This window comes from Staurois parvus, unplaced genomic scaffold (genome assembly GCF_062004578.1).
Source record: "Staurois parvus isolate SC_StPar_1 unplaced genomic scaffold, SC_StPar_1.0 ptg000129l, whole genome shotgun sequence".
Classification (NCBI taxonomy): Eukaryota; Metazoa; Chordata; class Amphibia; order Anura; family Ranidae; genus Staurois; species Staurois parvus.
Window position 1 is genome coordinate 6128923 of NW_028317925.1, and position 263837 is coordinate 6392759.

Sequence of the window (263837 nt, forward strand, 5' to 3'; positions counted from 1 at the left end):
GTGTTGAGACCACCTGGCTCTACAAAAGAAAAGGAACTGAGTGACAAATTTTCATCCAAACAGCACTTGCAACCAATCAGATACAAGCACCATTCAGGTATTCTGACAGCAGTAAATGCCAAGTTTCAGAATACAATACCCAATGCTACAGCCTCTTAGTGCACCACTGAGGGCCCGAGCCAGCCACTTCATACCTCTATACAGCCCAGGGCTCCAGTGAGTACTGGTGGGGCAGAGCACAGACAGTCATATGATCACAGTCATCTGATCGCTCAGTTCTCAGTCTTAAAGCTGGCAGGGGAAAAAGCTAATCAAATGGACAAGTACAGGATTTAGCTCAGATAAGGTCTACATGGCATTTTGCGCATAAAGTGTCATGACTTTCGGACTGATATCCTATGTTGTCTAGCCTCTCAGCTGCCTATCCTGCCCTGTGAAACAACCAGTTTTTAGATAAGCCCATGTGCAAAAGCACCACAGATTCTTAGGTTTGCTAGAGCCCACCTACACACCAATCTTGATAGATATCTCTGGTGCAAAGAAACTACACAATTTGACAAGTTACATATTTCACATATTCATAAACTGGGGGGGGGACATCACCATTAGAGGCTGCAGCTTGTGGGTGGATAAAAGATCACGTCCCATTAAGGTTCTGATCCTCCTCGTTACAAACAGTTTGGTGTGCCAAACTCAGGACAGCTAATGAAGGAGTTTTCAACAGGACACTGAGGCTGAGGGGCAGGCTATCTGTACAGACTTGGCGGAAGCAAGTATAGAAGCTATCGGTGTTTGTAATGAGGAGGATCATAACCTTAAGGGGACAGTTGTCTATTATCTATTCCAAGCTGCAGCCTCTAATGGTGATGCCCCATATGGTGGTCTGAATTCTTACATGCGGTTTGTTTGCTGTGCTCCAGCTAGCAGTGTACTTTTTAAATGTGAAATATAGATGAAAATTTGAATAAATCTGGTATTATGTATGGAAAGCACTATGATGGTCTGTATGTTTTACCTCTGAGTTTTTCTCAGTAGAATTGATGGAAATCATACGTGGTGTGAACAGATCTGGAGGAGAGCCAGCAGCAGCACAACTTTTTATTTTTATATTGATTGATTTTCTCACACAACTCATTCACAGGTTTGCACAAGGGTTTTTTTTTTAATTTATCTTCCTCTGTGCTCCTCTTGCTTCTATTGCCAAGTGGCGGGACTGCACAAGCAGAGCCCTCCCTTATTTATAACAGAATAGAGGAGAGGGCAGAGCCCAGCAAAAACTCAGGAAACAAGTAAGCAGGTTCAGTCTCAGTTCTCCACTGTAGGTGGTGTTCAGCTGGAGTGATACTGCAGCTGGAGAAGTTAAGAGAAACTTGGTTTCTATATGGTTTCCTTGGTCCTCTGAAGCAGTGTTCCAGTTGCCTATGTTGCATACAGGTGACCCTGGTGGCCATCTTGGATCAGCAAAGTTTTTTTAAGTGCCTGTCCTCAGAATTCAGTGTGCATTTTTGAATTGGACAGTGTAGAGACAGAGCAACCACCTGTCAGGGAAGGTGAGTAGCGGTAGGGAACGGTTTTGGATGAGTAGAGACACAGCACCCTGCAACGCAATCCCCCGCTTTGGGCTCAGATTGGCCAGACCACACTCCACCCTCAGAGACACTGTTGGTGCATCAGAACCTATTCTACGCTATAGTTGGGCAGAACTGTAAGTGTGTCCCAGCTTGGTGCCTTCCCACTGGATTGTTTGTACCATTGGGCCGTTTCTTCATTACAAGTCTTGTTTTTTGCAACTGGACTCTGAGTGTTTTCTGCCACCGCCGCACCAAGCTGCACCTACCCACAAACACCAGAGCTAACATTAACACTTTCCTAACCTGGGCAGACTAGCTAGCTCAGCTAACAAAGAACCCACACCTGTAGGCAACTTGCTCACAAACTCTTCCCTGTTCTAAATTTAAAAAAAAATGGGAAGCATTTCAGTTTGCCAGTCCTTAGATGTGGTGACTGCATTCTTTTTCCTTTTTTCACAGTTTTCTTTCCTTTATTTCAAGCTGGTAATCTTGCCGTTAACTCACTTCCTGTCCTAGGGTGAAAATTGTCCTGAGCAGTGTTGTCATGCAAGGACAGAGTGTGTTAGGACTACATACCACTCGCCTCTCTTCTTCATAACTAGGGGAGGTGTTTTGTAGTCAACAGAGATAGCAGTGAACAATGTTTTCTGATAACAATCCAAAGGCAGAGAGCTAACTAGATTTCTTTCTGGATCAACAACTGTTTTTTTTAGCTTGTTGAATAGTTATAATAAATGCATTTTAATGGTATATTTAACAGACCAAAAGGCAGCATTTAAAGTGTTACTAAACCCGCAACAGTAAAATCAGCCTGTATATGCAGTAAAGCATGTTTGTTATACTCACTTCGGAACTAAGGGTTTAATCCCCCACATTGTGTAAACAGGCTGTTTGATCCTGTCTGATCCTCCCCTTCTTCGACTGTCCCCAAACCATCTGCTAATAGTACAGAGCTCTAGGAGTCACTCTGCACATGCTTAGTTTAGTGTGTATGGCTAGAGAGGTTTTTTTTTCCTTGGGAGGTTGCATGTGATCAGCGCAGGGCCAATCAGCACTGTCCAGACAGAGGGTCAAGAGTTATGCAGCTTCATAGGACAGTCAGAGGAAAATTAAAACTCCTCCTACAAGCGTTAACCAGTGCTCAGCTGGACACTGATAGAAGTCACAAGACTGCTCTATACTGTTGATGAGAAAAGGTATTTAGCAGTTTATATTTACTAAAATAATTGCACTTCCATGTTCTGTGTACTGTGGGAGACCAGATATAGTGAATGCAGGGTCCTGGGTTTAGTAACACTTTAAAAGAAATGTATTGTTAGCATTTACATAAACTTTAACTCTGGTTCCCAGTATCTTTTTACTTGCCTAATTTATATCCTGCTTCTTTCCTTATATATTCTTGAACATGTTTGCACAACTACAACTGTTCTTTAGTAATCATACATAGTGTGGTCCATTTCATGTGTACATAAGTCTCTTTACATCGCTTCTCCCTTGTAAGGATCCAGACTCTTTTGTCACGTATGAAATAAACAAGAATGCTCCTTGATTAGATCTGACCTCTAATTCAAGCAATGACATCATAACAGGCATGCAGTAAGTGACACTTGTGTTAGCTATCCTGCATGATGGCAAGATGCTTGGGGAATTACACTAACCTCATTCTTGACCTACCTTACCACTTTAAAGAAAAAGAGGCATACATGAGGGTTGTTTCCCTTAAATATTTCTAATTCATCCAGCAGATGTCGGTTTAAGCTTTTCAGATGCCGCATGTGGAAAGAGAAAGTTATTGTAACATCTGTCCGGTGCCATGTTGCTTGTGAATTTTGATCGGCGCTGGTTTTAGAGTAAGCTTTGTTATTGCAACTTATAATAAAGGGCAAAGCAGTTTAAAAAGAAAACGTAATAATCCTAAGGCTACATTCACATGGACGTAAACATTTTCTTGATCTTATTACACATGGTTTTTTTTTTAGCACAAAAGTTCTTGCATAATGATCAGTAAATGTTTGCATATAATTGTCCTTTTTTTCCTCCAATACCTACATCTGGAATACATGTATATATCCTCAGACACAGTTTTTGGATTTTCTGACGGCTCTGAAAGTAGTGCATGTGTTACGTATTCAGATCTGTAAATAAAAAAAATTGTAAATGCGTTGTTATTATGGCTGTGTGAATGGGGCCTAAATATTTTTAAATACATATATTCATAAATTTACAAACACTCACTACTGTATGTTCACCACCTCACAAATGCTTTGCACAATAAAGACAGTGATAAGCATAATTTTTATTCACCTTAATGAGTAATTGAACCGTTATTATTATTAAAACCTCACTTTGGGATAATTTTCCCTACCCCCTAACCCCCTCTAGCTGATCACTGGAAAGAAAAATAAAATCTAAATGCTCTTTTCTACTTACCTCAATCGACCGTCTCCTCCTCTTCTTTTTTTTTTTTTTTTTTTTTTTTTTCAACAGATATTTATTTTGCACAAAAGTAGAAAACTATACAAAGTTCAAAAAAGTCTGGTTGGTACATAGTGCAAAAGATACATAAAAGTCCTCCGTGAGGACGTCGATGACGAAACGCGTAGGGCGGAGCTTGATTGATGTGACGTCATTACGTTTTTGGCTGCCAGCTACTGCGCATGTGCTGAGCAGCCAGGCTCGTTTATGTGATTGCTGTTATGCTGTTGATGCTGGTGTCGGCTGGGACACCTCTTGAGTAAGTGCAATGAGTACCTAATAAAGGAATTGGTTTTTATAATATTGCACCATGAAGTCTTTCTGTTTCTCTCGAGTGCTTGGCATTTCCCCCCATGGATACGTTTGAAGGTGGTCCTTTATCTATTGGAGAAGTGGATTTTCGATTAACTACAAAGTTTTTCATCCTGTTATTTCGATCGATGAGGATCGGTGTGTTGCAGAGTTTCTGTTTCTGAAGATATATTTATGGATGATCTGCCATTATATTATCAAGGTTTTTTGGTGAAAATTTTTCATATTTAGACACTTTTTTTGCACAAAAGTTTTTTGCACTTAAAAGTTTTTTTATTTTTTTTGTGGTATTGGCATATATATATTTTTCTGGACTTATGATTTGATGATTTCTTTTTATACACATTTACTAGCGCAAATTATTTATTTATTGGTACATAAACAGCAGCATATGAAATTGGGGACATATTTCTCTGATATGACAACTGAAGCAGCAGAGTAGTCCAGGACAAGGAGCAATATAACCTCATAAAACGTAGGTGCACAACAAAGAAAACAACCACTCATAATTCAACCCTCAGATAGATGAGGAGAGGAGGAGAAAGAAGTAGGGGAGACAGAGGGGATGGGGAAAGGGAGGAGTGGGGATGGAGGAGAATCAGTAAACCAATATCCTAAAGTTAAGAAAAAGGGTTCAGCAGAAAAGGAGGGGGCAAAGGGCAACCAAAAAAAAAAAGTAAACGAGGGCAAAAACCACTTGCAGAGAGGCAGAGATCCGAAGTACAGTGCACCCTTTTTTTTTTTAATAGAATGCTCACACAGAGCTAGAAATAGCATTCATAAAATAGGGAAGAGGGAGAAGGAGAGTAGGCGTTTAACATCATAAAGACAAGCTCATATCCTCCACCCAAGAACCCCAGATCTTATTGAATTTGTTTAGGGTAATTGGGACCCATATAGATCAATTTGTACAGAAGAAATATCTGGTTCATCATAGTTCTCCACTGCTGAATCATGGGTGGCTCAGGCAACTTCCACTTGGTCAATATAAGCTTTCACGCGTAGAACGCTGCATAAAAAATGAAGCACTTTTGGAAGGAGACATCCAACTGAACTCCCATACTCAACAGGAGAAAGACCTAATCTAATCGTAGACGAAGATCTAGGATAGTATTAAGATCCGCCAACACTCCCTGCCAGTAGGATTGTAGTCTAGAGCAGGACCAAATCATGTGTAGGATAGTGCCCACCTCTGAGATTCATCGGGAATAATGTTTGTTAGCTGTGGGGTAAATGAGAGACAGCCTCTGTGGGGTAAAATATGCACGGTGTAAGAATTTAAGATAAATCTGTCCTTGGCCGATATCATCAGTGGTATAAATTGTTGTATATCTTCCCGCTAATCGTCTGCAGTAAGGTCAGGGAGATCATTCTACCAGGTACGACACAGTTGGGTAACTTTAGTCATCTCCTTCCCAGCAATCCTCAGGTAAAGTGAGGAGAGTATGCAGTCTGCATTTTTACAAGTCAAGAAGTGCTCTACTGATTGAGATGCCAAAGTAACCATGGTGGGAAATCGTTCTTTAATCACTTGGCACAATTGAGTGTACCTGAAAAACATATGGTTAGGAAGTTGGAATTCCGATTTTAAGGTATTAATGGTAGGAAGGATCCATTGGGGACAACATGTTTAAGAGTCATGATACCATGTCTCGCCCACACAGTTGGATCTGGAACCAATTGGAGATGTGGGAGAGTAGGGTTACTCCATAGTGGTGTATGAGGGGAAAGTGTATCAGGTTCCCCTAAAAACCTAGTCACCTGCTGCCAGACCCGAACTGTAGTGTGCATTTGTATGGTTATGCCTGGATTAGACTTGGGACCTCGATAAACCAAGTTGCTCAGTTCTTCATAGGAGCCTAAAAAAGCTGCTTTTGAGTTTACTACAGGGATCCCCTAAAGTTGGGCAAACCTCCTCCTCTTCTGATTACTTTGTGAAAGGCTCCTTTTTCTGGTGTCCATGTCACTGACTGCATGGATTCTCTCAGGATCTACAAAAGGACGATCTCATCATAGGGGACCGATGGTCTCAGGGGGTCACTGCAGCGCTGGATCAGTGGTCACTCAACCTGGAACTGGCAGCAACCTGGAGGGGCTACTTAAAATGTTAATAAACCCACATCAGTGAAATCAGTCTGTATATGCAGTAAAGCATGCTTAAAATGCTGTTTGATCCTGACTTCTCTGATCCTCCCCTTCTTCCAGTGTCCCCCTCTTATCTCCTAATAAGACATATCTGTGTGGAGATACTCTGCACATGCTTAGCTTGGTGTGTATTGCTAGAGTTTTTTTTTCATGGACGAGTGCATGTGATCAGCACAGTGTCAATCAGCTCTGTCCAGACAGAGGTCAGGGGTCCTGCATCATCCTAGAGCAGAATGAATACTCATCTACAAGTTTTAACATGTGCTTGGCTGGACACTGATAGAAGTCACAAAACTGCTCTAACTGTTGGTCAGAAAAGGTATTTAGCAGTTTATATTTACTAAAATAATTGCAATTCCATGTTCTGTGTACTGTGGGAGACCAGATATGGTGAATGCAGGGTCCTGGGTTTAGTAACACTTTAAGTGAGTATATGCTAACACGCTTTTTCTGATGTAACACTTAGGCTAGATTCACACTTTATCCTCCCCATATTTATGTAGTTTTATGAGGATTATCAATTATCCATGCTTTTGAATGTGCTGCCATTGTCATTAATAGGCTCCATAATGCACACTGATGCAATGATATCATTGAACCCTGAAAAGCCTTCAGCAAATCTCATCAGGCAGGAGAAGAAAGTCTAGTAGAAACACTAAAAATCTGAGTGCATCTATTATGGAAATACATGAGCAAGTTAAGGGTTCTTCTGGACCACAGGAGAGAAGCAGCAACTGTTATTTTGAATGCTTGAAAGATACTATGAACATCACTAGACCCAATAATCTAGGGCACATGCACCAGGGCTATTGAATACATTTGGCATTCAGGCTGTCCTGGCAACATTTATGTGCAACCCAGTTGTGCCCTCCTACATCTGTTGCTCTTGTTACTGTACTAGAAATGTATATGCTAGTCATCCACTAGAGTATTTCCTCTGCTCAGCCAAGTAATCACCAACACCACTAGTCACTAGTCAGAGCACTAATAAGGGAGCCGAGGCCCAAAACTCATAAGTGACAACACTATTTCTTCAGATTAACTATTTAATTCCTCTACACGGGGTCTTTGATCTGAATTAACAGCTCAGGATCTCCCAGAACATCAATTTCCTTATGTACATTTTCCACATTCTCCACATTCCACTCCTTGTTTGGCCAGAAAATTAAGAGGTAGAGCTTCTACTTTCTGACCAGAGGGACTGCAACATCTACTTAGGAAACAGCCATATGATATACTTTACCAAGAATCTTTGTAAAAACAGTGATTTTTCTTTTTGTTACATACTCCTTATCACTGTACTCTATGCAATATGTTGTGGGTTACATATTCCTGACCACTGCACTCTTCATATTATGTCATATGCTTTACAGCCCTGACTGCAGATGATCTTTTGTTTTGAGGTTTGTATGTCTATAGGCTGCTGGGCGGCAAGGGGTAGGAGATGGCGGAACTTCTTCCATGTTTCTCATTAGCTTGTTGGGTGCCAAGTCTGGGTCACATGAGAAGACTAAATGTGACACAATAAAAAGTGATCAAAAAAAGTCCCAACAGTGGTGACCTAGGGTAACAATGCACACTAACCAGAAGTGCACATTAATAGTGCAGTGTAGGAAGAATGGAGTTCGTAAAGTAGTCATCAGCATGGGGAGGGTAGATGTATTCCCTTGGTCAATGAAGGTCCACACGATGGTACAGAGCTAGGCAGAAGAAATCCACTTTTTGGCTCCACCAAAAAAGCACTGCTCCTCCACTGTACACCAACGATATCTTTATGTTCAAACTTGTTTGATATGACCACATGTATACTTTAAAATCAAGAGTAATACAAGATGTTGAATGCTGCTGTTGAGAGCATCACCTGGATACATCAATGTCTGCCAATGCCACTGAGGTCACCATAAAGAACCAAGGATGGAAACTTCACCAATATTTGTGTTGTCAGACGTGCCAGTTACCAGTTGCCTAGCTCTGTACCATCGTGTGGACCTTCATTGACCAAGGGAATACATCTACCCTCCCCATGCTGATGACTACTTTATGAACTCCATCCTTCCTACACTGCACTATTAATGTGCACTTCTGGTTAGTGTGCATTGTTACCCTAGGTCACCACAGTTGGGACTTTTTTTGATCACTTTTTATTGTGTCACATTTATTTAATTTCTAGCGCTGCACTTTTATTTTATTTTCATGTGAGGATTTTTTGGTTATCCTGTGTGCCTTAGCTGCTTGTTTATTGAAAGCGCTCACTTACTTATTCTTTGTTTTATACATGAGAAGACTACCCCCACGGTGGGTGCTTCTGGGCTATGCTTGGCACCTGTAACAGGATCACCTTTACTGTTTTCATCAATGCCCTGGGACAAGGCTGAGGCCACAGTGAGGAAATACACAACCTCAAGGCGGGCCTCCACTCCCAGGAATAACTTTCCTCTAATTAACTCTCTAGTCCCCATGGCAATGTACACCTTCATTGTTGACTTGAAATTAGGAGGGTCACACTGAGCCTTGTCCACATCCACCTATCTAGCATTCTCACTACCATTCTCAGTAGCAGAACAGGTCCAAACATGCACCTAGTGTGGACTCCATATGTGCACTGGACTCTTACATTTCCCTCACTGCTAGAGGCGGTGCCATTTGTAATAGGTACACGCAGACAGGCTGCTTAACTAACTGTTGGCTTCTGTTACGATTGGTAACTACTTGACAGACTTCACACCAAGATGACTCTTAATGCTGTCTCTTCATACCCCAATGTGTCTAGTGTCCCAAAACTGTAAACCAAGTGTAAGATGTGCTGGTTACTTGCATTGCACCCCTTTAATAATTTCAGACTAGGAAGAAGAAAAAGGTGCTTTACTTAGAAAAATGTAAAACATGTCGAAGTCAAAATGCATGAGAACAGTTCTTCCCTACATCCCTAAACCCTAACTCAGGCTTGTGTGCTGCCCCGTCATACCTGCAAAGGTAGAGTCCATCAATGATAAAGTACATGGTTATCAGCAGAGTCCATCAGCTCGTGTCTTCAAGGTGAACCCCGAGGCTTCTTTATCATGGCAAGTAAGATGTAACGCTGATCACTCTTCAGCCAAGGATTGACGGCAAAAAGAGCAAGACTCTCACCAGACTCTGGACCACTGTCCCTTTTATGTGTCCAGAATCACTAGATCAGCCCCAAAAAGCCTTCCAAGAGGAAAACCTGGGAGCTAAGGGTAACCACAATGCTCCTGTCCAGGGCATCACCTAGCTAGTTAAATTGAGACCCGCTTACATGTATTTGAGACTTTCCCTTGTAGCACAAAAATTTAGGCATATTTATAAGCAAAAAAAAAACCATGGAGACATGGATGGATGGGCAAGTTTGCTTTGCATATTAAAATTAAGTAAATAGCATTTTTGGTTTGTGGTGTTCAGATGCAGTGTAGTAATGCTTTAACCTCTTCCTGCCAACTTGGCACATATATGCGCGTGGGGGCATATATGCGTCTATCTGTAAACAAGTTACTGTGCTGAGAGCACTCTCAATACTCACTTCCAGCACTAGTGACTAACATGTAACAGAAAGCTCCCAATGCATGCAGTCATGGCCAAAAATATCAGCACCTACTCATTTCTGTCAGATAATACACTGTAAATTGTTGTAATTACAAATGTTTAGTTGTAATTAAGTAGTAAATTGTTTTATTTACAAATGTCTCATGTTTATTACATTTATTTGTATTGTTATGACAAAAAAGTGGAGAAACAAAAAGCCAAATCTGACACATTCCATGCAAAACCCCAAAAATGGACTGGACAAAATTATTGGCATCCTCAATTTAATATTTAGTAGCACACCCCTTGGAAAAAATAACTGAATCAATCACTTCCTGCAACCATCAATGAGTTTCTTACACCTCTCTACTGGAATTTTGTACCACTCTTCTTTTGCCAACTGCTCCAGGTCTCTCAGATTGGAAGGGTTCCTTTTTCCAACTGCTGTTTCGAGATCTCTCCACAGGTGCTCTATGGGATTGAGATCTGGACTCATTGCTGGCCAGTTCAGTACTCTCCAGTGCTTTGTCTTAAACCATTGCTGGGTGCTTTTTGACGTGTGCTTTGGGTCATTGTTCTGCTGTAAGACCCATGACCTCTGACGGAGACCCAACTTTTTGACACTGAGCCCTACATAGCACCCCAGAATTCTTTGGTAGTCCAGATTTCATAATGCCATACACATGGTCAAGGCATTCAGTGCACTAAAGCAGCAATGCAACTCCAAAACATCAGTGAACCTCCAACATGTTTGACTGTAGGGACTGTAACCTTTTCTATAAATGCCTCATTACTCTTTCTAAAAACAGTAGAATGATGAGCTTTACCAAAAAACTGTAATTTTGTTTCGTCTGTCCACAGCACATTCTCCCAAAAGGAGTTTGGCTTCCTCAGGTAAGTTTTGGCAAACTCCAATCTGGCTTTTTCTATGTTTCTGTGTCAGCAGTGGGGTCCTCCTGGGTCTCCTACCATAGGGTCCCGTTTCATTCAGGTGGAGACATATAGTGTGAGCTGAAATAGTTGTACCCTGTGCCAGAAGGTCAGCTTGAATTTGTCTGGAAGTTGATCGAGGTTCTTTATCCACCATTCGAACAATCCTTCATTGCAATCTTTGATCAATTTTTCTCTTTTATCCATGTCCAGGGAGATTAACTACAGTGCCATGAACTGTAATCTTGACAATGTTGCACACAGTGGACACAGGCACAATAAGATCTGTTAATTGATACAGATGAATTTAATTACAAATTAAAGGACAATCACAAACTTGGAATGCAATTATTTCTTACAATATCGAGAAAGTGCCAATAATTTTGTTCAGTCCACATTTGCGGTTTTGTGTGGAATGTGTCAGATTTGGCTTTTTGTTTCTCCACTGTTTTGCGTCATACCAATATAAACAAAAGAAATAAACATGAGAAAACCTAAACATTTGTAATTGCAACAATTTTCTGGGGAAAGTGGTTCATTATCTGACAGAAATGCAGGGGTGCCAATATTTTTGCCCATGACTGTACTTGCAATTGTAAGCTTTCCGATCATGTGATCATTATGACAGCCAATCACAGCAGTCACATAAATGGAATGCCCCGCCTTAGCCTCCTGGCATTTCAATCCACTTAAAGGGTTGGGAGGCAGCAGTAAGAAAGGCTCTACAAACTTTGTAGCAGATTCCTACGTTTTGCTGCTCTGAAGAAACAGATGTTTGTTACGCAATTACCTTTTTTTGCCATTCAGAATCAGTCTGCAAAGGACAAGGGTCTGCACCTCTTTACAAGTATTTTACAAGTATTTCCCTTTGGAAGTACCTCACCAAAACTGAAATTCCTATTGCAGGAGGGACTAAAATTTTAAAACTTGTATCGTAGAACAGACTCCTGGGAATAAGAAAATTAAAAAAAAATAGAAATTAGAAAATTACTGTGGCTGCAGATCGGAAAGGAAAGGTAATTTTTTAAAATTATAACATAGCTTGTGTAGCAATTGTATATGGTTTTTTTTTTTTGCTAGATTTTTTCCATGAAAGTATTTCACCACTATTGCAGTCAAAAGTGGTAAAAGTTGCGAAACTCCATTATATATTTGTTATGTGTTGCCATTCACACAGCATATCTAAAATTAATTTTAAAAATGTTTTACCTTTTAAATATAGTAAACATAAACTTCCCAGCCCCCTCCTTAATGTCATATAGAAGGGCAAGTTTGGTAGGATTTCTAGGCAAATAAAAAGCAAGTGTAGCACCCTCCTTGTCAGGTGTTAGGATAGATAAATTTAATTTGTGCCCATTGTAGTCAATGGGGTTAATTTGTTCTGTTAGGAATATGTAGCTTGGCTCCCTATAGCCAGTGAGGCTGGTATTCTGTTGGGGTTTACAGTTAAGTGTTAGTGTAGGTAGATTTAGTTTAGCTCACTGTAACCAGTGGAGCTGGGTTTGATTAATTTGGTCTTGTCTGCGTTCCAGAAGCTCCATGATTGTTTGTTTCTCCCTGTCCACCTGGAGGAGCTCGGGGGTAATAGAGGTGGGAGCATATTATTCAGCAGCTTAATATTTATGTAGCCCCAGCCAATCTCTAGGAGAGTCAGCCTAGAGGATTCTGGGGAAAAATATAAATACTCTGGAGCAGGGAACAGCTTTGTCTTCTTCTTGCCAAGGGGAGATAATCATCTGGGGGCTTGTTTGCCCTTCCAGGCAATCCTGCCATGTCAATAATAGTGCAGTGTGTGATGCTGCACTGCTACCAATATGTGACCATGTATATATTGCTAGTATTCATATAAATTATGTATATTAATTATCACTTGTGACATAAATAAAATACCAAAACAGAAGCATAAATCATGTGTAAAACCAATAAATCAATAAAATATGGTGCATATGAATATAAATCAGTCTGTAAAGTTCACACTACAATGGTGATTATCCAGCACCCAAATTATAAACGTGCTTGTCAACTTCACACAATAAAGTGCCACCTCTGTGCTCACAGAACTCTCACCTCCAGATTGATATCATATCGCATGTATATGATAATCCATCTAAATTCCACCAAAGCTGCCAAACTCCTTCTCCAGACCACTAGGAACTCTCCACTCCTTTTTCCCTTGGATCCAATATCAGGGGATATGGTACCTTTAAGTCTCTCATGAATTCATGCTTTTGCACTGATTTTGCCCATATGGGGGAGAGCGATACCCGTTCACCTCTTATATTGTAGTATATTCAAAACATGAAGGTTTATTAAAATAATATTGCACTTACACATTAAAGCTTATTAAAATCACTTCAAATGCAGAGATCTCCGTTTTTGCTGACATTTGACGTCACTTCCGGTTCACGTCTGCCACAGCTAACACTCTACACATTACGTCACAGTCACATGACTTAATCAGTGGGAACACATTTTGATGCTAGCAGCAGCTGCAAACCTTTAAAGACACATGCATCAATTTCATCAGTATTTTCTTTAATTTTTCTTTAATTTTTTTGGATCAATTATTTATTCACTCTAGGGTAGCGCAGGAGTCACATATCTCACTTAATCCTGCCATGTGCCTGCTGAGTGGAGGCCCCAGCCATAAGGCTGGAAGGTCTGGATCTGCTGTTTGCTGTTGAAGGCTGGCTGAGAGGTCTGTCTTCTGAGGATCTAGTCTGGACTACTGAGAGAAGCTACCTGCATGATACTGGTGGGAGGCAACCATTTATCCAGAGGCGTTCTGTGGGTATAGGCTGGGTGAGATCCTAGAGACTGAGTGCTACCACCCCTCTTATGTGCTAGAAAGTCAGCCATGTGTTTGCTAAGACGTTTATCCTGAAGATCATACCTCCATTCTGCAGGAAGGAGGCTGTCGCTTGAACTGCTCATCAAGGAAGGTTAACCTCAACACTGTTTTGCAGAACCTGTCTGCTTTCTGCTACAAAGGGACAGTGTCCTAAGTTCCAAGAGTTACAACTTTCAAGAAGAAAGTTCAGTGTCCTCAAAGTTTTATTATAGCAAGTTATTGGAGCATCCTACTTTACTCAATCCCCTTCCAAGCTCAACCCTAAACTAAAACAACAAAAAAACCCTAATATCCTAGTCTGTTTCTTGAGCCAAGAGAAAAAGAACTTGCATATGTGCCTGGCTGTGGGGCGATAGTGGGAAAAGACATTGAGACCTACAAACTACTGGCCTCTACGGGGGTCCCACTACACAAGTAAAAAAAGAAAAAGAGCAGCAATTCTATTTTTATTTTTTTTTAGTTCCACTGATTTTTGCTATGTGAATGGCAACATGTAATCCATATAAAGTATGTGTTAACCCAATTTGGCTGCAAAATAGAAAATACAATTTAAATACAATTTAAAAAATCCACCCCCTTTTTAAAAAATACTCAAAATACTGTAGCTGCTGACTTTTTGCTTTTTAAAGTGGAGTTCCACTCACCTGTCAAAAAATAAAAGTCACCAGCTACAAAAACTGTAGCTGCTGACTTTTAAAAAACAGCCACTTACCTGTCCCTCGGTCCTGTGGTGTGTCCCCTGCAGCCCGTTTCACCAGCCGTCCTGTATTCCAGGAGCCCGGCATCTTCAGTGTGGGCACCCGGCTGTGACTGCTTGCGGCTTTACAGCCAGGTACCCACTGCGCATGTGCAAGTAGTGCTGCTCTTCATGAATGGTCCTGTAGTCTTCTGTGACCTGTCACGTGTCCCAAAAGTCTACAGGGAGAGGGAGGACACCTTCCATTTCTGATCGCCTAGGCGATTGGACCGGAAGTGGGAGCGGGTACTTTTCAAATTCGCTCCCCCCTGCCCCCAAAAGTGCATATTCCTTAACGGGGAGCTGGGGAGCAGTCCTTAAAGTGGAACTTCCCCTTTTGAGTGGAGCTCCGCTTTAACAAAGCAACACTTACTAGTCCTAGAGAACCTGAGCCAGTTCTTCCCTGGGCTTCAGATCCTGAGCACTGGCAAAAGTTACCAGCTCCACAACAAACCCCCCACCAATTTAATTTCAGTAGTAGGGGTAAAAGAAGATGAGTATAAAGGTTTTAAAGCCCAAACGTTTTTTAACTTAATGCAGGAATATTGAATTAAAATTCAAGGAGGTCCGGTCACTAAAATTTTCTTCTGGCCGAGGTCCAAATAGGGTATTCCCATCAGTGTGCCCCCTTACATTAGGTGTCACCATTAGAGTGCAACTTTACATCATGTATTCCCATCATATCAGGTGTGCCCATCAGAGTGCTCCTTTACATCAGTTGTCCCCATCAGAGTGCCCCTCTACGTCAGGTATCCCCATCACATTGCCACCTTACATCAGGAATTCCCATCAGAGTGCCCCCTTACACTCAAAGTACCCTTTTCTATCATATTTCCCATCAGAGTGCCCTTTACATCATATTCCCCATCAGAGTGCCCCTTTCCATTACATGTGCCCATCAGAGTGTCCCTTTCTACAGTATGTGCCCATTTGTGCCCCCTTAACTTAAAATGTGCCCATCAAAGTGCCCCTTAACTTAAAATGTGCCCATCAGAGTGCCCCTTAACTTAAAATGTGCCCATCAGAGTGCCGCACATTTTATGATAAGGGACACTCTGATGGACACATTCTACGTTGTTGCCATCAGACTGCCCCTTCACATTCAATATGCCCATCAAAGTGCCCCTGTAAGACTACACCATACCTTGAGGGCACACAGGAGCTGTGCCGGGATCTTTGCTGGACGCTTGTGTACAGGCAGGGAGCAGGAGCCAGACATTCAGTGAGCTGAAAGGGTCAGGGCGCACACTTGATGTCATGTTGCCATGATGACCGCCCTGATCAGCGGCAGATCTGTTATTGCGGGCTGGCGGTCCGGGCGGCAGTGCTGCTGGGGCCTTTCGCGGACCGCCATTTAGTGACCGCTGCCCTAATGCATTACTTGCATTAGGGTAAAAAATGTTTCAGCATCAGTATCTCCCCTCACCACCCCCCCAAGCTTACCTGAGCCCTCATTCTATCCAGCACTGTGCCTGTCTTGCAGTTCCCGCTGCTGTCAATCAAAAGCCAGTGCTAAGGGACCAGGGGGAGCAAGGCTGAGTCCCACTGTCTATAGACAGACAGCAAGACTTGGGAACGAGCCTTTACAAGTGCTCCCATAGTAAGTGGCTTTGTATGGGTGCACTCACCAGAGAGGAGGAGCTAGGAGTGTTGGCTGGGGACTTGAGAAGAAGAGGTTCTGGATGGAATTGCACAGAGCAGGTAAGTATAAACCTGTTTGTTATTTTAAAAATGCATTTACGATCACTTTAAGTGAAATTCTGCTTTAAGTTTGAATAATGATTTAGGTATATTTTTTTCATTGTATACAAACTACCACAGGAGAACAAAAATGTATTGTATATATGTGAACAAGATCATGAAATGCAATGTTGCTTACCATCGACTGCATAGAACAAATTATCCTTAACAAATGAGCAATGGCTATTTGCAAACTCCAACCTTTTCACACCAATCATACAACCCCTGGCAAAAAATTATGGAATCACCACTCTTGGAAAATGTTCATTCCATTGTTTGATTGTGTAGAAAAAAACAAAACTATCACAGACATGCCTTAAAACTATTTTCATTCAACATTCCAACCTTCTGGCTTTAAGAAACAGTTAAAAAAGAAAAAAGAAAGAAAACTGGTCAATTGCAACTGTTTTTTTGCTGATCAAGCAGAGGAAAAAATATAGAATCACTCAATTCTGAGGAAAATATTATGGAATCATGGAAAAAAACCACTACAGTACACTACTAGTACTTTGTTGCACCACCTCTGGCTTTTATAACAGCTTGAATTCTCTGAGGCATGGACTCAAATATCAACAAACCATATTCTTCATGAATCCGGCTCCAACTTTCTCTTATTGCAGTTGCCGGATCAGCTTTTTAGGTTGGACCCTTGTCATGAACCATTTTCTCAATTTCCACCACAGATTTTCAATTGGATTGAGGTCGAAACTATTTGATTTTTGAGGCATGTCTGTGATTAGATTTGTTTCTACAAAATGAAACACTTGAATGAACATTTTCCAAGAGTGGTGATTCCATACTTTTTGCCAGGGGTTGTATTATCATATTACTTGGTTACTATAATGAAATACAAGGCTTTGATATTGAAGACAGCTTGCATTTGAAGTTTTTACAGGACTACCCACATGGATATATGTAAAAAATATATGTTAAAATTACTTTTTATATGTAAAAAAAATATTAAAAAAATATTTTTCATATATTTTGTAATATATAAAAACACAACATGCAGTATATATATCAGTGTATATATATATATATATATATATATATATATACACTGCATATTGAAATGCATTTTTTACATATTACAAAATATATGAAAAGTATTTAAAAAAAATATATTTTTTTTACAATATATTCTTCAGATTTTTTTTTTACATTAAAAAGTCATTTTAACATATTTTTACACATAATTGTAAATGCATTCCAAAAATGTAGATTTGTATTTTTAATGACATACAGTATATTTGAAATGTATTTTTAAAAATATTTTTCATATGTTTTGTAATAAAAATGCATTTCAACATACAGTGTGTGTATGTATATATATATATATATATATATATATATATATATATTTATTTAAATATATTTTGAAATATATTGAATATGGCCAAAATTGTAATATTTCAAATATATTTCAATATATTTGGGAAGTGGGAAGAATATTTTAAAAATATATTTCAAATATATTTTTTTCCATATGGGTATTCAGTTGACTATTCAAGAACCTATAGAGAAATTAGAGTAAACTGTTGCATGTTTTTTATGCTAGAGAGTCTTATGACTGGTCAAGCAACCCAAGCAGATTTACCCACAAGTGTTAAAATCTATCCAGATGGGGCAAAATAAAAGCTGCAAATGGTATATTATGGGTCTTGTGTTTTGACAATGCCCACCCTGCTACAATAGTCCCAAATGTTACTTAAGGTAAATACAGTCATGTTTGCTGTGTGACAGAATGGAACTGGGAGACATTGTTTTCCATATGACCATAAAGAAAAGCCTCAGAACATGTGATTTTTTTTCCTTTTCATAATATATTGTACTAAGAGGGAGCTTAAATAACAAAAAGGTGTTTCAGCTGTGTCATATGGGTGAGTGCATTCACTCTCGTACATTTCTAGTCAACCCAGGGGCCACTCTCCAGGTTTCCAAGCAGGATTAATAGTTGAATACCTTTGTCTACTGTACTGTGTGTCTTTGCTGTTGTGCATTTGAAAATGCATTGTAGCATGGAAGTAAAATCCATCATCTGCTTGATGAATAAACACACCTCTGGCAGTTCTTTTGTGTCTCTTGCCCTATTATATTGTGTGACATAAGAATGTTGGTGGCAGGTCCTAATTTTAGACCTGTCATTTTTCAGGGTTGTCTGCAGATACTGCAAATGCATACATACCTCTCGTGTCTGCATTTCCTGGGATGACAGTTACTCTCTTGGTGTCGTGAGAATCAGAAGGTGGAGTAGCTGGAAACAGGAATGTTCTAATTCATTCATTTAACCAAAAAGTCCCATCCATTTATATAGGCATTAACTATTCATACACACATTATGGTTCTCGTTGGAATGTTACTATTTATCATTTTCCAATTAAAAATGATAGATATAGGAGTTAAATAAAGAAATCATTCACAGACATTATTATATGTACTCTACTTAATTACATTTTATCTCATTTTACTGAACATTACCGATGTAAGAGATTATGATTATGCTCTCCTATAGATGTGGTCAGATAAGTGCACCAAACATACAATACACAGATATTTCATGTATACTTTACTAACGCTTGCCATTCATTCATAGACTGGGCCTTTTCACCCTGCTAATACTGAGGTTACTCAGTATTTACCAGATCTGACCAAATCTAAATCATTCATGGCTTTTGGCTTATGTGCCAAATAGTGATATGAGTAATACATCAACCTGAGATATACAGTTGTGCTCAAAAGTTTGCATACATCTGTGGCTTTTTAAATTGCAATTAGTGTCTGTGTATGAATAGTCGATGAGTTTGTTAGCTCTCACATGCATGCACTGAGCAGGCTATATACTGAGCAATTGAGAGCAGAAAAGAACTGTCAAAAGACCTGCGTAACAAGGTAATGGAATTTATAAAGATGGCCACAAAAAAACCCAGTGAGGCGTATCAAGGTATTGTCAGGTATATTGTAACTTGGCTTTTTTGTGGTATTGGTGCAACTTGACCATACAGCTAATTTTTGTTCAAGTATCCTCATATTGTGCTCCTTGAAACAGCCACACCGTCGTTTTCCAGAGCAGCCTGTATTTCTCCTGAGGTTACTTATGGGTTTTTCTTTGTATCCCGAACAATTCTTCTGGCAGTTGTAGCTTCAGTCTTTCTTGGTGTTCCTGACCTTAAATTGGTATCAAGAGATCCCAGAACTTACTACTTCTTAAAAAGTGATTGAACAGTACTGACTGGCATATTCAAGGCTTCGGATATCTTTTTATATCCTTTTGCACCTTTATAAAGTTCCATTACCTTGTTACACAGGTCTTTTGACAGTTCTTTTCTGCTCCCCATGGCTCAACATCTAGCCTGCGCAGTGCATCTGTGTGAGAGCTAACAAAGTCATTGGCTATTTATACACAGACATTAATTGCAATTTAAAAAGCCACAGATGTGGAAAATTAAACTTTACGTGACATTTTAACCCGTGTGTCACCCTTTGTGTCTGTACCAAGGCCCAACATTACAAGGTATGTAAACTTTTGATCAGGGCTATTTGGGTGATTTCTGTGATCATTATTATGCAATACCATTGCATAGAGCAGGTAAGTATGACATGTTATAGATATACAGGGGGTTAGAAAAAAAAAAAGGAAACACTACATGATTTGCAGGTGTGAAACTGATGACATGTTTTGCGTTGAAAGTGGAAGTAACATTCTTTTGCTTCCACTGTGTGATGAGACACCTAGCTAACAGGGGGGAAGCCTTGCGTTCGTCTTCAGTGCATGCGCTGCTAGTAATAAGGAGACGTGTTAGAGCATACTGAGCTTCAAAGAGGGCAAATTCTTGGTGCCTGCTTAGCTGGTGCTTCTGTGACTGAAGCTGCCTTCAACGTTCCATGAAGACTGAGAATGAGCTCTGCAGTCACTTTTTCAGCAGTTGTTTTCTTATTTCCGGGTCTTATTTCTGCGCAATGTCCTATTTGTCTCTTTCAGTCAATTGACTATCTGACCACGCAGTATATATATAGTTAGGTCCATATATATTTGGACGCAGGTGTAATTTTGGCTCTGTATGTCACCAGAATAAATTAAAACTAAACAATCCAAATGAAATTGAATTGCAGACTTTCAGTCTGGTGGTATTCCCGAGTGTAGCTCGGGGTAAAGTTTCAGTACCACAAGCGGTAACCCCAAACTACACTCGGGCTTACCATGTGGCGCTGCTGCGGGATCTGTTCTTCTATTACCTTGTCCTGCGCTCCCGCTATGTCCCTCCTGCAGTGTCCCCTGTAATGTCCTCTGGCGGATGCCAGCAACTGTCTTCTGGGTTCCATCCCCTGCGACGTCGGGATGTATGGGGACGGAGCAGCGGGAAATTTGAAAATGACAAAAAGTGACATTCACTAAATTCATATAGTAAAACATTACTGTATCAAACCATTTCACATACATTTTGTCCCTAGTGCTTTGTCCTGTACCCTGCCTACATTTTTACTATTCGTTCTGCCTGGAAACTGAGAAATGTCCATGGCGTCCAAAAAGCGTCCCTTTAGGTCAAAATCGGTTTTAGACCAGCTAAAGAACAGCAATAGTAAATTAGAACCACTTGCAGAATTGAGTGATAATGATTCGTGGGGAAATTCGTCATCAGACACTGAAAACGATTTTGCGACTTTGCTCAGTGATGTGCGAACTTGGTGCTCTATTTCAAATTTCAGTGTTTTTGGTTTGATTATATTATTGAAATAAATTTATTATTATGATAATATTATTTTTTATGATTATTTATTAAATTATAATTTATGATTTCGTGTTTCAAATTTTATCATACCCGGGATGTTTACTAGACTCTTGATCGGACAGATTTCAGTGAGTTATTCCTATAAATTACAGGCCTACAATAAAAAAAATACATATTTCCATGAAAAAAAATGGACCGCTTTGAGCACAGAAATATGGACATAATCAGACCGCTAGGGAGGTTAAATTATAATTTATGATTTCGTGTTTCAAATTTTAACATACCCGGGATGTTTACTGGACTCTTGTTCAGACAGATTTCAGTGAGTTATTCCTAAAAATTACAGGCCTACAAGTAAAAAAATACATATTTCCATGCAAAAAAATGTCCCGCTTTGAGCACAAAAATATGGACATAATCAGACCAATAGGGAGGTTAATTCAAGGGGTTGAACGTAAATATCAAGTACAAATTTTAGGAACTGAAACCATTTTTATACACAGTCCCTCCATTTTAAGGACAATTGAATATAATCATAAATAAAATAATCATTTTTAATATTTTGCTGATAATTCTTTACTGGCAATGACTGCCTGAAGTCTAGCCTGAACCCATGGACATTACCAAAGACTGGGTTTCCTCCTTTCTGATGCTTTGCCAGGCTGTAACTGCAACTGTCTTCAGTTGTTCTTTGTTTGTGGGTCTTTTAGCCTTAATTTTGCTTTCAGCGAGTAAAATGCATGCTCAATTGGATTGAGATCAGGTGATTGACTCGGCCAGTGCAGAATATTCCACTTCTTTTCCTTCAAAAGTTCCTAGGTTGCTTTTGCAGTGTGTTTTGGATCATTGTCCATCTGTACTGTGAAGCGCCATCCAATCAACTTTGCTGAATTCATCTGGCTGTTTCTGTCTTCTGTCACATCATCAATAAACACCAATGACCCAGTGCCACTGGAAGCCATACATGCCCATGCCATCACACTGCCTCCACCATGTTTTACAGATGACGTTGTGTGCTTTGGACCATGAGCTGTTCCAAGCCTTCTCCACACTTTTGTCTTCCCGTCATTCTGGTACAAATTAATCTTAGTTTCATCCGTCCAAAGAATGCTTTTCCAGAACTGGTCTGCCTTTCTGTTTTATTTTGGCAAAGTCTAATCTGGCTTTTCTATGCTTTGGGCTTATGAATGGTTTGCACCTTGTGGTGAACCCGCTGTATTTGCTCTTGTGAAGTCTTCTCTTTATTTTAGACTTTGACAATGATACGCACACCTGCTGGAGAGTGCCCTTCACTTGTCTGGATGTTGTGAATGGGTTTTTCTTTACCATAGAGAGGATCCTGCGATCATCCACCACTGTTGTCTTCCGTGGAAGTCCATGTCTTTTTATGTTGCTGAACTCACCAGTGTGTTCTTCTTTCCTCCGAATGTACCAAACTGTTGATTTGGCCACTCCTAATGTTGCTGTTATTTCTCTGATGGGTTTGTTTTGTTTTTGAAGCCTTATAATGGCCTGTTTCACTTGCATGGATAGCTCATTTGAACTCATGATGTACAGTAAGTTTACAGCAATAGATTCCAAATGCAAATACCACACTTAGAATCAACTCCAGACCTTTTACCTGCTTAATTGATGAAGAAATAACAAAGGAGTTGCCCACACCTGGCCATGAAACAGCTTTTGATTCAATTGCCCAATTACTTTTGGTCCCTTGAAAAAGGGAGGATGGCAACTCTTAAGAGCTGTAATTCCTAAACCCTTCCTCCAATTTGGATGTACATCATACCCTCATATGAAACCTGAGAGTGTGTCTGTGTCCAAATATATATGGACCTAACTGTGTGTGTATATATATATATATATATATATATATATATATATATATACACACACACACACACACTATATATACAGTGTATATATATATATCTGTGTGTGTGTGATATTTTACAAGAAAAAGAAGTAGACTTCACAAACACTTTAATACATTGTTTCACTTAAATGTTTTTGGAATATATTTTCAACTACATGGTTATAATATTTGAAGGCAGGTACAAATGTGAATAAAGGAGACCTATACATATTTAGGGGTGATGCAGACAATACAAATTGTTGCATTTTTCTGTAAAAGGCTCCAACTGAAGATTTGTAAAGCTATTTGCAATGTATGGGCACTACATTTATGAGCAGCTGTCACTACTTCTCAGCACAGCTGTTTAGGATAGTATGGCTAAATTTATTATGCAATATACAACATAATAGGCAGTGAATCTGATCTCAATAGCAAAACTAGACTTGTTGTGAAACCTTCCTTAAGTTGCTTATCTAATAGGCTCTCTCCTATGCATATTTATTCTTTTCGTAGCTCAGAGGAGTGTAATCTGATCTGGTAATTTCACATCACTAATAAGTTCACTGTAAAGTACCAGAGCAAGACAGATGCAATCACAGATGTAAATGGACATGACTAGTAACCGGGTAATATACTTTAGTAAAGAGACACTAGAAAGAACATAAATGCTTGGTGTGGTGCCATTGACCCCTGTTTGTTTGTTTGGTTGCCTGTTACCCATTTATACGGAGTAATCAGTATTTGAGAATGGCAGTCCAAGCCAGTAAGTGTAGAGAAAATTGCTGTAATGGCCTGAGAGCTGCATGAATAAGATTTTGCGAATACCCCGGCTGTGAACGGGTGATTGAAACATTGTTAGTAAAATAGTTTGACAAGGGCAGCACTGATTGCCTTCTCCTGGCTGGAGAAGGAGAAGAAGTAGAATCCTTCCAGCTCATCTCTCAACTCCCAGCACGTGGGTACAGGATTATATGCTGGTCTCCTGCAACTACTGAAATTAAGTTTGTACATCTGAGACAAGTGACCACAGAACAAGATGTATGGAAGAAACTCTTCTTCTCTGTGACTATGTTAGGCATCTACAATCAAACAGGATGCTCTCTTACAATTATGGCGACACAGAGAGCTTGACCAAATTTAGGCATATAGCCATTGGTGTGGCAGTCTACAAGCAGTGATTAATTGTTATGTTGACACAAAATATTTGGAATTACACTTTCATGTAATGTGTCATGCTGGCAGTTATGTTGCCAGGGGGCATCTTTTCCACTTTACATAACAGACCTTTGGTATGAAAATACTTCACATATGGTCACCAAGGACAAGACCTAAAAGGGATAATTAGGCATCATACAAGGCCTCCTAAAAATGTACTTACATCAAAAAGTGCCCAAACTCAATATTCCTATGATTTACATGACAAACTCTAATTTTTCCATTTGATTTTGACTGTTCTTGAGATTGTTTGTTTTCCAACATTTTCCCTTCCCTCACTTGCCAAATTACCCTGTACTTGGTCAGCTGTGAGAACCCCAGTGGAGGTTCCTCCGATTAGCTGTTAGTAGGCAACCACATTGAAAGCAATGGGAGGCTGTCGACTCTCACAGCTAATCATACCCACTCACATATAATCATTCCAGCAGCTATCACATGTGATTGATCAGCCCTGGATGCACACTGCCTGCGTTCAGGACCGATCACTTGCATGTGATCACTGCTGGAGCAATTACATGTCAGTGGGCAAAATAAGCAGGCAGCCTTTCATTATTTTAGGATTCTTTGGTTTCTTTGTACAATTCTCCCCTTCACTACTTGCATCCAAGTACTGCAATACCTCATACAATGGAATTTCTACTCTATAATGATGTCTCTATCCTTCAAATATGGCTGTCTTCAGCTATTATGATGAAAGTGGACAAAAGCACACCCTCTTTGGGAGGAACTCTATTTCAATTTTATATTGCAGCATTCAAACCCTTAGAGGTGATGGCTGATATAATTTTTTAGGTTTTCTTTACTTTATTTTCACCTGATGATCTAGCCAGTAAGTCTACAGGAGGTGTGTTACTGGCCAGTTCACCAGGTGAAAACAGAGGGGGAAAAAGCCTATAAAAAGAAAATGAATGCAGCCACCGCATTTAATGATTGATAAGCTACAATATGTTACATTTTTAGGTTTGGGTTTAAATCCACTTTAAGATGCTTATCTAAGAACAACATTGAAAAAGTATACATTCCTTCTAAATTATTGTAAACATTTCAAATTGGGGGTTTCATTGATGCTGAAGAATTATCTGTTTTTTTTACCACGCCTCGCCTCGGGTATTCTTACAGCATGAGATAAAGAAGGATTGCAGTCTTCAATATCCCATGACAGTGGAGAGTTGACCACTGCCTTCCAACTAAAAATGACAACTTGACTATAAAAGAAATTAGGTACAGCACATTATTCCTATATGTCTTATTTAATAATAAATTGTATTACATTTAAGCCGGTCATGGACCAATTAAAATTCAGTTGGTTCTGAAGGAACCAGGTGATCTTCAATCCATCTATGGGCACATCGGTTGTATTGAAGTTAATTGACTTCAGTGCAACCTGTTGTTTATTTTCTGCTTGATCGCTGCCAGAGGCTGTAGCTGTCAGCAGTGATCATTGTGTTCTGACTGCTGGGAAATTTCCCGCTGTCAGAATACAATAGCTCAGCGGGGAGGGAATCAAGCTATTTTCTTTCCTTCAATCCTTGGTTTAAGGAAAAAAAATGCCTAATGTATGGTCTGCCTTAGGGGAATGGATTAACTGGTTTTACTGAATTTCATACACCCCTCCATTAGGTTGAAAATTGACTGGAGCTGATTTTGGGGCATGATTCTAGAAGATATAAACTATACCTTTAGCTGCCTGGGTTGTGCTAAGTGTAATACCTTGTTGATGGGTGATAAGGCTTTCCCATCATCTCTGCAGGTTTTAGTCAACATTAAAGGCTCTTACACTTGTAATATGATTAATAATATGTAATCTATGGCATCCCTTGGGACTGACATACATATACCAAATTTCCTTGCTGAAATAGTATATTGAATTAAAAATTGTGGAGCAAGCTATCCCTGTACATTTTTCATATATGAGCCATTAGGTTTCACAGTTGATTGTCACAATCCCTAATACAGAGTTTACATAGGTGTAGTGAATGGGAGATCAGTTTCTGGAAGTAAGAGGCATATTGAATCCAGAAAATGAAAAATCTCTATCCAATAGGTTTAGAAAAGAAATGAACAGTCCCCTTTCTCCTTCAAATCCTTCAAGTGGTACTAAATGCAAAATCAATGACATATATAATGCAGTTTGTCGCTATCATTAATGAAGCCGTCTTTGTTTTCCTAAGTCCCTTGTAGAGATGTAAAATTTCCAGAAATGTTGAAGCCATAGGAATAAAATGTTTTTTCACTTATTTTTTTTACAGAAAGAAATGGACATTTTTGGAAACAATTGAAAAACAATTCAGTATGGAATTTACAAACTGAAAGTCATTTTGTTACACTGGGAACATGAAATGTAGTGTGTATAAAAGTAATATGCTTGAAATAAAAGTACAGCTTATTCAGTAAATAAACAAAATTTGCTTTTTACTTTTTTTTTATAATACAAATGGAATAACAAGGACTGTATATGTTAAGAACATTTCAACTAAACATGAGAACAGGTAATCATAACCCCCTCCCCCCTTTCCTTCATAATAATTTAAAGCTTCCTGCCAATATGCATTTTCAGTATTTCTGGAATGAGAAGTCTGGAGATGAAAGCTACTTGCACTTTCATTATGTTACTCATCAATTAATTCCATAAAGTATTTTTAATGTCCTTAGAGCACCTTTGGCATGACAGGATGTTTTTGTCATCCTTGTAGCATTTGGAAAATAATATTTCTTCTCACAGTATTTGCAAATTGCAGCTTTGCTCTCAGCACAAATTGCACTGTGGAAATGTTTCTAGATGTTGGTCTCACCATTTTATTATTATTATTATTATAATACAGGATTTATATAGCGCCAACAGTTTGCTCAGCGCTTTACAATATAACGGGAGACAATACAGCAACAATACAGTTCAATACAAGAGGGATAGGAGGGCCCTGCTCCTTGGAGCTTACAATCTAGGAGGGAGGGGCTAGTGGTACAAAAGGTAGTAACTGTGGGGGATGGACTGGTTGGAAGAGTAGAAGATTCCATTATTAGTCGAGGGCAGGATAGGCTTCCCTGAAGACATAGGTTTTCAGAGATCGCCTAAAAGTGAGCAGAGTAGACGATAGTCTGATAAATTGGGGTAGAAAGTTCCAGAGGATTGGGGAAGCTCTGGAGAAGTCCTGGAGATGATCATGGGAGGAGGAGACAAGGGAGCTACAGAATAGGAGGTCTTGTGAGGAGCAGAGATTGTTGTTATTGTTAATGTTTTTAATTTTATCCGTTGGGCAATGGGAAGCCAGTGGAGGGATTGGCAGAGAGGGGTGGCAGATACAGAACGGTTAGTAAGGTGGATGAGTCTGGCAGCAGCATTCATGATAGACTGAAGAGAGGATAACCTGCGATGAGGTAGGCCAATGAGGAGGGAGTTACAATAGTCAAGGCAAGATATAACAAGGGAGTGAATAAGTTGCTTAGTGGTTTCTGAGGTTAAGAGGAAAAAAAAAACAATTTACTGACCAGACCATGGGTAAACATTATAATGTGATGGTGGAGAACATTAATAGGAATCATTTAAAGGTTAAAAAAGATAAACTCATTTGTTAGACAAATTTACTGTTTTACCTGGCCTGTGAGGACAGAAATTGTCATCTACCGTATCCCAACAATCACTCAACTGTAAGAGGTACAATATGGAGTCCACAAGCAAACTAAGCTGGAGCCTTTTCCCCTGTAGTGTCCTGTAGTGCCCTTAGTGTCAGAAATGTGTGTTTCTCTTGTTTAAGAACTGTATTGAGAAGCACAGTGTTACTTGAATTGTATTCCAAAATTTGCTTGTCTTCAGCTAATAGAACTTGTAATAATTTAAGACTGTACGTAAAGTCTCATAAATCTTTCATTAAGGTCTTCATGTTATATAGTTTGAATACCATGTCATAGATATATTACTTATCATTATAAAAAAAACATATTCCACACTGCTCCCCCCTCCCAAGTTTTCCAGACAAAAACAAAAAATGGCTTTGAATAAGAATGTTTTTTCACCAATTTTTAAATTTTTTTCCAGGCCTTCCCATCTCTAGTCCCTTCCGTAACTTATTTTTTTTTTACCTGTTATTTTTCAACTTCTGTTAATGGATCAAGTTTTACAGCAAAAGTGGACTTTAGAGAGTTGAGACAAACCATTTAACACTGATAGGAGTGCTTACAATGGTCAGCTTTTAATTATTTGATTAAAGCCTGAAAGGAAAAGAAAACTGTGTAACTGCTTAAAAAGTGTTAGATGAAATTAGACACTAATTGGTTAGTCACCTATGTAAAGCCCATCTAAATCTAATAACTAGCTCATCTTACATAGTTACATAGTTACGTAGTTAGTCTGGCTGCAAACAAAGACAAAAGTCCATCCAGTTCAATCATAAAAAAAGTTATAATCCTATACCCACAGCTGACCCAGAGGAAGGAAAAAAAAAACGCAAAGCATGATCCAATTTGCTCCTGCAGGGAAAAAAATTCCTTCCTGATCCCCCCGAGAGCCAATCGGATATTCCCTGGATCAACTTTACCTATAAATGTTAGTATCCAGTTATATTCTGTGTATCCAAGAAAGAATCCAGGCCTTTTTTAAAGCAATCCACTCAGCTGGCCAGAACCAACTCTTGAGGGAGTCTATTCCACATTTTCACAGCTTTTACTGTGAAGAAACCTTTCCGTGTTTGGAGTTTAATTTTATTTTCCTCCAGACGTAAAGAGTGCCCCCTTGTCCTCTCTGATAACCTCAGAGTGAATAGTTCTACACCGAGTTCACTATATGAACCACTGATGTATTTGTTGATCATATCCCCCTCTTAATCTCCTCTTCTCAAGAGAGAATAAATTCAGTTCCTCTAATCCTCTTTCCTCATAGCTGAGCTCCTCCATGCCTCTTATCAGTTTGGTTGCCCTTCTCTGTTCCCCAATGTTCTTTTTGTAAATTGGTGCCCAAAACTGAACTGCATATTCCAGATGAGGTATTACTAATGATTTGTACAGGGGTAATATGATATCTCTCTCTCTGGAGTCTGTACCTCTTTTAACTAGTTGCCGACCGCAGATAGCCGAATGACGGCTTCACTGCGGCCGGCCAGTTCTGGGTGGACGTCATATGACGCCCCCCCAAAACGCGCTCTCCTGCGCGCCCCAGGGGGTGCGCACTCGGCAATCTCCGTGATCGCTGTGTCCTACAGACACAGCTGATCACGAGATGTGGTAAAAGGCCGATCATACCGGCCTTTTACCACGTGATCAGCGGTGTCCAATGACACGCTGATCACAGGGAAATGCAAGTGCCGGTTCTCGGCTGCACTTTCCTCACGCTGTCAGATCGTGAGGAAAGTACTGCCGAGAACCGGCAGTTGTCAGAGCGGGGATCGGCACCGATCATCAGGGCCACTGATGATCAGTGCCCTGATGATCGGTGCCCAGCAGTGCCACCCACAAGTTCCGCCCACCTGTGCCCAGCAGTGCGCCCACTAGCTCCGCCCACCTGTGCCCAGCAGATCACCCACCTGTGCCCAGCAGTGCACCCACCTGTGCCCAGCAGTGCACCCACCTGTGCCACTCTGCAGTGTCACACACCTGTGCCCAGAAGTGCCACCTACCTGTGCCCAGCAGTGCCACCCACCTGTGCCACTCTGCAGTGTCACACACTTGTGCCCAGAAGTGCCACCTACCTGTGCCCAGCAGTGCCACCCACCTGTGCCCACCAGTGCCACCCACCTGTGCCCACCAGTGCCACCCACCTGTGCCCACCCACCAGTGCAGCCCACCAGTGCCACCCACCAGTGCAGCCCAGCAGTGCTGCCAGTCAGTGCCACCAGTCAGTGCCCAGCGGTTGTGCCAGTCAGTGCCGCCAGTCAGTGCCCAGCAGTGATGCCAGTCAGTGCCATCTATCAGTACCCATCATCAGTGTCACCTATCAGTGCCGCCTATCAGTGCTGCATATTAGTGCTGCCTATCCGTGACACCTCATTAGTGCTGCCTATCAGTGCCGCCTATCCGTGCCACCTCATTAGAACTGCCTATCAGTGCCCTTTAGTGCTCCCTATCAGTGCCCATCAGTGCCGCCTATCAGTGCCCATCAGTGCTGCCTCATCAACGCAGATCAGTGAAGGAGAAAAAATACCTGTTTGAAAAATTTTATAATAGAAACAAAGAAACTTTTTTTTTTTTTCAAATTTTTTGCACTTTTTTAATTTATAGCGCAAAAAGTAAAGCGCCCAGTGGCGATTAAATACCACCAAAAGAAATCTCTATTTGTGAGAAAAAAATGATCAAAATTTCATATGGGTACAATGTTGCATGACCGCGCAATTGTCAATCAAAGTGCGGCAGCGCTGAAAGCTGAAAATTGGCCTGGTAAGGAAGGGGGTATAAGTGCCTGGTAGGCAAGTGGTTAATACAAGAGAGGATTTTGCTCACTTTAGAAACTGCAGCTTGGCATTGCATGCCATTATTAACCATTTGATGCCCGGCCAATAGCCGTATGGCATCTGGAAAAATGCACTAGATTTCCGGGAGGCCGCCATATGGCGTACTCCCACACATGCGCAGTTCGCGCACTTGCAGAGCCGCACAGCGGCGCCATCTGTCACCGGCCGTGTACCTCGGACACGGCCGATGACAGATCTGAGTATCGGCCCTGTTTTTCTTTGTTTCTGTTATAAAAGTTTACAAATAAATAAATGTTCTTCATAAATTTAGGCCAAGATGTATTCTGCTACATGTCTTTGGTGAAAATAACCCAAATTAGAATGTATTTTTTAGTCTGTAGGAAAGTTATAGAGTTCACAAATTATGGTATAGATCTGAATATTGATCAATCCTGAAGTATTGACGGCCAATCTAATTTCTTGAGGTCCAAGAATGTCAGAATAGTACAAATATCCCCAAATGACCCCTTTTTTGCAGAGTAGACAGTCCGACGTACTTCATAAGAGGAATGGTGAGTTTTTTGAAGTTGTATTTTTTTGTCATAATTTTTCGGAAAATGACAAAATTAAAAAAATTATTCTCACTATTTTTTTTTTTTACATACTGTCACCAGTGCAGTACAGTGTCATCATATAACTGGCATGGCGGTGAACAGGGACACTGACTGGTGACAGTATGAAAAAAAAATATATATATTTTTTTTTAATTTTTTTAATTTTTTTATTATTATTATTATTTTAAGATTTTTTTTCATATTTTACTATGACCAAAGTAGTACAATGTTACCATAGTAACATTGTACTACTTTGGGGAAGTGATCAGTATTTTTTTTTTTACACAACTTGCTTATAGCAAAGAATTACTTTGCTATAAGCAAGCATCTACCTGAATGACATCAATTCATTCAGGTTGCTTTTTTTTTTTTTGTGCTTAGCTGTGATTTGGCCACAGCTAATCACATGACATGTGCATGTGACCTGCTGTGGCCATTCACAGCTAGGCACTAGTATACAATGAATGGCATGAATGAAGCCATCCATTGTATACAACGGGGGCCGGTACTCAGATCTGTCATCGGCCGTGTCCGGCCGGTGACAGATCGCGCCGCTGCGCGGCTCTGCAACCGCGTGAAATGCGCATGTGCGGGAGGATGCCAAATGGCGTACACCCCGGAAAGCTACAGCATTTTTGCGGCCGCCAAATGGGTATAGGCCGGGCGGCTAATGGTTAAATGCAGACAATGCATCCCTATGGCTCCATTCACACACTGTGTTTAGCAACGTTTTCATAACATACGGTTTTATGCGTTTAGGAAAAATAAAGTTGACAGCATCCAGGAGCGATGTACTACAGCTATCTGTACATAACTTCAGTTAATCGCAGTACAAAGAAAAAGTGAGTAAACAGTTGCTATAGAAAAAAAACACTTTACTACCGCAGCTAAATGCAGCCGCATGTAAACGCACGTACATGCAGATAAATGCAGTGAACAAACTCAAGTGATTTATGTGCCAGGAGTGTTGGAACTTCAAAATTAAAAAACATGCATTTACAAACGGAAGAACAACCACCCATGTGAAAGAGGCCTTCCACTGTCCGCTTCAGACAGTGCTGCTGCCAAAGCGTATTTCCATAAATAGAGGAGGCACCCAGCGTGTTTAGATCCGCTTATGCATATTCCTATTTCTTTCATAGTAAGTGTGCCTGACAATGCCTGCCTCTAAGTGCCTAGAGCCAGTTTTACATGGATTCGATGCAGAGGTACTTCATGCTTGGAGGATCAACCAATCAATGTCGTGGAGATTTATAGGCATTATGTTTGTATTGACAGCTGAATATTTTCTTCCTGTGGCTGGGTTCCTGGAGGACCAAAGAGAATGATTATTTGGCCCCATCAGGGCCCATGCTGTTTTGTAAACAAAGATAGTTTGTTGATGTGGTATAAGGATACCTCTCATATTACTTGTTACCCACATGGTCCATGCATCTGACTGTCGGCCATCTTTTTGGATTCTGTGAATCAGCTTTTCTGGATATCATTATGTAAGTGTGCTACTTGTTCTTTAGCAACCTTTTGAATAAAAATTACTACACTATCAAGATTTCTCTCTTTTGGGCCTTATTGCTGAGTCCCTAAGGTGATCTCCTGATACGAAAGCACACCGCCCTTGGCGAAAGACGATATAAGGCAAATTCGTGTAACTGTAAGGAGACGTACTCCCCCTGGTGGTAGGAGACGGCATGATTGATGCAAAGCTGTTCCTGAGGTCCCTTCGCTGATGATCTTTGGGCTGTGACCGGGAGTAGGTCATTATACTCCAATGCGCTTTTTCCTGCGCTATCTGGTTAGTGCGTTTTGCAGCTATTCTCCTATCACGGAAGTCACGAATTTGATTGATACACGGATGTACTTCTAATGACTCTAACATCCCTATCACTATATGCACTTTGTTTTGGTCGGATGAATCATTAATACTTACCCGTCCATTGTTTGCATTAATTTGTGCGTTTAAGTTGGTGCATGTTATACCTATAATGTATTTCTTTTAATCCGGATGTGCATACGCTAATTTCTTCTTACTACATGCTCAAGCGCTGCATTTTTGGTGTTTTTAATGGACACTGATTGCTTGAGATCTGAAAAGGTGCACCTTTGCAGAGTTGTTTTTTGCATATTCATCATCATTGAGTCTCGTTATGGGCACTGACATGACTTTTTAAATCCATATTTAGTACTGATTTCTTCTGATTTCGTATAGTTCATAAAATCCCTAGCTTTGTGTATAAATATTTTATTTTTAGAAACTGGAAAGGATAAAACAAAGTTTAGCATTATAAATGACCTCCTATCAGCTTCCTTTTTGTACAGAATAACTGAATATACTAAATGTGTGATCCAATAAATGCCTTCACAGAAAGGAAATGTTCTTTACCAATTAATGCCAATATTCTCATTGCATACTTTTCAGGATTAGGCTCAGAAGTAGCAGGTGCTGCAGCAACAGCCAGCTCGATACTGGAGGCATCACAGGTCAATATACATCTTTGCCAGCTTACCACGGATCAACAAGTACCATCCGAAAATGTTATTGTAGAATGATCACATCACAATAGACAAAGTGTAACATTTCAGAGTCATGCAGGACCCCTTCATCAGGCATGTCACATGCCTGATGAAGGGTTCCTATGTGACTCCGAAACGTTGCACTTTGTCTATTGTGATGTGATCAATCTACAATAAAACTTTTGGATGGTACTTGTTGATCCGTGGTGTGCTGGCAAAAGATGTACATTGTTCTTTACCAAGACACGTTGAAGGGTATGCTTTTAATTACATTTTCAGTAATGTTAACCACATTTTAGGTTCAGGACCCCTTGTAAAGAAATAAAAAAAACATTTGACCTCTCCTTGAATTCTAAACCATAGCTCATCAATGAAGAGTTTTTTTGAGGCCACTCTAAACACCTCTAATAAAAATACATATTCTTTGCACAAGATATCAACTCTATGTTGTATTTCATTATCTGTGAAAAATTAGGTGATTTGAATATTGACCCTGCGTAATATTCAGACAGTTCAATAAACAGCCAGGTACCTTTAGCTTCAATAACAATATTCTTGTATTAGTTTTGGACATGGTCATATGGTATCTGTCAAAGAATAACACAGACCTGATGTCACGTGATTCTTAAGGCAGAGCCATATAATTAGCACCTCTGCCCAATCAATCTCCTGAATTCAATCCACCAAAATCTTTCACATCTGAGAAAATGACAAGGCCATCACCAGACAAATGCAGGATTTTCATTATTAGAGCAACACCTGCATTTTCCACCCTTCTCATTGACTTTATAACATATTATAGAGGCAAATATTCCTGTAAGCATGCCTGAAGTTTATACTATTGCTTCACTTGACCCCTTCACACCTAAGGGTAAAACAAATCTAAATGCCTAAGCACAATTCTGCAACGTTGACATGTGTTAGTAAAACCGTACATATCACCACAACTACTTTGTACATCCAGGTGAGTTATACCTTTTTTTTTTTTTCAGGACAAATTTGGCTTTCACTTGGTGGTAAATGGTAATGGATATCTCCTGATTTTTTTTATTATCAAAGGAAAGCTAGCCCAAAATAGTAAAAAAAAAATTTATTTTTTTATTTAGCTGTGTGTTTCTTGTTACTATCATAACCTACCACCAAAAAAAACCCCAAAATAAATTCCCAGCAGAAAGACAGGTACGCAAATATGCGGCCCCATGGAAAAAATCCCAGTTCTGTGAGGCCGCATATTTGTGTTATGTCGGTTAAATCTAAAGTATCATCTGCTTATATTTTTCGTTCCCTGGTTCCTCCCTTTTCCCCCGATCCATCAACCACCTAATTGTCTCATCTTATTTCAGACCAAGTGACATCATCAGTGGATTTCTGTGGTTCTCTATGTAATGCAGGGAGTTCATGGCTGGTGGCAGGGCTGGTAGGGTGTTCCTGAAAACATCACAGCACACTGCCTCTGTACTCCTCTCAAGACCCCTCATTTAGGGAGTTTTGCAAATATCAAAATGCTTTGATTGGAGGGTATCAGGCTGGAAGAGTGCATATCCCAAGGCAGAATATATTTGCATGCAAACCGCCCTATTTACAGGTCACATGTGATGCTGAGCCTTCATCATTGAAAGAAATTAAATGCAACAAATGAATGGAACAAGACAGGGGTAGAAAGGCTGAGGGGGAGGGGATGGGCTAGATGATGCTGGATGTACTACAGCCAGAAAATGAGGCAGGTTCTATATGATTTGCTGTAGCTTCTAATGGACATTGGTGTCCTTTTATCATGCAGTGGTAAATGACCGTTGCTCAGTTCTCTGGCATTCTCAGAGGAGAGAGTTCTTCTCTGAATGCTTTTTTATGAAGCGGTGTAGATCGCTTACCCTAATGAAGAGAGAAGAGATCTAAAAACGCTTTGAATTCTAGAAAATGGCTGCTGTTACTATAATCTCGCGAGATTATAGTAAGAGATCAGTCAAACACCGTTTACTAAGCAGTGGTAAATTATGGCTGCTTCGTTTGCGGTTCCCCCGATTCTCCCCCTCTGGCTGGAGAATCTGGAGGGAGAACATATCGCCAGTGAAGGGCTGACATCGCTCCTTCATATACTGGCCATCTGTGTGCTGAGATGATCAGCGGAGAACATGTTCTCCACTGATCATCTCTGTTTCCTAAACCACTAATGATCTGAGATCTGCAACGATCCTCAGGTTCGCCGCTGATCTCTGTTTCATAAAAGGACACCATTGTGCTCAGAGTTTAAGTACATTCAATTTCAGTACAGGAGAGGAGCCTGTACAACTGTGTAAGGCCAGAGTTCAACTTTAACTCATTTGTTTCTGGAAGTTTTTTATGTATTATTAGCAGTAAGTGCCATGTGTTGTATAAAAAAAAAAGCCATGTGACATTTAACCGATCAACAATATTTCTATAAAGATGAAAGAGGAGAAGAAAAAGTTTACATTGTAAAATATAAACCAAATGTATGTTTTGGGAGTGAAAGGTGATAGCAGACGATGGTTTGTGTGTATGTGCTCTTTGTTAGGAAAAGAGTACAAAATAACCAACAGCAAATTATTTGCAGCTACAGAGTACACCCAAGAAGAAATACAGCTGCGTAGAAAGGAATTGGTCACAATATATTCAGTTGTGCGGCTATTCCTGGTTTCTGCGGAATATATCAATTTATATCTGTCACGGAGTAACTGGAGAAGGGCAGTGTTCTGTGTGTATAATAGACGACTAGTCTGCAAAGCATTAACTCCAATAATAAAGGGGTGATCCCTGCAGAAGAGCTGCCAGTTCTTGGGTTTGTCTGCACCCCCTGATATTCTTCGCAGTAACCGTTTCATTTCCGCAATTTTCAGCAGAAGGCAATTGTGTTGTTTTTTTTTTTGCTTTCCATTGTTGACTAAATGGAGCTTGTCTATTTTTCCCCCTTTGTATCCCCAACACTGACAAGTCTCATAGGGAGTGTATGTTTAATTCCCTGCTGATGCTACATCCTGTTGGTGCCAAAGTGACAGATGGCCAAGCCTGGTAGGCTCACATATTCCACAGCGGAAAAGTGGAAGCCCTGGCTCCTCTCCTGGAGAAGCCTTGTCGGCGTGTGACTGGATGAATTCCTCATCGCTGCAAGCCACGGTGACATTCATCTTCGTTAACATGAGAAAGGGTTCTGTTTAAAAGCAAAGTGATTTGGAGAATGTGAAATAATGACATTGTTGGTTCTGTATACTATTACATTATTTTCTACTAAATCACTATTAACATATGGAAGTCATTGGAGCATCGTGGCCATTTGAAAAAAAATATTCCCAAGTTTGGATTGCATTTAATGTTACGTCATAACTTTCATAGTTTGTTTTTTTTTTAGGCGTACTATTTATTTTTAGTGGGACTTATAATAATTAGAATGTACATTATAACATACTTGAAAGGTATTACAATGTATTATGTAAATCCAAATAAAACATATACTGGAGTGATCACATAGTAAACAAAACATCTTTAGTTAAAAGAATCAGCCGAAGTGATACTAAACCCAGGTCCCTGCATTCAATCTATCTGGCCTCTCACAGTACACAGGACATGGAAATATAATTATTTTAGTACATATAAACTGCTAAATTCCTTTTCTCATCAGCAGTTAGAGCAGTCTTGTGACTTCTATCAGGGTCCAGCAGAGCACATGTTAAAGCTTGTAGGAAGAGTTTTCTTTCAGCTCTAGGAAGATGCAGAACTCTTTACCTCTGTCTGTACAGTGCTGATTGGCTCTGTGCTGATCACATGCAATTGCCCAAGAAAAAAAAACCTGAGTGACTCCACATGATATGTCTTATCAGGAGATAAGAAGGGGACACTGGAAAAAGGGGAGGATCAGAGAAGTCAGGATCAAACAGTGTTTTTACAAAATGCAGAGGATTAATCCCTTGGGTTCCACAGTGAGTATAGCAAGCATGCTTTACTGCATATACAGACTGATTTTACTGTTGTGGGTTTAGTAACACTTTAAGTTTCTCTTTATATGTTTTATCTTTCAGACCTTTTTTGCCTATCTCTGGACTCATTCTATCCTATTAACATCTTTTTGTAAGTGAGATCTCACATGAAAGAAAAATATATTTGAAATATATTTTAAAAATTCTTCCCAAGTATATTGACATATATGTGAAATGCTACAATTTTGGTCATATTCAATATATTTCAAAATATGTTTCAATAAATATATATATATATATATACTGTATGTTGAAATGCGTTTTTATTACAAAATATATTAAAAATATATTTTTAAAAATACATTTAAAATATACTGCATGTCTTTAAAAATACAAATCTACATTTTTTTAATCCATTTACGTATGTATGTAAAGATAAATGTTATAATGACTTTTTTATATGTTAAAAAAATCTGAGGAATATATTTTAAAAAATATATTTTTAAAAATATATTTTTTTTTAAATATATTCTTTAGATTTTTTTGTTAACATATAAAAAAGTAATTTTACCATATATTTTTACATATATTTGTAAATGCATTCCAAAAATGTAGATATGCATTTTTAAAGACATAAATAAGTATATTTGGAATGTATTTTTAAAACTATTTTTCAGATATTTTGTAATAAAACGCATAACGCAGTTCAACATGCAGTGTATATATATATATATATATATATATATTTATTTATTTAATTTTTTAAAATAGATTTTGAAATATATTGAATATGGCCAAAATTGTGGCATTTCAAATATATGTCAATATATTTGGGAAAAATATTTTTAAAATATATTTCAAATATATTTTTCTTCCATATGGGATCACAGTATTCTAGTGAGATCTAACTAAAAGTCTATAAGAGAGAACCAGGACCCCCTTTGGCCTACTAGTGATTCCTGTAGGTCCGCACCCCAGAATTCTATCCACTTTTCCTAATGCCTGGTTTTTCCCACTGTTTTTTCATTTTGCAATTATCTAAAATACACATCCCAGATCTTTTCCCTCTGTAGTGCTGGCCAAAACTATACCCCAATATTGTGCTCTATCAGAGCATTCTTTTTCCCTAAGTACATTATTTTACACACAGAAACGTTGTGCTGCAGTTTCCACTGCTTTTTTTTTTATCTTCCAGCGATGCCAAATTATTTTCCATGTTGTAAACACTACCAGAAATATCAAGCCTATTGCAAACCTTTGTGTCATCAGCAAAAAGACATACCTTGCCAAACACACCTTCAGTTTTATCCCCAAAAAATCATCACAAAGGGGACTTTTTGTCCCCTATGTGATGAAAAAGTAAAAAAAAAAATTTTTTTAATTGTAAAAAATTAAAGTTACAACCCAACCACATACAATACCCCCCAAAAATTTTTTTTCCTGAGGCTCCCCATCCCCACATATATACACATACAAATGTAAATGCATGCATCGGGGCATCTATGCAGGACACCTACATACACATACTACATATCGCAGCACATGCCAGAGTGAGAGCAATATATCTAGCACCAGACGTCCTCTGTAACTCTAAACTGATGACCTATAAGGGCTTTTAAATTGGCACCTATAGAAAATATAGGGTACTGAAGTTTGTCCTAATTTCACAGGTTCACACAAATTTAAGATTTGACATGTTGGGTATCTATTTAACCACTTCCAGTCTGGACACTTTTACCCCCTTCCTGTCCAGGCCAATTTTCAGCTTTCAGTGCTATCACACTTTGAATGACAATTGCACGGTCATGCAATGCTGTACCCATATGAATTTTTTAGCATTTTTTTGAGACAGATAAAGCTTTATTTTGGTGGTATTTATTCACCACTGGGAGTTTTATTTTTTTTGCTATGTAAATTAAAATTCCAAAAATTTTGAAAAAGTGTTTTTCTTATAAAATTTTGCAAATAAATAGTATTTCATCATAAATCTTGGCCAAATGTATTCCGTTATATTTTTAGTAAAAAAAAAATAACCCAAATTAGTTTATAACCAAAAATTATCATTTTTAAACTTTTTTTTACATTTTTTAAATTTTTTTTATATTATTTTTTATTTATTTATTTTTTTACATACTGTCACCCTAGCAGTACAGTGTCACCATGGTGACACTGTACTACTTGTGGGGGGTGATGAAGATTTTTTTTTTTTTTACACCGATTGCTTTTACACCCATAAAGGATGTAAAAGCAATCATTTCTCCTTCTCCCTAGCTGCATTCTTGCAGCCATTGAGAACTACTGAGTGAGCTGTGATTGGTCACAGCTTGTCACATGGTACAAGGCTGTTGTGAATAGCCTTGTACCATGTGACCTCTGTGATCATTCACAGATTTCACACGTAGTAAGCAATGATGTCACAAGTGACAGCTTGCTTACTACTCTGCATGTGATCACTGATTGGCCAATCAGTGATCACATGATCGGGACCTCGTACAGAGGTCCCGTCCGGCGATTGGTGTTCCACTGTGTCTGGGGGACACAGCGGGCACCGGATTGCGGTGCTGCAAGCTCCCAGGGAGCGCACACAAGCAGGGTGCGGAGAGGCCGTTTATAAACAGGCACCTGACCCTGCACTGCCACCGTCCGGCCATTAATATACATGTTTGAGTTTCCTAGACCTTTGCAATAATATCATGTGACATAAAATTCCATGAATATTTTAATCTGAAGATTTCTTTGCCAATGAAGAAAACATCTAATGTTGGGCTATAAAGTGCTAGTAAACACCACTTGCTGGCTTGTACCAGGTAAGGCTATAATAAAGCTTATTTGTAGGTACAAGGAATATTTCTTGACAAGACATTCATTACTACTGTGGCAGGTGATGTCCCCGGCACTTGCACACTGCTCTCTGAAGGGATGACATCGCTGCTCAGCCATTCAAATGGCTGGTTCCCAGGAACACGGAAGGAAGACCCAGTGAAGATGGAAGCCCTGTCAGCGATGACAGCTCGCTGCTGGAGGACTTCATTTTAAGATAAGGCTCTTAACTTGCAGGGGGAAAATTTTTTTTCTAGCAGGCTTTACTACCACTTCAAGGGCCCATGTACACGCGATGTTTGGAAAACACTTCTGAACGATGGAAACTGACTGCTGGAAAATGTAGGTTAAAAAACACGTCTGTTTAGCTGCGTTTGCATACCGATTGCATACCCTCTCAAATGCCCAGAATACACTGTAAAATAGTAAAAAATTAACAATTTCACACATTTTGAAAGACATAGAGAGAGCAGAGGCAGGGAGAGCAGTATGTGTTGAGATTACTTGTCTTTTCTGGTTGTATTCACTATGGATCCCATCATGAGCATAATGCAGCACGTTCTACCATTTTTTCCTACACGTAAAACCTGGAACTGACTGCACTGGTGTATGGGTCCATTTGAATACTTGGAAAGCACTTTGCATGCACTTCTGATTATGAAAAAAGGCTCTGGACAGCATCTGAATATGGAACAGTTAAAAAACGCTTCTAAACGCAAATGTTTATAAACGCGGTTAGTCGCATTTACACGCATTTACAAGCGGTTGAAACGCTGATAAAATCTACTCCTGAAAGCAAGCTTGGTGCATTCAAAAAAACGACTGTAAACTCAACTGCCTGTAAATGACTGTAAATGACATAGTGTACATGGACACATTGGAAAACAGTAGGGAGAGTTCAGGGGCTGCTGAAAAAAAACGCAGAAAAGCTCCTGAGCGTGAGTTTATCAGCTGCAGTGTACATGAGCCCTAAGTGTAAAGCAAAAGGACTATCCCCTGGGCCATGTTTCTTGTTCAAAGTGCAGGATATGTTTTTTTTTAAAGAATATCATGGTCATGTTATATGCAAAGTTCTCAGCAATAGTAATCTACAATATTTCAAACATAAATGTATAAAATATATTCTCTCACAAACAGTGCTACACAAATCCATTAACTGGCATAGAAAAAAAGATAGCTTTTCATTTGTAGAATTTCCTTTCCAAAGATGAAATGAACTATGTACACTCTAGCTGTGACTCCCAAATATTAGACCTGCAGTTTCATTATTATACTACAAAATGAATCACACCACCAGTTTGTACGACTGTCTCCGATATCTAGGCACAACTCGGCCTCTTGCTACTCTGTGCTAAGTTGTTGCAAATGTAACTAGATAGTGCCAAAGCCGATAACTTCTGGGCCACTGCTGATAAATCAGAAACAGAAGTATTAAAGGAAAACATGAAAGTGTTCTTTGCACATTTTTCGAACTCCAAGTAACAGAATCGACTTTATTATCTTTGCAGTTCAAAAGGAACTCATTTGATTTCTATAACCACAAGATTGCCTATGTTTTCTTCAAAAGCCATTTACTCAGGAAGTTTTGCTTAACTCTGCCTTGTATACAAGATCTGTATATTTTGTATGTGTTACATTGATTTATGTTTTGTTGATTTACTACATCCACACTCCTGTGGGATTGCTCAGTCAAAGCACAAAAACTCACTTTAGCAATTGCCTTGATACAGAAATTTTCATAATAATGTTTAAAAGGGAAATGTAATACATTGGACCCAGTTCTGAGGTATACATTACTGATAGACCACTGAGATGACCGGGTAGTCTTTCTAAACATTCTCTTGTCAGTCTACTTAAAATAGTAAAACACTGAAGAGTTTTTGCAACTGTAATGAGATCAAGATAACCTTTGACATTTAAATGGTACAGGTCAAACACAGACTGACCTTCGACCTTGAAACCGGCTGAAATTTCACATCAGGGAAGATCATTTTGATTGTTTCCAATGCAAGGACAATTTCTCAGATTTTGCACAATTAATTTTTGCAATAAAACAAGATAAAATGACATGTATATATGAAACACTGATGGTGGAAAAACCTATATTTCATAGTCAACTAAACAGAAGTTGTATTTTAATTTGTTTTGTTAGCTGCAGAGAACAAACTACAATACAGCATATTTCTGCAAATTTTAACTCTTTTCAAATTTGTTTTCCAATTTCATAGTTACAAAATTCAGTGAAAAAAAAAAAAAACAATGTTCACTGTAGCCAGCTCTGAATATCTATTTTTGCTTTAGTATCAGTCGCATTTTTAAAAACAGAAGCTATTATTATTTATTTCAGGTACTTATATAGCGCCGTCAATTTACGCAACGCTTTTTTTTTATTGTACATTCACATCAGTCCCTAACCCTCAAGGGGCGTACAATCTAAAGTCCCTAACTCACATTCATACATATACATACTAGGGACAATTTAGACAGGAGCCAATTAACCTACCAGCATGTCTTTGGAGTGTGGGAGGAAACCGGAGTACCCGGAAGAAACCCACGCAGTCACAGGGAGAACATGCAAACTCCAGGCAGGTGGTGCCGGGGTTAGGATATTTATAAGTCATTACCATCACTATATCAGAAATAACTTATTTCTAATATAACCACAGTGGGCCAAGCCCTGCAAATTATTTTATGATCCCTGTGGCCAACTATGCATCAAGCGCAACCAGGTTAAACATTCATACAGTCTAGTATTATATAACTATTTAAATGTTGGGCTTTACTGGTACTATGAACTAGTGCGTGTATGCATGGATTGCCCTTATGGAATATAGTAACCATTTGCATGCTACTCTCTACCCATTTATTTTGCTCTCTACCTATAAAATCATTAAATGAGGAATAAACCTTTTATTTTTATGAATTGTGATGAAAGAGATGACTTGTAAATATCTTTCATTGTAAGATGGCTGCACTGATTTCTGTTGCCCACCTCACCGTTACCTAACTTTAGAATCTTCTTTTGAGATTTTCCTCTGCTCTTCCTTGCAGAACACTTTTACTTATTATCATTATTATTAATCAAAGATATTCACAATGTCTTGTATGCACTGTATTATTTACCTCTATCTACATTTTTTTTAATATTTATTAGTTTCACCTAATGCAGGGGTGGGCAACTGTGGTCCTCCAGCTGTTGTAGAATTAAAAGTCCTATGAGGCATTGCAAAACTGACAGTTACAAGCATGACTCCCAAAGGCAGAGGCATGATGGGACTTGTAGTTCACCAACAGCTGGAGGGCCACAGTTGCCCACCCCTGACCTAATGCATCCTAAATATGCACAAAGCCCATCTTTGGGTAAAATAAACCCTCACATCCCTTCCCACCATTACCAATTGTTTAAAAACCTTAAAATTTTAAGACTTAAGTTTTTCAATGGAGTTTCTTCTGCATAGAGACCAGTGATCCAGCTATATTCTGCTTGTCCCATTATGTCATCCCCTTGTGCGGTTTTCAGGACCTGAGAGGACCCCACCACTGCACATGGGGACCTTAAATAGGACCATCCCTCTCTGAAGTGGGGAAGACAGAAGACTTCACACCCAACATATCCTGTAACCAGTAAGTAAAAGGGGCTCTTGTTTTATTTTTATTTTTAAACTAAGTTAGGGGTTGGTAAATAGTATGAGCAGAGGACTTGGAGATTTTTAAAAATGCCAGACCATCTCTAAAATTTGTAGAAATGTATTATCCAGAGATTGTAAGCAAAATTTGTAATCTGATCAAGGATGCCCAAGGAAAGTGAAATACTTAGAGGAATGCTATATGAGATGCTGTCACAGGCAGGACCCTGTGTTCAAAAGCAGAACAAAGGCAGACGCAGGAACCATGCTATCCAATCATCAAAGTTAAAACTGTAATCCCAAATAAAATATTACTATGTTGTAAAAATGTGGTTATCATCAAACTTTTCATATACTCTGATTCTACTACTACAAAACCATGTCATATAAGACTTTTTATTACCACAAGTAAATGCAATGCTGAAGGATGATTGTTTCTACTGGAAACTAAGTGCATCATGTGGGGCAAGAATAAAGGATTGGAGAATGCATAGGTGTGCAAGTTTATGGTTTGTGTGGCCAGCAGTGGTACTAGCCAAATTTTTAGATTCACAAATTCAGTTTGGCCTTCTGTAAAAGTATACTAGGATAATCTAGAATAATTTCCTAATAATTACAGGAATTATAGTGATAACATCTTCAGTATTTCAATATCAACCCCATAGTTTTAGTATGTAATATACATGCTTTGATTGAAAAATTAAGGCATGTGAGTTTGAGTAATGTAATGAATGAATGAAGGATCATTATTGAAAATCAATGATTGTGACATGTGTAGACAGTATAACATCAGTTACATCACAGTGCAAAGTACTCCCGGTTTTATGTGAAGTGGTGGTGAGGGACCAACTAGAGGCCAAAACATGGTCCCTACTCTTTTAAGGGGATGCCAGTGATTATATACTTTATATTATCTTTTAAAATAGGAAACCAGGGCAGCTAATGTTTTATTTATGTGTTGTGTAATTAACCTGCAGATGATTTGAGACTATTTTTGACATATAATGAAATACCTATGCAGTAAGATAGACATTACCACATCCCCAAGTAATCCGGAAACATTCATAGGCCATGTAGAGGATGGTGATGAGTGGGCTGAGCATTTTTCTTGAAGCCCTGCCCCAGAGCAATGTCAGGAATATCATGTCAGCTGTCAGCTACCCCCGAAGGAGCCGCTTGTATGATATCCCGGTTTCTCCTTACTTCGCCCCGCACCCAGGCACAGTGTATTGCTTCAGCTAAATACACACACACTTCCACTCATTGTCTTCAATGACCAGTCTATGGGGATGTTTTGTTTTTTTTTGAGTTTTTAATGTAGAATTGGGGGATTGCGATAAGAAATTGTAATAGGATATTCCAAATCAGAACTATTCACATCGAGCTGATTCTCTTAGTCAGGAAGTCTTGACTAACAGTAGATAGTAGAGCTCCTCGTAACATGTAGCAGCAAGTAGTTGTATGAGCAAGCAAAGTCCGTTGTTGCAGTAGTAGTTACAGGGCTGAGCTTACCAGATATAAGCCAGTTATGACAGACTGTGACAGCATAAGGGTAACATAGCTGAGCAAAGTCCCTTTGCAGTAGCAACATGTGGACAAGCACTTCAGAACACTAGCTAGTATTCCCTTTTTCCAGGTACACCCTGACTATCAAACACCAGGGGAGGTATCAAGCACACAGAGTCCCCAAATTCCTCAGTGTCAGTACTCACAAGGCCCAAAGACAGAATGGTTGCCACCTTCCAATCGTCCAAGCGAAACCCTCCAGTGATACCAGACAGAGCTTTGGCAGACCTCTCCCCTGAGTCAGCTTACTGAAAAACCAGGGTCACTCTCTCTAACTTCAGGCCCTCAGGTTGACACACCTGAGGCCACATGGCAGCAAGTGCCAAGCAAGGCAGCCTGCCTCCAGCCTGGATGGTGCAGTTCACTCCCGGGAAAGACACTGAATCCATATACTCTCCAAATATAAATACCTTTCAGTGGGGCAAACCTCCCCTGCAATTGGCCAGGGTTGTATCCATATTTATGCTGTGTATTTGCCTAGTCCCTACCCATGTTCTGGAAGGCTCTCATAGCTTCCTGAAAGTGGGCAGAACTCAGACAAACTCCAGTGGCACCAAAGCAGCATGACCAGACCTAACTAATCAATCACAGCACTCTGTTACGCAGAATACCACACTGAATTTACCTGACAGCCTCTCTGGTAAGCAGAGAAACACAGCTATGCTTAACCTAACTATACACATCCTAGCACCTAACTAGGAGGGTGCTACACACATGCACATAAATGTGTAAACTAGGATCGGAACATGCGCACAACAGTGTACATATGTGAGATCACAGATACTGGTGCCTATTTAACCATTTGACGCCCGGCCTATGGCCGCATGGCATCCAGAAAAATGTACTAGTTTGCGCGCTTGCAGAGCCGCGCAGCGGTGCGATCTGTCACCGGCCGTGTACCTCGGACACGGCCGATGACAGATCTGAGTACCAGCTCCCGTTGCCGGTACCATGTGACCTGCTGTGACCAATCACAGCAGGTTACATGACAGTTGTATACAATGGATGGCTTCATTCATGCCATCCATTGTATACTAGTGCCTAGCTGTGAATGGTCACAGCGATCACATGCACATATCATGTGATTAGCTGTGGCCAAATCACAGCTAAGCACAAAAAAAAAAAAACCCTGAATGAATCGATGTCATTCAGGTAAATGCTTGCTTATAACAAAGTAATTCTTTGCTATAAGCAAATTGTGTAAAAAAAAAAAAATACTGATCACTTCCCCAAAGTAATACAATGTTACTATGGTAACATTGTACTACTTTGGACATAGTGAAATATGAAAAAGAAATCTTAAAAAAAATACAACTTCAAAAAACTCGCCATGCCTCTTATGAAGTACGTCGGACTGTCTACTTTGCAAAAAGGGGTCATTTGGGGGATATCTGTACTATTCTGACATTCTTGGACCTCAAGAAATTAGATTGGCTGTCAATACTTCAGGATTGATCAATATTCAGATCTATACCATAGTTTGTGAACTCTATAACCTTCCTACAAACTAAAAAATACATCCTAATTTGGGTTATTTTCACCAAAGACATGTAGCAGAATACATCTTGGCCTAAATTTATGAAGAACAATTATTTACTTGCAAACTTTATAACAGAAACAAAGAAAAACGTGGGGTTTTTTTTCAAAATTTTCAGTCTTTTTTTGTTAATTAAGCAAAAAATAAAAACCCCGACGGTGATTAAATACCACCAAAAGAAAGCTCTAGTTGTGTGAAGAAAATGATAAAATTTTAGTTTGGGTACAATGTTGTATGACCGCGCAATTGTCATTCAAAGTGTGAGAGTGCTGAAACCTGAAAAATGGCCTGGGCAGGAAGCGGGTAAAAGTGCCCGGTATTGAATTGGTTAAACCCGGGCCCTGCATTAGATCATTGCTGAAAGGTCTTTCAGCTTGAGTTCCTGTTATTCATACTTGTGACTTGGCTCTGCACTTGGTGAATTCTGGGTGTCCTCACCACTGTGCTTCTACTCACCTGATACCAGCGCTCCCATGTTCAAGTCTTCGGTTCTAGTTTCCTTGCACCTGCATCCTTCCAGTGCTCTGGCAGCCCCTGTCCCAACTTCCAGGGGTGCTTAGCCAGGAATCCTGTGAGAAGCCACCCTCATCATCTTGCACTCCTCATACAGGTACATGACAAGCAATGGCTGTATTACTACTCAGAACCCAGACAGCTTGGCAGGAGCCAATTTATGAACAGAAATTAAAGCCAGTAAAAAAGTCAACACAGGGATGATGTTTTTTTTTTAAAAGTGCAAACCCAGCTGCATTTCATGGTCATGTCAAGTAAAAGCATTAACGCCCATCACAAACTACCCTTTGATATAGCCACAGAACATAACTTGCCATTTGGTTTATTCAGGAATATGTAGTGACCATATGCAGTAATTTATAGAAACCATTAAGAATTCTTCTGATTTCTGGTCTAAACTGAGATTGTACTGTTTGTACATTAAGCCAATACTTTGGGCTACTAGGTGTTCAACACCACCATTTATAGTTAAGAGAGTGGATAAAGTTCATCCTTACTTATAAACTTCCTGGTACTGGTTTTATGTTTGTGCATTATTATTTAATTAGTAATTAACCCAGAAAAAAGAGTCTGCTGATGCATTGTGTGTATTTCCTGTAAAAGGCAACTGCATTAGAGAGATGCACTAGCTATTCATCTATTCTGCTTTCATCACTTGTTGTTTGCTACTTCCTTTTATTCACTGGTAAAAGACATAATTGCCTGATTAATGGTCTACAGACTGATCTGACACACTCTGTGTGGAAGGCACCATCTTACTGTTTGGCAACCTTATGTCATCTCAACAGAGGCGGCTCTTTAATTAGGCAAATGAGGCGGTCGCCTTGGGTCTCGCACCCACAAAGGCCTTGCAGCCGCCTAATTTGCCTATACCGAGGTTCACATATATCCGGTGTGAATCTCCCATCCATTTTCACAGTGAATTTCCAAAGCAGCTGTTCAGCGATTCAGCTGCGATTTCCAGATACAGTTAGGATGCAAATTTTTGGAGCCAGCGACCTTCCACAACTTTAAAAATAGCCAGCCACCACATCCTTAACACCCAATAACCCCTGCTGACAGCTGAATGTAAGTAAAAGAATGGCCAGCAATTAAAAATTAATGTATGGATGTTGAGAGGAACCCCACGTCAAAATTTTTTTTAAAACGGCATGGGGTCCCCCCAAAATCCACACCAGACCCTTATCTGAGTATGCAGCTTGGCAGGCCAGGAAAGGGGGGGGGGGGCAAGCAAACACCTCCCCTCCTGAACCATACCAGGCTACATGCCCCCCATGGGGGGGTGCCTTAGGGCAGGGAGGGCTCTGTCCCCCTAACCTAAAGCAGGGCCTCTTTCCCACAACCCTGACTGGTGGCTGTGGGGGTCTGCGAGCAGGGGGCTTATTGGAATCTGGAAGCCCCCTTTTACAAGGGAGCCCCCAGATCCCGACCCCCAATGTGCAAATAGGTTCCTTTTTTATGGTTTCAATTGATAACATTTTAAACATGATCAAAAAAATTGCAATACAGTAGGTGGGGTTGTTTAAAGGGCCAATCTGCACAAAACTGACTTATGCTGGAGGGTAAAATACACCCATTGCAACATTTGTAAAGTAGGTCTACAACCAAATCATAAAATATCTAGGTTTTAACATGTTAATGCAATTTCAAACATCTTGCACTTTGAAAATCTGAAGGTGTTCCTTGTATTTTGGACACCATTATGCAGCTGGGCTGCAAAAACGTCTCACACATGTGGTATCACTATACTCAAGAGGAGTAGCGGAATGTGTTCTGAGGTGCAATTGTAGGTATGCCCATGTTGTGTTTAAGAAATTACTTATTAATTTACAGCTGTGTGTATAAAAATACATTTTAATTTTCTTTCATTTTCCAAAAACTTGTGCTAAAAAATATGATCTTCGAAAGGCTCACCATGCCTCTAATTAAATAATACATTGGAGGGTCTACTTTGCAACATGGAGTAATTTTGTGGGTGTGTAAGGAGGTAGCTGGGTTTTCAGACCACATTGCCCTCAAACGGCACCTGAGTGACACTAAATAACAGTCCACAATGGACAGTAACTTCAGGTGGCACTAACACTTTCAGGCCAGAAACCCTAATATAGTCATAGTAGCTTGCCATTACAGATGGACATCATCTTCCTCTTCATTCTTCCAAACATGGTTTGTTCCTACCTGTCCCGACAAATAACTCAGAAGAATCTTGAAATTGTATTATTGAGCAACTACTCATCTTCACCAGTATAATGAATGTTGCACTTACAGTAACAGGAAAGCCACCACACTTCAAGCCTTACACATCGTGAACCCAGGCTCGGTCCCCAGGCAGGCCCTGTACTGTAGCAGGCTCCAATATGGAGGCCCAACCAAAAAGTGAGGAACATGAAGTGCAATGCTGTTCCCTCACCACCAGGACCCTAGTCACCTGCCACTATCATGGCTCCCTCTGCCGAATGTCTCTTTCTCATGATTTCCTTTTCCCAAATAAACACATGAGCAACCAGTTGATCATATGGCACCTCTTACTGCCCATCACACCTTTCTCCAAACCCGGAGGGTCAAGTACCTTCTCCTCCCCACAGGGGTGGACTGACAACTCATGGGTCCCCCGGGCAATAGGGGATCATGGGGCCCCTGTGTCCTTGCCAAACTCAAAAAATCCTATGAAAAAGGTACCAGGGGCATCTCATGGAGCCCCCTACTGACCCCGGGCCCTCGGGCAGTGCCCGAGTTTCCAAATGGTCAGTCCGCCCCTGCCTCCCCAGTTCTTAGTTTTTCTTGATACACCATACATACACATTGTTAGGCACATGGGTTTCCTCTTCCCCCATTAATTGACACAGACAACTTCTTTTAACAATTTTTCTGTTGATTCATTAACAAATGACAGTTGAGGTAGGCCAAATCAGTGCATCATATATCCTTACACACATGGTTGTTAGATATTGCAATTGGCTATGCATGATTCCCTGGTACATTGATTCAAATGTCATGGTGTGACCCATACCTTAAACCTAAAGAAGTCATTGCATCGAGTCTGCTAAATAAGTAAAAAGACCCTAAAGAATGGTTTCCATTAAAGGGTGCACTGAAAAGGAAGCAATTACACGCTGTTAGGGTTCACATATTAAAGCTTACACTCTAGATTCTCTGGACTCAGTAAGGTTACCCTATGTATATACCAGGGGCGGACTGACAACTCATGGGGCCCCCGGGCAATAGGGGATCAGGGGCCCCTGTGTCCTTGCCCAAACTCAAAAAAGCCTATGAAAAAGGTACCAGGGAGCCCCCTCAGGCAGTGCCCGAATTTCCAAATGGTCTGTCCACCCCTGGTACATACCGTAAGAAACTGGAAGTAACACACATACAGGGGAAACCATGTGTAGCTGTCGTTTGGGGTTGTCAAGAAATCCGATGCATTATTTGTGCCCCTTGAAAGTCTGAAGATGCTCCTTGGATTTTCGTCCACTTTATGCATTTAGGCTGTGATAAAGTCTCCCACATGTGGTATTCCTATACTCAGGAGGAGCAGAAGAATGTGTTTTTGGGTGTAATTGTAAGCATGCATTTGCTGTGTGTGAGAAATAACTTGTTCAAATGACAATTTTAATGACTTTATGAAATTAAATCAAATTTATTTTTACTTTCTTCATTTTCTAAATAATCGTGGCAAAAAGTTACAACTTCAACAAAACTCATCATGCCTCTTACTAAACAACTTGGATCGTCTACTTTCCAAAAAGGGGAAATTTTGGGAGTATTATTACTGTTCCAGCATTTTAAGGCCCTGCTGGCCAGAGGAGGATGGTGCAGCATGACATCAGTATCTCAAGAAGAGGGAGAGAAGGAAAAAAGGGCAATCTCCATCTCCATATTGCTGTAGCCCAACAGCTGGCTACACCACCAGCTTTATCTGTCTCTAAACACAGATATAAAATGCATTTGGGTTCAGTTTTGCACAAGTAATTGTTAGTCAAAGTATCACAGTGCTGAAAACTGAAAAAAATGGTTTGTACAGGAAAGGGGTATAACCTCTTGCCACGCACGTAACATATATGTACAACAGCAAAGAGGGTGGGTATTAATGCCCACACATCACACATATGCACCCATGAGTGACAGCTTTTCCTACTGAGAGCACGCTTCCAACACAGTGACCAATTTCCAGGACAGATCTCGGTCTCCACTAAGGATCAGGAGCCGGCAGGACTGGCTCCCAGGTCATATGATCAGCTTGTGGTCATGTGATAAGCCCGCTGTTCATGCCTCCTGGGTGTAAAGACCTTGTCAAAGGCATGCTGAGGCTGGGTGGGAAGAGGTTAACATGTCTGTCCTCAGTTCGTTAATAAAGCAGCAGTGTGGCCGTGGTAAGGTTGTACTATTGCTTTATAAATTGCCCCCTAAGTTGGTGCTGATTTCCTGGACAAGACAGCAGCACAGACAGTGTTGTGGCAGTATAGGATAATGTTACCTGTGGTTATTTTTGAAGGGTTACTCCACCCAAAACTTTATTCAGCCACTTAAGCGCTGGCAGATTTGACCCCCTTCATGACCAGGCCATTTCATGCAATTCAGCTTTGCGTTACTTTAACTGGCAATTGTGAAGTCATGCAACGCTGTACCCAAATAAAATTTATATAATTTTTTTCACACAAATAGAGCTTTTTTTTGTGGAATTTGATCACCGCTGAGTTTTTATTTTTTATTCTATAAAAGAAAATTTTGAAAAAAAAATATTTTATCCATAAAAATATAAAAAAAAATCTTTCTTCATAAATTTAGGCCAAAAAATGTACTCTGTTGCATGTCTTTGGTAAAAAAAAAATATTTCAATAAGTGTATATACAAACTATGGGATATATACTGGAATTTTTATTTATTTATTTTTATACTAGTAATGGTGGTGATCAGAGACGTATAATGCGAGTGCGACCACTAACTAATGCTTTGTGGGAACTGACTGACACTGACATCTCCAGTAACACTAATACAGTGATCAGTGTTAACATTATACACTGTCACTGTACAGATGAAACCAGCTGGGAAGGGGTTAATATTGCAGGGAGAAAAAAACAGACACATCACTGCTGTCTGTACAGAGGTCTGTGTTGTTTGTCAACACAGAGCTTTTTCTGTCATTCGCTCAGCCCAGTAGCAGGTGCCAGCCATAAATCATTTGTCAGGACCTGCTGATTGGCTTGTGCTGTAGCAAATGACAGCACAGATGGGGCGACAGGTGTGCATGTCCCCTACCTGGAAAATGCAAGATCACATACATGTACTTGATCTCGCACAGAAGAAACTTGGCCCGCAATATATCTCTATGGGCCAGTCGGCAACTGGTTAAAAGATTGAGCAGTTATACTACCTAATTGTCTCTTATATGTTGTGGTGAAAGGTCTGAAATTGAGATCCCAGATCTTAACATCCAATGCAGGCATGAATAGAAGGTTCAGCTCTCCTAGATCTGCGATTCATTTTATTGGATGGTGCAAGCAGCAGAATTAGTGGGAACAGAGCAAGAAACTTTTGTAAGGTAATAACACTACGGGAGAGGGAGACATAAGAAGTCAGAGGGTGACTAAGTCCAATAGACTCCACTTGTGACTAAAATATCACTTTTGGGTGGACTGACCCTTTAACTGTACAGGAGGCACAAAAGATATGGTGGTGGTACACAATTTAAAGGAGTACGGGAAACACTGAATTATAAAAATGCCAGTCACCACAGATGTAAAGTGGAACTACACTGCATCTGAGCACCACAAACCAAAAACCAATTTAATTTATTTTTAATATTCAAAGCAAACTCCCCCATTCAAGTCTCCATGATTTATTTTGCTGAGAAATCACTTTGAAAACACTGAAACCTGAAAAAAAAAAGACTACCAGCCTCCAACCTACCCTCATAGCCGGTCCAACACATGCCTGAAAAAAGTACAGGCTTCCAACTTCAGAGCAAGTTCAACGCATGCCTGAAAAAAGTATTGACCTCCAACTTACCCTCATATCCAGTCAAACACACACCTGAAAAAAAGACTACCGGCCTCCAATCTCCCCTCATAGCTGGACCAACACGTCTGAAATAATTACCAGCCTCCAACCTCCCCTCATAGCAAGTTCAACGCACGCCTGTACGCCTGAAAAAAGTACCAGCCTCCAACCTACCCTCTTAGCCAGTTCAACAAACGCCTGTAGAAAAGACTACCAGCCTCCAACCTACCTTCACAGCCGATCCAACACACGCCTCCAAAAAAAGACACTGTGGCACTCCTGTTGGTGAAGAGAGCTGACGTTATTGCTTTCTTGGAAACAGGTGCTGCTGACAAACCTTCAACAGAGCGATGACATAGAGGACTCTCTATGAAAAAAATAACATGCCTCCAACCTCCCCTCATAGCCAGTCCAACATACACTTGAAAAAAAGTACCGGCCTCCAACCTACCCTCATGGCTGGTCCAACGTACACTTGCAAAAAAAGACTACAGACCTCCAACCTCCCCTCATAGCCAGCCCAACGCCCACCTGCAAAAAAGACTACTGCCATCCAACGTCCCGCATAGCTCATTCAACACATGCCTACAAAAAAAACACTAGCAGCCTCCAACCTCCCCTCATAGCCGATCCAACGCATGCCTGAAAAAAAAAGGACTACTGGCCTCCAACCCCCCTTTATAGCCGGTCCTACACACACCTGCAGAAAAGAATACCGGCCTCCAACCTCCTCTGACAGCCGTTCCAATGCACACATGGAGAAAGGACTACCGTCCTCCAACCTCACCTCATAGCCAGTCCAACACACGCCTGCAAAAAATGGACTACTGGCCTCCAACCTTCCCTTTATATCCGGTCCTACGCACACCTGTAGAGAAGACTACCATCCTCCAGCCTCCCCTTATAGTTGGTCCAACACATGCCTGCAGAAGAGACTATCAGCCTCCAACCTCCCCTTACAGCCAGTCCAACACACGCCTGCAGAAAAGACTACCAGCCTCCAATCTTCCCTTATGGCTGATCCAATGCACACCTGGAAAAATGACATTGTGGCACTCCTGTTGGTGAGGAGAGCTGGTGTTATTGCTCTCTTGGAGAAAGGTGCTGATGAGAATCCTTCAATAGAGTGATGACATAGAGGACTCTCCGGAGATGATGACTTAACACAGAGATCCTCTCTGTCATGTTCACTAGCAAATCATCCTCTGATCCCTCTCCTTCACTGCCTAGTTTAAAATTTCTTCCATCTTTTTGGCTATCCTCACTCTCAATAAAGATGCACCCTGGCCATTTAAGTGAAGTCCATCCCTGCTATAGAGCTAGTAACTGACCAAAAAGTCAGCCCAGTTCTCCATGAACTCAAACCCCTCCTGCCTGCACCAATTTTTCAGCAACTTTTTAAGCTCCCTATACTTCTGTCTCACTGGTGTGGCCCAAGATACAGGCAGTTTTTCCAGAAATACTGCTTTGGAGGTCCTTTTCTTTAATATACACTATATTGCCAAAAGTATTGGGACGCCTGCCTTTACACGCACATGAACTTTAATGACATTCCAGTCTTAGTCCGTAGGGTGCAATATTGAGTTGGCCCACCCTTTGCAGCTATAACAGCTTCAACTCTTCTGGGATGACTGTCCACCAGGTTTAGGAGTGTATCTATGGGAGTGTTTGACCATTCTTCCAGAAGCACATTTGTGAGGTCAGACACTGGTGTCAGACAAGAAGGCCTGGCTCGCAGTCTCTGCTCTAATTCATCCCAAAGGTGTTCTATAGGGTTGAGGTCAGGACTCTGTGCAGGCCAGTCAATTTCCTCTACCCCAAACTCGCTCATCCATGTCTTTATGGATCTTGCACCTACACTGGTGTGCAGTCATGTTGGAACAGGAAGGGGCCATCCCCAAACTCTTCCCACAAAGTTGGGAGCATGAAATTGTCCAAAATGTCTTGGTATGCTGACGCCTTAAGAGTTCCCTTCACTGGAACTAGGGGGCCAAGCCCAACCCCTGAAAAGCAACCCCACACCACCACAGTGAGGAGGCGACAGCAGAACGAGGAGCCGAGCAGGAGATCCATCCACATCATTGGGAGACCATAAAGTGCCATATGACTTTTCTTGTTGTATAACAAGGGGGTCAATGCAATCTGGTGAGTGAGGAGTGTTCACAGTGACATGTAGTGGATCAGTAACTAGTGGGATCAGTGGATACAACACTCTTCACTTATTATGGACACTTTCCACATATAGTTGGAATTTGTGGAACACATAATATTTTGGACTTTGCACTTATACAGTATATGATTAAGAGGTGCTTTGAGCACGTGTTATGCTGTATTTTGTACACATTGATGACAAGAGAGCAAGCGCTATTGGTTGCACATATTTGTTAAGATCTTTATAGATAAGAAATAGCAGCTGCATTTATGTTATTGTAGATATTATTTTGGTGGTTATTGTATGTGCTCCAAACTCTGTCTGAAGTAGGGCAGGGAACAGAATGGATTGACAAAGGAGTGAGGCAGTCAGCTGCATCTCTCTGTGTAAGTACCTGCCACCATAATGTGTTACTTTCACTATTATATAAATGATTAGAGGCCTGCCAAAAAGAATCTGCTGCTGCTTTTTGGGTGACAAACTTTCCACGATTTTTAAACATGCTTTTTGGCTCGATTGGCATGCGATTCTGTCAGGTGACAATGGTGGCAAAGTCTTGGGATGCCATTATATGCACAGAAACAAAAAGGTGTCCCTGGAAATTTTTTATTAAATGTTGTTAATTATACATACAGTATGTGTTACGTGGGCAGCAAACACTTAAACATGTATGAGGGGTTGTCTTTTATTTCCATGTTATATATTTCTGGCAGCTGGTTGGCGCCGCCATCTTGTTGGTTGGCACTGAGGTAATCATCCTAGCCTGTAATAATGGCAATGCAAAGCTTGTTAAAAAAAAGTCTGGCATTTGGAGAGAGAGGTGAGGGGGAAGGGGATGGGACTTGGCTCCCTGTATAAAGCTCCAAGAATTACTATTTACTTCTCTTGATTTAAAAATCTTTGTATTGTTATTACCCAAAATAATTGACTGTTTTTTATTTTTCTGATTTTTCAAAAAAATTTTTAGTCGTCTCAAGCCTCACCTCCTGACATCAGTCTGAGTTCTTTCTGAACCATGTGTGCAGTCTAAACCCAAAACAAACCTACAATAATTAACAACAGTGCATGTAATACCACACTATCAGAGCTGCAGACAGGGGAGGCTGCTAATGTCACGTTTAATCAATCACCTTCCTCTGTACTTTCTCTCTCTTGCTGGCAGCTGGTGTAAGCATTTCCAGTCTTCCTGATTTTAACTTTCAGCTGGTTTGCAGGGGATGATGGGGTCTCAATCTAAAAGGTGTACAGCAGATTACACATAGGACTCAGCAGGGGCAGAGGCAGCTCTTTAATTAGACTAATTAGGCAATGTAGTTATGTACTGTATACAGTATATTTAACATCAAGATTGGACGTTAATGGGACTTTATTCTATGCACTGTAAAAGCACTGGGTGGACTTTTTTATTTCACCTTTAGGTTCATTTTTTTTAATTAGTCACAATTATTTGATATTTATAATCTGTTCAGTGATTTGGATACACATATAGTTTTTATTATGCAGAATAGCGCCACTGTTCTTTTTTTATTAACCCACTGACAGCCAATGAATCATCGGTTGTTAAGGATGCAGCTTCCTGGCCTGCTCCTTGACAACCAGCTATTGGTAAAGATGCCGATGGCTACCGGCTCCAGAAAAAAATTCATATCTGAACCGTATCTGGAAATCTCAGCTGAATCGCTAAACAGCTGCTTTGGAAATTTGCAGTGAACACGGACAGAAAATTTGCACTGGATATGTGTGAGCCTAGCCTAACACTGCTGGGCTCAGGCAGCCTTAAGATCCCTGTCCCACTTTAGTGGCGGCTGAACAGATAATTTGCAGCATGGCCAGTTGTCTCCTTCTGCTGAAAGGAGGTGGAAGGGGGACTGTGATGGGTCCTCTCTGATCACCCCCCTGATGTCCTCCTTTAACTAGACGGGAGTTCCTGGATTTCTGGATGGGGGTCCCCTTTGACCATCATGCAGTCCTACAGGCCAGGCATCCCCTTAAACTAAAAGAATCCGTTATGCTCCTTTCATACCAGCCTCTGCTACCATTACTACACACATTCCGCCTCTTTTGTCACCTCCTTTCCATGCACAGACATGCTGGTGGGGAGAAGACCAGACACAGGACACACAATAAGCTTGCTATGTATGATTCATGTTACCTTCCACACCCAGATCCTATAGGGATACACAATGGGATTGCTGCGGGTTTATACAATCAGGGCCAGGACAAGGAGGTAAAGTGGGGGTTGCGTATTGGGAGCTTTACCACAATCATTGGCGCTATTTTAGCACATGCTCTAACCATAACATATGTTTTAGCTTGGCACTGCATACACTGTTAATAGCCCTGCCCAATCCTTCACCCAGGAAGGGGGGAAGCACAGTATGACATCTTTTCCCTGGGCACCAGCTGACCTTGTCCCGGCAGTGGCTGCATTCGTTTTCTTTTTTAAGCTTTCTTTCCTTTATTTTTACCAGGTGATGTGGCTAGTGATTCTGTTGTTTTTCAACTGCATAAGCTGTCCTGCAGCTGTAGAAGTTAAAGGATTGAGACAAACCATTTAACACTAACAGGGGTGATTACAATGGTCAGTTTTAAATTATTTGTGTAAAACCTTCATTCCCTAATTCCAAAAGGAAAAAATACTTTAACGCTTATAAATTGTGAGCTGAAATTAGGCTTCCATTTGTTAGTTTATCTAAATGTGCTAGTACTTGGGGCAGCACAGTGGCTAAATGATTAGCACTTCCACCTGGCAGTACTAGGGTCGTTGGTTCAAATCCCAGCCACGGCACCACCTGCCTGGAGTTTGCATGTTCTCCCTGTGCCTGCGTGGGTTTCCTCCGGGTACTCCAGTTTCCTCCCACACTCCAAAGACACACTGGTAGGTTAATTGGATCCTGTCTAAATTGGCCCTAGTATGTGTATGTATGAATGTGAGTTAGGGACCTTAGATTGTACACCCCTTGAGGGTTGGGGACTGATGTGAATGTACAATATATATATGTGTAAAGCACTGCGTAAATTGACGGAACTATATAAGTACCTGAAATAAATAAATAAATACTGTACATCTAACACTCCCCTCCCCCCAGACTGACAATGCTGCTGTCCAAAGTTGTGTCTGTTGCTTCTTCAACCAGAGTATAGGTACTTTAATTCAGTAGGTGTGTTACTGGCCAGATCACCAGGTGAAAACAGAGGGGAAAAAGCCTAAGAAAATCTAATTCAGCCACCACATCTATGGATTGGTAAACTGCAATATACAGTATTACATTTTTGGTTTTGGGTTTAATACCACAATAAATAAGAACCTGGCAGCAAAAGGCCTAATGCAATTAGGTGTTTGGTGTCTTGGTTGGATTTGTACATTTCTCTGGTGGTGTCTTGGTTGGATTTGTACATTTCTCTGGTGGTGTCTTGGTTGGATTTTTACATTTCTCTGGTGGTGTCTTGGTTGGATTTCTACATTTCTCTGGTGGTGTCTTGGTTGGATTTCTACATTTCTCTGGTGGTGTCTTGGTTGGATTTCTACATTTCTCTGGTGGTGTCTTGGTTGGATTTCTACATTTCTCTGGTGGTGTCTTGGTTGGATTTCTACATTTCTCTGGTTTCAATCTCACTTGCAACCTTGATTTGAAGTCTTTACGTACATGACTTCTCCTGGTGTCGTTTTTAACTATATTAAACCAAATGCACAGGATAGTTCATGTATACCCACAGTTTATACAGATATTGTTATTAAACTTACCTAAATTTTGAAGAAAAAGACAGGGAAATGCTATAATTCATAGGTTTCTTTTTTGCTGTCCATGACAATGTGGTTTGAGAAGGACAGAGTCCAATATTCACCACTAGTGGTTCCTGATGAGCCCTAGATGTATTTGATATTGTTTGTGGTAGCATCCAAACAGAGACTTAGTACCCATTTACCTGTACACCTGTCTCCTTTTACAATTCTCAAAACAATAAAACCAAAGTGCAGGCCAGTGGATAGAAATTTTAACCACTTCCAGACCAAGCCTCTTCTGGCACCTTTTCTTTACATGTAACAATCAGTATTTTTGCTAGAAAATTACTTAGAACCCCCAAATGTTATATATATTTTTTTAAAGCAGAGGCCATAGAAAATAAATTGGTGGGTTTTGTCATTTCATGTGTCACACTGTATTTGCACAGTGGTTTTTCAAATGCAATTTTTGGGAAAAAACACACCTTTTTGAATTTTAATGCAAAAAAACCCCAAAACACATAACCCAATTATTTGTAAAATATAAAAGATGATATTATGCTGAGTAATAAATAACAAACATGTCATTCTTTAAAAATGTGTTTTCCTGTGCAATGGCGAAAAACAACGTACATTTTACTGTCCATAGGTGACGCTCTAAAAGCCTTTACCACTTTAGATTTACAGAGGAGGTCTGGTGCTAGAATTACTACTCATGATCTGACATCGCAGCAATACCGTACATGTGTGGGACGATCACAGTTTGTGTGTGTACCGAACCGATTCATGTGTTTGTCTTTGTACGGGGATGGGGGCACTTTAATGTTTTCATTTTTCTTTTTTTTACACTGTTCTTTAATTTGTGTTTTTAATCTCTTTTATTGTTGTCCCAAGGAGTGTAAACATCCCTTGTGACAGCAATAGGCATGTGATAGGTACTCCTTATGAAGGGATCTGGGGTCAATGTCCTTAAAAGCATTTTTTCACACCAAGATAGTGTGATTGAATGCTGTTATTTTTTTTTTAAATGGCGGTGTGTATTTCCGAGTAAGCCAAAAGTGATGTCAGTTCATCACTTCTGGTTTACTATTTAACGGAGCCAAACAAAGCTGATTTGGTCTTTGTTTGGCTACGTGACTAGCCGACGGCAGTACCAGCTGGTCAATCAAGACTCCTGGTGGGACAGAAGCTCCCGTTAAAGCCACAGAAGTCAAAAGGTGTGGAGGGGTCCACTCCAACTGCTTGTAATAGCTCTGCATTCAGCACAGCTCGTGCTGCCCACTGATTGGAGAACTCTAGTTCTGACTCAGTGGGGGTAGTGTTGGACCTCTGCAGAGAGACAGCTGCTTCCACACAAAGGTATTACTCTATAGCAGCGGTTCTCAACCTGGGGGTCGCGACCCCTTTGGGGGTCGAACGACCATTTCACAGGGGTCGCCTAAGACCATCGGAAAACACATATTTCCGATGGTCTTAGGAACCGAGACACCGCTCCTGTCTCAGGCGATCTGTGGGCGGGATGATATGCTGCCCCTGTAACCTGGCTACACCCCCGGGATCACTCAACAGCTCCGCCTCCTCGCCGCTGATTGGCCACCGGAACTGGAGCTCAGGAGAGGCACACAGGCGGCCAATCACCGGTGAGGAGGTGGATCTTGGAGAGGAGGAGCCGAGCGGCAGCGCGCGGAGATCGAAGAAGATCGAGGGAGCTGCAGGAACGAGTGAATAGGAGAGCGGCCAGAGAAGGAAGACAGCTGACAGGTAAGTGCAAATTTTGCTGCTGCAGCCAGGTATGCAGGCTGTAGATGGGAGAGGGAGAGAGCGAGCCCAGGCTGGAGTAGGAGTCAGCAAGGTAAGTATCATTGGTGTCAGTGGAAGGGATAGTGCCCCATCATTTGTGTCATTAATACCAACGATGGGGCACTATTCCTCCTCCCACTGACACCAACGATGGGGCACTATTCCTCCCACTGACACCAACGATGGGGCACTATTCCTCCCCCCACTGACACCAACGATGGGGCACTATTCCTCCCCCCACTGACACCAACGATGGGGCACTATTCCTCCCCCCACTGACACCAACGATGGGGCACTATTCCTCCCCCCACTGACACCAACGATGGGGCACTATTCCTCCCCCCACTGACACCAACGATGGGGCACTATTCCTCCCCCCACTGACACCAACGATGGGGCACTATTCCTCCCCCCACTGACACCAACGATGGGGCACTATTCCTCCCCCCACTGACACCAACGATGGGGCACTATTCCTCCCCCCACTGACACCAACGATGGGGCACTATTCCTCCCCCCACTGACACCAACGATGGGGCACTATTCCTCCCCCCACTGACACCAACGATGGGGCACTATTCCTCCCCCCACTGACACCAACGATGGGGCACTATTCCTCCCCCCACTGACACCAACGATGGGGCACTATTCCTCCCCCCACTGACACCAACGATGGGGCACTATTCCTCCCCCCACTGACACCAACGATGGGGCACTATTCCTCCCCCCACTGACACCAACGATGGGGCACTATTCCTCCCCCCACTGACACCAACGATGGGGCACTATTCCTCCCCCCACTGACACCAACGATGGGGCACTATTCCTCCCCCCACTGACACCAACGATGGGGCACTATTCCTCCCCCCACTGACACCAACGATGGGGCACTATTCCTCCCCCCACTGACACCAACGATGGGGCACTATTCCTCCCCCCACTGACACCAACGATGGGGCACTATTCCTCCCCCCACTGACACCAACGATGGGGCACTATTCCTCCCCCCACTGACACCAACGATGGGGCACTATTCCTCCCCCCACTGACACCAACGATGGGGCACTATTCCTCCCCCCACTGACACCAACGATGGGGCACTATTCCTCCCACTGATACCAACGATGGGGCACTATTCCTCCCACTGATACCAACGATGGGGCACTATTCCTCCCACTGATACCAACGATGGGGCAATATTCCTCCCACTGATACCAATGATGGGGCACTATTCCTCCCACTGATACCAATGATGGGGCACTATTCCTCCCACTGATACCAATGATGGGGCACTATTCCTGCCACTGACACCAACGATGGGACACTATTCCTCTCACTGACACCAACGATGGGACACTATTCCTCTCACTGACACCAACGATGGGGCACTATTCATCCCACTGATACCAACGATGGGACACTATTCATCCCACTGACATCAGTGATGGGGCGCTAGTCCTCCCACTGCAAAATTACAGTTATGAAGTAGCAACTAAAATTTTATGGTTGGGGGTCACCACAACATGAGGAACTGTATTAAGGGGTCGCGGCATTAGGAAGGTTGAGAACCACTGCTCTATAGCATGTTGGCAGGACACAGGCTTTTGTTCTCTGTTGTGTCTATTTTTTAAAGAAAGTTATTTGTAGGACACCCTTTGCTTTGACGCACCTAGAATGTGTGTGTCTCATTTAAAATAAAACTTCAGTTGGGCTTTAAACACAGTGCATTTGCCTAAGGGTCTTCAACCTATGGCCCTCCAGCTGTTGAAGTACTACAAATCCCATCATGTCTCTGCCTCTGGGAGTCTTGCCTGTGGCTATCGGAGTCTTGTAAGGCCTCATGGAACTTACAGTTCCTCAACACCTGGAGGGCCATAGTTTGGAGACCCCTGGCCTAGATGCTTACAAAATTTCCATTTCTGACTGGCACTTTCCTGACTCATACCTTTCTTCTAGCTCCTCTTCTTCAGACGTTGCTGGATCTCTGAAGTAAGATGAGAAAGATTACCTGTACACCTGCTTTCTATTACAATGCTAGTAACCATACAACAAAACAACAGCATGCCAACTTTTTTCTTTAGAGCAGGGTTTCTCAACCAAGGTTCTATGCAACTCTAGGGTTCCTCCAGAGGTTCCTTGAGCAATGAGCAATTTCTGCCTCTCATATAAGTTCCTATTGACACCATTCATCTTTTTTAGCTATCTGTAAGGGGGTTATACTTCCCAATGACCACACATATAAGGAGTATTCTATCTACTGACCATCACACTAATACTGTATGTATCATGAGTTGTAGATATAGTCATTTTAACAGGTGTTTCCTGAGTCGGGAAAGTTATTTCAAGGGTTCCTCTGTGTTGAAAAGGGTGAGAAAGGCTGGTTTAGATAGAGTATGGAATATTTAAAACCCCTGTCATTTTTTTTTTGTTTTTTTGTTGTTATCTGTGACACTTTGGGAAATTTGTCTTACACTTTCTTTCAACAGACAGAAGAAGTGAGAACACATTTCTCAAAAGGAAAAATTATCCTCTCTAAGGTAGGTGTCACCACAAGCATGCCCATTAAAAGATTTTCCCTCTGATATAGTCGCAAAATAAAAAATTTAGAATTTTCTCCTATTTAAAGTGTTACTAGACCCAGGACCCTGCTTCCACTATATCTGGTCTCCCACAGTACACACAACATGGAAATGCAATTATTTTAGTAAATATAAGCTAGTAAATACCTTATCTTATCAGCAGTTAGAGCAGTCTTGTGACTTCTATCAGTGTTCAGCAGAACACTAGTTAAAGCTTGTAGGGGGAGTTTTCATTTTCCCCGGATTGTCCTATGAGGCTGCAGGACCCCTGACCCTCTGTCTGGACAGCGCTGATTGGCCCTCAAAGCAAAAAAACCCACCCTATTTGCAGAGTGACTCCTAGAGCTCTGTACTCTCAGCAGATGGATTAGGGACTGTGGAAGAAAGGGAGGATCAGAGAAGACAGGATCAAACAGCCTTTTTATATAAGGCAGAGGATTAGCCCCTTAGATTCCACAGTGAGTATAACAAGCATGCTTTACTGCATATACAGACTGATTTTACTGTTGTGGGTTTAGTAACACTTTAATAATGGCCAGGACAAAGAGAGACAGTAAAGCTCCCTAGCAGAGTAAAATTTATTATTTAAGTTGAAAAAAGACAGAAGTCTAATAAGTTCAACTAATAGCAAAAATGAATAAACACATAAAAAATAATCAATGAAAAACCTCCGTATAAAGAACCTTTTATCCATCGTTGATCCAGAGAAAGACAAAAATAAAAAATTAACAAAGTTTCCAACTCTTTCCCACTCTATCCAAAACAAAAAATGGCTTTTGGTACATGTGAATGATGTCTGCTGCTCCAGTTTTCCTTAGTTTTATGGGGGGGGGTTTACCTCGTGGTCCCCTAAAATGCCTGCTAGCTTGGACCAGCACAAGAAATGCAAAGACATGCCCTATACTTTTATAAATTTCATTTGAATTTAATTTTGCTGCAAGCCCTTTTTGGGGGTTTCGAATGCATGTTTGTGGATAATATTGATTTGATATTCAAAAGCATTATTGCAGTGTATATAGCTGGTTCCTTTGAGTAACACCTTAATTCCTATGTATTTTCTAATTAAGTCCTATCTGCTTTTTGCGTGAAGTGTCTTCAAACTGCAAATGCACGCAGATGCAGAGAATCTGTTTAATAGATCGCCTTCTTGACCTCTGTAATAAAAGACATGCTCCATTTTGCTATTACTTGCAAAATAGTGCCCCCTGCTGTTGTCCTGTAAATTACCAGCTGATTGTTTAAAAAATGTGATGGATTTGCACATAAATCTGTTTGGTCCAGTATTAATGGTAGAAAATGGAAATTTACCCATAACAATTTGATACAAAATAGTATTCTTTGGTAAGGAACATACATTCCACATTAATAATTATACTACCAAAATGAGTGTGTGCTGGAAATATGTCTCCAGCATTTCTCCTGTTTCTTCTTGTTGGTGGCTGCCATTTTGCTGAAGTACAGAGTCCTGATCAGCAGTAAATCTTTAGGCCAGGGGTCCTTAAACTACGGCCCGCGAGCCGCATGCGACCCGCAGAGGACATTTATCCGGCCCGCCGGGTGTTTTGAAATATTTGGCATCCCCCTGCGTACTTTCACGGCGGCATCGCCTGCATACTTTCACTTTCATTCCACGAGCACCGCTCTGACTGGCTCTGCCTCTCCCTCCCTCACCTGCCACTCGGCTCCACCCCCAGTGATAGTACTGTGTGCTGGGGATGTAGATCCGGCCAGCGTGGCGAGTAAATGATAGAGGGGTGGAGTCTGTGATCTCTGGAGGGGCAGTTCTCCCGCGCTGGGCAGTGACAGACAGCCGAGGAGAAGGACACTGATCAGACTGCATTGAATTGATGGACACTGGTGAGGCTGCATTAATGGACACTGATCATACTGCATTGAATCAATGCAGTCCGATCAGTGTCCATTATTGCAGCCTCACCAATGCCCATCAATGCAGTCTGATCAGTGTCCATTAATGCAGCACACCAGTGTCCATCAATGCCATTGATGGACACTGGTGAGGCTGCATTAATGGACACTGATCAGACTGCATTGATGGGCATTGGTGGGGCTGCATTAATGGACACTGATCATACTGCATTGATGGACACTGGTGAGGCTGCATTAATGGACACTGATCATACTGCATTGATGGACACTGGTGAGGCTGCATTAATGGACACTGATCATACTGCATTGATGGACACTGGTGAGGCTGCATTAATGGACACTGATCATACTGCATTGATAGGCATTGGTGAGGCTGCATTAATGGACACTGATCAGACTGCATTGATGGGCACTGGTGAGGCTGCACTGATGGGCACTGATTATTATTATTATTATTACATCGAGTTTATATAGCGCCAAAGGGTTTGCTCAGCACTGTACAATAGAGGGGGGGACAATACATGACACAGTACAACAATAACAAACAACGTACGAGGGGTAAGAGGGCCCTCAGACTGCATTGATGGGCACTGGTGAGGCTGCATTGATGGGCACTGATCAGACTGCATTGATGGGCACTGGTGAGGCTGCATTGATGGGCACTGGTGAGGCTGCATTGATGGGCACTGATCAGACTGCATTGATGGGCACTGATCAGACTGCATTGATGGGCACTGGTGAGGCTGCATTGATGGGCACTGGTGAGGCTGTATTGATGGGCACTGGTGAGGCTGCATTGATGCGCAGTGCAGTCTGTATGTCTCTGTGTAGGCAAAGTTATTGCTGGTATATTGTTTTTGTAGCGCTGTATATATATATATATATATATATATATATATATATTGGTATTTTACTAATAGCTATTTTTTTTTTTTAAATATAGTCCGGCCCTCTAACGGTCTGAGGGACAGTGAACTGGCCCCCTGTTTAAAAAGTTTGAGGACCCCTGCTTTAGGCTGTCAGAAGATCGGCCTCTACAAATTCGGCACAGGACTTCAAAATAGAGAGCAACTGAGCAGGTGCAGAGCAGGGTGAAAAAGTATATTACTGGATTTTAAACAGTATAGACGCTTATTTTTAATGATTTACATAGCTATACCTGCAAAAGGGCAAGCCTGAAGTCATCTAGCAGGACTTAATTTCCTGACTAAGGTACCACTTTTAAATACAAACTATTGTGCACTAGATTACACTGAGAAACAGAGATTACAATTTTGCTTCAATTATGTTGGAAAGTGTATTTAAGCTTTGCGAAGAAACTCATCTGTAAGTCACACACTGGCTTCTTGTACCTTCATTAATGAATCCCATTACTTATAATCCAGTCTTCTGGTTTGCAAGCTTCTGCTGACCAGCAATGATAAATGAACGCCCAGAAAACAACTAAACATACAGATCTCTGGCAGTGCTGATGTGATTATATTAATATACACTGCTCAAAAAAATGAAAGGAACACTTTTTAATGAGAGTATAGCATCAAGTCAATTAAACTCCTGGGATATTGATTTGGTCAGTTAAGTAGCAGAGGGAGTTGTTAATCAGTTTCAGCTGCTTTGGTGTTAATGAATTAACAACAGGTGCACTAGATGGGCAACATTGAGATAATCCCCAAAACAGGAATGGTTTTACAGGTGGATGCCACTGATATTTGTTTCCCTATTCATCTTTTCCGACTGTTTTTCACTAGTTTTGCATTTGGCTAGGGCCAATATCACTACTGGTAGCATGATGCGATACCTGAACCCTACAGAGGTTGCACAGACAGTCCAACTCCTCCAGAATGGCACATCAGCACGTGCCATTTCCAGAAGGTTTGCTGTGTCTCCAAGCACAGTCTCAAGAGCATGGAGGAGATTCCAGGAGACCGGCAGTTACTCTAGGACAGCTGGACAGGGCCGTAGAAGGTCCTTAACCCATCAGCAGGATCGGTATCTGCTCCTTTGTGCAAGGAGGAACAGGATGAGCACTGCCAGAGCCCTACAAAATGACCTCCAGCAGGTCACTGGTGTGAATGTCTCTGACCAAACAATCAGAAACAGACTTCATGATGGTGGCCTGAGGGCCTGATGTCCTCTAGCGGGCCCTGTGCTCACTGCCTGGCATCATAGAGCTTGATTGGCATTTGCCATTGAACACCAGAATTGGCAGGTCCACCACTGGCGCCCTGTGCTTTTCACGGATGAGTGCAGGTTCACCCTGAGCACATGTAACAGACGTGAAAGGGTCTGGAGAAGCTGTGGAGAATGTTATGCTGCGTATAACATCGTTCAGCATGACCGTTTTGGTGGTGGGTCAGTGATGGTCTAGGGAGGCATATCCATGGAGGGACGCACAGACCTCTACAGGCTAGACAATGGCACGTGGGAGCCATACAAATTACTGAGTATTATTTTGAGTTGCTGCAATTAAGTTTCAACAAAATGGACTAGCCTGCTAAATCATTTTTTCACTTTGATTTTCGGGGTGTCTTTGAATTCAGTCCTCTGTAGGTTGATAATTCTAATTTCCACCAAATGATGGGGCATCCTTACATTCCTAACACATTACCCAGTCCATATCAGTATAGATATCCAGTATGATATTTTTCCCCATTGAGATCTGATGTGTTTTCAAAGTGTTGCTGTAATTTTTCTTGAGCAAAAAGCTATTTCAAATTGCTTTGAAAATGCTTGCCATAGATAATGTGCTGTAAATTAATGTTTACAAGCTAACAAAGCTTGTATGAACTAAGCTTTTTGTTGTTTGGTTGAACTGAGCTTTTGGTTGCCATTGAGGCATTATCATTTAGTGCTACATGGTTAAGGCGGTCATAAACCCAAAGCCAAACATTGTATATATTGAAGCTTGCCAATTATTAGATGTGGTAGCTGCGTTTAGTTTTTTTTTTAAAACTATTTCTTCAAAATTTTTACCTGATGATCCAACCAGTAAGTAAGTTGTTTTTCAGCTTCCTTTAACAGAACAATTTGCCCAGCAGTGTTGAGACAAACCATTTACCACTGAAAGGGATATGTGGTGCTTACAACGATCAGCTTTTATTCATTTATGTAAAACCTTTATCCTAAAAGGAAAAATAAACTGTTGCTGTAATTGCATTTAATTTGTTAGTCAAGTCCATTTAAATCTGCTAGTCTAACACTCCCCTCCCCCAAGACTGACAGTGCTGCTGTCCAGAGGTGTCTCCATTGTCCCTCTATCCAGAACAGAGACACCTAAAGACTGGAAGTGTTTTGCCCCTTTTTCCTTTTTTTATTTTCTTGTTTTTCTTGTTTCCATTTTGTAAGTCCTTATTATTCTGTCACATCACTTGAAAAGGTTTTATACATTTTGAAAATCTCAAGAAAACATATTATGGAAAAATAAGGATTGGGAGTGTGTTACTCACCAGATCACAAGTGAAAATAAAGGGGAAAAAATCTTAAAAAAGAACATGAATGCAGCCACTGCAATAAGGGTTTAATACCGCTTTAAACTATGCACAGGTATATAACTTCCTCACAAACATACTGAATTAATTACTAAATGATGTGTTTTAGCTGGCATATCCATCAAATGACTGACTGTGTTACCCAAAACATTACAATATAATAAGAGGTGCTTAACTTAATGATATGAAGTATATAATGTAGTATACTTGAGGGTTAGGGACTGATGTGAATGTTCAATATATATATGTGTAAAGTGCTGCGTAAATTGACAGTGCTATATAAGTACCTGAAATAAATAAATAAATATTGATTTTGTCTGCACCTTGCAGATCCGCTGCTTACATGTTTTGTATTGAATTTCCCTTTTAATGGCAGTTTTATCATTAAAAAAAGGTTGTGTGTGTTATTACCATGAAAAAAAGGAGTAAAGGCAAACCTCTTTAAACTGATGTGAATGTACAATATATATATATGTAAAGCGCTGCATAAATCAAGAACCTGAAATAAATAAATTAAACTCTCGAAATGAGTTTATAGGACAGCTTTAGATACCTGGAAGGTGCACGCCATCTGCTGGTGACAATAAAAATTGGACAGCTATTCACAAAATAGAGGAGTCATTTAATAAACAGAAAGAAACAACATACACTGCTCAAAAAAACTAAAGGAACACTTTGAAAACACATCAAATCTCAATGGGGAAAATATCATGCTGGATATCTACACTGATATGGACTGGGTAATGACACACCGAAAATCAAAGTGAAAAAATGCTGCAGCAGGCTAGTCCATTTTGCTGAAATTTCATTGCAGCAACTCAAAATGGTACTCAGTAGTTTGTATGGCCCCCGCATGCTTGCATGCATGCCTAACCACGTCGAGGCATGCTCCTAATGAGATGACAAATGGTGTCCTGGGGTATTTCCTCCCAGATCTGGACCAGGGCATCACTGAGCTCCTGGACAGTCTGAGGTGCAACTTGATGGCAACGGATGACCTGAAACATGATATCCCAGAAGTGTTCTATTGGATTTAGGTCAGGCAAGCATGGGGACCATTCAATGGTATCAATTCCTTCATCCTCCAGGAACTGCCTGAATACTCTCGCCACATGAGGCCGGGCATTGTCGTGCACCAGGAGGAACCCAGGACCCACTACACCGGCATAAGGTCTGACAATGGGTCCAAGGATTTCATCCCAATACCTAATGGCAGTCAGGGTGCCATTGTCTAGCCTGTAAAGGTCTGTGCATCCCTCCATGGATATGCCTCCCCAGACCATCACCGGCCCACCACCAAAACGGTCATGGTGAACGATGTTACAGGCAGCATAACGTTCTCCACGACTTCTCCAGACCCTTTCACGTGTGTCACATGTGCTCAGGGTGAACCTGCTCTCATCTGTGAAAAGCACAGGGCGCCAGTGGCGGACCTGCCAATTCTGGTGTTCAATGGCAAATGCAATGGAATCTCCTCCATGCTCTTGAGACTTTGCTGGGAGACACAGCAAAACCTTCTGGCAATGGCACGTATTGATGTGCCATCCTGGAGGAATTGGACTGCCTGTGCAACCTCTGTAGGGTCCAGGTATCGCCTCATGCTACCAGTAGTGGCACTGACCCGAGCCAAATGCAAAGCTCTCATTAAAAAGTGTTCCATTTATTTTTTTGAGCAGTGTATATAATGCAAATGCCTGTACCCCAAAAATACAGGTACACCATAAGCCAGCATGTTCCAATCAAATATAATTTACTGCAGTATAGCAGAATAATTCTAAAGTACTATAAAAAATATATATATAACTATTGCCCTCAGCGTGCCCTGTATATTAACTTCATGTAGTTTTGTTAGGAAGAGCACAGTCTACTGCAGGTGAGTTATTTACATTGCAATGATTTTAGGAAACATTTATAGATTCATAACTTTTTGTGTTCTGAAGAAATTACAGTTTGTCTTACCATGCCTTTTCTCACATTCATTGCTAAATGGGAGGGTAAGCCTTTATTATAAGTACTAGTGCAATCTCAGTGTTTGGTATAGAAAATCTACAGTGTCAGCATCCCTCTACATATGGTTGATGCTTAGAAAGTATCTCACAAATAAAGAGAAAAGCTCCACCAAGATGTAAAGTTATGTGTACATACAATGTTAACTTAATAAAAAATAAAATCAGCACCATCTAACTCACTAAGTTAAATGAGAGTTCAATTTGCTAGGAGAACAGGCTCTTTTCCTTTAGTCAATCAACCCTAGTTTACAGAATTTCCCGGGGTTACCATACAACTCATATATATGTTATGTTATATTATGTTATGTTATATAACTAGTGTTTTCTTTTCAGTCAGCCAAAGAAAATTGCAAGGAAGTTAGATTTGCCAGCATGGCAATTCCTTTTTCAGTGAAAAAAGGTTAATTATTGAGCCCTTTAAGCAGACCCTGCTCAAAAATGCCCCCCCTTATTACTTTACCCTAGCTTTTATTCATGGTGAGGGTGGCATCGACATCCTTTCTGGCAAGATCTCAGGCATTGCTGAGAACCTAAAATATTCTGTATTGTGCTGGAGTGTCTTTTTTGAGATTTGGTGCACTTATGTGTATTTTTTATTATTATGATTATTATTATTATTATTATTATTATTATTATTAATAATAATAATAATATTACAGAGGATTTATATAGCGCCAACAGTTTGCACAGCCCTTTACAACATGAGGTCAGACAGTACAGTTACAATACAAATTAATATAGGAGGAATCAGAGGGCTCGTTAGAGCTTACAATCCAGGAGGGAGGGTCAAGTGATACAAATGGTACTACTAGCTGCCAGGGATGAGCTGATGGAGAAAATCAAAGTACAGTTGTTAGGTGTGGGCAGAATAGGCTTCTCTGAAGAGGAAAGTTCTCAGGAATCATCTAAAACCAAACAGAGTAGGAGATAGTTGGACAGATTGGGATAGGAAGTTCCATAGGATGGGAGAGGCTCGGGAAAAGTCCTGGAAGCGAGCATAGGAGGAGGTGACAAGCAATCTAGAGATAAAAAGGTCTTGGAAGGAACAAAGAGAATTATTAGGTTGGTATTTTGAGACTATTTACTAATCTTTTTGTCCTACAAGTTCTTTTCACCCCACTCTCCCAGATGGTCATCAGTTCAAAACTTCTAGGGCTCAGCTCCTTTCACCTATACACGTTACACCCCAGATTTCCAGTAGGCCTACTGAGGTAGCCTGAATCTGGGGTGTAACGTGTATAGGTGGAAGGAGCTGAGCCCTAGAAGTTGTGAACTGATGACCATCTGGGAGAGTGGGGTGGTGAGCGATATAATGAAATTATACCTTATATACTGGCTTGTTTCTTGCATTTGGTAAGTGTTTTTAATCTGGGCACTAATAAATTGTTTTATAAATAGAGAGCACTATGGTTCCACTTTTCTGTTTTCCCTAATACATATTATACGAGAGTGTAAGCTGGAGGAGTGTATACTGTGGCGGTACCAGGAGAGGAGCTGGAGGAAGACCACAGAGGGGTACACAAGTCTGTCCACATGTTGAGTGCATAATGACCTATTGATGAGGTCATAAAGTGAGTTTGCTATTCAGAATTTTTTGAAGAAGTATCTTTGATTGCTCTGGAAGTAATCATTATTGGTTTCAGTATCAGCTGGATATATCACACTGATTATGCTGGCCGATCTTTTGAGCGGTCAGACCTTTTGGTAAGAGGCCAACTTATTTGGGTGGAAGGTGACCATCTTCTTTCTGGATTGGAACTCTTTTTCCTTTGCACCAGTTTCTATTTATATATGGGAATCCTACATGGACTTTGTTGTCATCTGTGTATAAATCATTGTCAATCCTTTTGGATTTTCAAGTTATATGTCCAATTTGCGCTGCAATTGTTTTATGAATGTTAGTGTTGGCCTATTTAATGCGCAAGCTGCTATATCTTTTTGAGGTTTAATTTCCGACCGCAGGTTTATATTAGACAACTGACTTTATTTCAACTCTCCTTATCTACATTATTGTTCTGCATTAGTGTCCTAGAGAGCTAAGAAGGCAGTGGGTTAGCATAACAGCCCAGCAACTAGCATTTATAGAAGAAGGGTTACAATGGCTGTCTCGATATAGCAGGTTTATTTTATCATCTTCCACAAAGCAGATTTGGGGTTTTTTTCAACGGCAGGGGTGTCTGGTGAACGGTGCAGGCACCATAAACATGAGATCTCTTCACCTGTCTCCCCAAAATTGCTTGGATCATTACAGCAGTCATGTCATTTCTGTGAGTACCATTACAATAGTTATGTATCTACTAGTGTAAAAAACATACATGCTTATCTTCAAGCTCCAGCTGAGTAGGTTTCCACTGTATTCTGTCAGTGTATCAGCAAAGAACATTAGAGGCCCATAAGTACTCACAATAATCACTATCAAGATAACAGACTCTCTGCAGCCATGTTACAAATTATCTTAAGCTGACCGTACTCTATTTTTTTTCTTTGTTCAGCATGGAAAAAAAACAGATTCAAATCACAAAATTATGTGGATGGAGGAATTTCCCCCCTTGATGTATTCTGAAAATGGTACTCTCAGCTGTCAGAATACACTGATCAGCAGCTGCAACCGCTGACTGATAAAAGTTTTTCAACATGTCCCTACATCCAGATCGACTTCTCTTAAACGGGGATGGCCACACATTGATCAAAATTTGTCTGGTCTCTGCAGAACCTGCCAAACTTCAATGAGTATATGGCCAGCTTTAGAAATATTAGGTCAAAGATTCTGCATTGAAATCAGTCCCTTTACATATAATCAGAGTATAGAGACAAATGACAATCAATAGGCCTTGCATTGGGGCCTTTTGATATCATTTGCTGTTACACAGAACAAAGATAAACCCACATTTAATCAACAAGAAAAAGAGGAACAAAGCATTCCTCCGGGATTTGGGAATTTAAAGGTGCAGAGTCATAACACAACATTCTTTATTCCAAATTAAAACAAAGCGATTTGGAGGTTTTGATAAAGTACAATATCACACATCATAGTTCCCAATATTTTGCATATACGGTGTGATGAATCCCAACATGTTTCGCCCATTCGGGTTTCCTCAGGGGATAAAATCTACCACACTATAAAGGGACTGAAAGAAAAATAATCAATACCTCACAGCACATATATTATATTTTAACTTCCTGCACAACAAATATAGATCTTAGACACATAATTCAATCAAATATAACAATATTTTTTATTTACAATAATGACCCAAAACTACAAAATAATAATCAAAGTGAAGTGGTTAAATGGTGTCTTACCCATACATGGATCCAAAATTATTGGCTTGAAAGCACATAAACTAGTTGAGAGCCAGCCAGTCAAAAATTCCCCCACAACACCCAAACCGCGGCCAGTATCTAGTGTGCTACAGGAGGGGCACACAAGTGGAAAATATACACTCACAGAAGCGGCCAGCATAACCCATCCAACCCATCCATTTAATCAAATTGTGAGTAACACACAAAACACCTAAATAAATTGTGAAATGTATGACATGCATCTGTAGCCAGGTGCTGGACTACAGAAACATGGAGAAAAATATATTTACCTCTTTACAATCAGTTTGATTTCACTTTCTACTAAGATACTGATGTTAGGCTGCCCCATTTTCTTCTGGTCAGCAGGGGAAAGCTAAAGCTAAGCAAACCCTCAGACTTCAATGCATGATACTTGGAATCCTGGGAAGTGTAGTCCAAAATGGTAACCATGCAATACATTAACTGACTTTCTGAACTACAGATTCCAGTGTGCCCTGGGCAGCAGGAGGAGTTAGCAAAGGATTTTTTCATTAAACTGCACGGGAAAGTGGGCAGTCTTGTCCTAGAGGAAAGCAAGGAGAGCACATCTGCTGCAGGCTGACAGAATGGTGAGAGGCCAGATTGGCTGGGACCAAGCCTGAGACCTAGGGAGAGACACACAGGGTTGCTCAGCATAAACCACAGTGATCAAGCTTGTATCACTTCAGCAGGGAGATCAGAGTGTACTTTCACCCTCTTCTTCCCATTGCTGATCATCGAAGGCATCGGAGACAGGGCCCCTTCCACAGTGAGAAATTGCAGCTATACCACAGGGACTCTTGAGAAGGCTCATCACCCACCATTTACACTGTTAGGAGGAACTGAGTCCATGGAGATATGGCAATACTGCACCTGTGCCATGCCTATTTAGCATCTACAAAACATCCATACTGCCTACAGTGAAGGAAATAAGTATTTGATCCCCTGCTGATGTTGAATGTTTGCCCACTCACAAAGAAATGATCGGTCTAAAAATCGAATGGTAGGTGTATTGTAACACTGAGAGACAGAATAGCAACAAATAAATTCAAAAGAAATGCATTTTTAACAAATGATGCACTGATTTGCATGTTCATGACGGAAACAAGTATTTGATCCCCTTCACAAAACATGACTTTGTACTTGGTGGCAAATCCTTTGTTGGCAATCACAGAGGTCAGACGTTTCCTGTAGTTGGCCACCAGGTTTGCACACATCTCAGGAGGGATTTTGGCTCACTCCTCTTGGCAGATCCTCTCCAAGTCATTAAGGTTTGGTGGCTGACGTTTGGCAACTCGAACTTTCAGCTCCCTCCACAGATTTTCAATCGGATTAAGGTCTGGAGACTGGCTAGGCCACTCCAGGACCTTAATGTGCTTCTTGTTGAGCCACTCCTTTGTTGCCTTGGCCGTGTGTTTCGGGTCATTGTCATTCTGGAAGAAGGTTCTCACCCAAGATTTGATAGTACATTGCCTCGTCCATCGTCCCTTTGATGCGGTGCAGTTGTCCTGTCCCCTTAGCAGAAAAACACCCCCAAAGCAGAATGTTTCCACCACCATGTTTGAGAGTTGGGATGTGTTCTTGGGGTCATAGGCAGCATTCTTCCTCCTCCAAACACTGCAAGTTGAGTTGATGCCAATGAGCTCGATTTTGGTCTCATCTGACCACAACACTTTCAACCAGTCATCCTCTGCATCATTCAGATGTTCAGTGGCAAACTTCAGACGGGCCTGGACATGTGCTTTCTTGAGCAGAGGGACCTTGGGGGCACTGCAGGATTTCAATCCTTGTCGACGTAGTGTGTTACCAATTGTTTTCTTGGTGACTGTGGTCCCAACTGCCTGGAGATCATTGACAAGATCCTCACGTGTAGTTCTGGGATGATTCCTCACTGTTCTCATGATCATTGACACTCCACGGGGGTGAGATCTTGCATGGTGCACCAAACCTAGGGAGACTGACATTTGTGTTGTGTTTCTTCCATTTGCAAATGATTGCACCAACTGTTGTCACCGTCTCACCAAGCTGCTTGGCGATAGTTTGGTAGCCCATTCTAGCCCTGTGTAGGTCTACAATCTTGTCCCTGACATCCTTGGACAGCTCTTTGGTCTTTACCAGGGTGGAGAGTTTGGAATCTGATTGATTGCTTGCAGGTGTCTTTTATACAGGTAACAAAATGAGATTAGCAGCACTCCCTTTAAGAGACTGCTTCTAATCTCAGCTTGTTACCTGTATGAAAGACACCTGATAGCCAGAAATCCTGCTGAATGATAGGGGATCAAATACTTATTTCCCCATGAACATGCAAATCAGTGCATCATTTGTTAGACATGCATGGTGTATTGTAACAGTGTTACAATACACCTACCATTAAATTTTTAGACTGATCATTTCTTTGTGAGTGGGCAAACATTCAAAAACAGCATTGGATCAAATACTTATTTTCTTCACTGTATATACTTCACCTATACCAACTCTATGGGGCAGCACAGTGGCTAAATGGTTAGCACTTCTGACTGGCAGTACTAGGGTCATTGGTTCAAATCCCAGCCACGGCACCACCTGCCTGGAGTTTGCATGTTCTTCCTGTGCCTGCGTGGGTTTCCTCCGGGTACTCCGGATTCCTCCCACACTCCAAAGACATGCTGGTAGGTTAATTGGATCCTGTCTAAATTGGCCCTAATATGTGTATGTATGAATGTGTGTTAGGGACCTTAGATTGTACACCCCTTGAGGGTTAGGGACTGATGTGAATGTACAATATATATGTGTAAAGCACTGCGTAAATTGACGGCGCTATATAAGTACCTGAAATAATTAAAATAACTTAAAAAAAATACTGCATTATACTGAACTTTTAACGCATCTGAACCACATCCATCCTTGCATGTGTGCCAAGACTATACTATACCTATACTGCATGCAGGTTAACTGGGACTGTAGTTAAGTGCACTAATGCTCCTAAAGGGCCCCAAAAATAGCTGGCAGAAGAACTACTTTAAGAGCTGCCCCTTCATTAAATCCGCCCACAAAATCCTCTCCATTTCCCTATACCCATCCTTGTGTTTTTTTTAAATATTGGCAATGCTTACCAGACAGATATGCCTAGCATATCCACCATAAGTGACCTCTGGCAGTATAGCTCCAGTGGTTTTTAGTTTGATTCTCATTGCTGTTTACTGCTAAACTTCCAGTCGAGTTGTTACTGTTCGTGCTGATCTAAACGGCAAATGTTATTCTATGCCTTGTCCTAATCATTAATCACTATATGCTAAAGTGTGTTATTACCATTGTTATTTGTTTTACTTTGTCTTGTTATCAACTTTATTGGGCGACAATATATTAGGTTTGCCTTTACTAATTGATTTTGTGTCTGTTTCTTTAATTGAACACTATTACTAGGTACGTAGTATTACTGTCAGTGATTTCCCTTGATATTGTATGTCTGAGCACTCAACCTGTTGTGTCAGAGGAGTTGAGGTCATTGAGAAGGTCAAGGCCCAGAACAGAGGACCCATCTTAACCAGTAGCTCCTTCAGGGGTAGCAATACACATATTAATGCTAAATTACACAGCAGTCACAAAGCAGAAATTCAGCGAGCTAGCTATAGAAAGTGCCACCACTAGGCATTTAGAATCTTCACAAAATAAATTATGTGAATATTCAGTTATCCAATTATGTTAAAAGCAAATTCTTAATTTGCACGATTGGGTATTTAAAGTGAATAGGAATGATATAATAATTGAAGTGAATATTCACACAATTTATTGATTGTAAGTCTACGATTATTTTAATAAATCAGCCTCTCTGTGTAGAGACTAATGCTGGAAAACAACATAATGAGGCTGGTTTACTAAAGGAGTTGAGAATCTTTACTCAATAAATGGTAGCTAGGTTCACTTCTAGTATCCAATTGTGTAGATGAAATAAACAGAAATAGGCCTCAGTACATAACTGGATAATTAAAGTGAATCTACACTCATTTTTAATGTGAAAAACAGTGTTTCCATTTTTGCTTGTAGTTCTTTCATATGTGGTTGCCAGTTACCAGCCTATACATTAGTTTGGGAAAGTCAGGAGATGGAGATGAGTCAACTAATTAATCAAGTTGGACCAGATAACAGCCAGCAAAGATTCCCAAAAATACAATGATTGTCTACTGATCTATCTGTATTAAATCCACTTTTTTAACATTCTTGACAGTTTTTATAAATATGTAAGTAAAAAGCAAAGATACAACAACCCAAAATTTGAATTGGGTTTTACTGAATCCCTTGCCTATTCACCATGACAATATGGTGGTCTGTACAGCACAGCTAGTAGACTTTTTCCTATTCATGCATATGTTAAAAAAATATTTTAACAGAATTAACTGTTGACGTGCAAGAATTATTATGTGCTTCTACCTTTCTGACATGACAACACATTATAGTTTTGGTAATGAATTTCAAAGGATACATTGTCAGCCCTGCTTACTTAATTTTTGATGGATTCAAAGAACATAAGCTTCTCCTTTTCTCCTCCCCTCTTTGTCTCTTTCACCCCTCCTTGTGCTCAAGCAGAAAGTACAATTATTGGCTCACAAGGTTTCTGGCAAAATCAACTGGTAATTTTTGCACTTATCAAACAGAACACTTTCAATGGTATATTTAACAAACCAAAAAGGATCTAATAAGAGGATCTCATTGCTAGGGTTTACATTCACTTAAAGTTGGGAATAGCCAAAGCCAAAAAAAAAACAAAAAAAATGTTCTCTCTCCATCCTGTGGGGGAGATCCTTCTTCAATTCTCTTCCAATGGAGACAGAGACAGAATCAAAAAACTAATGGTAGTTCTAGCTTTCACGCTACTAATATAAAGTTGTTTTATTGCCATTGTGTCTGTTGGAAAAATTTCTTCTCATTTTCCTGTCCTGGTGACAACATTGTGAGGGAAAATCTTCTAAACTAGGCCATAGGTTGTAAAAACATTTTCAAACTGTTCCCTTGCTCTATCAAAAAAAAAAGTTTTATATAAAGGTACACTTTAATTATACCAATTGAGGAATTGGATTCATATGTGCACAGGATGTGAAATTACATGGATGTTAGGATGTTAGCAGATGGGCAAATCTTTATCCAGGGTGTCAGTGGGGCCTCATAATCAGAGAAGGACTAGGGGGAAAACTGAATAATTGGCTCTTTTATACTAGGGCCAGATTTCCGTGGGCTAAAGAAAGTAGGCTATGTAAAGTGTGCCATTGTGTCTCATTGATTGGTGGGTATGATGAAAGGTAGGTCTTCCTAAGAGACATAGCTTCGTTGTGATAAAACCTTTCACATCTTCCAGCATCAGCTTCCTTTGTGTGTCCTGACATTTAGTCACATGACATCTCAGAGCCACCAAAGAAGATTATGGGGGAAGACTTCCATCTTCCAGGCATTGTAATCAATGTGATCATCCTAATGGGAAACTTGTAGCTATATATTGCCCAGCTCTTCTCACTAACTTAATTCCCACGCTGAGCATTATCTGAATGGTGAAGTATCCCCACCCGAACCACCAGATCAGCATATCCTCTTTGTACTAGCATATGCCTCCTTATACCCTAGCCCAGCCATACCTTGTTCACAGTTAATCCCAAGAAGCTCTTGTATAATCCACCCTTTGGGTTTCAGCTGGTATCAATTAGATTAGGCAGTGTTTGTTATATCTATGGGTGCTACACAACGCTCCTAGCTAACACGTTATGAAGAAAAAGTGATTGCCTGTGCTGGATTTCTATGGCAGATTTTGGTTGTTTCCCTATTCTAAGAGCAGCGCTCAAAATGTTTGCACACACCCCACACACCACATGAACACTAGGGTAAAATGAGTGTACGTGTTTACTGATCATATAAAAAGAATAGATTTTTTTTCCCATGCATGTTGCATGTAAGGTTTTCCCATGTAACATGGTGGACATATTCACTGGGTGACTGTTACTCGTAAGACCAGCTTTAGAACTGAGCCTTAATGTAGATGGAGACTCATAAGGCCAGTTTTAGAACTGAGCCATAGTATAGAAGTGAATGCACTGGCTCATAAGGCCAGCTTTAGAACTGAGCCATAGTATGCAAGTGGATGCACCAGCTTATAAGGCCAGCTATGGAACTGAGACATGGAGGAGATTTACTAAAACTGGAGCACTCAAAATCTGATGCAGCTGTACATGGTAGGCAATAAGATTTTACCTTAAGCTTGTTTAATTAAACTTTGACAATAAAACATGAAAGCTGATTGGTTTCTATGTAGAGCTGCACCAGATTTTGCACCGTCTAGTTTTAGTAAATCTCCCCATAGTGTAGAAGTAGATGCACCAACTCATAGGGCCAGTTTTAGAACTGAGCCATAGTGTAGAAGTGGATGCACCGACTCATAAGGTCAGCTTTAGAACTGAGCCATAGTATGTAAGTGGATGCACCGACTCATAAGGTCAGCTTTAGAACTGAGCCATAGTATGTAAGTGCATGCACCGACTCATAAGGCCAGCTTTAGAACTGAGCCATAGTATGGAAGTGGATGCACCGACTCATAAGGTCAGCTTTAGAACTGAGCCATAGTATGGAAGTGGATTCACCGACTCATAAGGTCAGCTTTAGAACTGAGCCATAGTATGGAAGTGGATGCACCGACTCACAAGGTCAGCTTTAGAACTGAGCCATAGTATAGAAGTGGATGCACCGACTTATAAGGTCAGCTTTAGAACTGAGCCATAGTATGGAAGTGCATGCACTGACTCATAAGGCCAGCTTTAGAACTGAGCCATAGTATGGAAGTGGACGCACCGATTCATAAGGTCAGCTTTAGAACTGAGCCATAGTATGGAAGTGCATGCACTGACTCATAAGGCCAGCTTTAGAACTGAGCCATAGTATGGAAGTGGATGCACCGACTCACAATGTCAGCTTTAGAACTGAGCCATAGTATGGAAGTGGATGCACCGACTCACAAGGTCAGCTTTAGAACTGAGCCATAGTATGGAAGTGGATGCACCGACTCATAAGGTCAGCTTTAGAACTGAGCCATAGTATGGAAGTGCATGCACCGACTCATAAGGCCAGCTTTAGAACTGAGCCATAGTATGGAAGTGGATGCACCGACTCACAAGGTCAGCTTTAGAACTGAGCCATAGTATGGAAGTGGATGCACCGACTCATAAGGTCAGCTTTAGAACTGAGCCATAGTATGGAAGTGGATGCACCAACTCATTAGGCCAGCTATAGAACTAAGACATGGGGTAATTTACTAAAACTGGAGCACTCAGAATCTGGTGTAGCTGTGCATGGTAGACAATCAACTTCTAACTTAAGCGTGTTCAATTAGCTTTGACAATAAAACCTGGAAGTTGATTGTTGTCTATGCAGAGCTGCACCTGATTTTGCACACTCCAGTTTTAGTAGATCCCCCCATAGTGTAGAAGTAGATGCACCGACTCATAAGGCCAGTTTTGGAACTGAGCCATAGTGTAGCAGCGGATGCCCTGACTGATAAAGTTTGCCACAAGAAAAGGGAGAACATTGGTATTGTAGTTTGTACAGTTTACAGAACAGCATTTAAGAATGCCAATACTGTTTAATTTCTTTCAGCACAGTATTACTGTAAATGCAGAAGAAAGCCAGCTAATTATTTTATTGTTGGCTGACATCATATCTGTCAGTCAGCATTTGTTAATGACAAGTGTTAAGGGTGTGACCTTGTACATAGCAAGCTTATGCTTTCGTCACTAAGAAACCTGCTCAGAGGAGGCTGTATTAATTTGTGTCCTCCTTGATCGGATACAAACCATTTATGAAACTTCAGGGGGAATTGCTAAGCCCCAAGGGCTCTTGAAAAGATCCTGGGATTATCTGATGATGACAAGTCCTTTAGTAAGTGTCCCTGTCACAAAAAGTTCAAACCATGTTCAAGCAAAGGTGAAAAGCAGCTACACTATTTGAACTGTGATTTGTTGCCTGATAAAAACAAGGCAGACACCTGCTTACAGTCAAGTGGCTAAAGAAAAGTTGATGGGCGAGTTCAGAAAGGGTAGGGCCCAACATCCATGTGTGATAAGAAACTGAGTGACTTCCTCTTGCTGTCAAATTTGATGCATTGAATGGATGTCTTTGAATTCTTCATTCGTATTAAACCTCTCACGTCTATTGGTAAAGCAGGACATCCACTGTTCTCAATAGATTAAGTATTTAAGGCTGCAAATGGCTGTACAGGAACTATTGTAGGTAGGAGCAGTAGGCTGAATATAATTGGAGTGGACATATTGGGGTTGAATTACTAAAACTCCACACTATACACTCCTCCAGCTGACGCTCTCATATAATATGTATTATGGAAAACAGAAAAGTGGAACCATAGTGCTCTCTATTTATAAAACGATTTCCACACTGCAGCTTTAGTAATAAAACCACATACTGTGGCAGGCCGGTCTTCAGTGGTGTGACATGTCCATGACAACCTGCTCCAATCGACAGCATTCACACTTCCTGAGCAGAGCCCTTGATTGGAGTAGTGTGGAGAGGGGCATTCTGGAGGGTCCAGCTCTCCAGTGTGCTACTAGCAGAGGGTGTTTAAAGCAGTAATAAATCCTGAAAAAAAAAATTTCAGGCCCCCTACAAGGTAATGGCATAATGTATTAGTATGCATCGCATACTGAAAGACTGACATGTAAAACAAAGCCCTCTAGCGATGTGCTGTCTACGCTGACAGGGCTTCAATCTTCACCCGGTATTCCTTCTGGGTTCGAGGGCTCTGGCCGTTTGAAAGGCTAAGCCACAATAACATCATTCCCACGCAATTGCATGGGAGCCATGATCGTGGCACAGCGCTCTGATGGGATGGCATACTCAGTATGCCTTCCCTTTAAAGTGCAGTATGTATGCGCCGCTGATGTCGCCAGCTGCAAAACAAATGAATATCTCCTAAATGGTGCACGTTTAGGAGATATTCATTTTATCTGCAGGCAAGATTTAATGGCAGCATTGATCTAATATATAAGCCATATATTCACTGCGCAAATGTGATGTGAATATATATAAAACCTAACACCTGAAAAAGTGCACAATAAATCACTCACCTAAATAAATAAATGAGTACATAAAATGTGAAGCTGCCCTAATGCAAAAAAAATAAAAGAATTATAAAACACAATAGCAAAGTGAAAATATGACACAAAATATAACACTTCAATAAATATACACAAATATTTAAATCATTTGACATAAGTCCACCAACTGAAAAGTGAAAATTGTGATGAAGTACAAGGTCCTTATTGATCCACCAAGATCATCATGTGAACAACATAACGATAATTGGTTGAATAAAATGCACTCAAATATCACCACGTGCTACAGAGGAAAACCTCCCCCAATTCAGTGCCACTCACCATATATCATGGCCCAGCCAACACTGATAGGCAATAGCACTTGTGGTGAGTGTCAGAGTAGTACAGATCATCAATCAACAAGCCCTTCATCAATTAGAGACTGATATGATGGCGGGAAATCCTTTAAACTATTACACCCCGTAATTAGGGAAAGATGTTAAAGGAAACTCATAGCATGAATCCATTAAAAACCATTTATTGGATAGAAAGCACTCACATGAAATAAATGAAAGCATGCCAAAATATCCACAATAATCTTAAAGGGTATCTGTATATCACATGGTAATGGGCGTCTCACCCGATCCTGCTCGCTGCTCGTGAGCGATACGTCCTTTCCGGCGGGGGACGTAAGGTGAATGCCTCATTACAGGATACGTTGTGTGGCTCAATCCTGACACGTGTCTCGTCACCAGACTTTATCAAAACAAAATTTTCATTTTTCAGTTGGTGGACTTATGCCAAATGATTTAAATATTTGTGTATATTTATTGAAGCATTGATCTAATGCTGCATCTGTTCCCTGCTGCCTCTACACCAAGACCTCAGCGATCAAAGACCATTGATCACTCAGTTTTTTGGTCTTCAGGGAACAGAGCAGTGGCTGTCATTCACCATTTCTCTGCTTTGCTCTTCAGGGAACAGAGCAGTGACTGTCATTAATCGTCTCTCTGCTTTGCTCTTCAGGGAACAGAGCCGTGGCTGTCATTCACCATCTCTGCTTTGCTCTTCAGGGAACAGAGCAGTGACTGTCATACACTGACTCTCTGCTTTGCTCTTCAGGGAACAGAGCCGAGGCTGTCATACACTGACTCTCTGCTTTGCTCTTCAGGGAACAGAGCCGTGGCTGTCATTCACCATCTCTGCTTTGCTCTTCAGGGAACAGAGCAGTGACTGTCATACACTGACTCTCTGCTTTGCTCTTCAGGGAACAGAGCCGAGGCTGCCATACACTGACTCTCTGCTTTGCTCTTCAGGGAACAGAGCCGAGGCTGTCATACACCGACTCTCTGCTTTGCTCTTCAGGGAACAGAGCAGTGATTGTCATTCACCGTCTCTGCTTTGCTCTTCAGGGAACAGAGCAGTGATTGTCATACACCAACTCTGCTTTGCTCTTCAGGGAACAGAGCAGTGATTGTCATTCATTGTCTCTGCTTTGCTCTTCTGGGAACAGAGCAGTGAGTGTCATTCACCATCTCTGCTTTGCTCTTCAGGAAACAGAGCAGTGATTGTCATACACCGACTCTGCTTTGCTCTTCAGGGAACAGAGCAGTGATTGTCATTCATCGTCTCTGCTTTGCTCTTCAAGGAACAGAGCAGTTATTGTCCTACACCAACTCTCTGCTTTGCTCTTTAGGGAACAGAGCAGTGATTGTCATACACCGACTCTCTGCTTTGCTCTTCAGGGAACAGAGCAGAGACTGTCATTCACCGACTCTCTGCTTTGCTCTCTCAGCACTCAATAGGTGCAGGGCTGGGAAAGGGTTGGGGGCGGCTGGCTCATGCTCTCAGCGGCATTTTGAGAGGCTGAGCCAGCTGCCGGTCAGGCATATGAGTGGATCCAGACATTATTGTTGGGATCCCTGAAGAGCCTGGACCGGCTCTGCAACATCAGCTGACAGAAGGCATCTGAATCTGGGTCACAGGAATGTAGACTCCTGTGACCCATAGAAGAAATTTGGCCAAAAGAGCTTTGGCCATTCTTCTCCTTTAAGTGCATGTTAGTTCCATGTCAACGGCGTGAAAATTGAGGCAAGAGACAGTCAAGGTATGTAAACTTTTGAGCACAGCTGTATATAGAAATAAAGAAAGCCTGGTAATTCCACTATACTTATGATTTGCATATTCTGATTATCTATGCAATAGTTTATGGCTTGTGTGCACACACATACATGTATAAATTGTACACTGACCACTAAAAGGCAGATTTCTCCTCTATAGCAACAAGAGAGTCTGCTAAGTAAGGTAGCCAATGTTACTGATGAATGGCTGCAACTTGAAATCAACACATGCAGCTGTCAGTTATGGCTGCAATCTTTCTTGGTCTACCTGACCTTAGCTTGGTATCAAGAGATCCCTGAACTTTCCACTTCATAATAGGTGATTTAGCAGTACTGATTGGCATATTCTGGGCTTTGGACATCTTTATATGTCCTTTTCCATCTTTATAAAGTTCCATTACCTTGTTACGCAGGACTTTTCTGATCCCCATGGCTCAGTATCTAGCCTAGTCAGTGCTTCCACGTAAGAGCTAACAAACTAATTGACAATTTCTACACTGACACTAATTGCAATTTAAAAAACCACAAATGTGGGACATTAACCTCTAGTTGGCATTTTAACCCGTGTGTGTCATCTTGTGTGTCTGTTCCAAGGCCAAACATTCCAGGGTATGTAAATTTTTGATCATGACCATTTGGGTGATTTCTGTTATCATTATGATTTAAAAAGGAGCCAAACAACTATTTGATAATAAATGGCTTCATATGATCATCATCCTTCAATAAAAGGTATACAAACAATCAATGGTGATGCAGCGCTGATATAATTAGCGATAAAGTGTATATTAACCGTGAGAGAAAAGTGAATTCGGTGTTATACAGCCCGCACAAACACGGCACACAGTAATTTCTTCTATAACATATAATTGCTATTTAGCAGATATAAATGCAGTCCACAGTATATATAGATGAATAAATGTGTTCTTAGAAGACACACATGCTTCTGTGCTGGTGCAAAGTGGTAGGTGACAATCCTTAAATGGCTAGCATGCCTGCTCACCTTCCCCCTGCGACCCACAGGGGCCAAAAAGCCTGTCGGGTCACACCTTGACCCTATGCGTTATCTCCAGGTGAAAGACACTCTCCACTCTCCAGTACTCTCTCCTTCACCATCTGCTATTCCCCCTGAATAGGTACCGCTGCACGTGTATTCACAATGCTCATGAGATGGTGATAGTCATGGAACAAAAACACAAAGATCCTCCATAGTGTAACACTGTATATCACGTTTATTTTAAAAAAAACGCCAAGTCACAACTCACATTTCAGCAGATGGAAAAACGCTTGTGACACCTCTCATGGGTGTACTGAGGCACTCTGGTGTAGCAAGATGGCGCCAACCCGGAAGTGCGTCACCGCGTCACTACGTCACATCTACGCGTTACGCCACGCCCCTCGTAGCTTCGTCAGGATATTGTCATGGTCATTTCCCCTGGTACTTATAGTGGGATCTTGTTGTCCATTTGTTAGTGATTATGTCAATCATCACGGCCATTTTGTCGAAGTCGCGATATTAAGGGACATTATACCGCGGCCATTTTATTATAGTTTCCCATTTCTATACTGGGATTGCTTAGTTTACTGCCGTAACCCACCGTGGCTACTAAATGGAATAACCCTTGAGATGTTAAGTAACGTGTTCTCACCGGTAAACGGTCTTTATTTAAACATATATGTCCAAAAAGATATCTTTATTAATAATGAATATTTTTCAATCTACTATTTACCTTGGTATGTGATGCTGCTATCCCTTGGTAATAAACCAAATATAGCTATCATAGCTATTTGGTCTGAAAATTTGTAATATCATTAAAAAATATATATAAAATAACAATTTTTATTAATATATCATGAAAAATGAAGTCTTTTTCTCAAAAAAACAATCAATAAAATCTTCAATAAAAGAGCATTTTTTTCAATGATCAGTCAAATTTTCAATATCAATGCCAAAATTTCACAATTTCTGCCAGGGTATGTAAACTTTTGAACACAACTGTATGTAGGGTAATAAGTTCATATATTACTGTTGAGTTCTATGGAAAGACACACGTTATTATATCTGAATTGTATTTACTAACTACCCAAGCAGTTACCTCTTCACATAGTCAAGCAGACCTCTTTGGGTGGCATGGAAGACGTTTGAACTTTTATGCTATTTTTGGAATGAAGCTCTACCTGCATAGCTCTTCATTCTCATTACCATGACCCAGGCTATCATTACTCAAAGCTACCCTGCTTTACTTTCATGAGCACCATTACAAAATGTCAATAAATAAATAATGCTTTTCATGGGAGCTACTTCCAAATTGGGAATGGGGGTCCTTATAGCAGGATTGCTCTTTCCCAGGGACCCTCTCCAATCAGTCCACTGACAGATTGGTATCCTATACAGGAACAAGAAGGCCATTTTTCCCCACAATGACAATGACACATTGACAGACATGCTTCCATCAGACTGTCCAGTGTTTGTGTGTTCCTCCACTCCATACCTTTATGCAAATTGCTTCTATTTGAAGTTAGAGCCCAGGTGCTGCAGTTAAAAGCTACAGGAGACGATGAGCTGGGAATTGGCCCGTCCTAGTGCTGAAAACCTCCTTGTGTTAGTAGTCAATGGCTGGCTGGAGCAAGCCTGCATTACAGGAGGTGATGACAGTTCCAGGCAAGGAGCTGCCACACAGGTGACTAGGTTTCAGCAGAGGTACAAAAAGAAGAGCTTTAATGTGTGGTATGCAGAGGAAAAGCACCTTCCCTTTATTAGCCTCTGACCTTTGACACCAAGCTATGGCTTAACTATTTGCTATCAACAATAGTCTGCATTGTGGCATCTTAAGGGTTACACCTATTAGCATAAAAGTTCAAGGTAATGGGATTAGATTCTCCTTTTCCTATGTACGTGTTAAGTACTATGAGAAAGAAGACACAGAAACACATTTTTATACGGAGTAGGCTGACCAATCAGCAATCCCACTGCCATCAACAATCCATGGCACGCGCCAAAAATATTCCATCTACATTCATAGTGTAGACAATTCTTTGCTCCCATTTTGCAGGTGTATTGTAGCTGGTCACTCCTCAATTAGTCCTGTTGGCCTGAGGCCATAAATCAAGACAATAATAGGATCCCTGTAAAATAAACACACACTGTCCCTCCTTGCCCTATTCAGATGTAGTGAGCTGGGAAGGGCTCTTTCTGTCTGAGTGGTTTGGTGATCTCCTGCTTCATTGCTCCCTCAAGAGGAAGCCCAGTGAGTCCAGTATCTATACAGGTGACCAGGTCACAGAGGGGACCAGTGACTCCTAGCAAAGTGCACTTTATATAGAGGTCAACCTAAGGACACTATGATTGCAGGTTGGCTAAACCCTTGGCCTGCACTGTTTTCTGATTCCATATTATTTATAGTTTCGGGGGGATGTTTGGATGAGCCCCTTAAATCATACACGTTAATGCAAAAAAAAAACCCCAAAACTTTATCTTAGCAAAATTGTTAAACCTCTTGATGCCTACTAAAGGCTAATGGGCATTTTAAGATGCAAGATGATACTTTGGCTGGAATTTAGTAAAACTGGAGCAGCTGTGCGTGGCAACCAATCAGCTTCAGTCTTCAGCTTGTTCAGTTATGCTTTGAAGATGAAATACAGAAGCTGATTGGTTGCCATGCACAACTGCTCCAAATTCTGGTTGCTCCAGTTTTGATAAAGTCCCCTCTAATTATTTTTTGTCCCCTATTTTCTTATGCAAATACCAATCTTCAGAAAGAAAGATCTATCACTTGCTGGAGCTGTAGGGCATGGAAAGCGGTGCCCTTTCCTTTACTCATTGGGCCACTCGCTTTCCAACTTTAATAAGACTACTTTAAAGTCAATTCCTGCTCCAAGATTTGTATAATGCTAGCATATTATAAACTACTTTGTTCTTACAAAACAGCATACCAAGTTAGTAGGTAATTACATTCCATTAATTAAAGCTGATTTTAGCAGTAGCACATATGAAATAATTGGTAATGATATAATACAAAATAGCAAGAGCACAATGATTCAGGACTTCTCACTCTATACTGAGATTTGTGTGCTGCTTGATGCTATAAAAATTGAATTGCTATACATTGAGCTATGTAAATTGTCTGATATTTCATACTAAAATAAATAGCTGTAAACAATATAATATAACCTTAGGGGTGTATACCCATACATAATCTGCACTTAGTGTACACATATTTTGAGCAATAGTCTATGGGGACTAAATCAGCATCCTGCTTCATTTAATATATTAAAAAGAAAAAAAAAACAAGACAAATCCACATTGAAGTTATCAATCAGTCAGCAATTAGAAGCCTCCATTCACTTTGAATGAGGACTACATGATGTAGCATATGTACTGTATTCATCTGATCCTAGGAGTCAACCTCACCCTCCTCAATCCAAACCTGTTTTTGGTCCAGCTAAAAAAAATTTGAAGCAGATAGGAAATTCCTTTATTTTTGGCCACATCAGTTATGATAGTACACTGCATTCACATAGATAACACATTACTATGTATTATTAATCCCTTTATACCTGTTAGTGTCGGTTTGTTTGTTCATGTGACAGAATCTCTTTAGAATATTCATCAGAAAAAAAGTGAGTTAAGTTAAAAAAAATACTTGATTTCCCAAATAAATCCAAATTTAAACAAACTGTCCCTCATTGTCCAACAGCTTATAAGACAAAAATCAAATAATTCATAAGCAATGGGCAGCACAGTGGCTAAATGGTTAGCACTTCTGCCTGGCAGTACTGGGGTTGTTGGTTCAAATACCAGCCACAGCACCAATTGCCTGGAGCTTGCATGCTCTCCCTGTGCCTGCGTGGGTTTGCTCCAGTTTCCTCCCACCCTCCAAAGACGTGCTGGTAGCTTAATTGGCTCCTGTCTAAATTGTCCCAAGTATTAGATTGTACACCCCTTGAGGGTTAGGGACCAATGTGAATGTACAATATATATGTAAAGCGCTGCGTAAATTGACAGCGCTATACAAGTACCTGAAATAAATACATAATAAGCATCTTCTACCTTCCTCATTTTGCAGCTGGTTTCCTTGTTATTGAAAATTTCCATCTTGGGTTTATTTTTCTTTTCTTGTGAATGAATCCCTGCAAACATATCCAATTTAGCAACCTGAGCACTGGAGTAGCACGATAAACTCCTATAAGATTCATACCATTGTAGGCAACAGAATAAAGAAAAAATAGTCATAGCTACATCTTTGGATGAAGAGGAGACGTTTGTGGAAGATCTGGATGAAAGAAGGCTTTTATAGATTTTTTTTTTTTGTAACAGTCATGTGAAAAAGTAAGTACATCCCATGGAAATAGTTGATTTTTTTTTGTTTTCAAACAATGCGAACAGACAAACATTAAATCTTCATTCAAACAGTGCCTAACAATGAAGGTGATATATGGTACTTTAACAATTGGCACATAAAATTGACATGGTGTATTTCCATAATTTAACCACTTTCCATCTGGCCCATGTACATAAACGGCTGGGCGGGAGCAGTGCAGGAGCGGGTGGCCGTTTATAAACGTGCCTGTGTGCGCTCCCTGGGAACACCAATCGCTGTACGGGACCTCTGTGTGAGGTCCCGATTATGTGATCACTGATTGGCCAATCAGTGATAACATGAATAGTAGTAAGCAAGATGTCACTTCCTGACATCATTGCTTACTACTAGTGAAATCTGTGAATGATCACAGAGGTCACATGGTACAAGGCTATTCACAACAGCCTTGTGCCATGTGACAAGCTGTGACCAATGACAGCTCTCACAGTATTTCTCAATGGCTGCAAGAATGCAGCCAGAGAGGAGGAGAAATGATTGCTTTTACAGCCTTTATGGTGTAAAAGCAATCAGTGTAAAAGAAAAAAAAATCTTCATCACCCCCCACTGCTAGAGTGTCAGTATGTTAAAAAAAAACATAAATAATAATATAAAATAATAAAATAAAAATGTAAAAAAAAATTTTAAAATTATAATTTTTGGTTATAAACTAATTTGTTGGGGTTTTTTTAGTTAAAAGGTAGCTGAATACATTTTGGTCAAGATTTATGGAGAAAGATTATTTATTTGCAAAAATGTATAAGAAAAACACTTTTTTTTCAAAATGCTTGGACTTTTTAATTTATATAGTAAAAAAAAAATAAAAATCCCAGTGGTGAACAAATACCACCAAAATAGGGTTTTAGCTGTCTCAAAAAAATGCTAAAAAATTCATATGGGTACAGTGTTGCATGACCGCTCAATTGTTATTTACAGTGTGATAGCACTGAAAGCTGAAAATTGGCCTGGACAGGAAGGGGGTGAAAGTGTCCAGACTTAAATTGGTTAAATGATCAAAAATATAGATTTGTCATGTGGAAAAGTAAGTACACCCCTACATTTACCATCACATTAGATCTATAAAATTAAAGAGGAGCTCCAGTCACATTTGTGTTTCTTAAAAGTCAGCAGCTACAAAAACTGTAGCTTTTAATAAACAGATACTTGCCTGTCCTGGGATCCAGCGATGTGCTCCAGAGCCGTTCTTTTCATTGGTCTTCTCTCCACGGCGCCGGCATCTCAGCTGTTGGCACCCGGCTGTGACAGTATGTGGCTTCACAACCGAGTGCCCACTGCGCATGTGAGAGACATGCTGCGCTTTGTGAATGGCCCGCAGTCTTCTGGGACCTGTCATGTGTCCTAGAGGACTGCAGGGAGAGAGGAGGGGAGGAGAACTTACGCTTGGATTGCCTAGGTGTTCCGAGTGGAAGTGGGTAACTTTCAAAACCAGGTACCTGCTCCCCCTCCCCAAAAAAGTGCCATTTCTGAAGGAGGAGGGGGGAAGGAAGCCTTAAAGCAGAACGTTCTCTTTTAGGTGAAGCTCTGCTTTAAAATCAGGTGTTCCAGATTAAGTGAATAAGTGGTTTAAAAGATGATTTAAAAATTATTTGAAAGCAATCATTAGATTGCAAGGAAGATAATCAAAAGTAGTGTACATTTCAAACATTTGTTAAATGGTTCAGGACTGGCCAGCCCAGCAAATTCAGATGAAGAACTGATTATTTTATAATAAATCTTCTCTATTTTACAATAACCCAAAAATGTAATTACACAATCAGTTGGGTACTCTGTGAACAACCTGTATCAAAGTGCATGCTTCTACAATCAGAAAGAGATTGTTCAATTGAACCTGCTTGGGAGGTGTGTCAGGAAAAAGCCTTTGCTGTACAAACAGAAAATTAGAGCAAGTAACTACAGTTTGTCATTAAACAAGAAGAAAAGATCAGGCCTTTTTGAACAAAGTGATGTAGACTGATAAAAAAAAAGAAAAGACAGAGTTCACAGTAACAGTAGACATGTTTAGCACAAATTTAAGACAGCATTTCAGGAAAAGAACATCATATCAACTGTGAAGAATGATGGTGGAAATGTCATGAATTATAGTTGATTTGCTGCTTCAAGGTCTGGGCAGTTTGCAGTCACCAACTGAGCTATGAATTATATATCAAATTAAATTGTGCTTGATGAGATTGTAAGGACATCTGTTCAAAAGTTGAGTTTTAAGCCAGAAATGGATCTTTTAGCAGAATAATGATCCAAAGCACACTAGCAAATTCACCAGAGAATGGCTCTAAAGAAGAAAGGGAGGGTTATGACCTGGCCTAGTAAAAATTTTGATTTGAATCACTTTGAGGTATTATGGGAAATTTGAAACTGGCAGTGCACGCAAAGAGATCTACAAACATCTTGCAACTAAAGGAATTTTTCAGTGAGGAGTGATTTGTCAAAAATATTACCAAATCTTTGTTTGAAACTGGTAGGAAAACCATCCACAACAAATTATTTCTGCCAATGGGGTCAATACCTGCTCTTGAGGTCAAGAGTATACTTACTTTTTCCAGAGTACACCATTACATATATCGATAGTTTTATTAAATGAATAATTATACAGCCAATTTATTTATTTATTTAAATATCACCTTTATGTGTAGGCATTGGCTAAATGTTTAAATATCTAATGTTTTCATGCTCAGATATGTTGGAAATGTCAACAATTTTAATGGAGTGTACTTACTCTTTTTACATGATTCTACTTTTCTTTAAATGTCATGTAAATATTTTGCTATATTCCACTTGCTCCAGTAATTTTTCATATGTGATTTCCTGGCAAGCTTTTTTTCATGAACACTTGCACAATGAAATTATTATTTCTTGTCTTCAAACCCCAGATTGCTTAATGACATTATATTCTTTGATCCATGGAAGTATTGTACGTTGCGTTATTGGAGGCCTAGAGCCTTCGCTCCTTTCACACAAACTCAAAAGTTGGATCACCTCTTTGTATTGTCCCCCTACTTTGTATGATCTGTTGTTATGACTTTTGCATAAGCATTATATGAATAACCTGTTTTTCATGCATGTCTTGCAATACTGTGATTATGTACACTTTGCAATAAAAATATTGAACAAGAAATTATTATTCCAGCTAACAATTTATTATTATTGTATAATAATGTGAACATTGCATATATTTTCAAGTATGTTTTAATATTTCTGCTCAAAGTGTTATATGTGTTTGGTGTTCAAAACTTTTAAGAAGGGTAGTCAAATCTATAGATTATTCAAAATGTATTTAAGTAACAATAAAAAGTGGAGCTATTATAACCTTTCATGTCCTATGTTGTAACTTTTCTCTTCAGCATGCTAGTTCTATATTGTATATATCAGCACAGAACTGATTCCATTTATATGCAATATTCACCTACCATTCTTAATGTACTGTTGTGCCGCACCTCCAACCTATGAATCAATTTTTATAGATGGATGATCGCAGTCTACAGTCACACATGCAGTCATCATCCTCAGCATAACAGTAGGCTGAGCAACAGGTCAGCAGGTATCTGCCTGGTTCGTGGGTCACCAAACATACTTAACCTCCTGCTATGTTCTCAATGTGTCTAAAGTAGACTGAGTGTCCTAATCCTAGGATTTCAGATCATCTCACCCTGATCTGTAGAGTAGGCCCAGGAAAACAAAGAAAAATCATACTTTGACAATTTTACTGATGACCTGTTTTTTCTGTCATTAACCATAGCTGATCAATTTATGAGCAGACAGAAAGGGATGTAGACAGAAATAAAAAAAACGGTATTTTTGCTTGCACGTGATTGGATGATGGAGGTCAGCACAGCTTCACCTCATTCTTTAAGTTAAGTGAATGGGGGGGGGGATATGATCAACATGTATAAATACATCAGTGGTTCATATAGAGTTATTCACCCTGAGGTCATCACAGAGGACAAGGGGGCATGCATTACATCTGGAGGAAAATAAATTTAATCTCTAAAACACGGAAAGGTTTCTTCATAGTGAGAGCTGTGAAAATGTGGAATAGACTCCCTCAAGAGTTGGTTCTGGCCAGCTCAGTGGATTGCTTTAAAAAAGGCCTGGATTCTTTCTTAGATACACAGAATATAACTGGATACTAACATTTATAGGTAAAGTTGATCCAGGGAATATCTGATCGCCTCTCAGGGGATCAGGAAGGAATTTTTTTCCCTTCAGGAGCAAATTGGATCATGCTTTGCTGGTTTTTTTGCCTTCCTCTGGATCAACTGTGGGTGTAGGATTATAATTTTTTTTTTATGGTTGAACTGGATGGACTTTTGTCTTTTTTCAGCCAGACTAACTATGAAACTATGAATGCTCCCTTGCAAAGTGTACAGCCATTTTGCCTGTAGTGACCCTACCCCAAAGAGTTCATAATATCTTATAGAAATGAGTATATCACTTCTGAAACATAAATGTATGTGGGTCACACTCTAGTCTGGGCTTTTGTATTCAGATTTTACTGTTCAAATGTTGAAAGGTATGACATCTAACAAATCTGTAGTTTATAACTTCTTAAACTCACTTGTGTTTTAGATGTAAAAGCCAATTTAAACAATTGGATCAAAGGTTTTTTAAGCATAGATATAAATTTTAGGTTATTTCATTCACAGAAAGTAATTGCAATCCTAGATACAAGCGTGGGTGACCCTTTATTACAATTATATGCACAATGGGCTAATGACCCATAGATTAAGTGCAGGGAAGGAAGTCAAGGGAAAAAAAACTTCTTTACTTTGTGTCATTCCCCCTATACAGACGCAACAAGTGTAGCAATGTAGTCCTGGTTTTTCAATGGTGGAACAATACTGGTCTCGGTTTTGATGGATTGTTGATATACAAGATGAGTGCTTGATTAGACCAATAATAGAGAGGACTTTACATGGCACTTGCTGAATGGGCTCCTGACTTTTGCTATTTGCTTAGAGATAAAGGTAGAATACCATAGTTATCAGTAAACAGGTTCAGCTCCACCTTCCAAAGGTTGAAGCACAGGCTGGTGGCCTTTGTAGGTAAAATGTACATCCATGCTGTTGGACGGTGATAGTGATCTTTGAGGTGAGAGCCAAAGGCCAGGGGACAATGGACAGAGCCAGGCTGGGAAGCTATTCATCAGCAGGGGACAAAGCAGCTGTCACATGGGACAGGAGCATCCTGCAGGCATGTCAGCTGTAGAGTGGCCAAGGTGACAGGACAGGCAAGATGACCAAGCCAAGGAGTGTGCAAGGATGACAGAGAAAGACTGGCATGTTACAATTTTGTACACACAGATATGTATCGTCTGCAAACACTTGCTTCCACAGATATATACAAACATATTGAATGCAAACACCTATACTTCCTCTGATACACTTAAAGCTATTGTACATAAACATGTGCACACTGCCGATATTTACTGACATCCTACAACCAAGATAAATGCATATTATCTGTTGATAGTCCAGTCTTAACATTTAAAGCATCTGTTAATATTGCAATCCGCACATAATGCAAACCAGATCAAGACATTTGCTTGGAGAGTTCATCAGTTGGATGGCTTAGATCTGGAATAGGCAACCTTAAAGAGGTGGAGATCTACCTAAACAACATGGGACAGGTCAAAGATCACCGGGCATAGTGTTGCATCACACCTGATTTAAACCTCTAATTGCCAATACTACCATGTCACAATGACGTGCATTGCACGGCAATCATGGGTTTAACCACTTGCCTACCGGGCATTTATACTCCCTTCCTGTCCAGACCAATTTTCAGCTTTCAGCGCTGTCGCACTTTGAATGACAATTGCGCAGTCATGCAACACTGTACCCACATGACATTTTTATAAATATTTTCACACAAATAGTGCTTTCTTTGGGTGGTATTTAATCACTGCTGGGTGTTTTATTTTTTGTGCTGTAAACAAAAAAAGTTTATAATCCAAACGCACACGTTCCTGCGTTAAAAATGGCTGTGTGTATAAGTGGGTGCTGCAGTGACCGTCGGCTGGAACAGAACAAAATCAGCAAGGAAAAAATGTCACCAGCACACCGAGGATCACCAATATGGGTCCAAAGGTTTTAATAAACTATCACATAGTTACAGCAAGGCAACGTTTCGGAGTCTCGCAGGACCCCTTCATCAGGCATGTGATGATGAAAGGGTCCTGCGAGACTCTGAAACGTTGCCTTGCTGTAACTATGTGATAGTTTATTAAAACCTTGGATCCATATTGGTGATCCTCGGTGTGCTGGTGACATTTTTTCCTTGTAAACAAAAAAAGAGCACAAAATTTGAAAAAAAAAGTTTTTCTTTGTATCTATTATAAAATTTTGCAAACAGGTAATTTTTCTCCTTCACTGATGTGCGTTGATGAAGATGCACTGATAGGCAGCACTGATGGGCACTGATAGGCAGCACTGATGAGCACTGATAGGCGGCACTGATGAGGCTGCACTGATATGCAACAATGATGTGCACTGATAGGCGGCACTGATGGGCACTGATAGGCAGCACTGATGGGCACTGATGAGCTGGCACTGATGAGGCTGCACTGATGAGGCTGCACTGATATGCAACAATGATGGGCACTGATAGGCGGCACTGATGGGCAGCACTGATGGGCACTGATGGGTGGTACTGACTGATGGCACTGACTGGCAGCACTGCTGAGCACTGACTTGCAGCACTGATGGGTGGCACTGCTGGGCAGCACTGATGAGGGGCACTGATGGGGGGCACTGCTGGGCACAGATGGGTGGAAATACTAGGCACTGATTGGCACAGGTGGGTGGCACTGCTGGACACAGGTAGGTGGCACTGCTGGGCACTTGTGAGCAGCACTGCTGGGCACAGGTAGGGGCATGGTGGGTGGCACTGCTGGGCACTGATCATCAGTGCCCTGATGATCAGTGCCGATCCGTCCTCTGACAGTTGCAAGTTATCTGCAGTACTTTCCTCACAGCAGTACTCTCCTTACTTTCCTTTCCTCATGCTGTGACAACTGCATTTACTGGTGATCTGCTGTGTCATTGGACATGGCTGATCACATGGTAAAAGGCTGCTGTGATTGGCCTTTTACCACATCATGTGATCAGCTGTGTCCATAGGACACAGCGATCACGGAGAACACCTGGTGCGCACCCCCGGGGGCACATGGGAGAGCGTGTTCTGGGAGGTTATCATATAATGCCCTCCCAGGACTGGACAACTGTGCTGTAGCCGTCATTTGACTATTTGACATGTCGCCTCCTCACCACCTGCCAAACGCAGGGATAACTTTGCAGAAGAGCAGCAGTACCTGTGAATGAGCCCTTAGTTGTAATCAGCAGCAGCACCCTAAGGGCTTGTTCACATGTACAGTTAGGGTGGTAAAACCCTGCAGTTGAATCACAGTTTTTACCACCCCCAATCCCTACCACACACACCGCAGCAGGAATTACACCCCCTGTTGCTTTTGGTGGGTGCTACCACCTGTCAACTGAGACATATTAAAGTAAATGGGCCACTTAGCAAGTGCCCTGCAACTGTGGGGTCCAAGGGCTTAAAGCAGGTGGTGAGAAAGCAACAGACCGTTGCCTGTTTAACCCCTTGTTTTCTGTACTGCACAAGGTTGCAGGGCAATTACAGAGCGTCCTTATTCACTCAAGTAGGTCATAATTGGCCGGTGCTACACCCACCAAACATGATAGGGCGTAGGAGCAGCACTACACAGGAGACATCAACTTATGTGGCTCTTGCTCCCTACAACAGCTCCAACTTTACAAGTAGTCCCTCTGCATTGCACTCTGTTTGATGCTCTGGGATGGCAGGTCAGCAAGCCCAGACCGAGATCTACCAGTCACCTGGCCAAGATCTACTGGTAGATCCATGATCTACTGGTTGCTGATCCCCGGCTTAGATGATATCCTAATGACACATGCACATACACTGAGACAGTGAACGGTAGTTACATGGAAATGGGCTATCAGCCCTAAGTTTCTAGCTTGGCTTATAAATGTTTCCTGACTGAGATGCCTTAAACTTACCAGTACCTATATTGAGGACCAATATCAGGCAGATTAGTACAGGGGTTAGACAAAAAAATGGTAACTACATGATTTGTAGGTGTGCAAGTGATGACATGTTTCTTGTTGAAAGTGGAAGTGACATTCTTTGACTTCCGCTCTGCGATGAGACACCTAGCTAACAGGTGGGAAGCCTCACTGCATGCGTTGCTAGTAATACGGAGTCATATCAGAGCTTACTGAGCTTCAAAGAGGGCAAATTCTTGGTGCCCGCTTAGCCTCTTTGACTGAACTTGCCAATTTATTTGCTGTGTCACAAGGTACAGTATCAAAGGTTATGACAGCAAATACAGTTTCCAGCAAAAACATCCTCTGATAAGCACAAGGCATCGTCAACTGACCAAAAGAGACAAAAAGACATTGCGCAGGACTGTGTCACCGAGAATAGGAAAACAACTGCTGCAAAAGTAAAATTAAAATGAATTATATTGGGCACCTCCTATTGCAAATACCATAAATTTATCAAAACACACCAGCCATAAATGAAAAATACCAAATGGAAAAGTGAATGCCAAAAATTTATTAATAATAATGATAATGAAAAATGTGTTAAATAAATGTTATGTAGCTTCCCCTTTTATAGTGCTAATTGCACTTACAAGATGAAAAACCAATAAATAATAAGGTACGGCGCTTACATTCAACTTCAATACAGTGATACTAAAAAAAAGCCATTCTTCAACATAAACAAAATTCATGAAATTATTAAAAAGTCCCACACCAAACAATGTGCAAACAGATTCTTGCAGTGTTCAATAATTTGCTCCTCTTCAATTTTCTGATAGTGCTCCACCAGCATGCACCACTCATCACATGTTCATGACCCCTTAACTTAAAGGAAGGCCAAATGCGCTTGTTTTCCCAGAATTGTTCAGCTCATTAATAGCGATTATCTTCTATAGAATCTTCAGATGTCATCCCCATATCCCTCAGTAGCAGATTGCCATAAATCAGGAGAAATAAGTTCTCATAGTGTAGTATTTGTTAGATAAAAATGACAATGAAATAAAAAGAAAGGGGTACACTCACATGATTCAGTGCCCAATATACACCAGTACAGTCAGCGTGTAATGTCGTTGCTGCCGCTCTGCTCTCTGGATCCGACGCGTTTTCCAGTGCCCGGAAACGGAAGTGACGTCAGTGGACACACCGAATGTGGCAAAAGCGATGACCACCTCTATGTGTTTTGTTGTCTCAATGCAGAGCTCAATCTCAGTTGATGTATTTAAAATTTGCTAAAAAATTTAAAACTGGCATAACTCCTATAAATAGGTAGCAAAAGGAGCGTACAAATCTGTTTATTTGCCAGGAAAACATTTTCTGTTCCAAAGAGGCTCTCAAACTTGGATGCACCCTGAATGCCATCCTCAATAAGAGGTTCAGGTCAAAACTTTGTTGGAACCTCAGTGGTCCTTAGATAGAATCCACATCATCTCATAATGCAATGTGGGTTCTATCTAAGGACCACTGAGGTTCCAACATTGCTTTGACTAATTCTGGGGTCCTCTGACAAATAAAACCGTGTAGGCACATTTCTGCAGCACACTGATTTTGCAAACCCAGTGGCAGGTAATTTTTAGAATAGGGTATTTCAGGTTCAAAAACAAGTCCCACATCCTCTCAGCACTGACTTGACCCTTGAGCACTAAATCCACACCCAGGCCCTAAAACTTAATCTAGTACCTTAATTAACACCTAATAATTAACCTTTCCCTAAGATATAACCCCTAACTTAACCCTGGATCATAACTCTTAAAATGAAACCAGACTCTAAAACTACATTTCCACCTTAATCTTTGACCTTTCCCAAAAAGCTCTTTACCCTAATGTGAAGGCTATCATGTAATCCTCTAAAACTTAACTGTAGACTTAATCTTAACCATTACCTTGACCATACAGTATTACCCTGATCCTAATCATAACTTTACCTCTAATCTACCCTTAGCCCCTTAAATTGCCCTAACCACTTAACCTTCTCCTGAAATGTAATCCCCATCTTAATCCAAAAACATATCCCTTAAAACATGGCCTGACCCAAACACGTAACCCTTATCCTCACCTTAACCCTTGACCTATCCCTAAAGTCAGCCTTTAGCACTTGACCCTAATATTTAGTCTAACGTATAATCCTCTAAAACCTAAATCTAATCTTAACCTTTACCATGACCAGGGGCAAACTGACCACTTGGAAACTCGAGGGCCCGGGGTCAATAGGGGGCCCCATGAGATGCCACTGGTACCTTTTTCACCTTTTTTGAGTTTGGTCAAGGACACAGGGGCCCCATGATCCCCTATTGCCCGGGAGCCCCATGAGTTGTCAGTCCACCCCTGACTGTTACCACCATGCCTTGACCCTAAGCATGAGCAAATCCTTAACCCGAACCCCTTCTAATTCATATTAACCATCTCCTTGCTTAATTTTGTGGGGTGAATGCACCCTCTCCCTGCATTAACACAAACAAGTGCTTAAATACAGATGCTGAAAATCACAATGTCTGAATTTTGTGCATATTTTTAGGATTTCCATTTTTTTCACATGTTTATTATCTTCAAGCCAGTTTTCTAAGTAGGATAGAAAACCCATTTGTGCTGATTGTATCAGCCTTTATAGCTATCGCATGAGTTTGGTGTAAATAAGCATTTCACTTTTAAAGCTTAACCCCAAGATAAACATTTTTTTTTTGCTTTGAATTGTTCAGGTTTTTACTGCAGTACAAGAAATGGAAATGGTGAGCACAAGGAAAGAAAGATACAGAAAGCAAAAAAAAAAAACCCTTATAACACACGTGTAGGTGTTTTTGCCATAAAAACGCATGTCTTTAAACCCATAACACAAAAAAGTTGCTTTTGACTTTTCTTGCAAACACATCGCAATACTCAGGATAGGATGACAGTACTGGCTTTTTATTATAAGCACAGAGGAAAAAAAAAAAGAAAACAAGAAAAGTCAAGTAAGTATTGTGCAGTCTAACAGTCTGATAGCAGCAGACTTTAACCACTTGCCTTCTAGAGAATTTACCCCCCTTCCTGACCAGGCCTTTTTTTGCGATCCGGCACTGCATTACTTTAACTGACAATTGCGCAGTCATGCAACGCTGTACATAATTGAAGTTTATGCCCTTTTTTCCCCACAAATAGAGCTTTCTTTTGGTGGTATTTGATTACCTGTGTGGTTTTAATTTTTTTGCGCTATAAACAAAAAAGAACCGACAATTTTGAAAAAGAAAATATTGGGGTTACAACCATGAAGCCCATTAGCTGTGCCCTATGCACTTGTGAACTCAGCACACACACAGACCACATTCCTGCAAGGGGAGGGGGACTGGAGGGAGAGAGAATAATATTTTCAGAGTCTGATACAGAATATGGTTGTCAATTGTCCGTATCTCTACGCACAATTATCAGATATCACCTCAGCGTTTTTTATTTTTTGCGCTATATAAACAAAAAAGACTGACAATTTTGAAAAAAAAAAAACAATATTGTTGACTTTTTGCTATAAAACATATCCAGTAAAAAAATTAAAAAAATAAAATTTCTTCATAAATTTAGGCCAAAATGTATCCTGCTCCATGTCTTTGCTAAAAAAAAGTCCCAGCACATGTAAATTAATTGATTTACATGAAAGTTATAGCATCTACAAATGGCGGTATATATACTGGAATTTTTATTTGTGTTTTTTTTATACTAGTAATGGTGGCGATCAGCGACTTATAGCGGGACTAAGGGACTGTGGCGGGCATTCTGACACTGGGTGGGAACTGACTAACTGCCAATTACTGAAATCCCAATTACACTAACACAGTGATCAGTGCTAATAAAAAGCACTGACACTGTACACTGGGCAGGAAAGGATTAACATCTGGCTCGAATAAAAGGTTAATTGTGTGCTGTTTTACATAATGTGCTGTGTGTGTTTTACTAGGGACACATGCTGCTGTGTATTTCCCTGCTGTGCAGAGAAATACACAGCAGCATGTCCTTGCTGGCAGGAGGGAGACCTGTGTTGTTTACACACAAGTCTCTCCCCTGTCAGTTGTACATGGTGACATGCCAAGCCTCCATGCCTAGCCGGCAATAGCGGCGCGGGTACAGCGCGCGCGTCCCCTACCCAGAAATGCAAATCACGTATATATACGTGATTTTGTGCAGCCCTACCACCATATGCTGTGCAGAGAAATACACAGCAGCATGTCCTTGCTGGCAGGAGAGAGACCTGTGTTGTTTACACACAGGTCTCTCCCCTGTCAGTTGTACATGGTGGCATGCCTAGCCTCCATGCCTAGCCGGCAATGGCGGCGCGGGCACGGCAGCGCGCGTCGTCTACCCAGAAATGCAAATCACATATATATACATGATTTTGCGCAGCCCTACCACCATGTAGCAGTAATTCTACTATAGGGCAGCGGGCAAGTGGTTAAAAAATTGAATCAAGCATTACTGGGGGGAGAAAGGCAGTTGTACATTTTCTGCTCACACATATTACTGTAGCTATAGAGGAGTAGTTGATACACTAGGACAGGAGATGTATTAAAACTACAGGACACCTCCCCCTTCCCTCCTCCCCTCCTTCTCCTCTTTGCTGGAAACAATATAGTGTAACTAATAAGAGTCATCACAGGCAGACTGCACAGGAAGATATCAACTAATGAAAATTCTGGCAGGATCAACTGGTCATTTGAGATATAACAATTTTTTTTTCAATGGTATATTTAACAGACCACAAGGGACCACATAGGATACATTTATTGTTAGGTTTTACATACACTTTAAACACAATATACAGTTAGGGTGAAGCTGATGAAGGAGGCAGAGAAAACTTCACATGTTGCTGCTAATCAAGATCATTTTTTATTATTCTCTTGACTTAAGCTGGCCATACATTATACAATGTGGTTATTTAATCTATGTAAAATCTCCATTAAAGTAGTTATAAAGGCAAATGGTTTTTTGGTAAAAAAAATTTTCAGTAGCTGCTCCTCCCAGACCTTCCCTTATCTGAGCCCGATCTCGATCCAGCACTGTGCCTGTGTGCAGCAGCTCTTCTCCCCTCTCTCTCTTCTCACAGGAGAAGCAGCCACAGGAGCTATTGACTCTTACCGCTGTCATTCAAATCCTGTGAGGAGGGAGCAGCGGGATGGGCATGAGATGTACTGTGCTTGTTTATTGACCCACACAACCCATATCAGGAGCTAGTCCACATGAGTGTCCTCATAGCATGACCGGCTTGCTACAGGGGCACTCGAAGAAGAGGAGCGGGGGGCACTGCCAAGAGACCCCAGAAGAGGAGGTTTGTGGCTGCTCTGTACAATGGTTTTTAACAGCGCAGCCTTGAACCTCCTCTGGGGTCCCCCGCCAGTGTTCTTGGCTCCTCCCCTTTTCAGATGTGTATACCATATTTATTATTTTAAGGAAATAAAGTGAAGCTTTACAACAGCTTCAAATCTACCAAACCTGTAAATTTGATGAGAGACTTCAATTAGTATCAATTCCAGCAGGCCTTTGTACTGCACAGTAGATGTAGATTGTATCATTTATGGTCATCCATATGGTAGCAATACACACCTTGATTTTATTATCTGATTTGATGTGCAATTTGAACAAAACGATTGAATCTGCAAACAATCAGACAGGCATAACTTCCTTCTTGATTGATTTAGTCTCAATTTAGATCAGATTTCATGAAACTGATCAACCAGGGCAGAAATGTATTGATCATGTATGGATCAGCAGCAATGAGATACTTTGTTCATAAATTCAATCATATTTAGGTTATTAGATTGCTTGGTAAAAACAGAGATGGGATTGATGACTTACAATTGTATCTATTGGCTATTGATTAAAATCCATGTGTCATATTAATCAAATGGGTTATTGAATAATCAAATTGATTATTCCTATTGGCAGAGATTGACTAGAAATTAAATGGATCATTTATTGAAGTGTGTATGGCCATCATTAGACAAAGAGCAGAACACATTTTAGGAGATATTCTTCCACAAATCAAAGAAACTCAGATCACCTTTGACATCACTTGGCCCTCCCTCCTAGAGTGTAAACTCTAATGAGCAGGGACCTCTGATACCTCTTGTATTGAATTGTATTATAACCAGGGGCATTCCTAGGCAGGTGCGTGCTGCACCGGGTGACACCTATTGCACGGGGTGACACCGGACCCGCTCCACGAAAAGGTAAGTTTAAAGCAAGCCGACGATCCCCGCAGGATGGATTGGATCTGCAGATTGAGCGGAATGGATCGGAGTCCGATCCATTATCCTCCCAAATCCACAGATCTGATCCAACCTGTGGGGATCGTCGGCTTGCAACCTATATGGGGTTAACTGATCTTTCCACGAGCTCCACAAAAAGGTAAGTTTTAAAGCAAGCCGACAATCCCCGCAAGATGGATTGGATCTGCGGATTGGGGAGGATAATGGATCGGACTCCGATCCATTATGCTCAATTTGCAGATCCGATCCATCTTGGGGTGATTGTCGGAGGGGGTGTCACCAAGTGTTATCGCACTGGGTGACACCAACCATAGGGACGCCCCTGATTGTAACTGTACTGTCTGCCCTCATGTTGTAAAACCATATAAATCCTGTATTATAATAATAATAAAAAAAGTAAAAGTAATAAATCTTTTCTCACAACATATCAAAACCTACAGCTTCTCTATACACCTGTAATACAATGTACATTTACAGATCTAGAGCCCGAAATGAATACTGTGCACAAACTGCTACAACGCTTGCTTTCTGCTTCCCTCTAGTGGCATATTGCTGAAACAGCATTTTTTGTACTTGAGCAGGATTGTTTGTCATTTCATAACTACAAAATCTGTCTGTACCAGGGGCAGACTGACAACTCATGGGGCCCCCGGGCAATAGGGGATCATGGGGCCCCTGTGTCCTTGCCCACACTCAAAAAAGCCTATGAAAAAGGTACCAGTGTCATCTCATGGGGCCCCCTACTGACCCCGGGCCCTCGGGCAGTGCCCGAGTTTCCAAATGGTCAGTCCGCCCCTGGTCTGTACATTTCATATTCCTTATTTTCACGTAACATTCCAAATTTGGCACCTTTATTAAAATTAATATTTTGCAACCCACGTATAAAAAGTGACAATTGTCCTTAAACTGTCATATTGAGTTCAGCTTTAAAGGGCCAATTAAAAAAAATGTGTAGAATTAAATTAAATATTATTTACAGAACTATTTAAAAATGTTTTAGAAATCAAAATATTTTAGATAAAATTACGCCTAAATTATAAGTACAGAATGTACAATTTGTGAATGATTACTGAATGCAATTTACAGACTTCAGAAGCTTCCTGAAAAATTGGGCTCTCGTTGTAACATTTAACCCGGGTTCACATACATGCGGTATATTGTATGTGAGTCGCACAGGAATCGCACCTCATTCCTGTGCAAATCACATGCGAATTGTGTGCGGTGCGATTGGAGCCATACATTTTGTATGGCTCTATTCGCACCACACCCACACCAAAAATTTGCTGGACCCTTTTTTGGTCCGCACTAGAATTGGGTTGCATGGGTATTCATGCAATCCGATTCTGCACATCGCACCATGTTTTTGCGGACCGCTTTCAGGGTGTTGTTGACAGACACACCCACAGCGGTTCATATGAACGGGGTGCGATTCTGATGCGGTGTGGAATTCGCAGTGAAAATGCTGCGAATTCCGCACCGCATCAGTGTGAACCAGGGCTTACAGTACCTGAATTTTTTTGGGGGTCATTTTTAAAAAATTTTTTGCTTGATTGATGCTTCATTTTGTTGTTATGAAGTCCATAAACATTTATTAAATGCTCCCTCTAGTGGCCATCTATATATCAAAGCCTGGGAATAGTGTTTTCTGCTGACCCTTCATTTTCAGCCTATGTGCAAGGCCTTGTTTATTTATTTCACGTACTTATATAGTGCTATCAATTTACACAGCGCTTTACATATATATATATATATATATACTGTACATTCACATCAGTCCCTAACACTCAAGGGGTGTACAATCTAATATACCTAACTTACATTCATATATATACATACTTGGTCCAGTTTACACAGGATCCCATTAACCTACCAGCATGTCTCTGGAGTGTAGGTGGAAACTGGAGTACCCACAGGAAACCCATGCAGGCACAGGGAGAACAGGCAAACTCCAGGGAGGTGCTGCCATGGTTGGGATTCAAACCAACAACCCAAGTACTACCAGGTGGGAGTGCTAACCATTTAGCCACTGTGTGTTAGGCAGCTTTGTCCAACACAACCCCAATGCATAGACAAGGCAATTTGCCTTATGTCCTGTTGTTTAAGTTCACACATATGCACTGCATTGGTGTGTGTTGAGAAAAGTAGAGCAGGATGTAGTGCATTTCAGTATGTTAAAGAGAGTATAGAGGGCAATGCGTACTGACATAGCACAGGCCAATGGGCGCACATTATATATTGGTGTGACTGGTCCTTTCCCTTCTTTACAGCAGCAGTCCAGTGTTTGACCACTTGAGTCTCTGAGCCTTTATCTCCCTAAATTGGTTTGAGGCCCAGAAAATGTCTTTCCATTCTGAGATGTTATGGTTTCACACCTTGAATCTGTGTGCTTGTAGCCTACCCCAACATACTGAATGGATTTTTCTGGGACTGATAGGGCTTTAACTTGGTAGTAGGTTTGGTACATATATTTGAGTATTAAGACATTTTGAAAAATATCTGCCATCCCTAAAGAGAACTATCACACCTCTGTAGTTTCAGGTGCCAGCCAATGTCAAGGCTTCCCACATGAAACTAGCAAATATATCCAAACAGTAAGTGAGACTAAATCCCTGCAAATGAAGGTAATCCCTTAAAGACCCCCAGGATGTACAGTGAGCTATCCAGAGACAGATATTAATGATCCTTGTGCCTTACCTTAGGGTGCGTCCCTGGGTCATATGGCGCTATAATGCTTATGTTGTTTACTGATATTCTGCTAATTCTACTGTTGAGGTGTTCAGATTGTTTTTCTCTTTTTCGATTGTCTTCATGCTTGAAACTAGTGCTCTGGTCCCATATGTCTGTACTCACTGTTCTCCCTTTTTTTTATATTTGTCTTCTTATAAAAAGTAATAAAAACAAATTTGCCTTTAACCTCCATAGCGGTCTGATTATTTCAGTATTTCTGTACTCAAAGCGGTACATTGTTTTCAATGCAAATTTGTAGTTTTTTTTATTGTAGGCCTGTAATTCTTAGGAATAACTCACTGAAATCTGTCCGAACAAGAGTCTAGTAAACATCCCGGGTATGATAAAATTTGAAACATGAAATCATAAATTATAATATAATAAATAATCATAAAAAATAATAATATAATAATAATAAATTTAATTCAATAATATAATTAAACCAAAAACACTGAAATTTGAAATATAGCGCCAAGTTCGCACATCACTAAGCTCAGTCGCAGAATCGTTTTCAGTGTCTGATGATGAATTTCCCCACGAATCATTATCACTCAATTCTGCAAGTGGTTCTGATTTACTATCGCTGTTCTCTAGCTGGTCTAAAACCGCTTTTGACCTAAAGGGACGCTTTTTGGATGCCATTGACATTTCTCAGTTTCCAGGCAGAAAGAACAATAAAAATGCAGGCAGTGCACGGGACAAAGCACTGGGGACAAAATTTATGTGAAATGCTTTGATACAGTAATGTAATACCTAAATAAATAGAGTGCAGCGCTAAAATAAATATAAATAAATAAATGGATAAAAGTTCGTTTAAAAGTTTGTGCAATCAGTGAAACTCATAAATAGCACTAGTAAAAAACTTCCACAGCTGTAGATGTCTCATAAAGGCTTGTGACAGAAAAAATTGCAGAAATGCGCACTCACCGACTGTGCATAGGAAATGCGCATATAAATATCCATCAACCAGAGTGTAAAACAGCAGGTAGATGATGAGGCATCCCTCAGGAAAAGATGTCATCAAGCTTGGGTGAAGTGGTGGTCTGCTGGACTCAGAGGACTCCTTTACGGATGTGGGTGAACAGCCTGGATACAGGGCTCCTTCTTCTGGATATTGGATATAGTGGAAGTTGTGCTGTGGATCTAATGGCCCCTCGGTGTGGGGCCAAAAAAAAGGGAAGTGCCAATAGTGTAGTATTTCTGGGACTTTATTGAGTATATATAGTAAAAAATTGGTAGTGATATTATAGGGCAGGAGTACACATAACAGTGCCAAATAATCAAATAGAGCAAAGTATTGCACAAACCCTAAAGTAAGATGGCCGCCGGACCTCCTCGTGGTCCCGGCGGCGATGACGTCACACGCTGTCAGCTCCTCCTAAGGCCTTTCGTGCTAAGGCACATCGTCAGAGGGGAGACTTTACCTTCTTTTATTAGTAATGTAATACTATAATTCCTGCCAATCCCTCCACTGGCTTCCGATTGCCTAACGGATAAAATTCAAAATGCTAACATTGACGTACAAAGCTGTTCATAATACTGCCCCAAACTACATCGCCAATCTGGTATCCAAATACCACCCAAAACGTACTCTCCGCTCCTCACAAGACCTCCTACTCTCTAGTTCCCTGGTCTCCTCCTCCCATGCCCATCTCCAGGACTTCTCCAGGGCTTCCCCCATCCTCTGGAACTCCCTACCCCAATCCATCAGACTATCACCTACTCTCCTCACCTTTAGGCACACTCTGAAAACCTATCTCTTCAGGGAAGCCTACCCCGCCCTCAGCTAATTACTGAACTCCTCCACTCTTCCCACCACTCCATCCCCCACAGCTATTTCCTCCTGTACCACTATCCCCTCCCTCCTAGATTGTAAGCTCCAAGGGGCAGGGCCCTCGAACCCCTCGTGTATTGAATTGTATTGTTACTGTACTGTCTCGTGTACTGTCTCCCATTATAATGTACAGCGCTGAGAAAACTGTTGGCGCTATATAAATCCTGTATAATAATAATAAGATTTTAGTGTATTTAGTGAATGTCACATTTTAAAATTCTTGAATTTCCCACCGTTTCTATCCCCCGTACGTCCCGATGCTCGCAGGGAACAGAACCCTGAAGACGGATGCCGGCATTGGCCGGAGGACATTGTCGGGGACACTGCAGGAGGGACATCGCGGGAGCGCAGGACAAGGTAAGTGCAAGAGGGAATCCCTGAGCAACGCTGCAGGGTAAACCCGAGTGCAGCTCGGGGTTACCGCTCCTGGTACTGAAAGTTAACCCCGAGCTACACTCGGGAATACCGCCAGGGGGGGTTAAAGAAGGCTCTTACTCTCTGTCAGTGCTGACTTGTCTTCAGATAATTCCCTGTGTCCTGCCTTATCCTGTTTGTATCCATTACCGAGCCAGCTTGCCATTGACCTGCTCTTGGATTCTGTTTATGCTTCTGCTCATCGGTTTCTAATCCTGGCTTCCTCCTGACCACATCCCTGTCTGATGTTTCGGTATATCAACACCTGCTCATTGCTGACCCTGGCTATTACTCTTACTATGCTTCCGGCTCCAGTTCGGCTCTCCAGTCCTGCTGAGTGCTTGTCCTGGCTATCTGTTATATCAACTCATGGTGTGTTCCAGCCTCGCGCTTGTTAGAAGTTCCAACAAGCCATGCACCCAGATCTTGCAGTTCCAGTGGAGTGCTTCCTTAACCTCAGCTGGTCATTTCGGCATCTCCTTTGTTCCTGAACAGATGCCCTGCTTGATATACCAAGGTTACACCTCCAGCCGCAAGTTCTGCAATCAACATGTGCAGGCACTCGTGTTTCTCCTGTCCCTCGGCATCCTCTGTTCCACCTTCAGTGGCACCTGGGCTGGAGATACAAGAGAGGCTGGCCTCGTCAATTCAGACTTTTATCAGGTACCTGACAGTATTTTAAGCAAGCCGCTACAGTTCTTGCAAGGGATGCTGTTAGGCGAAAGTCTACATGGGGACTCTGAGATACGAAATCTGCTAAAACAGGTAATTGTGACATACAAAAGCAATGGCCAGTTAAATGAAATAAATCAGTACTTTTCCTGACCTCACTCCCAACACATCATATGATAGAGAAGGAAATTAACCTGGATCTAAAACCAGCATGATGGGACATGTAACTACACAAACCCAGTATTCTCTTCCTCTCTCTTTTCTCTTTTTTGAGATTGTCTTGTTTTTATGCTGGGGAATAAAATGACGAGGTGGGGGTCATGGGTACTCCTATTATAGGAGATCCATGATGTATTTCACTGTGCAGTACTTAATAAGATATGTGAACACAAAAGCAGTCTTATGCCATAAGGCAAAGCCCTATAAAGATCAGAGACAATTCAAACAAAACATTTAAAGCAACACTTTAAATTTAATCAGACCCAACTATGCAAAATATGCTGTTCAAGTCATTTGTGAACATTGAACATCCATGAGGTACACTTATTAAATATATTGTCATTTATACACATTGAAATTTGAAGTCAGTCATTGAAGTCTCATTACGACTAATATAGCTGATGGCATGCCGAAGGTAAAATAAAACCTTGGATTGATAGGTAAGGGGTACATCTGATGTACCTTTGTGCTACATGTCATATAGTTAGCCATTCTATAGATCCTGGACCCAGCATTTCCACCCTCCTGCCCTATCCCACATGGAAGAAAAATATATTTTAAATATCATTTAAAAATATTCTTCCCAAATATATTGACATATATTTTAAATGCTACAATTTTGGCCATATTCAATATATTTCAAAATACATTTCAATAAATATATATACTGCATGTTGAAATGCGCTTTTATTACAAAATATATGCAAAATATTTTTAAAAATACATTTCAAATATACTGTATGTCTTTAAAAATACAAATCTGCATTTTTGGAATGCATTTACACATATATGTAAAAAATATATGTTAAAATGACTTTTTTATATGTAAAAAAAACCCTGAAGAATATATGTAAAAAATATATATTTTTAAAAATATATTGTTTTTAAATATATTCTTCAGATTTTGTCATATATTTGTAAATGCATTCCAAAAAATGTAGATTTGTATTTTTAAAGACATACAGTATATTTGAAATTTATTTAGAAAAATATTTTTCATATAATTTGTAATAAAAACGCATTTCAACATGAATATATATATATATATATATATATATATCAGGGGCGGACTGACCATTTGGAAACTCGGGCACTGCCCGAGGGCTTGGGGTCAGTAGGGGGCCCCATGAGATGCCCCTGGTACCTTTTTCATAGACTTTTTTGAGTTTGGGCAAGGACACAGGGGCCCCATGATCCCCTATTGCCTGGGTGCCCCATGAGTTTCCAGTCTGCCCCTGATATACATATATATATTTATTTATTGAAATAAATTATAAAATATATTGAATACGGCCACAATTGTAGCATTTCAAATATATGTCAATATATTTGGGAAGAATATTTTTAAAATATATTTTTCTTCCATATGGGATTGTACACTGCTCTTATCTCCTCATCTGTGTGTCTGAAGGATTTTATGGAGAAAATGCAATGGGGTTGATTTACTAAAGGCAAATAGGCTGTTCACTTTTCAGGGGAATTTTCCTCAGAGCTTAGTGAATGAGGTGAAGCTCTGCTGACTCCCATCATTCAATCATGTGCAAGCACAAATGCTGTCTGTTCATTTTCTTTGCTTGGGTATTCTTTGCAAAGCAAAACTAAGCTCTGGGGAAAATTCCCTTACAAAGTGCAGCTTCCTTTACAAAGTAAGCAGCTTTATTGATTTTAGTAAATCAACCCCCATGTGAATGTGTATCATTTAGAGAGAACAATATCTGCAATCAATGAAACTAGTACATTTTGGTTAGAATGCTTGTCTTCTGTTAATTGTGTTCACTTTTTCTATTAGACAGAATTCATGTAAAGACAATATCTGAAACCATACTAAATAATCACAGTATTTACAGAAATATTAGCCTATGTCCAATTGTGACAAAGGACAAGAATGACTGAAAGTAAGCTGGACTCTGATCTTTAGAAATAGATACAGTGAGATCTTGGCAACGCAGTAGCTCTTAGAAGCATTTACAAGCATTTTTTTTCTTTTCGGAATTGAACATAGCTGCACTGTTTTCAAAGTAGACATTCAAACAGGTGTGTAAACATGAGCTTGCGTTCAGATACGTGTCACAAAATCCAATAAACATACTGTATGTATACATGTTTCCCAGATGCAGGTATTGGGGGGAAAAAAAAGATAATTTTACACAAATATTAAGTGATCATTATGCAAGAATTTTATGCAAGAAAAAAAATGTGTAACATTTTTAAGCCCATGGGAACGTAGTCTTATTTCTGTTTACTCCAAAGATATGGTTGTTCTGTTCAACATAATAAATGTATTGGGCTGGTATTATATCAAAACACCACATACCAATTTATCCTGTAAGACTGGACACGTGGCTGAACCATGGGACCTAATAGGTATCCTAAGAAGAAATGAAAAGCAAGTATTTATCATACATACATAAAAAGTCTTGTGGTTCAGCCATGTGTTTGTCTGACCTCATTTTTATTCTATTCAAACAGATGCTAGGCAATGGGGTTAGTTTACTAAAACTAGAGAGTGCAAAACCTGCAGCTCTGCATAGAAACCAATCAGCTTCCATTTTTTTATTGTCAACACTTAAATGAACAAGCTGAAGTTAGAAGCTGATTGGCTATCATGCACAGCTGCACCAGGGTTTGCACGCTCCAGTTTTAGTAAATCAACCCCACAGTGTTCATTTCAATGCTGAATTTTAGGCAATTAATTTCTAGCATTCCCCTAGGTACATTTAGGTGCAAAATCATATCAGTATCGTTTTCAAGTACAAACACCTATGCAAACATACATTACATAACCAATGTGCATTTACATATGGTAAATTGTAAGATATGTTTATTCTTTGTATACTATTACTATAGATATATACTCAATGGCCATAAAACTAGGAACCCTGCCATTTTAGCTGATATGGGCCCACATTCACCATTTACTTACTTAATATGGTATATATTTACTTGGTATGAGTCTCTCGCAGTTTACTGTACCACAGAGCTCACAGAAGGGGAAGAAGTACAAGGAGCCAGTCAGGTGAGCTTCGGTGCACAAAGTATGTTGATAGGAGGAGAAAGCAGAGTTCAGAGATAGAGGTGAGCTCATTAGTGCTCTACTTCTCTTTTTACTGTCCAGTCCAGAATGTGGGTATGGAGGGGAAAAGTTCAAGTGATACCAGCAGAGAAAGATCAGGTCCCCCACTGCCAGGTAGTGCCATGCTGTATAGGAAGTCTCAGGAGTGGATGGAAAGAAATACCAATCTTGTAAGATAAAATGTAATCTGCATTACATCAGTGTATTTAGCTATTTGAGGCAACACCAAGATTGTCAATTTTTGTACAATAGGATGAAAAACATTAGCAGTGGATTATTATTAACTGGAAAAACATTGGTGCAACAAATCTTGCTGTTATAGGACTGGCACAATAGAGAACTTGGTTGTGCCATAACACCTTTGGGATGAACATGAAAACAGCATCCCTAGCCGTGGGCAATTATATGGCCAGGTCTATTGTAAAGCCAGCCATAGATGGTTCGAATTTCAAACCATGTATGGGCAAGCTAAATGTACCCAAGTTCATTGATTCAAAAAAGGTGGAAAAACTCCTATGCCAATGACATAAATTGCATAAATATGTCTGTGAATGTAGACTGCTGCTGATATCTACATGTCTTCCCACATAATATGTGCAGAAAAATATCAATAAAACAAATGATGTAGCGCTGCTTAGTCAAATATGTGAAACAAAATAAAATGCATCTGTGCAAAAATAAATAGAGACAAAAATATTAGGTATGGCTTCAATACATCCATCCATATATCATATAAGTGTCCAACACCAATAAAATTCAAAGTGCTTGTGTTTCTTAAAATCCACTTGCATTGTTATGCCACCAAAGTGCTCCCAGAACTCTCACCTCCAATTCTCTTTCAGATAGCACGTATGAATATATTTCCGTTGTTCTCCTCCACTCCTTATGAATACTCCATACACTTCTTCTCCTCTTAGACCATTGCCTGCTTATATCAGAAGCATCCATTCCAATAGATCAATTGGATGTAATCTGGTGCTCTATTTATTACCAGTCCTTGGTTTTCCCTTCTGACTTGGATGAACTACGGGAATTGGCTGACTTTCTGCAGGAGTATAAAAGAGAACACCACAGCTATGTTACTGTATTGTTCTGCAGTGCATACTTGTACAAGCGACTTTTGCTATTCCAGGATCCAGCTTCTTGAATCTGCTGGGTGGAGCTCTGTTTGGGCCCTTGCATGGCCTGTTTCTGTGCTGTACACTAACTTCATTAGGTGCGACATTCTGCTACCTGCTCTCTCCTGCTTTTGGCAAGCAGATTGTGGTCATGTACTTTCCAGAGAAGGTGTCGATGCTGCAGAGAAAGGTGTGAACGGGTCTGTGTGGCTCATCAAAGGTAGTAGAGGTGCTTCTGATATAACCAGGCAATGATCTAAGAGAAGAGGTGTATGGAGTATTCATAAGGAGTGGAGGAGAACAACGAAAATATATTCATATGTGTTATCTGAAAGAGATTTGAAGATGAGAGTTCTGGGAGCACTTTGGTGGCATAAGATTGCACAAGTGAATTTTAAGAATTTTATTGGTGTTGGACACTTATATGATATATAGACTGATGTACTGAAGCCATACCTAGTATTTTGTCTATATTTATTTTTGCACAGATGTGTTATATTTAGTTTCGAAAATTTGACTAAGCAGCGCTACATCATTTGTTTTATTTATATATTTTTGCACAAGTGGATTGATTGATCAACTTAGGGAAAACCAGCCTGTCAGATTTTACATGAAATTATTGCTAGCAATAAACCTAATAAATAAAGTGCAGCGCTAAACACCATATTTTAAATAGTGACAGTCCAACATGATCAAATGAATGTCCACATCAAGAAATGTACATGATAATTGGTGTACTTCATGCAATAAAAGAAGAAGAAAAAGACCCACTTTTCCAACAGGACTGAACAAAGAGGGACACTTTAGGTTACTTCTGGTGACTACAGGTCTCTCAATTTAATCAAAACATCGAAAAGCTGAAATCCCAATGCATAACAGAATCTGACTGATGGCCACTCAGCGTGGTAAGGTCATGTCAGGCTCCACCCAACACGTTGAGCCCCTGATGACATCAATCCTATGACAAAACATGTTGGGTGGACCCTGATGTGACTTCACCACGCTGAGCGGAATTTGTTATGCATCGGGATTGCTGCAGCTCTGCAATGTTTTGATATTTACCCATTGCTTTTATCTATTCTATATAGTGCTACTGATGGAGAGTGAAGGTACAGTGGAGCCATAGGAGTGGAGTACTGCCATACAGTGTGAATTTGTTGTGGGATTGATCCCCTTACACGCTTTTGGCTTTTCATTAAATTGAGAGCCCAACAGTTCCGGTAAGGGTTCATTCACCTGTGGACACCAGAAGTAACTAAGAATGTCACTCTCTCTTCAGTCCTGTTGGAAAAGTGGGTCTCTTTCTTCTTCTTCTATTGTGTGAAGCGCACCCATTATTATGGACATTTCTTGATGTGGACAGTCATTTGATCATGGTGGACTGTCACTATTTCGAATATAGCATTTAGTGCTGCACTTTCTTTATTACGTTTATTGTGGTTTAGTATTTTATACCTGTACTAGCTGCTTTTGTTTATTTTTTATATTTTATCAAAGCGCAGAATCACATTGGGTTTAATTATTGCTAGTAACTATTATAGCCACTAGCAGTAATCACTGTGTTCTCCTGGCGGGATGGCTCAATACTGACTGGCCCGTGGTTGCAGGAAAGAAAATCGCATCATCTATGACCAGCTTTAGTGTCAAACACACAAAGGTGTTTGTGTGCTGGCCATACATCATCAGATTTTCAAACAAAAAGTTTGTATGAAAAATCTTGTCGGGAAGTTCGATAACACCAACAGAAACTTGAGCAATGTTGTTAAAAGGCTACCAAATTTCATTTGGTTTTAATAATTGATTTTATGTGATTACTGGAGAAAAATTTTCCATCTTGCCCCTTCTAATTTTCTTGTCACTATGGTTGAAAAAGAACATCTATTTAAAAAATAGAAAATCAAAAATATTTAAAAAATAAACATTTTTGTACAAGATTCTACTAGTGTATGGTCACTACATGACCCTTGTTGAGTTACCATGAAGTGTGGCATCTGTTATCAGAGCCAAAGTTAGAGCAACTAACAGGGATTCCCATTTTTCTGACCAATGCTTATATGTTAACTGTTGTCCAGAAGCTGCATGTCTTATACTTATGGTGTCCGCCAACTGAAAAGGTGAACTGTACATCACCGCAGCACCTTATCTTCATTGAGCTTTGGCTTGGATTATGATGTCTAGAGTTGGCTGCAGTGGCATCAGGTGGCTACTCTTCGTAACTCTAGTCTTCTAAGTTCTGCTTTTGTGACCTTCTGATTTCATGTTTCGGTTCAGCCAGGAGACATCATCAGTTGGCGAACAGTAGACTCAAAACAGTAGACTCAAAAGTTAGACACTCTTTCCTTATGTGCTTAAGCTGTGTGGTTCTGTGTATTTTATTTGAAATATAACCGATGACAAAACATTCGTTTTTAGTTTTGGGTAGGGAGTAGAGGGATTAGAGCACCTGTTAGTTTGTATTGTTGTCTGTGCCCCTGTTAGACAGATTCCCCCTCTCTTTTTGTCCTGGTGACCTTTATCACCAAAAGTTAAAGCAAAAGAAAATGTCAAATTTTGAATGGTCACATAAAGGGGAAAACTTTCAATTTGGACATTAGATCTGGTGACCTTGGTGACTACCAAATATTTTCCCCTTCCTTAAGGGGTTTCTTTTAATTTCCTCTTGTGGCTATGGGACAGAAAGTGAATGGAAATCTCCCCAATGGGACACAGCAAAAGTAACCTGACAGGAGTTTTTAACTTCCCCTTACTCTATCCAAAATGAAAAAAAAGTTTTGACTTCAGTTCTACTTTCTTTTTCTTTTATTTTTTATAATTCCTTTATTTTAGCAAAAGTTAGGCAAGTCACAGTTGTAGACTCAATAGACTCAATACAGGCAATCATACAGAAAAGAGAATGTTTTGTCATGTAAAAAGGCATTAACTTCCAGGGCAATACTGGAATAACCAAATTTCAATAAACAGTAGAGTACTGGAACATATCCAGAAAACATTCAGTAAGAAAGACAATGTAGACCATAGAAAGGTGCCCAATATCAGAAACACATGCAATGGCCTATTCATGGATATAGTATTAGTTTACCAATTCAGTTCTACTTTCTTTTAACAAAACATAAAAAATGTTTTCGATTAATAATATAATATGTAAGTGCAGCTTTCAATGTGCACAGTTCAAACCAGCTAGTAAGAGGACATATTTCTGATGCTATTTCACTGTCTTTTTTATGTCCTATCAAAGCTGCAGAGTGGTATGTTGTCATAGGCATAGGTCTCAGAGTTCTGTTGCAGTTCCTTGGCTGTACGTCGTGCTTCCCTGGCAATCCTCTGGAAGCGGCGCAAGGAAAAAATAACAAAAATCAGAAGGATGCCTTGAACTACAATGAAAATACAGAGACAGAGCTGGGAAACCAGGGCAAGGTTACAGTACCAGTATTGACAGGTGGTCACAAGTTCATCCTCCGTTAGGTACATGATGACTCGTCCCCTTAGTGACTCTGGAGATTCACAGATGACTTCTCGGTATAGTGATTTCTTCTGCTGTGCTTGCAACCAGCTACGCAAGTATAGGATGCTACAATCACAGTGCCAGGGATTATGTTTTAAATGCACCTCTCTTAAATTGGGAAGACGGTCCAGGAGACCACTGGGGATGGAGCTTAGGTTGTTCTGGTCAAGACGAATCACCTCTGTAGAAGAGGGAAATGAGGCTGGAATGGACTGGGTGTCAAGGTTATTATAGCTGCAGTCCACAATGCCTGAGCTGCAGCGGCACGAGGAAGGACATCCAGAGACCACATGAGACATAGAGGCCAACAGTAGAAACAAGCAGGACCCAAGCTTCATGATTATGTCTGAAAATATAAATATTTCAGTTAATAAAAAACAAGAGTACATTGGTTGTTAGAAATTGTCTCCAATCAATTGTTCATTGACCAGAAAGCTATTCCTAAAGTAGATTTCCAGTCTAACACTATGTGTAAAAATGTTCCGTCTCCATTCTTGCTACCTTTCCTGCTTTACCTGTTTAACCACTTGACCTCCAGAGGATTTACCCCCCTTAATGACCAGGCCTCTTTTTGCTACTCGGTGCTGCACTAATTCAGCTGATAATTGCGCGGTCATGCAATGCTGCACCCAAACAAAATTTACGTCCTTTTTTTCACACAAATAGAGCTTTCTTTCGGTGGTATTTGATCACCTGTACGCTTTTTATTTTTCACGCTATAAACAAAAAAAGGACAAAAATTTTGAAGAAAAACAATATTTTTTACTTTCAGCTATAAAAAATATATAGCAAACTCAAAGTTGGTTATAAATTTAGGCCAAAATGTATTCTGCTACATGTTTTTGGTAAAAAAAATCCCAATAAGTGTATATTGATTGCTTTGTGTGACAGTTACAGCGTCTACAAACTATGGTATAAATACTGCAATTTACGCCATTTTTTTGCTATACAGCGCTGCGCTAGTTTAACGGACAATTGCGCGGTCTTGCAATACGGTACATAAATGAAATTTACATCCTTTTTTTCCCAAAAAATTTAGCTTTCTTTCGGTGGTATTTGATCGCCTGTGCGGTTTTTATTTTTTGCGCTATAAAAAAAAGGCGGACAATTTTGAGGAAAAAAACAATATTTTGGACTTTTTGCTATAAAACATGTCCAGTAAAAAAAATTTTAAAAATCAAATTTAGTCATAAATTTCTGCCAAAATGCATTCTGCGACATGTCTTTGCTAAAAAAAAAACCTAATACGTGTAAATTAATTGGTTTACGTGAAAGTTATAGCGTTTACAAATGGCAGGAAAGATACTCGGATTCTTAGGTTTTTTTATACTAATAATGGCGGCGATCAGCAACTTATAATCAGTGACTTATGGCGGCGATCAGCGACTTATGGCAGGACTGCGGCGGACATTCTGACATTGGGGGGTACTGACTTGGGGTCACTGACATCCCCAGTGACACCAATACAGTGATCAGTGCAGAAAAAAAACACTGACACTGTACTAATGGCACTGGGGAGGAAGGGGTTAAGTTTATTTTTCAGGAAAAGGGTTAACTGTGTGAGGGGAGTGTTTTACTAGGGGGTGGGGGTGTGTACTGCAGGGAACACCGCTGATCGGGAGAGAGAAACTCTTCTGTTCCGATCAGCTTGTCCTGGAGCTGTCAGGGAACTGACAGAAAGCACAGCTACTGCAGCTGTGCTCTCTGTCAGCGGTTGCTGCCGATCGCCGGGACATAGCCAGTAACGACCGGCTGTGACCCGACGACTGACATCCGCGGCTCTGATCGGTGGGACAGGTAGGGCGGCGGCGCGCCTCGCACGCGCCCCCTACCTGTTTACAAAACGCACATTTTAAAACGTGCTTCCCTATTCTTGTTCTGCTCCCATCCGATCAAGTGATTTGTTGCTTCGACCCCCAATCCCCCATGTCAGTGAGCAGTGGCTGCAGAGTAGAGGAGGGAGTGCCAAAAAATGGCTGGGCCATGGGAGCCTATAAGTGAGGCCACAGCTCCTGGAATTTCCATCCACTCCCTCCTCTACCCTACAGCCTCTGCTTGCTGACACAGGAGATCACATGACCCAACCGGAGTAGACTAAAAAGTATACAAATCTTTTATACACAGGTCCTTGCTACCTACAGGTATACTCAGTTCCTTGCTGCCTACAGGTATACTCAGGCCCTTGCTGCCTACAGGTATACTCAGGTCCTTGCTGAACCAGCTGAAGTTTGATTAATGTATGGCCATCTTAAATATGCCTTAAATGCCACCCCTCCTTCTATCTACACTGCCTAACCTGCGTATAAAAGATGTGTATAAACAGTGTGACCAATGTCGTTGAACAGAAGTTGATCTATGAATCATCTCCTGTTCAACCTCCCTTTTGGTATATTTTTGCACAATCAGCAGCACAGGCAATAGGCTGCAGACCTGATCTGTGTATTCTGATGCCAGGGATGTCTCTCCACTGACAGAATACAATGACATAGTATGGAGGATTTTCGTATCCACCTCAAATGTGTGGATGGGGGAATCAGGTCAGTTTCTTTCATTCAACCTGCTGATTGAACTAAAAAAATTGACCCATGTATGGCCAACTTAAGTGTTAGGCTAGAATTCTACTTTAAAGTAGACATCTCAGTAACTTTTTTGAGCCCTGCTATACCCACAGTCAAACCAGAGGAATTAATAAAAAAAACCCCTAAAAAGCATGGTCCAATTTGCTGCAGTGGGGGGAAACATTTTCTTCCTGATCCCTCAGAAGGCAATGGGCTATTCTCTTTATCAACAATCCTTGGGGTTATTACCTATAAATGTTCATATCCAGTTATATTTGTGCCTTTCAGGATGCATCAATCTCTTTTTCAAGATGATGTATTGAGCTGGCCAAAACTAGTTCTTGAGGGAGTCTATTCCACATTTTCACATCTCTTACTGTGAAGATGTCTTTCCATATGTGAAGGTTAAATCTATTTTCTTTCAGATGTAGAGTGCCTCCTTGTCTTTTATGAAGACCTTAGGGTGAATAACTCTACACCGAGTTCATTATATGACCCACTGATGTATTTATACATGGTGGTCATATCCCCCTTAATCACCTCTTCTCAAAAGAGAATAAATTCAGCTATGCTAATCCTTCCTCACAGTTCCGTACTTCTGATGTTATCAGTCTTCTGCAGGCAGGAGAAACTATTCCTTAGGCTTCATTCATACATGCAGTTAGGAGACAGTAAAACCAGGCAACCAAGCCACTGTTTTACCACCCCCTAACCACCCACCATAACATGCTGTGGCCACAATTCTGTGCTTCATGGACATGGCAAAAATGAAACAGCATGTCACATTCAGTGACCATTACCACTACCAGACACAACTAATGTAAGTATATGTGGTCATACCACATCCTTCCCGAAACTGCCCAATGCACAGTTGCAGTACAGTAGTGCAACATTTAGAGAGTTAAATCAGGCAGTGAGAAGGCTGCATAATGCCTCCTCACTGCCTATCAAGTCTCCTCTGAAGCACAATCCAATGCAGATGTTTTTTCACAGAGCCCTGCATGTGTGAACGAGCCCAAAGTCTTCTCTTCCCTACTGATCAGACTGCAACACTGCAACTTTGTAGCAAGTAACATGGTGGGAGATTGTGGCAGGGTCCTGTAAACTGTACAGGCACCACAATTTACATTGTGTCATCTCTGAGCCAATATCTCAGTCCAGGCCCGGACTGGCCATAGGGCATACCGGACATTTGCCCAGTGAGCTGGCGCCGCCTGGATAGGAGGCGCAGCTGGTTGGCACTTGGGGGGGTGATCCATCTATTACTCTAATGCCGCCGCTGAATGATCGCTTCCTCCACTCCCTACTGCAGGCATTCAGTGGTGGCATTGGAGAAATAGACGGATCGGCCTCCCTATGTGCCACCCAGGTGGCCCTGGCCATGCTGCAAGGAGCCTGTGCGGGCTCCTCTATCTATGCAACCATGGAACCCATAGGGAGCAACAGGCTGCCTTTGGTTTCTCCCCGGGGTACAGTGCAGCTTATGTGTCCGGCATGTAACCTCCTGTGACTGGAAGATCTGATGGCATCTCTCTCAGCTTGGTAGCTTCTCCACTGACTGACCGAGCTGGTGGATGGGGCGGGGTGTGATCATATTCACTCACATGTATGGGTGGCTGCTCTTGCTTGAAATGGTCTGGGACTGGGAGGAGGAGCATAGATGTCGACTTGGGAGTCTTAACCTTCATCCATATGGTGAGTAACTCCAAGCCCCTCCATCTGCAATGCATCAGCCTTCTACTGTGGTTAGTACACTTCATGCTGTTCACTGCTCCCCGCCCCCTGTAAACTGCTCACTGCTCCCTTCCCACTGTATACTGCCCATTGCCCCCTCATATACTGCTCACTGTTCCCCCCGTATAGTGCTCACTACTCCCCCCCACTGTATACTGCCCACTGCTCCCCTTCCCTGTATACTGCTCCCCCATACACTGTGTACTGCTCTCTGATCCCCCCATTGTTAATGCTTCACTGGTGGAGTTTCAGGGGGCCCATGCAGCCTTCCTGTCACTAAAGGCAGCGCCTGGGAGGCGATACAGAACACCCAAAAATAGCACCCATTGGCAGAACTACTGGGACGCAAAGGTCACACTTGAGACTGGGCCCTGGCATTCCACCACAGTGGGAGGTCCCTGCTGCACAACATGTAAAAGGTTCTGGGATCAGTGAGAAGGACCCTGGGGGGAAGGGGGCCCTGGGACCAGAGGTCAAGGGAGACCTTCAAGGTTTTTTGCACCAGGGCCTTCAAGGTTCTAGTTACACTTCTGCTCCTATCCATCTTCTTTCTGCTGCCCTTTGGCCCCTGTCCACTTTCCTGGTCCCCCTGTGCTCTCTCTCAGCTCCCTCCCCTTCCCCCACAGTACTGCCGGGTTCCTCCCTCCTTTCTTCTGCTGGCTGCTGCGGGGGATGTGGGCTGCTCAGTCTAAAATGCCTGGGCCTATGTTTTGTCCCAGTTCAGGTCTGTCTCAGTCCAAGAAGTAGATGTTGATACTGAAGAGGACATGAACAGAGATTACTCTGTCTGCCTGGAGAAAAGCACATGACGACATTGGGAGTTGGTGCCAGGGGCGCCAAATTATCAATGCAGATAGATCTATTTCAGGTCTATCTGTGCCCCCGATGGCAGTTTCTATTTTAGAGTAAAAGACATTTCCACATATCCCTGCCAGAGTGGACCTGGCATATTGGATGTGAGCTGCCTGCTGGTGACCTGCCAGGTGGCACACGTCTCTCTCTGCCCGTGTTGTGAAGGCACTTCATAGACAGAACAGGGTTAACAATCTTGCTTAATTGTCTCATTCTTCTCAGCTGAGCTGGATTGGGGGGGGGGGGGGTAGTGGGAGCCAGAGCAAGCAGCTTCAGCTCTCCTGCTCGATATGCCAAGTCTGGCACAGACATAGCATATACATCAGACCAGATTAGAGTTTTGTGTCCCCTTTCCTAATTAGGAGAAGGATCTCCTCTGTGTTCTCAGTTTAGAAGGTTGGTTCAGGCTTTATGCCTGTGCCACTCTTTGTTAATTCCCATCCCCCACAGTCTGTGATCTCTGTGAAGGATAATAAAATACAAAAGAGGAAGCTCTGCTTGTTTGCTTCCTCCCCCCCCTCCACTGCCATACTTGGCACCTTTTGGGGGGAGCGCATACCTGTTTTTGACAGGTACCCGCTCCCACTTCCGGCTCAGTTCATCGCGGCAAAGTGAGCCTGAAGTTTGGCCCCCCTCCTTCCTCCCGGTAGTCCCCTGGGAACCTTCACAGGTCCCAGAAGACTTCCGGACAAATTAGGATGCACAGCGTGACTTGTGCATGAGCAGCGGGCACTCGGCTGTGAAGCCACAAGCTGTCACAGCCTGGTGCCCACAGTTGTGATGCCGGTGCCAGGGAGAGAAGGGACTGCGCAGGTGAGAACATCGCTGGACCCTGGGACAGGAAAGTGTGTGTTTATTAAAAGTCAGCAGCTACAGTTTTTGTAGCTGCTGACTTTTAATAAACACAAAACTGACTTGAACTCCGCTTTAAAGTCCAGTTAAAGCAGAGCTCCACCCAAAAGGAGAAGTTCCACTTTAAAGACTGGTCTCTGGTCCCCATTAAGGATTCGCACCTTTGGAGAGTGGGGGGAGGGAGTACCTGAAATTGACAGGTACCCCCTCCCACTTCCTCTGCGATCACCTAGGTCAGTGGTGGGCAACCTTTTTTTTCAACTGAGCCAAATCTCGCCAAAACCACGATTGAAATTTATTTTGAGAGCCACATTTTTAAAACTGAAAATACATCCCCCATATAGTAATTCATCCCCCATAGTAATTCATCCCCCATATAGTAATTCATCCCCCATAGTAATTCATCCCCCATATAGTAATTCATCCCCCATAGTAATTCATCCCCCATATAGTAATTCATCCCCCATATAGTAATTCATCCCCCATAGTAATTCATCCCCCATATAGTAATTCATCCCCCATATAGTAATTCATCCCCCATAGTAATTCATCCCCCATATAGTAATTCATCCCCCATAGTAATTAATCCCCCATATAGTAATTCATCCCCCATAGTAATTCATCCCCCATATAGTAATTCACCCACCATATAGTAATTCATCCCCCATATAGTAATTCATCCCCCATAGTAATTCATCCCCCATAGTAATTCATCCCCCATATAGTAATTCATCCCCCATAGTAATTCATCCCCCATATAGTAATTCATCCCCCCTATAGTAATTCATCCCCCATAGTAATTCATCCCCCATATAGTAATTCATCCCCCATATTGTGTCAATTCACTTACCTTTGCTCCGCACGTTCCTCTCGCCGTGTTCCCGCGCCGTTCCGGTCTTCAGGACGGACTGTGAGAGGAGAGGAGTTCGTCACGCTGCCCCGCCTACATCCTGACAGCCAATGTTTGCCACACTCCGCGAGATTAAAAGGTCCGCCGGGCCGTAGCTGCAGAGTCCTGACTTTTGGGCAGCCGCCCAAGAGGAGGGAGGGGAGCGGGCGCCCAGCACACAGAAGAGCCGCATTAAAATGTGTAAAGAGCCGCATGTGGCTCGCGAGCTGCGGCTTGCCGACCACTGACCTAGGTAATCGGAAGTGGAAGTTGTCCTGCCCACCTCCCTCCTCGTAGTCTTCTTGGAGACATGACAGGTCCAAGAAGACTACAGGACCATTCAGAAAGCGCAGCGCTACTTGCACATGCGCAGTGGGCACCCAGCTGTGAAGCTAAAAGCTGTCACAGCTGGTTGCAAACACTGAAGATGCCAGTGCCGGAAACACAGGATGGCTGGTGAAATGGGCTGCGGGGAGGACACTGCAGGATCGAGGGACAGGTGAGTGGCTGTTTCATAAAAGTCAGCAGCTATAGTTTTTGTCTTTTTTTATTCTTTACAATTTCCCTGGAACTCCGCTTTAACATCTTGCAAAAAAACTGCACCCATTGTTCCAAGGTGCACCAAAGTGATAGGCAATGAATGTCTTACCGGTTATCTCCAGTGCAAGAATACCCCATGGCCATTTATCGATCCAGTCCCCCGCCACTAGCCTGCAGCTAATGAACACTGCTATCCATGTGAGAACAGCGATCTTACTGCAGAAGTCCAACTCCCCCCTACTGAGTCAGACCAATAGATCTGCAATCAGCAGGGGGCATGGACAGAGTAGCCAGTTCAGAAAGTTCAAATCTTACATAAAAACTATTTAAAGTGAACCTGTGGTAGCCTCACACAAAACCATATAGCTTTATAGCAGGTACCCCCCAGTGCTGCATTGTACCTTTAGTGCTCCTGGTACAAAGGCCAACATGCACCCTCCCCTGCACAGGAGTACTAAAGGGGCTGTATTGTCACTGCAGTTGGGGGGTTACCAGGGGCGGACTAACAACTCATGGGGCCCCCGGGCAGTAGGGGATCATGGGGCCCCTGTGTCCTCGCCCACACGCAAACCACACCCAAAAAAGCCTATGAAAGGTACCAGGGGATCTCATGGGGCCCCCTACTGACCTTGGGCCCTCGGGCATTGCCCGAGATCCCGAATGGTCAGTCCGCCCCTGGGGGTTACTATGCTATGTAAGACCCTTCAACAGGGTTAATTTAATGCAAAGATAATGTGATTCATATAAAAAAAAATGGAGAAATATCTCATGCTTATGTCAAATAATCTAATTTGCAGACAACCCAAAGGTCAACAAAAAATGCAATTTATTTTGTTCTACACACAAGGTTGATTATTTTCTTTTCTTTTTTTCCCACATATTAGTTACAAGTTACAACCAGAACAGGAATAGAGGGAAAATCTTCCTACGGGGACACTTGCTTTCATGAAGACTGTCTAAGGCTCCATTTACACCTATGCAGTTTGCTTTTAGTCCATTTTGCAGTGCTTTTTGCAGTTCATTTAGCATCTTTCTACAACGTTTTTGCCATGTTTCTGACGTATTTTGCGTTTTGGTTTTTTTTTTCGTTTTTTTTAAGTGGAATTTTTTTTTCTTTGCAGGGCAGAACAAAAATGCAAAATGCAAAATCACGGCGAAAACGCACTACCGTGCATTTCAGCAGATTCTCCATTAAACTCTATTGCTTTTTGCTTTCAGGGCCAGTTCACATTACAAAAAATGCACTCCGGATATGTTTTTGCTTACAGTTCACACCACACACAGTTCCGGTGCAGTTTTGATGCAGTTTGCTATGGTCCAGTATGGTTCTGTGCAGCAAAAATGCAGCATGTTCTACTTTTTTTTCTGCACCGGAAACTGACTGAAACTGACTGCAGTAGTGTGAACCAGGGCCATTGGAAAACATTGTGCATGCACTTTTTATGCAGAAAAAAAGTGCACTGAACTGCTTCTATTCTGAACTAGCCCTTAAAAAAGTCCCTGACCCTTTCCAAATACGCAGCAGCTCAAAAAAGCATAGATGTGAACATGTTCCATAGGAAACCATGTTAAATGGACTGTAGTGCATTTCTGCAAAAAGCACTAAAAAACTCATTGGTGTGAACAGAGCCTAAGGGTACATTCATACTGGTGATTTAGGCTGGTGGTAATTGTAGCGGCAGGAATCCTCTGATTCCTGCTGCGGCTCTGAACGGCTAGGTGTGGCTGCTGGTCCAGTTCAGTGATCACAGCAGGTATTCGCTGGCTGTGTGGACAGCTGCGAATACCTGGGGCCGCTGGCGACCTTTCATTATAGTGAATGGGGCTGGCAGCTGCACCTAGCCGCTCAGAGCAGCGTCAGGAATCAGGAGATTTCTTCTGCTACAATTCGTACCAACCTAATTCACTGATGTCAATGTAGCCTAAAATGGGATTTTCCCTCACATTGGAAAGAAATCCTCTCAATTCCTGTTAAGTCTGCAGATGAGGAAGTGAAGGGGCATCTCCCTAATGAGACACATATGGCAAAAAATGATAATGGTTTTAACCTTCCCCTACACTAACCAGAATGAAAAAAATATAATTTTGGCTTTAGATACAGTCAGGTCCATAAATATTGGGACATCGACACAATTCTAACATTTTTGGCTCTATACACCACCACAATGGATTTGAAATGAAATGAACAAGATGTGCTTTAACTGCAGACTGTCAGCTTTAATTTGAGGGTATTTACATCCAAATTTACATCCAAATAAGGTGAACGGTGTAGGAATTACAACAGTTTGCATATGTGCCTCCCACTTGTTAAGGGACCAAAAGTAATAGGACAGAATAATAATCATAAATCAAACTTTCACTTTTTAATACTTGGTTGCAAATCCTTTGCGGTCAATTACAGCCTGAAGTCTGGAACGCATAGACATCACCAGACGCTGGGTTTCATCCCTGGTGATGCTCTGCCAGGCCTCTACTGCAACTGTCTTCAGTTCCTGCTTGTTCTTGGGGCATTTTCCCTTCAGTTTTGTCTTCAGCAAGTGAAATGCATGCTCAATCGGATTCAGGTCAGGTGATTGACTTGGCCATTGCATAACATTCCACTTCTTTCCCTTAAAAAACTCTTTGGTTGCTTTTGCAGTATGCTTTGGGTCATTGTCCATGTGCACTGTGAAGCAGCGTCCAATGAGTTCTGAAGCATTTGCCTGAATATGAGCAGATAATATTGCCCAAAACACTTCAGAATTCATCCTGCTGCTTTTGTCAGCAGTCACATCATCAATAAATACAAGAGAACCAGTTCCATTGGCAGCCATACATGCCCACGCCATGACACTACCACCACCATGCTTCACTGATGAGGTGGTATGCTTAGGATCATGAGCAGTTCCTTTCCTTCTCCATACTCTTCTCTTCCCATCACTCTGGTACAAGTTGATCTTGGTCTCATCTGTCCATAGGATGTTGTTCCAGAACTGTGAAGGCTTTTTTAGATGTTGTTTGGCAAACTCTAATCTGGCCTTCCTGTTTTTGAGGCTCACCAATGGTTTCCATCTTGTGGTGAACCCTCTGTATTCACTCTGGTGAAGTCTTCTCTTGATTGTTGACTTTGACACACATACACCTACCTCCTGGAGAGTGTTCTTGATCTGGCCAACTTTTGTGAAGGGTGTTTTCTTCACCAGGGAAAGAATTCTTCGGTCATCCACCACAGTTGTTTTCTGTGGTCTTCCGGGTCTTTTGGTGTTGCTGAGCTCACCGGTGCGTTCCTTCTTTTTAAGAATGTACCAAACAGTTGTTTTGGCCACGCCTAATGTTTTTGCTATCTCTCTGATGGGTTTGTTTATTTTTTTCAGCCTAATGATGGCTTGCTTCACTGATAGTGACAGCTCTTTGGATCTCATCTTGAGAGTTGACAGCAACAGATTCCAAATGCAAATAGCACACTTGAAATGAACTCTGGACCTTTTATCTGCTCATTGTAATTGGGATAATGAGGGAATAACAGACACCTGGCCATGGAACAGCTGAGAAGCCAATTGTCCCATTACTTTTGGTCCCTTAACAAGTGGGAGGCACATATGCAAACTGTTGTAATTCCTACACCGTTCACCTGATTTGGATGTAAATACCCTCAAATTAAAGCTGACAGTCTGCAGTTACAGCACATCTTGTTCGTTTCATTTCAAATCCATTGTGGTGGTGTATAGAGCCAAAAATGTTAGAATTGTGTCAATGTCCCAATATTTATGGACCAGACTGTATATTCAAATCATTTATATGTGTTGCAATATTAGCATGGTTATCCCAATAAATGGAGGTGACCACTGCAAAATGACCAATCAGAGCCCATCTTGTACTGGTCTCATTTCAACACAGACAACAGCATTTGTTGCTATGGGCTATTGTACTTTTCATGTAATACCTTATTTCTGCCATCGCCAGTGCTTATTACTGAAATAGGTCGCTGGTAATATTGTCATTGATACAGTACACAAAATAGGAAGATGCTAAAAACTAAGCTACTGTAGTCTCAATTCACAAAGCTAACACACAAGGATAAGGATCCATATGACACTTATTTTCAGTAAAATGTGATTTGAAGATTACAGTCACATGTCTGAAAATAAAGATCCCTGTGCTGATACTTTTCATGTGACAACACTGAAGAAATGATACTTTGCTACAATGTAAAGTAGTGAGTGTACAGCTTGTAAAATAGTGTAAATTTGCTGTCCCCTCAAAATAACTCAACACACAGCCATTAATGTCTAAACCGCTGGCAACAAAAGTGAGTACACCCCTAAGTGAAAATGTCCAAATTGGGCCCAATTAGCCATTTTCCCACCCCAGTGTCATGTGACTCATTAGCGATACAAGGTTTCAGGTGTGAATGGGGAGCAGGTGTGTTAAATTTGGTGTTATCGCTCTCACAGGTGTGTTATCGCTCTCACTCTCTCATACTGGTCACTGGAAGTTCAACATGGCACCTCATGGCAAAGAACTCTCTGAGGATCTGAAAAAAAGAATTGTTGCTCTACATAGAGATGGCCTAGGGTATAAGAATATTGCAAAGACCCTGAAACTGAGCTGCAGCACGGTGGCCAAGACCACACAGCAGTTTAACAGGACAGGCTCCACTCAGAACAGGCCTTGCCATGATCGACCACAGAAGTTGAGTGCACATGCTCAGCTTCATATCCAGAGGTTGTCTTTGGGAAATAGACGTATGAGTGCTGCCAGCATTGCTGCAGAGGTTGAAGGGGTGGGGGGTCAGCCTGTCAGTGCTCAGACCATACGCCGCACACTGCATCAAATTGGTCTGCATGGCTGTTGTCCCAGAAGGATGTCTCTTCTAAAGATGATACACAAGAAAGCCTGTAAACAATTTGCTGAAGACAAGCAGACTAAGGACATGGATTACTGGAACCATGTCCTGTGGTCTGATGAGACCAAGATAAACTGATTTGGTTCAGATGGTGTCAAGCGTGTGTGGCGGCAACCAGGTGAGGAGTACAAAGACAAGTGTGTCTTGCCTACAGTCAAGCATGGTGGTGGGAGTGTCATGGTCTGAGGCTGCATGAGTGCTGCCGGCACTGGGGAGCTACAGTTCATTGAGGGAACCATGAATGCCAACATGTACTGTGACATACTGAAGCAGAGCATGATCCCCTCCCTTTGGAGACTGGGCCGCAGGTCAGTATTCCAACATGATAACGAGCCCAAACACACCTCCAAGACGACCACTGCCTTGTTAAAGAAGCTGAGGGTAAAGGTGACTGGCCAAGCATGTCTCCAGACCTAAACCCTATTGAGTATCTGTAGGGCATCCTCAAACGGAAGGTGAATGCCATGCCCAAGAGGGTTAAGGCAGTAAATAATGGTGGCCACACAAAATATTGACACTTTGTGCCCAATTTGGATATTTTCACTTAGGGGTGTACTCATTTTGCTGCCAGCGGTTTAGACATTAATAGCTGTGTGTTGAGTTATTTTGAAGGGACAGCACATTTACACTGTTATACAAGCTGTACACTCACTACTTTACATTGTAGCAAAATGTCATTTCTTCAGTGTTGACACATGAAAAGATATAAAATATTTACATAAATGTGAGGGGTGTACTCACTTCTGTGAGATACTGTATGTACTAAACCTATTTAATTTTAAGACATGTGACAGGCATGTTTTTTTTTTCCATTCCACCATATTCTGCAGTTTTGTTATTGGTATAATCCCCTGAGAGATAGTTAGGATATATTGAAGACATTACCACATCTTGTTCACAATTTTCACAAAATGTTCTACAATAATATAATTAGCAAACAATATTTCTTTATTAAACCGATACAAATAATAACTAATTGACAATAGCAATGAGACTTACCCCTACGCAGGCAGATCTCCCAGTCCCACGGACCCAGTCACAGAGCTGGTGATGACGCTGGTAAGCCAATGCTAAATGATAACAGCAGAGTGTCACAGAATGATAAGAACATAGAAATGTCAAAGAGAAGACAGAGCAGGAAACCAAGCTTAACTCTTTGTTGCAAAAGACACACCCATACTGCACGTCACAGCATATCCAACAAAACTGATGTACCACACATAGGATGTTGGTCACAAGGACTCATGACTAAATAAGTCTATAAATATATCCTCTAGGCTTCCTTGTGCCCAGAGAAGGGCCGGATCTAGCCTATCTGATCTTGGGGTGCAGTAAAAAAAAGTCAGGGGGCATAATGTCAACAGTGTGACAGGGATTCATGAAACCAGTATTCCCTGTTCATGCAGCACACTTCTGTACCACGGAGTACTAACCCAGAAGTAACATCTGACAGGTAGTGCAGAGGTGGTGCAGGAGCGAACTGGGAATGCTAGTATGAATTAGGCTGTCATTAGTTTAGGCTGATTAAACAGAACCTGTACTCCCCTATATTAGATGTCCCTAACAGAGTCCCTCCTTATATCAGGAGTTCTCCTCAGAGTTCCTCCTCACATCAAGGCTTCTATAAAAGTACCCTCACCATAGTACCCCTTACATAAAATGTCCACATCAGAGTGCCCTCTTACATTAATTGCCTCATCAGACTGCCCCTTTTACATCAGTGGCCTCATCAGAATGCCTCCTTACATCAATTTCTCCTCTCAGAGTGCCCCCTTTACATAAACTGTCCCCATCAGAGTTCCCCCTTACATCAATTACCCCCTTCAGAGTGCCCCCCTTACATCAATTACCCCTTTCAGAGTGCCCCCTTTATATCAACTGCCCCCATCAGAGTTCCCCCTTACATCAACTGTTCCCATCAGAGTGCCCCTTTTATATCAACTGTCCCCATCAGAGTTTCCCCTTACATCAACTGTCCCCATCAGAATGTCCTCTTACATCAATTGCCCCCCCCCCTCAGAGTGCCCCCTTTATATCAACTGTCCCCATAAGAGTTCCCCCTTAGATAAACTGTCCCCATCAGAGTGCCCCCTTACATCAATTGCCCCCCTCAGAGTGCCCCCTTTACGTCAACTGTCCCCATAAGAGTTCCCCCTTACATCAAATGTCCCCATCAGAGTTCTCCCTTACATCAAATGTCCCCATCAGAGTGCTCCCTTACATCACCTGTCCCCATCAGGTCTCATGGATTTGTGGATGCACTCTCAGAGGTCTGGGGGGCACAACTAAAATCTGGGGGGCACCCCCCTATATCCAGGCCTGGCCCAGAGTCCAGTATAGTATTTCATTACATGTCCTGTACGATCGTAAAGCTCACCAGTCCTCCATCTGTGTTAATATCTATACACACACATATACACAGTATACAGTATATTAGTTATTTTCTGTATAGTTATATATTTTTTGACAAAGGGTTTTATCACTATATCCATATACGTAAAGATTTTTCAAAAGTATCAGTTGGTGGACCACCAAAGACCCATTTGAGTTGACTAACATTTAGTAGCTATTTTCATATTTGCTTCCAAAGACTTCAAATCTCTAATTTTTTTTACCAGGTTCAGAAACTAATCCATACACTCTCTATTCAGCCCATGTTAAAAACTTGGGTTTAGTTTGGTCAGTTTCTGATGTTGTGAACACTCACTGTATGGGTAGAGAGGGCCATATGTTAGATCAGGGGTCTACAAACTTTCTAAACAAATGGACAGTTTACTGTCTCTCAGGATTTAAGCGGCTGGACTGTGTCCAGTGGGAGTAGATAATGCCACAGGCATGGGAGTCAGTAGGAGTAAAAACATTAAACAGCAACCCTGTAGTTAGGAGAAGGAGGAATAGAGCCCCATTATTGGTATTAATGGGAGGAACAGTGTCCCCATCGTTGGTGTCAGTGGGGAGAATAGGGCCCCATTGTTGGTGTCAGAGGGAGGGAGAAATAGTGCCCAATCATTGATGTCAGTGGACGGAATAGTGCCCCAACATTGGTGTAAATGGGAGGAATAGTGCCCCATTGTTGGTGTCAGTGGAAGGAATAGTGCCCCATACTTGGTGTTAAATGGGAGGAATAGCGCCCCGTTGTTTATGTCAGTGGGAGAAATACTGCCCCACCTTTGGTGTCAATGGAAGCTACAGTGCCCCATTATTGGTGTTAGAAGAAGAATTTATGCTTCATCGTTGGTGTCATTGGGAGGAATAATACCCCATTGTTGGTGTAAGAGGGAGGAAGAGTGTCTCATATCAGTGGAAGCAATGGTGTCCCAGTGGCCAGATAAGGGCAAGCAAAGGGTCACATCCAGCCCACGGGCCTCATTTTGCAGACCACTGTGTTAGATCAACCCTATGGAAGGCACATTAGCATTTTCTGGTGACCCAAACCCAAATCTGAGTTTGTAAGACTTTTGAACTTAATAATCACTGTTTTGTTCAATGAATTTTATTAGATGGTTGACCCACTTTAGTAACTTCCCCATTGGCAGAAAACAATAGCTCAATGGGAGGGATTCCCCCATCAACACTGTGTTAAAGGGGGAATCGAGCAATTTTCTTTCCTGCAATTTGTGGCGGTGGGTAAGATAATTGCATCATCTATGGCTGGCTTAAGAATGTGTTTTCTCTCTATAAGGCTTCATAATTATTTACCCAGATAGTGTAAATTGTACAGACAGCTCCCAAAAGATGACAGCAAAACAGAAAGATTATACAATAGTAAATGGCTTTTATTGTAAATTTTCTGCTAGTGCCTGTTGAAAGTATTAGTTCACAGAAGAAGCAAAGCAGAACCATGACCGCAGCCTAGAACTGTATGTGTGAATAGGGTATTTAATACTTCCTAATGCTTTCTAATACTTGCTAAACAGGGACTGGTATGATCAGCTTTGATGTGCTGCTAAAAGCATACAGTATCTTTGATCATGTTACATCATCGTGAAAGATCCAAAAGGTTCAATGCCTTTCAAGTGACTTGTTTCGATTATATACAGCTAGTTAAGTCAGAACTCCTAATTTGCAACCTAATTCCAAATTAGGGATTCAGAAACAAATGAACCCAGGGGACCACCATGACTTTAAGGTAACATGTTAGGGAGGTCTAAATAGCAGATTTTTTGTATTTCTCTTATCCAGTTTGTTTTATTACCACACTATTGATATCATTTTATTCTTTTCTCAGTTCATCTGAACTTGATATTATCCTCCTTACATGGAATAGCTCTCCAGAATTATTTATCAACTGCTTGTGGTTGTTGGAGGAAAAGCAGATGTTTCTGGTCTCTGCTGATAGCCTTAGTTCTTTGGCCTGTCATTTACACAGTGACCACATCCGAAAGCAAAAAACATCTGAAACCTCATTCTACTGAAAGATCCAACATTTCTAAAGAAATATAACCTGCTTAATTGGTACAGTTAGGGCCATATATATTTGGACACAGGCACAAATGTAGTTTTTTTCAGGTATTGACCAAAACATATTCAAGCTATAGTTATATAATGGATATGGGCTGAAAGTGCACGCTCTCAGGTTTAATTTGAGGGTATGCACATCCAAATTGGAGGAAGGGTTTAGGAATTACAGCTCTTAAGAGTAACCATCCCCCCAATTTAAATGGACCAAAAGTAATTGGACAATTGAATCAAAAGCTGTTTCATGGCCAGGTGTGGGCTACTCTTTCTTTATTTCTTCATCATTTAAGCAGGTAAAAGGTCTGGAGTTGATTCTAAGTGTGGTATTTGCATTTGGAATCTATTGCTGTGAAACTACAACATGAGTTCAAAGGAGCTGTCCATGCAAGTAAAACAGGCCATTGTAAGGCTTCAAAAACTAAACAAATCCATCAGAGAGATAGCAGCAACATTAGGAGTGGCCAAATCAACAGTTTGGTACATTCTGAGGAAAGAAGAATGCACTGTTGAGCTCAGCAACATAAAAAGGCATGGACATCCACAGAAGACAACAGTGGTTGATGATCGCAGGATCCTCTCTATGGTAAACAAAAACCCATTCACAACATCCAGACAAGTGAAGGACACTCTCCAGGAGGTGGACGTATTATTGTCGAAGTCTACCATCAAGAAAAGACTTCACAAGAACAAATACAGAGGGTTCACCACAAGGTGCAAACCATTCATAAGCCTGAAGAATAGAACAGCCAGATTAGACTTTGCCAAAAAACATCTAAAAAGCCAGACCAGTTCTGGAAAAGCATTCTTTGGATGGATGAAACTAAGATGAATCTGTACCAGAATGACGGGAAGAATAAGAATGGAGAAAACTTGGAACAGCTCATGATCACACAACATCATCTGTAAAACATGGTGGAGGCAGTGTGATGGCATGGGCATGCATGGATTCCACTTGCACTGGGTCATTGGTGTTTATTGATGATGTGACAAAAGACAGAAGCAGACGGATGAATTCTGCAGTGTTTAGGGATACACTTTCAGCCCAGATTCAGCCAAATGCAGCAAAGTTGATTGGACAGTGCTTTACAATACAGATGGACAATGATCAAAAACACACTGCAAAAGCAACCAGGGAGCTTTTGAAGAAAAAGAAGTGGAATATTCTGCAATGGCTGAGTCAATCACCTGATCTCAACCCAACAGGGGCGGACTGACCATATGGAAACTCGGACACTGCCCGAGGGCCCGGGGTCAGTAGGGGGCCCCATGAGATGCCACTGGTACCTTTTTCATAGGCTTTTTTGAGTTTGGGCAAGGACACAGGGGCCCCATGATCCCCTATTGCCCGGGGGCCCCATGAGTTGTCAGTCCGCACCTGCAACCCAATTGAGCATGCATTTCACTTGCTGAAGGCAAAACTAACAGCAGAAAGACCCACAAACAAAGAACAACTGAAGGCAGCTGCAGTTAGAGCCTGGCAAAGTATCAGAAAGGAGGAAACCCAGTCTTTTGTAATGTCCATGGATTCCAGACTTCAGGCAGTCATTGCCAATAAAGGATTCTCAACAAAATATTAAAAATGAACATTTTATTTATGATTATATTCAATTGTCCAACTAATTTTGGTCCCTTGAAAAAGAGGGATGGCTACTCTTAAGAGCTGTAATTCCTAAACCCCTCCTCCAATTTGGATGTACATACCCTCAAATTAAACCTGAGTGTGTGCACGTTCAGCCCATATCCATTATATAACTATAGCTTGAATATATTTTGGTAAATACCTGAAAAAAACTAAAATTGTGCCTGTATCAAAATATATATGAACCTAACTGTATGCATTCTTATCCTCTGTACAATATCATGTAATTTATTTGGTACCACTGCTGTTTTACAGTATTCATAATTATGGCACAAATCTACTGTAGCCACAGCATGCTAGTGCCTTTAGGCTTTGATGGAGTTTGGTATCATCTGGTATCATCTTTTTTAATGAACTCTATGTAAGAATGTTTATTAATCATCTCGTCCAGTGTTAAGGACTTTTCCAAAACCCTGGTTCACACCTGTGCGACTTCTGATTTGCAAATCACACCTGAAGTCACATCTAATGTGTATCTATGGTCTTAATCAGAGCGATCTGAAGTAGCGCAATTTCAAAAATAGTTCCTGCATTACTTTTTTTCCGATTTCATTGCAACTTGCATTCACTTCTGATAAATGAAGTTGCAAGCCACAGTGAAATCGGAAGTACAAATCGCAATGATCTGTGGCTTTGAAATTGTGCTATTTCACTTGATTTCGAAGTTGCATTCAGTGTGAACCAGGGCTAACGTTTACTATTCAGTTTAGGACCTGTCATTTTCGGTTTAGGACCAGCTTATGTAGAAGTATTATCGTTTTCTTTGTTCATCATACTGCTGTCATAGGTGGATTTAAAGTGTTACTAAACCCACAACAGTAAAATCAGACTGTATATGCAGTAAAGCATGCTTGTTATACTCACTGTGGAACCTAAGGGGTTAATCCTCTGCATTGTGTAAAAAGGCTGTTTGATCCTTTCTTCTCTGCCCCTCCTCTTGTTGAAATGATCACCTGATACAGACTGAACCCAGGGTCACATGCGCATGCTTAGTTTGGTGTGTATTGCTAGAGAGGTTTTTTTTTCTTTTGGGGGGGTGCATGTGATCAGCATAGGGTCAATCAGCACTGTCCAGACAGATGGCAGGGGTTTTGCATCTTCCTAGAACAGAAAGAAAACTCCTCCTACAAGCTTTAACCAGTGCTCTGCTGAAGTCACCAGACCGCTCTAACTGCTGATGAGAAAAGGTATTTAGCAGTTTATATTTACTAAAATAATTGCACTTCCATGTTCTGTGTACTGTGGGAGACCAGGTATAGTGAATGCAGGGTCCTGGGTTTAGTATCACTTTAAAGTGGAACTTCACTCTCTCAATCAAGATTGACTATGTTTAATATTTATACTGCGTCTGCAAGCATTATTAAATACACTCTTCAGCCACTTTATTAGGTACACCTTGCTAGTTCCGGATTGGAACCTTTATTTCCTTCAGAACTGCCTTAATTCTTCATGGCATAGACAATCCTCAGAGATATCCTCAGAGATATTGGCCATTTTGACATGATAGCATCATACAGTTGCTGCAGACTTGTCGGCTGCACATCCATGAACCGTTGATGAATCCATGCTTTCATGTTGTTTACGCCAATTTCAGCTGAAATCGAGACTCATCAGACCAGGCAACGTTTTTCCAATCTTCTATCATCCAATTTTTGTGAGCCTTTGCGAATTGTAGCCTCTGTTTCCTGTTCTTAGCTGACAAGAGTGGCACTCGGTGTGGTCTGCTGTAGCCCATCTGCTACAAGGTTCGAATTGTGTGTTCAGAGATGGTATTCTGCATACCTTGGTTGTAACGAGTGGTTGAGTTACTGTTGCCTTTCTATTATTACGATCCAGTCTGCCCATTCTCCTCTGACCTCTGACATCAACAAAGCATTTTCTTCCACACAACTGCCGCTCACTGGATATTTTCTCTTTTTTATACCATTCTCTTTAAACCCCAGAAATGTTTGTATGTGAAAATCCCAGTAGATCAGCAGTTTTAGAAATACTCAGACCAGATCGTCTGGCACCAACATCCATGACACGTTCAAAGTCACTTAAATCCCCTTTCTTCCCTATGCTAATGCATACTGAACTTCAACAGGTTGTCTTTCCCATCTAGATGCCTAAATGCATTGAGTTGCTGCCATGTGACTGGTTGATTAGCAATTTGGGTTACCAAGTAATTGAACAGGTGTACCTAATAAAGTGGCAGGTGAGTGTAGATAGGAAAGGATATCATATTCAGTGACATCCCGAGGCAGGTGAGGGGGGTGCGTGCCACACCGGGAGACACCTACCCCACGGGGTCACACCGGACCCGCTCCACAAAAAGGTAAGTTGTAAAGAATGGATGGGATCTGTGGACTGAGCATAATGGATCGGAGTCCGATCCATTATGCTCCCCAATCCGCAGATCTGCTCTATCCTGCTGGGATCGTCGGCTTGCTTTACAACTTACCTTTTCGTGGAGTGGGTCTGGAGTCACCCCATATAGGTTGCACGCCGACAATCCCCGCAGAATGGATCGGATCTGCGGATTGGGGAGTATATGGGTTGGACTACGATCCAGTATGCTTAATCCGCAGATCTGATCCATTCTGCGGGGATCGTCGGAGGGGGTGTCATCAAGTGTTATTGCACTGGGTGACACCGACCCTAGGGACGCTCCTGATCATATTTACTTGTTTTAAACTTTTTTTTTACATTTCTTCAGTTGCTTCCTTCTTTCAAGGCCTAGGCAATTGATATCATACATCCCAGGAGTCTTCAGGAAGGGTGGATGGGTTTTCTCATGTAAGCACACACTCCTGCCTGCATGCCAGAGCTAAGGGTGGATGGATTCCAGAAAGTAAAGTACATGAATCATCTGCCCTTACTCAAAAGAGTTGTGACATAGATGGATGGATGAGTTTGAGCTGAATATTAAAAATGAATTAAATGGGTATTTTGAATTCTTTTCTCCCTCATACTCAGTTTAGGATATGTCTGCTCCTGTTTCATGCTAGAAAACTTATTTTGTTAAACTGGAAAGGTGATACTCCACCTTCTATACATCATTTATATCGAATGGTCCATCTAGTGCTGCCTCAATATAAGCTGATCTATAAGGGACGTGCCTACCCTAAAAAATTCACAAAAATCTGGCAGCCTTGGCTGAATGTGGCGGACTCTTTCTGGGGGGATACTCTCTTATCACAACCACTGTTGCAGGGTTCTATGGTTTGAGGGGTGGAATTTAAGTGTTACTGATCTCTTCTGGTGCATATGGGGAATGGATGGAGCAGGTGTGGCTGTTTGTGTCTGGTGTGTGTTTTGACTGTGTGTTTGACTGTTTTTGATTGTTGATCTGTTATGCTGTTGTTTTTGTAACTTTTACTGTTTTCTGTAAAGGACTCATGGCCTGGCAATAATTTGTTAACTGTTTCTGATCTCTTTCTGTATACCCTTGCTTTTCGGTTTTAGTTTTGGGTTCCTATCATCATTTATCATGTGTCTCTTTTTTCTGTTATTGTTTGTGTTTTATAAATGCAAAATACAGTTGCAAGAAAAAGTATGTGAACCCCTTGGGATTACGTGGAGTTTTGCATGAATTGGGCATAAAATGTGCTCTGAACGTCATCTACGTCACAACAATAGAAGAACACAGTCTGCTGAACATAATACTACACAAACATTAGATGTTGCCATGGTTTAATTGCACAGAACATGTAAACATTCACAGTGCAGGGAGGAAAAAGTATGTGAACCTTTGGACTTAATAACTGGTTGACCCTCCTTTGGCAGCAATAACCTCAACCAAACGTTTCCTGTAGTTGCAGATCAGACCTGCACAACGATCTGGAGTCATTTTGGACCACTCCTCTTCACAAAACTGTTTCAGTGTAGCAATATTCTTGGGATGTCTGGTGTGAATTGCTCTCTTAAGGTCATGCCACAGCATTTCAATCAGGTTGAGGTCAGGACTCTGACTGGGCCACTCCAGAAGGCGTATTCTGTGCTGTTGCAGCCATTATTTTGTTGAATTACTTGTATGCTTTGGGTCATTGTTCTGTTGCATCACCCATCCTCTGCAGAGCTTCAGTTGGCGGACAGATGGTCGTACATTTTCCTGCAAAATGTCTTGATAAACTCTGGAATTCATTTTCCCATCAATGACAACAATCCGTCCAGGCCCTGAGGTAGCAAAGCAGCCCCAAACCATGATGCTCCCTCCGCCATGTTTTACTGTGGGGATGAGGTTTTGATGTTGGTGTGCTGTGCCTTTTTTTCCTCCACACATAGTGTTGTGTGTTCTTCTCAAACAACTCAATCTTGGTTTCATCTGTCCACAGTATATTTTGCCAGTAGTGCTGTGGAACATCCAGGTGCTCTTTTGCAAACTTCAAACGTGCTGCAATATTCTTTTTGGACAGCAATGGCTTCCTCCGTGGTGTCCTCCCATGTACTCCATTCTTGTTTAATGTTTTCCTTATTGTAGATGTGTCAACAAAAATGTTAGCATGTGCCAGAGATTTCTGTAGATCTTTAGCTGACACTCTGGGATTCTTCTTTACCTCATGCAGCATTCTGCGCTGTGCTCTTGCAGTCATTTTTACAGGACGACCACGCCTAGGAAGAGTAGCAACAGTGCTAAACTTTCTCCATTTGTAGACCGTCTGTCTTACCGTGGACACATGAACATCAAGGCTTTTGAAGATACTTTTGTAACCCTTTCCAGCTTCATGCAAGTCAACAATTCTTGATCGTAGGTCTTCTGAGAGCTCTTTTCTGCGAGGCATGGTTCACATCAGACAGTGCTTCTTGAAACCAGTAAACCCAAAACAGGTGTGTGTTTTTTCAGGGCAGGACAGCTGTCAACAACACATCCAATATCATCACACTGATTGGAGTCAAGGTTGGCTCACTCCTGGCTCCAATTAGCTCTGGGAGAAGTCATTAAGCTAGGGCCTCACATACTTTTTCCTCCCTGCACTGTGAATGTTTACATGTTATGTGCAATTAAACCATGGCAACATCTAATGTTTGTGTAGTATTATGTTCAGCAGACTGTGTTCTTCTATTGTTGTGACTTAGATGACGTTCAGAGCACATTTTATGCCCAATTCATGCAAAACTCCACGTAATCCCAAGGGGTCCACATACTTTTTCTTGCAACTGTAAATAAACACCTTTAAAAAAAAAAAAAAATTAAATAGCATTTCTGGTTTGTGGTGCTCAGATGCAGCGTAGCTCTGCTTTAATTTCCTTCAGAAATATGAGAATAGAAATGACTCAGGTATCACTTCACCAGAACCTCAAAGGCCCCCTAATCCACATTCAAGTGCTTTTGACATTTTTCTTCTGAACCTTTCTTGTCTTCCTCCCTCCCTTTTCTGCTCTCACCCCACTGGCTCTCCTGCAGGGATGTTTCATGAACTACAATGTGTTCCATGTATTTCTCGACCTGACTATACATTCGTATATTTCAAACGCCATAACCCCCTTTGACATTGTCGGATACTAGGCCACAGGCATATAGTCTTTCATTTGTTCCCTACGCTGATTTATTGACACAATATGGTTGATGTTCTTGTTCTTTTGACATGTCATTTACGTTGTCACCTACTACAGTTATGTTTTGTCTGTGCACAACCGCTTTTGACTGTTACCTTTTATTGTTATATCTTTGTACATAAGATAGCGGTTGAGTATGTATTTTCTAATATCAAAACTAGTCAATAAAAATGTATTGAAAGTGAAATGACTCAAGTAAGGAAATCAGTACAGAAGCAAGAAAATTCATCTTTGAAGATTACATACTGTTGTTGTGATGTGATAACCAGTGCACTCGGTACTTTGCTGGGCCCAATGTTTCCTTGGCTTTCTGAGCTGTCCTATATAAGCCAGGGTACAGATTACAAACTGTAAGAACTCACTTTCTAAAAAAAACACATTTATTTGTGAGCATTTACCATCACCATTGCATATAGAGCTAATGAAAAGCTCCTTCCAGAGTGAACATTCTTCATTGATATATAATCCTATTGCAAATCAGCATTGTGCTGTTTCTTATTCCATTGCTAAGGGTCCAATTCCACAGTTGCAGATTTAAAGGGAATAAGGGACATTTATCAAGAAATTCAGAAACACAATAAAAGACAATTAGAAACAAATCGGGCTGTCTGGAATCCAGGGCAGCAAATTGGGACATATTTATACAGGTCTGCAGCAGATTTGGCACTGAACATTTAGAGAGAGAGAGAGTAGGGATTCAAACATATGTTCATTAAAAAATTATGAGAGAAGTTACCAGATTAGCAGAGACGTTTTTGAGAACTTTAAATTGATTTAAAGTGCAACTTTAGTCAGAAAATTAAGTCCTGCTAGATGACTTCAGAATGGCCACTTTTGCAGGTATAGCTATGTAAAATGTTAAACATAAGTGTCTATACCTCCTAGATTGTAAGCTCCAAAGAGCAGGGCCCTCATATCCCTCTTGCATTGAACTGTATTGTTGCTGTGTTGTCTCCCTTTATATTGTAAAGTGCTGGCGCTATATAAATCCTGTATAATAATAATAATATACTGTTTAAGATCCAGTAATACACTGTCTGGCCCTGCTCTGCACATGCTCAGTTGCTCTCTATGTTTTTGGCACTGTGCTGAAAATCAGGGTCACTAGAGGCCGAACTTCTGACAGCCTAGATTTATTGCTGCTTAGGACTCTGGGCTGCAGCAAAATGGCAGCCACCAGCAAGAAGAACCATGAGCAATGCTGGAGGCAATTTACAGCACACCCTAATTTTGGTAGCATATTTATTAAGGTGGAATATATGTTCTTTGCCAAACAACATTATTTTTTATCAAGCTGTTATGGGTAATGAGACAATTTAGAAGTGGCCAGGGACAGGTTTTAATAAAATAGATTGTTTGTCCTAGCTGTAAAATTCTTGTCTTGAAGTACATTACAGAACACCTATTACTGTTTGCTGAAAACCTGAGCCTAGGTTTACATATATGCAGTGCAGGAAAACGCAGAAAATCGTGTGGACTTCCAGCACAACATCCATTTGCTGCAGGTGTCAATGTTAGGTTAACGGCACCCGAAAAACAGGTTGCAAAATACAGTGTGATTGCCAGAATTGTAAGGGTGTTTATCAGATTCCAGTGCTACAAAAAAGGTGCTGCTTGCACCTTTCTCATGTGGATGCGGTGTGATTTAAGCCATACAAAGCGAATGGGCTCAAATTCCACTGCAAAGAATTGCATGTGATTTAAAGAGGAACCTTGTGCGATTCCTATCCCGCACAGCAAATGTCTGAACCCAGGCTCAGGCTTGCTGATAGTGGTTATATAAAGCTGTTCTTACAGCTTTGTTTGCATAACCATCGGTTCCAAAACACCTCTGCCTGTGTCCTGCTATGTACTCCAAGAAAATGGAAACTTGTGTCTAGTGCTTACCTTAATTTTCTTTCCTGGCACCATTCCATGGCAGCACACATATGGTAGTATGCTGCCATGCTGGCCCCAGGAAAACAGAAAATTATATCAAATACTTACCATAATTTTCCTTTATTTGGGCCAATTCATGGCTGCATACTTCCACATGTATGCTGCCATGTTATCCCAAGTTACCAGACAGGAAAAGAAGGAATCTCTCCAGTGGAGCCTCCAATGGCAGTAAAATCAGATATAATTTTTTCCTCCCTCACATCCCGAAAATGAAAAAAAGATAACAAGATTTTCTGTAATTTCCTGTTGGGTCCCATGGACAGGAAGTGAAAGGAAATCACCCCAACAGGACACAGAGAAAAACAATAAACTGACAGGGGCTTTAACAGTTTGTTGCCAGTAAATTAAGCAGATCCATGGCACAGTGAGTTTTGAGAACTCTCTTATCTGTATTTAGCAGCCACAAATATAGAGCATTGTGGTCATGAACAGGTGGTAATCCCAGCACTATGTTATTGCTAATACATTTCTACTTGTCAGGATACAGATTTTACGTACTCAAACACTCACACTGTCTTAGGCTCCTTTCATGGTTACAGCAGTGTGTATCACCCCCTTGAAAGGTTTGCAGGTTTTCAGGAGGCCATGCTGATGCAATTTTGTTTTTTCTGAATGGCAATTTGTCATCGCGGAAAGTATTTGGCTCATTGTTGCAGGGCAATCCCATTTACTTACAAGGGAAAGTTTGAGAGTGCCCCAAAATTGTTGCAGTGTGTACCCATCCAAGTGGCAACATGCTGCTTGGAAGTGGATGGTTTGGGGGGGGGGGGCTAAAAACGTGGATCAATCTCCTGTATTCAGCCCCCCAAACTTGGCTGCAATTGTGAAAGAAGCTTTAGAAAAATACTAAAAGGCCAGGGTAGAAAAAGTGACATTATAATGCAGAGTAGTATTTTTCAAGGTTTATTAGGATTCTCAGGTTGTAAACATTAATTACAGCAACAATAAGTATAACAAAATAGTCACTGGGTAGATATGCACTTGAGGAAGTGAGTTACTGTTAGACAGTGGGGCAGAGTGGTCCACCTTATATATATAAGGTGTCAGAGGCACCGGATTAACAGGCAGTGGGTTTGCTTAACCCCTTAATTCCCTACAGGCCTGGAAGGAGAAGACAGACGTGATATTTTAATGAGAGCGCACAGAACTACCCCTACCAGTCATTCTAGCTTTGATCACATTAGTTTAGTCAGAACAATAAAAAAATATCTAATTGATGGGAAAGACTGTACCTTGAACATTGCTCTGTGTTTCATAAATATAGATCACAGATTATTGATATGCTGTGCAGAGTGTAGCGGTGTATTTGAATGGGTTTCATGTGGATCAACATGGGCTAGAAACCAGCACTTTCATCACAATCAAAAAAGAGCCCTTCAAACACAGTATAAAGCAGAAATAATTATATGTAATAACATATTGGTGCATGGCAGAGCAATGTGTATAGTGCACAAAGCAGTGTATAGGTGTGCTCTGTAACTGCGAAGTATAGATTATTTCTAAGTGCATAATAGTGTCTGGAAGGGTAATGCAATCAGAGTGTCTCTAGTTGTTTTAGGGTTTTAATTCAACCATCCATTTATAGATGGGGACACATACTGCCTTAATTAGGAGTGCAAAGGAATGGTCTCTTAATTTAGCAGACTACAGCAGACTCAAATCTAATGGCTACTGCATTGTAAATATCCAGATTTTTTTCCTACCTCACTGAAGAAGCCTAGTCACATACTGTGACCCAAAAGCTGCTTGAGAGGTACGTGTGCCAAGCTTCCCTTGTTTATGATTCCTACAAGACACCTCCTAATTTATCTCTTATTTTACTGTAGTTCAAATGTGCAGTGAATCAGCAAAGTAAAATGGAATTGCAGAACAAATGTGAACTGTGCATGTACTTGTACATGATCTGTTTGTATTTCAAGTAAATTTGTATCACCTTTAAATGGTTCGCCCACCAGAGACATGGAGATGGGCTTTTGAGATGCATTTCAGTTTAAGACATGAGCAAAGCCAGTACAAAGCACACAGTATGGACAAATAAAGTGCTGTGCTAAACAAATACATTGAATAAAAGAAACTACAACAAATTCATATGTGAAAATAGGAATAACAAAATTTGACCATGTTGGACCGAGCGACATGCTGACGTCATCACGTAAACCGGAAGTGACTGTAAAACACTGTGTATGCCAGCTAGGAGGTTTTCTCTTATTGCACAATTGCTTTTATCTTTTGTGTTATTTTAAGCACCAATAAACTTTTTAAAAAGTGTTTTATGCTGTATGGTCTGTCTCATTTCCTTTTCAGTGTTGGCTGGAAGGTGAGATGAGGTGAGGAGAACATTTTGGAAGTTTCTGAACAACGCCAGCAGACGTGATGGGGTCTGGATGACTAATATATGAGCCAATATTGACCGCTCTTTAGAGGATCCATTGTTGTAGGTAAGCTTACATCTATACATTAAAGGTGGTGGTTTCTCCAGGAAGTGGTAGTGGCGGAGCTTTGCTCACTTACCTGTATAAAGGGACTTTGACTGGATATACTATAAGTGGATTGTTCTTCATTTGTATAATTTACATATTGACACATTGGGGTTGATTTACTAAAGGCAAATAGGCTGTGCACTCCAGGTGCACTTGGAAGCGCTCTCCAAGTACACTGAAAGTGCAGTTGCTCTAGATCTGAGAGAAACATGCAAGGACAATAACAAAAATAGCATTTTTGCTTGCACCTGATTGAATGAAAGAAATCAGCAGAGCCTCATTTCAGAGCTTGCAGTGCACAGCCTATTTTCCTTAAGTAACCAACTCCAGTTTTTTTTTGTAGTTTTTTTTTCAATGTATTTGTTTAGCATAACACTTGTAAATATTTTATACTATGACCAATATCTCATAGTGTGTTTTCAGCTTTGAAAACAATTTTTTCTTCCTCCTTTTTCTCTTTTATGTTGTAGTACAAATAATAACTATAATACTTATCTAAGGCCTCATTCATACAGCAATGACATACAGGCATTTAGATGAATTTTTTGGACATTACTAAACCCATATAAATGCATGAAATTATTTGAAATGGTATAATTCACACTGCGTTTTCCTGTCTTTAAAAATAGCTGCATTCAGAGAATATTGTGTGCATCCAAGGGCAGATTAGATACTCTAAATGAGTCTAAATGCATGTAAAATACAAGTACATTGAAGGCCTGTTCACATCACAATTCTACATTTGGATGAGTTTCTGCATGCACATTTTTGACGCATTCTGCTATATTCCAGATGTGTTCCATACAGAAAAAAAGCAACGTGTTGACTGCACTGGAAGGCACGGCACTGTATGAACTAGAGCCATTGGAATCAATATTAAACACTGTCCATGCATTTTTGATGCAGATTAAAAATGCACTGCACTGCATCTGATGTGAAATAGGGCCACTGGAATCTATGTTGAATCACCCCCAAAAGCTGGCTTCCCAGATAATGTCCCATGTATTTCAATGAACCAAATGCAAGTGGCTAAAGTGAATATAGCCTGACTTTTTCTTTGCCTGGTTGAATGTTGCCTTTCATTTTGTGATTGATCTTTTTTTTCTCCAAAAAAATATATTGATAGGATGGAACCTTATTTTACATGGATCTTTCAGGTAAACTTATCCCAGTTGATCTTTCTGTCACGATTTGCAGGTTTTAAAAAATTTAAAAACTCAAATCAAAGCATTTTAGAGGGAATGGGTTAAATGTCCCTACCCCTATTCCATCTGGCACCTATCATCAGGAAAGAAAATGAGGGGATACAGTATCTCCCTAACAGGAGCAAGCCTTAAACATAAGGCAAGTATACTACCTACACTCAATTTGGAAGTGGAAGGAAATCTTCAAAAAAAGAGCACGATAAAACGTGACAGCATTTCTACATTATCCACATTCATTTATATAGCTTTCTGTATCTCCATTGGAGAGATTTGTTCCCACTCCCTCTTCCATTTGACATCAATGATATAGACAAGAGGGGAAATCTTTCAAATAGGGAAATGGAAAGCAGTAAACGCTAGACAGGGACTTAAATGCTTTCCCATTTTATCCAAAACAAAAAAAAAATTACTTGGAATCAGGCTTTTATAAAAGCAGATGTATAAATTCAGTGAGCATCATTAGACTGTCCCTACAAATTTCCATATGAGCCATTCCGAAAAAATGTTATTAAACATTCTTTTTGTAGTACTCCAACTAGAACCATGTTTTCAGTTGTGTGTTTATACTCTTACAAACAATGACACTTACACTAATAATGCTAATTAGCTATGATATGTTTGGTCCCTTAATTGCCAGTCAGCGTCATCAACCCCATAGTTTGCTGAGTGTTCACTAAAGCGCATTATTTGAAAGAAGGCATTGCTGTACGTGTTCATCTGCTTTGCTGCATAAGTTACATAAGGCAAACACTGGGAAAGGTACTGGGTGGTAATATATAAGACCAGTACCAACTTTGTATTGAGTATCTACACTTGGCTGACACAATGGACTTCACAACAAAATTTAAGACTGGTTTGGTTATTGTTGACCTTTCGCTTCCAGTGCATATCAAGGTATGGCATAAAGTTAGGAAACCAATGTCTTCTCTGTGCATCCCATTGCACTGCTCTCAGAGGTACTACCTCCTCTCTGGTGCTTCTAATGATTAGCAGGTTACTCGTGGAGTAACAGTTATTGTGAGTAAACATCAATACAGCAAAAAAACAAAACAAGTCCTGAGTCCAAGATACTGCAACACTGTACAAACAAAAATTAACAAGAGCTTCTCTTAGATCAGGGATATGGTGTTGATAAAAAAAAAATTATTATTGAGCTGCCCCTCCCTTCCCAAAAGCCACCCTGTTTTTTTTATGTTAAGGTCGAAGCCATGCAGAAGACAGGAATGGTCATTTAAACCTTTACATTATATCCTCCAGTATGTCCAAGTGGATGCTTTCCCACAATGGGCTGCCATGCCTTTTTCCAACACGTCAGGATGTACTGAAGATTTTCTTGCTGCATAGTAAGCATGCCCGGACTGTAAACAGGATTATTTTTGGGAAGTGCTTGGCTTTTTTGTTGGGAAATTCTGAGAAATCAGGAAAGTCAACCAAGGGAGGAGTCATACCGGACGGGTGTTTAAGAACAATAAATAAGATACTGCAATGAGTCCATGGGTACCACATCCATCTCCAAACTGGTCCTTGAAGTGATGGGTTTTGGGTCAGGAAATGTGAGAGTTAAGTGCCATTGGGATGAGTGCTCACTGTTCCTGTATCTGCTGCTGCATTTTCTGCAACATTTCTTGCATTCTCCGCAGCTGGAAGAGAATAAGATGGGGTTGAAATAATACACTTAAAATATATTAACACGTGTGAGCTTCCTAACTATCTGAGGAACGTACAGTCAGGTCCATAAATATTGGGACAGCGACACAATTCTAACATTTTTGGCTCTATACACTACCACAATGGATTTGAAATGAAACAAACAAGATGTGCTTTAACTGCAGACTGTCAGCTTTAATGTGAGGGTATTTACATCCAAATCAGGTGAACGGTGTAGGAATTACAACAGTTTGCATATGTGCCTCCCACTTGTTAAGGGACCAAAAGTAATGGGACAATTGGCTTCTCAGCTGTTCCATGGCCAGGTGTGTGTTATTCCCTCATTATCCCAATTACAATGAGCAGATAAAAGGTCCAGAGTTCATTTCAAGTATGCTATTTGCATTTGGAATCTGTTGCTGTCAACTCTCAAGATGAAATCCAAAGAGCTGTCACTATCAGTGAAGCAAGCCATCATTAGGCTGAAAAAACAAAACAAACCCATCAGAGAGATAGCAAAAACATTAGGCGTGGCCAAAACAACTGTTTGGACCATTCTTAAGAAGAAGGAACACACCGGTGAGATCAGCAACACCAAAAGACCCGGAAGACCACGGAAAACAACTGTGGTGGATGACCGAAGAATTCTTTCCCTGGTGAAGAAAACACCCTTCACAACAGTTCGCCAGATCAAGAACACTCTCCAGGAGGTAGGTGTATGTGTGTCAAAGTCAACAATCAAGAGAAGACTTCACCAGAGTGAATACAGAGGGTTCACCACAAGTAAATCATTGGTGAGCCTCAAAAACAGGAAGGCCAGATTAGAGTTTGCCAAACAACATCTAAAAAAGCCTTCACAGTTCTGGAACAACATCCTATGGGCAGGTGAGACCAAGATCAACTTGTACCAGAGTGATGGGAAGAGAAGAGTATGGAGAAGGAAAGGAACTGCTCATGATCCTAAGCATACCACCTCATCAGTGAAGCATGGTGGTGGTAGTGTCATGGCGTGGGCATGTATGGCTGCCAATGGAACTGGTTCTCTTGTATTTACTGATGATGTGACTGCTGACAAAAGCAGCAGGATGAATTCTGAAGTGTTTCGGGCAATATTATCTGCTCATATTGAGCCAAATGCTTCAGAACTCATTGGACGCCGCTTCACAGTGCAGATGGACAATGACCCAAAGCATACTGCAAAAGCAACCAAAGAGTTTTTTAAGGGAAAGAAGTGCAATGTTATGCAATGGCCAAGTCAATCACCTGACCTGAATCTGATTGAGCATGCATTTCACTTGCTGAAGACAAAACTAAAGGGAAAATGCCCCAAGAACAAGCAGGAACTGAATACAGTTGCAGTAGAGGCCTGGCAGAGCATCACCAGGGATGAAACCCAGCATCTGGTGATGTCTATGCATTCCAGACTTCAGGCTGTAATTGACTGCAAAGGATTTGCAACCAAGTATTAAAAAGTGAAAGTTTGATTTATGATTATTTTTTTGTCCCAATACTTTTGGTCCCTTAACAAGTGGGAGGCACATATTCAAACTGTTGTAATTCCTACACCGTTCACCTGATTTGGATGTAAATACCCTCAAATTAAAGCTGACAGTCTGCAGTTAAAGCACATCTTGTTTGTTTCATTTCAAATACATTGTGGTGGTGTATAGAGCAAAACATTTTAGAATTGTGTCAATGTCCAAATATTTATGGACATGACTGTACATATATCCAACCTGTGCTACATATGCCTACTATGACATGTACAAGGCTGTATTTACTATTCGTTCCTATGGCCTAGGGTCTTTAGCTGCAAGGTAATGGACATGTTTTCTTTCCCACCTCCATCACTTTGCTTTCCCTTGCTTTTCTGTCCCCCAATGAAGTAAATATTCTAACCGCTATGAAATATTTGGCTATTTGAATTTCTTGCATCTTTCCGATACTAAAGCTATACAGAAATCATCGAATTGCACCTAGGTATATCAATCCAAAATGTGTCCGTCTGTCAAAATTTTGTCTAATGACAATTATCTTGGACAGTAATTCAAGAAAATGTCCAGTGTTTCTGGACCAATTATAAAAAGTGAGTGTTATTCTGCAGATAACAATTATTTAAAGTGCTGGACAATATTGGCTCAGAAAATTAATAAATAAGCCCTCTTCTAATCTTGGGTTAAGTAGTCCAATGTTATTAATTCTCTGACTTTAAAATGGTTGTAAAAGCTAAATGTGTTTTACCTTTATGCATTTGCTGAATTTAAAAAATTTAAAAAAAAAATCTTTTAGGTGCAGCTCTCAACGCAGCCCCCCTAAATAGCTACAAGATCTAAGCCCGATCCCGATCCAGTGCTGTGCACATTTGCAGCAGCTCTTCTCCACCCTCTCTCCCTCCTCACTGGACGTAAGAGAGCAGTAGGAGACTCTGGCTCCCAATGCGGTCAATCAAATCCAAGGGAGGGGGTGGGGCAGAGTCACACTGTGTGTGTCAACAGATGCACACAGCATGGCTCGGGATCAAGCCCGCACAAGTATCTCCCATAGCAGGTTGCTGGGGGGTGCTGTAAAGGCAGAAGAAGCCAGGAGCACCAGCAGGGCACCCCAAATAAGGAGGCTCAGGCAGCTCTGTACAAAACCATTACACACAGCAGGTAAGTATAACATGGTTGTTATTTAAAAAATCCTTTACAATCACTTTAAGGAATGAATTCCTGGAACATAATTACCACTTCAATATCATGAACTATAACTTCAGATAGGTTATTTAAATGTAATATGCACATTTTGCTCACTTTATTTGCAGGTCATTCAACTTTTCCTGCCTATGCTGCCTGAAGACCTGCCTCTTAGATACAATATGGATGGCTGAGATTTTAGGAACATATTAGGAATTATTTTTGCTCCTCCTATTACTTTGTTTAGCAGAAAGTACTGCTATTTTAAATTGGGCTAATCTTTTCTGGCATATTATACCACTTTGAAAACTTACTTCTGAGGATAAGGGGCCTAGTTAAAACTGCCATTGAATACTGCATTGCCATTGGACACTCCAGAATGCGACAAAAGGCTCATCACAAAAGCCGCCAAAGTCACGTGACAGGTTTCCTCACTTAAAAGCAGTAATTTACTCGCATATGTGTGTTTACTCGTCTATAAGCATGTTTATGGAACTATAAATGAGTATATTACAACAGGGGCAATGAAGAAGAATTTTACTTGCCTATATGATTAAGGAACCTATATGTGTGTTTATGCAAGGTCTTTACAGAACATTTTACTCAGGATCTTTCTGTCAACAAGTCTACAACTGATTCTACCTTCCAGAGCTGAAGGCTGCCAATGCATGACTCAAAATTTTTCTAGTTCTGGGATAGGGATGTCACTTTTTGCAGTGCTGCACAGAAGTGCTCTTCCCCAGCACCATGTATAATGGGATGATAATGGCAGCCTCTGAAATTCGATGAAAGCCTTTGATATTATAGGCAACAGCAGACCTCACAATAAAATAAAAAAATACCACCAAGATTGGTATTATTCAGAGGAGGAAACAAAACATGCTGACCTCTTCATCCTTCATTTTTATAAGTTTCTCTGTTTCAGCATCAGGTGTTGGCAGAGGAAGGATAGGAATTGGACTCTCTATCCTGTTATCCTGAGTAAGTTTACTGTAAGAAAAACAAAACACAAGAGTATAAGTTAATTTAGAATGGTTTGCAATGGAGGAGCAGGATAAAATGTATTTTTCTGCGTGACTTGTTGCAGGCAGTGCTTTAGATCATGTTGTGGTGTAAATGTTCATTAAATAAAAACTATAGTTTTCATATAATTATACTTTTAAGTTACCCTCCCCCCCCCCCAAGTCTTATGCTCACCAGTCTATGCCCCTGTCAGATCCACACTATGCAGTCCATGGGGAGCTGCATAGCTGCCACTGCAAACCCTCCAAGCTGATCTGTGCATGCCCCAACAAACACCATTTGTTCCTATGGAGAGATGCATATTAGATGGCCTAACCACATGATTTTTCTGTGCATGCACTGAAGTGACAGACCAGATCAGGAGAGTGAAGCAGCAACTATGATACCCCCTGTGGTCCACAGATATGTGTGAAAAAAGCTGGCCATAGATGAATCAGTTTTCTTCTATCAGGCAGTGGGCTGGTAGAAGAAACTAAAATGGATTCCTACATCCAGACACGCAAGGTGGATAGAGGAATCCTCCTCTGTCAGAATACACTGATCAATGCTGCAACCAACTGGCTGCAGAGCTGATCAAACAAAATTTTTCCAACAAACCTGTTCTTGAGAAGGTGATCATTAGATTTCGTTTTTTGAGAATAAAGTGAAGTTAAATTCACTTCAATTGTCAAATCATGGGGAAGCGAAATCCTGTCCTTTTAGTTCACCTGCACATGATTATGCAGCCCAAAGTGGATATAGCTTCATTTTATTTATTAAATGAATATTAACTTTGCTAAGTGAATATTTTCCTCTCCAGTGATCAACATTTTTGACTCCACCAAGAAACATTCTAAGAACATAGAGGAAAAATTCCCAGAACACCATGTGATACACTGGCACTGCTATACAACATCAGTCATGCTGGATTTTACATTCACATCTATAATACAAAAGCAACGGTAAAGGGATATTCAAAGGTGTCATATGAAGGATAGCATCTACACAATGAGTAAAAGTATTTACACTTTAGCTTTGATTAATAGTTATTGGTAGATAATATATTAGATTCATAAGGTACGGTTAGTAGGAACCATTTTTCCCCACACTTAGAAGCATTATAATGTAAAATATCAGTAATCTAAAACATGACGTGATTTAACCCCTAACCTTTCTGCAGTGCTCTGCGTTTCTTCATGCCTTGAAAAGACAAAATGTAATACTGAAATTAAGAACTACTGAATTATTTGTACTATAGGTCAACAATATTAGACGTTTGCAAAATATAAACGACCATAATAAAAGCTGGCTTCATGCATTTTTTTTACATTATAACTATTGTTACCTCCTTGAGATTTGAAATTTTTGTCTTCTTTAGTTTGGTCAAGGAAGATTGTAACTTAAAAGGAAACTACTTCTGGAAGATCATGCATCCATTCCATTTCACTAGGTTCAAATTAAGCAGAGTGGAATCAGACTGGTCCTGGTCTACATGAATCTGGGAACATCTAAGGTGACATAGATGCTATATGATTGGCTGACTACAGGACTCTGTCCATAAGTCCCAGCAATCCGCCTGAGATCCAAGAATTTAATGAAAACTGCTTTTCAATTATGAAGGTTCCAATATATTTCTGAAAATATATTAAGGGGCTTGTTCACCAAACATTCACTAGTAGTAAATCAGTCACATGAATTTCAAAACAAAATACTCAAAGAAGTGCTGGGAACTTTTAGACTTGAACATGTAGTCAGTAGAAGGAAGATGTCAAAACAAGCTCAATAGCTCTGGCAAGACTCCCACAAAACAATGTTTCCCTCCATGGGCACCCAGCACTAGTTCAAACCATAGAAATACAGAAAGAAGCACCAGACCAACACCAGAAAAGAGCCCAAAAGAATTTTTATTGCAAAAAAAAATCATATAAACACACCACCCACTTCATTACTGCTCAACTCCAGATAAAATTTGGATGAAGTCAGAGAAAACAGTGATTTCACAGATCTATACGAAAACCAGGACTGAACACTCTCCTCTTGGAGTGAAAACTTGACAGCAGTTGCTCCATTGTTGCTCAGTGACGGCTGTCAAGTGTTTGTTATCATCCTCCTACCACATACAGTTGTGCTCAAAAGTTTGCATAACCTTGGAGAATTGGTACAGTATGTACCATTTTTTAAAGAAAACAGAGTGAGCAAGCAAAGCAAATTTCTTTTATTTCTTATGGGATTCATATTCAACTGTAGGTCATAACAGAATAGCACAATCATAAAAACAAAACATGGCCACATGTAAACAAATAAAATGACCTCTGATCAAGTCTGCATACCCTTAGTTCTTATCACTGCGTATTTCCCCCTTTAGCATCAATGACAGCGTGCAGTCTTTTGTAATAGTTGTCTATGAGGCTCCAAATTCTTGCAGGTGGTATAGCTGCCCATTCGTCTTGGCAAAATGCCTTGAGGTCATGCAATGTCTGTGGTCGTCTTGCATGATCTGCATGTTTCAGATCTCCCCAGAGTGGCTTGATGATATTAAGGTCAGGAGACTGTAATGGCCACTCCAGAACCTTCACCTTTTTCTGCGTGAACCACTGGATGGTCAACTTCGCCTTGAGCTTAGGGTCATTGTAGTGCTGAGCGTCCCATGCGCAGCTTTCATGCAGAAGAATGCAAATGGTCTATCAGTATTTTCTGATAACATGCTGCATTCATTCTGTCATCAACTTTCAAAGGATTTCCCGTGCCTTTTGAGCTCACCCACCCCCCAAAAAGCATCAGTGAGCCACCACCATGCTTCACAGTGGGCATAGTATTCTTGTCATTATAGACCTTGCTGACCTCTCTCCAAACATAGTGCTTATGGTTGTGACCATAATGCTTAGTTTTGGTCTTGTCACTCCAGATTATAGTGTTCCAGAACCTGTGACGCATGTCAAGGTGTTGTCAGGCATATTGTAAGTGGGATTTTTAGTGGCATTGGAGCAGTAAAGGGTTTATTCTGGCAACTTGGCCATACAGCTCATTTTCATTCAAGTATTGTCGTATTGTGCCCCTTGAAACAACCACACCGTCTTTTTCCGAAGCAGCCTGTATTCCTCCTGAGGTTACCTGTGGGTTTTTCTTCGTATCCGGAACAATTCTTCTGGCAGTTGTAGCTGCAATCTTTCTTGGTCTACCTGACCTTGGCTTGGTATCAGGATATCCCCGAATTTTCCACTTCTTAATAAATGATTGAACAGTACTGACTGGCCTATTCAATGCTTTGGATGTCTTTTAACGGTTTTTTTCTGCTCTCCATGGCTCAGTATCTAGCCTGCTCAGTGCATCCACATGAGAGCTAACAAACTAACTGACTATTTATACACAGACACTAACTGCAATTTAAAAAGCCACAGATGTGGGAAATTTAATTGGCATTTTAACCTGTGTGCGTCACCTTATGTGTCTGTACCAAGGCCAAACATTCCAGGGTATATAAACTTTTGATCATGGCCATTTGGGTGATTTCTGTTATCATTATGATTTTAAAAGGAGTAAAACAACTATGTGATAATAATCAGTTTCATATGTTCACTATCCTTAACCGCATGCCGCCCAGCCACTGTACATATACGGCGGCAGGGCGGCACTCGCAGGCAAAACCACGTTTTAAAACGTGTGTTTTGTAAACAAATAGGGGGCGCGCGCGAGGCGCGCCGCCGCCCTATTTTTCCCGCGGATCACCGCCGCAGAAGTCAGTCGCCGGGTCACAGCCGCTCCTTAGCGGCTATGTCCCGGCGATCAGCGGTAAACAGTGACAGACAGCACAGCTGCAGTAGCTGTGCTGCCTGTCACTTCCCTGTCAGCTTGAGGATGAGCTGATCGAGAAAGAACAGTTTCTCTTTCTCGATCAGCCTTGTCCCGCCCAGCACACACCCCCGGCCCCTAGTAAAACACTCCCCTCACTCCTATAACCCTTCCCTTCAAAATAAAGTTAACCCCTTCCTCCCCATTGCCATTAGTACAGTGTCAGTTTTTTTTTTTGCACTGATCACTGTATTAGTGTTTTTGGGGATGTCAGTGACCCCAAGTCAGTACCCCCCAATGTCAGAATGTCCGCCGCAGTCCCGCCATAAGTCGCTGGTCGCTGCCATTATTAGTATTAAAAAAAACCAAAAAATCCGAGTATCTTTCCCACCATTTGTAAACGCTATAACTTTCACGTAAACCAATTAATTTACACATATTGGTTTTTTTTTTAGCAAAGACATGTTGCAGAATGCATTTTGGCAGAAATTTATGACTAAATTTGATTTTTGCATTTTTTTTTTACTGGACATATTTTATAGCAAAAAGTCCAAAATATTGTTTTTTTTTTCCCTCAAAATTGTCAGCCTTTTTTTTTATAGTGCAAAAAATAAAAACCGCACAGGCGATCAAATACCACCGAAAGAAAGCTCAATTTGTGGGGAAAAAAAGGATGTAAATTTCATTTATGTACCATATTGCATGACCGCACAATTGTCCGTTAAACTAGCGCAGCGCTGTATAGCAGAAAAATGGCGTAAATTGCAGTATTTATACCATAGTTTGTAGACGCTATAACTTCCACACAAAGCAATCAATATACACTTATTGGGATTTTCTTTACCAAAAACATGTAGCAGAATACATTTTGGCCTAAATTTATAACCAACTTTGAGTTTACTATATATTTTTTATAGCTGAAAATAAAAAATATTGTTTTTCTTCAAAATTTTTGGCCTTTTTTTGTTTATAGCGTGAAAAATAAAAAGCGCACAGGTGATCAAATTACACCAAAAGAAAGCTCTATTTGTGTGAAAAAAAGGACGTAAATTTCGTTTGGGTGCAGCGTTGCATGACCGCGCAATTATCAGTTGAATTAGTGCAGCGCCGAGTAGCAAAAAGAGGCCTGGTCATTAAGGGGGGTAAATCCTCAGGAGCTCAAGTGGTTAAATAAAAAATTATTTTTTCAGATTCAGCCATATTTTCAATATCAATGTCAAGACTTCATGATTTCTACCAGACTGTGCAAATGTTTGAGCACAACTAAAGAACATATGACAACATCCCTCTCTAACCACACAGCACATGTGACAACAACCCCCCTTCAACCACACAGCACATGTGACAACACCTCTCTCCAACCACACAGCACGTCACACCAACCCCCCTATAGCAACAAAGCACATTTCACAACAACCCTCTCTAACCACACAGCATGTGCGACAACAACCCCCCTCCAACCACACAACATCCCCCCAATAGCAACAAGGCACATGTGACAACATCACTCTTTAACCACACAGCACATGTGACAACATCCCTCTCTAACCACACAGCACATGTGACAACAATCTCCCTCCAACCACACAACACGTTACAACAACCCTTCTATAGCAACAAAGAACATGTGACAACATTCCTCTCTCACCACACAGCACATGTGACAATAAAACCCACTCTAACCACACAGCACATGTGAAAACAACCCCCCCTCCAAGCACACAGCACATGTGACAACAACCCCCACCAACCATACAGCACATGTGGCAAAAACCCGTTACAACCACACAGCACAAGTGACAACAAACCCCCTCCAAGCACACAGCACATGTGACAACAACACCCCTCCAAGCATACAGCACATGTGGCAACAACCCCCCTCCAACCACACGGCACATGTGACAACAACCCCCCTCCAAGCATACAGCACATGTGGCAACAACCCCCCTCCAACCACACAGCACATGTGACAACACCCCTCTCTAACCACACAGCACATGTCAACCACACAGGACATGTAACAATAACCCCCACTCCCAATCCACCACAAAGAACATGTAATAAAATCTACCGCCTTCACCCTGTTCCCACCACACAGCACATCTGACAATAACCCTCCCTCCTTCCCAACTCACCACAAAGAACACGTAATAAATCCACCAACCTCACTCTGCTCCCAACACACAGCACATGTAACAACCCCCTCTGACCCCACCACACAGGACATGTAATGCCTCCAAACACCCCCGCCCCTTCACCAACAGCACATGTAACAACCTGCTCCTCCCCAGTACCACTACACAGAACATGTAACAAACCCCCAACTCCCAGCATGCAACACATGTGACAACACCCACCATTTCCACCACACAGCACATGTAACAATCCACCACCCCCGACTCCCTTCATACAGCACATGTAATAAATATATGACATACCTAGTCATCTGCTGTATGCACTGTGCTCTGTAGTTTTCATAATGCACATCACATGTAACATCTTTAAGATCGTGCATGTGTGTCCGAATCAGCATGTTTCGCAACTTCACAAAGTCACAGTGTGCCTGGTTTTCCACTGCAGACAGAAGGGAACATGTGTGAATAGAAGCAAAAAGGATCACAACCCACTTATATTGACATAATCAAGCAAGTATTGCAGTGTGTTTGACGCTAAATGGAACAACAGAGTCTACCAAAATCCAGAAGAAATTGCAGGTATAAAGCATGACTGTGGAATGCAGTCATCCATACTAGTGTTCCTACTAGAATTTAAGCTACATCAAAAGGACACTAAGAGCTCACGGACATAAGGAATAAATAAAATACTCAAACCTATGGCGTCTTGCTGCCAGAAGCTAGCAAAAACTTCTAACGGAAAAAATCTAATGTCACGTAAACTACTAATACGGTGCCCAGAAGTGTATACTTCATCCACTAGAATACATTTAGGCGCTCACACATTTACAAGCGTATTTCCACACGGGATGTTACAGAGCTAAATGTCTCTATGTACATGAACACATTAGCTTTTAATAGAGCCACATTCAGATCTGTGTGCACGAGCCCTCCAGATGTTTTATAAAGACATGTATTTATTCTACTCAAATTAACCAAAGATAGTTACAAAACAATTCCAGCCAACCATTTTGATTTGTTTTTAGTTGTGTCCCCATAGAGGAAGTTTCTCTTTCTGTCTGTGATAGGACAAGGTCCTTCAAAACCCAAGGCAAAAAGGGCAAAGCCAAAGTGCACCACCTATCCATGAGATGTGAACTAGGTTCAGCAGGATATATTTCAGGTTCTGTCGGTTTTCCACCCCCCCTCCCCTCCTGTTCAAATGTCCAAGGCAGCTGCCTCTTCTGCCTACCCCTTAGCCACTTGAATCTGCAAGTGTCAGCATATCATAAAGGTTTAAAGGATGCAGAACAGAAATGTTTGAAGCATACTGAACTGAGAAATCCAAATATATGTTTGGCAGAGGAAATCCTTCTAATGAAAGACACTGGGGAAGAGTTACTAAGTGTGGATTCACACATGTGAGAAGCTTCGCTTTCACAGCTAATTGACACAGTAATTGTTCAGCAGTTCAAGTCAGGTTTACATCAGGATCAGTTGAGAAAACCGGCCTGAAATCGTGTTCCCATAGAAGTCAATGAGCCTGTAATCCGCACCAGAACCGGAGCGCACTGCTCAGAAATCAGACATGACTCTTTTTTAGTCCACACTGAATCCACACTGCCAGTGCACCGGACCTATGTGAACAGGCACCATAGAAAGCAATGTTATTTCACATGTCATGCGAATTGGACGTGGTGCAAACCACATCCAATCCATATATATGTGAACCAGCTCTAAAACTGGAGAACTTAGAATCTGGTATGGGTTATGACTAAGGCTTGTTAAGCTGAAACGCATCAACCCTTGTACCTGTGATGTTTTTACTGTGGTCGATTTAATAAAACGAAGATTTTAGAACAGTGCGGATCGATTTAATTTAATTTAGAATCTAGCCAGTTTCTTGGTTCAATCTGTTCAATTAAGCTTTAATAATGAAACCTGGAATCTGACTGGTTTCTCTGCAGAGCTGCACCAGGTTTTGCACTCTCAAGTTTTAGTAAATCAACCTCACTGTATATGGTCAATCTAATTGCAGGCCACCTCTGCAAATGGTACTATATAGGCAGAAAAAGGCTACCCCTTGTGACCAGGTGTGCAAAACATACAAATAAATCATATGTGCCACATTTTCCCACCAGGTAAGGGAAACTATTGTATATTTGGGCCAGTTATATTTTGGTTTTCTTAAGAGGTTATAGTTTTTTTAACTGATGTATTATATTTTTTGCCTTTACTGAAAGTATTTTAACAAAACGTGTTCAGAATACATGAACCATTTATCTAGTAGGATGGACCTTACCAACCAATCAATGCTGTCATTGCTGAAACAAGCTGCCACTCCCTGGCTGAGCATCCTTGGGAAAAGGTGTGTTGGTTGGAATGGATGGAATGGATGATTAAGATAGTTACACTAGTTGTAGGAACCCATGACACATACATTAAAAGCCATCTTAAGTTTTGAATAGAGTAGTGAGGGGTTAGAACCACTGTCAGGTTTTTATTGCTGTCTGTGCCCCTGAATCACTCGCTCTAAATGTCCTGATCACCAAAGTCATCAGAACTGAAAGTGAGGGACTGAATATCCTTATGGCCCAGCATGAATAGAGCAGGCAGAGCAGGCAGGGAGGGGAAGAGATGGGTATAGTCTCTACTCATCTCTCCTCTTAACTCATTCAACTGTCTGTGTGCATAAACACAAGTTCAAGTTATTGAGCACTGTAAACAGGTAATGCACTGAAAATTAACCAGGGAACAAGAATCCTAGTGCTCCATCTGTTGCCTGAAAATGTAAATACAACATGTTCAAACACAATATGTTATATTTACAAATATTAATAAAGGAAAACAATATTTTGTATTTTTCAGACTTGCACATAATACAGACAAAACACTAATATCTTGTACTGATAAGTTTAATAAATAAACAAATACTACAAAATGCACAACTGTCCTGCTTCTTGGATGTTCCAGTTGACTTACTTGAATAATTTGACTTAGGTAAACATCGCAACTGAAAACTTACCTTCCACAATGCCCCATGGATAGAGACGACCTCGTACCCTCTGACCTTTGGCCTCTACCACTGTATTGCTTCCAATTACAGCAAATGGAGCACTTTCCTTAGGTAAAAAACACAGGAAGTTTAACATTTAGGACTACAGACACAAGAAAAACACTTCAACTTTTATTGCGGCCAGTACAGTACAGTATATTAGAAGAAGACTTTGCAGAAAAAATGTGAGGTTCAGTTCTGAAGGTTATAAGAGCAAAATGTTTCCTATAAGGAAAAAAGTTAAAATATACACTTACACATCTTTTGCCTACGGTGCCTAGACAAGAGTGATATCATGATCCTTCTGGAAAGATCCCAGAAATTATGACAATCCCATACCTCATACGAAGACGCTCTTACACTCTGCAAGAGTGTGTTCTCATGAGATTTGGGCACTCATTATTCCCCAGGAATCTTGCCAGAAGCACAATGACGTCACACCCTGCAATGCTGAAGATGAGGTTAAAACAAGTAATTACTAAGAAAACTTTTTTGTTACAGATACATTTTTGCCATTTTAAACCTCAGCAATTTTTAAAGGGAGAGAGGCAGTAGTCTAATAAGTGGACCTTGAATGACCGCTTTCACTCGCCATATTTTAAAACCGTAAGTGTTAGCATCCTCCTTGGGCTCAGCAGTGCAGCATGCAAAGAAGATTGCACACTCAGTCCTTGTGTCTTGTCTTACCTTCAGTTCCTTGTCCTGCTGTTTAAATTCATCATCTTCATCTGAGTCACATTCTGGGAATTGATATACTTTTATTCCAAACTTTTCAATTTCCTCTCGGACCTGTCAAAGTACAGAAAGACTTACCATGAAATGCAGAAAATGTTTCTGACAAAGGAAGCTCGTAGAAAAATCTCATCAGATCAGTCACTCGTCACGTGCATACATTTGATCTCTTTACCAGCAAAACAATATTGCTGCCTTGACTCTTAAAGTGTCTGCTCACAAATTATGGTATACCATTTGACCTCTGGAAGATTTTACCCCCTTCATGGCCAGGGCATTTTGTTTTTGCTATTCAGCACTGCACTACTTTAAAGTGGTTGTAAACCTAAAAACCACAAATCAATCTAATCCTACAGCTGAATAGATTTTACCTTTACTAAGCATTCGAGCTTAGTTTGGTATCTTGAAGCAATCCCCTTCTCCAGAAATCCCCCCTGCTCTTCTGAACAGAATAAATCCGACACAAGCAGAAAAATAGTGTCGCCACTCCCCTTCTCCTGTGAGTGACAGGCTGTGCTGAAGACGAGACCAGCATGAGCCCCCATGTAATACACTGTAAAGCGGTGGGGGAGTGGGTGTCCTCTCCCTGCTGGTCTCTGCCGTCACAAGATTGAGAACTCAGCACCAGTGATTTAAGACATAGATCGGCATCACTTCAGTAATGCTGTAGTTATCTACGTAAATCTGCTGACAGTTGATTATTGTCCTGCTCTATTCACAGCACCTAGCTTGTGAATTGCTGTTTACAGAGTTTACATGATAATGTTTCTTGGTCCACATTGCCACTTTAAGCTGCAAAATTGCTAGGATTTTTAACATTAACCCCTTCCTTCCAGCTTTCTCCTGATTAGCAGAGATCCTGTGCTGTAAGCAGAGCTGACATAGTCACTGGCACCTGTGTATTCTCCTGAATGCACTCAGGAGACATGCTCGCAGGCACAAATGTCAGCTAGTTGTGCACGTTCTTGAGCCGAGGCTGGAGGTTGTGTATAACTGAGGGATTGTGTGACATCACATCTCCACCTACTTTTCTCTGGTCGCAAGCCACGCTCACAGACCAGGGGTTTTTGGATGGCTGAGACAAGCTAAGGGAGAATTTTTTGAGGTACACTCACAGCTGTATGTATGTTTACATTAAAATGTATTAATTTATTGCAAAAAGTAGAATTTTTTATATTTGGGTTTACAACCACATTAAGTGGCAATTGCGTGGTCATGCAACACTGTACTCAAATGCATTTTTTTAAAAATTGTTTAACACAAATAGTGCTTTCTTTTGGTGGTATCTGATCACCACTGGGTGTATATTTTTGCAATATAAACAAAAAAAGACCGAACACCCCCCCCACCCGATATTTTCTACTTTCTGTTATAAAACATATCCAATAAAATCAAATTTCTTCATAATTTTAGGCCAAAATGTATTCTGCTTGATGTCTATGGTAAAAACCAAACTGTGTTTTTGGGGATACTATATCACTGGGGACTCTAGTATAGTTCTGACCGTGATCAGAATACTGATATAATGGCGGTGATTAGTGACTTATAGTGTGCCAGTGATAGCGTTGCGGGCAATCTGGCACTAACTGACACTGGCTGAGAGGGACACTAACTGACACTCATGTTGCTAGTGACACTAATACAGTGATCAGTGATAATACTGTACACTGTACTAATGATACTGGCTGGGAAGGGGTTAACTGTGTGTCTAACAAACGTAATGTGTGTAATGTATGCTGCTTTTACTCACAAATCTGGCTGATTTTTCTCCCTGCCTTTCTGGGAGAAGAAACAGCCAAATCACTGTTCTGTTTACTCAGGGAGTCCTGTGTGTTGGTCTGGATGCATAACTATTAAATTGTCTAGATGCAGTCTACATGCATAGCTATTAAATTGTTGGACTTACCCGGTCTTTCAGCTTGCGAATTTCACTTGGTACCAAGCAGTCAGCCTTGGCAATCAAAGGAACAATGTTAACCTTCTCATGTAGAGCTTTCATAAATGCCACATCCACTGGCCGCAGCCTGAAACACACAGAAACAGGCAAAGAAAAAACAGTTAACACCCAGCTCTAGTACTTTATTTCTGTTTACAGTATTTATTGAGATCTTAAAGTGTTACTAAACCCAGGACCCTGCATTCACTCTATCCGGTTTCCCACAGTACACACTACAAGGAAAAGCAATTATTTTAGTAAATATAAATTGCTAAATCCCTTTTCTCATCAGCAGTATATAGCAGTCTTGTGACTTCTATCAGTGTCCAGCCGAGCACTGGTTAAAGCTTGTAGGAGGAGTTTTCTTTCTGCTCTAGGAGGATGCAGGACCCCTGACCTCTGTCAGGACAGTGCTTATTGGCCCTGTGCTGATCACATGCACTCTCCCAAGAAAAAAAAAACCTCTAGCAATACACACCAAACTGAGCATGTGCAGAGTGTCTCCACAGATAAATCTTATCAGAAGATAAAAGGGGGACACTGGAAAAAGGGGAGGATCAGGGAAATCAGGATCAAACAGATTTTTTACACAATGCAGAGGATTATCCCCTTAGGTTCCACAGTGAGTATGACAAGCATGCTATACTGCATATACAGACCGATTTTACAGTTGTGGGTTTAGTCAAACTTTAAATCCAATGCCTAATCTCAGTTTTCTTCTTTGTATTCAATGTGCCGACACACTCCCTGCATGGCTCTTCACTGGGAAGATCAGTGTACTGGTCTTTCTCTGCCTCTTACTGACACGACCCCCCTCCCCAGGTCTCCACACCCAGCTCTTTAAGCCTCTTATGCAGCTGTAAACAGCCCCTACAGGTCATCAGTTTAGAGTTAACTCATGAATAAGAATTATTCATGCCTAGAATTGCAAACGTGACAATATGTAACTTGTAGTGCAATTAATGTTTTCATGTATAGGCATCCCTGACAGTGCATTTTAAAGTGGGCAAAATAATTATTTGATCCCTACAGATTTTATAAGTTTGTTCACTTACAAGGAAATGCAGGGTCCATCATTTTTATTATAGATGTATTTTAAATGAGAGAGACAGAATATCAACCAAAAATCCAGAATAAACACATGATACAAATGTTATAAATTGAGTTGCAGTTCAGTGAGTAAAATAAGTATTTGATCCCCCACCAACCAACAATAATTCTGGCTCCCACAGACTAGCTATGTTCTCATGTGGTACACAGATTAGTCCTGTCAATTTACGAAGGTGCTCAGAATGACAGCTCATTAAGTGTATAAAACACACCTGTCCACAGAATCTCTTTCTTGGGCACCACCATAGGCAAGACGAAAGAGCTGTCATAAGACATCAGGGACAAGATTGTGGACCTGCACAAGATTGGAATGGGCTACAAGACCATCAGAAAGAAGCTTGGTGAGCAGGAGACAACTATTGGAGTGATTATTCACAAATGGAAGAAATACAAAATAACTATTATTCGCCCTCGGTTTGCAGCTCTATGCACCTCATGGTTTAAGGATGATTATGAGAAAAGTAAGGGAACAGCCCAGAACTACAGGGAGGAGCTTGAGAATGATCTTAAGGCAGTTGGGACCACAGTCACCAAACCATTGGTAACAATACGCCACCATGGATTGAAATCCTGCAGTACCCGCAAGGTCCCCCTCCTCAAGAAGGCACATGTACAGGCCCATCTGAAGTTTGCCAATGAACATCTAAATGATTCAGAGAAGGATTGGGAGAAAGTGCTGTGGTCAGATGAAACTAAAATTGACCTCTTTGGCATTAACTCGACTTGCCATTCTTGGAGGAAGAAAAATGCTGACTATGACCCTAAGAACAGCATCTCTACAGTCAAGCACGAAGGTGGAAACATTATGCTTTGGGGCAATTTCTCTGCTAAAGGTAAAGGCCGACTTTGCCGCATTGAGAGGCCAATGGACGGGGCCATGTATTGTAAAATCTTGGATGAGAACCTTCTTCCCTTAGCCAGAACACTGAAGATGGGTCGTGGACGGGTCTTCCAGCATGAAAATGACCCAAAACATACTGCCAAGGCAACAAAAGAGTGGCTTAAGAAGAAGCACATTGAGGTCATGGAGTGGCCTAGCCAGTCTCCAGACCTTAATCCTACAAAAAATTTATGGAGAGTGCTGAAACATCAAGCTGCCAAGCAACAGCCAAGAAACCTTAGGGTTTAGAGAAGATCTGTAAAAAAGAGTGGACCAAAATCCCTCCTGAGATGTGTGCAAACCTGGTAACCAGCTGTCAACAAGGGTTTCTCCACCAAGTACCAAGTCATGTTTTGCTTGGGGATCAAATACTTATTTTACTCACTGAACTGCAATTCAATTTATAACATTTGTATCATGTGTTTTTTTGGCATTTTTGGTTGATATTCTGTCTCTATCATTTAAAATACACATATGATAAAAAGAAAATTATAGACTCTTCATTTCTTTGTAAGTGGGAAAACTTACAAAATCTGCAGGAGATCAAATAATTATTTTCCCCACTGTATGTTAGCACGTAGGTATATATGGGGTGGGGGCTCAACATTTTTTTGGGGGTGACTTTTAACCACATCCAGTCCGGACACTTTTACCCCCTTCCTGTCCAGGCCAATTTTCAGCTTTCAGCACTATCACACTTTGAATGACAATTGCGCGGTCATGCAACACTGTACCCATATGAATTTTTTAGAATTTTTTTGAGACAGATAAAGCTTTATTTTGGGGGTATTTATTCACCACTGGGATTTTTATTTTTTTTGCTATATAAATGAAAAAGTCAAAACATTTTGAAAAAAAGTGTTTTTCTTATAAAATTTATTTTGCAAATAAATAATATTTCATCATAAATCTTAGCCAAAATTTATTTAGTTATCTTTTTAGTAAAAAAAAATAACCCAAATTAGTTTATAATCAAAAATTATAATTTAAAAAAAATTTTTTTTGCATTTTTATTTTATTTTTTTATATTATTTATGGGTTTTTTTTTCTACATATTGTCACCCTAGCAGTACAGTGTCACCATGGTGACACTGTACTACTTGTGGGGGGTGATGAAGATTTTTTTTTTTTTTTACACTGATTGCTTTTACACCCAGAAAGGCTGTAAAAGCAATCATTTCTCCTTCTCTCTGGCTGCATTCTTGCAGCCATTGAGAACTAATGAGTGAGCTGTGATTGGTCACAGCTTGTCACATGGTACAGTGGGCTCCAGATTGCGGTGCTGCGCGCTCCAAGGGAGCGCGCACAGTCCATAATGGCGGGTGCCGTTTATGAACGGCAACCCGCCCCTGGAGTGCCACCATCCTGCCGTTTATATACAGCGGTCGGACGGCAAGTGGTTAAGCAGGTTCTATCTAATGAGACATCAGAGGTCTAAAAGACCCCTTTTGTTTCACCTGCTCTCCAATGAAGATAATGGAGTGCAGATTGCACTCCATTAGTTTCTTCCCCAACCAATATGTGACACCAGAACCTGGAAGTGTCATTTTACATGTTGCTTCTGGGTCATAACAAGAAGGGTAGGATCAGCGAAAAGACATTCGCCTGCCATGCTGATCCCGAGTTTGCAGATGGGCGCATGGAGCATTGTGCAGATGGGCGCACTGAAAACATTGTGGGGGGCATGAATGGGAGAGGCGACCATCAGTTACCAGGATGTATGTGTAAAATTTCGCTTCCACCGATGCACTACATATATCAGTGGCAGTAAAAGTGTTAAGGATATATTCTCCAATTGATGAGTTACATAGTTAGGTTTGAATAAACTGTTTAATTTCATGTTTTCATGAGAACATATTGGGGTTTATTTACTAAAGCTGGAGAGTGCAAAATCAGGCTCAGTTTTTCATAGAAACCAATCAGCTTCTAACCTCAGCTTGTTCAATTAAACTTTTTCAATAAAACCTGGAAGCTGATTGGTTTCTATGCAGAAATTAGCCTAATTTTTTACTCTCCAACTTTAGTAAATAAACCTCTTTCTGTCACTGATTTAGACAATTAACTAGCCTAGCTGTATTGTTTATAAGATTGGAAAAACGACACAAGTCCATCCAGTTCAAATTATGTGTATGTTTGTGATTTTTATTCTCTAACAATTCCCATAGCCTTGTATATTCTGCATTCTGTAGAAGACTTTGCAGCTACTACCACTACCCGGGAGGGAAGCTCCACACCATTTCTGCTGCAACATTGCAGAACCTCAATCTAAGGTTAGACCTCCTTTCTTCTAACCTCAGATTGTGGCTGCATGTCCTCTTTAGGGACCTTAGAGAAAGCAGTTTACTATAGTTACCATTGATACATTTGTACATTGTAATAATATCCCCCAATCCTCATAGCTGAGCCTGTATAATATATACTGTTTTTACAAGAGGAACATACTGGTACACAGCAAAGCTTATATACAGAAGAAACTGTAGAAGAAAGTGCTCCTTCTTTACCCGTGTCCGAAAGGTGAGATGAAGTACAAGCAGCAGTGCACTCTGTTATCCTGGATGTTTTTCCGATTCAGTCCACTCTCATCCCGGAAATACTGTTCAAACTGTTGGTCTATGTAGTCAGTAATGGGCTTCCAGCTGCGGAGATAGAAGAGTCATTACACAAGATCACCATAAGCAGCCAGTTATAGACACTGGTCTGAAGACTGCACTCACCATTCGGTGTTATTCACTGCATCCCCAAAGCCTGGAGTATCTACAATAGTCAGCTTTAGCTTCACGCCCTTCTCCTCAATGTCCACTGTGTGCTTTACAATCTCCACTGTTTGACTAATTCTTTCTAGGGGGAAGCAATCAGGATATCAGAGAGTTTTAGTCACTGTTAGGGGAGTTGAATGTTCCACTATGGCACATTGATGAACATTTATACATATCCCAATTGTTTCCCTGAATTATGAGTTTTTATATAAATCAGCTCTCAAATTGTGATTTTAGATTCAGTTCATAAAATGCCCAAAAAACAAATTCATTATTTTACCTATTAAACCCAAGGTGCAGTCTGAACAAGGCCCTGCTGATTGCTACATGACTGTCCAGTGGAATTTAAATTTTCTAATTTTTCATATAAAAATAAGGCATTATACACCCTAGACCAGCCTCTCTCAACCAGGGTGTCCAGGCACTCTGGGGTGCCTTGAGGTTTCTTCAGGGGTACGTTGGCAAAATGTCTAAAAATTGCCCAAAACTTGTATACAAGCCAGCGGGTGGAACAAGCCTGCCTTTTAGTTACACAAAGCCACAGGTTTTCATTGTGCACCATTATGACCTTCTAGCCACAGGCAACCAATGACATGATCAGTTGATATGGAGGATATCAGCCGCCTGCACAGGATCCTAGTTTGACCCTCCCCTGCCTGTCTCCGTAAGTGCTGTGGTCACATTAGCTCAGCGATGGAGAAAAATTGAGGGAGAAGAGAAACACTGGAATAATAGTCAGTACCAGTGTGCAAAAGTGTATTTGCTCTAGGAGAATAAATCACCTTTAATGTTGGGTGTCCTACATGTGTAGATGTTGCTGTGTTATATAAAACTATTAGAATAGGATTTCACATTTTAGAATGGGGTGCGTCAAGACTGTCCATAATTTTAAAGGGTGCCTTGGGACTATCCATAATTTTAAAGGGTGTCTTGACTGAAAAAAGGTTGAGAAACACTGTCCTAGACTATTTCATTCCTACTGGCTTTTAAATAGCCCATATGATACTCCACTTTGGCAAGCCCATCCTAGGTAGGTCACCATGGAAAAGCACCAAAATAGCAGGAACAACTTGAACGTTCAGCTCACCTTTGAATGTGACTACGGTTACAGAGCAAACATCTCTTCATCCATCAAGACCACTTGCCCCTACTGAATAAGCCACAGAGCTAGGATGCTATACTTAACCTCTTCATCACTTTTACCATCAGATTTGTTGACTGTTATATTTCAAAACATCCCAAAAAAAATTATTTGGAAAAAAACGAACAGGGCATCACATTCTAATTGTCTAATACAACTACAGTAGTGTCCACTTTATTAGGCACCCTTATCTAGAACCCATAAAGGGATCCTAAAAAGTCAGTAAGAATACTGTTATGGCATTCTGATCATCCTGGTTTGTGTTAATGAGCCTAATGTGTGCCAAGAAAACATTGTCCACACTTTTACACTCCTGCCATTCTGAAACTCCGGTAAAAGACAGGACCAATCCACGGATCATAAATCATGGATATACTAAAACTGGTGCACACAGAATCTGGTGCAGCAATGCATAGTAGCTAATCAGCTTCTAACTTCAACTTGTTCAATTAAGATTTGACAATAAAATGTGGAAGCTGATTGGTTACTATGCAGAGCTGTACCAGATTCTGTGTGCACCGATTTTAGTAACTCTCCCCCTTGGTGTCATGCACATTCTACATCAAACCTGAATATGGTACAGTTTTTGTGATACCATGCCCACTGTAAAAGTTCTGTCCATCACTTAACTGAAAGGAATAGAACCTACCATGGTCTTCTAAAGCTATCATACAGTCTCTTCAGTGGGGCTTGGTTTTGTGATTAACTGTTTTGCTATTTACATTAATAAACAGGTATACCTAGTATAGTGCCCACTCTCTATACGACGTCATGTTACATAGCTAGTAGTAGTAGTTTGAAACAACACACAGAGCACACTGATCAGTATGATTTTCAGTCTGTCTGAATGTCCTAGAGGGCTCTAGCTTTTTATATATATGTGTATTCTGAAGCTAACAAACATTAATTAGATGGGCACGTTGACACAAGTGGGGAACAAGGCAACAAAAATATTTTTAACAAAAATGGGTGACAGGGGCACTTTCCATCCCTGTAGGCTGATGGCTGTACAGAAATACTGTGGGCAGCACTTAGTAATAAACATGTCTTGCAGCACTCGGGTTCCTGGTACAAATCCTGGTGAGAACACTATCCACGTGGAGTTTGCATGTTCTCCGTGTGTGGCTTTCCTCCCACTCTCCAAAGACATGCTGGTGAGTTGATTGGCTCCTGTTCAAATTGGCCCTAGTGAGTGTCTAGGTATGCATGTGAATCAGGAACCTTAGACTGTAAGCTCCTTAAAAGCAGGGACTGATATGAATGTGCAGTATGTAAAACACTGGTTAAATTGTATGTAAATATCTATGATAAATAAATACCATGTGAGGCTGCACATAAGACAGCATTAGGGCTAACTCCATATTCCCCTGTGTATCTGTACATGGCGCTGAAATTCAGAATAGAAAAATGTGTCATATATTACTATAATTTGCATATTTTATTACCAAACCCTGTATCCAATTTGTGCCTTAGTTATAGAAAACTGGAAAGAATGCTGCTTGTGCTAAAACATTCAAGTTTTACCTTTCTGGTACCAAGTTCACCTTTCTGAACATGCTGTTACAACCGTATTTAGGATTTAGCATGTAACATGTTCAGCAACCTCCCTCCCCACACCTCTGATCCCTCCTTCCCTGTAACAGCGGGCAGGGGATTCTCTCCCTGCACCAGCTGACAGATTTCTTAAACAGCTTGCCTGCACAGCTGCATCATTCATTCACATGAATCTGTGAATGAATGAACTACAAGTACCATCTACCAACGCGGTAGATGGTTTGTAGTTCTCCATGAACTGTAAGGGCAGTGATGTGTGCTCACATAGTTCATTGACACTTCCTGCAGCTTTCAAACAGAAAGTCTGTACAGAGGTATGGGCAGAAAGCTGTAGCTGTGTCTGAAGGAACTTGGCTTAGTACCTATGATCCACTGATTGTGTGTGCAATGCTCTACAGGATTATGAGAAAATAAATAAAGAATAAATGCACATTTTTTTTTACCTGCAAAAAATGTGAATTTAATGTTTGTGTAAAAGGCGAGCTTATCCATTAAAGTGGTATTAAACCCAAAAGCAAACATTTATTACATTGCAGCTTACCAATTCTTACATGTGGTGGCTGCATTTGTTTTCTTTTTAAGGCTTTCTTTCCTTTATTGCAACCTGGTGATCAAAGTCTGTTATTTTTCAACAGAACAAGCTGTCCTCAATATGTAGCAGTTGCAGGGTTGAGACAAACCATTTCTCAATGACCTGCTTTTATTTATTTTTGTAAAACCTTTATCCCAAAAGGAACAAAACTGCTATAACTGTTTAAAGAGAGTGAACTGAGGAATGGCTTCAATTTGTTGGTGTATCTAAATCTGCTAGTCTATGAAACCTAATGCAGCACATCTAATGATTGGTAAGCTACAGTATATTATATTTTGGTTTGGGTTTTAATATCATCTTGGTAAGAAACTTGTAAGGACTGAGCTTTAAATCAATTTAAATCAGCTTTGTGGTGCTCTGAGATATCATAGCAAAGTAATAGATTTCATATACAGTTCTGAACAATAAAACATTGTATGAAGGTAATAATTACACAGTAACTCAGAGAAACAACGAGGAAGGAGGCGGTTTTACCTTCTGCATTCAGCAGCTTCCTGTCCTTGTAGAGATCAGTCAGGAACAGGCTGTTGACCAGGGTAGACTTTCCTAGGCCGGACTCTCCTTTGAGGACAAGAAAAACAAAGTGATCAGGTCCTTGCATAGCCCAAGATTTAGCAAACTACCTCTCTCTTTAAAGCGGAATGTCAGTCTCTCAATCAACATGGACTATTTTCAATCCTTATGCTGCTAGCATTAGTAAATAGACAGGAAAGTATATCATATTCACTTGTTTTAAACTTTGTTTTTATATTTCTTCAGTTACTTCCTGGTTTCCATGCCTAGGCAAATGATGTCATACATCTCAGGAGTCTTCAGGAGGGGAGGGTTCTCAGCTCAGCCAATACCTGTGCTAAGGGCAGATGGATTTCAGGAAGTAAATGCTACATGAATCATCTGCTCTTACTCAAGATGGCAATGGCCAGAAATTCTAGGGGGGGTGTTTTTCAAATGATTTCTCTGCAAAATAAAGCATGGAGTTTGGAGGGAGGGAGTATGCTTTAAATATTAACAATGAATTAAATAGCATTTTTGGTTTGTGGTGCTCAGATGCAGAGCAATTCCACTTTAATGGCATTCAAGTGTGAGCATCATGAATACACAGCCATACTATATTATTATTATACAGTATTTATAAAGCGCCAATGGTTCGCTCAGCGCTGTACATTACAAATATATATACTGACAAATGTCGCAAAGGTCACCTGCAGACTTGTGCATGAATTTTCAGTAGCCGATAGAATCCAAAATGTGAATGAATCACCAACATGGCCCATTTATCAAGATACCAGTATGGTGTGCTTTAATTAGTTGGACTACAATGGGATGGCGAAACATCTATTCTGACGCTTGTGGTGGCCAAATTTAAAAAAAAAAAGTTTTATGGCATGTGAAGTGTTAGATATGTTACAGGTTTTGCTCACCTGCAACCATTAGTGTGAAGTCAAATCCCTTTTTTACCGATTTCCGGTGGACTTGATTAGGTAATGTTGCAAACCCAACATATTGCTTTTCTTGGTCCTGTGGGAGGAAACATTTGTCAGCTGGAATATGTAAATATACATACATATCAAAATGAACACATTTGATTTGTCCAAGGTGTGTTTGAAGCTGAACTCCAGGCATACAGCTAAATACACACAGATTGTGTATGTGTGCTGTTTTACCTAGCAAAGGATTTGTAATTCTGTTCAGCAAGTATTGCGATCCAGGCCCTCAATAAACAGTGCAGACAGGTGTTAGGCCTCCCTATACAGTATATCACACTGCAGTTAAAGTGGTTCCAAAGGCTTAAGGTTTTTTACCTTTATGCATTCTATGCATGAAGGTAAAAAACCTTCAGTGTGCAAAGCCCCCCCCCCCCCAGCCCCTTCTAATACTTACCTTAGCCCAATCTCGATCCAGCAATGTGAACGAGAGCAGTGGCTCTCCTAGGTCTCTCCTTCTTCGTTGGCTCAGACACAGCAGTGGCAGTCATTGGCTTCCGCTGCTGTCAATCATAGCCAGTGAGAAGGGCTGGGTGGGGCCGAGCCACTCTGTGTGTGTCTTATGAACATACAGGGCTGGTTTAGGAGCAAGTACGCAAGCAGCTTGCTATGGGGGCACTCAGCAGGGGGGAGGAGCCAGGAGTGCCAGCAGGGGACCCAAGAAGAGAAGGATCAGGGTTGCTCTGTGTAATGGTTTGCAGGTAAGTATAACATGTTTGTTTTTCTTCATTTGTACCTTTGCAATCCCTTTAAAGCTCCACTCTGGGCCCCCTCAAACTGCAAGGTTTAAATGCTCGTTAACTCTAGGGGATAAAGAAAAAGGTATAATGCAAACCTTATTCCTTGCTCCGACCCCAGCTTTCTCTATCTGTGCAAATGGTCCCCTGAAGCCTCTTCTCTAATGCAATACAGCATGTGGTCTCATGTTTACCTCCTCACATGCAATGAAGGACTACCAGCCCTACATTGAATGTGATGATACCAAGGGACAACCCATATCAGGGAGAAGCAAGGAATAAAGTAAGTCATATGGCCTGTTCCACTACCCCCTACACTTAATGAGCATTTAACCCTTGCAATGTGGGGAGGCCCCAGTGCACAAGTTCTTTTCATCCTGGAGTAGGGCTTTAAAGTGTTACTAAACCCAGGACCCTGCATTCCCTATATATGTATAGAACAGTACACAGAACACTGAAATGCAATTATTTTAGTAAATATAAACTGCTAAATACCTTTTCTCATCAGAAGTTAGAGCAGTCTTGTGACTTATATCAGTATCCAGCAGAGCACTGGTTAAGGCTTGTAGGAGGCGTTTTCATTCTCCCCTGATTGTCCTATGAGGCTGAAGGACCCCTGACCCTCTATTTGGAGAACGCTGATTGGCCCTGTGCTGAACAAATACATTCTCCCTAGAAAAAAACTCTCTAGCAATACACACCAAACTGAGCATGTGCAGCTTCCCCCAAAGCTCTGTTCTAACAGCAGATGGATTGGGGACAGTAGAAGAAGGGGAGGATCAGAGAAGAGGGGATCTAACATCCTTTTTACACAATGCAGAGGATTAACCCCTCAGGTTCCACAGTGAGTATAACAAGCATGCTTTATTGCATATACAGACTGATTTTACTGTTGTGAGTTTAGTAACACTTTAAACAATATAGTGTGGCTTAGGACTCGCCCACGTTTGTGACAGAACAGCGAAGGGACAGCAGTAGACAATAATAAACTGACTGCACTGTACAATACTGCCCTCTCACAGGCTAAATATCACTGTGCAGTGGAATTACAGGAGGCTACTATCAAGACAGGTCCAAGTACTTATGCTAGTTCTATATAATGACTTGTAATGGTTACAGAACTGGATTGCATGGTATGTTTATATCTCCTTGGAGATCAGCTTTGAGTATAGTCTCATCTTGGTATTGGGACACATAGTACATGCATGCACTGTGTTGAAAGTACACCTGGCTCAACCCACACCTTGTACAGCTGAAAGACTTTATGATTTCCACCAAGAGCTAAACATAACATACAGTCAGAACTATACATGTAGAAGGCCCTCTCTCATTAATGGCCAGTTCACACCACAAAAGCACACTCCGGATGCATTCCAGATGCATTTTTGCTTACAGTTCACACCACACTCTGTTCCAGTGCTTTTTAAGAGCATTTTATTGTTTGCCAGTACAGTTCTGTGCAGAAAAAATGCCACATGTTCTACTTTTTTTTCTTTACCGGAAACGGGAACTGGTGTGAACTAGGGCCATTGAAATACATTGAAAACACTGCATGCATTTTTGATGCAGAAAGAAAAAACGCACTGGACTGCATCTGTTGTGAACCAGCCCTACTAGACAGACGTTTACCTTGGAACTAGAGTGATGGCTATAGCACAAAATAGAGTGAATATGTGCAGTAGTTCACTCTGAGAATACACCTATACCTAATACTAACCTATCAGTCCACCTTATACAAGATATTTAAGGATAAAGCCATCTTTCCTTTCTTTCCCCATTTTCTGCAAGCTGCATAACTACTGCAGACACTGCTTAGTAAATCAGACTGCAGAGTTCTCAATATAATGTCTATGGGTGGGTAGACAATAAGGGGAAATGTTCTAGAAGTCGCATATCTCTGCAAAACCCCGTACAAAGGTTTATGACAGACTCAGCCCAAGCTCCAACCAGGCCATGCCCCCCGTGTTTCACTCCACCCACGGAGCATAGTCATGGGCGGGTTTCCCATGACTAAGCTCCGTGGGCAAAGAAAAATGCGCTGGGGGCATGGCCTGGTTGGAGCACAGGCTGAGACTTTCATACACCTTCTTATGGGGTTTTGCAGAGATGTGCGACTTCTAGGACTTTTCCCTTTTCCTTTGGGTATAGGATTAGAACTTTTTTTTTTTTTTTTTTTTTTTTTTTAATGGTTGAACTGGATAGACTTTTGTCTTTTTTCAGCCAGACTAACTATGTAACTATGTCTAGAGCTGGGACGAGTTCTGTCCTTGTCTGCACTCCAAGCGGTTGCTACATTTGGTTGAAGATTTGGTGTAGCCTTGAGCGGCACTTGTCAATTTTGTTTGGGTCATAGACATTAAGAGCCAACTTACACCGGGTGCGACTTGCCATGCCATTTGCCATGCCATGCAAGTTTCAAATCGCATGGCAAGTCTTACCCTGTTGTCCACACTTAAAGTGGTCATATCGATGCGATTCCGACTTGGTCAGAGCCGCACTGATTTCTAAAGTAGTGTATGCACTACTTCAGGTGCGACTTGCATAGACATCTGTGTCTTGAAAGCTGCAGATGTCTTGCAAGTCGCACCGCAAGTCGAATGACATCCAACTTTGAAATCGAGCAACTTCACTGGAAGTCGCACAATTTTAAAGTCAGATTGGTGTGACTGGGGACTAAAGGGGGTATTTACTAAAACTGCAGGTGCAAAATCTGGTGCAGCTCTGTAAAGAATCCAATCAGCTTCCAGATTTTATTGTCAAAGCTTAATTGAACAAGCTGAAGTTAGAAGCTGATTGGCTACCATGCACAGATGCACCAAAATCTGAGTGCACCAGTTTCAGTAAATCTCCCCCCAAATGTAAAAGCTCTTAACCCACACTACGATCACTTTTGTATATATCCCCTCCCTCCTAGACTGTAAGCTTGAGAGAGTAGGGCCCTCTAACCCCTCGTGTGCTGTTTGCTGTTGCTGTACTGTTTCATGTATTGTCCCCCCCTCTATTGTACAGCGCTGAGCAAACCCTTTGGCGCTATATAAACTTGATGTAATAATAATAATAATATCTCCCAAAGCACTGCTGGCCTGTGAAATACATACATCCTGTGCTGTCAGTCGTTCCATGTTTCATCATCAGTGGGGGTAAGGTTGTGATTACGGCCTAGGGTGCCCACAGGAAATCCAGGTCACTTCTGTCTGGCAGCATAGTTTGGCCAGCATTAGCTTTGGTGGAACAACTTGGATAAAACACATGGATATCAGTAGTCTGTGGTCTATGAATTATTTTAGGATGGTAGAGGAAGCACTGGTCACACTGTCTTGACTCCAGAGAGCGAGAGGATGTAGAACAATGAGATCTGTTCATTTATAATGGTCTTGTGTGTATCGAGGATGCATTTTCTCATGTACAGTCATGACAATGTTTGCAGTTGTATGCTGTCATTAATACAGCCCTGTTAGAGTTCACAGCTGCCAACAAACAGAAATTTGCACAAAAATTGGGCATGTGCAATCTACAAATGCATCTTATGTACACAAAGTGTAATCATTCACTAGTCACAGAAAGTTAGGCCTAAAATTTGGGTTCTTATATAACAAGACTATGAACTCTTATTTTTTTTCCCTCTTCCCGACATATATGTTGCGTCTCATCTTTCACCTAGTCCTTCAGATATAGATTATTTCAGTCTTCCCTTCATTTCAGATTTTTCCTGTTGCTTTCCATCTGCAGTCACCCCCACCACTCTTCCTTACTGGGAATTGCTTAAACAATCCTTCTTTCACATGGTTAACTATTAATGAACTTCAGCACACAAGCGTGTGAACACATTTTCTGCATTCTGACAGTACACCGTGCTGGGCCTCTGGACTTGGCGGTGGTGGAGTTAATGTTCTTTCACGGTAACATTATTACAAGTAAGAACAGACAGATGTCTGCACAAATCTGCATGCAAACATCCAGTCACCCCTTCCCTGCAAGCTGCATTCCCCATTGGAATAGTTACCTTTAGTTTCATAGGGTAGGTCCTCTGTGTCAGAGTTCGGGGAGACAACAATCTCTCGGCCAGAAGTTCCTGAATTATGATGGCATCCATACCCACAAAGCAACAGCCGCTAGCACAATGTTACCTCGCCAAGCACACACACCCATCCATCCCCTCCCACTACTGACCACATCCATATGTGTGTGTATGTGTATGTGTGTGTGTGTTGAACGGAGAGAATGTGTGACTGCCCTCCCCAGCCACTACTCTGGAATTTCCTGTAGCTTCCCATTGGAAAGAAGATTAAATTTAAGTGTAAGGGAGGAGGATAATGGGAGAGTCAAGGGAGGAAGGTCCGCTAACCCCACATAATCAGACAACAAATCACACCAGTAAATGATTTAAAGTAACTGCGGGCACACAACACTCTGCACAAGGCTTTTTTTTAACTGTCTGCGTCTGAAAATGATATTTGAAAGTGAACAGACAGACATTTTTATCAAGACAAGTGAATCATTTTGACACATCTGTACATCTATACAATACAGCCATGTTCAGGGAATAGCCACATTCAAAAAAATGATAAAAAACACAATTTACAAAAAACAAAACCTTTTGGAAATTTTCTGCTAGATCCCCACTGCAGATATATAACAACTGAATGAAAAAAAAGAAGTTACCTATAGCAATATACACTGCTAAAAAAAAAAAACACTTATTAATCAGAGTATAGTATCAAGTCAAACTCCTGGGATATTGATCTGGTCAGTTAAGTAACAGAGGGGGTTGTTAATCAGTTTCAGATGCTTTGGTGTTAATTAAATTAACAGGTACATTAGATGGGCAACAATGAGACGACCCCCTAAACAGGAATGTCAGTGGAGGCCACTGACATTTTTTTCCCTACTCATCTTTTCTGACTGTTTTTCACTAGTTTTGCATTTGGCTAATGTCAGTGTCACTACTGGTAGCATGAGGCAATACCTGGACCCTACAGAGGTTGCACAGGCAGTCCAACTCCTCCAGGATGGCACATCAATATGTGTCATTGTCAGAAGGTTTGCTGTGTCTCCCAGCACAGTCTCAAGAGCATGGAGGAGATTCCAGGAGACAGGCAGTTACTCTAGGGGAGCTGGACAGGGGCATAGAAGGTTCTTAACCCATCAGCAGGACCCGTATCTGCTCCTTTGTGCAAGGAGGAACAGGATGAGCACTGCCAGAGCTCTACAAAATGACCTCCAGCAGGCCACTGGTGTGAATGTCTCTGACCAATCAGAAACAGACTTCATGAGGGTGGCCTGAGGGCCTGACGTCCTCTAGTGGGCCCTGTGCTCACTGCCCGGCACCATAGAGCTCGATTGGCATTTGCCATTGAACACCAGAATTGGCAGGTCCCCCACTGTCGCTCTGTGCTTTTCACAGATGAGTGAAGGTTCACCCTGAGCACGTGACAGATGTAAAAGGGAGAACATCGTTCACCATGACCGTTTTGGTGGTGGGGTCAGTGATGGTCTGGGGAGGCGTATCCATGGAGGGACACCCAGACCTCTACAGGCTAGACAATGGCACCCTGACTGCCATTAGGTATCTGGATTAAATTCTTGGACCCACTGTCAGACCCTATGCTGATGCAGTGGGTCGTTGGTTCCTCCTGGTGCACGACAATGCCCGGCCTCATGTGGCAAGAGTATGCAGGCAGTTCCTGGAGGATGAAGGTATTGATACCATTGAATAATCTCCATGCTCACCTGAATTAAATCCAATAGAACACCTCTGGGATATCATGTTTCGGTCCATCCGACGCCACCAGGTTGTACCTCAGACGGTCTAGGAGCTCAGTGATGCCCTGCTCCAGATCTGGGAGGAAATACCCCATGACACCATCTGTCGTCTCATTAGGAGCATGCCCTAACATTGTCAGTCATGCATACAAGCACGTGGGTGCCATGCAAACTACTGAGTACCATTTTGAGTTGCTAGAATTAAATTTCAGCAAAATGGACTAGCCTGCTGCATCACTTTTTCACTTTTTAAAATTTTTGCCCACTGAGATCTGATGTGTTTTCAAAGTGTTCCTTTATTTTTTTTGAGCAGTGTATTTCAAATATCATGATAGATGTGTAATAGTGCTGGACCAATCAGAGTAGAGATTGATTCTAAACCCCCATTTACGCCTAAGTGATGTAAAGCATGTGTCCTGCAGTGCCTCAACTCTAGACACTCAGATTTCCATGTTAAGCTGGCCATATGCTATTTTTTTATTTCAGCTAGCAGGTTGAATGAATAAAAAAACAGGTTCCACCATCCACACAAACAAGGTAAATGAAGAAATCCCCCCCCTTGCTGGACCAGGACCCGATACATACACTGATCAACGGCTGCAGCCATTAATAAAAAAAGGTTTACAAACATGTCCCTTTGACAGAAATTGACCAAACAATCCACTTCTGTTAAGCAGGAACAGCCACACTGACCGAAAATTGTCTGGCCCCTGCCGAACCGGCCAAACTTCAATCAGTGTAAGGCCAGCTTTATTTTATTATGCTTGTTAATTGAGAAGTATGGGATTATTCTTTTTTTAAAAATCATACTTACCTAGGTGGATGCAGCATCAGTCCGATGCTGCATCTGTCCCCCACTGACTCTAAGGCTTAGAACTGAGTGATCAAACACTGCTGATCGCTCAGTTCTCCCTGCCCCTCTGAGCAGAGAGCCATGACTGTCGGTCACCGCAGTCTGCTCTACCTTCCCCAGCACTCATTGGAGTGCTGGGCTGTGGAAGGGGCAGGAGCGGCTGGCTCAGGCTCTCAGCAGCTTGCTGAGAGGTTGAGCTAGCTGCCGGTCTAGGCTCCTGGGTGGATCCCAACCATATGGTTGCGACCCTTCTCCAGCCTGGACCAGCTCTGTGACATCAGCCGACAGAGGGCCAATGATGTTGGCTGAAAACGGGTCAATGGAGTGCAGAACGAACTGCACTCCTGTGATCCACAGGAGAAATACAGCCAAATGAGATTTGGATGTACTTCTCCTTTAACATCTGAGTTATGTGCTGAGAAAAAGTAAAGGAGCTTCTTTGGGGCATGACTGCATGTTTTTGACCCAAAAGGCTTCAATTGGTGCGCCTGACCCATGTGCCCATGGGTCTTTTATGGATTCTGTGCCTAACAACTTCTAGCTTTCTGTCGGCTAAAACAAAAAACTCTCTAGCCCAAAAAAAACCCTCTCCAAAATCACATTAAAACATTAACACAAATGTGTGCAACCAGGCTTTTGAATAAAGAATAAAGCCACCCCTTCACACAGGCAATTTGAAGCGTGTTCCAGAAGGGCTTCAATGCTCAACACCAGATTTTCCAGTGTCCATTCACAGTAAGATATGCTGTCGCTCAATGCTCAGAAGCATGATCTCACATGATCAGGGGCAGGATCTCACATTTTTGGCCCCAACAGCCTTCAATGGGAGTGAATGAAATAAGCGCATAATGTGAAATTGAACAGAGCAGCCCCGAACTCCCTCTTCTAGGGTCCTCCTGCCAGCGATCTCCACTATGGCCCTTCTCCATGTGCTACCATAGGAAGCCGCATCCTATGGGGGCACACATGCATCCCCAGACACACACAGTGTGGGAGGACTCAAGAGAGGACTGGACTCAAAATCACATGACCAAAGATGTGGGAGAATCGGGGGAGGAAATGGCTCTCCATTGGTTTATAATTAGGATTGTGTGATGGCAGTAAAAGGGGTGGAGAACCAACTGTCCAATCAGATACTTCCGCTTATCAACTATTCAATTGCCCAGTCCTTCCAATAATAAATATAGCAGCCTGAACATTGTGTCCCTGCCCCTTCTCTTCTTAGAGATCAAAGCGCATGTGCCCAGAGAATAAACACCGTTACCATAACAACCGAGAACAACTTCCTCCCAATCCTGACATCCTCCTCGACCCGATTAAGGAACCGATAGGTACACCGACTGACCTGCCACCCTCCCCCCACCAACCAACAGAGGTGCAAGTAGATGGTCTTGCCTAGGGCGTATAATAGTCTAGCACCAGCCCTGGGATGGTAAAACCCCATAATTAAGACATGTTTTTACCAGCCCTGCATCAACCGCACCCCCTTTACCTGCAGTGGCCAGCCACATGATGCAGCCACAGCAGGAGTTATACGCCCTGTCATGGTAGGGGGGTATAGCACCTGCCAAGCACGACCCAATCAAATGATTGAGGCCACAGTACAAGTGCCCTGCAACCTTGTACAGTATAGCAAACATGGGTTAAATCAGGCAGCGTTGTGTTGCTTTCTCGCCACCTGCTTTAACCCTTTGGACCCCACAGAAGCATGCAGTTGTGGGGCCCCATTTACTTGGATGGGTCACGGTTGGCAGGCAGTAGCACCCATCAAAAGCAACAGGGCGTTTAATTTCTGCTGCGGCATGTGTACACCTTTGTCAGAAAGAAAGATCCATAAGCCGCACATCACAGGCAGACCTATGTGCATGAAGTGGGATAAATGGCAGCCTCAGCTTGGACTGCAAGTCAGGCTTCACCCTCAATGTATTTAATTCCATCCCTGGGAGCTTAATCATGATTAAAGAGGAGTTCCGCCCCCCCACCCTCCAAAAAAAAAAAAGTAGAAGTCAGCAGCTATAAATACTGCAGCTGCTGACTTTTAAAATGAGGGCGCTTACCTGTCCAGGCATCCAGCAGTATCCTCACCTGAGCTGATTCTTCAATCGGCTATCGGGTGCCGGCGCCACCATCTTGACTAAGGGAAACCAGCAGTGTTGCCGGTTTCCTACTGTACATGTGTGAAGCACTCTGCGCTTTGTGAGTGGCCCGCGGTCTTCTGGGACCTGTGAAGCCCCAGAAGGCTGCAAGGGAAGGAGGGGGGAGCCTGAAGTGGGAGCAGGTAACTGTTAAAACCAGGTACCCCTTCCCCTCTCCCCCCAAAAGGTGTAAAATGTGGCAGTGGAGGGGGGAGGAGGCAGATAAGTGGAGCTTCCCCTTTTGGGTGGAAATCTGCTTTAAGCTGCAAGGGCTGGAGTGAAACACATTGGGGGTGTGGCCTGACTGGAGTCCGGGCTGAGGTTGCCATTCTCACCTAATGCACATGGGTCTGCGTTTGATGGGTGGCTTATTGATCTTTCCTTCTGACATTGCTGCAGCTTGGAGCTAAGACAAGCTCCCCATCCCTGCAAGAACTCACAGCGGTCTAGTTTGAACTTCACCTCCCTACCTGAGTGGCACCTAATTTTGTCTTTTTGGGTCACAATGTGTACACCTCTGGCTACTGCCTCAGCATCTAAAAGGAGTAGGACTTGGGGGTGGTAAAACCACAACTCAACCATAGGGTTTTTTCCATCCCCCAACTTTATGTGTGAATGAGCCCTAAGGGTGCTGCTGCCAAATGCAACTAAGGGCTCATTCACAAGTGCAGCAGGCACTGATTCTCCTCTGAAAAGCGATCCGAGTGTGTATGACAGGTGGTGAGGAGGCAATATGTTGCCTCCTCACCACCTGATTAAATCATGTGTGTAGTTTAAAACCCATGATTGCCGTGCTATGCCCGAGACTGCGACACAGTAGTACGGCAATTAGAGGTTTAAATCATGTGTGAGGTGACACTGTGCCTGGTGATCTTTGGCTTCCCCCATGTTGTTCAGGTAGATCTCTTTAAGGTTGCCTACCCCTGATCTAGAGCACTCAGAATCTAGCGCAGCTGGGCATAGTAGCCAATCAGCTTCTAACTTCAGTTTGTTCAATTAAGCTTTGACAATAATACCTGGAAGCTGATTTTGTTTCTATGCAGAGCTGCACCAGATTTTGTACCCCCCTTATGAGTCAGTAATTTACATGAGCACCAGGGGGCAGCAGCAGTCTGTGAATTGAACAGACACAGCACAACTATGCACTTGAGTCATCATCCACCTTTATAATGAATCATACTTTGTAACACTTTAGCATATGTATAAAAATAGCATGGCGAAGAAAAGGTGACACTGGGTTTGTGTTGGTCTCTCATATGTCTGTAATAGAAACAAAAGGCTAAATAAAACTACAACAGAGCAGCAATGCAAACGACAGACATTTCACTTAAATAAAGGATATAAAGATTTGTCAAGTGCCATAAGGGACCTACATATAAACATAGCGTGATAATATTTTTAAAGAATAAATGAGACCATCACAGATTATTTTTTGTGCCAGTAGATACTGTAAATAAGCATATGCTTCCCATAATCACATCATATGCTGTCGCTGCATCCACAAGGATTATACGCTACAACCTTTGGGTGGCTCTACCATTCATGATTATAGCCCTGAATCACACCATTGCACTAGCAGCTAAAACAGGGCTGCTCCTCAGAGAGTCCATGCCTGTATATGATCTCAGAAGCTGTGAAGATGCTAATGCATCCTTAGCAACCGATCTATATAATGGGATTTTGCAAACTAGAAAAAAAGCTTGTTTATTGCTGAAACTGTTTAAACCTAAAATGCATTATAGTGACACTAAACATCATCTTTAGTCTCCAAAAATAATCCATACGCATCCACTACTGGAGCATATTTTTCACAAAATCCTGTATTTGTGTATTTTTCTGCCTCTTTGTAATGTCTTCTGTGAGCTCACAAACCTCTCCTTTTCCTCCTCACTTTGGTTTCTTTGGAGTGATCAGTGCAAGTTAGTTGTGGTCATGTGTATTGCTCTATGCATGCTATCAATTCCATAGACCGTAGACCAGGGGTCTGCAACCTTTAAGACATAAAGAGCCACTTGGACCCGTTTCCGAGAGGGAAAAAAAGACTGGGAGCCGCAAAACCATTGCAACATTTAAAACAAATCCGACACTGCATATATTGCAAAAAGCGCTCTGGTCATGAAGGGGGTTTAAGGACCCAGTAAGCAAAGGGTTAATCAGGGCCACAGTGTATCGTCATAATCACAATCATAGCCTTAGGTCAGTGGTGGGCAACCTTTTTTTTCAACTGAGCCAAATCTCGCCAAAACCACGATTGAAATTTATTTTGAGAGCCACATTTTTAAAACTGAAAATACATCCCCCATATAGTAATTCATCCCCCATAGTAATTCATCCCCCATAGTAATTCATCCCCCATATAGTAATTCATCCCCCATAGTAATTCTTCCATCATATAGTAATTCATCCCCCATAGTAATTAATCCCCCATATAGTAATTCATCCCCCATATAGTAATTCATCCCCCATAGTATTTAATCCCCCATAGTATTTAATCCCCCATATAGTAATTCATCCCCCATAGTAATTCATCCCCCATATAGTAATTCATCTTCCCTATTGTAATTCATCCCCCCTATAGTAATTCATTCCCCATATTGTGTCAATTCACTTACCTTTGCTCCGCGCGTTCTTCTTGCCGTGTTCCCGCGCCGTTCCGGTCTTCAGGGCGGACTGTGAGAGGAGAGGAGTTCGTCACGCAGCCCCGCCTACATCCTGACAGCCAATGTTTGCCACGCTCCGCGGGCCGGATTAGAAGGTCCGCCGGGCCGTAGTTTGCCCATTGCTGGGCTAGCTGCAGAGTCCTGACTTTTGGGGCGGCCGCCCGAGAGGAGGGAGGGGAGCGGGCGCCCGGCACACAGAAGAGCTGCATTAAAATGTGTAAAGAGCCGCGGCTTGCCGACCACTGAGCTACGGCAACCCTATTGCCTGTCACCTGGTGGGCAGTGTGCTCCGGAGCCGCAGCAAAGGTGAAAAAGAGCCGCATGCGGCTCTGGAGCCGCGGGTTGCCGACACCCGCCCTAGACCATTGTGGGAGTGAGCAAAGGAGGGTGGCTACTTTCCTGAATACAGTGGCTAAATGGTTAGCACTTCCACCTGGCAACACTAGGGTCATTGGTTCATAATCCCAACTATGGCACTACCTGCCTGGAGTTTGCATGTTCTCCCTGTGCCTGTGTAGGTTTCCTCTGGGTACTCCAGTTTCCTCCCACACTCCAAACACATGCTGATGGGTTAATTGGATACTGTCTAAATTGGCCCTAGTAAGTATATGAATGTGAGTTAGGGACATTAGATTGTATGCTCCTTGAGGGTTAGGGACTGATGTGAATGTACAATATATACAGTTGTGTTCAAAATAATAGCAGTCAGACATCACTAACCTGATCAATCACTGGTTTTGGTAGAAATGATATTTCTACATGGCAAATAATTTACTAGCAGGTGTAGTAGAGTAATAGAAATCCAACAGACCCAACAGTCATGACATGCATGCTGCTGATTCTGTGTTATTGAATCACTAATTGAAAGGGGCATGTTCAAAATAATAGCAGTGTGGAGTTCTATTAGTGAGGCCATTCATTCTTTGAAAAACAGGTGGCAATTATTGCCCTTATTTAAGGAAGGAAGGCAGCAAATGTTGTACATGCTGGTTACAGTGCATTTCTCTCTGAAATTCTGAGGAAAATGGGTCATTCCAGACATTGTTCAGAAGAACAGCGTACCTTGATTAAAAAGTTGATTGGAGAGGGGAAAACATATAAAGAAGTGCAGAAAATGATAGGCTGCTCAGCTAAAATGATCGCAAATGCTTTAAAATGGCAACCAAAACCTGAAAGACATGGAAGAAAGCGAAAAACTGCCATTCGAATGGATAGAAGAATAGCCAAAATGGCAAGGACTCAGCCAACAATCAGCTCCAGGAAGATCAAAGAAGGTCTAAAGTTACCTGTGAGTACTGTTACAATTAGAAGACGCCTATGTGAAGCCAAGCTATCTGCAAGAAGCCCTCGCAAAGTCCCACTTTTGAAAAAAAGACGTGCTGAAGAGGTTACAATTTGCCAAAGAGCACATTGACTGGCCTAAAGAGAAATGGTGCAACATTTTGTGGACTGATGAAAGTAAGATTGTTCTTTTTGGGTCTAGTGGCCGGAGACAGTTTGTCAGACGACCCCCAAACACTGAATTCAAGCCACAGTACACTGTGAAGACAGTGAAGCATGGTTGCGCAAGCATCATGATATGGGGATGTTTCTCATACTACGGTGTTGGGCCTATTTATCGCATACCAGGGATCATGGATCAGTTTGAATACATCAGAATACTTGAAGAGGTCATGCTGCCTTATGCTGAAGAGGAAATGCCCTTGAAATGGGTGTTCCAACAAGACAACGACCCCAAACACACCAGTAAATGTGCAACATCTTGGTTCCAAACCAACAAGATTGATGTTATGGAGTGGCCAGCCCAATCCCCGGATCTTAATCCAATAGAAAACTTGTGGGGTGACATCAAAAATGCAGTTTCTGAGGCAAAACCAAGAAATAGAGAAGAACTGTGGAATGTAGTCCAATCATCCTGGGCTGGAATACCTGTTCACAGGTGCCAGAAGTTGGTTGACTCCATATAACACAGATGTACAGCAGTTCTCAGAAACAGTGCTTATACAACTAAATATTCATTAAGTGATTCAAAGGAAAGCAAAATCTTCAAACATTTTTCAGTTTATATAGTGAATGTTCGAGTTTGTAAAGAAGAATACAAACACTGCTATTTTTTTGAACAGTCTAATATTCACTTTTCTTCAATTTTTTTAGAGGAACAACACAAATTTGATATATTTTTCTTCATGTTTTGATTTGGAATAGAATGTGTAGTGTTCCCAATGCATTTGTGTGTATGGAAATAAAAGCTATTAGAAGGATTTTGAGCTTTATTCACTTTTTTCAACACACTATTATTTTGAACACAACTGTATATGTAAATTGATGGCACTGTATAAGTACTTTAAATAAATAAATACAGTGGGATCATGGAGAATGAACATAGCCACATTCTAACAGAAAGTTGGATCACAGCAGCAAAAATTTGGAGGAGAATGAGAACAAAAAGGGTACTTTGCTTGAGTTAAGAATATACAATTGAATAGCTTTTTTTCTTCAAACCAGAGTTTAGTGTCACTTGAAGCTTTATTTAGGTCTGTTTAAAGCTTTTAGTCATTGCCTCAAATAATTACAGGGTACTCCTGGGCCTATCCCATACAACAAAGTTTATATCCTGATGGTGGTTAACAAGTGTCTCTATGCTAGAAGAGAAAACACTAACTTTGCTGGGTTGGTCTGATCCCAAAGCACATACAAAGCAATTACCCAGCTGAATACTGGCAATGAAACTGTTTCAGCATCATATCACAAACATGCCAGGATAAGTTCACAAAACTAGCACACTGGGATAAACATCATTATTTAAAAAAAAAAGACAGTTCATTTTAGATGAGGTTCAGTTGCTTTTGAAAATGAAAGTCACATGGCTGAAAATAAAGTTGCTTACCCTCATGTTAAAGCTTAACTTCTAACAGACACTTTTTCTGTATTACCTTTTTACCATTTCTTTCTATAAATATTAACTAGAATTAGTCTAGGACAGTTGTGTCCTACACGTGACTCACTGTGTGTGGCCCACCGCTTCTTGGGATGCCACCTGTTGGGCACCTCTGAACTTTGCCAACAGTGTGTCGGGTGCTGAAATACTCTCTATGTCTCAGCACAGTACACTGGAATAAAAACAGCACTGTTAGATACAGTGACTGTGGTCACTGACAGTTTATTATTGTGGTCACTGGCACCAATGCTGGGGATAATTATTACAGTCACTGACAACAATGCTGGGAAGGGTTATTATTGTAGTCACTGACACCAAAGCCAGGGACTAGTAATGCAGTTATTGACATCAATCCTGCAATTATCCTTTTTATTTATTACAGGTACTTACATAGCCCCATCAACTTACACAGCACTTTTTATATATATATATTGTACATTCTCATCAGTCCCTAACCCTCAAGGGGTGTACAATCTAAAGTCCCTAACTTACATTCATACATACTAGGGCCAATTTTGACAGGATCCAAGTAACCTACCAGCATGTAGTTGGAGCGTGGGAGGAAACCAGAGTACCTGGAGGAAAGCCATATAGGCAGGTGGTGCCATGGTGGGGATTTGAACCAATAACCCTAGTACTGCTAGACAGAAGTGCTAACCATTTAGCCACTGTGTTGCCCATTGTAGTGATTGACACTAATGCTGTGAGTTTGTATTGTGGTCACTGACACCAATGCTTGGGATTACTGGGTTCACTGACTCCAATCATGGGGGTTATTAATATTGCCACTAACACCAATACTAAGGGTATGGTGTGTCAAATAATGGTGGTTATTATTGCTGCCACTAACACCAATACTGGGGGTTGTTATTGATATCACTGATACCAATGCTGGTGGTAATTATTGTGATCACTGACACCAATGCTGCTGCTAATTATTGTGATCATTGACACCACTGCTGGTGGTATTTACTGTGATCACTGACGCCAATGCTGGTGGTAATTATTGTGATCACTGACACCAATGCTGGTGGTAATTATTGTTGCCACTGACAAACGTGCTGGTTGTAATGATGGTGATCATGGACATAAATGCTGGTGGTAATTATTGTGATCACTGACACCAATGCTGGTGTTAATTATTGTAATCACTGACACCGATGCTGGTGGTAATTATTATAATCACTGACACCAATGCTGGTGGTATTTATTGTAATCACTGACACCAATGCTGGTGGTATTTATTGTAGCCACTGACAATATTGCTGGTTGTAATGATGGTGATCACGGACTTCAATGCTGGTGGTAATTATTGTGATCACTGACGCCAATGCTGGTGGTAATTATTGTGATCGCTGATGCCAATGCTGGTGGTATTTATTGTGGTCACTAACACCAATGCTGATGGTTATTATTGTGGTCACTGATGCCAATGCTGGGGGGTTTTATTGTGGCCATTGATATCAATGATGACTAGAATTTTCTCTTCAGTGTGCAATGTACTACAATGCAAAAAATGCAGCAGGACTGAAATTTTTGGCCATTGAGATGTGCTACAGCAAGTTTTTTTTTAATGGGCTGCCTCTCTTGACATAATTTACCTTGACACAAAAAATGCGCTGGTATTGTGCGGCCCACTGGAAGTTCTGGGGCTGCACCGGAGGTTCTCTATTATTTTGAAAACTACTGATATTGGGTATGCATCAATAAACCAAACTATAATGCCTTATATATGTTAAAAAAAAACAATGTTCATCATTGCTGGAAATTAGAAGACAAAACAATATTTGCTGTAGTATTTTACTTTTGTAAAACATGTTGCCATGTTCCCCTTATTGTCAGGGTTCACCTGTTGAATTACCCTTCTAACAGCATTATTACAAGATGACATGGAATCATCTTCTAAAAAACCTGACTGTGCCCTACACTAGCCATAGTGCTGTCACACAACATAATGGACAGTCAATATAATGTAGTGTTAGTTAATAATGTTATTATAGGTAATAGCGCTATTGGACAACACCTGGAAAACTTTATTAAAACATGCTAGGTTTTACTTTATATTCACAATGAACAATTGCTGCTGTATAAATCAGTTGTAAGGCCATATCTAGAATATGGGTTTCAGTGTGGGAACCATTTTGCTTGAGGTGATTGTAGCCGTATTAGTGCATTTGCGACAGGAACAATTGAGTACTGTCCGTGGTACATTTTTTATTTGCACTAACATACAATTTTGAGGACACGCTTTCGGGGAATGTCCCCTTCTTCAGGTCTAAGCAGTGTGGGAACCACAATGTAAATAAGGACATAGGACTTCAAGGAATAGTTCACGTCTACAAAAAACTGCCCTTAAGTAATGGGTGTCTGTAGATAATAACTGTTCAGCTTTAACCATAGTCGAATAATGCCCTTGCTATAGGTGTAGGCCATTTACGTACCTCATGAAGCCTTACTGAAAAACTCTCAGATGCCATCCCCAGCCCTGCCTTGTTGCCAGGACATTGCTGAGAGAGGCCCAACTATCACTGTTCAACTCTACCATCACAGGAGTTAGCTTTTTCTCTGATTCCAACACCCTTGCATGTGTTTCTCTTCCCTTATGCAGTAGCTCGGAGCTCAGCATTTGAGAGCTATCTCCTGTGATGGTAGATGTGTACAGTAACAGCTGGGGGTGTGTTAGCAACATCCTAGCAACTAGACAGGATGGAGAGGTGCAATCGCTGGGTGATTTTCAGTGAAGTACGTAAATGTCCTACACCTATAGCAAGAACTTTGGACAAAGCTGCACAGTCTGATTTTATCTACAGAATCCTCTTATCTGCATAGCCAGTTGCCAGGTGCTAGGAGCCAGGTAGAGTCTTTAAAGCTGAATTCCAGGTATAGATATTATTGCACAGTTATCATGGTCCAGCTCAGTGGTTCTTCCACAGCAGTCCCTTAGGTATGGCATATGCATACTTACATTAGTCCAAACTGGACCAATGTAACGATGCAATAAAAATCAATACCAGGAATTCAGCTATAATAACTATGATTCATTGGTGGTGAGTACTGCATGCTAGTATTTGCCATATTATTCAAGCCTGTAAAAGAGTGATTATAATCTAAAACCTTCCATAGTATTCTGCTTTTAAAAGGACAGGCTTTATGCAGTATACCCAAAAACAGACCTCAGATGCACTGTGGGTTCCTTCGATGCTGCCCGGCTTTCCTATACACCGGTGGGCATGTAGAGGGAGACCACTCTGATTCTGAGGAGAAGAGGGAAACCTATACCCAACTGTTTACAAAGGGATAAAATTTTATTATAAAGATCAGGGTTTTGAAAAGTATTTAATGATCAAAGGAGAAACCTGTGAACCATGGAACAAACGAATACATGTTTTTCGGTATCCTCCTATATACCATAAATTCAATGTTTGCCTAGTTATGACATATTGCGGATAAAGTCTTAAACCTCGGTTATGCATCTTTTGCATCTAGACCCAATTTGATTGATTTATACATGTCAACATTCTTTGGTCCAATGTGCCATAAGATACACTCACCGGCCACTTTAATAGCTACACCTTGCTAGTACTGGGTTGGACCCCCTTTTGCCTTTAGAACTGCCTTAATTCTTCGTGGCATAGACAAGGTGTTTGAAACATACCTCAGAGAGTTTGCTCCATATTGACATGAGTTACTGTTGCCTTTCTACCATCTCGAACCAGTCTGCCCATTCTCCTCTGACTTCTGACATCAACAAGGTATTTTCATCCAAACGACTGCTGCTCACTGGATAGTTTCTATTTTTTGGACCATTCTCTGTAAACCCTAGAGATGGTTGTGCATGAAAATCCCAGTAGATCAGCAGTTTTTGAAATACTCAGACCAGCCTGTCTGGCACCAACATTGCCTTTCTTTCCCATTCTGATGCTCGGTTTGAACTTCAGCGAGTCGTCTTCACCACATCTACATGCCTAAATGCATTGAGTTGCTGCCATGTGACTGGCTGATTAGCAATTTGTGTTACCAAGCAATTGAACAGGCGTGCCTAATAACATGGCCGGAGAGTATATAAGAGTGAGAAAGCTCTTATACTGTATTAAAGCAACTATATAGAAGGTATTTGGAATGTTAGCATCCTAGAAAGAAGAACAATTAGAAACAACAGCTGAAAATAGAAGGTGCGGCACAAAAATTAGTGACAGACAACTGTTCTTGCCTGTAAAAGGGTTGAATGACGAGAGTACAGAGTTTAAAAATAGAAAGGTGCTTTTCTACAAGGGTTGTGGAAGTGAATAGTGCAGGTCATGCTAGAGGAAGAAGAGACAAAGGTGCTATACTGCAAAGCCAGATATATTACACATGAACAGTCCAGAATACTAGAGGAGAGGACACAAGCAGGACAGGGTGCTAAGTACCACAAGGAAAGGTCCTTCTAAGCCTTTACACCAACCCACAAGCAGGGAGCAGGAGGAGACGGATCTTCTTACCATGGTTAGGGACTGAGGGCGGCTCTCATGGGAGCCCAATGTCAAACCACCTCTGAAGCCATCAAACCCTGCTGTCTGGAAGAGATGAAATGAAACATCTTTTCAGGGACAGTAAAAAGTAAAAATGAGCCTTGGAACCTACCTTAAAACCCAGAAAATTAAAAAGGATTTGTTTGATGTGGAATATCATAAGACATGACTGGACTACAATACATTCATGTTCTTTAACCTTTGAAATAAATAACAAAATCCTAAAAAATTCCAGGAGATTATTGAGGCCAAAGCTGGATTATAGGCAAAGAGTTTTCCACAGGCTTAAGTAATAAACCCCCGAGATATACTGCACTTACAATGATATGCCATGTGTATAAGAGACCGAGCAGTAGGTGCCTGTCATGTATGTGCGATGAGGAGCACCATCTGCTATGCATACATCAAGACGCATGGAACATCCATGAGTTTCTCATGTTTTCAATCGGCGAAAATTGTGAGACAGTAAATTACGGCCTATAACATCCCAGTGCTGCAATATTATTCAACACTACAATATATACAAACCTGTTTTTGTGTACCTAAGAATAGTCACTTTCTTAATAATTCTGAAACACTTTGCTTTTATGATATATCAACTTTATATTTGTAGCAAAAGATGTTGTTACTCAGGGAGGGGTCATTACCTCCCTAACCTCAGGCATCTGGGCACACCTTGCAACGCTGGGGACAACTGTCAGAGTAGGAGGGACAAGGCAAGGCATCAGTAATAAAACACACTAAATAAACATGACAGCTCACGGGTTTTTATGAGAAATGCCAAGTGAAATAGGGGATACAGCCCACCTATAATGCCACAATATCACATGGAAGGCCTGAAAACAATTACTACAGTTCCATACACTCCAATTCTCAAAAATTCAATAACCATTAATATAAACAGCAGTGCATGTTCTGATTAACAGATAACCGAGTCTACATTGTGACAAAAGAACCGACCAGCAAGCCAACATAGGCAGATGCCTAAATGACTGATGAGTCCAGGCACCAGCCGAGCCCAGCTGAGGACATACTTGTTATGCATCTCTCCCCTTCTATGCAGTACTGCAAAGGGGAGCTCTTCTTCTAACGCTAGCCCTAATAATCATATGTCTTTATGACCTGAGCTGTCACTTCCTGAGCCTTGGTTGGCAAAAGAAGAGAAGGACTCATTGTGCAGCTCTGTATGCTAGATGAGATTAGAGTTTGCCTACCGCACAGTACTCTTTTACAGGACAGTGTATGTCTTGTACATGGTACATGGCACTGTCACAGGGCAGTCTCCCATATCACATTGTCACAAGGCACTCTCTCACGTGGCACTGTCACAGGGCAGTCTCCCATATCCCATTGTCACAAGGCACTCTCTCACATGGCACTGTCACAGGGCAGTCTCCCATATCACATTGTCACAAGGCACTCTCTCACATGGCACTGTCACAGGGCAGTCTCCCATATCCCATTGTCACAAGGCACTCTCTCACATGGCACTGTCACAGGGCAGTGTTTTACATGTCACTCTCAAAGGGCAGTCTCCCATATAGCTCTGTCAAGGGCCAGTCATTAAACAAATCAATGTCACAGGACAATCTCTTACATGATACTGTCACAAGGAAGTTTCTTATATAGTGATGTCACAGGGTAGTCCCTCACATGGCACTGTCACAGGGCAGGGCTGTGGATAAGGGGGTACCACCAGTCCTCCTGTACGGGGCCCAGGCAACTGGGTGAATTACATGTGGGCAGGAAGGGTGATTGGCACAGCTGGGGGGCAATTACTGGAACAGATCCTCTGTATGGCTCTCAACAGCAGCTGAAAGCCGGCTTCTTTCAGCTGCTGCAGAAAGCCATACAAGGGATCAGTTCCAATAATTGCCCCACCTGCTGCACCCATCACCCTCCCTGTGCACCATACGTTTCCCCCCTGCTGCCCAGGCCCCCATGTGTGCCCACCCCTGCCGGTTTCTCTCCGTTTCTTTCCACTGGTGACTGCAAGCACACAATACGATCGTTCAGAATGGAGAGTGGGGGAAGGGACCAGTAAATGTCATGTTTACTAGTTCCTTCCTTTCCTGAATGAACCCACTGAGTGATCGGTACTAATCACTCACTGTGTTTATTCATAACTGAAGCTGTATGGGGCCCCGTGGTTTCTAACAGCAGCCCTGGTCACAGGGAAGTCCTTCATATAGGGCTGTCACAGGGCAGCCCCTCACATAGGGCTGTCACAGAGCAGTGTCCCACATATGGCTGTTACAGGGCAGTCTCTCACATGATGCTGTCACAGGGCTGTCACTCAAAATAGTCTTTCAGTCTTTGAGCTGACAAGAGAAAATTTGGTGATTTTCATACTAAGCAGTGTGGATGGAGGAATCTCCACTGCCAGCTATTTGTATTCAGACAGGGCTGCATGAATACCTGAACAGTGACTAAGTCTCCGGTTACACTGGATGCGACTTGCAAATTACATGCCAAATTGCACCCTATTGTCCACAATTAGAGCGGTCATATCAGTGCGGTTCTGACTTGGTTGGAGCCGCACCGATTTCAAAAGTAGTACATGCACTATTGTTGGTGCGATTTGCATAGACATCTGTGTCATGTGTCTTGCAAATCGCACCTGAAATCGGCATGTCCACCGACTTCGTAAGACTTCACTGTAAGTCGCGTAATTTCAAAGTCAGGTTTGATGTGACCAGGGGGTAAATCTGATGCAGTCACTGCTCAGCCAGTAAATTTCCACCTATTCAGTTGATTTTCAATCGACTGCTCGCAGGGCTACTTATGGCTTGATTTGCAGCCTATTCAGCAGAAATCAGCAAAACTTCAAGTCATGGACGGCCAGTCCAACAGCTGCTTAATGAAACCATTCATGGTAAGGAACAAACACAGATGCCTGAATGTGGCTAGATTATGCCTGCCATCCAATGTCTATGGCCAGCTTTAGACTATAACATTAGTCAGACAAGTGTATATAATAGGTTTCCATTACACGATTAATATGCACTCTAGTTTACGGAATAGCACTAAAGTGGTACAGTTTTACCATTCCTTGCTCATTTACAATGTTATTAGAAATGTATGTTTTCATTATAAAATATTTAGAAAAATAGCATTGATTTATTTATTTTTTTGTTGCTGTATCCACATAGTAAAGCATACAGTACAAGTTAGATGTGTTTATAAAACGTGACAAATGCCAAACACTGTAACACTGTATTATGGGGTTGGGGAAAGGAGTGACAGGCACTGCATGTGACAAGAGAGCAGCTGCACTCATTGACACACAGCAATTAAATACAAAGCGGCTTCACAGTCCAACCCAGGTGCTCCAGTGTCCAAACTGCTAATATACTGACTGCTATGCCAAAGAAGGAAGCCATTCATGCAAACACCTCTGGGGCGACACATTAGAGGGGAATATGAGACTCTGCTGCAATGTAGAATAACACTCCGAACCTTGCGATCAGTCTGCAGAGGAAGCATAACATCACACCCAGGGATGCAAATGTCAGATGATTCTTCATTTCCATCACACGTATCTACTAAACAGATACACAAATTGTAAACGTGTGTGTATGTGTATATATATATAAATAAAATACTGTATATAAACACAGTAAATATATATATATAAAATACTGTATATATAATAATATACTGTGTGTATATATATATATATATATATATATATATGTACAGTATGCACATATGTTCCAGCAGCATGTATTTAGTTTCTGAGAAGTCCTCTGTAACAGTGCACTGATCATGACCCCATGTGCCACCTCTACCCTGAGCCCATGCAGATCAGGGACACAGATTAACATACCTGGCTTCTGCTGCCAGGAATATGGCAGCTCTGAATTGGGAGAAATGCTCAGAGCTGAATGCTTCCAGGTTAATTTGGCCTAGTGCAGACTGGTGAACAGGATCTCTTAGGCTACCCATACATGGATTCAATTTTTTTTTATTTCCTTTAGCCTGAGGGCTTTATAGCCTGGAGGGATGATGATCTGCTGTGGCTATTGTATTCTGACAGCCAGCCCTGTCGGCTGTCAAAAGCCCCCAACAGCAGAGGCATCCAATCAGATGCAACTGCTTTTCAGCTGACAGTTTTCCTTCCAGCGCCTTAGATTTTTCAATCAAGGGATTTCAGCCAACAAGGACAGACAGTGAGCAAATTTCGGCTGATCCATCAGGAACTGGCTGAAGTTCATAAAGTGTATGACCGGCTAAACTGTTTAGGATCCTGAACCACTTTGCAGCAATATGAGAAGACAAACACATCTGGACACCACAAAGGAAAGCATGAGAGAAAATCAGGCTTTGCAAAAGCAGAAAGGCTGCCAAAAACAAACACTAATTATACACTACAATTTACCTTTATGCTTCCTAGATCTGTTGCACATTAGAGTATGATGCAACTAATAAAGCATCTTCAGTCAGCTCAAAAATACATAGAACTTTGCATATTATTGTCATATTATATGGGCTAAGCATCCTATGAGGCTGAACTGCAAATGATTACTGGAATGTTGACCAAAAAATTCTCACCCATTCAAAAAACTAAGGCAGATGGTGGTTCTTTGAGCCAAATGCTGCTGTGTTTAAACCAATAAATAGCCTAATGCCCTAAGCTGTCAAACTTGCAAGCACTGAATGGGGGGCATCTAGGGTCAATATATGCTTCAAAGCTGTTAGAAAAGAAGTGTGGGAGCTGTCACTGCTGATCTCTCCTGTACATTCTAGTATATTTGGCTGTTACACTGACCGATCAGATTCAGTACTTTCTGAATCACATCCCCTGCACAGTCGTGCAGGTCTTGCCTTCTCCTTGACTGCATGCTCTTGGCCACATTTTTGGGATGGTTACTTAGAAAATACTGAGCCACATTGAAAACATGTTACCCAGGCACTTAGCATATAAAAAGGAGAAGTCATTAACTGCAACCTTTATATTTCTCTCAATACAGATTTATTTTTCTTGAGTTAAAGTGTTAATAAACCCACAATAGTAAAATCAGTCTGTATATGCAGTAAAGCATGCTTGTTATACTCACTGTGGAACATAAGGGGTTAATCCTCTGCATTGTGTAAAAAGGATGATTGATCCTGTCTTCTCTGATCCTCCCCTTTTTCCACAGTCCCAAAACATCTGCTAATAGTACAGAGTCCCAGAAGGCACTCAGCATATGCTCAGTTTGGTGTGTATTGCTGGAGACTTTTTTTTGGGGGGGAGGGTGCATGTGATCGACACAGGAACAATCAGCACTGTCCAGACAGAGGGTCATACAGCCTCATAGGACAGTCAGAGGAGAATGAAAACTCCTCCTATAATCTTTAACCAGTGCTTAGCCAGACACTGATAGAAGTCACAAGACTGCTATATACTACTGATGAGAAAAGGTATTTAACAGTTTATATTTACTAAAATAATTGCATTTCCATGTTCTGTGTACTGTGGGAGACCAGATATAGTTAATGCAGGGTCCTGGGTTTAGTAACACGTTAAAGTGTTACCAAACCCAGGACCCTGCATTCACTATATCTGGTTTACCTATATCTGGGGAGGAATGGTGTTCAATCGGAGCCCATAATTTACACTGTGGCGAGGTGAACCACGTTACAACCCTGGACAAGTGTAAGGCTTTGTAATATAGCACCAGATCAGGAAGGCCAATGCCATGCCTTTTTTTGGGGAGGGTGAGAAGAGCAAGTCTCCTCCAGGCTACTTTGTGTTCCCATTTAAACCTGATTAGCATGGTATGCAGAGAAACAAAGAACAATTGGGGTATTTTGATAAGTAATGCTTGGATTAGGTATAAAATCTGTGTCAGCGACGTCATTTTGTAGGAATTACATTGACTGAACTAGGTGAAAGTTAATCCCTGCCCTTTTTGAAAACCAGAGAGGATTGGCCTCATATAATGACGAAGGATACGGAGTAATGTTGGCGCCAAGATATCTCATGGGAGACGAAGACCAGTGGCCTATATGGGTCAAAGTGAAAAATTTCCAGTCTACCCAATCAAAGTCCTCCTCTGCATTAGTAGACAGAAGCATAAGAGGTTGGACCCTTGATGGGGCAGAATGTATCAGGTCAATGACCTTCTTCGTGTTATCCGTAACCTCTCTCTGTGGGACAAAGCCCACCTGGTTCATGTGAATAAGCCAGAGAATGTGGAGTAGCAGCCTGGTTGTAATGATTCTGTAAAACAATTTTAGGTGTGCGTTTAAAAGGGCAATGGGTCTATAGTTACCGGAGTATGGTCCTTATCTGGTTTTGGAATGACCGTGATAGAATTATAGGCATGTAGGAAGTAGGGAGAAAGTGTTTCTCAAAAAGTTTTATAATAATTAAGGGTCAACCCATCAGGTTCTGGGGCTTTACATGTTTAGTCAATGAAAGAGCGAGTTCTAATTCCTCCACTGTGATTGGGCCCTCACAGACCTGTGATGGAAGGGAGGGCATGCCTGATGACGCCAAAAAGGAGGCGATCAGGCCAATTTTCTAGGACAAGAGCTGTGGTACATGACTGCTGAGATTGTATAAACTGTGATAAAATCTATGAAAGGTCTTGGCAATAGAGGACAAATCAGTGACCTTGACTCCAGTGTGGGTGGTGATCTGTGTCACTAAAAGTTATGAGTGTGACCCTCGCAAGGACCATGCAAGAGTTCTGGCCTTATTCTCAAATTCATAAAGAGGGATCATCTGCATCTTTGGAGCTTATCCTGAACTTTCACCTGTAGTAATTAGTTGAATTCTCTCTTCTGTAATCTATATTGCCAAGAGTATTGGGACACCCCTCCAAATCAAAGGATTCAGGTGTTCCAATCACCTCCATGGCCACAGGTGTATAAAATCAAGCACCTAGGCATGCAGACTGCTTCTACAAACATTTGTGAAAAAATGGGTCGCTCTCAGGAGCTCAGTGAATTCAAATGTGGTACCGTGATAGGTTATTCCACGTTCAACTGTTAGTGGTATTATAACACAGTGGAAAGCAACTGGGAACAACAGCAACTCAGCCACGAAAAGATAGGCCATATAATATGACAGAGCAGGGTCAGCGCATGCTGAAGCGCACAGCATGCAGAAGCTGCCGACTATCTGCAGTCAATAGCTAAACACCTTCAAACTTCATGTGGCCTTCAGATTAGCACAACAACAGTGCATAGAGAGGTTCATGGAATGGGTTTCCATGGCCGAGCAGCTACATCCAAGCCTTACATCAATGCAAAACGCCGGATGCAGTGGTGTAAAGCATGCTGCCACTGGACCCTAGAGCAGTGGAGACGTGTTCTCTGGAGTGATGAATCATGCCTCTCTGTCTGTCATTCCGATGGACATGTCAGGGTTTGGCGCTTGGCAGAACGGTACTTGGATCAGCGAGTTTGGGGTGGAGGAACTTGACTGGCCTGTACAGAGTCCTGACCTCAGAGAATTAGAGCAGAGACTGTGAGCCAGGCCTTCTCGTCTGTCATCAGTGCCTGGCCTCACAAATGCGCTTCTGTAAGAATGGTCAAACATTCCCATAGACACACTCCTAAACCTTGTGGACAGCCTTCCCAGAAGAGTTGAAGCTGTTCTAGCTGCAAAGGGTGAGCCAACTCAATATTGAACCCTACAGACTAAGACTGGGATGCCGTTAAAGTTCATGTGCGTGTAAAGGCAGGCGTCCCAATACTTTTGCCAATATAGTGTAAAATATATATATATATATATTTATATATAATGTGTGCATGGATGGATATATACAGTATTTATGTAATGGGCTGATCTTTAATAAAAAGATTGCAGATCTCTCCAGTGGTTTGCTAATTACTGGCTGAGAGAAGCAATATGATTTGCAAATGAACCTGTTTCTGCAATGTGACATTTTGTGTTATTGTGAGAAGACGCTGCTTTGCTCTCTCTCATTTTCCCAGCACTCCATGCAAATGTTCCCAACTAATGTTTTCTTTTCCGTGCAAGCAAGCATCTCACTGCATACTGTTGCCATGGAGACTCCACTGACAAAAAATACATGGTTTCCCAAAGCCAGGGCAACAGAGAGGCCGAACCTGTCGAATCTAGAGCTTACCTCCCCTTCAGGGCAGTATTACTTGTGTGATAAACGCAGTTATTTCTCATTTCCTCTGCAGACAGAAAAACAATAACTTCCCAAAATGAATAAGAAAGCATTCAAGTGGTTGGCTTCATAGCCGAATGTGATGAAATCATGTGGTCACACTAATTTGTGGCTGAGATCTGATATTTTAGGAAGCAATTCAGCATTGATGGGTACTGATCACGCCTTCCATGGAACGTAACAAATAAACACTGGATTGGCTGTATCATCTATAATAGCAGACCCAGAGTCCAGTCCATTCCTATTCTTGTCCAATGCCCATTCCATGAAAATTCTGCCATGTAAACAATGACACAGAATAACAGGAATTCACATATTCTCAGCCCATGGCTTAAAGAGGATAAAAGTCTTCCTATGAGATTATATGTGCGTTTAAAGAATATGTAAACCCAGCATTTCAAATTCCTGATAAGTGACTGCTGTACTATGTATATGTGTATGTGAAGAAGTATTCTGTTCTCTTTGTATTTCTTCCTTTGTGTGAAATCCCTGGTGTTCCTGCCATCCCTTCTGCTTTCCTATCACAAACTGACCACACTAGTCACAAGAACTCAGTCTGCTTTCCTCCAATGGTCAAACCTGTGCTAACACCTCCCCCCTCCCCCTCCGATCCAGTGTACAGCTGTTTCTCATCCCCCAGCTCTATACAGCTGAGAATAGAGGGAATGTCCTCGTGTATAAGAAAGGGGAAAAGAGCTATTTATATTATTTTTTATATGTATACACGAATGTTTAACCTTTCATCTCTATTTTAAACAGTTGTTTTACACATACTTTAAATTTTTGGGCATATTGTTTACATCAGGGGCGGACTAACAACTCATGGGGCCCCCGGGCAATAGGGAATCATGGGGCCTCTGTGTCCTCGCCCACACCCAAAAAAGCCTATGAAAAAGACAATGCAAGGTACCAGGAGCATTTCATGGGGCCCCCTACTGACCCCGGGCCCTCGGGCAGTGCCGAGTGCTCGAATGGTCAGTCTGCCCCTGATTTACATGTAAGAGCTCCCTTCTGTAGTTATCCAAAAGCCCTAAGACTGCTGCTGGGACCATCTTGTATGTGATATCTGAAGCCACGGCACTGCAACAATGACTGGGTAAAATATGCTTGTCAAGTCAATTTTAGTTTTTAATTGCTTAGGCGCTTGGAGGAGGAGGGGAGAAAGTGGTAAAAGCGGGTGGTTGGGTTGAGGTTTTATCACCCCTCAGCTGCCCATCCAAATAAGGATCATACAGCTGCTCAGGGCTGTGTGCCTGCCACAACTGCAGCAATGCATGAATGGCATGTCGTATGCAGCAGATGCACTGCTGCTGAACCAGATCAGTTCAAGTGAAAAGAGCGGGCCGTAATCACCATGCAACTGCATGCACATGGTTTTGGCGCAGTTGGTCGGCATTTTCAGGGTTAAAACAGGCCTATCACCTCCTCAACACCTGTCAAATGCCTTTGAGAAGCATTCAACCGCAGACCACTTTCTGAATATACAGTGTATGTGTATATATATGTATATAAATATATAAACACACACACATACAGTATATATATATATATATATATATATATATATATTATTTTTTTTTTTTTTTTTTTTTAGCGAGGAAAGAAACTTTTCAGAATGAATAGTGTCCCGGAAGTCTGGGTTGAGTTACTGCATACTTGAAGGGTGACATACCAAGAGAGAAGGGCCCATTACTACCATGTAGACACAGGAACACACAATTCCAGGACAAGGGGCAGGAAATCCTACTTTCTGCTACTTACAAAATCACATTAAATACAAATTCCAGTACAATTACAACAAAAGCTTTCCTGTACAAACCTTGTGATTAAAAACGAAAACTTCACTTGCAATTAGATACAGAGGCAATAAGAGATTTGGAAAGAATATAACAATGGCAAAGTAATTAGAGGAAAAGAGGTACATTCACGCATTCTACTATGAAATTAAACCAGTGACATCAGATTAACCATGATAGCTAATGGAAGCTAGAGTACATAGGGTGCACAGGGTACAGCTGACCCACAGCCAGGGGCGGACTGACCATTTGGAAACTCGGGCACTGCCCGAGGGCCCAGCGTCAGTAGGGGGCCCCATAAAATGCCCCTGGTACCTTTTCATAGGCTTTTTTGAGTTTGGGAAAGGACACAGGGGCCCCATGATCCCCTATTGCCCGGGGGTCCCATGAGTTGTCAGTCCGCCCCTGCCCACAGCCCTTCACAAGGTGAGCCCCAAAAACTGATTGTCTCCCCACCACAGCCTTCTCACAACACTTGTTGACTGTCTCAAGCTTGAGTACATTGGAGGTTGATTTTCTGAAGGCAAATAGACTGTGCACTTTGCAAATGCAGTTTCACTCCTCATGGGCATTTGCTCCAGAGCTTAGTAAATGAGATGAAGGTTCACTTTGCAAAGAATACCCAATCACATGCAAGGAAAATAAAAAGAGCAGCATTTTTGCTTGCACATGTTTGGATGATGGAAGTCAACAGAGATTCTCCTTATTTACTAAGCTCTGGAGCAGATTCCCTTGCAAAATGCACAGTCTATTTGCCTTTAGTAAATCAACTCCACTGAGTCACTTAAAGTGGAGTTCCAGCCGTTTTTGTGTTTATTAACCGTATCCCCACTGCCCTATAGCAGAAATACTGCTACAAGGCGGCACAGGTGCGCAAAATCACATATATATACGTGAGTTTGCATTTTCGAGGTAGGGGGTGCGTGCGAGCCGTGAGCATGCCCTACCCGTGCCGCCATTTGTGGCCACAGCTGTCAATCGCTGGGTCCCAACCCATGATTGCTCGCTGGCACCCAGTGATTATCAACGATCTCCGACGGGGAGGAGAACTGTTTTGTTTACTAACAGTTCTCCTCCCTCTCAGCTCAGGCACACTACTTTGGATGGCTGTGCACATTTGCAGCCGCGGCTGTCAATCACCGGGTCCCAGCCGGTAATTACTCTCCGGCCCTCAGTGATTTCTGGCGATCACCGACAGCGAGGAGGACTGTTGTTTACTCCATCAGATCGGGCATCCAGAGCAGTGTGATTACAGTAAAACACACACACACCACCCCCTAGTAAAACACTCCCTGCACACAGTTAACCCTTTGACCGCCCCTCATGTTAACTCCTTCCTGCCCAGTGCCATCGTTACAGTGTCAGTGCTTTTTTTAGCACTGATCACTGTATTAATATCACTGGGGATGTCAGTAACACCAAGTCAGTTCCCCCCAGTGTCAGAATGCCCGCCGCAGTCCCGCTCTAAGTCGTTGATCGCCACCATTACTAGTAAAAATAAAAAATAGAAAAAAAATTCCAGTATCTATACCGCCATTTGTAAACGCTATAACTTTCATGTAAACCAAATAATTTACACATATTGGGATTTTTTTTTACCAAAGATGTAGCAGAATACATTTTGGTGTAAATTTATGATGTAATTTGATTTAAATTTTTTTACTGGACATGTTTACTAGCAAAAAGTCAAAAATATAGTTTTTTTCTCAAAATTGACGGTCTTTTTTTTTTATAAACGCAAAAAATAAGAAATGCACAGACGATCAAATACCACCAAAAGAAAGCGCAATTCATGGGTAAAGAAGGGCATAAATTTAATTTGGGTGCAGCGTTGCATGACCGCGCAATTGTCCATTAAAGTAATGCAGCGTCGTAATGCAAAAAATGGCCTGGTTAGGAAGGGGGGTAAATCCTCAGCAGAGCAAGTGGTTGAAAGTCAGCAGATACAATAACAGTAGCTGCTGACTTTTAATAAACACACATTCACCTGTGCTGGAGTCCAGTGATGTTGTCACCTGCAGCGTCCCTTCTCCTCTTCTCTCCTCCACGGCGTTTGCATCTCTACTGTGGGCACCAGGCTGTGACAGCTTGCGGCATCACAGCCTGGTGCCCACTGTGCATGCGCAAGTCATGCTGCACTTCCCAATTGGTCCGGCAGTCTTCTGGGACCTGTGAATGTTCCCAGGAGACTTCGGGAGGGAGGGGGGGGCCGAACTTCCAGCTCAGTTCGCAGCGGCGAACTGAGCCGGAAGTGGGAGCGGGTACCAATCAAAAACAGGTATCCGCTCCACCCCAAAAGGTGCCAAATATGGCAGTGGAGGGAGAAAGGAGGCAAATAAGCAGAGCTTCCACTTCTGAGTGAAACTCCACTTTAAAGCAAATGTAAAAATCCATCTTTCTATATGGTTGGCATGATATGTAACTGAATACAGTATTCTTTAGCAAATAATTTGAACCTGTTGTAAAGTTTCTTACCTGGAGATCCTGCCAATAACAACACCTTTTGTTGCAAGCTGGCAATGCAAAGCCACTGGCTCTCAAATAGCAGCAGCATTGTCAGCTTTCTGTGGAAGCTCCTTCAGTTGGCCACTGGGCTAACTATCAGGTCTATCAGATAGGCAGCGCAATGGCCAACTGATGGATATACACTTTTAATAGGAAAACTGTGAAACATGATCCAAAGTATACTAAAAAATTAAAGGGATAGTTCACCTTCACCAAAAACCTGCCTATGCAGGTAAGGGGCATCTGTAGATAAAAACAAACTGTGTGCCTCTGACTGAAGTTGAATAATGTCCTTGCTATAGGTGTAGGCCATTTACATACCTCACAAAGCCTGACTGGAATACTCCCTGGACCTGGCTAAGTGAGGCCTAGTCCTTACTACTCACCCCCACCATCACAGGAGTGAGCTTTTTCTCTGATTTGAAACCCTCACATGCTCACTCTCTCTTCCCTGATGTAGCTCAGCATCTGAGAGCTCACTCCTGTGATGGAGGAGGTGAACAGTAACATGTAGGCCTCAATTAGCTATGTCCTGGGAGTATTCCAGCCAGGCTTCATGAGGTACGTAAATGGCATACACCTATAGCAAGGGTATTATTCAACTTCAGTCAGAGCTGCAGAGTTTGTTTTTATCTACAGATACCCTTTATCTGCAGGGTTTGGATAAAGATGAACTATCCCTTTAAATGTAAGGTTTACACACACTTTAACCCAGAATAAGCATGCAGCAAATTAGGTAAAATGTACATATCTGTTCTGGGTATAACAGCCAGGCAACTAGCATACTCAAAAGAAGAGGACAGCAAAGGCATATTTCCCAAGCACAAGTTTCTATTTAACAAGCCAACAATTCTGCCTTTTTACTGTTACTTATCTGCTGTTTGAGCCTTTCGGATTTTGAGGATTTACAATAAAGAAAGGATTAGCCCATTTTATAGCATTATTAGCAATTTGTTTCAGCCCCAAGCCATTTCTTGCAATTGTTTACATTTTAAAATCAGTATTTTTTGCTAGAAAATGTCTTAGAACCCCCCAAAGATTATACACTGCTCAAAAAAATTAACCACTTTCCCTCCTGAGGATTTATTCCCTTTCCTGACCAGGCCATTTTGTGCATTACGCGCTGCATTACTTTAACAATTGCGCGGTCATGCATCAATGCACCCAAATTAAATTTACGTCCTTTTTTTCCCACAAATTGAGATTTCTTTTGGTGGTATTTGATCGCATGTGCATTTTTAATTTTTTGCGCTATTAAAAAAAAAAGACCGACAATTTTGAAAAAAAATATATATTTTTGACTTTTTGTTATTAAACACGTCCAGTAAAATTTTTAAATCAAATTTTGTCATAAATTTAGGCCAAAATGTATTCTGCTACATGTCTTTGCTAAAAAAAAATCCCAAAACGTGTATATTAAATGTTTTACGTGAAAGTTATAGCGTTTACAAATGGCAGTATAGATACTGCTCGCGAGCACCCCCTACCCGGAAATGCAAAATCACGTATATATACGTGATTTTGCGCAACCGTGCCGCCCTGTAGCAGTATTTCTGCCATAGGGCAGACAGGAAGCGGTTAAAGCAACACTTTGAAAACACATCAGATCTCAATGGAGAAAAATATCATACTGGATATCTATACTGATATGGATTCTTTCACGTCTGTCACATGTGCTCAGGGTGAACCTGCTCTCATCTGTGAAAAAGCACAGGGTGCCAGTGGTGGACCTGCCAATTCTGGTGTTCAATGACAAATGCCAATCGAGCTCTATGGTGCTGGGCAGTGAGCACAGGACCCACTAAAGGACGTCAGGCCCTCAGGCCACCCTCATGAAGTCTGTTTCGGATTGTTTGGTCAGAGACATTCACACCAGTGGCCTGCCGGTGGTCATTTTGTAGGGCTCTGGCAGTGTCATCCTGTTCCTTCTTGCACAAAGGAGCAGATACCGGTCCTGCTGATGGGTTAAGGACCTTCTATGGCCCTGTCCAGCTCTCTCAGAGTAACTGTCTCCTGGAATCTCCTCCATGCTCTTAAGACTGTGCTTGGAGACACAGCAAACCTTTTGACAATGGCATGAATTGATGTGCCATCCTGGAGGAGTTGGACTGCCTATGCAACCTCTGTAGGGTCCAGGTATTGCCTCATGCTACTAATAGTGACACTGGCCCTAGCCAAATGCAAAACTAGTGAAAAATAGTCAGAAAAGATGAGTAGGGAAAAAAAATGTCAGTGGCCTCCACCTCTAAAACCAATTCTGTTTTGGGGGTCGTCTCACTGTTGCCCATCTAGTGCGCCTGTTGTTATTTTCATTAACACCAAAGCACTGAAACTGATTAACAACCCCCTCTGCTACTTAACTGACCAAATCAATATCCCAGGAGTTTAATTGACTTGATTCTATACTCTGATTAAAAAGTGTTCCTTGACTTTTTTTGAGCAGTGTACATTTTTTTTTAAAAATAGAGGCGCTAGAGAATAAATTGGTGGTTTCTGCATTTTTGTCACATGGTATTTGTGCAGTGGTTTTTCAAACGCAATTTTTGGGAAAAAATATAGTTTTTTTAATTTTATTGCAAAAAACACAATAATAGTTAGTCGCTCCGATTGTTTGTAGAAGAGAGCTGACCTCTGGCTCTAAAAAACAGTACCGGGATGATGCCTGCAGCTGCAGGCATCATTCTAACCACCAAAAGTCCAGCAACTTGGAAGTGGTTACCTGGACTTTCAACTGCCTGATACATGAGGGCACCCCAGGTTATAGTTTACACAGGGACACTTTATATTTTAGTTCTCTTAAGCTGGCCATAGATGGTTTGAATCTCGGCCAGATCAGCAGGGACCGGCTGAAATTAGATCCATGTATGGGCATAGATCGCTTTAGGTACAAGAAGCATGTCGAATTTCTAACATGCGATTATTGCCGGCGGCTACAGCCGCCGGCAATAATCATTATGTTCTCCCGGCAGGGATGGTTTCCCACGCCTCACCCCACCTCCCGCCGCGAGAGCACAATAGCTACCTGAGAAGTATTCCCCCGGCCCATCCACACTGTCCGTGTGGATGGGGGAATCAAGCTATTTTCTTTCCTGCAACTTGTGGTTGCAGAAAAAAAGAACGCTCCATCTTTGACCTGCCTTCTATGAGGAACAATCAATCTACACTCACTGGCCACTTTATTAGGTACCCCATGCTAGTGCCAAGAAAATATCCCCCACACCACTACACCACCATCAGCAGCCTGAACCATTGATATAAGGCAGGATGGATCCATGCTTTCATTTTGTTTACGCCAAATTCTGACCCTACCATCTGAATGTCACAGCAACCAGTCTGCCAATTCTCATCTTACTTCTGACATCAACAAGGCATTTTTGATCACACAACTACCGCTCCCTGGATATTTTCTCTTTTTTGGACCATTCTCTGTAAACCGTAGAGATGGTTGTACGTAAATATACTCAGACCTGCCCATCTGGCACCAAAAACCATGCCACATTCAAAGTCACTTAAATACTCTTTCTTACCCATTTTGATGCTCAGTTTGAACTTCAGTAAGTCATCTTCACCATGTCTACAAGCCTAAATGCATTGAGTTGCCGCTGTGTGATTGACTAATTAGCAATTTGTTTTGCTAAGCAATTGAATAGGTATACCTAATAAAGTGGGCGGTGAGTGTATATGTAACAACAGCATCTAGTATATGCAGTGCACAAAAAAAGGTGCATGAGCTTTATGAAGTGTTCATTGGTTTAAAGTGCTAGTTCTTTTAAAGTGACCCTGATAGTACATTCCTCCAATAGAAAAGCTATTATACAAGGGGTGACAATTTAATTCCTGGAATACCCACGACCTAGCACTATAGTGGTGAGTCACACAGCCATTCGCACTTGAGCGTGTTCTGACATGTTCTGACTTGCACACGCTTGGGTCGCAGACCAGACTCAGTCTTTACGGAGTAGTAGAAGCAATAACGTGCGTGCATTGCACTGCTGGAGGAAAATGAGTGATAGGAACCTGGAGCAGCGGATTAACATCAAATATGAACCCTTATATGCTCAGATTGAAGATTGAATGCGCGAATGATGGTGAAAGAATTTAACAAGAACAGGGAAACAATGTGGCAGAACAGAGGACATGGGAATGAGAGATTTCCGCAAAGATGGTGCCTTCAATTTTGACAGAAGATCAGAAAGAACCTTGTCTTCAAATTTCATCGGATCTTGTTTGATAACATTACCAGTCCAATCTGGGAATTAAATTGTCACACCTTGTACTCACCTCTCCAGTGGTCTATGTCTCCTACCTCCTTCCATTATAGCGCTGCAGCCTTCATCAGACATTTCAGCATCTGACAGTCCTAGCAGGGTCAGATGCTGGTGTCCCTATCACATGTTGTGGCTCCATCCTCTGAAACTGACATCACTGCTGTGTCCTATAGTGACATGGGGGGTGGAGGAAAGAACCACAGTGCACAAGCTGGGGAACACAGGCATTTCCAAATGTCTTGAAAGCTGAAGAGACTGATGAAGGCTGCAGTGCCACAACACGGGAGATAGAAGCAGTTCAGAGTAGTCAAAGGAATTAAGTGGAGTGTCACCAGGATCAGTTTTGGTCCCTAATGATCCCTTGGCACATAGCCAATCAGTCAAACACAGGTCGATAATAGAAGCAATACAACAAATTAGGATTTTCAGTTATGAGGCTATGCTGGCACTGAGCAGGGATTGATAATGAGAACTTCCAATAACCATGCGCACTGTTTAATGCATGTAGAAAATGTCCAAGAGAACATGGAATAAGATTCTGGCCATGTGTGTACCACATGCTAGGTCATTTAGGGTGACGAGTCCTGGTTTCACCAGCATAAGGTGTCCATATTTGCAGAAAACATTACCATATTCAGAATTATAAATACCAACAGAAAGAGTTATAACTATTAAATAGAATCTCGCTAGATTATACATTGATAAATTTTAATTCTGCAAATTAAATTTAAACGAAATTAAATGAAAGGGATCCCTATTCTACATTTGATTGGCTGCGTTGAAAATGCTGGCCATCATACAGTACTTATCCTCTGGTTAACTGAGTATTCGGATTTAAATTGCTATATACATTTTTTGTCTGTATTAGGTCACTGACAGAAGTCCAGAAGGTAGCCTTTTCTGAAGGAGATCCCGTGTGCGGAATAAGTCATCTATTATGATAGCATGTCTTCTATTTCTCTTATTACAGATATCCCTTAGGGTCCTTTTACACCATATTGCACATTAAAATACACTTAAAATGCAATTGCAGTAAAGTTCATTTGCATGCATGTTGCATTGCATTTATGTGCATTACTCTGGTTTGCTGTTTTCTCTGTGCTTGCTTTTACCCAGTGCAGAAAAATGCAGGTCACTGGACATGGTGTGAACATAAAATGAATGGATGCAAAATGATGTATCTAGGTTAAAGAAATACTTACACTGCAAATGCTAGCATGCATCTGAGTGCTGTGGGATAGAGGTTTGGATACGATTGTCACCAGAAAGCTAAATAACAGGACTGCCATTGCAAAGGCTCAAAAAATCAGTTGTATTAAACAGGGAATAAAATAAAAAGAAGCAATGTAATGCATAATCACTTGTCTGATCACATTTGCCAAATGCTGTGCAATTTTGTGTCTCTGTACAACAAAAACATACCTCAGCTTGTGAGGCTTCAGAGATTAGCACATTTATTAGGTCACTTTATTAATTAAAACCCAACTCAAGGAAACGCAAAAATTCTCCCTTGCACTGAGGATGTGCTCGCACTGCAAAGAACAACATTGCATTTAGTCTAGGGGCTGCGGGAAGCACTATACCTTCCCTGATCTTCTGCTCCCCTGGCAGGAGGCACTCTCCCGTGTCCCTCAGCTTCCTTACATTCAATGCAGGGCTACGGACCCTGCACTGGTCTTGATAACATCAGGACTTTAAACCACTGGAGCATGGGGGAGAAGATGCTGCTGGGACCGGATTAACAGCATGGAGTAGAGGATCGGGGAAGTAAATCTATTTTCCATGCCACTAGACCTAATTGAGCAGTTAACTCTTAAAGTGTGGGTGCAGTATTTATATTATACTACAAAATTAGATAAACTGGGCATGCTTACACTACAGAAAAGGCACCCTAAATAACTTCTAATTAATATGTTTATGTGTGTTAGAGATCAGTAAAAAGTTAGGTACAAACTAGAATTTTTTTTCGTTCAACCCACTGGGCTGAATGAAAAAAAAAAAACCCCAAAAAACTGAGAGATTGCCGTACTATCACAAGCAATCTTAATGCGGCAATCTCCCTCGCTGCGCTACTGTTGGGGGACTGCCTTGCCAGAATACACTGATCAGCACTCATTGGCCATTGGCTGCCAGCACTGATCAGATGCCAGTCAGATGCTGGTTTTCCAGCATATCCGTTTGACAGAAGCTGGTCATAAGACCAGCTTCTGTAGAACAGGCATCTATATATACACACTGGCCGAAAGTCAGCCGATTCCTGCTGAACTGACCAGTTTCCGAAAATTTGTAATTTGCAGTACATTAGGTTTTAAAGCTGGGAGCTTGGTGTTGGTGAACTGCCAGCTCAGAGGTTGTGGTGCTGACAGTGAGTCCTAACCCTAAGACCTCTCTTTCACTAACCTTCCATGTTACCCTAATACACCTACCCTCCCTTCTGTCAGCTCAATCCTCTGTTTAAATTCCTTGAAGCTCCAGCACCAGGATTCCTGCACTGAAGATCAACTGTTCCTACACATAACAACAGCAGTGACTTGTTTCTCCTGATTTAAGTGAATTGTTTCCCTTCTGTAAATTTAAATTTATGTCTGTCTCGGCTGGCTTTTTCTCCTTTTTCTGGATCAACACAATTAGAATAGGCTCACCTTGATGGACTTTGGTCTCTCAACAACCCTAAAAAAGAGGAGTGTATTGAGCTGAATTGTTGATTTACACATGGATATTTGGCAGTGCATCTGTGTCGGTGTGTATTGTTGGTGAACTGACCAGTGGGAACACACTAATCTTTGTGATCAGTCCACCACATTCCATTTGTTTGGATACAGCAGTGCTTGTCAACCTTAGGGTCCCCCCTTACATGCACTGCAACTTCATATATGAATACTGGGTTATTGTGGTGCACAGGTCTTCAAAATTTTCAAACAATGGGCCAGTTTAATGTCCTTCAGACTTCAAAGGGGGCAGACTGTGGCCAGGTGGGGTAGAAAATGTCCCAGGCTGTAAGAAACGTCAGTGGGATGAAAACTGCTCCATCATAGGTGGTAATGGGAGGAATAGTGCCCTTTTGTTGGCATCAGTGGAAGGAGTACTGCCCCACTGCTGGTGTAAGTGGAAGGAATGGTGCCCCATCGATGGTGTCAATGGGAGGAATAGTGCCCCACTATTGTTGTCAGCAAAAGAAATGGTGTCTCATTTCTGGTGTAAGTGGGAGAAATAGTACCCCAAGGGCCAGATAAAAGCAAGCAGAGGGTCCCTCGGGCTACAGTTTGAAGACCACTGCTGTAGTGGGTCTAGGCCAGTAAAAATAATGTGATTAGTTTCACATAAATTAGGTGTGTAAAATAAAACCGACAATCTGAGTTTCTTGTTACATTGTTTTACTGAAGCTGATGACATGTCAAAGCCTGGGGGAGTCTTACTTGGCTTAACATGCAGGCTATGTGGATCTACAACTCTTGCTGGTACTCTGGCCAGCCATAGATGGTCATCTCCCTAACATGTTTCAATTAAACATCACATTCCAATTGAGTGTCCACAGCACTAGAGTATTTTTCTTTTGGCTTGGCCAACTTTTGGCCATTAATATTTAATTAGCTGCAGAGATTTGCCAGAATGCTGAACAATCACCATGATGATGGAGCACTTTTATTATTAGTCATCACATACCACTTAAGTGTTAAACATCTACACAGCCTGATTTGGCTTGTGAGGTTTGAATCAGATAAGACAGCCTTCCGAAATAGCTATACACTAGACAACAGAGCATTACAGATACACCTGCCCAATGCACATATCGTATAAGAAGAGGGAAATCATCCCTGGTATGCTTTGAATAGGGCTTTGGAGGATGATCCTTGGGTCTGGTTTACATTTTCCCCTGGAATGTTGTATTCCTGGAATGCAATGAAGAAAACATAGATGATGTCTTCTGTTGCTGATTATCTTATTTTGGGAGCGAGTTCTAATAGTTAATGAAGGAACTGGACAATATACAGGGTACTGTGTTTCACCAATACCTGGGGGCTCCCCTTTTGGGGGACAGTTTTGTTGTTTCTTTGTTTTCGCCTTAACATAAAACCATGAGTTGTTGCAAGGAAGTTTTGGCTGAATTCTATGCAAATATTGGAATGTTATCGTACTGTACCTGACCACAATAACATGCAATACCACCTAAAGCTAGGCTCACATTTGTGCGATGCAGGACCACACGCAAAATCACACGCATTCCTGCAACATGCAAAAGTGCATATCCTTTGTCCAAGCTTAAAAATACCCCCTACAAAATGTGTTCCTCAGTATTAAAGTGGTAGTAAACACGGCTTGGTGACTTGTACCTACAGGTAAGTTTATAATAAAGTTTATCTGTAGTACAAGAAATATCTCCTAAATGTGCACCGTTTAGAACAGGGGTGCTCAACCTGTGTCTGCCGGCCACAAGTGGTCCTCAGAGCCGTCTGATGTTGCCCTCAACCTCAAACCAGGGAAGAGCATGCCTGGTGTCAGCAACCTGTTGATCGCGATCTGGGCTTGCCGACCCGCCATCCCAGAACATCAGTGTGCATCGAGCCAGCGCTGTCAGCAGAGGAAGCATGTGGCCGCAAAGAGAGAGCAGGAGCTGCATAAGCCGATGCTTCCTCTGTAGCACTGGCTCCTGTCCCAGGTGGAGTGATACCAAGTGCACTTCACCTGTGACTAGGGTTGCCACCTCATCCCTTTAAACCAGTGTTTCTCAACTCCAGTCCTCATGGACCCCCAACAGGTCATGTTTTCAGGATTTCCCTCAGATGAAACAGCTGTGGTAATTACTAAGGCAGTGAAACTGATCAAATCACCTGTGCAAAATAATGGAAATCCTGAAAACATGACCTGTTGGGGGTCCATGAGGACTGGAGTTGAGAAACACTGCTTTAAACCCAAACACATAATAATTACACAGGTTTTTGGGCTGATTAAGGTGATAATTAAACTTACTTAGAGCCTTATGTTCATTCAGTTAGCCTCAGAACCTGTGTAATTAATATGTGTTTGAGTTTAAAGGGATGAGGTGGCAACCCTACTTGTGACATTTCTGACAGCCTGGGGAGTGATGCCAGCAGAAGTTGGAAGTGGAAAAAGATCCGTGTATTAAACAATACATACACTGCACTTTTGCAATGGTCATATTAGCACCTATAAAAGGGTTAACAACTATTAGGCTGCTTTCACACTGATCCGCAGGTACAGCGCACTGCACCTGCGGCTTTCCTGGTGCTTAACTGCACAGAGCCATAGACTTCTACAGTATTATTTCGTATGGGTTTGCTGCGCTTTCTGAAATCACACCAAAACTTCTGAATGCAGGAATTTTGGTGTGCTTTCAGAAAGTGCACCACACCCACAATATATAATATAAGTCTTTCGCAAAGCACAGATAACCCGCAGGAAAGCAGTGCACCCGCGGTGCAGGTGGAAAACAGCTCACACATGTGAAAGCAGCCTTACAGGGAGCTCGGGACAGTATGGGCTTGTTTACATTTGCGGTTTAAGATGCAATATGGTTCCACTTTTCTATTTTCCATAATACATATTATATGAGCGCATCAGCTGGAGGAGTGTATACTGTGGCGGTGCCGGGAGGAAGACCACAGAGGGTGTACACAAGTGTGTCCATATGTTGAATACATAAGGACCTATTGAGGTCATAAAGTGTGGTGAGCAGGTTTTTCACCTAATGGTGGCGGCATGGTTGGCACTGAAGAAGAGAGATTTATTTTATACTCATTGCACAGTGGTGTTATAAGAAACTTTTTCATGGGACTTTAATTATTGTTTTTGATTGATTTTTATAGAAGATATTAGTTTGTTGCACTACACTATATTGCTTTTAATTTTGGTACAGGTGTTGTGAAGTCACGGTGTTTTAGCAGCAACTATTTAGAGCACTACTGTATTATTTTAGGGTGTGTTGTGCTGATTGAATAGGATTTAGATTTGGTTCAGGAGATATTCACTATTTCTGCAGCTGGTGATGTCACTGGCGTATGCGTACTGCGCTCTGCGCTCTGAAGGGACAGCATACTGAGTATGCCATCCTTTCAGGCCATGATCGTGCCTTCCACACGCATGTGCGGGAGTGAGTCCATCACGTCTCAGCCATTCAAACAGCCAGAGCCCATGAATCCCGAATGAAGACCAGATGAAGATGGAAGCGGTGACAGCGTGCAGCTGGATTTTACACCTGGTTCACACCCATGCAGTTTGCGTTTTGTTCGTTTCTGAAGTGCTTTTTGCAGTGCATTTTGCGTCTGTGCATGTGTATTTTTAAGGTGCTTTCCACACTTTTTTATGCTGTGTTTTATTTTGGCCAGTTTGCTGTTCGATAGATTAAAAACTTAAACACATCAAAAACACACTACATGCATTTTCTGCAGCGTCCCAAAAATGCACCATTTTGCGGTTGAAAAATTCCCTGACCCATTCCAAAAAATGCAGCAGCTGAAAAACGCATATATGTGAAGGGGCCTAAGTGGAAGTCTTCCATAATGTGATGTATATCACATTATACACTTAACTAGCAGGGGGAAGGTGTTTTCTTTTTTTTGTTTTTTTTTCTACAGACTGTACTACCACTTTAAAGCTAGACCTTCTCAGCTTCACTATGAAGTAACAGCTAGCATACAGAATGGATATACAGCGGTCAGAGAGCAAGCAGCAGCTGGGATGTATAAATCAGTTGTCAACTGGCACATAGAGGATACAGAGGTTGATGCCATACAGGAGCTGTATAGTATGAAGAGCCTGCGTAATTACTCTCCCAGGACCCACAGTCATTGAGTACAACCACCTATTTAGATGCATTAGAAGATGCAGCTGTGCATTGTTGTGGGTTACATACAAACATAGAAGAGTGTTAGCAGAAAAAAGGCAAAGTGGTCCATCGGGTCTGATATATATGTGTGTGTTATTGATCTTAGCTTCATATTGAAAATACGGCCCTTGTGAACCTTATCCATATGCATAAAGCACCCACATGTGTACAGACATATGCTCAGAATGCAGATAGTGTGCGTAGGAACATACGACCTTGCACGGGCAAGTGCTTTACACAACCCCTGGCGCACAACCACATACAACTTCATCTTATAATGCATCTCAATGGCTGGCAATATGTAGCAGGTGCCAGGAGGGTACGTGCGCAGGCTCTGCACACAATAGGGTCCATGAAAGGCCATGTGCATGAGCTCTAAATATTGTCTAAATAAGTCATCACAGTGAGACACCAATATGTCTTGTCAAGTGACAAACTGAAGTGTTTTCCGGTATGCTGTTTTTTAGTGGGGTGCACTTTTCCCATGAATGCAAATTATGCCCAAAAAAACATCAGTCACCGTAAAACACCTGACAAGAAATGCAAATGGCTGGTATGTGTGTTTTTTTTTATTTATTTATTACAGGTAATTCTATAGCACCGGCCATTTACACAGCACTTTACATATATGTTGTACATTCACATCAGTCCCTGTCCTCAGAGAGCTTACAATCTAAGGTCCCCAACTTACATTCATACATACACATACTAGAGCCAATTTAGACAGGAGCCAATCAACCTACCAGCATGTCTGTGGAGGATGGGAGGAAACCGGAGGAAACCCACACAGTGTCGGAGGAAACCCACACAGTGTCAGAGGAAACTCACACAGAGGGAGAACAAGCATACTCCAGGCAGGTGGTTGGGATTCAAACTGATGACCTTAGTGCTGCCAGGCACACATTTGTTGTAGAAGTGTGTACACATGTTCACGCTTATACTGCATACAGTATGTGGATATTTATCTGTCTTGTTGCCTTTATATATATATTATCTATATTCAAAAAAACAATATTTGTAGCACTTTTCCAGTTGCACTTCTCAGTGCAAATACTTCAGATTACACAATCAAGAATTCTTTTATCTGTAATATATACACACATGGAGTGACTGGAGCCAGACATGTAATTTCCTCCCCTGTGTTCTCTACCTCCCATAGTGTCGGCACCCCTACGATTCACCTTCTGCCATACTCATAAATAAGACTGCACATTTCCCTTGAATACACTCCTCTCTTTCCAGACAGGAACATGTAAACAAAGCAAAAAGCTGTAAAGATTCTCTTAAAGTGACTCTATCTGGAGATTTGTATGGAAGCTGCCACTGCTGACTTCTCCTTCGAGAATGGTAGCTCCCTGGTTGTCATTCTCATACGATCACACTTCTGCGATTTTACATGCGGTGGCAGATGCCTGACAATGCACAGCAAGAGGATTACCATTATCTTCTATGGGACCTCATCTGTGCGTCTTGGTAAAAAGTACAGTTGGCTTTTTTGGTGTGACAAAGCATGGTTCTGGCCCCACTGACTTTGATTGGATCCAAAGAACAAAGGTATACCGCTCAGCCAAACAATCCAGATCAATCCACAACAGGTGCAGGCTTTGGCTCGCCACCACACACAATGCAATAGGAAGAAGGGTCAGCCGCACACCAGAAGATAGATGAATATAGTGTGTATTTATTGATCCATAGGACACACAAAACACCAGGACATAAATACAGGACCTGATAATGCGTTTCACACTATTGTTTTGGTCTTTGGTCTTGCTTTGGTTATGATAAAGCGCGAGATCGTGTGAAACGCGTTAACAGGTCCTGTATTCATGTCCTGGTGTTGTGTGTCCTATGGATCAATAAATACACACTATATTCATCTATCCTCTGCTGTGCGGCTGACCCTTCTTCCTATGAATTTGATTAGAACCCATGAAAAATGTATGAAAAATAAATTTTTAAAAATGCACAAAAAATGAACCAAATTGCAGACACTTAAAGTGGTCATAAACCCTTACATATGCCCAGTGAACGACAGCCTCCGGTGATACACAGAGATGAAACAAATCCTCCTACATAGGTTTTACCTGTTTATCTGTGTTCTTCTCTTCTTCACATCCATTCAAAGTGCAGAATTTATAAAGCTTGTCTGTAGGTTTTGAAAAAAAAGGGGGTGGAGAGCTGAAGTTACACACTGTAGAGCTCAGTGAGAATTCTGAGAGCTGATTGGAGGGAAGAGACAAAGCTATTTGACACAGCTCAGAGGAACAGAGATGAGACTGTCACTCTGCTGGAGGTCCCTCCCTGTCACCATTTTTCTCTTGGTGGTAGGAAAACTTGTCAGAAGTGACTCATGCTGATAGCAAATGAAGGAGGCAACAGACAGAAATGACACTTAGTGCTCTTAATTGAGACGCATACACACTATAGAAAGATATGCTTTGTTCAGATTTCATGTCTGAGGTTTACAACCACTTTAAGCCTAGGTTCACACCTATGCAGATGGCATTTGAGCCGCTTCTGCACTGTGGTTTGCGTTGAGTTTTTGCACTTGCATTTTTTATGCATTTTTGCCGCATTTTGCTTTTTTTTTGTTTTCTTGTTGCTAGGCAGATTTAAAACACAAAGCACATCAAAAATGTGGCAAAAACCCATCAAAAATGCAATACATGCTTTTCTGCAGAGTTTACATTGAAGTCTATAGAAACAAAAATGCAACTTTTTGCATTAAAAAAAGTCCCTGACCCTTTCCAAAAAAACGCAAAAGTATACAGCGGAGGGGAGGGGTGGGCAGATTGGGAGAATGTGAGAAAGCAGCATTGCTCCTCTTGCCAGGAGGATAGGGACAGCTGTAACGTGCCTAGGTAATGCACCTACATGTGAAAGTGGGGACTCAACTGTACAGAGAGAAAGTGAAAGAAAAACTATAATGGATCTGCTAAAAAAAAAAAAAAAAAAAGAGGATGAATTACTTCACAGTGCCTGCAGCTACAAAGGTCATTGAGTGATTGTTTTAAAGTTTATTTGTTATTCCTAACTGCTTGTTAGGAATGTGTGAATTTTAGAATGTCCATAGGTTTGCTATACCTTAAGTCTGACCTTGAAGTAACACTTTAACACAAGCCAGTACTGCAGGAACTACTATAAATAACTGCAACTGATACATTTATACGTAGTACAATAAGTACTATGCCTTAGCACATCCATGTGTCTGTAATGTACTCTATGGCTCTGTTTAGATCTGCAAAATGCAGAATTTTTCATTGTACTAAATTAAAACTGAAGTTTAGGTATGTTCATTTTTATATAGTTACATTGAGCCAAAAGTACCAACCAAAGTAAATATGTATGTGCCATACCTGTGGAATCCCTAAAGTTAGAAATCACAATAACAGGCAACCCTGCTACAATTATCTCCACTAACATCAGGGTCCAGCACCAACCAGCTGCCTTGTTGCCAAATGAACACACTTGGGCTCCATTCAAAGAAAACACTTTGCATTTGCTCAATGAATGCAAAGTGTTCTCTGATATGACAAGCTGGTGTTTGTGATGTCACTGCCCCCACCTTTTCTAATCAGAGAAAATGGAGAAAATGCAATATGTTCCCAGAAGGGCACCCATGCCCTAAATACCCTGTGTTTACAATGGAGCTGGCCAGCTGTTCATCACAGGACCCAGAAGCTAGTGGAGATCACTGAAGTAGCAGTGCCTACTACAACGATTTCCAGCTTCCACAGGGATCTTACAGGTATGACACAAATTGGCAAAATTAAACAAATGTAACTATGTAAAAATTGCCATATCTAAACTTGAAAACCTCAGACATGAAAAATGAACTAAGCACATCTATCTATTGTATGCATAAACCTGAATCTAAAGCACCAAATCTGGTGGTTGTAAATACTCAAGATTTTTTGCCTTCATGCATTCTATGTGTGCCTTCCTTGTACAGCTCACCCCTTATACTTACCTGAGCCTGATTCCAATCTAGAGATGTACAAGAGAGCAGCGATCCTCCCAGGTCTCACCCACCTCATTGGCCATTGGCTCCTGCTGTTGTCAATTACAGCTAGTGAGGAGGGAGCAGGGGAGGGGGCTGGGCTGAGCCACGCTCTGTGTGTCTCACGGACACATAGAGGGAGCTCGAGAGCGAGCATGTACAAGTTTCCCCAGAGCAAGCAGCTTGCTCTGGGGGCACTCAGCAGGGGGAAGACCCAGGAGCACCGACAAGGGGACACAAAAAGAGGAGCATTGGGGCTGCTCTGTGCAAAATCATTGCACAGAGCAGGTAAGTATAACATGTTTGTTATTAAAAAAAAAAAAAAAAGAGCTGAACCTTTATAGGCTGACACCTCAGCCTCCCAGGAGATGGCCCGCCTCCCCTCCAGCACACAGCATATGACTCATATCCTCAGCTCTATGATCCTCTGAGCATGTGAAGAGGTGGGGGGTGTCTCCCCTCCTCCAATCAGTTTTCAGTTTACACTCGGCTCTGTGCTCTAGTTCTGCTTTCTGCTTCTGAGAAAAATCCTTTCATCTGTGTGTTTTGGAAGACTGTAGGGGATAGATGGTTGTAGATAAACAGGTAAACGTATATAGTAGGATTTGTTTCATCTCTGTGTATCAACTGAGACCAGTCACTTCACTGTGTATATGTAAGGGTTTACAACCACTTTATAGATTTCTTTGTAACATTAAGGTGTCCACAGACATGATAATTGACATCTGCTTTGGTCACAGCTAGATCTAGTAGTGAATATACATCTATAGCCTACCCTCAACCTGGGTGGTGCCAATCAAACTCTAATGAATGAGCCATTGGCAAGCAATACATTTCCTAGTTGATTGCTATTGCTTCCCCGAGATAAATCTGAAACCAAGCATGTCTGTACAAGGTGTGATAAAAACCATTCTGTTGAAGGGAAAACACAACCTCTGACATATCAGCTTGGCTGCATGTGGCTCTTTCAGTTTCTGCAGCCACTTTAAAGTTACTCACTTTACACATAAAAAAGAATAAATAGCAAGTGCCTTGGAAATGAAGGGATTCTGCAAACCCTTTGTGGAATCTTCACTCTCTACAAGAGCTACAGCATCCAGCCCAATTGACTTAAATGGGACAGTATGCCAAAGATCTCCACGCCTAGATATATGGCACTAATGAAGTCATTAGGTACCTAGTGCAAAGGTGCAGGCTGCACTGAAGAGATTTGCATCCAACAGTCTGGAAACCCGGAGGACACCATTGAACTGGAACAAAGATAAGTAAGTAGCTAGGGAAGCAGAAGGTTAGTGTAGTTCTGCTTGAAGAAAATGGAATTGTCTTACTTAAACTGAAACTAAAGTGATACTAAAGAGTTAATTTTTTTCCCCCCAAAATAACAATGTTATACCTACCTGCTCTGTTCAAGGGTTTTGCACAGAGCAGCCCCAATCCTCCTCTTCTTGGGTCCCTTGCCAGTACTCCTGGCTGCCCCCCTGCTGAGTGACCCATAGCAAGCTGCTTGCTATGGAGGTACTTGTCAGTGCTCACTTCTGTGCCCCGCTCTGTGTGTCCATAAGACACACAAAACGGGGCTCAGCACTGCCCCCACTCCTTCCTACCTGGCTGTAATTGACAGCAACAGGACCCAATGGCTCCCACTGCTGTCTCTGAGCCAATGAGAAGGCAGAGAGCTGGCACAGCAGCCGTTCTTCTGTACATCGCTGGATTGGAACCAGGCTCGGGTAAGTATCAGGTGTGGACTACAGGAGAAAGCTGCACACTGAAGGTTTTTTACCTTTCTGCTTAGAGTGCATGAAAGTAAAAAAAACCTTCAGGCTTTACAACCACTTTACAACTTTACAACCAAAAAAAACTGATAGAAAAGAGGAATTTTGTCAGAAGAAACATGCAAAGTCCCTTCTTACAAAAACTGCTTCTTTTTGCTATTAGCAGTTTTTCATTTAGTGTACACTATCAGCAATTAATACGTAAGCCAGAATTTACCCCAGATGCCAGGTATGCAGCAGGGTGCCAAAGGCAATGTAACTTGTATGCAGGACTTCTATTATCAGTGGCTGCCCAAAGGCCAACATAGAAGATGCCAGACCATAAAGAAGACAGCCAGAAGATGTCAGCAACTTAAGTGTGCATACTTGCATATTACGACAATAGCCCACCCACAATGAAATACTTACTCTATAGCCCATCTCCGTGGAAAACAAAAATCTACTTTTGCAGTGGGGCTGCCGCAAAACTGAAAGGGATAAATTCTCACTTAGGTCTAGAAGACCAGATAAAGCAGTTTTACATACCCAATACTTTGCTCCCCTGGTAGCTAGCGTTCTTCTCCCATACGCTTTGGAAGTGAACTGTCCCTAGGTGTTCTCACCTCTAATGCAAGGCTATGGGCATTGCATTGTACTTGTTGATGTCAGTGGACTTGGGACCCCCAGAGCATAGGAGAAAAGAAGCTGCAGAGATCAGTCTAGCAGTATGGAGGGAGCCTGCAGAAGTGAATGAATGGGTAAGTAAAAGTGCTTTTTCTGATAGCATTAAGCTACAATGTGAGGTACATCTGTCCTTTTAAGGGTTTAAACTGAAGGGGTTGTTGAGAGGTTGCAGTTATTGCTAAAATGTCAATTACCAAAGTATTATAATCTGCTTTTGAATAAACAAATTGTGGCCATTGATGAATTATTGCACTTTATTTATCCCACTGTTTCATGCAAGTCTGACATCCATGGTCTTCAGACACCTCTCCGTTGCTTACTAATTTCATGACCTGCACATGTCCCCATAGCTCACTGGATCCATAAAGTGGTTTTGCCAATGGCTAAGCACACATGAAAGCAAGGAATTAAAAATAATGCCATTAATGTAAACCTCCCCGATCAACATAATTGAGTAAAATTTTCCAATTAATCAAAAAGATCCTTAGAACCAAAATATTTGAAAAAGTCATTACTCAGCTGTCAATGTAACTTCAGATTTACTCTACAACAAAGCTCCAACGGGCTTAGGCCAATTTTACAAGTCCCTGCTGGCATCCTGGGCAGCCCCAAGCAACAGACTGTCAGAATGGTAATAATAAATGCACATGATTATATGTGAACATCTGCACTGTAACTCCACAGCAAGGCAAAAAAATTATCAGACCTGCCAACATTTCAAAAGAATTTACAGGAATGCTGTACCGCAAGGAGATTGTGTGGGGAAATAAAGATATGGGACCTTGACATGAACTTGACATTACCCCTGGACATTATTTTATTGGAATTTACAAAACACCTACCATGCTCAATATTATCACTAGTCATAATACAAGGATTACACCTTGTACATATTTAAAGGGATCATGCAATTGCCAAAAAACGTGGATCACTGCATGCTCTTCTTCATCAGCAACTGTGCTAGCACTAAAAAACACAGCATAACGTGTTATGGGAATTACAAATGTTATAATGCCAAAAAATGATAGCAGCTGAGAACATGTTCACCGAGAATCCCTTTAATTTGGGCAAGTGTTTTTAAAGAAATTAGGAAAGTAAATTGCAAGAAGATTATAGTTAGGTAAATGAATAAAAATGAAAATGCTTTACTAGCTTTTAAAGGCTACAGGGGAAAACCTGGGCTCTCCTGTTAAAGCTGAAAATGAATCTATCCAAAACTGAGCTCACAATATTTCCTCCCCGATGTGCCCCTTCCACTCACTTCTTTATCAAAATCAACGGCTCAACCAACAACCCATCCACTCATGCCAGGGTGCTAGGTGTAATCCTGGACTCTGAACTATGTTTTCGGCCCCACATCTAATCTCTGTCCAAAGCTTGGCGCCTCAACCTCCACAACCTCTCCAAGACATGCCTCTTCCTAACCAATGACATCACAAAGCTTCTAACGGACTCCCTGGTCATCTCCCGCCTTGACTATTGCAACTCCCTCCTCAGTGGCTTGCCTTTGCATAGGCTATCCCTGCTCCAGTCCATCATGAATGCTGCTGGCAGACTCATCCACCTTACCAACCGCTCAGTGTCTGCCACCCCTCTTTGCCAATCCCTCCACTAGCTCCCGCTCAGCCAACAAATAAAATTCAAGACACTTACAACAACTTATAAACCCATCCACAACTCAGCCCCTAGTTACATCACTAACCTAGTTTCAAAATACCAACCAAATCGTTCTTTTTGTTCCTCCCAAGACCTCCTGCTCTCTAGCTCCTATGTCACCTCCTCCCATACTCGCCTCCAGGATTTCTCCAGAGCCGCTCCCATCCTCTGGAACTTTCTTCCCCAATGTGTCAGCCTATCTCCATCTCTGTCCACTTTCAGACGATCCCTGAAAACTCATCTCTTCAGAGAGGCCTATCCTGCCCCCACCTAACAAATGTACATGTATTTTGTCCATCAGCCCATCCCCCACAATCTCTACCTTTTGTATCTCTCGACCCTCCCTCTTAGATTGTAAGCTCTAACAAGCAGGGCCCTCTGAATCCTCCAGTATTAATTTGTACTGTCTGCCTTTATATTGTAAAGTGCTGCGTAAACTGTTGGCGCTATATAAATCCTGAATAATAATAATAATAATAATAATAATAATAAAGCTGAAGTTTAGATATGGCAATTTTTACTTTATACAGAGTTGCATTGGTCCAACTTTGACAAATTTTAGTAAGTATGTGCCATACCTGTGGGAATCCTGGCACATAGAAAAATTATGGCAGAAAAAAAACTGAGTGGTCCATTGAGTCTGCCCGCTTTTTTTTATTTTGTTTTGTATTGCTCATTAACTTTTTTGAGTATAAATCTATGTTTGTCTGAAGCATGTTTGAAGCCATTTACTGTTGCCTGGCTCACTACCTCTGCTGGAAGTTTATTCCAACCATCAACTACCCTTTCAGTAAAATAAAACTTTCTAAGATTAGTTTTGAACTTTCATCCAGTTATTTTGAGGTTGTGTCCCCATGTTCTTGATTTTGGTTTCATGTTGAAATACTGCCCTCCTGAACCTTATTCACCCCCTGGATGTATATAAAGGTTTCAATCATGTCTCCCCTTTCCCTTGAATCTTGAAATTATTTTAGTAGGCATTGCTAGAACAGTGATCTCCACTAGCTTCTGGGTCCCCTACCGAGTGGATGGCCTGATTCTTACTGAAAACGACGCTTGCTCAACACCAGCGCCATTCAGAGAACACAGTGACCGCATCTCCACCTCGTTCAATCAGGGAGTACTTTGCATTTATAGAGAAAATGCAAAACAACCTGTGAATGGCGCCCATGCCAAGCAAGAAAGCTCCTGTGCTCACAATGCAGCAAGCCAGCTGTTCAGCATGCGACCCAGAAGAAAGTGGAGATCATTGCAATAGTGATTCCTGCAACCCTGATTTCCAGCTTCCAGGGGGATCCTACAGGTATGGCACATACATTCTTACATTTGTCCAAGTTGTGTAAAAATTCAGTTCTTACATTCCTACAGCTTAAGAATGACAATGTTCCCAATGATGACCCAGTAATAAGACTACTGTCCCCAAACTCTGTGTCACCAGTAGCTCCTGGACATCACCTAAAAACTCTCAGACTTAGGCCAGCCATAGACAGATTAACATTCGTCAATCTATGGGCAGACTGGTTATATTGAAGTCAATCTATAGATCGACATCAGTACAACCAACCTGTCGGGTTTTTTCCGTGCGATTACTGTTGCTTGCAGTTATCATTGTATTTTGCCGGCAGGGAAACCACCCACTGTCAAATTACAATAGCGAAGTGGGAGGGGTTTCCCCATCAATGCTGACTGTGTTGATGGGGGAATCAAGCGATTTTCTTTTCTTCAACCCATGGTTAAAGGAAAGAAATTGCATAATCTATGGCTTAGTTTAGTACTTCAACAACTCAACAACCTCCACATACTGTAGTCAGATAATCCTTCGCCCACACACTGTACTAAAGCGATCCTTCACAATTCACCTTCAGCAAGTCATTCACAGATTTTCTGCAAGTTTTCTTAGGTCCTACACTCTCTTTCTTAGCATTTAGCCACCACAAAAACTTTATATCAGAGATCTGTAAAAAGTTCTGTGTGCTTCCACAACAGTTTGTATGTTCATAAACAAACTCATATATTCGAAGAAACAGTGGATGGGACCTCCTGAACATTATTTAAAGTGGAACTCAACCCATCAATTTATCCCCTTGGTGCCAGCACCGCCCGGCTCCTTGAGAGGTTTTGCGCACACTCTCGGCACATGTTTGTTTACATTAGTTACACAAATATGCAGCTTCAAAGCGTCAAGGCCCAGCCAACAAGAGGCCACATATTTGCGTACCATCAGCGCCAAGGAGTTATATGTTTCTCAAAACTGTAACACTGAAGACATGGCATGAATGACAACTGTCACTGTTGCTTGTGCTCTCAAATGAACTGTCATTTAATCAAATGAGTGATGCCATAACTGTTTCACATGTGCAGCACCATGGCAAGTACAGACCAAAAAGAAGCTAAGATGGCAGCTTCATTGGCTGTAAAAGATAGAAAGGTTTACTTCCAATTTAAGTACAATTTGTTACTTTATGAAGTACTGGGTCCCACAATTGCACAACATGATTAGTTTATTTTACTTTATCTTCCTATAGTTATAGTCTATTGAACGCAGTACAGACTCAGAGATGGATTCCCAAACACCAAATAACAGAAAAGGAACGGTCTTAACTCTCATTTTCTGCATACATTACACAAGATCTCTAAGGGTCTGCTATGGGAGACCACTCCTTTATACTCATTTTCAGCCACTATGTTACCAGCTAACATGATCTAACCACTGGGTATGAACATGACGCCATTCCATATTCCCTACAGATATCAGTTCCCTTCATATGCTTGATATAGTCTATGGAGACAACTGAATAAAGGCTTGGTGACATAATCCTGGCATTATAGCTGTGCATGGAGCTCTTGCACCAAATTCATAAAAGATTTGTGATATCTCAATTACATGTGAAACAGATTCATGGTCTCATAAGCAACACTTTCCCAATATGTAGCTATGGCTGTAACAATACCGCCATATCTGAGATAAGGAGGTGAATAAGACTCTGATATTTTACATGTGGACACACTTCTAAAGAGAGTCTGCACCACTTTTTGTGATTTTCATGGGAGCGTATCTCTTGTGTGTATTCTCCAGGTGGAATGCGTGGAGTGGTGTGATAACAGCATTACATTATTATTTGTTTACATTAGCACTCTGAATGCCGTATGTCCATCCGCTCGAAGAATGGGATGTGGTGCAGGACCCTGCATTCACTATATCTGGTCTCTCACAGTGCACAGAACATGGAAATGCAAAAATTTTAGTAAATATAAACTGCTAAATACCTTTTCTCATCAGCAGTATATAGCAGTCTTGTGACTTCTATCAGTGTCCAGCAGAGCATTGGTTAAAGCTTGTAGGAGGCATATCCATTCTCCTCTGACTGTCCTATGAGGCTGCATAACCCCTGACTCTCTGGTGACGATTGGCCCTGTGCTGATCACATGCACTCTCCCAAAGAAAAAACACTATTATCATCATGAACAAAATATCTCAGTGCTGATCGACGCAAAATGATCAATATATTTCTGCCCTGGCTGAACAACTCCGTTTGATTGAATTTGATCTAAATGGACTCTAAATCAATCAGAAGGAAAGTTATGGTTACTGTTTGCAGATTCAAGTGTTTTGAATAAATTTCACATTGAATGGTTAAAAAAAATGAAGTACTGTATGTGTGGCCAACATTACACATACTTTAAGCAGTTTCAAGACTGCTAAGAATGTTTATTACTGATTAGATTATATAACAATGTTTTTTTACTAAGTCAAGCCATAGATGATGCGATTTTCTTCCCTGTAACCGTGGCGGAATCCCTCCTACAGAGCTACTGTTTTCTGCCAGCAGGGATCTTTCCCTGCCAGTAAAACACAATGATCACTGCTGGTGATTATAGCCGCCGACACTGATCACATGCAAAGAATCTGTTAGGCTGGTTGTACTGAAGTCAATAGATGGATCGACTTCAGGGCAACCAGCCAGCCCATAGACGGATCTTATCTTGGTCATTCCCTGCTGACCCAGCCAAAATTCAATCCATCTATGACCTGCTTTACATGCTGCACCTTGTGTATCATTGTAAAAACTCTGTGTACATAGAGGTGATGTATCTACAATGGTGGATGTACCTATCCATAATGGCAAGTCCTAAATCAGTAGAAGCTGTTTACACAGGCACTGAGAATTGGCTGTCCGCAAACTAAATTACTCAGTAGGAACCTTGCCCAGAGAAAATATCCCATGTCTTCCATCCAGACATCAATATATTTTTTATGTAACATGAAACTGCAGCACATATGCTAAAATTAGATTTTAAAAATAGCAAGTATGTCATCTGTATTGACCTCTCCAAAACAATATTTGGCCAAATCTTTCCTTCAACTGAGTACAAAAATGTATGTTACCAGCAGGCACTGAAATATACTAGCAGTAGTAGTATTGTAATACATAAAACATCATTCAGATGCTGCACTTCTCTTCCGATTTAAACCAAAAGCAACCAACATATAAGTATCCATAAATTGGTATCTTCACAGATGCTTGAATTACAACCAATTTCTTGAAACACCTGGTGCGATAAAACACTGCAAACCAATATGTGTAAACCTCCACCGGATGTGCTCTCACCTGGTGTATATGACCAAACTGCTAAGTGAGGTCATATATAGCATGTATCCCTTGTATGGACTGTTATATGATGTCCGGTAAGCATGGGTCTCCTCCACTCTCCTAACTGTCCTCCTCCATCAGATGTATACCAAAAAAAGATGACCAAAACATAGTACTTTATCCTTATAAAACATTTATTGATAAAACAATGTTCCACTCACATGTACGGTATGTTGTATAATATCACGTCTATTAAAGTAACTCCAAAGGTATTGGCACTAATATGGATCCTTCAACCGCTATCCTGCAGCCAGCTGTACCGCACTTGCCTTTCCTACGAGTGTTGTGATGTCAAAGCCCCTCCCCTACGCGTTACGCCACCAGGTGGCAACCATGTGTGTGTTATGACACTGTCATACAAGTAGAAATAGTGATGGTATGCCTACGTCTCACTGATTTATAGCAGGATACAGGACTACCTTCGGAAATGACAATAAAAATATCTAAACCCAAAAATGTAATATATAGGTTACTAGTCCTTGATGTGATGGCTACATTAGTTGTATTTTTTCAGGTCTCTGCATTATTTTAATCTGGTAATCCTGCAGATTACACACTTCCTGTCTCTGGGTGGCTACAACACTCCTCCACTGTATCTATGGAGGGTGCAATGGTTGTCAATCTAGGTTGCTCTGCTGATATGGACAACAAACATGTTGGTATCACTTCATCACCATTACATGGGGAGAAGAGCAATTGGTAGTTTAGAGAAGATATCTAGGAAGGAAGATGTTCTTTGGTGCAGCTCACAGGACGTGGCAAGGACATATCTGCTGGAAATGTCTTACCTTTCAAAAAAAACAAAAGCAGCCACCACATGTAAGGACTTTAAGCTGAAATATATTACATTTTGTGTTTCTTGGGCTTAGTTAGCCTTTAAACTAGGGGCCTACAAATGCCCATGCATATTATTTGGGGTGTTTTTTTTAGCATTTAATCTATATATCTATATATGTGTATCTGCACACCAACTGAACAGCAGAGAGGTATGTAAAACAATAATCCTTTTATCATGAGCTATTCTTAACATTAATCCATTAGTTAAATATATACAACAGCTATACAAAAGCATCTATACGCTTTGTACAGCGTAAGCATCTGAAAAGCCAGTTAATGTACAATCACACATGGAAGAAACAAACACAAGAATAAAAGAGATCATGAACCCTCCATGGGGACTGAGAGTGGAGGAAATTGAGCTTAGTACTCTAAAGCCGTAAGACATAAGTGCTATCCCTTATACTTTTGTTCCAATATGTTGCCACTAAGGAGAACAATTATCATTGTCATTATTGCTATTGACATTATTACTTGTTACTATTATTAGCCGGTAAGACCTTGTTCACATGGCTGCTGAGGTCTTTATAGTGTGAACAGGTTGTTTTTTCTGCATACCCAGCCAATAGGTGCTGCATACGGGCAACCCATTCAAGTCTATTAGGATGAACAACTGCAAGGACACAGGCGCATCCTAACGTGACAGGAGTGCGAGTGCGGGTGAGCGGCCCTGAATGCATACTGTCTGCATAATGCTATTCAAAAATGACCTGATCTATCAGTTCCCTAACCTAATTAAAACTGCCCATCCCCTGGAAGAAAAGTAGTATACCCACCTTTCTGTCAACCCGCGCCTCCTACCCCCACCTTTTCCAGCATGGCATCCTCCACAAGTGTCTTCAGCATTCCTCCTCCGACCCCTATGGCACTACAGGACTCAATAGTGAGGTAGGTGGTAGGAGATTAAAGACCGGTACAAATGTACCAAAAGTCAGCTGGTTCAGCAGGAAACCAGCATTCGATCACCGCTCTCAGCCAATGGCTACAAGGGCTGATCAGTGTATTCTGGCAGGGGGGAGTCCCCGCTGTCAGAAGACAATAGCACAGCGAGAGAGATCACTGCATCACACATAATTTTGTTGATGCAGGGATCTGTGAGTTTTTCCATTCAACCCTCTGAGACCCTGACAGGGTCTCTTCAAACATGGTTTCTGCCCCAACATGTACTGTATGTGAAGGGGAGGTGTAGATAACATCCTTAAGAAGACCCTGTCATGAACAATAACTGCGTTACAATCTGATTGTACAATCTCCTTTAGATTACAAACAACTATGTAGTACAAGGCCCTGCCTGGTTGGATTTACATTGATTGAATAGACTAGGTAGGTCCTCATATTACATACGGTAAGTTTGGGAGATCTAAAATTGATTATACAAAGATTGTATGGTCAGTCTGTGTGTATGGTGACCCTTGGAACTATTTACACCAGTCATAGTTGAACATGTTTTTAAATATATATGTATACAAATGTATTGCGCTGCTGAATAACTACAAACCAATCAAAGACTGCAAACCAATTGCTTCCCAGTTTATCTTGTGTGTCTCAAAATGTACAAAGAAATATAATAATATTTAACATCACCAAATAATGATCTCAAATCCATGCACATATAACCATAAATGCCAAAAAACAAACTCCAAGTATTTGTGTCCACTTTTTGTGCCAATCCATGCATGCATATGCAGGATAGTGATACCAGCATGCCCAGTGCTGCAAGCAACACTTTTCTACACTCTGTGGAACCAACTGCGTCCCAATGCATCTTCTATACACAATTTTGGTCAAATTAGGGTAACCCATGGCAGCGCGTAAGTGTTTTGGGTTTGATGTATTTAAACAATTTTACGAATGCATATGCACAAAAAATGAATGTAATGCAATGAACCTGGTTTATGCCACTGTGGTGTTTTTACGTGCGTTTACAAAAGGATAGAATGCACTTTTTGCATGTAAATGTACCGGAATGCACGTGAACATACTGCAAAGACATGTAAATGACACTCGGTAAATAAATAAATAATGCCTAAAAAACAAACCACACATGTCCTGCAAATGCATTATAAATGTGCACGTAGAACTTCACACTGAACTCAGGGATAGCCGTCTAAGTGAGCCCTTAAAGTGATTCTAAAGGCATTTTTTTTAAAAGACAAAAATATCAAACATGTCTAAACCTACCTGCGGTGTGCAATGACTTTTCACAAAGCAGCTTGGATCCTCCTCTTCTCGGGTCCCCCGTAGGTGCTCCTGGCCCCTCTCTCCCGTTGGGTGCCCCCAGAGCAAGCAGCTTGCTATGGGGGCACCCACTGCTCCATGTGTCCATTCACACATGGTGCCGTGGCTCAGCCCCGGCCCCTCTCTCTTCTCATTGGCTCACTGGCTGTGATTGACAGCAGTGGGAGCCAATAGCTCTGCCCAATTCTGTCTCAGCCAATGAGAAGAGGGAGTCCTGGGATAGCTGAGACTAGGCTGCACATCGCTGGATCGAGAGGGGGCTTAGGTGAGTATTAGGGGGGCTGGAGGGCTGCTGCACAGAGGTTTTTTTACCTTCATGCACAGAATGCATGAAGGTAAAAAACCTTGAGCCTTTAGTACCACTTTAAGACGTACATGTACATATCTGCCAAAACGTCTGTTACTCTGATTTTAGACTGTAAGCACCATAAGTAGGGTCTACTATTCCTTTTGTATTGAACTGTATTGTAATTGTACTCTCCCACTTTATATTGTAAAGTGCCGTGTAAACTATTGGTGCTACAGAAATACTGTACAATAATTTCATAGCCCAAGACTGAGCTGTTCTAAAAGGCAAAACTCCGTTTATGAGTAGTGTAACGACTTGTCGCCACCATCCAAAAGCCACTAGTCCAGCAATATGATGGGCTGAACCAATGGCCAAGAAGAATGTGCAGGAGACAGAAAGACGTGTGCTAACTAGTAGCCAGCACTACCTGTATCTGCTGGTGCTTTGCCGGTTACAATGACCCGGCATTCGTCTCTAACAGCAAGGTTTGTGATGTGCTGAAGGTATGTGCAGTAGGTGTCTTCTCCTATACCTGCCTTGCAGTATTTTTTTTTTTTTTTTTGACAGATTCCCCTTGAGCTGCCCTGCACCACTAGTCCCTGGCACATATAAGAATGTCCAAATTTGTCTTTATGTGTTGGTAATTTAAAGTGTATGTAAAGACGAACTTCTTTTTTTGTTTTGGATGGAGTGGAAAAGGTTATAGTAGAACTAAAGGCAAAACCTCTTTATCATTTTGGGTAAGAGAGGGATATAGCACAAGACAGCTTTTTTTCCATCAGTGTCCCATTAGATAGATTTCTCTTCATTTCCTCACCCATAGCCAAAACAGGAAGTGAGAGCAAATGCCTCCAATGTAAGGGAAACCCAGAGTGTCGCCGGAACCAAAGTCCCCATCGGAAGACTTCCCCTCTATTACTGTTCTGGGGACAACCAAAAATGTTGTTGTCTTTAACTTTCGCTCTCAGAGATAACCATGAAGCATACATATAGAGAGGGTAAATGTCCCTAACGGCGACAAAGATAGCAATAAATACCCAACAGGTGTTCCAAACCCCTCTCCATCCACAACTAAAAAAAAAGTATTGCCCTTAGTTATACTTTATAACCAGTCAGGATTTATTGTTGTCTTTGCCCTGTTGGTTAGATGTCCCCTTACTTCCTGCCCTGGAGGCAAATCAAGAAGCAATAGAATATTTCTATACAATTAGGAGAATTCCTTTCTTAAACCGTTGTCATCGAACGAGATGTCCCTATTGGATTATATTGTGGCCCCACTGGATGCTGTTCTGATGACCACTCAAAAATATTGTATTTTCAGTCATTTCTGTCAGTGTGACAATGGTGAATCTACCCAACGGGGACACAGACAGCTGTAAAAACATGACAGGGGATCCAACTCTCCCTGCTTTAAAAAAAAAAAGCTATACAGTATATGTGATTCTGTGTAAAGCACAGGGCCATCTCAGTTAGTGTTACTAAACCCAGGACCCTGCATTCATTATATCTGGTCTCCCACAGTAAACATAACATGAAAATGCAATTATTTTAGTAAATGTAAACTGCTAAATACTTTTTCTCAACAGCAGTATATAGCAGTTTTGCGACTTCTATTAGTGTCCAGCTGAGCACTGTTTAAAGCTTGCAGGAGGAGTTTTCATTCTCCTCTGTCTATGAGGCTGCCTAACCCCTGACCCTCTGTATGGACAGTGCTGATCAAATGTACCTTCCCAAAGAAAAAAAAACTCTAGCTATGCATACACTAAACCGAGCATATGCAGAGCTCTGTGCTATTAGCAGATGGATTGGGGACATTAGAAGAAGGGGAGGATCAGAAAAGGCAGGATCAAATAGCCTTTTTACACAATGTAAGGATTAACTTCTTAGGTTCCACAGTGACTATAGCAAGCATGCTTTACTGCATAGGAAGAAGGGTCAGCCACACATAGGAGGATTGATGAATATAGTGTATATTTATTGATCCATAGGACACACAACACCAGGACATGAATACAGGACCTGTTAACGCGTCTCACAAGATCTCATGCTTAATCATTGCTTATAATAAAGCACGCGATCGTGTGAAACGCGTTAACAAGTCCTGTATTCATGTCCTGGTGTTTTGTGTGTCCTATGTATCAATAAATACACACTATATCCATCTATCCTCTGGTGTGCGGCTGACCATTCTTCATGTTGCATCGTGTGTGGTGGCGAGCCAGAGCCTGCACCTGTTGTGGATTGATCTGGATTGTTTGCCTGAGCGGTATACCTCTGTTCTTTGGATTCAGCCCATGCTTTACTGCAGTGGTACTCAACCTTCCTAATGCCGCTACCCTTTAATACAGTTCCTCATGTTGTGGTGACCCCCAACCATAAAATTATTTATCCAGTAATTATAATTCATGAAGTGTTGTTTTACCTCCAATACTGCTGCTTTCAACACAGTAGCTGCTTTTAACAGAGTAGCTGCTTTCAACACAGCAGCTGCTTTCTACACAGTAGCTGCTCTTTACACATTGGAAATATGTGTTTTCTGATGGTCTTAGGGGACCCCTGTGAAAGGGTCGTTCGACCCCCAAAGGGGTCGCGACCCACAGGTTGAGAACCACTGCTTTACTGTATATACAGACTATTCTAGTGTTATGGGTTTGGTAACACTTTAAGCTGGTGATGGAGGGCACTGATATATTTAAAGGGACATTGTCCTTCTTTCTTGAGGAATGGGAGAATGGTGTTTACAAATTCCTGCTGAGCTATAGGGACTGAGGCAATGGGGACATATCCAGGTATAGTGTGGCACTGATTTGTAGACATCTCTGCTCATTGTGAGCCTCATCAGATGGGAATAAAGAGCCCAGTAGTCTGATCAGTAATTGTAGTGCCCCCACAATGATCTTATGTCCTGATGATATAAAGCAACCTTTCGTAACCTCTTGCCCCAGAGGAACCCCGTGAAATAATTTTAAACTCTCCAGGAGCCCCTAATAGCATGATTTCATTGGGAGGCAGTGGGATGAATGTCCCCCTTATAGTGGCAGTCAGAATGGCACCCTTACCGACAACTAAAAAGATCTGCCAGGTGGTGGTTGACCCAGAATTCTGCAGGAGGTCAATCAGCTACAGATCAAGGTCTGGGAGAACCCTAGTTGAGAATGGCTGATATAAACCTTCATCTGCACTACACATCTCAGCACAGCTCCAACACCAACATGCTTATTCCGGAAAGGCAGTACCAAGATCAAAGCACAGTAACCTGTAACCACCAATTACATTACTTCCAATGATGTTTACTCGGAGCATTCTCTATGATTGGTTGCCCTGAGTTTCCACACTTGGCTGTGTGCTCTAGTGAAAACATTATGGGTGTTACCCAGCTGCTGTCATGATACAACGTGGGAAGCTGAAGAGAAATGCAACCCTGCCAGTCAGACAACAATCACTGGCCGGATAATCAGGAACAGCCGTACTGCCCAAAACGTGAAGACGAGTCCAATGATAACACATCTGACAGGCACAAACAATATTATTCTGTGCCTATTATGTTCATTAAAAACACTGACTCCATTTCCAGAGGCTTGCTTTTTATTTTGCCATTATGTTTGCATTTGTGACAGGTATCCGAGCCTTCCATTCCTGGCTCCTGTTTATTCCAATGATTTTCCAGCTTGGATTTGTTTAGGTTCATATCCCAAATCAAGAAACGGAATGACATCACCTAGGTTGTCACAGCACTGGACTCATCGCTGAGATATGCTTTGCGTTGCCAGTGTGCAACTGCTAAATGTAATCTGCAATAATGCACCTCTTCTAACAGAGCAAACCAAACCAGCAGCTACACTGTCACCAACATCCTTACACATCGTTCAATGTAAAAAGTATTCATTATACAAAGCACTTAAGCCCTGGTTCGTACCGGTGCAGCTTCACGTGCGACATGCAATTTACAAATCGCACCTGAAGTTGCATCTAATGTATTTCTATGGCACTGTCTTAATCAGTGTGACTTGAAGTAGCATGATTGCAAAAATAATTCCTGCACTACTTTTTTCAATTTCATTGCGACTAGCATTGACTTCTGTTAAATGAAGTCCCAAACCGCATTGAAATCGGAGGTACAAATCGCACTGATATGAAGTAGCGTGATTTCAAATACGCATTCAGTGTTACCCAGGGCTAAAGCGTATGTAAACCCTAACAATAAACTTCTGTTATTTGCTCCTTTTAGTTCTGTTAAATACACAATTCAAAGAATTTTTTTATATCTGTAGGATAAAAGATAAGTACTGTTGATTCTGCCAGAAATCCAAAGAGCTTGGAAGTTCCTGTGTACTCTGTAATTTTATCAGCCCTGCCCAGCTCACTTCTGTGAACTGCAGAACACCTCCCCCTGTGGTACAGAACAGAGAAAAGAGGGTTGTATTCTGTTGTCCTAACCCATTTCATGTCCTAGGATGACAACAGTGCTATTAAAGTGACACTAAAGCTCCGGGGGTTTTTTGGGGGTTTTTTTAACAAAAACCAACAAACATGTCTATACTTACCTGCTCTGTGAAGTTGTTTTGCACAAAGCAACCCCGATCCTCTCCTTTTCAGGTCCCTGCCGGCGCTCCTGGCTCCTCCCCCTCAAGCAGAGCCCCCAGGGAAAGCCGCTTGCCCCTGGGGCACCGCTGCATGCTTGTCCTCGAGCCACTGCTCTATGCATCCATAAGATACACTCACCTCCACCCCTCTCCTGCTCTCTCCTCATTGGGTCACTGGCTGTAATTGACAGCAGCAGGAACCAATGGGCAAAGTTGCTGTCTCAGCCAATGAGCAGGGAGAGTCCCCAGACAGCAGAGGCTGTCAAGAACGTCACGGGATCGGAGGCGGCTCAGGTAAGGATTGGTGGGAGGCTGGGGGGGCCGCTGCACACAGAAGGTTTTTTACCTTCATGCATAGAATACATGCACGTAAAAAAACCTTGAGCCTATAAAACTACTTTAATATTATTTTATTTGGAGCCTTAATGGTACCTATCCAGCGTATCTTGCACGTATACTAGGGCCAATTCAGACAGGAGACAATTACCTAGCAGCAAGTCTTTGGAGTGTAGCAAGCACAGGGAGAACATGCAAACTAAATGCTAGCAATGTCCTGGTTCAGGTTCAAATCATGGACCCTTGCACTGCAAGGCAGATGTGCCAACCAATAAGCCACTGTGCTATTCTACAGATACAGCGCAGTAGGTAAATTTTGTCCTAGGACAAGAGGTGTGTTACTGGCAGAATCAATAAGTGAATTTCAGAAAAAAATGCAGTCGTGGCATCTAAAGCTGGCCATATACTATGCAATCAGATTGTACAATCTCTTTTAGATCTACTGTTAACTACAAGGGCCTGCTGGATTTAAAACTAATTGAATTGGTTGTTTAGGCTGGTCATACATGGCTCGAAATTTGGCTTCCCGTGAACTGGCTTGTTGGAAAATTTTGCTTTGATCAGCGCTGCAGCCAATCGGCTGAAGCGTAAACAGTGTATTCTGACAGCAAGGGAGTCCTGCTGTCAGAATACAATGACAGTGGGGAGGATTCCCCCAACCACCTCAAATATGTGGATGGGGGAATCCATTCAGTTGTTTTTTTTTGTTCAGCTGGCTTGCTGAACGAGAAAAACTAAACCATGTGTGGCCAGCTTTAGGTCTTCTTCCCTCATACTATAGTTTTGGTAACTCTAAAGAAGACTGTACAGAGATCATACATTCTACAAATTCTATAGTGTATGGTTAGCTAAATGCTGATGTTAGATGGGCGACTCCAATTTTGACAAATCACCAATGAGAGGATTACTATGAGGCTGCCTGTTTGTCCTTATATAATCTCTCCCTCTGTAGCTGAGACTGAGTTGTCACTACTATCTCTAGGCAGCGAGACTCAGCAGCCTTCAGGCCAGCGACAGAGCTACATCTCGCTGCATCTGGCTACAGAGGGAGCGATTCTATAGGGACAGACAGGCAGCTTCTTTAGTGATCCTGCCACTGGCGATTTGTCTGTAGTAGTGGAATCGTCAGTCTGACATAAGCCTAGGAAATGGAAAGCTGCAATACATAACATTTTTTGCTCTTGGGTTAGATACAGTATAAGATGACATATGTCTACCTTCCTTGTGTTACATTTTACAGGAACATAGTAAAACATGTAGCATTTATACAACAGGCCTCCAAGCTATGCTATACATGTGTGCGGAGCTCAGGCCGCAGACCTTTATCCCCAAACATCAGTAATAAGGGTCCCATCATCCCCCGTCCACAGCCCATCCATTATATAAGCACTGAGTGATATGGCTGAAGGGCCCGCATTCCTGCAATGACAACTAGTCTGCCTTTTATTTGTCTTCATTTGTTCTATTACATGATGGACTCTATTCAAACCAACACAATCATTCTGGTCACAGGAAAATAAATATTTTGGATGTTGTCATTAGGCAGATCTAAACACATTGTGAACATTGTTATGTTTTATTCACAGATCTGTGTATTGTTTGTATTATTTAAGTACACCTACATTCTGTGTCTGGATACAGTCATGGGGATATCATACTGGAGCTCTGCACCAGGGTATTATTAGGGAAGGCTCTGTTAGGTGTTCACTTCATATTTCTAAGCTGTTCCCCCTGAAGGACTGACTCAGGATCCAGATGATATCTTCCCCAACATATGCAGGCCACTATTAGGAACGCGCCATAGAACGCCAAAATGAGGTCACAACTCCCATGTGATGGAAATGTTGATATTCCCAATTCTGCACATCTTATATTACATATCTTACTATATTGTATATTCTGCACATCATATATTATATATCTTATTATATTATATAGTTATATATTCTGCATATCATATGATATAACTATCATAGATTCTGCACATCATATCTTATATATTCTGCACATCATATCTTATATATCTTATATACTCTGCACATCATACTTTATATATTCTGCCCATCGCATGTTTTATATCTTATATAATCTACGCATCATATCTTATATTATATATCTTATTATATTATATATTTATATATTCTGCACATCATATGTTATATCATAGATTCTGCACATCATATCTTATATACTCTGCACATCATATCTTATATACTCTGCACATCATATCTTATATACTCTGCACATCATATCTTATATATTCTGCACATCATACTTTATATATTCTGCCCATCGCATGTTTTATATCTTATATAATCTACGCATCATATCTTATATTATATATCTTATTATATTATATATTTATATATTCTGCACATCATATGTTATATCATAGATTATGCACATCATAACTTATATACTCTGCACATCATATCTTATATATCTTATATATTCTGCACATCATATCTTATATACTCTGCACATCATAGCTTATATATTCTGCACATCTTATGTTTTATATCTTATATAATCTACGCATCGTAACTTATATTACATTTCTTACTGCATTATATAACTAATATCTATATCGTATATCATATATTTTGCACATCATATCTTATATTATATATTGTATATTATATATTCTGCACATCATAGCCTATGTTATTATCATTATAAATAATATTATCATATCATTTTTTTTTCTACACATCATATCTTACATCCTATATCATGAATCATATTATATATTCTGCACATCATATCTTATATTTCTTATTATTTTTTATATATATCGTATATTCTGCACATCATATCTTTTTATTATATTATTTATTCTGCACATAACATTTTATGTTATTATTATAAATATTATTATCCTATAATTTTTTTGACACATCCTATCCTATATCATGAATCATATTATATATTCTGCACATCATATTTTATATTTTCTATTAATTTTTATATATCTTATATTTTCTGCACATCATATTTTCTATCACATTATTATATATTATATCATATATGCTGCACGTCATATCTTATATTTCTTATTATTTTAATTGTATATTATATCATATATTCTGCACATCATATCTTATATTGTATTATTATATATTGTATAATATATTCTGCACATCATATCTTATATCCTATTATTATATATTATATCATATCAGATAGTCTGCACATCATATCTTATATTTATTCATTACTTTTCTATATATCTTATATCATATTTTTTGCACATCATATCTTATATCCTATTATTATATATTTTATCATATCATATAGTCTGCACATCATATCTTATATTTATTTATTACTTTTGTATATATATTATATTTTCTGCACATCATATCTTATATCCTATTATTATATATTATATCATATATTCTGCACATCATATCTTATATTTCTTATTATTTTTATGTATCTTATATCATATATTCTGCACATCATATCTTATATCGTATTTATATATATTATATCATAATATATATTCTTCACATCATATCTTCTATCCTGTTATTATATATTATATCATGTAGTCTGCACATCGTATCCTATATTTCTTATGACTGTTTTTATATATCTTATATCTAATATCCTTTTATAATATATTATATCAGCTCATATATTCTGCCCATCTTAGCTTCTCTGTCCAATTATTATTATATATCTTCCATCATATATCATGCACATTATCTATGATATTATTTTCTGTCCTCTATTCTTCCCTTGCCTAGCAGTAATAGAAGATGATATGACCTATGTTGTAGGGAAGGGGTGCTCGGTGGCTTTCAGGGCAGTCCATACACCTAGATCCTATCCAGCCATCACCCATGATGCCAGCCCCCATTCCCCCTGCTCAGTACAGGACACAGCCATTCTCTCCCCATAGCCGGCTAGGCGCACAGTGCAGTAGGCTGGGTACCTGCCGCTCTCATTAATGGACTATGCTGCCAATGTGTCTCCACTGAGGATATCTCATGCACCATGCAGACCCGATGGGGCTCCTTACCTCCTTCTCATCTGTGGGGGTCCCAGGAGGCCGCAGGGAATCCAGGAGGAGGGGAGAGAGGAAAGAGACAGGTCAGGTCTGGAATGATGTAATGTTCCCTGTCCCCTGCCCCAGGCCCGGCCTGCTCACCTGTCTTCAGCAGCTTGCTCTTGTACCTGATGCTGGTGCTCATGGTGTACAGCAGAGGTAGGTAGGTGGGCGGATGGATGATGCGGGGAGCAGTGCGCTGGGTGATGCGGCTGCCCGTCCTTTGTGCTGCTCCTCTACAATACACTCCCAGCGATGGGGAGAGCAGGCTGCGGCTGCATTACTGGATCCACGGACACCTGCTATTGGCTAAGGCTGTCCCAGCCCACCGCGTGCAGCCAATGGCGCACAAGAAGTATCCAGGCTGGTCCCGCCCCCGGCTGTCTGTTGTACGGTGCGGTGTCAATGTACACACTCCCAGCACTGACACGGTGACACACAAACATTGTGTACAGGCCAGGGGACACACGTGTGATCAAACTGACACCATCCACTGCACGACGGGCTCCTCCTATGACATGACAGCTCAGTGCCTTTTAATCAGATTCCATCCCATGTTCTAGTTCCCAATGATCACATCGTGGACAATGGGGGGAGTCCAGATCATGGCCACCTAGGAAGGCAATCCACTCATCTCCAACACAGGAAACCCCATCATAAGAATGGCTGAAATTTGGGGCTGGTAGGCAGCACCGTTCCCTTGCAGGCAGTTGATCATGCTGTATTGGCAGACATAAGACCATACACATTACAATCTGGCCATACAATCTTTATCCAATCAACTTTGACTTTACCCAATCAATGTAATATGAGGACTTACCTAACCAGGGACGGACTGACCATTTGGAAACTCAGGCACTGCCCGAGGGTCCGGGGTCAGTAGGGGGCCCCATGAGATGCCCCTGGTACCTTTTTCATAGGCTTTTTTGAGTTTGGGCAAGGACACGGGCCCCATGATCCCCTATTGGCCGGGGGCCCCATGAGTTGTCAGTCCGCCCCTGTACCTAACCTATCCAATCAATCTGTATCCAATCAGGCAGGCCCTTGTATTACATAGCTGTCGCCACAGTTGGATTGTCAATCAATGTTTTGTCCAGGGAAGCAAATGATCATTTGATGTGCCATACACTTAATGATCATATCAGTCTTTCTATTTTCCCCTGATCTAATTTTTCATGTAGACCAATCAGAAAAATGTAATGAAATTGGTTGGTTTTGCTCCAAATCAATAATTGACACATTTTCTTTATTTTCAGTAATTCAAAGTTTCAGTCATATTGTCCAGTTCTGTAAAGAATCATTAGATCAGATCAATATGTGGGCAGCACAGTGGCTAAATGGTTAGAACTTCCTCCTGGCAATACTAACGTCACTGGTTCAAATCCCAGCACCACCTGCCTGGAGTTTGCATGTTCTCCCTGTGACTGCGTATGTTTCCTCTGGGTACTCCAGTTTCCTCCCACACTCCAAAAGACATGCTGGTAGGCTAATTGGCTCCTGTCTAAATTGTCCCTAGTATGTGTATGTATGAATGTGAGTTAGGGACTTTAGATTGTACACACCTGGAGGGTTAGGGACTGATGTGAATGTACAATATATGTATGTAAAGCGGTGCATAAAAATTGATGGCACTATATAAGTACCATAAATAAATAAATATGTGTATGGTCACTGTGAGCCCAGGTTCACATATGTGCAGGGCTGGTTTGCAGTGTGATTTTACGTCCCGTCTGGTACAATTTCATTCAGAGGTTCCAGTGCAATTACAATGTGAATTGTTTAAGTGTAGGAAATTGGAGCCGTACTGACAATCGCACAAGACTCTTTCAAATCACTCTGTGGCTGGCCCGCACATACACTACACTTGAGACGCCTGCCTATACACACACATGAACTGTAGTGGCATCCCAGTCTTGGTCCGTAGGGTTCAATATGGAGTTGACCCACCCTTTGTAGCTATACCAGCATCATCTCTTCTGGGAAGGCTGTCCACAAGGTTTAGGAGTGTGTCTATGGGAATGTTTGACCATTCTTCTAGAAGCACATTTGTGAGGTCGGGTACTGATGTCAGATGAGAATGCCTGACTCGCAGTCTCCACTCTAATTCATCCCAAAGGTGTTCTGTCTGGTTGAGGTCAGGACTCTGTGCAGGACAATCAAGTTCCTCCACCCCAAACTCATATGTCTTTATGGATCTTGCTTTGTGCACTGGTGCGAAGTCATGTTGGAACTGGAAAGGGCCATCCCCAAACTGTTCCCACAAAGTTGGGAGCATGAAATTGTCCAAAATGTCTTGGTATGCTGATGCCTAAAGAGTTCCCTTCACTGGAACTAAGGGGCCAAGCCCAAACCCTGAAAAACGACCCCAAACCATATCCCCCCTCCACCAAACTTTACACTTGGCACAATGCAGTCAGGCAAGTACCGTTCTCCTGGCAATCACCAAACCCAGACACGTCCATTGGATTGCCAGGCAGAGAGAAGCGTAATTCGTCACTCCAGAGAACACGTCTCCACTGCTCTAGAGTCCAGTGGCGGCGTGCTTTACACCACTGCATCTGATGCTTTGTATTGCACTTGGTGATGTAAAGCTTGGATGCAGCTGCTCAGTCATGGAAACCCATTCCGTGAAGCTCTCTACGCATTGTTGTGCTAATCTGAAGGTGACATGAAGCTTGGAGGTCTTTAGCTATTGACTCCGCAGACAGTTGGTGACTTCTGTGCACTGTACGCTTCAGCACGCACTGACCCCTCTCCATCATTTACGTGGCCTACCACTTCGTGGCAGAGGTGCTATTGTTCCCAATTGCTTCCACTTTATTATAATACCCCTAACAATCGACTATTTTGTAGCAAGGAAATGTCACGCTTGAATTCACTGAGCTCCTGAGAGTGACCCGTTCTTTCACATATGTTTGTAGAAGCAGTCTGCATGCCTAGGTGCTTGATTTATACACCTGTGGCCATGAAAGTGATTGGAACACCTGAATCCAATGAATTAGAGGGGTGTCCCAATACTTTTGGTAATATAGTGTATGTGAACGGGCCCTGCAGAAAAGCCTTTTGATTCACGTTATGAAAATCTTTGTGGTTCAAAACGCATCAGTAATTTGCATATACAGTATGTGAACCAGGGCTAAAGGAGATTGTACATTTACATTGAAACGTGTGGTGAGATTTCAGTTTGTGTAGCAGCACCCTGTCAGTCCATACAGTTAACATTTGAAATCAGACTGAGGGCTCATTCCCACCAGTCCCAATGGGCCGCCATACCCAATACAGTCCCAATGCATAGACAGTACACTCTGACACACTACTCCACATCCCAGCACACTGCACTGTATAGAGATCAAGGAAAAGGTATTTTGTGACATATCAATAAACATATAGCTGAACTCCATCCTTCCCTTCAGTCTTGCACAGCGGTACAGGACGCTCTCCTGTACTGACAATGCTTACTCTGATTTCACTGCACACTGTGAACTTCTCGTAGTATGCATTAGAAGCTGCAGCAAGTCAGTAGAACGCACCTCATTACCATGGCTGGGGGACATTCATCATCATCTAGTCCAGGAGTGTTAAACTCACTTTCTATGCGGGCCGCATCAGTATTATACTTGCCCTCAAAGTGACCGTTGTATCTGTAAGACTTGATGTCCAGAGCACCCCACCCCACCCCCCTTACATTAGATGTTAAGAGCCCCCCACCATCATAAGTCAAGAGTCCTCCACCCTCCTTGTCATCACAATTCACCCCTCTTTCCTCGTGCTGCTGCCTGGAAGAAGCTGGTAGAGCTGGGAATCTGAAAGTGCAGGGTCTGGAGGAGGACCAGTGGTGGGCTGAAGTCAGTTGCCAGAGTCTGCTGAATGCTGAGACCAGAGGAGGCAGAGATGAGGGGTTGCTGTGGCTGCACAGAGAGGCACAGGATCTGTAAAAGGAGTTCTGTCTTTCTCTCTGCTGCTGACTGCTGAGACAGGGATGGGGGGGATGCAGAGATGAGCCTGTCTGCGGCTGCACAGAGAAGCGCAGGATCTGGCGGACGAGTTTTTCCTTTTTGCTGCTGACTGCTGAGACAAGGTGGGGGCAGAGATGAGAGGGGTGCCACAGCTACAGAAGAGGTGCAAGGGCCACAGGAAACAGCATGGCGGGCTTTTTTTTTCCCAAGTGTTTTTAGTAGAAGAATTGCATGTTTTTTTCAGGTGTTTTTCAACTAAAAGGTCTGGAGTGCTGCTGAAAAAGGTCTGAGAGCTGCTGAAAATGCACAATAAAAAGCTTGAAAAAAATGCCTGAAAAAAGCTCATGTCGCGCTTTTCAGGCGTTTCCGTTAAAGTCTATGGGGACAAAAATGCACAGTTCGGCCTGAAAGTAGCTCATGTACTTTTTTGAGCGACAGGCATTTTGCTACAAGCGGCAGGATGCTCAGATGTGAACAAGCTGTAGTGAATACAATAGGTTTTTGCTTGTTTTTGAGCTTTGAGCTACAAGCTTTAATGTGCACAAGTATGAACGGGGCCTGAGGGTTCTTAGGAGGAGTGCTGAGGCTGAGTGCTGTGATGATTTCAGAAAGTTATGTACAGCATCCTGCCAGCCCCTCCCACCACCTGTGATCTGGTTGTATTGCATGTAGAAGCACAGAGACCTAGTGATGATATCATTAGTCTGGAATAATGAATGTAATGAAAACTGAAAACGTGTATTTAGAAATATTATTAGCATGATGATTAGAGGGAGGAAGGATCCAGAGAAAGCATAATACAGCTTATTTAACTTTGTTATTCAAATACTAAAAACAGTTCACAAAATATCTTGACATTTACTAGTATTTTCATTAAAGTTGTAAATTAACTAATTAACGTGCCCAAACTCCCCTGGACGCAGGTAAAAAAAAAAACATCCTGTGTGTATGAGGCCTTTTTTTTTTTTTTACAAATATACTGTATACTGTTGCTGAATATTGCATCATGTTATCCATTTATTTGTGAAGACTTGAGAAGATACTGAAAGGTCCATTTTATTAATATCAATGAATGTTACTAACATTAAAATAAGTGGCCATTAGGAAAAAGTTAGAATGTAGCTCCCCCCCCCCTTTTTATAGATAGATCCACTTATTGTACAATTAGAGTAAGTAACTGAATGTGTTCATACTACAGCCAAAAACAATATTTGGACATGTGCACTGTAAAAATGAATTGATTCCAATGATGTGTGTGTGATGTGTGCTGGCTGCAGCATGCTTTAATACTCTTACTTTCCTTCATCCTATACAGTATAATAAGTGCAAAACATCTACAGTTGCAATAGCAGATATTGATACATATTTGAGACCAGTGGTGTCACTACTGGGTCTCTGTGCTTTTCTATGCAATGCAGATAGATCATGGCTGGTGGGAGATGCCTGTGCTGCTCCTTCATACAGAAATCATCTTGCATTTTTTTCTCAGAATACAGGCCATTCTGTGAATGGGAGGAGGTGCCAATGAACGTCACAATCTCCCCTACTCCAATGAGTTTGCCTGATAAATGAATGTAAATTTACTGTATATACTTGTGTTATATATATCATCTGTATTCAGACATGATGGCTATAATCCCAGTGTGGTGCAGGTTATTGATTCTGTAATCTGTGATCTATAGAGCTACATTGTAAAAATCACTATTATGGTTATCTATATTGTTACTACCGTTATTTGTAAACAAAGCACACCAGGAGCAATGCCTAAAGCAGAGATCCACCTAGAAGGGGGAGTTCTTAGACTCTGTTTGATCTGCAACTGCCATGACGCTGTACATCAGTTATGACACCAGCCATTTGATGGTGTGACAGTTTGGTTGAGAGCACAAGGAAATGTGACAGCATTCCTGGCACATGCCAGGGAGAGCAGTTGTGAGGCGGTAAAATCACAGCTCAACTGTGTATTTGTACCCCCCCCCCCCCAAACCTGCAAACATCTGTGACAGGTACATACAATTGCATGTAATGCCCCTCTAGATAGCCAGGGGGAGCTAGAGTGTAATTTTTAGTTAGGAGGGCTGAGTAGCCTTCCTGAGTAGTAGCAGTCATATTTACTTGGGTGAAATTGAGGTCAGGGCTGAGAGGCTCTGCAGGTCAGTTCCCGTATACCTCCCCCTGCTCTAGAAATCTTGGAGAAGATTCTAGAAGCAGTGGGCGGGCGTGAGGAGGGGCTGGCCTGCACACTTAGGGGATCTTGGCCAATCCCCAAGCAGAAGGCTTGGCATAGGGCCAGGACAGCCCTTAAATGTGGGAGAGCCTGCGCAGCAGCAGAAGAATTTGGGTGGAAAAAGTGAGAGGATGGAGATCAGGAGCCTGGGAGGGGGCACATTGGGAAAGATCTCACCTACAGTTAGAGGAACTGGAAAGGAGGAAAGCTCAGGACCTCATCAGCCAAAGGGCGAGGACCATCTGTGCAGCAGGTAAGGAGCTGCTCAGCGGAAGGCTTGAGAGCAGCCACCAACCCATCAGCTCACAGACAGAGGACTGAGTGTGTAGACCTGCACCCCTGGGCCAGTATAGGGGAAGGAGCACTCTAGTGGGAAACTGGATTAGCTTGCCACCCGGGACTGTCTTGCAATTTAAAGTGACAGGGACTGGATCCCCTGCCCAGGGATTCCTTCAGACAGCTGGATAGAGGAGTATCTGGGGTCTGGAGTGGTACACAATGAGACGCTGGCTAGCTCTCCAAGAAGAGAATTTTTGCTGTTAACCGCCTCCCGCCCACCATATAAGGAAATGACGGGCGGACAGCGGCTCTCTGGTAATATGACGTCCTCCCACTCTAACTGCACATGCACGCCCCCGGGAGCGCGCAGCACAGCAATCGGTGGTTTACTGGGTTCGGTGATCCCAGGGACACAGCAAAGAGCCAATGACACAGGCTCCATCATGTGATCAGCTGTGTCCAATCACAGCTGATCGCATGTAAATAGGAAATGCCGGTAATCGGCATCCCCCAGAGGGGACATCTATATTGATGATCAGGGCACTGATGATCAGTGTAGCCCCATCAGTGCCGCCTGTCAATGCCCATCAATGCCACCTGTCAGTGCCCATCAATGCCACATATCAGTGCCCATCAGAGCTGCCTTTCAGTGCTAGTTAGTGCCGCCTATCAATGCCAGTTAGTGCCGCCTATCAGTGCCCATCAGTGCCACCTAACAGTTCCAATCAGTGTCGCCTATCAGTGCCATACATGAGTGCTGCCTTTCAGTGCCCATCAATGATGACTGTCAATACCCACCAGTGATGCCTGTCAATGCCCATCAGTGCCACCTACCAGTGTCTCCTGATCAGTGCCCATCAGTGCAGCCTATCAGTGCCCATCACTGCAGTCTCATTAGCGCACATCAGTGAAGGAGAACAATTACTTATTTATAACATTTTATAACAGAAACTAAGAAAAACTTTTTTTTTCAAAATTTTCAGTCTTTTTTAGTTTATTTAGCAAAAAAATAAAAAACTCAGTGCTGATTAATACTGTACAGTTTGGGTACAGTGTTGCATGACCACGCAATTGTCATTCAAAATGCGACAGCACTGAAAGCTGAAAATTGGCTTGGGCAGGAAAGGAGTAAAAGTGCCCGGTAGGTAAGTGGTTAAAGAGACTTGTACGTAGTTCCAGGAAGATTGTCCTCAGTTGCAATTCCCTTATTCATCCCATGCACCCTTTACCCCATCCGAGTTATTCATTCCCTAATAAAAACAATTAAAAAAGATCAAGAACTGGTTACTATCTACTGGATGCAAGTCTGTGTGAAAAATGCGTGTTGCCTGGTTGTGCAGGACTATAGGGGGATCCAAAACTCAACAACTCCTAAAGGGGGTAGTGCTACATCTACATCATAAATAAAAACCTGTCGAGATTTTATTTCTGTCTGTGTGCTCGTTAGGGACCTTCACCCTGTCTATTTCTCCTGTTTAGCGTTATCACTGAGAGTGAAAGTGAAAGAAAGTCCCAAATTTTGGGTTGATACCAGAATAGGAATAGAGAGAAAAACTTCCAATGGGGACACTAGTTATGGTGACCCCAGTGACATCCAGGGATTCACTTGCTTTTAGGACAGGAAGTGAATGGAATCTCCCCAGTGGGACACAGATGGCAAAAGAAAAAGCGGTAGGGGCTATCCTCCCTTACTCTATTCATAATGAAAAAAAAAAAGGTTTGCCTCCTGTTCTACTAACAATCTAGAGAGCTTCACTGAAAAGTAATTCTGGGGATGCAGAGAGTTGAGGAGTCCACTGCCCATGAAGTTCTAATCTGATGCCTAGATCACATAAACTTCAAAAGCCGGTTGTGTATTTTTGGTATATTCTGTCTAAAAAATAGCAGCATGTTTGGTCTCTTGAGTTTTTCCTTTCTCTTCTCTGCTGTTGTATCCTCTACAAGACATTACTAATTCTCTAGTAGACCTGTTACAAACCAGGCCAATTGAGAATATGAGGATAAAATTTATAAGCAATGGTTCCCATAAAGAATATGTAAACCTTCATCTTGTAAAACAACCCATTGCACTTAAAATAGAAATGAAAAGCAAAACATTTGTGTATAGATATAAAAAAAAAATTATAAATACCTTTTTTTTTATAAGCGATCACATTCCCTCTGTTCTCAGCTGCCTAAGGAATTCAGAGTGCTGGGAGAGGAGAAACAGCAGTACACTAGTCAGTGAATGGTTGTGCAGGGGGAAGGAGGAACGTGTCAGGACAAGTATGATCACTGGAGGAGAGTTTCCAGCAAAATTCAGCTGCCTATATCTTTGGATTGTTTGATCATATTTGCATGTGGTTTTCATCTAAAGATAACTTCTCCTTATTTATATTTTCATCATTTGCTCAGCCTGAATTGTCCTAGTTCTGACAAGGATATTTTGTGCCACTCATATTTTTCTGAACCTTGGGGGTCTTAAATAGGTGTAGGAGTTTAGGGAGCAAATATACTGTAGCTGCAGACAGGGCAGTGCCACCCAGGAGGTCAATTGAGACATGGAAGGAACCATAGTAGAGGCAGCACTTATGTCAAAGTGTCCAAGCATGAAACTTCATTGCTTGTTCAGCCCTGTGTATATTGAGCCCATGCACCATAAAAACCAATGACGTTGTGTGGCCCAGCTGCTTACATCCTAGCAACCAGGCTGCCAGTATCATAGCAACCAGCAATGGTGGGAGGCAGAAGGCAGCAAAAATAGCAGATGGCAAATTTGTTTAATGTTAATGTTTTCTTTTTAAAATGATCAATAAATTACCAAACAGAACCAGAGCACTAATAAATCTTCTTGATTGTGATAGAAACAAGTTGCAAAAAAGAAATCCGTAATTAAGTGGGGAATATTTTTTTTACAACTACTTCAGAATTTTTTATAATTGCTAGCAGACAGGTAAAGAAGTACAAAGACTCCTCGGCCCCAACAAATTCATGCTAGCAATCTGGGTTTTTTGGGGTTTTTTTAGTAGGAGGGGAAAACTTCAGTTTTGCTTTAAGGCTAGGTTCACATGTATGCAGATTGTGTTTGATGCATTTTCCAGGTGCTTTTTGCATTTTGTTCACACTCATTTTTTATGCGTTTTTGTAATGCATTTTGTGCTTTGTGTGCCTTTAGCTAGTTGTTAAAGACACGGCGGCCGCCCGCTCCTTAACAACCATGTTGTTTACTGGTTGTTAAAGATGCCGGCAAACAACCCGCTCCTTAACAACCAGCTTATAATCACAAAAAACAGCATGCAAATGGAAAAATGCATAACAAAAACACATCAAAAATGCAATACTTCCATTGAAGTCTACTACATGCAAAACACAATCTGCTGCGGTAAAAAGTCCTTGATTCTTTCAAAAATTCACAACAGCTCAAAACGCACAGATGTGAACTAGATCGATAGAAAATCATGGTAAATGAACTGTAGTTCATTTCTGAAAACTAGAAAATGCACTGAAATCCACATAAGTGTGAAACTAGGGTAAAGGGGAACTAAAGTCAAAAGTACTTACCTCTGTTCCAACGCCTGTGAGGTCACTTGCTAACACCGACATCTTCACTCCAGCTTCTTCCAGTCTTTGGCCATCTTGATTGGTTGGCTCAGGATATCACTCTTGCACAAGCGCAGGCATTCAGTCCTTACAGCATACAGGCACTGTACCATAATGTAAAGTTCATTGTACATTCTACAGAGGATTGTGAGCAGGCAGGTAAGTGCAATTTATTGCAGAAGAGACTGTGCATGCCATTTTCTGGAATAAAGAACCTGCTTATTCACCATTTTTTATTTTTTGCCTTCAGTTCCACTTTAGTGCATGAACTGAAATAATGTTTGTATAACACTTTATTGATGTACATCTCAGGTAATAGTGGTTACACTCAGCTCATGCACAGGGGCGTATCCACCGCGAGGCAAACAAGGTGTTTGCCTAGGGCGGCAATTTCTAGGGGGGCGGCACCGCACCCCCCCCCCCAATGAATGGACCCTTTTGAGCAGCGGCGGACAGCAGGAAGATCGATGTGGGGGAGGGCAGTTGCAGAGCGACGAGCGTGCACCTCTCCCTCCAGCAGCTGACAAGCCAGGACCAGGGGAGTGCCTGGAGCAGGGAGAGAAGCGATGAAAGAGCCCAGAAGAGGTGAGCTGTGTTGTCTTCTGTGGGCTCTCCCTCCTGTCATCCATCCAGCAGATTACACTGACAGTGATCACTGACAGATCGTATGGGACTGCACCCCCCCTTCCTGCTGCACTGAGATCAGCAGCCCTTGGAGAGGGGAGGGGGGAGTGGTGTGTGTGTGTGTGTGGTCACATAGGATCTGAGAGAGAGGGGGAGAGAAAAAAAGGGAAGAGATAGAGGGAGAGGGAGGGAAGAGAGAGAGAGAGGGGCGGGGGAACAGAGAGAGAGGGGGGAGAGGGGGGGATAAAGAGAGAGGGAAGAAAGAGAGAGAGAGGGAGAAAGGGAAGAGGGGGGAGAGAGGGGGGAAGAGAGTGAGGGAGGAAGAGAGAGAGAAAGAAAAAGAGGAAGAGAGAGGGAGAAGGAGAGAGAGGGGGGGGAGAAGGAGAGAGAGAGGGGGGAGAAAGTGGGGGGGAAGAGGGAGAGGTAGAGAGAGGGGGGAGAAAGAGGGAGAGGTAGAGAGAGGGGGGAGAAAGAGGGAGAGGTAGATAGAGGGGGGAGAAAGAGGGAGAAAGGGAAGAGAGGGGGAGAGAGAGAGAACAGAAAGAAAGGGAGAGAGAATCATACATACATACACACACTTATTTAACTCTTTCGCTCTCTCATTGGGGAGGGGGTGGGGAGGGGAGGACAAAATGTTTAGGTTGCCTTGGGCAGCACAAAATCTAAATACACTACTGTTCATGCAAGAGTCTGAAAATATTTTGTAGCAAAGATGGGCCATGTGTGGGTTAACTTTCCAGCAGGAACAGCAATGGAAAAGCATGTTATGGTAATGTAGGAAAATGTGTCGGCTCATTTTTCCCATTCTCCATTACATAAAAAGCACAGATCTTTTATTATGCAAGTGCGACAATAAAGTGTTGGCTAAATCACAGGTGTATGTTGTAGTGGGACCAAGCAGTTGGGTGATGGCAAAGATCTTGGCATCACACCAGTACCAAATGAAGCTGTGGGGGAAACAAAAGGGAGGTACGAAGGTGCAGCTGGGGTGGACTGCAATTACGTGAACCGCTTGTTTTGCCCATAGGCCATAGATGTATAGTTACAATGTGATTATACAATCTCCTTACAATTCACCTAGGTAAGCCTTCACATTGTAAAGAAATGGTATACTTGTCACAACTGCAGCGCACTACGATGATTAAAGCGCAGTAGATCCAATTCCATATTGCCAGGGCTTGGGGAGATTTACAATACAAAGAACTGTAAGACACATCACTGATTATTTTGAGCTACTGTGATTTTATTTGCATGGTTTTCTCATAAATCACAATTGGTCTGTAACCACTTCAGCTCCGGAAAATTTACCCCCCTTCATAACCAGGATATTTTTTGCTATTCGGCACTGTGCTTTCTCGACTGGTAATTGTGCGGTCATGCAACGCTGTGCCCAAACAAAATTTATGTCCTTTTTTTACATAAATAGAGCTTTCTTGTGTTTGGTATTTGATCACCACTATTAATTTTTTGTGATATAAATAAAAAAAGAATGAAAAATTAAAATAAAACAATATTTTTATTTTCTGTTTAAAAAAATATCCAATAAACTCAAATTTTGTCATAAGTATAGGCCAAATTATATTCTGCTACATGTCTTCGGTGAGAGAAATCCCAATAAGTGTGTAATAATTGGTTTGTGTGAAAGTTAGCGTCTACAAACTATGGTGTATATATATTGGAATTTATGCAGCTTTTACTTTCTGACTGCCTATCACATTTCTTGAGGTGCTAAAATGCCAGGGCAGTACAAAAACCCCTAAATGACCCCTTTTTGGAAAACAAACACATCAAGGAATTTGCTGAGAGGCATGCTGAGCCCATGTAAGATTTCATTTTTTGCCACAGGTTTTTGTAAAATGACAAAATAAATTTTTTTACACAAAGTTGTCACTTAAATGATATGTTGCTCACACATGCCATGGGTATATGTGCAATTACACCCCAAAATACATTCTGCTACATCTTTTAAGTAAGGGGATGCCACATATGAGAGACTTTTTGAGAGCCTAGCCGTGTACAAGGCCCAAAAAACAATAACCACCATCAGTCATTCAAAGGGCGTAATTTCCTTTCCCTTTTCAGAAAGTAGACACCCCAAGCTATTTGCTGAGAAGCATGTTGAGTCCATGTAAGATTCTATTTTTTGACACAACTTTCTGTAAATTGATAGAAAAAAAGTTATTACAAAGTTGTCACTTAAATGATATATTGCTCACACATGCCAGGGATATACGTTGCATTACACCCCAAAATACATTACGCTACTTTTCCTGAGTATGGAGATACCACATGTGAGAGACTTTTTGGAAGCCTATCTGCCTATCTGACCAAGATCAGGCTTTCAAAGAGCGTAGTTTCCTCATTTCACTTCCTCAGTACCTGCCTCAGTTTCAGAGGACCTGAAATGCCAGGATAACACAACTCCCCCCCTTCCCTCCCAAATGACCCCTTTTCAGAAAGTAGACACACCAGTCTATTTGCTGAGAGGCATGTTGAGCCCATGGAAGAATTTATTTTTTGCCACAAGTTTTTAAAAAATGAAAAAAAAATTTTTATTTTACACAAAGTTGTAAATTAAATGATACAGTATATACCATACCCAACTGATGCCCGTGAGGCTGCAGAAAAAGGGATTAGGGAATCTTTCAATAGAGCTGAAAGCTGAAAATTGGCCTGGGCAGGAAGGGGGTAAAAGTGCCTGGTATTGAAGTGGTTAGATATTGATATTTGGACCAAAAACTGTAATTTTATGTATTTTTTTTGAGTACCATTAAAATATTTTGGCTCTGTCAGTAAATTTAATGAGTTTTATCATAAAAAAAAAGAAAAGAATATTTAATGGTGCTGCCAGTATTCCAGTATTGGCATTCTGTCACTAAATTTCTCTTTTTGAAGTTGGCAACACTGCCTCTCCCCCCTGCATGGTGAGTGTGACTTGCATCATCATTTACCTCTCTTCACCAAACACAACTAATATACTAATATCTAGCCAATTCAATACCATGCACTTTTACCCCCTTCCTACCAGGCCGATTTTCAGCTTTCAGTTGAAAGATTACCCAGTCCCTTTCTCTGCAGCCTCACGGGCATCAGTTGGTATGGTATATACTCCCAATTCTTAGCACCCCTCCAACCCCAAAAAAATTTTTTTATTGTATGAATTCCCTGGGGGGGGGCTTGTTGTTGTCTTCTAGTCCTTAGATATAGTGGCTGCATTAGTTTTCTTTTTTCAGGATAGGAATATTTTCAGCAAGTACAGAAAAATCCTCTTTATCTGCCAGAAACCTACACAGGCAGTGGGAGAACATGCAGACGCCAGGCAGGTAGTGTCATGGTTGGAATTTGAACCAATGACCCTAGTGCTGCCAGATGAAATCACTCGTACTAACCTCATTCTTACACTTCCCACTTCCCACACTTATTTGTTCTGCTTTTAAAACATCATCTTCAGGGACAACATGCTCACTTGCTGCCTAATATATACCACCCACTTTCAGAAGCCATTTTAAGGAGATAATCAATGTCATTAATTTTACTTGTCATGGGTTATAATGTTATGGCTGATCGGTGTATATAGTCGCTGTAGCAACCTCCTAGGCAGCTAAGATAGATAGGGGCTGATTAGCAGCCCAGGTGCGATAGTCAGAGGGGTCAAATTGTGGTCAGAGCCTGTGCGCTTCTACAGGCCAGTTCTCTGAGACTTCCCCCTCTTCTGTAACATTACAGAAAGATCTAGAAGCAGTGGGCAGAAGTAGGGAGTGGTGATAGAAACACAGGCTCTTCAGTAACACAGGTTGCCTCCCAGACCAGAGGCCCCAGGAGAAAGAGATCTCTGAACGGCCTTGCCAAACATTTATCTTCTCCACAGCCACCTTCCGGGTGCCCCCTCACAGGGATTGGCTGAGGTTGGATAAATATTCATAACCCAATGGCTGACTCTCCTACTGTATTTCTGGAAGCTTCTTCCAGAGGCAGACAGGAGCAATCAACAACCAGGCTTAGCCATAGACCTGAACAGACCTGAAAAATAAACTGCTGCTGAACTGGGTACATCAGAGCCAAAAACTAAATTTATCCAGCCTAAAGGAGGGTGCTACATCCACAAAGAAACATATTAGTATAGAGTCCATTTGGTACACAATCTTCACACATTATAACCACTTCAGCTCCAGAAGGTTTTACCCTCTATAGACAAGGTAAATGTTTTGCTATTCAGCACTGCGCTACTTTAACTGGTAACTGTGCGGTCATGCAACACTGTAGAAAATGTAAATCTCTTTTTTTACACAAATAGAGCTTTCTTTTGGTGGTATTTGATCATCACTTTCTGCTATAAAACATATCCAATAGAAAATAATACAATTTCTTCATAAATTTTGGCCAAAATGTATTCTGCTACATGTTTTTGATTAAAAATAAAAACAGTAAGTGTATATTGATTGGTTTGTGTGAAAGGCATAGTGCCTATATACATACACTATATTGCCAAAAGTATTGGGACACCCCTCCAAATCATTAGTTTTATGTGTTCCATTTATCTCCATGGCTACAGGTGTATAAAATCAAGCTCCTAGGAAACCCACTCCATGAAGCTCTCTACGCACTGTCGCTGTGCTAATCTGAAGGCCACATAAAGTATGGAGATCTTCAGCTATTGACTCTGCAGACAGTTGGCGACTTCTGCACACTGTGCGCTTCAGCATGTACTGACCCCGCTCTGTGATTTTATGTGACCTACCACTTTGTGGCTGAGTTGTTGTTGTTCCCATTTGCTTCCACTTTGCTATAGAGAGAAAGTACAAAGAAGGGCAACCAAACTGATAAGAGGCATGGAGGAGCTCAGCTATCAGGAAAGATTAGAGGAACTGAATTTATTCTCTCTTGAGAAGAGGAGATTAAGGGGGGATATGATCAACATGTATAAATACATCAATGGTTCATATAGTGAACTCGGTGTAGAGCTATTCACCCTGAGGTCATCACAGAGGACAAGGGGGCACTCTTTATGTCTGGAGGAAAAGACATGTAATCTCCAAATACGGAAAGGTTTCTTCACAGTAAGAGCTGTGAAAATGTGGAATAGACTCCCTCAAGAGTTGGTTCTGGCCAGCTCAGTGGACTGCTTTAAAAAAGGCCTGGATTCTTTCGTAGATACACAGAATATAACTGGATACTAACATTTATAGGTAAAGTTGATCCAGGGAATATCCAATATTGGGATCCAGGGAATATGCCTCTCGGGTGATCAGGAAGGAGTTTGTATTCCCTGCAGGAGCAAATTGGATCATGCTTTGCTGGGTTTTTTGCCTTCTTCATGATCAACTCTGGATGTAGGATTATAAGTTTTTTTTTAATGGTTGAACTGGATGTCTTTTTTCAGCCAGACTAACTATGTAACTATAATACCAATTGCAGTTCATCGTGAAATATACAGTGAGGAACAGAAGTATTTGAACACCCTGCGAATTTGCAAGTTCTCCCACTTAGAAATAATGGAGGGGTCTAAAATTCACATTGTAGGTGCATTCCCACTCTGAGAGACAGAATTTAAAAACAAATTCAGGAAATCACATTACATGATTTTTAAAGAATTTATTTGTCTTGCACTGCTGAACATAAGTATTTGAACACCTAAGAAACAGCTAGAATTCTGGCTCTCAAAGACCTGTTACTGTGCCTTTAAAAAGTCCACCTCTACTCCACTCATTAACCTAACTTAGTAGCACCTGTCTGAGCTCTTTAAAGACACCTGTCCACCCCACAGTCAGTCAGACGCCAACTACTACCATGGGCAAGACCAAAGTGCTGTCAAAAGACACAAGAGACAAAATTGTGGACCTCCACAAGGCTGGAAAGGGCTACGGGGCAATTGCCAAGCAGCTTGGTGAAAATAGATCAACTGTTGGAGCAATTGTTAGAAAATGGAAGAGGCTAAAGATGACTGTCAGTCTCCCTCGGACTGCGGCTCCATGCAAGATCTCACCTCGTGGGCTATCACTGATGATAAGAAAGGTGAGGAATCAGCCCAGAACTACAAGGGAGGAGCTGGTCAATGACATGAAGAGAGCTGGGACCACAGTTTCAAAGGTCACTGTCGGTAGAACAGTACGCCGTCATGGTTTCAAATCATGCATTGCACGGAAGGTTCCCCTGCTCAAGTCATCACATGTCCAGGCCCGTCTGAAGTTTGCCAATGACCATCTGGATGATCCAGAGGAGGCATGGGAGAAAGTCATGTGGTCAGATGAGACCAAAGTAGAACTTTTTGGTCTAAACTTCACTCGTCATGTTTGGAGGAAAAAGAAGGATGAGTTGCATCCGAAGAACACCATCCCTACTGCGAAGCATGGGGGTGGTAACATCATGCTTTGGGGGTGCTTTTCTGCAAAGGGGACAGGACGACTGCACTGTATTAAGGAGAGGATGAATGGAGCCATTTATTGTGAGATTTTGAGCAACAACTTCCTACCCTCAGTCAGAGCATTGAAGATGGGTCGTGGCCGGATCTTCCAACATGACAACGACCCGAAGCACACAGCCAGGATAACCAAGGAGTGGCTCCGTAAGAAGCATATCAAGGTTCTGGAGTGGCCTAGCCAGTCTCCAGACCTAAATCCAATAGAACATCTTTGGAGAGAGCTGAAACTCCGTGTTGCTCAGCGACAGCCCGAAACCTGACAGATCTAGAGGAGATCTGTGTGGAGGAGTGGGCCAAAATCCCTGTTGCAGTGTGTGCAAACCTGGTCAAGAACTACAGGAAACGTTTGACCTCTGTAATTGCAAACAAAGGCTTCTGTACCAAATATTAACACTGATTTTCTCAGGTGTACCAATACGTATGTTCAGCAGTGCAAGACAAATAAATTCTTTAAAAATCATACAATGTGATTTCCTGAATTTTTTATTAAATTCTGTCTCTCAGAGTGGGAATGCACCTACAATGTGAATTTCAGACCCCTCCATGATTTCTAAGTGGGAGAACTTGAAAAAGCGCAGGGTGTTCAAATACTTCTGTTCCTCACTGTATAATAGTAAGGAAATTTCAGATTCGGATTATGGCGCTCAGTACCTGGTCGCTATGAGCAACATGGGTATCATGTGATTGCTATGACTAGTTATAGCAATGACATGATTACAATGTAAATCATCTGTAAAAATGATAACTTTAAAAACTCACCATGCTTCCTACTAAATACCTTGGACTGTCTACTTTCTAAAAAGGGATAATTTTGAGGGGATATTTGTACTGTCCTGGCATTTTAGGGCCTCAAGAAATGACATAGGCTGTCAGTTCATCAGAATTGATCAATTTATAAATATATGTACCGTGGACTGTAGACTCTATAACTTTCACACAGACTAAATATTATACACTGATTCGGGTTATCTTTTATCAAAGAAAAGTAGCAGAACACATTTTGGCCTAATTTTATGAAGAAAGACTATTTATTTGCAAAATTTTATAAAAAAAGAAAAACGTTTTTTTTTAAACTTATTGGTATATTTTTGTTTATATAGCAAAAAAAATAAAATCCCAGTGGTGATCAAACACCACCAACACAAAGCTCTATATGTGTGAAAAAAATGATTGCAGCAATGTTGCATGACCGAATAATTGCCAGTTAACCACTTTCCGTCTGGCCCATGTACATAAACGGCCGGACAGGAGCAGTGCAGGAGCAGGTTGCCGTTCATAAACGGCTCCCACATTTTCAGCCAGTGCGCGCTCCCTGCGAGCGCGTGGCACCGCAATCCAATGCTCACTTTGTCCTTTTGACACAACGGAACACCGATCGCAGTACGGGACCTCTGTGTGAGGTCTCGATCATGTGATCACTGATTGGCCAATCAGTGATTACATGAACAGTTGTAAGCAAGATGTCACTTCTGACATCATTGCTTACTACTTTTGAAATCTGTGAATGATCACAGAGGTCACATGGTACAAGGCTATTCACAACAGCCTTGTACCATGTGACAAGCTGTGACCAATCACAGCTCTCACACTATTTCTCAATGGCTGCAAGAATGCAGAGAGAAGGAGAAATGATTGATTTTAAAGCCTTTATGGGTGTAAAAGCAATCAGTGTAAAAAAAAAAATCTTCATCACCCCTCACAAGTAGTACAGTGTCACTATGGTGACACTGTACTGCTAGAGTGACAGTATGTTTAAAAAAACATAAATAATAACATAAAAAAATTAAAAATGTAATAACAATTTTTGAAAAATTATAATTTTTGGTTATAAACTAATTTGAGTTATTTTTTTTTACTAAAAAGATAGCCGAATACATATTGGCCAAGAGTTATAATGAAATATTATTTATTTGCTAAATTTTATAAGAAAACCCCTTTTTTTTCAACATTTTTGGACTTTTTCATTTAGATAGCAAAAAAAAAAAAATCCCCGTGGTGAATAAATACCACCAAAGTTTTATCTGTCTCCCAAAAATGCTAAAAAATTCATATGGGTACAGTGTTGCATGACCTCGCAATTGTCATTCAAAGTGTGACAGCACTGAAAGCTGAAAATTGGCCTGGGCAGGAAGGCGGGTGGAAAGTGGTTAAACTGCTGAATAGCAAAAACAAATGTCCTGGTCATGAAGGCGGGTAAAACCTTTCAGAGGTCCAGTGGTTAAAAAATGGAGTGCAGGGCCTAGCAGAGAAAGGGTTAAGGTATTATATACAGTGGGGATCGAAAGTTTGGGCACCCCAGCTAAAAATTTGTATTAATGTGCATAAAGAAGCCAAGGAAAGATGGAAAAATCTCCAAAAAGCATCAAATTACAGATTAGACATTCTTATAATATGTCAACAAAAGTTAGATTTTATTTCCATCATTTACACTTTCAAAATAACAGAAAACAAAAAAATGGCATCTGCAAAAGTTTGGGCACCCTGCAGAGTTAATATCTTGTACTGCCCCCTTTGGCAAGTATCACAGCTTGTAAACGCTTTTTGTAGCCAGCCAAGAGTCTTTCAATTCTTGTTTGAGGTATCTTTGTCCATTCTTCCTTACAAAAGTCTTCCAGTTCTTTGAGATTTCTGGGCTGTCTGTCACGCACTGCTCTTTTAAGGTCTATCCATAGATTTTCAATTATGTTGCGGTCAGGAGATTGTGAAGGCCATGGCAAAACCTTCAGTTTACGCCTCTTGATGTAATCCCCCGTGGATTTCGAGGTGTGTTTAGGATCATTATCCATTTGTAGAAGCCATCCTCTCTTTAACTTTAGCTTTTTCACAGATGGCATCAAGTTACCATCCAAAATTTGCTGAAATTTTATTGAATCCATTTTTCCTTCTACTCATGAGATGTTCCCTGTGCCACTGGCTGCAACACAACCCCAAAGCATGATTGATCCAACCCCATGCTTAACAGTTGGACAGAGGTTCTTTTCATTAAATTCGGTGCCCCTTCTTCTCCAAACGTACCTTTGCTCATTCCGGCCAAAAAGTTCAATTTTAACCTCATCGGTCCACAGAACTTGTTTACAAAATGCATCAGGCTTGTCTATATGTTCATTTGTAAAGTTCAAACGATGATTTTTGTGGTGAGGACGTAGAAGAGGTTTTCTTCTGATGACTCTTCCATGAAGACCATATTTGTACAAGTATCTCTTTATAGTGGAATAGTGTACCACAACTCCAGTGTCTGCCAGATCTTTCTGGAGGGATCGTGCAGTCAAACGTGGGTTTTGAATTGTTTTTCTCACAATCCTGTGAGCTGTTTTGTCTGATATTTTTCTTGGTCTTCCAGATCTTGCTTTAACTTCCACTGTTCCTGATGACTGCCATTTCTTAATTACATTCCGAACAGAGGATATTGACATCTGAAAATGCTTTGCTATCTTCTTATAGCCTTCTCCAGCTTTGTGAGCGTCAACTATTTTCAGTTTCAGTTTTCTAGACAACTGCTCAGAAGAACCCATGGTGCTGATTGTTGGGGCAAGGT

At 41.4% G+C, this 263837-nt stretch overlaps 2 protein-coding genes across 6 annotated transcripts; both read right to left on the reverse strand.

The window, feature by feature from the left end:
- Positions 1 to 118238: 118238 nt before the first annotated feature.
- On the reverse strand, positions 118239 to 132376 carry GP1BB (glycoprotein Ib platelet subunit beta). The gene is made up of 2 exons (XM_089672497.1): positions 132269 to 132376; positions 118239 to 119305 (listed from the first exon to the last, which is right to left on the reverse strand). Exon 2 carries the CDS (start codon positions 119295 to 119297, stop codon positions 118677 to 118679), a length of 621 nt encoding a protein of 206 aa, XP_089528623.1. The 5' UTR covers positions 119298 to 119305; positions 132269 to 132376; the 3' UTR covers positions 118239 to 118676.
- A 13353-nt stretch (positions 132377 to 145729) lies between these two features.
- Positions 145730 to 243511, reverse strand: SEPTIN5 (septin 5). 5 transcript variants are annotated; one of them, XM_089672485.1, is made up of 13 exons: positions 243322 to 243511; positions 243193 to 243203; positions 174932 to 175028; positions 173985 to 174071; positions 170182 to 170305; positions 169969 to 170103; positions 165448 to 165565; positions 163497 to 163598; positions 162780 to 162876; positions 160079 to 160214; positions 155022 to 155051; positions 153737 to 153839; positions 145730 to 150167 (listed from the first exon to the last, which is right to left on the reverse strand). In XM_089672485.1, the coding sequence occupies exons 1-13, from the start codon at positions 243362 to 243364 to the stop codon at positions 150111 to 150113; spliced, it is 1140 nt and encodes a 379-aa protein (XP_089528611.1). In that variant the 5' UTR covers positions 243365 to 243511; the 3' UTR covers positions 145730 to 150110. The 5 variants fall into 5 exon arrangements, with proteins under 5 accessions (XP_089528611.1, XP_089528612.1, XP_089528613.1 ...); XM_089672486.1 differs by lacking the exons at positions 243193 to 243203; positions 243322 to 243511 and adding an exon at positions 243106 to 243126; XM_089672487.1 differs by lacking the exons at positions 243193 to 243203; positions 243322 to 243511 and adding an exon at positions 194562 to 194633.
- Positions 243512 to 263837: the final 20326 nt, after the last annotated feature.

Coding starts and splice junctions, on each gene's coding strand:
- GP1BB (XM_089672497.1), bottom strand. CDS start 119,297: ATGAAGCTTGGGTCCTGCTTGTTTCTACTGTTGGCCTCTATGTCTCAT.
- SEPTIN5 (XM_089672483.1), bottom strand. CDS start 179,824: ATGGATGCCATCATAATTCAGGAACTTCTGGCCGAGAGATTGTTGTCT. Junction 175,029..179,734: donor CCTACCCTATGAAACTAAAG/GTAACTATTCCA, acceptor TTCCTCCCACAG/GACCAAGAAAAGCAATATGT. Junction 170,104..170,181: donor GCAGTGAATAACACCGAATG/GTGAGTGCAGTC, acceptor CTATCTCCGCAG/CTGGAAGCCCATTACTGACT.